Below are 288,358 nucleotides of genomic sequence, written 5' to 3' on the forward strand. Positions count from 1 at the left end.
AATCCATCTTGAATTAATTTTTGTATAAGGTGTAAGGAAGGGATCCAGTTTCAGCTTTCTACATATGGCTAGCCAGTTTTCCCAGCACCATTTATTAAATAGGGAATCATTTCCCCATTTCTTGTTTTTGTCAGGTTTGTCAAAGATCAGATGGTTGTAGATGTGTGGTGTTATTTCTGAGGTCTCAGTTCTGTTCCATTTGTCTCTATATCTGTTTTGGTACCAGTACCATGCTGTTTTGGTAACTGTAGCCTTGTAGTATAGTTTGAAGTCAGGTAGCATGATGCCTCCAGCTTTGTTCTTTTTGCTTAGGATTGTCTTGGCAATGCGGGCTCTTTTTTGGTTCTATATGAACTTTAAAGTAGCTTTTTCCAATTCTGTGAAGAAAGTCATTGGTAGCTTGATGGGGATGGCATTGAATCTATAAATTACTTTGGGCAGTATGGCCATTTTCAAGATATTGATTCTTCCTATCCATGAGCATGGAATATTCTTCCATTTGTTTGCATCCTCTTTTATTTTGTTGAGCAGTGGTTTGTAGTTCTCCTTGAAGAGTTCCTTCACATCCCTTGTAAGTTGGATTCCTAGGTATTGTATTCTCTTTGTAGCAATTGCGAATGGGAGTTCACTCATGATTTGGCTCTCTGTTTGTCTGTTAATGGTGTATAGGATTGCTTGTGATTTTTGCACATTGATTTTATATCCTGAGACTTTGCTGAAGTTGCTTATCAGCTTAAGAAGATTTTGGCCTGAGATGATGGGGTTTTCTAAATATACAATCATGTACCTGCAAACAGGGACAATTTGACTTCCTCTTTTCCTAACTGAATACCCTTTCTTTCTTTCTCCTGCCTGATTGCCCTGGCCAGAACTTCCAACACTATGTTGAATAGAAGTGGTGAGAGAGGGCATCTTGTGCCAGTTTCCAAAAGGAATGCTTCCAGTTTTTGCCCATTCAGTATGATACTGGCTGTGGGTTTGTCATAAATAGCTCTTATTATTTTGAGATATGTTCCATCAATACCTAGTTTATTGAGAGTTTTTACCACGAAGGGCTGTTGAATTTTGTCGAAGGCCTTTTCTGCATCTATTGAGATAATCATGTGGTTTTTGTCATTGGTTCTGTTTATGTGATGGATTACATGTACTGATTTGCGTATGTTGAACCAGCCTTGCATCCCAGGTATGAAGCCGACTTGATCGTGGTGAATAAACTTTTTGATGTGCTGCTGGATTCGGTTTGCCAGTATTTTATTGAGGATTTTTGCATCAATGTTCATCAGGGATATTGCTCTAAAATTCTCTTTTTTTGTTGTGTCTCTGCCAGTCTTTGGTATCACGATGATGTTGGCCTCATAAAATGAGTTAGGGAGGATTCCCTCTTTTTCTATTGATTGGAATAGTTTCAGAAGGAATGGTACCAGCTCCTCTTTGTACCTCTGCTAGAATTCGGCTGTGAATCCGTCTGGTCCTGGACGTTTTTGGTTGGTAGACTATTAATTATTGCCTCAATTTCAGAGCCTGTTACTGGTCTAGTCAGGGATTCAACTTCTTCCTGGTTTAGTCTTCGGTGGGTGTATGTGTCCAGGAATTTATCCATTTCTTCTAGATTCTCTAGTTTATTTGCATAAAGGTGTTTATAGTATTCTCTGATGGTAGTTTGTATTTCTGTGGAATTGGTGGTGATATCCCGTTTATTGTTTCTTATTGCATCTATTTGATTCTCTCTTTTCTTCTTTATTAGTCTTGCTAGTGGTCTATCAATTTTGTTGATCTTTTCAAAAAAACAGCTCCTGGATTCACTGATTTTTTTGAAGGGTTTTTTGTGTCTCTATCTCTTTCAGTTCTGCTCTGATCTTAGTTATTTCTTGCCTTCTGCTAGCTTTTGAACTTGTTTGCTCTTGCTTCTCTAGTTCTTTTAATTGTGATGTTAAGGTGTCAATTTTAGATCTTTCCTGCTTTCTCTTGTGGGCATTTAGTGCTATTAATTTCCCTCTACACACTGCTTTAAATGTGTTCCAGAGATTCTGGTGCGTTGTGTCTTTGTTCTCATTGGTTTCAAAGAACATCTTTATTTCTGCCTTCATCTTGTTATTTACCCAGTAGTCTCAGGAGGAGGTTGTTCAGTTTCCATGTAGTTGTGTGTTTTTGAGTGAGTTTCTTAATCCTGAGTTCTAATTTGATTGCACTGTGGTCTGAGAGACAGTCTGTTGTGATTTCTGTTCTTTTACATTTGCTAAGGAGTGCTTTACTTCCACTTATGTGGTCAATTTTAGAATAAGTGTGATGTGGTGCTGAGAAGAATGTATATTCTGTTGATTTGGGGTGGAGAGTTCTGTAGATGTCTATTAGGTCTGCTTGCTGCAGAGCTGAGTTCAGGTCCTGGATATCCTTGTTAACCCTATGTCTCGTTGATCTGTCTAATATTGACAGTGGGGTGTTAAAGTCTCCCATTATTCTTGTGTGGAAGTCTAAGTCTCTTTGTAGGTCTCTAAGGACTTGCTTTATGAATCTGGGTGCTTCTGTATTGGGTGCATATATTTTTAGGATAGTTAGCTCTTCTTGTTGCATTGATCCCTTTACCATTATGTAATGGCTTTCTTTGTCTCGTTTGATCTTTGTTGGTTTAAATTCTGTTTTATCAGAGACTAGGATTGCAACCCCTGCTTTTTTTTGCTTTCCATTTGCTTAGTAGATCTTCCTCCATCCATTTATTTTGAGCCTATGTGTGTCTTTGCACGTGAGATGGGTCTCCTGAATACAGCACACTGATGGATCTTGACTCTTTATCCAATTTGCCAGTCTGTGTCTTTTAATTGGGGCATTTAGCCTATTTACATTTAAGGTTAATATTGTTATGTGTGAATTTGATCCTGCCATTGTGATGTTAGCTGGTTATTTTGCCCATTAATAGATTTCTTTATAGCATCAGTGGTTTTTACAATTTGGCATGTTTTTGCAGTGGCTGGTACCAGTTTTCTCGTTCCATGGTTAGTGCTTCCTTCAGGAGCTCTTGTAAGGCAAGCCTGGTGGTGACAAAATCTCTCAGCATTTGCTTGTCTGTAAAGGATTTTATTTCTCCTTCACTTATGAAGCTTAGTTTGGCTGGATATGAAATGCTGGGTTGAAAATTCTCTTCTTTAAGATTGTTGAATATTGGCCCACACTCTCTTCTGGCTTGTAGGGTTTCTGCCAAGAGATCTGCTGTTAGTCTGATGGGCTTCCCTTTGTGGGTAACTCGACCTTTCTCTCTGGCTGCCCTTAACACTTTTTCCTTCATTTCAACCTTGGTGAATCTGACAATTATGTGTCTTGGGGTTGCTCTTCTCGAGGAGTATCTTTGTGTGTTCTCTGTATTTCCTGAATTTGAATGTTGGCCTGCCTTGCTAGGTTGGGGAAGTTCTCCTGGATAATATCCTGAAGAGTGTTTTCCAAATTGGTTCCATTCTCCCCATCACTTTCAGGTACACCAATCAAATGTAGATTTGGTCTTTTCACATAGTCCCATATTTCTTGGAGGCTTTGTGCATTCCTTTTTACTCTTTTTCCTCTAACCTTGTCTTCTCACTTTATTTCATTCAATTGATCTTCAATCACTGATACTCTTTCTTCCACTTGATCAAATCAGCTATTGAAGCTTGTGCAGGTATCACAAACTTCTTGTGCCATGGTTTTCAGCTCCATCAGGTCATTTAACGTTTTCTCTACACTTTTTATTCTAGTTAGCCATTCATCTAATCTTTTTTCAAGGTTTTTAGCTTCCTTGTGATGGTTTGAACATCCTCCTTTCGCTCGTAGAAGTTTGTTATTACCAACCTTCTGAAGCCTACTTCTGTCAACTCGTCAGTCATTCTCCGTCCAGCTTTGTTCCCTTGCTGGTGAGGAGCTGTGATCCTTTGGAGGAGAAGAGGCACTCGATTTTTAGAATTTTCAGCTCTTCTGCTCTGGTTTCTCCCCATCTTTGTGATTTTATCTACCTTTGGTCTTTGATGTTGGTGACCTACAGATGGGATTTTGGTGTAGCTGAGCTTTTTGTTGATGTTGATGCTATTCCTTTCTGTTTGTTAGTTTTCCTTCTAACAGTCATGTCCCTCAGCTGCAGGTCTGTTGGAGTTTGCTGGAGTTCCACTCCAGACCCTGTTTGCCTGGGTATCACCAGTGGAGTCTGCAGAATAGCAAATATTACAGAACAGCAAATATTGCTGCCTGATCCTTCCTCTGGAAGCTTCGTCCCAGAGGGGCAGCCACTTATATGAGGTGTCTGTCGGCCCCTACTGGGAGGTGTCTCCCAGTTAGGCTACACAGGGGTTGGGGACCCACTTGAGGAGGCAGTCTGTCCATTCTCAGAGCTCAAACGCCATGCAAAGAGAACCACTGCTCTCTTCAGAGCTGTCAGACAGGGACGTTTAAGTCGCAGAAGTTGTCTATTGCCTTTTGTTTAGCTATGCCCTGCCCACAGAGGTGCAGTCTAGAGGCAGTAGGCCTTGTTGAGCTGCAGTGGGCACCCCGTTCAAGCTTCCTGGCTGCTTTGTTTACCTACTCAAGCCTCAGCAATGGCCAACACCCCTCCCCCAGCCAGGCTGCCACCTCGCAGATCGATCTCAGACTGCTGCGCTAGCAGTGAGCAAGGCTCCATGGGTGTGGGACCCACCAAGCCAGGCACAGGAGAGAATCACCTTGTCTGCCATTTGCGAAGACCTTGGGAAAAGCACAGTATTTGGGCGTGAGTGCCCCGTTTTTCCAGGTAGTCTGTCATGGCTTCCCTTGACTAGGAAAGGGAAATCCCCTGACCCTTTGTGCTTCCCGGGTGAGGCAAGGCCCTGCCCTGCTTGAACTTGCCCTCCATGGGCTGCACCCACTGTCCAACCAGTCCCAATGAGATGAACCAGGTACCTCAGTTGGAAATGTAGAAATCACCCGTCTTCTGCATCAATCATGCTGGGAACTGCAGACCAGAGCTGGTCCTATTCGGCCATCTTCAAAATTTCCCCTACTTTTCTCTGTTTTTTTTAGAGACGGAGTCTCACTATTTTGGCCAGGTGGGTCTTGAACTCTTGGCCTCAAGCAATTCTCCCACCTCAGTGTGCTAGGATTACAGGCGTGAACCACCATGCCTGACTTTTTTCTTTTCTTTTTGTTTGTTTTTTTGGTGTTTTTTTTTTTTGGCATGTGTGACAAGGTCTTGCCATGTCACTCAGGCTGGAGTGCAGTGGCTCAAACACAGCTCACTGCAGCCTCCACTTCCTGGGCTCAAGCAATCCTCTCACATCAGCCTATCAAGTAGCTGGGACTACAGGCATGTGCCACCACATCTGGCTAATTTTTATGTTTTTTGTAGAGATGGAGTTTTGCCATGTTGCCTAGGCTGGTCTCCAACTCCTGAGCTCAAGTGATCTGCCTGCCTCGGCCTCTCAAAGTGCTGGGATTACAAGCGTGAGCCACTACACTTAGCCTGGTATTCTTTTTACTTGAAGAGGGACTCCAAAATTGCATATGTTTCAGGATACCTAAAACCTAGATTTATGCCTCATCTCAATGAAAAGCAATTCAGCAGTGTATTTTGTCCAAAGTAAGATTGTAACTACAGCAAGCCAGCTCTCATCTATAAAATACCATTTTAATTGCTTTCAACTGAAGAAAAATATGCATCTATTTGGTTCATCAAGCAATTCTCCTACTTCAGCCTCCCAAGTAGCTGGGACTACAGGTGCGCACCACCATGTCTGGCTAATTTTTTGTATTTTTAAATAGAGACAGGGTTTTGCCATGTTGCCCAGGCTGGTCTAAAACTCTTGAGCTCAAAGGATCTGCCTGCCTCAGCCTCCCAAAGTGCTGGGATTATAGGTGTGAGCCACTATGCCCAGCCAGGATTTTTATTTTTTATTTTTATTTTTTTGAGATGGAGTCTCACTCTGTTGCCCAGGCTGGAATGCAGTGGCGCAATCTCAGCTCACTGCAACCTCCACCTCCCAGGTTCAAGCAATTCTCCTGTCTCAGCATCCTGAGTAGCGATGACTACAGGTACCTGCCACCATGCCCAGCTAATTTTTGTATTTTTAGTAGAGACAGTGTTTCGCTGTGTTGGTCAGGCTGGTCTCGAACTCCTGACCTCAGGTGATCTGCCCGCCTCGACTTCCCAAAGTGCTGAGATTACAGGCATGAGCCACCATGCCCCAGCCAGGATTTTTAAATATTCAAATAAGCCCCATTGTAATTTCAATAATTATCTTTTAACTGGTATTAATAATTTATCCATAATTCACATTGCCTTGTAAACTAGGGGAACTTGGCTATAATTCAAATATACAACTGATCTGGTAATAGATATGATTGGACTTGTAAAAATTTGTGCCTCTAAAGATTTGAGAACAAGTATACTTTCAGAACAAAGTATACTTTAAAAATAACCAATGTAGTAAGAACATAAAAAGTTACATGTCCATTATGACCTGTTGGTAAGGACATTAAAGTTTTATCAAACTAGAACATTTATGAAATATGAGAATCTTTCATCAAAGAACATTCTTTCTGTAGTTTAAATGCAGCAATTATAATCCCAACCATGCTTGCTAATCTTAGCTACCGGGAAGTTAGAAGGAGAGAAAGGTAATTCATAAGACAGCTTGGTACCCAAAACCACCTAGGTTTTTGTGGTCTATAGTCAACACCTCAAATTATATCGAGAAACAAACAGGCAGCCAAAGGGAAATGTAGACTACAATTCTAGCAACCTATAATTTTATTCCTTGTAGTTTGTGCCTCTCCACTGCAAAGTGGCTCTAGTCTGCCTGGTCCACAGCTTCCAGTTGGCCTCTTAGAGTGTGTGGCAGACATCCAGCCAAAAGCTCACTATGACCATCTAGAATAGTGCTCCCAGAAGCTGTCATGGAGTTTTACCCATAATGGGTGCTCACCCCTAAATATCTGTTGGTAATGATACCACGACAATTATGGCAAGCCAAGACTGACTCTGGATGATCTGGCTCACAATCCCACCCAGATCAACTTGCACAGTCACTTATACATGAGTCATGGTCCTGATTCTATTATTGAAATAAAAGGTTTGGTGAAGTGCTTTTACACTTTGAGAGTGAAGAGATTAAGTCAAGGCCAAGTGTCTCAAACTTGAGGGTAAGAATGGAGAGTAGAAAGCTGACCATAACAGAAAGGGCCCATATTTTTGAGTTACGACACTGATTTCCTGCCTTAAAAATGACTGACATTTTCAAGGCACCTACCATTTACTGGGGATTATGCCAAGGGCTTTTTATGCCTCATCTCATTTTATATCTACAAACAGGCGATTTTATTAGTCCTGTTATTTTGCAGGTAAGGAAACAGATTCAGAGGGGAAGCATAGCAGCAAACGGCTAGTACCTGAGGGAAAGACCCTGGATTTAAACTTAGCCTGCTGGCCTCAAGAACTTGGACTCAAGAGCTGGGAAACATCATGCCAATGTTTCCCAAAGTTTGAAACAGAATCTCTGGCAGTCTGTGACAGGATTTTATTTGGTGCACAGATGCTTCATTAAATTTTGAGAAAGTTATTTTCTTTGAAGTTCTTTCAATTTTTCTTTTAAATCTAAGTTTCCATTTCAGGTCATCTCTTTGCTCATGCGTATGAGTATATACTGTTAGAAGCAACCAGGCCACATCTTGAATGCTTTGCTACTTAGAAATTTCTTCTGCCAGATACTCTAAGTCATCTCTCTCAAGTTCAAAGTTCCAAAGATCCCTAGAGCTGCCAGTCTCTTTGCTAAAGCATAGCAAGAGCAACCTTTACTTCAGCTCCCAATAAGTTCTACATCTCTGTCTGAGACCACCTCAGCCTGGACTTCACTGTCTATATTACTATCAGCATTTGTTCACAACAATTTAACAAGTCTCTAGGAAGTTCCAAACTTCCCCTCATCTTCCTGTCTTCTTCTGAGCTCTCCAAATTGTTCCAACCTCTGCCCATCACCCAGTTCCAATGATGCTTCCACATTTTCAGGTATCTTTATAGCAATGCCCCACTTCCCGGTACCAATTTTCTGTATCAGTTCATTCTCTTATTGCTATAAGGAACTACCTGAGACTGGATAATTTATGAAGAAAAGAGGTTTAATTGACTCACAATTCTGCAGGCTGTACAGGAAGCATGGCTGGGGAGGCCTCAGGAAACTTACAATCATGGTGGAAGGTGAAGGGGAAGCAGGCACATCTTCACATGACAGAGCTTGTGAAGAAAGAGGGAAGGGGGAAATGCTACATACTTTTAAACAAGCAGATCTCGTGAGAACTCACTATCATGAGAACAGCAAGGAGGAAGTCCACCCCCATGATCCAATTACCTCCCACCAGGCCCCTCCTCCAACACTAGGGATTACAACTCAACATGAGATTTGGGCGGGGACACAGACCCAAACCATATCAAGACCTGAATGGCCAAAACAACTTTGAAAAAGCAAAACAAAGTTGGAGAGCTAACTCTACCTGATTTCAATGCTTCCTATAAAGATATAGTGTTCAAGACAGTGTGAGATAGAAGTAAAGGTAGACAAATAAATCAGTGAAACAGAAAAGAGAGTGGAGAAACATGCCCACACATAAATGGAAAACTGATTTTCAACAAAGGTGCAAAGGCAATTCAGTGGAGAAGGGATCATCTTTTCAAAAAATGGTGCTGGAATAATAAAACATCCATATGCAATAATAATAACCTTTTATCCATGTCATGCACCATATACAAAAATTAGCCCCAAATTGATCATTAACCTAAATGTAAAACCTAAAGCTAAAAATCTTCTAGATGCTAACATAGGAGAAAATCTTTGTGGCCATGGGTTAGGCAATAATTTCTTAGATACAACACCAAAATGATGATCCATTTTTTAAAAACTAATATATTGGACTTAATCAAAATTTTAAAATGCTCTTTGATGGATACTGTTAAGAGAAATAGAAGACAGACCATAGATTGGGAGAAAATACTTGCAAAGCACATATCTAATAAAGGACTTGTATTAGAATACAAAGAACTCTTAAAATAAAGAAGTTGCCCTGCAGTAAAAGAGTGAAATTGAGAAGCAAAATGAGTCCTGGCAGCATTGCCTAAATGTTGCTAGACTGGGGCTAGATGTAGCTAGACTGGGGCTTTCCCACAGTTTGATTACATGAGCCCATGAATTACCCTTTCTGTCTGGTTCACGTAAGGTTTCTATTACTTGTCACCAAAAATACATCCTCATTTAGAGGCATGGAAGTATGAGAGAGAGGATCCAAAAGATGGAACATAAAAATGATTTTTCTATAAGAGTAACTGTTGAGAAACAAAAGATTTAGTGTGATCACAAGGAACTGGTGGCTAACTTGATCATACACTTGGCTATGAGTTTAGTTTGTTTTGTTTGTTTGTTTGCTTGTTTGTTTTTGAGACAGAGTCTCTATCACCCAGGCTGGAGTGCAGTGGCATGATCTTAGCTCACTGTAACCTCCACCTCCCAGGTTCAAGTGATTCTCCTGCCTCAGTCTCCTGAGTAGCTTGGATTACAGGCATGTGTCACCCACACCCGGCTAACTTTTGTTTTTTCAGTAGAGATGGGGTTTCGCCATGTTGACCAGGCTGGTCTCAAACTCCTGACCTCAAGTGATCCACCCGCCTCGGCCTCCCAGAGTGCTGGGATTACAGGCATGAGCCACTGTGCCCGGCCAGGTTCATTTTTTTACTGAGTATGTATTATATTTTTAAAAAATAATTTCAACTTTTATTTTAGATTTGGGGGTACATGTGCAGGTCTGCCACATGGAAATGCTGTATGACGCTAAGGTTTGGGGTATGGATGATCCCATTACCCAGGCAGTGAGCACAACACCCAACAGGCAGTCCCTCAGCCCTCAGCCCCCTCCCTTCCTCCTCCCTAAAATTTTTAAAGCACACATATTTCAATCCAAAAAAAATTAACTGCTGGATATTTACCCTAGATAAACCTGTGCACCAAGAGAAATGTGTAAAGATATTTGCCACAGCTTCATTGTAATAATAACACAATTACAAACAACTGAGTTGTCCATCAAAAAAAGACCAGTTATGCAATCCATTGTAGATTCACATCGTAGCTGGGCTAGGTGGCTCATGCCTGTAATCCCAGCACTTCCGGAGGCCAATGCAGGAGGATTGCTTGAGGCCAGGAGTTCAAGACCAGCCTGGACAACATAATACCCCTATCTCTACAAAAAAAAAAAAAAAAAAACTACACACACCAGTAGTCCCAGCTACTCAAGAGGCTGAGGTGGAGCTTGAGCGCAGGAGTTCGAGGCTGCAGTGAGCCATGATTGTGCCACTTGCACTCCAGCCTGGATGACAGAGCAGGACTCTGTCTCATAAATACATACATACATACATAAAGATTCATATCATGCAATGCCTGGCAATAGTTAAAAAGAATGAGATGGATCTGTTTGCACTGACATGGAAAGAACTACAAGACATTGCTATGTAAAATAAGCAAAGCAAATCAAATCATTAGCATATTTAGTGTTTAAAATAAAATACACCAAAACCCCTCTATATTTCTATATGGGAACATGCACATGTAGGTAAATGTATACAAAAGAACTGGAAGTTTCCACCTCCAACTGTTAATTGGGTTTACCTCTGCGGGGATGGGGATTGGAAGCAGTTAAAAGGAGCCCTTCACTACATCTGTTTCGTTTGAATTGTTTGCACATAAATAAATTCACTAGAACTTGTTTAACTAAAACAAATGAAAGAGTATTAATAATTTTACTGAGTGTAAATGGTGTACTAGCTATTATGTAAAATAGATAAGGTCTCTGCCGAATGGAAATGGCTACATGTACACAGTTTTAGAGTCAATATATTAGGGACTTATGCTCATAACTTCCAATAATAAAGTGATCAAGTGTACTAAAAAAAGAGACTTTTTTTAGAAGGTCAATTAGGATAGGATATAAGGAACAGACAATGTTTTATATTTATGAATAGAATATCTGACTAACGAATGGTTTTTCAGAAGCTCATCTATAGGTTCCTTGTTGGAAACTCAATGCATTTTCCCACAGAAAGGATGTTTAGGTTTCCAAGTCACAAAATCTGTTGTATCAGTATTCTGTAATAGGACACATCAGAAACACTCCAGAAATTAAGGCAAAAATTTGTTGAATGCTACAGAGGAGCTCACAGAATCTAGGGATACATGAAATTTCAGCCCTTAGGAAGAACAAGGACCAACGTAACTCTCAGATATAGGCTGCTAATGGACAGATGGGTTATCAGTCTTTTCTGAAAATCAGAATCTTCAATCAAGTGATATAAGAAAAATATTGGTAAACCCTTGTATCTGTCTACTTCAGCTTCCTAGATTCTTGAAACTGGCAGGTCCTCAAAATGTTGAAGTTTTGAAGACTTTCTAAGTTCACATCCAGCTGTGCTACTTGCCATGTGACTTTGAACAAATTACTTAATTGTAACTATCTTCATCTGTAAATATGGGGACAAAACCATACCTAGCTCCTAGACTTTTTGAGAGGATTAAGTTAAATGTTAAATTATTGGCATAGAATATATATTCAATTAATAATAACTCTTGATTATTTTCTTTTCATAAACAAAAATACATCAAAATGTTAAGTATTCATAATAGAGCATGTATAAAAGGATAGTCTCTCATCATTTACAATAAGATTCTCTAATAAGAGCATTTTATTCTAATTGTAAAGAGAAATATTTTTAAAGGTCTGAGTTGCAATAATCTGATGACTAGAATTACAGTATGATCTGCTACTCAAATTAGACATTTTTATGATCAGTCAACAATGTTCAGATGTCTTTAGTAGAGTTTAAGAACTACAACTAAGGAAATTTTACCCTTGTAAGTTAATACAATTTTTGCTTCCAAAGAAAAAGATAATAGAGTTCTTTAATTGGAACTGACTTAGTTCAACAGATCCAAGTGAGTTTCAAAAATGTATATTTCATGCCGTGGTTCTTTTTTTGTATATTCATTATTCATGATGGTTCTGTCTTGGTCTTGAACAAATAAACACCAGAATATTTCAAAATACTGAACTGTCTGTCCTGGCAAGAAATAGATCCCAAATGACTAAAACCAAAAAGGTCACAAGATGTTTCCCTTCATTTTGTCATTTGATCTTAGATAGGCTGCTCTCAAAACACAAGCTACAATAAGTAGCTATTTCAAGACAAGACAGCCCAAATCTATCATTTAAAAGAGGAAATAAGTGGTGAGGACATTGCATTCCTAAACTAGAACTTCTGAACTGAAAACTTTTTGTTTGTTTAAAGTAATTCCACATGACAAGAAATCAGTAAGAGAAGAATCCCACATTAGTGATGGCATATTAAGAGCTGGCTTTCTGACCACCCACTTCACTGCCTTTCAACCAGCCTCCTCTACACATATGCAGGTTGCAAAGTGAGACACTTGCTTTCCTACACTCCATGTGATGGAGGTAGAATAGCCATATGGCCCAGTTCTGCCCAATGAAGTATAAACAGAAGTCTCTGCTTGAGGCTTCTTAGCAATGCTATTTTAAAGGCTGGGCAGGCTGGGCCCCGTGGCTCACACGTGTAATCTCAGCACTTTGAGAGGCCGAGGCAGGAGGATCACATGAACACAGGAGTTTAAGACCAGCCTAGGCAACATAGGGAGAACCCATCTCTACAAAAACATTTAAAAGTTAGCCGGGCATGCTGGTGCAAGCCTATGGTCCCAGCTACTTGAAAGGCTGAGGTGAGAGGATTGTGAGAGCCTGGGAGGTCAAGGCTGCAGTGAGCCATGACAGCACCACTGCACTCCAGCCTGAGTGACAGAACAAGACCCTGTCTTCAAAACAAAACAAAACAAAACAAAACAAAACAAAACATCAAATAAAGGTTGGGCTGGCAACTTCTACCACACTTTGCACCTGCTTCTTCCTCTTTCTTCCCACTTGGGACACTGACAAGATGCCTGAAGTGAAACTATTTTTCACACAAATGAGAGCCACATGAAGACATGGTTGAGCCACCATCTCAGGCCTGGAAACTTGTCTCTAGATATCTTTGTCACTTGAGGCAAATAAACTCCTTACTTATTTAAACCTACCTTTCTGGCCAGGCGCAGTAGCTCAAGCCTGTAATTCCAGCACTTTGGGAGGCCGAGGTGGGTGGATCACCTGAGGTCAGGAGTTTGAGACCAGCCTGGCCAACATGATGAAACCCCATCTCTACTAAAAATACAAAAATTAGCTGGGCGTGGTGGCAGGCACCCATAATCCCAGCTACTCGGGAGGCTGAGGCAGGAGAATCACTTGAACCTGGGAGGCGGAGGTTGCAGTGAGCCGAGGTTGCAGTGAGCCAAGATTGCACCATTGCACTCCAGCCTGGGTGACAAGAGCAAGACTCCATCTCAGAAAATAAAATAAAATAAAATAAAAATAAATAAACCTACCTTTCTTGGGTCTTCAGTTGCTTGCAGGCAAACACATTTATAACTGATAAAAGTAGGCTGGGCACAGTGGCTCATACCTGTAAATCCCAGAGCTTTGGAAGGCTGAGGTTGGAGGATCACTTGAAGACAGGAGACTAAGCCTGGGCAACATAATGGCAACTTGTCTCTAAAAAAAAAAAATTAGTCGGTGTGGTGGCATGAGCCTAGCTACTCAGGAGGCTGAGGCAGTGGGATCACTTGAGCCCAGGAAGTCAAGACTGCAGTAAGCTATGATTGCACCACTGCACTCCCAGCCTGGGTGACAGAGCAATAACCTGTCACTAAAAAAAGTAGCAATTTATTTTTCCAGAGACTATAAAGCACCTTAAAGAAAGATGTTTTCATCAGATTGCACTAGGAATGCCTGAGCAACTTGATTTACATGGTGTGAAATGTGAATTTTTCTTTCCTGTACTTATTACCAAAATCAACTCTCACGAAAAAACAAAGCTAACAGTTTGGAAATTTTTTATTGACATGTAGAATGAATACAGTCATCCTTCAGTACCTGTGGAAGATTTGTCCTAGGACCCCCCCACTGATATCTAAATTCAGGGATGCTCAAGACCCTAATATAAAATGGCATAGTATTATCTGCAAATAACCTACACACATCCTCCCCATGTACTTTAAATCATCTTATAATACCATAACTTATAATACCTAATACAATGGAAATTCTATGTAAATAGTCATTATACTGAACTGTTTAGGGAATAATGACAAGGAAAAAAGTCTGTTATATGTTCAGTACAGAGGTAATTTTAAAAGTTTTTTTATCTGCAGTTGATTGAATCCACGGGTGTAGAACTCATGAATACAGAAGGCTGATGTATATAATTTTAAGAGAATATCAATGAAATTGTAATGTGGATACATAATATCTTTTCAGTTTTCTTTTCCTAAAGAAGGTAAAAAACATTCTTCACTACTAAGTTGAAATATCACAGCATAACAATTACATAATGTTTTTCTTTTTGTTTGTTTTTTTTTTTTGAGACAGTTTGACTCTGTTGCCCAGGCTGGAGTGCAATAACACGATCTTGGCTCACTGCAACCTCTGCGACCAGGGTTCAAGTGATTCTCCTGCCTCAGCCTCCCGAGTAGCTGGGATTACTGGTGTGCACCACCATGCCCAGCTAATATTTGTATTTTTTGTAGAGATGGGGTTTCACCATGTTGGCCAGGTTGGTCTTGAACTCCTAACCTCAAGTTATCCACCCGCCTCAGCCTCCCAAAGTGCTGGATTACAGGCGTGAGCCACCGTGCTTGGCCCTACAATTACACAATGTTTTTCACACTGGGGGTGCGGTAGATGAAGTAAATAAATATGTGCATCTCTTAGAACCAAATATGGGGATTTTCCAAGCTCTACCACTCCCTGCCCCACCCCTTTCCTCCTGAATTTACAACGTACATTTTGGAGACAGTTCTAGATTATTTCTAATTTTTGTAATTAAAATTACTTAATGGTATTATAAACTACAGAAAAGTTACTACTATCTTTATTCAACTGATTTCCTCAAAATAGAAGAGACTTTTGAACTACAGGCAGGGTTTACCTGCCATGAAAGGGCCCAATATCCATCTGTGGGTATTTTAAGGCCTCTGTACACCTGCCAGATCAAAGTTCTCATGCCCCTGGGATTAAGTTAGTAGTTGGTCATCACATGTAGAATTGCATAATTTAGGGCATAGGGTGGGGTCACCCAGGGGCTAACTCAGGGAAAAAAAAACCCCACAGATATGGAGGGAAAAAAGACCGCATAGAGCAATCATGCAGTTATATTTAAGGGACTTTGGAGTAAGATTTCACTGCAGCAAGTTTATACTGATTTTCTTTTAAAAATTAATAACTGGATTAAGATACATCCTACTGCCAGTTATAAATGCAAATATATGACTTGGGAGGGGCAACACATTTATTCAGCAACATCCCCATACACTTTAAAGTTTACTTGGATTAGTAAATTAGAACAGTGGAGCAAACGAACTATTCATTTGACTTTCAGGTTGCTAATTCTTTAATTGCATTAATTAAAAACTAGTACAACCATGAACTTACATTCACTTCCCCAAAAGTATTTAATCAATCAGTCACGTAATAGTTTCATAAATGTGGGCAAATTAACTCATCTAGTTTGTAAAAATAAAGTTACTACCTCACCAGGTGATTGTTCACATGAACATGTGTGAACCACGTAGCAACACAGAAAGTCTCAGATCCCAGGTATCCTGAGCACCAAGGTCTGCTAACTTATTCTAGGGCAGTAGAACAATAATCTGGTATTTTTCCAAATTCTGCTATTAGCTCTGTTGAAGGCCTCTGGGGTTCTCTCAACTCTCACGGCTATACTGACTGCAACCATCTCGGAGACATGTAACAGGTCTGTTGACTTCAAACCCCAAGCCCTTAGTCATTTACCATTGCTATACTGTCTTGGCATAGCATAAAAGTCTCTAGAGAGATATGACGCAGAGCCCTTTCCAGGGAAAGGCACATTTATTATTCCTAGGACCAAAGTTTCTGCCAGATATTCATCTACTCTGTGAGCTAGGCTAGACAAGGTAGAAACCACAAGTATGTCTTCCCTTTAGGCTCAGAGCAAAGTCAGGGCATCTTTTCTCATAAGCTTGGGGCTTAGAGAGTAAAGTCACAGTCCAAAGAAAAAACAAACCCTCTTAAAGCTCTGCAGGGAACTTTATGAGAGGGAAGATGACTCAGCACAAGAGAAAGAGTGTGTTGATGCCTTTGTTCCTCCAGAATGATGGCCTCATTGTGTTCCTGTGTTCCTGACATCTTTGATGTGTCCTTTAATGCTGGCCAGTGCAAGATGTTAGATTATGGGGACACGGTGGTGGGGAGGGTGCTGTGGTCAACATATGCTTACAAGGCTCCATCTACTTTCAACTTCCTCAGTACATGTTCATCCTTCCCTCCTATGAAGTCTTTTTTTTTTTTTTTTTTTTTTTTGAGACAGAGTCTTGCTTTGTTGCTCAGGCTAGAATGCAGTGGCACGATCTTGGCTTATTGCAACCTCCACCTCCCGGGTTCAAGCGATTCTCCTGTCTCAGCCTTCCGAGTAGCTGGGATTACAGGTGCCCGCCACCATGCCCGGCTAATTTTTATATTTTTAGTAGAGATGGGGTTTCACCATGTTGGCCAGGCTGCTGTGACCTCAGGTGATCCACCTGCCTCAGCCTCCCAAAGTGTTGGAATTACAGGTGTGAGCCACCGCGCCTGGCCCCTCCTGTGAAGTCTTGTAACACAACTTATTCTTATGTTCAGATCTCATTATTTTTATGGGAATAGCTTTTCTCCTTAGGTCGATTATAAATTATTTGAGGACAGGATGCACAGATTAGAAGTAGACTGTGAAGGCAACAAATACTTGCTAAATGTTTGTCATTGATAAGATAAGGGAAAAGTGTATTTGATAAAAGAGGTAACTCCTACCTGGTGTAGGAGTTTGGAAGCATTCTTACAAATCAAGAAATGTTGAAGAAAAATGTCTAGAGGTGTCACTAGACTAGGAAAGTGGGTCAGAAAGCATGAGAAAAACAAGATATTCACTAGAAGAGGAAGTGGATTTTGAGGCCAGGAATAAGGTCAGTGCTGCAGACACTGCAGGAATAACCACAAGAGAAATTCCAGCCAGGAGGGGCCGCCCATGCCTGGGGAGCATTTAGCGGGTAGATCCACATTTGAACTGCTCCTCAGGGCCTCTTCTGTGGCATTGGAGAATATCACTGTAGGACTTTGGACTATTGTGATTTGTCTATTGCAAAACATATGCATAGAGTCGTTTGTTTATCTCTAAACAAAGCTTGATTTTACTACACTGCAATTATTGAACTTGCAAGGGGAGTTCATACCAGTTTACTACACTATCCCATGGACAGTTTTCTCAGGTTTTGGCTTATGCCAAAGCACATGATTTTGGAGTAAAAAAAGACTCTGTCATTTCAACTTTCTACGCCTAGTTTTCGCTCTTCCAAAATGGGAATATTTCTCATCTCAACAAGGTGTTGCTTTTAACACCTTACCAGAGATACATAATAGACCCTTCATGAGTATTAGTTTCCTTCCTGTCTTTATGCCATAAATATATCTGGCAAGATGATTATAACTTGAAACATTAGTGCATATTTAAGCCATAATAAATGTTTCCTAGAAGAAAGCAAAGGAAATAGCCTGAAACTTCAGAATCATTGAAGGAAGCCCAAGAAGGCATTTAGTTACTTTAGTATTGCTCTTCTAAACAGATGACCTATGACACAAAGCAAACTATCTTTCAATTAAGTTATTTTTGTTTTATGTTGCATTCAGTTTTCATAAAATCAACTCTAGGAATTAGTTTATTTCCTTCCATGAAGAAAACAATTTTTTGATTTCTATAAAAAATTATATCTTTTATATCTATATCATAAATAATTTTAATTTTAAATGCTGTTTAAAAGTAATTTTAACTGGCATTTTCATTGGCTGATACTTACAATCTTGAAAATTTGATTTTGCTTATATTGACACATATTTCTAACTATCCATTTAGATATTCTCCTAAGGTCTCTTACCACATCAAAAGGATATATAAACAAGTATTGTTTTAAAACAAAACTGAGAATATAGTAATCATGTTACTATCTATGTGTATCTCATAACATGATGTTGATGTTGTAAAACTCAAATACACACAGTAAAATTTATTTTTAAAAAAACCAAAACTGAGAAAACAGCAACCAATAATTTTTTCTTGGTCCTAAAAAGAGCAAACACAAACATATCATTTTTCTATGCATGCATAATAAACACCTTTACTTTTTTCGACGTGGTTAACAGTCACTAATAAAGTCAGAGGATATTGATGATATATATATGCACATATATATAATTATATTAAAAAAGGAAATGTCTATTTCAGGCCCAAATTATTATCTGTTAATAATAATCATTAGTAAATAAGAAAAGGTACTTCAATCAACAAATACTTACTGAGCTTCTATTATATACCCAGCACATAGCGCTGGCTTCTATAAATCTGGGTGTGAATGAGACCCCTTATTTCTTACTAGTTATATTGTATATTTACAAATGATTGAATCATATATGCTTTATTTTTTTACTGCATTAAAACACATGTACTTCTTAAAGCTTAATATTTAAAAACATGAATTTTATCAGAAAAATAAATCAACGAAGAAGCCAGAGGGTTGGGTCAAAATGTTTCTCAGCTGTAAGAGCTCCTAGATTGATAGCCAATAAGCTATCTGGAAGTCATTCTCTTCCTTTAAAATTCAGCCTAGTTATAGAAAGCCCTCTCGCTCCCACAGGGCATATTAGCAATAGCAGTTGAGATCAGAGGGTTGGAGGAGTAGAGATAGGGTTCATACAAATTGAAGCCATATGTACTAGACGAGATTATTGTCCAAAATTCTTCCCTCCATCCCTCAGTCATGTAAACCTAAGGCTCACTGAAGTGGGTGGGGTGTATTTCTCCCCTCTATTCATGATCCACCCATGTAGCTGGCTCTGGACATGGAATGTCACTGAACATGACACACGCAAAAGACTTAAATGTGCTTGCGTCCTTCAGCTCCGCCTCTCGCACCCCTGTGATTGCCATGAAGACAGCATGCACCAGCTAGCTGCTATCCCTTCAGTCTGGGCCCCAGAATGAGACACACAGTCTTATGTTTAACCTGAAGTCTGCCAAGCCAAGATGACCCACAGCCTGAAGCAGAGTTATCCCAGCTCACCCACAGACCTGTAAGCAAAAAAAAAAAAGCTTCATGTTGTAAACTACTGAGTGTTTTTGAGATTTGGGAGATAAGGAGATAAATAGCTAACTAAAACACCACTGCTGGTTAAAATAAACAGCACATTTTTTCACTTGTTCACATTGGTACGTCCAGATTGTAACATTCTAATAGTATGAAGACTATGTATTTTACATAAAGAGACTCTAACGAGTTGCACAATTAGTTTAAGATCCCTATGAGAAGTAATAAACCATACCAATGTAGAGAATTATGAAACACAGGTGGGAGTCAGTAGAAAGTGAAGAAACAGCACCACAAATGAGTAAAGCAGGTCTAGTAGGCTTGTCTGTTGAGTTACTGAGTACTGGCATGTCCCAATGGCATTGACACAACCATCACACTTGAATTCTTTTCCTGTTAATAACACAAAGCTTCTCTTTTCCATTCATAATTGAAACATACTTTCATAGGTCAAAGACTTTGGCTTCAGAAATTTAATAAAATGAGACTTTAATTTGATATCAAATCTAATTTGAAAGGCAAGCACAGTGAGTGATGGTCTTCCTTGTTTAAGTTACTGAGGAAAGTACAGAGGCGACTATTATGTAAATTACACACTTGTACCAAGACAAGGTTGAATGCTGTCACAGTGAGCTCTGTGAATGGAGGTGAGGCAACCATGCAAGCTGAGAAAAATAATGAAGAAACGATTCATTACACAGCACACATCCTATATGTAGGACACAAAGGCAAGCAGAATCAACATGCAACATGTTGGCCAACACCATACTCACATTGGGAGGAGAAATGTAGTTTCAATAAAACATTATCCATAACTTGTTGATTTGAACTTCTCTGCTTGGTAGTTGTGTTGAAATCTAATTTTAGATGTTGTTTCTGTTTTATGGGTGTAACATGTGTAAGAGGTAGGAAGTGTTGCCTCAGTTAGTATCCAGTTGTTGTGAATGATACAGAAGCCAGCACAAACCCACTTTAACAGGAAAGAAAAAGTACTTATTCATGTAGCGGAAAAGCCTCAGTGTCATGAACTGCTTGACCCAGGAACTCCAAAAATGTAATCAAAATTTGTTTTCTTTCAGTTCCTTGGCACTGCCTTTTGCTGTGTCAGCTTCATTTTTAACATTCATGTGGTAGCTTCTGTATCTCCAGGCTCACATCTTCCTTATCACCACAGGTTCCTGTGGAAAAAGAAAAACGAGGCAGGGTGTGTGGTGGCTCAGCCTGTCATCTCAGCACTTTGGGAGGGCAAGGCAGTTGGATCGCTTAAGCCCAGGAATTTGAGACGAGCCTGGGCAACCTAGAGAGACCTTATCTCTACCCAAAATTTTAAAAATTAGCCATGTATGGTGGCATGTGTCTGTGGTCCCAGCTGCTCGGGAGGCTGAGGTGGGAGGATTGCTTGAGCTTTGGAGGTCGAGGCTACAGTGAGCTATGATCTCACCACTGCACTCCAGCCCGGGCGACAGAGAAAGACGCTGTCTCAAAAAAGAAAAAGTAGACCCCATGCAACTGTAATATTCACTCAGATGGTACCAATCACTGTAGCCAGGGCCTCATGCTTCTGTGGCGTTACTGGAAGTGTGCATACTGATCATTTTCAATGACAGGTGGGGCTAGGAGAAAGGTTCCCAGAAGGAAATCAGGGTCCTCTCAGGAAAATAAGATTTATTTTTGGTGAACAAGCATCAGCAACTCTCTTCTACAGCAGGAGTTGGCAAACTATGGCCCACGGGCCAAACTTATCCTACTGCCTGTTCTTATACAACCCACTATTTTCAGGCTCAAATTACTATCTGTTAATCAGTAATAATAATTACTAAAGAAGAAAATAATGTATGTCAATCAATAAATATTTATTGTAATAAATTAAATTATTTATTGTAAGGAAGCCAGTTGGTTAGCAGAAAGAGATGCAATAAAGATTGGGTTTTAGGCTGGGTGCAGTGGCTCACACCTATAATCCCAGCACATTGGGAGGCCGAAGCAGGAGGACTGCTTGAGCCCAGGAGTTCAAGACCAGCCTGGGCAACATAGTGAGATTCCATCTCTACAAAAAAATACAAAAATAAGCCGGGTGTCATGGCATGTGCCTATAGTCCCAGCTACTCGGGAGGCTGAGGTGGGAGGACTGCCTGAGCCCAGAAGGTCGAGGCTGCAGTGAGCCGTGATCTCGCCATTGCATTCCAGCCTGGGTGACAGAGTGAGACTGTCTCAAAACAAACAAACAAAACAAAACAAAAAATCCCCACATTATTTCAAATAAGGTCACATTCTGAGGTTCCCAGTGGACATGAATATTGGAGGGAGAGACATTTAACCCACTAGAGCTGGGTTCAATAAAATCATACTCTCAGGAATTTGAAATGGGGTAACTAATAGTGGGAGTTGAAGTTTAAAAGATATCCTAGAAGAAGGGAAGGGGCAGGAGGAGCCTGGAGCAAACCAAACTTATGAGCAAGATAAAAGTACAAAAAATCATAAATCGTAGTCACAGCAGAAGCTTTGAGGAAGGGAAATGGTGTGGAATAAACCACAAGGAAGTCAGCTGGTAGCAGAAAGGGAAGCAAAAGGACACTAAGAGGAGCAGAGATCAAGAGTATCAGAGTCATGTTAATAATACCACAGCACTCAAATGACAAGGATAATGCACTGTCCCTTAGCTGCCGTGGAATCAATACAGATTCTGAAGATATCTGTTGGTCTTTAGTTTCTTTGAGATTCTGTGTCTCTTTTTGCCAAATATATATTTATAATAATCACCATTGCTACATCTTGCTGAAGGATGTCTCTTTTACTTACAATCTGAAGAGCTTAACAGCTTGACTATATATATGGGTGTGTGTGTGTTTGAGATGGAGTTTCACTCTCGTTGCCCAGGCTAGAGTGCAATGGTGTGATCTCAGCTCACCGCAACCTCTATGTCCTGGGTTCAAACAGTTCTCCTGCCTCAGCCTCCTGAGTAGCTGGGATGCACCACCACACCTGGCTAATTTTGTATTTTTAGTAGAGATGGGGTTTCTCCATGTTGGTCAGGCTGATCTCAAACTCCAGACCTCAGATCTGCCTGCCTCGGCCTCCCAAAGTGCTGGGATTACAGGCATGAGCCACCGCGCCTGGCCAGCTTGACTATATTTAAGATAACTGTTGAGTAAAATTTATGTGCTGTATGCCCATTGAGGTCTCAGTTATTCTAATTAATCTTTTCTTGCCATATTTATAAAAAGTATTGAGTTAAAGAACTGTGTTGGGTTATTATAAAAGATAGCTATGTCAGCCAGATTGAGCCAAATGATAATGGCAGTCAAAATGTGACTGTCAACAGTGAGCATGCCAGGTGTCCTCATCAGCCTTTACTAGGAAGGCTGCAGTAACAACCCCCAAATCACCATGGTTTAAAACAATGAAGGATTATATCTCATTCATGTTGCTCATTAGCCATGGGTTGATGGCAATTCTTCTGCTCCATGTGTCTTCTTCAATATCTGAGATGTGAAATTCTCAGGGCACAGGGAAAAGAGGATAGAGTTGGCAAAAACACACAAGAATGATCAACACTTTTACTTCAACATAATGTAAGTCACATCCACTCATCTGCCATTGGCCAAAACAAGCCACATGTCGAAGACCAACATCAATGGAGCAGGAATGTGTACTTTTTCCATAGAAGGTTGTATTAGCCCCTTTTCACGCTGCTGATAAAGACCCCCCGACCATGATTCCAATTATCTCCCACCGGGTCCCTCCCACAACATGTGGGAATTATGGGAGTACAATTCAAGATGAGATTTGGGTGGGGACACAGCCAAACCATATCATTCCACCCCTGGCCCCTCCAAATCTCATGTTCTCACATTTCAAAACCAATCATACCTTCCCAACAGTCCGTCAAAGTCTTAACTCATTTCAGCATTAACCCAAAAGTCCACAGTCCAAAGTCTCATCAGAGACAAGGCAAGTCCCTTTCGCCTATGAGCCTGTAAAATCAAAAGCAAGCTAGTTACTTTCTAGATACAATGGGTGTACTGGTATTGGGTAAATACAGCCATTCCAAATGGGAGAAATTGGACAAAACAAAGGGGTTACAGGGCCCGTGCAAATCCGAAATCCAGTGGCAGTCAAATTTTAAAGTTCCAAAATGATCTCCTTTGACTCCAGGTCTCACATCCAAATCACGCTGATGCAAGAGGTGGGTTCCCATGGTCTTGGGCAGCTCCACCCCTGTGGCTTTGCAGGGTACAGCCTCCCTTCCTCCAGTTGCTTTCACAGGCTGGTATTGAGTGTCTGTGGCTCTTCCAGGCGCACAGTGCAAGCTGATGGATCTACCATTCTGGGGTCTAGAGGACGGTGGCCCTCTTCTCAAGGCTCCACTAGGTGGTGCCCCAGTAGGGACTCTATGTGGGGGCTCTGACCCCACATTTCCCTTCTGCACTGTCCTAGCAGAGGTTCTCCATGAGGGCAACGCCCCTGCAGCAAATTTCTGCCTGGGCATCCTGGTGTTTCCATACATTTTCTGAAATCGACACGGAGGTTCCCAAACCCCAATTCTTGACTTGCAGACTCAACACCACATGGAAGCTGCCAAGGCTTGGGGCTTGCACCCTCTGAAGCCACGGCCCAAACTCTATGTTGGCCCCTTTCAGCCACAGCTGGAGCAGCTGGGACACAGGGCACCAAGTCCCTGGGCTACACACAGCACAGGGACCCGGGCCTGGTCAACAAAACCATTTTCTCCTAGGCCTCTAGGCCTGTGATAGGAGGGGATGCCGTGAAGACCTCCAACATGCCCTGGAGACATTTTCTCCATTGTCTTGGGGCTTAACATTCAGTTCCTCCTTACTTGTGCAAATTTCTGCAGCCAGCTTGAATTTCTCCTCAGAAAATGGGTTTTTCTTTTCTATCACATTGTCAGGCTGCAAATTTTCCAAACGTTTATGCTCTGCTTCCCTTATAAAACTGAATGCCTTTAACAGCACTCAAGTCACCTCTTGAATAATGCTTTGCTGCTTAGAAATTTCTTCCTCCGCCAGTGCGGTGGCTCATGCCTGTAATACCAGCACTTTGGGAGGCTGAGGCAGGAGGATCACCTGATGTCAGGGGCTCGAGACCAGCCTGGCCAACATGGTGAAACCCCATCTCTATTAAAAATACAAAAATTAGCTGGGTGTGATGGCACACACCCGTAATCCCAGCTACTCTGGAGGCTGAGGTAGGAGAATTGCTTAAACCCGGCAGGCGGAGGTTGCAGTGAGCTGAGATCGCGCCACTGCACTCCAGCCTCAGTGACAGAGCAAGACTCCATCTCGGAAAAAAAAAAAAAGAAAGAAATTTCTTCCTCCAGATACCCTAAATCATCTCTCTCAAGTTTAAAGTTCCTCAAATCTCTAGGGCAGGGGCAAAATGCCACCAGTCTCTTTGCTAAAACATAACAAGAGTCATCTTTACTCCAGTTCCCAACAAATTCCTCATCTCCATCTGAGACCACCTCAGCCTGGACCTTATTGTCCACACTGCTTCAGGCTTTCGGTCAAAGCCATTCAACAAGTCTCTAGGAAGTTCCAAACTTTCCCACATTTTCCTGTCTTCTTCTGAGCCCTCCAAACTGTTCCAACCTCTGCCTGTTACCCAGTTCCAAAGTTGCTTCCACATTTTCAGGTATCTTTTCAGCAATGCCCCACTCTACTGGTACCAATTTACTGTATTAGTCCTTTTTCATGCTGCTGATAAAGACATGCCTGAGACTGGGAAGAAAAAGAGGTTTAATTGGACTTACAGTTTGGCTGGGGAGGCCTCAGAGTCATGGCAGAAGGTGAAAGGCACTTCTTACATGGCGATGGCAAGAGAAAATGAGGAAGATGCAAAAGCATCAGAAACCCCTGATAAAACCATCAGATCTCATGAGACTTATTCACTACCACGAGAACAGCATGGGGGAAGCCACCCCCATGATTCAAATTATCTCCCACCTGGTCCCTCCCACAACACATGGGAATTATGGGAGTACAATTCAAGATGAGATTTGGGTGGGGACACAGCCAGACCATATCAAAGGCACTGTGAGTTATTATGGGCAGAGATATGTGTAATCCTCTCTCAGGAAGGGAAATTACTTAAACCAATAATAAAAGATAACTGGTTACCATGGAAACTATCATACAGAAACATGTATCAATATATTGATATAAATCTTTTCCTGATGATATGCAATTTATGAAAGCTATAAAGTAATATATATCTTAAATTTAATCATGTGTATATATTCTTATATATAAACTGTAATTGTTATCATTATCTAGTATGCATAAGAAACTGCTAGATTATATGTATGTGTGTGTGTGTGTGTGTGTGTGTAATCAGTTGTTCCTCTAAAGGAATTGTTTTTATTTTTTTAAGACAGGGTCTTGCTTTGTCACCCAGGCTGGAGTGCAGTGGCATGATCATAGCTCACTGCAGCCTTGACTTCCCAGGCTCAAGCAAGCAGCTGGGACTACAGGTGTGCCACCACGCCCAACTAAGTTTTGTATTTTTTATAAAGACAAGGTTTCGCCATGTTGCCCAGGCTGGTCTCGAACTCCTGAGCTCAAGGGATCCTCCTGCCTCAATTTCCCAAAGTGCTGGGATTACAGGTGTGAGCCTCAGTGTCCGGCCCTCTAAAGAAATTTAAAACCAGTGGGAGTTATTTGTTTTCAAGCTAGCTATGAAGCATTACATATATATTTAAAACAGTAATGAACCAAGCAAGGAAAAGATCAGAAGCAGTACTACATACACACTGCCACGTGCATGCATGTGTGTATACGTATATATATATATATAAGAATTTGGTATATTAAAAAATTTGGGATTTTAAATCAGTGGGAAGAGAATGAATTACTAAATAATTGGTGGTGAGATAACTAATCATATTTTCAAAAGCTGGGTCCTTATTGCATAATTTGTACCTAAATAGATTCCAGGTGGATTAAATATTTAAATTTTAAAAATCATAAAAATATTAGAAGGCTGGGCACAGTGGCTCATGCCTGTAATCCCAACACTTTGGGAGGGTGATGCATGAGGATGACTTGAGACTAGCCTGGGCAACATAGCAAGACCCTGTCTCTACAAAAAACGATTTAAAAAAATAGCCTGGTGTGGTGGTGGGTGCCTGAAATCCTAGCTACTCAGGAGGCAGAAGCAGGAAAATCACTTGAGCCTAGGAGCTTGAGGTTGCAGTGAGCCATGATCATCCCACTGCACTCCAGCCTGGGCGACAGAGCAAGATGCTGTCTCAAAAAAAAAATTAATTAATTAAATAAACATATATATGAAGAAAATGTAAAAGGAATGTTTATACAATCATGGGGTAGAGTAAGACTTTCTCAGCATTACACCAAAGATAGAAATAATAAGATTTTGATGAGCTTGGTTAATGTAGTAGATACCTTAAAAGGCAAATCCCCTCCAAAACGGAGTTAGCTCAGGAGACAAAAACTCTGCCCTATACCCAATCCATAGAACTGGATTCTTAGCAACTATGTTAGAACGACATGATTCTACTCCACTAGCCCTTGATACTGGACCCAACCTGAAGCAATCAGATTTCCTTTACAGGGTATTTGGACTTGGAACAAAGAGCTCTGGTTCAGTCCAGCTGCTCTATTCAGTAGGAAACAGGTAAACACAAAAGAGATGAAATGGTCGTTTTCCACCCATCTTGTACCTGTGAAGCAAAGAAAGCTGTATTGTCGAGAGATAAAAGTGAAGCAGATGCACAGAGAAATGCAGATGTGGAGAGAGCACATTATGGCATTTCAGGTACTTGACTTCAGTACCTGGCTGCATTGTTGTCCTTGGGTGTAAGGAGCTACATGTATCAATACATGCATTGGAAAGCTTTTGCGCGCCTCTCCTTTCTCACATCTGGTTGTGATGCAAATGATTCCACATAGACTTTTACTCTTTTTCTCTCTCGGTATCTCACCTCAGGAGTGGGCAGGCCGGGCGCGTTGGCTCACGCCTGTAATCCCAGCACTTTGGGAGACCGAGGCGGGCAGATCACCTGGGGTCAGGAGTTCCACACCAGCCTGGTCAACATGGCGAAACCCCATCTCTACTAAAAACACAAAAACTAGCCAGGCTTGGTGGTGGGTGCCTGTAGTCTCAGTTACTCAGGAGGCCGAGGCACGAGAATCGCCTGAATCCAGGAATCCAGAGGCAGAGACTGCAGTGAACCAAGATTGCGCCATTGCACTCCAAATTGGGTGACACAGCACGACTGAATCTCAAAAAAAAAAAAAGAGAGAGAGAGTGGGTCACACTCTCTTGATTCCTGCCCATGGTCTTTAGTGGTGCCTTGGTGTAGGACAACGCAGGAGCCCACTGGGACTGACTGAGGCACCCAGAAGTGTTCACCACCAGTGGGGAGAATGCTTTCTCTTTTGTCCCTCAGATAGAGATCTGCAGGTGTCAGCAGAAATAAACACCAATCTCCTGCAACAGGGCCAACCCAATAATGCAGTCTAGCATTGCCTTTTTCTCCTTCCTGACTTCACTTTCCTTGGCCCCTCACTCCTGCTCCCTGGAATCGCATACCAAATCAAGCACCTGCATGCAGCCCTAGGCCCAGGCTCTGCTTTGGGGGAAACCCAGAAGAAGCAAGTGTGGCCACAGAAGTGGCCATAGAAAGAATGCCCTCGAGACAGGATTCTAAACCTGGATTACCCACTGGTCAGGCAGCAAAAAGAAATCCATCACTGGTAACAGGTGAGAGGGCTATACTCTCTGGTAGCTTCACAAAATGGCTTCCCTGATTGCCACTGTCTACATTTGATTGGAACGTGGTGGAGGCAGAAGGCAAAGAATACGTGGTATTCTAGCACTGGAAGAGGTTGCAACAGTCATCATAAAAATTATTTTTAAAATGAATTATAGAATGGCTTGGCTTTGGTTAGCTGCTTTTAAACTCTTGATAAAAGAAATCAACATACTCAGCCGGGTGCGGTGGCTCACGCCTATAATCCTAGCACTTTGGGAGGCCGAGGAAGGTGGATCATGAAGTCAGGAAATCAAGACTAGCCTGGCCAACATGGTGAAACCCCATCTCTACTAAAAATACAAAAATTAGCTGGAGATGGTGGTGCGCACCTGTAGTCCCAGCTACTCAGGAGGCTAAGGCAGGAGAATAGCTTGAACCCGGGAGGCAGAGGTTGCAGTGAGCCAAGATTGTGCCACTGCTGCACTCCAGCATGGGGACAGAGTGAGACTCTGTCTCAAAAAAAAAAAAAAAAAGAAAAGAAATCAACATACTCATGTTATGTAGCTTCCCACTATAAAAATAAGAGTCCTCCATGGCAGTGGATACTCCGAGGCCTGGCATAGTGGTTCACACAGCACTTTGGGAGGCCAAGGCAGGCAGATCACCTGAGGTAAGGAGTTCGAGACCATCCTGGCCAACATGGCAAAACCCCATCTCTACTGAAAATACAAAAATTAGCCGGGCATGGTGGTGCTTGCCTGTAGTCACAGCTACTCGGGAGGTTGAGGCAGGAGAATCGCTTGAACCTGGGAGGCAGAGGTTGCAGTGAGCCGAGATCATGCCACTGTACTCCAGTCTGGGTGACAGAGCGAGACTCCATCTCAAATAATAATAATAATAAAAGACACTTCCAAATAAAAGACAGTCTTTTTGATAATTGGTGCTGGATAGCCATGTGAAAAAAACAAGCTTTGACCTCTACTTCACACGACACCCCCAAATTAATTCTAGATGGATCATGGACATAAATGTAGAGGGTAAAAAAATTAAGCTTCTAGGAGAAAACACAGATCCTATTTATGACCTTGGGATTAAATGGAACAGAGGGCACTAGCTGTAAGAGAAGGTTAAGTTGGACTTCATTAGGAACTTCTGTTCCTCAAAAGACACTACTGGGAGAGTTAAAAAGCAAGCCAAAAACTTGGAACATAGTTCAACACAATACTTAGATCTACAGTATAAAAAAATTCCTACAAATCACTAAGAAAAAAACCCCACATTGCCCAATTTTAAAAAACTGTACCCAAAACTCTTTTCACAATGAAGATAAACGAAGGGCAAAATGCATAGGAAAAGGCAATTAAGTCATTATTCATCAAGGAAACGCACAAACTATAATCTGATACTATTACACTCCCATGAGAATGACTTAAATTCAAAGGACTGTCAACACAAAGTAAGTACTCGATGATGTGGAGCATCTGGAACATTTTATGTTGTGGTGGGGGAGTTTAAGTCAGTACAACCAGTTTGGAAAACCGGCAGTTTTTATCTAAAATTATATGCACATGACTCAGCAAATTCTACTCCTGAAAAATTCTACTCCCAGAACAAATGAGCATTTATATACACCAGAAGTTGTATATAAGAATTTTCACCAACCTGGGCAACACGGTGAAACCCTGTCTCTACTAAAAAGTACAAAAAGTAGCCGAGTGTGGTGGCGAGCACCTGTAGTCCCGGTTACTCAGGAGGCTGAAGTGAGATAATTGCTTGAACCTGGGAGGCAGACGTTGCCATGAGCCGAGATCACGCCACTGCACTCTAGCCTGGTCGATAGAGTGAGACCCTGTCTCAGAAAAAGAAAAAAGAAGAATTTTCATAGTCGTTTTATCATAATAGCACAAACTGAAAATAGCCCAAATACCCATCGATAGGAGAAGAAATAAATAAGTCGTAATATACTGTGTAATGCTAAACAGCAACTAACGAGTACTGCTGCTTTGGGCCAGGCATAGTGGCTCATGCCTCTAATCCCAGCTCTTTGGGAGGCCGAGGTGAGTGGATCACTTGAGATCAGGAGTTCGAGACTAGCCTGGTCAACATGGTGAAACCCCGTCTCTACTAAAAATACAAAAATTAGCCGGGTATGGTGGCGCATGCCTGTCGTCCCAGCTACTCAGGAGCCTGATGCAGGAGAATCACTTGAACCCAGGAGGCGAAGGTTGCAGTGGGCCGAGATCACACCACTGCACTCCAGCCTGAGTGACAAAGTGAGACTCTGTCTCAGAAAAAAAAAAAGAACTACTGCTTTGCACAACATGCACGTATCTCCCAGACATCATGATCACAAGCCATGAATCCATTTAGGTAAGGTTAAATAGGGAAAATGAATTTCTGGTGAAAGAAGTAAAATAGTGATACCATTGTGGGGGAAATGCTGATTGTGGGAAGGCATGAAGAAGCCTTCTGAAATGCTAGAAATGGTCTGCAACTTGATTGAGCAGTAGTTACAAGGGTGTATAAGTATGTCATAAACATATATCAAGCTCTACGTTTAGATGTGTTTACTTTGCTGCATGTGAGTTATACTTTGGGGGAAAAACTAAATAAACAAAAAAAGCGGGGTAAATGAAAAGAAAACAATCCTCATTTCCTGTAGCTGTAGAGAAATATATGCTGAAAAATCAGGCCCAGGATTCAACGGTAAGAGCAGCAAAACTGCAAAGGAGACTGAAAGCACAGCCTCAAAAAGTCTATGCCGGGCTGGGCACGGTGGCTCATGCCTGTAATCTCAGCACTTTGGGAAGCCACGGCAGGCGGATCATGAGGTCAGGAGATCAAGACTATCCTGGCTAACACGGTGAAACCCCATCTCTAGTAAAAATACAAAAAAATTAGCCAGGTGTGGTGGCACGCACCTGCAGCCCCAGCTACTCAGGAGGCTGAGGCAGGAGAATTGCTTGAACTCGGGAGGCAGAGGTTGCAGTGAGCCAAGATCGTGCCACTGCACTCCAGCCTGGGTGAAAGAGCGAGACTCCATCTAAAAAAAAAAAAAAAATTCTATGCCAAAGCTGAGGACTTGATAGGAAAAGTGATTTCCTGAAAGCTGGCATAGTGACATTTGGGTAGATAACCTCAGCATCTGGAACCCACAAATTCCCCCGAATCTTCTGCCAGAAGAAGCCGTACTCTCCTTCTTGCTAGAGAGGAAAATTCCACAATCCCTGGAAGCTTTGCAGAAACCTCACCTGAGTCAGGTGTCTTGGAGGACAATGCTTTTTTTCTGTCCAAGATCTGCCACCACATCCTTCACTGCCTTAGGAATAGCAAGGGTCTAGAGGGAAAATGCATTTCCTACTCTAGAAGGAAATGGCTTACACAATCAAAACAATTACAGGACCAAAATAAGAAGTACTAGCAAGAATGGATGAACATGTATGAGAGTGAATCTCAAGGGTATTGAACCAGGAGAGTGATGAGGGGATAAAATATAAATCTGTGCAGTGGCCAGGTGTGGTGGCTCACACCTGTAATCCAGCATTTTGGGAGGCTGAGGCAGGAGGATCATTTGATGTGAGGAGTTCGAGACTGGTCTGGTCAACATGGTGAAATTCTGTCTCTACTAAAAATACAAAAAAAAAAAAAATGAGCTGGGTGTGGTGGTGGGCACCTGTAATCCCAGCTCCTCAGGATGCTGAGGCATGAGAATCACTTGAACCTGGGAGGCAGAGGTTGTAGTGAGCTGAGATTGTGTTACTGCACTCCAGCCTAGCGACAGAGTGAGATTCCATCTCAAAAAAAAAAGCAGTGAAAAGCTTGACGACACTGGAGCACTCTCCTATGACTTGGGGTTTAGCCTCCTGGAAAAAAAATATGGAGTCATACTTTTTTATTTTTCTTTTTATTTTTTTGAGACAGGGTCTCACCCTGTCACCCAGGCTGGAGTGCAGAGGCGTGATCATGGCTCACTTCAACCTCCATCTCCTGGGCTCAAGCCACCCTCCTGCCTCAGCCCCCCAAGTAGCTGGGACCACAGGAGTGTACCACCATACCCAGCTAAACATTTTCTTATTTTTTGTGGAGACGGGATCTTGCCATGTTGCACAAGCTGGTCTTGAACTCCTGGACTCAAGCAATCCTCCTGGAATTATAGGTGTGAGCCACTGCATCCCACCAGAGTTACTCTAATATGCTGCTCTTGATGCTTGGCCATGTTGATGTCCTATGTAAATGAGGTGGAGAAGCCAGAACTACTTTGGCAGAATATTGAGGAGGGAGTAATAAGGCACATGGCAGTGAAAATGTTAAAACAAAAACATATGTATTACACTTATTAAATATGATCAGAAAACCCACTATCTGATTATATTTCCCAGGAATCCCTGAAAGATATTTGCTTCACTAAAGCAGTAAGAAATGCACCAAGGAAGTTTGTACTGGGATCTTTCAGAAACTCAATGACACATTTCTTCTATACGTTGAAGAGATGCAGTCTTGAAACTGGCCTTCTAGTATCAATGGACATAATAAGATTCTGGAATGGCAGAGGCCAGGGAGTGGCACCTAACAGAGGCAATACGGACATCACTGCTATAATAGATAGCAAGGCTGGAATGGCGATCAGAGTGGCTTGACCTACAGACATCTGTGGTGATGGTTAATAGATCATGCTGTTCCTAGGAGCAAGACAGATGGATACCCAATCAATCAGGATGTTACTTATTTACCTTATAAAATAAAACACAAAACAATTGAAGAGAAGACTGACATCGGCTGCAAAGTGGAAAAATATTGTGGTCTCTCACCCAGTTTTTAGCCAGTTCATAGGTGACAGCCTGTGATCAAAGAGGAGTATATGTCTCCTTGAGGAAGGACCATCTAAAACCTGCTTAAGTATGTACGATAAACATTCCCCCAATTATTCCCCAAAAGCTCTTGCAGCCATTTACTAAAAAAACTGTACACTGGGGAAAGGCATTTTCCAGGCATTTTGAGGACTATTACATAACAGGGTCTGAACTGCCACCAAAACAAGCAAACATAAAATGCCATCATAGACCACTGGGTAGAGAAAGGACGTATGGAGGCCAGGTAATAAATGCAGTTCTGGCCCTAGTCCTCGTTACCGTGCGTATTAGTCCGTTTTCACGCTGCTGCTGAAGATGTACCCAAGACTGGGCAATTTACAAAAGAAAGAGATTTAATGACTTACAGTTCCACATGGCTGGGGAGGCCTCCCAATCATGGCGGAAGGCAAGAAGGAGCAAGTCACATTCCCCGTGGATGGCGGCAGGCAGAGAGAGAGACTGGGCAGGGAAACTCCCCCTTATAATACCGAAGAATCTCATGAGACTTATTCGCTATCACGAGAACAGCATGGGAAAGACCTGCCCCCGTGATTCAATTACCTCCCACCGAGTCCCTCCCACAACACGTGGGAATTCAAGATGAGATTTGGGTGGGGACACAGAGAAGCCATATCACTGTGAGTCCAAAAATTCTACAAAATAGAATCCTGAAGAATAGGAAATAACCTATTCTGTGGCTATATCCCCAGTTCTCATATGTGAAGTTTGAATGGACACACTTAACAGCTGGCCAAATTTTTACAGCCCCTGACCTATTGTCAAAAGTTATTGACCTATTACCAAAAGTTATTATGGTAAGAGTAGCTAGAAAATAACCCTGAAAAACGCCTCCTGCCACCAAAGTGCCAAGATAGCAAATCAGAAACACATCCCAAGAGGAATTCTGGGAATAAGCACAACTCAGATATTTAAAGGATGCAGACGTGTTGGTTTCCATCACATCCCTGTTTAATTTACCTATATGACTCCTGCAAATACCAGATAGATCATGATGGCTAATAGTGACATATTTTTTTCATTTTCATTTTAGCCACCCTCAGTCCCCCAACCAGGGTCCCCATCTTCCCTCCCCATCCCTGCTTAACCTCACTCAGAGCAGCCAAGCCCTCAGTCCCCAGCCCCAACTCTCAGCTTTCCTCCCTCATGACTTTGGGATCTGCATGGCTGTCCTTTCACACATCCCAGCAGCTTTTGATGCCAAGAACTCCATCACTGCTCCTTGATGCTTCTCCCTTTTCCACCGCTAGGACACCACCCTTACCTGGTTCACCTCCTACTTGGGCATCCAGAGTATTTGTCACTTTCTTGTGTTCTCTGCCATCTTTGAGATGTTAGGAGCCCCAGGGCTCAGTCTCAGGCCTTGTTCTCCACTGTGTTCTGGGAAGACGTCATCCTCTCTCCCAGCTTCAGTGCCTCCATCCCCCACCACACACTGATGCTTCCTGGACCATCTTTGTCTTTAGCCCATAAGATGCTTCTAGGTCCCTGCCCCCAGGGTCCAGCCCCCTCAGAGTGAACATGTCCCAAACCTCCCTTTGTACCTTCCCTGTGTATCTGCTCCTCCTAGTTGCCTAGACTTGAGCCCCATTCTCTACGGCCTGGACCATGCCCATCCTCCTTCGAGGCCTCCCCACCCTCAGTCTTCCCCTCTGGCCCAGCCCTCTCGCCAGCCCCTAAGGAATATTCCAGATACACAGATCTGTCTGACACCCTCCTTACTGGCACTTGGAGGTCTTCACAGTCCCACATTTTCCTTTCCCTAATCTCACCCATGCATGGGAGGCTTCGTGGGACACAGCACAGTTTTGCAAGGTTCAGCTCTAAGACCATCTCCTCCAAGGAGCCTTCCCTTTCTCCTCCCAGGTGAGTACCCCTCCCCACTTCCTCATTCCACCAGGTCCTGACCATACCCTCCTGGCAGTGTCTGTACCCCGCTCTGTCACTCCCACACCTCCTCTGATGCTTGGCCAGCCGTGTGGAACAGGTGGTAGGGACAGATGAATGAATGAATGAATGAATGAATGGAGTGAATGATGGAAAGTGGTCCGGAGGCAGGGGCTCAGAGCAAGGAGAGGGATAGACCAGTCTTCAGAGGAGCTCCCCTAGCCCTTGAAGTCCCTGCCGCCACCTGAAGTAATGGTGATATATTAAATTTAACCACCTGGTAGCTTCAACTGCAGTTGAGGGGCTGAATGTAGCATCTTGAATAAAAAAAATCAACACAAGCTCTAGCACATGGTGTATAGCTCTTGATCTTACAAACATGTTCTTTTCAATATCTCACTATAAAGATCAAAAAACTTTACTTTTACATGAGAAAGTCAGAAGTACATTTTACTATCTTGACCCAGGGTCAATAAACTCTTCTGCTTTCTTCATAATATGGTCCACAAAATTCTTGATGATCTCAATATTTTCTAGGAAATCAAGCGGGTCCACTATGATATCATACTACATTGACTTGGTGAATAAAAAGGGACAAGTTAGCCGGGCATGGTTGTGTGCACCTGTAATCTCAGCTACTTGGGAGGCTGAGGTGAGAGGTCACTTGAGCCTGGGAGACTGAGGCTGCAGTGAGCCATGATCGTGCTACAGCACTGCAGCCTGGGAGACAGAGCAAGACCCTGTCTCAAAAAAAAAAAAAAAAAAAAAGAAAGTGACAAGTACTCTGGATGCCCAAGTAGAACCCATGTATGCCAGAGGATGGCAGATAAATACTATAAAGGTTTTGGAGGTCCAATATTCTGAGAAGTCATGGATAGTCCTAAGGAACAGGAAAACTTGTTGCACCTTACACATCTACCACTAAGAAAGAGGCACAGAGCTTGGCAGGCCTGTTTAGATTTCGGCATATACTGAATTTGGGAATATTGTTCCAACCCATTTATTAAGTGATTCAGAAGGCTGCCAGCTTTGAGTGGGTCCAAAAGGAAGAGAAGACACATCAGCAGTTTTAGGCCACTTGGGTCATATGCTAACTGTGAATCGATGTTAGAGGCATCCTTGATATTTAATAATTTAAGCATATTGTAGGTTGCTGGCAAACTTTAATAGAAGAGTTACAATCCAGATTCTGACAGAATGTGATCCTTCCGGGGGCAGAGAAGGTGATGTTTGTCATTTGGAAAGCAACTTCAGCGTGCTACTAGGCCCTAAGAGAGACTAAGCTTCTGACATGGGACACCAAATGACTGTGTGACCAGAGCTACCCATCATGGATATAACAGCCATTAAACTATATATTCAGATGAGTGAAGCAGCAATTCCTTATAAAATGTAAATGGTGCACACAAAATAAAGTCCAGCATGTCCATGGACCACAAGCAAATTACATAAGCAGGTGACCCAAGCTCCATTGTCTCTTATTTCTTTTTCTTTTCTTTTTTTTTTTTTTTTTAAACTGAGTTTCACTCTGTTGCCCAGGCCAGATCATGCAATGGTGCAATCTCGGCTCACTGCAACCTCTGCCTCCTGGGTTCAGGCGATTCTTCTGCCTCAGCCTCCTAAGTAGCTGGGATTATGGGAGCCCACCACCATGCCCAGCTAATTTTTGTATTTTTATTACAGATGGGGTTTCACCATGTTGGCCAGGCTGGTCTCGAACTCCTGACCTCAGGTGATCCACCCGCCCCAGCCTCCCAAAGTGCTAGGATTACAGGCATGAGCCACCGCGCCCAGACCCATGTCTCCTATTTCTACTGCAACAATGCCTCACTTTGCACCTATGACCAACTGATGGGGGAAGATATGACTTAGGCTTGGTTGTCAGATGGGTTCACTCAGGATGTTGTTGTGAGCCACGAACGGACTGCTGGAACACACAACTCTACCCAAGAATGGTGCAAAAGGAGAGCAGTAAGGGAAAAATCCTTCCAGAGGCACAGCTATGTGTGCTAATGAAATTTAGCATTTTCTTTAATTATATAGGTAGACAATAAACCACAGTAATACTGACATTGTGATGAACAGAAATCATAAATATTTTCATTTTACATTATTACTTATGGCTATCACTATTTTGAAACTGTCATAGTGATGATATCTTGTTATTTAATTCATTAATAAGGTAAACATTTACTGTATATTAATATAAGTTGTTTCTTTTATAATTCTATATATTTTATCTTATGCCTTTAAGAATGTTATTTTGAGAGAGTTTTACTAAATAGTTATATTTAACAGAAAAGATCAATACAAGCTCTGGCACACAATGTATAACTTGATCTTCCAAACATTCTTTTTGGCCAGGCGTGGTGGCTCATGCCTGTTATCCCAGCACTTTGGGAGGCCGAGGCAGGTGGATCACCTGAGGTCGGGAGTTCAAGACCAGCCTGACCAACACGGTGAAACCCTGTCTCTACTAAAAAGAAAATACAAAGTTAGCCAGGAGTGGTGGTGTATGCCTGTAATCCCAGCTACTCAGGAGGCTAAGGCAGGAGAATCACTTGAACCTGGGAGGCGGAGGTTACAGTGAGCCAAGATCAAGCCACTGCACTCCAGCCTGAGCAACAAGAGTGAAACTGCATCTCAAAGAAACAAAAAACAAAAACAAAACCATGTTCTTTTTGATATCAATTATAAAGAGGGTTCACTAAGTGGTTAAGTTTAATATATCACCATTAGCCATCAAGATCCATCTGGTTTTTGCAGACTGCTAAAGGAGTCATAGCACAAACATAGTTGAGAACCCTGTCCCAAAGAAATTCACACAGAGGTGCCTAGGCATATGCAGGGATGTTTAGGCCAATGTTGTCTATCACTGACGGGAGTTGGTGGTAAACTATGTGTTCATCATTAGAATGAATAAGTTAAATGCTGAAGTTTATCCCACATTATGAAATACTATACATGTACATCTAAAACGTGAATTCATCTTAAAATGATACCATCGACTAAAAACAAAAAGAATACAGCAAGATCTATAGCACGGTGTACTTCATGACTATGTAAAACTTGCACATATAAAACACTATCTACATATATTTTATATGTATATATTTAAAAAATATATACATGTTCAAGGATATGTTATTAATGGCATCGCATTCTAGAGCAGGAGCCCAAGACTGGGAGTAGGTATAGGACAATAGAACTGGAAGAGGATATTGGAAAATACAAAAAAAAAAAAAAATTATAACATATCAGCAGCGCCTTAAATGAAACAGTGATAATAGTGTGTCACAAACCAAGAAGTATGTGTAGTCCAACTCTCTGATCCAAGGCCAAACAAATAAACCAAAAAACTCTACCATGAACAGAATGCAAAGGCAATTCTTTTTTTTTTTGAGACGGGGTCTCACTCCATTGCCCAGGCTAGAGTGCAGTGGCGAGATCACAGCTCACTGCAGCCTCAATCTTCTGGGGTTCAAGCGATCCTCCTGCCTCAGCCTCCCTCCCAAGTAGCTGGGATCACAGGTGCACACCACCACCTCCAGCTATTTTTTTTGTTTTTATTTAGTAGAGATGAGGACGCATTATGTTGCCCAGACTAATCTCAAACTCCTGGACTCAAGTGATCCTCCTGCCTCAGCCTCCCAAACTGCTTGGATTACAGGCATGAGCCACCACACCTGGCCACAAAGGCAAATTTAAAACTATGGAAAATATTTAAAAAACAAAAACAAAACAAACGGGCCAGGCCCGGTGGCTCAGACCTATAATTCCAGCACTTTGGGAAGCTGAGGCAGACAGATGGCTTGAGTTCACAAGTTTGAGACAAGCCTGGATGACGTAGGGAAACCTTGTCTCTACTAAAAATACAAAAATTAGCCAGGCGTGGTGGCACACACCTTTAGTCCCAGCTACTTGGGAGGCTGAAGCAGGAGGATCATTTGAGCCCAGGAGATTGAGGTTGCAGTAAGCTGAGATCACACCACTGCACTCCAGCCTGGATGACAGAGAGAAACCCTGTCTCAAAAAAAAAAAAAGTGTCGGGGGGGACTATTATCTTTAATATACAAGATTTTATCAATTAATAAGAAAAATAAATATTTTAAAGTAAAAAACTCAAAGCAGGTAATTAATAAGACATGAATACCTGACAAGAAAATGTTTAGATGCACAGGTAAAAATAAAATATCAGGTATTATCAAGGGAGAGGAAAATCTAACCCCTTAAACACTGCTAGTGGGAAAAAAATGTGGTACAAACTTTCTGGAAGAGAATTCAGCATACATTAAAAATGCCATAAAAATCTGCTCTAAAAACCTACAAATCTTTGGCACAGCATTTTCAGGTCTAGAAATAGATCTTAAGGAAATTTTAAAAGTACACAGATATTTAGTTACAAGGATGTTATGGTGAAATTGTTTCTCACAACTTAAATGTGGGGCAAAAGTGATTAGATATTGGCAAAGGAAATTGTGACATATTCGTATAAAACAGGATAGTATCACTGAAGTAGTATAATAAGATGGGAATGTGTTTAAAATATAGCAAAGTGGGCCAGGCATGATGGCTCACGCCTGTAATCCTAGCACTTTGGGAGGCCAAGGTGGGCGGATCACAAGGTCAGGAGACTGAGACCATCCTGGCTAACAGGGTGAAACCCTGTCTCTACTAAAAATACAAAAAAGTAGCCGGGTGTGGTGGCGGGCACCTGTAGTCCCAGCTACTCAGGAGGCTGAGGCAGAATAGTGTGAACCCAGGAGGCGGAGCTTGCAGTGAGCTGAGATAGCACCACTGCACTCCAGCCTGGGCGACAGGGTGAGACTCTGCCTCAAAAAAAAAAAAAATAAATAAATAATAAAAAATAAAAATGAAAAATATAGCAAAGTGGAAAACAAAATTTACAAAGTATGACTCATTTTGTGATTTAACACTTTAATAGCATTTTTCTTTTCTTTTCTTTTTTGAGACTGAGCCTCGCTTTGTTGCCTAGGCTGGAGTCCAGTGACGCGACCACAGCTGACTGCAGCCTCCACCTCCCTGGTTCAAGCAATCCTACCACTTCAGCTTCCTGAGTAGCTGGGACTACAGGTGCATACCACCACACCCGGATAATTTTTGTATTTTTTGTAGAGAAGAGGTTTCCTTATGTTGCCCAGGCTGGTCTCAAATTCCTGGGCTCAAGCGATCCATCCACCTTGGTCTCCCAAAGTACTGGGATTACAGGTGTGAGCCAGTGAGCCACCATTCCCAGCCCTTTCCTAGCATTTTTAATCATAAAAGTTTCACATTCATTTAAAAAATCTGGATAAGAAAGGTCAAAGAACACAAAAGTCACCCACAATTTCACCAACCAGATAAATAATGTATTTTATATAAATGAGAATCTAATGTTAACAAATGGAATAAAACATACTCTTTGGGAACCCAAATGTCAAATTTAATTTCTAATCCAAATGTTCACAAAGGAGTAGTTTTTGAAAAGAGCAAATTATGCAGAAAAGCATAGAGATGTAAGGTGGGTAAATTTTCCAAATTCTGATCAGGAAACAAATCTGACTAGAAAGAGGTGGGAACAAGAGCCACCTATACTGAACATTTGTTGACCTTTTACTAAACACTACAAGGCCTGAGGCATAAAATTTTGATAACATTTATGATAAACTGCTAGGAGAGCACAAGTTAAAATTCAAAGCTGGGGTTCTGAAGACAGGCTGCCTGGGGATGAATCACTGCTCCACTACTCACAAGCTCTATGTGACTGGGCAATTTAATCTGTCTCTCAGGTTCCTCAGAATGGGGATGATACAACCCTACCTTTTGGGATGTAATGCACATCAAGCACTCTGAACCATACTTGGTTCTTAATAAGCATGCAGTAAATGTTAGATATGGGCCTTGCAAACATCAGTGCAGCAATGGCACCACATCCTTAAAGAGCAATCTGAAGCCCTGCACATCAATGTGGATTGAATAAAGGACAGAATGAAGCTGCACACATGCCACATGCCTTTCCTTCAGCTTTGGTTCAGCAGTCTTGTGTAATACAAGTACAAATCCTTATGGCTACTATTAGAACCATTAGAACTGAGAATGACTGCCCTCCTGGGTAGCTTGTGTGTGCAGACATAACATTTAAAAATCAGTATACAATCAAACTCTTAGGGGGTTAACACTCACCTCTCCTTCCGGATTCTTAGAATCAGATTGCAACATTTGTTACGCTCAGTACACTGTTAGGATATTGGCCTATAAAGATATGTAAGGCTTGGTATCCATCTTCTCAGAATTTAAAATCACTTAAGAGGATAATGTCAAAATACCTAAGATAACTAGGTGATTCTAGTATATTAGTTTTCTATTGCTTCTGTTAACAAAATAACCACAAATTTAGTGACTTAAACAAAATAAACTTATTATCTTATAGTTTGGGAGGTTAGGAGTCTGAAATGAAACTCACTGGGTAAAAATCAAGGAAGCAGCAGGGCTGCATATGTTCTGGAGGCTTGGAAGGTATCTGTTTCCTTGCCTCTTTTTTTTTTTTTTTTTTTTTTGAGATGGAGTTTCACTCTTGGCACCCAGGCTGGAGTGCAATGGCACGCTCTCAGCTCACTGCAACCCCTGCCTCCCAGGTTCAAGTGATTCTCCTGCCTCAGCCTCCAAAGTAGCTGAGATTACAGGCACATGCCACCATGCCCAGTGAATTTTTGTATTTTTAGTAGAGATGGGGTTTCACCACATTGGCCAGGCTGGTCTTGAACTCCTGACCTCAGGCGATCCTGCCCGCCTCTGCCTCCCGAAGTGCTGGGATTACAGGCGTGAGCCACCGCGCCCAGCCTTTCCTTGCCTTTTGCAGCTTCGACAGGCCACCCACATTCCTTGGCTTGTGGCCCCCTTCAAAGCCAGCAATGTTGTGCTGAGTGCCCCCCATGCTGCATCTTTCTGATTCTGTCTTCTGCCTCCCTCTTAAGTTTTAAGAACTCTTGTGACTACATTAGGGAGCTTGGATAATTCAGGATAATCTCTCTACCTTAAGATCAGCTGATTAGCAACTCTGGCTTGATCTGCAACCTTAATTTCTCTTTACCATGTAAGCTAACATATGCACAGGTTCTGGGAAACAGGAGGTGGACATCTTTGGGGACTGCTATAGACTGAATGTTTCTATCCCCCAAAATCCATATATTTATCAAAACCTAACCCCCCAATGTGATGGTATTAGGAGGTGGAGCCTTTGGGAGGTGATTAGGTCATGAGGGCAAAGCTCTCATGAATGGGATAAAAAGGGAGCCAGAGAGCTCCCTTGTTCCTTCTGTCATATGAGGACACAGTAAGAAGATGCCTATGAAAGAGAAGGTGTGCACTCATCACTGGCTGAATCTGCCAGTGCCTTGATGTTGGACTTCCCAGCTTCCAGAACCGCAAGAAAGAAATTTCTGTTTACAATCCACTCAGTCTATACTATTTTTGTTATGACAGCCCAAATAAACTATGATCAGCCATCACTCTGCATACCTCACCTAGTAAATTACAAAGACCAAGTAAGATAAATAAACGGTACACGAAGATTCCACGGAGTTTAATGTCACTGCAGCTGAGGATGGTCAGGAAAGGCTGAAAGAAAAAGGTAGATTTACTCTGGCCGTTAAAGGAGAGATTCAGTTTTAAAAGTTGAACACGGGGGGAGAAGGAGTATTCGGGTGAGAGAAGGGGTAAGGACAACGCCTGGAAAATGTAAGGCGTGCAGTGGGGACAAAGAGTAGAATATTTTGGCTGAAGAATAGGTTCACAAAAGAAGGAAGAAGTGTGAACGGGAGCCAGAATAAGAAGGGCTGGGGAGTTTGATCTCTATTCTTTTTCAAAACTAACTGACCCCAGAATGGTTTGAAACTTTATAATGTATTTATTGGAAGACCATTAGAAATTAAAAGCTTTGGCCGGGTGTGGTGGCTCACGCCTGTAATCCCAGCACTTTGAGAGGCTGAGGCGGGTGGATCACGAGGTCAGGAGATTGAGACCATCCTGGCTAACACAGTGAAACCCCATCTCTACTAAAAATACAAAAATTACCTGGGCATGGTGGTGCGTGCCTGTCGTCCCAGCTACTCAGGAGGTTGAAGCAGGAGAATCGCTTAAATCCGGGAGGCAGAGGTTGCAGTGAGCTGAGATTGCACCACTGCACTCCAGCCTGGGTGACAGAGTGAGATTCCATCTCAGAAAAAAAAAAAAAAAAAGGAAATTAAAAGCTTTTGAATATAACATCTTGATGAAACACCATCAGAAGATCAATAGATACGGTGCCTGCCTGGATTAAAGCAAGCAGCCAAAAATGTCCCCTCAGATAAATGATCAAAATTTGTTTTTTCTCCAGTTTTAACACACCTAACCCACAGAAAAATCAAAACACTTTAGTAAGAACAAATTAAAGATAATGCTAAATCTCACCCATTTCACACTTTTATTATACAAAACAACATGCAAAAACATTTTTACATGAGGAGGGGATCTCTTTCCCCATAATGTGACCACCTGATATTAACAGTAATGTTGAGGGTCAGGTTCTTATATCAGGCACTACCTCAGGTCTACTCCTTCATTTTGCTTTCACTACTGTATAGTATAAAAATTGCATTTCACAAGGTTCATTGTAGCAAAGGGAAAAAGCAAAAAGCATATTTTGCAATATTTAAGTACTTTTGAAATAGGCTGTTCCAAAAATTACTGTAATATTTTCAATAGCTCATTTCCAGAATGTTAATTTGAGTTTATATTACTTTTTTTAAAAAATGTATTGTGTATAATAGTAAACAAAACAGACAAACAAAAAACCCTAAATGTCTAATTGTACAAAAAGGAAAAGCGTAAACAGCAAGTTTCCCTTTCTCCTACCCCTGAGCTATAATATCTTAGTTCACCTCCCCAGAGACCCGCTGCTCTCTGTGTCTCAGGTGTCCTTGCAGAGAGACTATCTTTACACTCAAATGGGAGCACACACCATAAACACCACTCTGGGCCTTGTTTCTGTCACTTTCTTCCCAGCTCTTTATAAACTACTGGTGCCATTGTTCAGCTTCACTTTAAAGTATTCAGAGCTCTGCATTTGGATTCAGGCACAATGTAAGAAACCCAAGAAGGATTTTCTTTGAAAATTGGCTTCTTTCAGCCACAAATTCATGGGGAATGAGTGTGGCTACAAAAGTTTAATTTATAATAGAAATAGAATAACATCATAAACGTGTGGTAGAAGGAAGAGGAAAACACTACTGCCACCAAATCAGGAAAAAAGAACTAGTGAGTTAAAACAATCTAATCAAGTTTGAAGCTTATGCCCAGATAATAGATTCCACAGAAGGAGGTGCTTAAAAGGAGGGGTACAAACAAGCCATCTTAACATTCTTCTATGAAGAACAGTGAAAGTATTCAGCAGGGACTCTCTTTCTGTAACGGCCTAAGTCTTTTTTTTTTTTTTTTTTTTCTGAGACGGAGTCTCACTCTGTCACCCAGGCTGGAGTGCAGTGGCGTGATCTCGGCTCATTGCAGCCTCCACCTCCCAGGTTCAAGCAATTCTCCCACCTCAGCCTCCTGAGTAGCTGGGATTACAGGTGCCTGCCACCACACCTGGCTAATTTTTGTATTTTTAGTAGAGATGGAGTTTGACCATGTTGGCCAGGATGGTCTTGATCTCCTGACCTCATGATCTGCCCGCTTCAGCCTCCCAAAGTGCTGGGATTACAGGCGTGAGCCACTGTGCCCGGCCAACGGCCTAAGTTAATTTGCCTTCTCTTTTGACGCTCAAGAGAAAGTCTGATGTGGTGAAATTCCTTTGTGAAATTGCTCCAGCTCTTCATCAAGGAAATTTGCATAGGCCTGTACAGCCTGCTGGGCTAGTGTTGGAGAGATGGAAAAGATAAGGAGGCCAGGGAAAAGAAGGACTGTCCCCCCTCATCTATTCCAAGATTCCCAAGAAGAAGGTGCTATGGTTTGACTGTCGCCTATAAAATTCTTGTTGACGTTTCACCGCCATTGTGATGGTGTCAAGAAGTGATTAGGGGATGAATGGATTCGTGCTGTCAGCACCAGAGTGGGCTCCTAATAAAAAGCTAGTTCATCCCCCTCTGCTCTTGCTCTGTTGCGCACTCTTGCTCTTCTACTTCCCACCATGGGGGGAGACAGCACAAAGGCTTTCACCAGATGCTGGCACCAGGCTGCTAGATTTCCCAGCCTCCAGAACTATGAGCCAAATAAATTTCTGTACATCATAAATTACCAAGACTGTGGTAATGTGTTGTAGCAACATAAGACAGACTAAGACAGAAGGGTACCCAAACAGTGGAGAGGGCCAGTAGGTGACCCCAGGCATAGCCTGGAATGGTAGGAAAGACAAACGGCATAGGGGGAACACTCCAGAGAGAACAAATGCAAGAGGCAGCTCCCCAGTAACTAACAGATTTGCCTATGGAGTCAGTTGCATTTGAATCAGCACACCACGGTATACTGATCTGGAATGAGTTACTCTCTCTGTGACTCAGTTTCCTCATCTATGATATGAGGCTAAATACTGCCTCCCTAAGAAGACTATAAGCATTAAATGAAAAAATATGGGCCAGGTGCAGTGGCTCATGGCTGTAATCCCAGTACTTTGGGAGGCTGAGGGGAGCAGATCACCTGAGGTCACAAGTTCAAGACCAGCCTAGCCAACCTGGTGAAACCCCATCTCTACTAAAAACACAAAAATCAGCTGGGCATGGTGACACATGCCTGTAGTCCCAGCTACTCGGGAGGCTGAAGCAGGAGAATCGCTTGAATCTGGGAGGCAAAGGCTGCAGTGAAAAAAAAAAAAAAGAAAAGAAAAAATATGTATTAAGAAAAAGCTTAGAATGGTGCCTGGCATATTGTGAGTACTCAATAAATGTTTGCCCCATGGATTACAGCAGCGGTCTTCAAAATGGGCTAAGGCCTACCTGGCTCTAGGCACCTGCCCCCTTGCTTTTTCTCAACCATGCCAGGAATCCTCCTGCCTCAAATTCTTTGTATGTGCAGCTTCCTAGGTCCCAAATGCTCTTCCCGTTATCTGCATGGCTGGCTCCCTCACCACTCCAGGTCCTGCTCAGATGTCACCTTCATAGTGGGATCTTCCATTACCACCGAGAAGTACTCTCTCTTCCTCCTTCTGTTTTTTCTTTCTCCATACCACGTCACCATTTTATAAGTCATATTTTTCTTTTTTTGAGACAGGGTCTGGCTCTGTCACCCAGGCTGGAGTGCAGTGGCAAGATCTCAACTCATTGTGGCCTTAACCTCCCAGGTTCCAGTGATTCTCCTACCTCAGCCTCCCAAATAGCTGGGACTACAGGTGCATACCACCACACCTGGCTAATTTTTGTATGTTTTTGGTAGAGATGGGGTCTTGCCATATTGCCCAGGCTGGTCTCCAACTCCTGAGCTCAAGCAATCTACCTGCCTTGGCCTCCCAAAGTGCTAGGATTACAGGCATGAGCCACCGTGGCCAGCCTTAAATTGTCTACCCACCCATCACTCTCTCTTCCCTATCAATAACACATAAGCTCTGCGAGGGCAGGTATTTTGTTTACTGATATATTTCTAATACTCAGAGAGCACTAGCATACTGCAGGTGCTCAATAAATATTCATTGAATCAACAAATGACTATTTCACAATATAGCCATTCTCCTGTTTAGGTACATTTAGACATGTATATTGCTTCCAATTTTGGCTGTTACAAACAATGATGTGATGGACATTTTTGTATATATGTCCTTGTGCACATGTGCGTTTATCTAGAAGTGGAACTACTGTATCATGGATTAGGCACATCTTTAATTTACTAGTTATTACCAATCCACTCTCCAAAGTGGTACTTATTTATATTCCCACCTGCAAGGTATGTGACTCCTGTTTCACCTTGACATTACTTAACATTATCAGATTTAATTTTTTGCCAGTGTAAGACATGGTATTTCATTTTAGTTTTAATTTGCATTGACCTAGTTACTAGTGAGTTTGGACATCTTTTGTGTGTTTATTGGTCATTTTGACTTCTTCCCTGTGAATTGCCTGCTCATATTTTTTTGCCAGCATTTTTAATATATTCTGGATATCAATATTTTATCAGTTTTATGTGCAGCACGTATCTTCTACAGTGTTTATCATTGTTTCTTATAACTTTTTTTTTTTGAGATGGAGTCTCACTCTGTCGCCCAGGCTGGGGTGCAGTGGCATGATCTCGGCTCACTGCAACCTCTGCCTCCCGGGCTCAAGCGATTCTCCTGCCTCAGCCTCCCGAGTAGCTGGGATTACAGGCGCGTGCCACTACGCTCAGCTAATTTTTGTATTTTTAGTAGAGACAAGGTTTCACCACGTTGGCCAGGCTGGTCTCAAACTCCTGACCTCAGGTGATCCACCTGCCTTGGCCTCCCAAAGTGCTGGGATTACAGGCGTGAGCCACCATGCCTGGCCAATTGTCTCTTATAACTTTTTTAAAGTGGTTTTTTGATGCACAGAAGTTAGTTTCATTTCTTAAAGACAAATTATCCCATGTTAATTACATCTTAAAGGTGCTTAGAATTTTTCTTACATATATAGATTTAAAAATATATTTTGGAAAAACTACACAGGCATTTATTTTTCAGCAACATCTGTTACTATCTTATAGAATACATGTCTTCCATGCACAGATTTGGGGACTTCCTTCTCTAAAAAAGAGGGATGGACAGGAGAGTTTTTAGGGTGTTTTTTTGTTTGCTTAAAGTTTATTTTTAGAGACAAGGTCTCACTATATTACCCAGGCTGGCCTCGAACTCCTGGCTCAGGCAATTCTCCCACCTCATCCTCCCAGGTAGGTGGGAGTCCAGGCATATGGCACCACACTGTGGCTCAGGACAGGAGGTTTCTGAGCAGAGTACAGACATGATGGAAGCAGAGTATAGGAGCAGAGAATACTTCTTATTGTTCTCTTAATGTTTTATGTGGGGGATTTTGCCTCCACCATCTTGAGCTTATATAGTTGTTTAAAAAATCTTGACTGATTTACACAACAGTGGAACTTATTCCATTTGAAGGTTTCGTTTTATCCAAACATTAGAGGAGGCTGAAGTCATTCTGCATACTACTCCACCAAGAGCCTAGGAAATCCCTCTACTGAAATACATTACTTCGTATATGAAAGGCTTAATGTTGTTGTAATGTTCTGGTTATTACAAAAGATTTAAGATCTGAAATGAAGTAATGGGATCCAGGCAGATATGTTCATTTTTGTTTACCTAAATGCCTGATGATTGTCAATGGATTATTAAACGCCTAAACTTTAGCATGACATAGTAGGCCATGAGCCCACAGTTCCTTCCCTCAGATTGTCAAGGAAACACTCTAGATTCCTTATCAAGTTTGATCCTTTAAAGATAGGAAAATTAAGAGGCTGCTTCTTGAAACTCAATTCTGATCCTCTTTTTTCCTTCTCAATTACAGTCTCAGGTGGACACGTTGATAATTTAAATGATGTTTAATTTCTTCTCTGATTCCAACCTTTTATTTCTTTTGACTTCTACTTATCTCAACACAATTCTACATCCTAGATTGCTAGAGTTAATAGTAAGGTTGTCTGGGCATTGTTAGCCAAGTAACATAACTTATTCAGATCAACAAAAAATGTGCTATGAGAACATAAACTAATTTAACTTCAATAAAGAATATTACCTTTTCAAATATCATATTATTAATAATGTTTTAATGAAAGAAAGTACTGAATAATTTATAAGTAATCAAACTAAGACAATATGAGAAATTACTCTAATTACTGATATTACTCTAATTACTCTAAATTACTACAAACTAAGGCAATATGAGAGAAAACTAAAGACAATTTTAAAGCATTCTACATAAATGTCTATAATTCCACATGTGTATAAAGGAAAAATAATTTTATGATAAATTACCTGATGAACAATCAGGAACAATGGTTTGTTTCACTAAGAAATGCTTGCTTTAATTTTATCACCGTCCTATAAATGCTCTATTTTATGTAATAAGGTAGCATCAATTATTTCCGTCTGCTAATAGATTTAGCTATTAAGAGATTCATTATAGCCCGGACGCAGTAATTCCAGCACTTTGGAAGGCCAAAGCAGGAGCATTGCTTGAGGCCAGGAGTTCGAGACCAGCCTGTGCAACATAGTGAGACCCTGTCTCTACAAAGAATTAAAAAATTAGCCAGGCATGGTGGCAGCACCTATGGTCCCAGCTACTCAGGAGGCTGAAGTGACAGGATCACTTGAGCCTAGGAGGTTGAAGCTGCACTGAGCCGTGATCCTGCCACTGCACTCCAGCCTGAACCACTAGCGAGACCTGTCTCTTAAAATAAAAAAAAAGAAAACAAACCAAAGAGTAAGAGTGATGGCCCTAGTGAATAAATACTATGTGTCTTTTTTCACCATATCTAATAATACATCTTTCTAAAACTTGATTGAGACTACTCACCAGAAATTATAAATTGTAAACTTCACTACTGACAGTTGGCAAAGGATACATGGAAGAATTCAATTCTTCTAGCTGCAAAACAAAGAAACAAATTTATTTTTAATTTGTATAAAATAAATATAAATCGACGGTGATCTCACCACTGCACTACAGCCTGGGAGACAGAGTGTGACCCCATCTCAAAAAATATATAAATAGGCCAGGCACGGTGGCTCATGCCTGCAATCCCAGCACTTTGGGAGGCCGAGGCAGGTGGATCATGAGGTCAGGAGTTCGAGACCAGCCTGGCTAAGATGGTGAAACCCATCTCTACTAAAAAATACAAAAATTAGCTGGGCATGGTGGTGGGTGCCTGTAATCCCAGCTACTTGGGAGGCTGAGGCAGGAGAATCACTTGAACCCGGGAGGCAGAGGTTGCAGTGAGCCGAGATCACACCACTGCACTCTAGCCTGGACGACAGAGCAAGACTCTGTCTCAAAATAAATAAATAAATAAAAATAAACAAAAAATAAATAGAGAGATTCATTATAGACCATAAAAAGATGGTAAATTAATTTTAACACTGTAGAACTTCTTACTCCAAAAACATGTCTGGCTCTTCGAATTTCTCTTTATCGTGTGCTAGTGTGTAATATGCTCTCTTTTTTTTAATCATTTTGCTAATTTGTGAAAAAATGTTGTTTTATTTAGCAGGAAACAAATTCTGTCTCACAAGTTGGGGCCTAGTCTCTGTTAGGTCAGACTGGAAGAACAGTAAGGGCACTCCCACATTCCAGGGAGAGAGTAAATGATAACTGGCAGGGATGTGGAATCTCTGTAAAGCACATATGGGAATTCTTAGATAGGAAGTGTACTCTAAACAGAGTCCTCTTGAGAAAATCTCCGATGGAAAATGGAAAAATTTAACAATTACTGAAATACCATCAGCATTCCAAGAACATTTTTCTTTTTTCAGACCCTACTAAATGAATCAACCTTGCAAAACTGGAAAATAAAACTAAAATATTTAATATAAAAATACATATTCCTTTCTTTTTTCTTTTTTCTTTCTTTTTTTTTTTTTAAGACGGAGTTTCACTCTTGTTGCCCAGGCTGGAGTGCAATGGCGTGATCTCAGCCCACTGCAACCTCCACCCCCTGGGTTCATGCGATTCTCCTGCCTCAGCCTCCCAAGTAGCTGGAATTACAGGCACCCACCACCACAACCAGCTAATTTTTTGTATTTTTAGTAGAGATGGGGTTTCACTGTGTTGGCCAGGCTGGTCTCGAACTCCTGATCTCAGGTGATCTGCCCACCTTGGCCTCCTAAAGTGCTGGGATTACAGGTGTGAGCCACCACACCTGGCCAAAAACACATATTCCTTTTCTATACTGTTTCAATTTATCATTCTTCCAGTGATAAACTGAAAAGGTAACATTTATCACTTTGTTGGTATAGTAAATTTATAAGTGACATCAAGATTTAGGAAGAGCTTCAAAGCATGTAGAAGAAGAGAAAGTCAAGGTTTTATAAGAAAATGTATAAATAAAATATTGGGGAAGTGTGCAGGGAGAAAACAATAAAATTTTTGGCAGCTGTGACTGAAAATACGCAAGGTGACATATATAAGAAAGATGGTACTGACAGGAAGAAGGAAAATAGGAAAAGATCTGAAAATCACAAATGTACCTAATTGTTTCAAAAAGCTGCACTAGAGAATACATGAATGACATTACAGCTTAAAGGGAATGTAAGGTGATCCTCCCTTTCAGAATTGGCCAAACAAATCCCTAGTTATTGTTCTTGCTATATGAGGAAAACACTAAGATCCTGTTTACCTTCTTTTGGTCTAGTGTAGATTTCTCTCCTACCTGGTCTGAAGCTCACACTAGTAGTGCCACCCCTTCAGATTACATAATACATATGGGCCATTGGCCCAGAAGGATACAATTGCACCCGGTGATGGTGAAAACCCTTCCTCTCCTTAGCATGATTTATCTTGTCAGATCACACAATCGCTCTTGGATTCAGGCCCTCCCTCTCTCCCTGCTCCCTCTCTCCCTTCTGCTGAGTGCCTATTTCTTTTAGGCAGTAACTTAGACTCTGTGTATCTAAAAATGAATAGAATATAGTCTTTTTCCTTTAGGAGCTAACTATCTGGAAGAAGATACCAATAGGGAAACAATTAAATACAATGCAACACAATACATTTTTCTACTACAATTGGCAAAGGTTGAAATGAAAAATAATATCCAGTATTAGCTAGAATTTGAGGAAACAGAGCACTGAATAGGTAACAATTTTTCTGGAGGAAAATTTAGTACTATGTACCAAAAGCCCTTTAAAAAATAAAGTGAATGCAGTTTGCTTCAGACACTCTACATCACTAAGAATTATCTAATAAAACAATCAGACAATTGTGACCATCATGGGCAATACAGCAAGACCCCATCTCTACAAAACATATTTTGAAAAGTAGCCAGGCATGGTGGGGTGTACCTGTAGGCCCAACTACTTGGGAGGCTGAGGAGGGAGGATTACTTGAGCCCAGCAGTTCATGGCCACAGTGGGCTTTGATCACACTAGTGCACTCCAGCCAGGGCGACAAAGTGAGAACCAGTGTCTAAACATAATAATAATTATTGGACAAATTTGCAAAGATGTTCGCACAAATATATCTATTGTAGCGTTGGTTGTAATAGTGAAAATGCCACAGTGAATCCCTAAGTGTCCAGTAATAGCTGATTATATGCTACATCCATACAACAGAATACAATTATCACCATCAAGAAGGCTACAGATTTATACGTATCAAGTAAAAAATATGCTTTTGACACATATATGAGCAAAAAAAGGTTACAAAACATAAAATAGATGCGATGAAAATGGTACTTTTCCTCTGTGGTCTTTCTCCCCAAAACCTATCACCCCAGTCTAACTATGGGAAAAACATCAGAAAAGTAAATTCCAATAAAGGGGCATCCTACAATATCCCTGACCAGTACTCTTCAAAATTTCCAAGTTCTCTGTAATTAGTCTGTTTTCACACTGCTATAAAGAAATACCTGAGACTGGGTAATTTATAAAGGAAAGAGGTTTAATGGATTCACAATTCCACATGGCTGGGGAGGCCTCAGGAAACTTACAATCACGGCCGAACGGGAAGCAAGGCACCTTCACAAGGCAGCAGGACGGAGTGAGTGTGAGAGTCCAGGAAAAGCTACCATTTATAAAACTATCAGATCTCCTGAGAATTCACTCATTATCATGAGAACAGCATGGGGGAAACTGACCCCATAATCCAATCACTTCCCTCCCTCAACACTCGGGGATTACAATTCGAGATGAGATTTGGAGGGGGACACGGAGCCAAATCATATCAGTCATCAACACAGGAAACCCTAGAAACTGTCACAACCAAGAGGTCTCTAAGGAGATATGACAACAAAAAGTAATGTGGTATCCTGGATGGGATTCTAAAACAGAAAAATAACATGAGGTAAACACTAAGGAAATCACAATAATCTACAGATTTCAGCTAACAATGCATCAATATTGGCTCATTAATCGTAACAAATGTATCATACTAATGTAACATGTTAATAATGTGGTGGAATGAATATGGGACCCCCGTACTGTCTTTGCAATTTTCCTATAAGTCTAGAAGTGCTTTAAAAACTAAAGTATATTTAATGAAAAACAATATAGTGTAAACTATTTTTAGAAGATATATATTTACTGGCCGAGTGCAGCGGCTCACGCCTGTAATTCCAGCACTTTGGGAGGCCAAGATGGGCTGAGGTCAGGAGTTCAAGAACAGTCTGGCTAACATGGTAAAACCCCATCTCTACTAAAAATACAAAAATCAGCCAGGTGTGGTGGTGAGTGCCTGTAATCCCAGCTGCTCGGGAGGCTGAGGTGTGAGAATCTCTTGAACCCAGGAGGCAGAGGTTGGAGTGAGCTGAGATCACACCACTGCACTCCAGTCTGGGTGACAGAGTGAGACTCCGTCTCTACAAAATAAAAAGATATATATGCATAGGAAAAAGTGTGGAAGTGGAAAGATATATGGCAAGGTGTTAATGTTTTTCAGTCAGGTTTATTGAGTTATGATTTATATATAATAAAATGTACTATTTTTAGTGTACAGTGCTATTAATTTTAATAAAACATATACTCATGTAACTACCACCACAATCAACATATAGGACATTCCCATTAGCCCTGATACTTTTTGTAGCCCAGATCCTGGCAACCACTGTTTCTTTCCCTATAGTTTTGGCCTTTTCTAGGATATCATATAAATGAAATCATACAGGATGTACCCTATTGATTAAAATTGGGGTTTTCCCCTTTAGAATGTGAAATTTTGGATAATAATTTCCTTACTCTTGTTATATTGGTTATTTACATTTTCTAACTCTATAATAAACTTTACTTTTGCAATTTAGAAAAATAAAAGTAAAAAAATTATGATGAGTATTGTAATAAGAGAGGCAATAAAACTAACAGATTACATATGAGGACAATTTTTGTTTTTGATATTTAAGTTGCAGAATTACTTTACTAAGGAGTTAAATTTTATTTTTATTTTTATTTTTTTGAGATGGAATTTTGCTCTTGTTGCCCAGGCTGGAGTGCAATGGCACAATCTCAGCTCACCGCAACCTCTGCCTCCTGGGTTCAAATGATTCTCCTGCCTCAGTCTCCTGAGTAGCTGGGATTACAGGCATGCGCCACCACGCCCGCCTAATTTTGTATTTTTAGTAGAGACGGGGTTTTTCCATGTTGGTCAGCCTGGTCTCAAACTCCTGACCTCAGGTGATCTGCCCACCTTGGCCTCCCAAAGTGCTGGAATTACAGGCGTGAGCCACTGCGCCTGGCCTTTTTTTTAGACAGAGTCTCGCCCTGTCACCCAGGCTGGAGTGCAGTGGTACAATCTCAGCTCACTGCAACCTCCACCTCCCAGGCTCAAGTGATTCTCCTGCCTCAGCCTCCTGAGTAGCAGGGACTATAGGCATGTACCGCCACGCCTGGCTAATTTTTGTATTTTCAGTAGAGACAGGGTTTTGCCATGTTGGCCAGGCTGGTCTCAAACTCCTGACCTCATGTGGTCTGCCTGCCTCAGCCTACCAAAGTGCTGGGATTACAGGCATGCACCACCATGCTCAGCCCAAGGAATTAATTTTGAGAGACAACAGAAGTTAAGAGGTGAGCTCTAGGATTAGCCAGAGCTAGGTAAAAATCCTAGCTGTACTACTGGCTGGTTGTGTGACTTACAAAAGGCTAGTTAGTATATTTTACCTTCAATAATCCTCACTTTCAAATTGGGTTAAATACAGTACTTGTCTTCTAAGGTTTTGAAAAGGCTTAGATGGTAGCCGGGCATGGTGGCAGGCACCTGCAATCCCAGCTACTCAGGAGGCTGAGGCAGAAGAATCGCTTGAACCCGGGATGTGGAGGTTGCGGTGAGCTGAGATCACGCCACTGCACTCCAGCCTGGGCAACAAAGAGAAACTCCATATCAAAAAAAAAAAAAAGAAGAAGAAAAACCAAAAAGGCATAGATGAGACTGTGCATGTAAATCACGGGTATTTATTAACTTTAAACTGCTGAAATTATTTGTATTGTTTATTTGGCTATTCTTGCACTCTTGATATTTTTGTTATCTCTGTTGAGCTTTGGAGGTGTTTAGATATGGAAGAGCATTCTACGTCAGGGAACAGAATGTGCAAAAACAGAGTCATGGAAGTGCCTCCAAAGACAGAGAATAGCAAGTGGCGGCAGAGTAAGGGGGTGTGGAGATCACAGAGCCCAGGCATAAAGGACCTGGTGAGCCAGTTTAGCTTCATCCTTAGGCCTAAAGACAGGAACGGTTTTGTTTGGCCAAAAAGGTGTATGTGTCTATATATACATATGAACACACACACACACACACACGTTTCATGTCTCTCATTGAACCTTTGTGCCAGGTTAGTCCCCCCTTCCTCCCCTCCCCTCCCCATGCTACCAAAGCATTTTATTCCTGTCTCCATGACTGCACTTTACCACATGGTGCATTGTGATCGCTTGTTTACAAACCTGACTCTCCCAATAGACTGTGAACTCCTACAGACTGTCTCCTACCTCACAGCTAACCTCTGAGGAAGGTCTCATTATGACTCCAACTTCACAGGAAAGAAACGGGGTTCTGAGAGTTCAAATTATTTGCCCAAAATTACACAGCTAGAACTAGGATTTGAACCCAGGCAGCCCATCTCTGAACCCAGTTTCCTGGCTAACACTAACATTCTATAGTATACATAGTAGATGGTAAATAAATATCTAGATCCTTCCGTTGTTCAACAGTTACTGGTGGTTAAGGGAGAGAGGCCCCTATCGTGGCCACAGATGAGTATGGATCACAGGAAGGGTCACCCTTGCCCCTCCTGACCCCCCAGTCATGCTTTCTATTCAATGCTCTCACATACAGCACCTCACCTGATGCTTACAACAAAACCATGAAGTGGGTAAAATCATCCGTTTTCGCAGCTTAGGAAAGAGGGGCTCAAAGACTTTAACTCACAAAAGGAGAACTAGTTAGGTAGCAGAGTTGGAACTCTGTTCCCCCAACAATAAGTCCAGGACTCTTTCCCCTTCACTCTCATGACCTCATATCTAATGCTCTGGGAGAGGAAAGAGGGTAGAAGAGGTGTCCAAAGACAACTACTTTGAGGTCGAAATTGGACTCTTTCTTAAGGACATAAGACCATCATCTGGAGTAGGGGCCCCTGGTAAGTCCACTATTGCCATGGTTGTGGTACATGAACCACAGTGGGTTGTCATACATCTGAACAAGTTAGAACAAACCATAATACAGGGCAATATCCCTTCCATTTTCCCCTCCCTTTTCATGTAAATAATTATGTAAAGTCAAATTCTTCCCTGTTTTTTCTTTCCAGGTCTCAGCTCAGTTATTTCCACCCCAGCAATCTCTTTCTCACACCCCACAAGCATGTACTTGTTAATCCTCTTCCACCTTTTATTAACCATTATCCAGTTACTCAAGTAAATCTTTCTCTTTCTGACAGCGTTTGTTCCATTTATAAACTCCAAAACAACTCCATTACAGTTGACAAGCACAAAAGTACTATTCATCATATACCTAAATTAAGGGAAAGACCAGCCATTTACCTCGAACCGTTCTAGACTCAGAGACCACCATGTACCATCCTAGATGGTGATCAGATGTCTCCTTCACAATCTTCTCAGATGGTTCAGGTCCTTCTTTATCCTAAGCTAATGAAACTGTAGTGTACAGTGGTTAATGTGCTTGTGGTTGGTCCAAATCCCAGTTCCACTATTCAGTAGCTGTATAATTTGGAGCAGCTGTTTAACCTTTGCCCCAATTTCCTTATCTGTAAAGAGGGATCATAAAGGAATCTGCCTCTTAGGGTTACACGAACTAAAAGGGTTAATTCATATAAGCACTTAAGAATGGTCAGGAACAAGGCAAGAGCAAAATAAACATAGGTTATATTTTTTCAAACATGAGCATTCGATATTTAAAGAGCTTTTCAATGGGCAGACATGGTGGCTCACACCTGCAATCCCAGCACTTTCGGAGGCTGAGGCAGGTGGATCACTTGAGGTCAGGAGTTCGAGACCAGCCTGGCCAGCATGGTGAACCCTGTCTCTACTAAAAATACAAAAATTAGTCAGGCATGGTGGTGCGCACCTGTAGTCCCAGCTACTTGGGAGGCTGTGGCATGAGAATTGCTTGAATCCAGGAAGTGGAGGTTGCAATGAGCCCAGATGACACCACTGCACTCTAGCTTGGGCGACACAGCAAGAGTCTGTCTGAAAGAAAAAAAAAAAGCTTTTTAAATTTTTACTCTTAAAAAATACAACCTTTTTTTTAAAAAAAAAACAACATACTTTTAACTGCAAATACAGTGTTTCAGTCATATAATCAATTAATTATATACCTTTACTAGGTAACCAAAAGACCTGACTGCCACTCATAATATTGTTTCTATGGAAAATTTATTTGAGTTCAGGAATTTATTTACAAATGAAATTTTGAAGCACAGTTTACCTGGAAGACAGAATGTTTATATTAAATATCCAAATGTGTATAAATCTATATCTCATTTGATTTACCAGAAAGTCCTTTACATTTTGAAAGAGAATTTACTTCCTAAGCAATTCATCTGTTTCTGTTATCATAGCTGCTATGGATCAGGTACTCCTGGAAAATATAAATTAGAGGGTGAAGGGGCCTGGGATCTTTTCCATTGTTCACAGGGTCTGGCTTTTGCAACCAGACTCACAGGTGCTGTAAAACACTGCATGTATATAAAATAATTAGGCTTTACCATCTGCACTTGCTAGAGAGCTCAGTTTCCCGAAGATAAGTTACTCAGCTGAGGGGCTTGACTCCAAACTGGTAGAGCACAAAAAGCAATCAAGTTAGACTTACAAGAAAGCTGCCCCTGCCTGCTAATTCCTTTTTATCTCTCCAAATAAGGAAACACCATTTTTTGCCTTGCAGACTTGAAGTTCTGTTTTGTTTTATTTATTTGTTTATTTATTTACAGATAGAGTCTCACTCTTATCACCTAGGCTGGAGTGCAATGGCACCACCGTGGTGCACTACCACTTCAAACGCCTGGGCTCAAGCAATCCTCCTGCCTCAGCCTCCCAAATCGCTGTAACTACAGGTGCACACCACTGTGTCAGGCTAAATTTTTTATTTTTGGTAGAAGTGGGGCCTCCCTTAACGTTCTGTTATTTTGGAATTAACAGTAACAACAGAATATTTGTTGGTAAGGTTGCCAGATTTAGCTAAGGAAATTACAGATCTCTCAGTTAAATCTGAATTTCAGAAAAACAAGGAAGACTTTTTTAGTGTATGCACTACATATTGCATGAGACATATGAATAAAGCATTCCTTGTTTATCTGAAACTTAGATTTGACTGGCCATTCTACTTGATCTGGTTACCCTGTTTGTTGAAAGTTAATTACTTCTTTATGAAAAAAAATAGGGTCTCACTGTGTTGCCCAGGTTGATCTTGAACTCCTGGGCTCAAGCGATGCTTCCATCTCAGCCTCCCAAAATGCTAGGATTACAGGAATGAGCCACCGTGCTTGGCCTGGAAGTGAATTACTTCTAAACATATTACTGCTCTCTGTCTCTTTCTGTCCCTGTGTCTCTCTCTCTCCTCTCTCTCACTTTCTCACTCTCTCTCTCTCACAAACACACACACACACAGATTTTCATACTTTGAAGAAATCCATACATTTTGTAAACAAAGCACACCAATTTGTATTTACCTTCAAGGTTTAGGAAACTGGTTGAATTCAGGAACTACCAATAATTCTCATTTATATTGAAATTGGGGAATAAATCTATAATCTCATGTAATCATATTCTATCACTTACTTAGTTCTGTGCAATTATAGAAATGAGCTACAGAATTGAATTTTTATTTTAAATACATTTCTGCTCTCCTTTCTCAAAAAGTAAATGGAATCTGTTGTCCCAAAACAATTTAATATGATAAAATACTGCCACCTGGAGATCAGAGGCAGGTATGACTAAGATGAACCTGATTTCCAATTCTGGAATAAGAAATGTGAGTTATGTTGACACTTGATTTAATAATGCCATTCTGCCACTTGGTATCATATGAATCTAATTTTTCCTCATTTATTCATTCATTTAATGAACATTTGTTAAGTTTCTGTTACATGCCAGACACTATGCTAAGCTTTGAGAATATAAAGATGTATACGACCTACTTCCTTCGAGCGGTTTGTCTTTTTCCCATTCAACTTGGACTTAGTCTAAGCTCCTGCTTCATCTGACACAGTTCAGTTTTTGGATTTCCTTATTGTTACACACATTTCATCTTCAATCTCCATGAAATCTCCCAAAGATGTGGAACACAACCCCTTTTCTTTGATTATCATAATGATTCATTCATGACAAGCTGTGAGCTTATAGAGGACTTATTTTGCTGTCTGGGAGCATGGGGGATGTGTGTGCCTGTGTGTGTGTGTCAGTGTGTGCATTTACAGTAACATTAACAGTTGCAAATTGAATAACAGACTTTCTCTTTTCAAAGTCTTCCTCCTTCCTACCACTGTGACAGGCCTTTCTCCCTCTGCCTCTGACCTCTTTTTTTTTTTTTTTTGGCTATCTCTTAGCAACAATCCCAACCCCCAAACTCACCCCAGTGAACAATTCTTCCAACTTTATTATACAGAATAATTCAATGTTCTCAATCTCATATCCTTAAACTCAGCCTCCTGCCCACCTGTGCACATCCAACTCTCAGACAACACAATGGCTCTTCTACCTAGAGTCTCATCCCTTCTCTTGCCCCTATATTTAATATTTCCCCACTGACAGGAATTATGCCAATTTCTTAAAATTCAGAGTGGTAGCAGTTTGGGTTTTAAATAAATACTTTAAAATAGAGATATAAACGAAGCGTTATGGAAGCTTTTCCTTTGCTTCCCTTCCTCCTTCCCTCTCTTTCTTCTCCTTCTTTCCTTTCTTCTTTCTCGCCTCCCTTCCTTCCTCTTCCTCTGCTATATTGTAAGCTATCTCTACACATATTTCTTAGCAGCCTTGTGGTTCTCCATGATAATACTGCTGAATTTGGACTAAAATTCAAGAAAAAGAGAGAAAACTGAAGGAAGGGTTGTAATGCACTACTGCCAGTTTGCTTACCCATGATATCCTTTGCTGTCTGGTTAAGTCTGTAACACAAACCTTCTTCTAAAGCTGGAGTGTTCCTGTGGCAAGAACCAAGAACCTGGAGACAGGATACTGGGAGAACGAATCATCTTCCTATCTTGCTGATAACCATCCCCTAATCCTGTTTACTCTTGGCCTTAAAAAGGAAGTCTGAACTTGAAGTTGGATTAAAAGTAAATTTTGTAGAATCATAACCTGAAACCATCCCAAATATTACGTTTTTTTTGGTTTTGTTTTGTTTTTTAAAGAACCAATCAGTCAATGATTCCCCTAAGCTTTAGGATGGGTTCCTTCTTCAAACCACTTGGCAGAAAGGCCGGTGTAGCCAGAATTGCTCTGCTAAGAAAAAAAGAGCACTTGCCTGGGCAGTAGTGATGCCATCTGATTAGCATTATGACTGGGCCTACTTTGGTTTAAAGAGGGGTTGCTGGAATCACTTTACTTTCGGAAATAAAATCAGGAAGTTTCATTCATTCCTACCTCATTTATTGAGCACCTACTTTATGTCATGTTCTTTGCAATGTGCTTAGGATACAAAAATCAAATAAAACATATTTGCCCTCAAGGAAGTTAGAGCCTAGTGATGAAGGCAAGTTTATAAAAAACCATATATGTAGGAATGTTGTAAATGTCTATCCGTATAACTTTTTTTTTTTTTTTTTGAGATGGAGTCTCGCACTGTCACCAGGCTGGAGTGCAATGGCGCAATCTCGGCTCACTGCAACCTCCGCCTCCCATGTTCAAGCGATTCTCCTGCCTCAGCCTCCCGAGTAGCTGGGACTACAGGCATGTGCCACCACACCCAGCTAATTTTTGTATTTTTAGTAGAGACACGGTTTCACCATGTTGGCCAGGATGGTCTCCATCTCTTGACCTTGTGATCCGCCTGCCTCAGCCTCCCAAAGTGCTGGGATTACAGGCATGAGCCACTGCACCTGGCCCATATAACTTTTAAAGTCTGATTTTGCCCCTTGTTTTTCCAAAGCCATTAACAACAACAACAACAACAAAATACTTAAATTGGTAAGGGCCTCTGTGTTCATTTTTGGGCCTCTCACTAATACTTAAGATGTACAGCCTAGAGGCTGGGCACAGTGGCTCATGCCTGTAATCCCAGCACTTTGGGAGGCTGAGGCGGGGGGATCACAAGGTCAGGAGATGGAGACCTTCCTGGCCAACATGGTAAAATCCCGTCTTTACTAAAAATACAAAAATTAGCTGGGTGTAGTGGCACCTGCCTGTAATCCCAGATATTCAGGAGGCTGAGGCACGAGAATCGCTTGAACTTGGGAGGCGGAGGTTGCAGTGAGCCAAGATTCTGCCACTGCACTCCAGCCTGGTGACAGAGTGAGACTCTGTCTCAAAAAAAAAAAGTGTACAGCCTGGAGTAGACAAGAGATGGGGTTTCCCCCAACTCCTGGTCTGGTGCACTTTCCATGACACCATACCATGCTCCTCCATAAATGGTGGCTCCCAGCTCTTCACCATGTGGTTCTTCCTTTCACTATTAACAGTTCCCAAAAGGCTTGCTCATCTACAATAGCACAGCTCTCTGAAGGCCTTCAGTGCTGGATAGTTCAGATCCAATCTCTTGGCACCCTTTTTAGAGGGTGTCTCAATGAAGGAATCTTACCAAGTTTTATAATAGTAGTCATAGTACAGCATGGCTTTTGAAATAACTTATTTTTTCAGGTCTGAGCTGTAAAGCAAGCCTATATAACAGCTCACTATGGCCCATTTCTCTTAACTGGCCTTCCTGTTTCCATTCTTCTATAGAATAATCTTTTAAAAATGTAACTTAGACCATGTCATGCCTTAAAACTCTCCAATGCCTATTGCTGTGCTTAGGGGAAAAAATACAGATTTCTTATATTGGTTTAAAAAACCCTTCCTGACCTGACCCTCTGGCAACCTTGGGGACTTCATCTCATACTACTTCTTGTCCCCCTGCACTCCAGACCACTATGCTGGCATTCTTTCAGTTCCGTGAACATGCCAAGCTCATTTCTGCTTTATGACTTCTTATCTTTTTTCTTAGCTGTTTCCTGAGCCAGACATGCAAAGAAGCATTAAGCAGTTACTATCTTGGCCAAGGCATTCTGGCATCAGGGGAAATGGAAGTGGAAGCACACTTAGAAAATGATGGATAGGCTTCTGGGTAAAAACAAACAAAAACAAGAAACAAACAAAAAACATCTCTTCCCTATAAGAACCACAAAGGACAATACAGGAATGACTGTGCTTCAGGCACTGAGAGTATCCATTTGCTTTGAGATACCTGCCTTCCCCTTTAGAGCAGCAGTCCCCAGTCTTTTTTGGCACCAGGGACCAGTTTTGTGGAAGACAATCTTTCCATGGATGGGGCGGGGTGGGGGTTGGGGATGAAACTGAAACTGTTCCACCTGAGATCATCAGGCTTTCGTTAGATTCTCATAAGGACCACCGCCCACCTAGATCCCTTGCATGCGCAGTTCACATTAGGGCTCAGGCTCCTATGAGAATCTCATGCCACTGCTGATCTGACAGTAGGTGGGAGCTCAGGTGGTAGGTAATGCTCCCTCACTGGCCGCTCACCTCCTGCTGTGTGGCCCAGTTCCTAACAGGCCACGGACTAGTTCCAGTCTACAGCTGGAGGCTGGGGACTCCTGCTTTCATAGCGCCCTAACTTTCTGAAGGGAAAGGACAATGCATGTTTGTAGCTCAACTAATGAGGCTGTACAAGAGAGGCTTCTAAACCCATTCATCACCTGAGGACCTTACAGAAAGAGAGGTTCCTGACTCAAGTAAAATGTGAAAAAAGTTATGACACTTCTGATTCGAATGGAAATTTGAATACTTACTGAATATTTAATAACATTAATCATTCATTGCTGCTTAGGAATCATAAAGGCATTGTGGTGAAGTCTTTAAAAGTTTTAATCTTTTAGCAATCTATATTAAAATATTAGGGATTAAATTATATCTGAGATTTACTTCAACATAATACTAGAGACTGAAAAATGTCAGAAGAGGGGCTTTTTTTTTTACAGGTTTCATCTGAATACATATTTATCAGATCAATATTACAGGTTATCACATTATCTACTACATACAGCTTTGCAAGACAGAAATCACAGTTTTCTGGCCAAGGTATGAAATGATTGCATTGTATATACAATGTACAAAGACAATGACAGTTTCTGGGTGATTTACTTCTAGCTGCACTTGTGGGTGCGTTTACATGTGTCCATGTGAATCACCTGAGATTATGATATCAAAAATTTATAAGTATAAATTCGGTTATAATTTTCTTCTCAAATGCCTGTTTCTTTTCTTATCCTCATAGCACCCTAAAAAATAACATAACAAAAATTCCATTCCATAAAGGATCAGGGTCAACATCACTGATAACAGCTATAATCGACATCATTGGCCAGCGGTTAATGGCTGGATGAGGGATTCATTATAGTCTTCTGTCTTCCTCAGTATATGTTTGAAATTTTCCATAAGACAAATTTTTTTTTAAATAGAGATTTCTGGGCCCCCAGCAGATTTTTCTCTCAATGGATCTCCACTGCCACTACTAGGAAATTCGCCAGCAGTATTCCTCCTTACCTACCCATGCTATACAATGTATGAGTACTGGGAGGCAGAGGAAGGGTCTTGTTAATCAAAGCTCCCATCCTCTAAATATAATCCTCAGGAAGAAAGTATATGATTGGAGTAATTTACACAAGGTCTGCATTTAACAGTTAATCCAAAGAATGGATGCTTACAGTTTAAAGGAATTAAAGGAAAATCTAGAAAATCTGAAAGATCATTTCTCTCAGGGAGGAACTCTAGATTTTAGATTAAAGAAATCACACTTGAAATTGTACCTCTACAACAACTCTACCTTGCGTCACTCTGTCCCTAGCCCAGTACAATTCACCACACTAACCCTCTGCTTCCTCAAACATGTTAAAGTTCATTTTGCCTAATGGCCTGCATTTTAGCCGTATGTTCTATTCAAGAATGCTTCTTTTCTTCTCCTTCTCCTTCTTATTTATTTTTTTATTTTTTTGAGACAGGGTCTCATTTTGTAACCCAGGCTGGAGCACAGTGACATGATCATGGCTCACTGCAGCCTTGACCTCCTGGGTTCAGGTGATCCTCCCACCTCAGCCACCCAAGCAGCTGGGACTACAGGCCTGCATCACCATGCCCAGCTAATTTTTGTATTTCTTGTAAAGACAGGGTTTTGCTATGTTGCCCAGGCTGGTCTCCAGCTCTTAGGTTCAAGCTATTTGTCTGCCTCAGCCTCCCAAAGTGCGGGATTACAGGCAAAAGCCACCGTGCCTGGCACTCAAGGACTCATTTTCTTCAGATCATTCCATGGCTGGCTCATGCACTTTATTCATATCTCTACCTCAAAGCTGCATTTTCGGGAAGGCCTTCCCTGATACTTCTCCTTCAGTACAAACTACTTTTGACCTTAAGCTGTTATTTCAGGACTCTCATCTGACTAAATGAAACTATTTTATTTGCATACTAATTTATTGTCAGTCTCTTATATCGGGAATATAAGATCTCTGACTATAAAGCTCTTGTACCTTTTGTTGATAGATGCATCCTGACCTCCTATCACAGGGTGTGGCTAAAATAGGGACTTAAAATAAGTATTCAAAACCTGAATACCTATTTCTGAATACCTGAAACATGTACATTTAGAAGGGTACTTTCCTGTGTCCCTACATCATGTTGGAGGTTGTAAACACAAATGCTACAGGGCTCAGATGGGTACTAAAGACAAAGAAAAACTAGATATTACTTGAACTGAGGTAAAGGAGGCAGATGCTTTCCAGCTTGAACCATTGTTGCCAGGCTACAATGCACATCTAACGTAGTCAGATCTTCCCGTTAATTGATGGGATGCCACATTGTTTTTATTCTTTCAATTTTAGCTGTTAGCAACCAATTTGAAAAAAAAAAATTGCATGTGAATCACCAGTTGCAAGCTCTGTTCATACAAATAAGACAATTCGACATTAATTAAAAGGAGAAACTGGGAAAAGATATTGAGCAGACTGTACAGTAGTGTTTGTAATGGTGAAAAATGGGAAACAACCTAAACATCCATCACTATGGGAATTCCCAAATAATTTGTGACAAATCTATTTGATAAAGTCTAGCTATATTTATCAATGTGGATAGCTCTCAAAAACACAGAATTTGGTGAAAAAATCAAGTTGCAGATCAATACACAAAATATAATAGCATTCATGTAAAACTTCAAATGCCCCAAACCATTCTACATATTGTTTATAATACATAGTAATAGTTTAAATATAGAAACCTAGATTGGCAAGATACATATCAAATTCATGATCCTGGTTGCCTCTCTGAGGGTGGTAGTAGAATGGGACTGAGAATAGGGAACACCTTCTTTATCTGTAATGCTCCATTTCTTTCATTCATAAATCTGTTCGTTCTGGATAGTGGGTGCGTTGTTTATTCTGTGCTTTTTTTTTTTTAAACATTTCAATAGTTTTTTTTTGTTTTTTTTTTTTTTAAATGGCGGGTGGCGGAAAAACATCCTATCCTAGAAGCCAAGAGACTGGGGTTGTCTTTGCTCTGCCTTTTCTGGCATGGATACAATCTCTAGATATGGTTTCCCCATTAGCTAATGCGGGGGGTGCTATGTGGTGTTCCTCCAGAGTCCCTTCAATCTAAGGACCTGTGAATCTAAAACCTTCCCACCTCCCACTCCCACACCGGGAAGGCTACCCAGACCAGGCAATGAAACGTGCATTTCTTCCCTCATTTAAGATAGATCTCTTTCTCTCAGCCTGCAATTCCTTCTCCAGAGGCTTTAAGTATAGTGGAAGTAGAACTATCTTTGACGACAGAGAGACACCTGCATCAATTAGCCTTTCTGAGCCTCAAATTCCCCATTTGTAAAACAGAGAGTATAACACCTACCCATAAAATTGTAGAGAGGTTTAGATACACCGTTATGTGTAGGGCCCGAACAGAGTAGCTATTAATAGTGGTAACAGACTCTCAATTAGGGGCTCAACATCATGGTCGCTGAACAGAATCACGGTCGCTGAACAGAATCACACTCTTCACGCCGCCTTGGAGCCAAAGTTAGTTTAGCCGCGAGAAGTCCGGGCAGCCAATCGGAAACAACCAAGGAACAGTTGCATGGCGACACTCTGGTTCCGCCTTCGGGCATGCTCGAACAGCATTCTGGGAATTGTAGTTCGGGGGGGGATCTAACGCTCACCGAGGGGCGGAGTAGCTTCCGGAAAGGGTACTGCATTTCCCGTTTCTACCTCCACTGCACCCGCTTATTGCGTCTTGCTCCTGGGTCACAGAGCCTAAAACGACACACCCAACACGCCCGCCGGAGTTACAGCTAAAGGAAGGACAGGGGAAGCAATGAAATGCCGAGGGCGGAGCCAAGAGCGACACTGGGGGAGCAGGAAAAGGCGAGGCTTCCGCTTGGGGCATGGAGGCTGTGCCTCTTACGTCACTTCCGTAAACAAACGGAGCTGCGGAGGAGCGGGTCCCGGGATGTGACCGGGGCTCTACTTGTGGCTGCGGCGGTGGCTTCTGAGGCTGTCGGGTCTTTGCGGGTTGCGGAAGGGGGCCCCAATACCCTTCTTCTTCAGGTATGTAGTGGAAGCAAAGGAACCTCCGCAACCTGCCCCTTTAGGCCCTTCCCACCACTCTGGTCACTGCTGGGTACTGGGCGGTGAAGGGTCATCGCTTCGGTAGATTGGGGAAGGGGAATGAGGTGATGTCAGGAGGTATGCCCAGTGGTACTGCTTGGAGGCAAGACCTGGCACTTAAAACCACTGTGTGAATAAGTAACTATGAGCAGTTTACTTATTATGCCTTCTCTAAAACATTATTTGCTGTTTGATATACAGGAAGGGTTTCAGTGCTCTTGTGACAGATGTAATTTTCCAAAAACGAGGAAATCGCGAGTGCTGGTTCCGCAGAATATTGTGGTTTAGACCACCACTGGTTTATTTGCATTGCTTTACTTCCTAGGTTTTTTTTTCTTGTACCACCAAGTGTGTATTAGCATCGTTAAATTTCAGGCCAGCGTGTTTATGCGCATCATACATTTTTACAGATCCTTGCCTCTTCAGAGAACTAATCGTCTCTATTCAGTCATCTTTCAAACTCTCATTTAATTTGTGTTGCATGTTGAAACAACACCAGAATTATTGTTCTGTTACAAAAAATGCTTCTTAAAAGAAAAATTGTTTGCCAAGGTTTAAGTGGATTGACACCCAGTGGTATCTGGGATTAGAGACTGGGCATTGGAGCCTTTCCCAGAAAGACTCTTCTTTGGCAGTATTGTAGCTCCAGTTGTAATTGTCTAGCGTCAGCCAATTTAAGCTCAGTGGTTTAAATTCCAGTGCCAGTGGCACTAAGTCCAGGCAAAAGGAAAAAGAAAAATTTATTGAATTCATCAAATAATTATTTTAAGCGACAGCAATGGGTTTGAATCTTTTTGAATGGTCATGGCATGCCTAAATTAAACATAGCATGCCAAAAACGGCCTAATGTTTCTAGAAGGCAATTTACAACCTGATGAGGTAGATAGCCATATAAATTCATCTTATGATATATGAAATAATGAAGTTAAGAAAAATTTAACACTATGCACAAATAAAGTATGGAAGGGTTTTTTTTGTTTTGTTTTGTTTTGTTTTTGAGATGGAGTCTCGCTCTGTCGCAGTGGCACCATCTCGGCTCAGGGCAAGCTCCGCCTCCCGGGTTCACGCCATTGTCCTGCCTCAGCCTCCTGAGTAGCTGGGACTACAGGCGCCGGCCACCACTCCCGGCTAATTTTTTGTATTTTTAGTAGAGACGGGGTTTCACCGTGTTAGCCAGGATGGTCTCGATCTCCTGACCTCGTGATCCGCCCGCCTTGGCCTTCCAAAGTGCTGGGATTACAGGCGTGAGCCCGGCCGGAACGGTATTTTTTAAATAGATGGATGTTAGAAAATAGAGCGGATTAATAGATAAAGTAAGGGGATTGTGTAGGGATAACTAGGAGGCCTTACACCTATTCCCCATGGAAGGGCCGTCTGTAACTTCACATTGTTAACTTTTTTGATATGGGCAAAACTAAATATATATCATAAAATTCACGTTTGTTTGGAAATGGTTAGAGAAAGTATATTCAAAATAGGCAACGAACAAGTTTGATTTTCTAGAACTTCACTTATCACCAAGCTAGAATCATTATTAGCCCTAGCTAGAAACTGAGTTTCTGTTTAGTAGTTGAAGTAAGGCTTCTAGTTGATTTTTAAAATGCTAGTAAAATCCCTATGACAATTATACATCTGTTTGAATCTACTTGGTTCTTCTTAAGCATACATTTTGGAAGAAAGACCTAAAGGCCACCTGAAGCTTGAATCAGGCTGGGAATAGTATGTGGATCATTTGTTTATTGTTTATATATTGTTCCCCTTGTAAAATGTAGGCTTCTTGCAGGCAAACACCTTGTTCAGTGCCGTCTCTCCAGTACCCACAATAGTGTCTGGCTTGTGGAAGAGAATCAGTAAATATTTGTAGGATGAAGAAATAAAGAAAATGGTAAAACAAAACAAAACAAAACAAAAACTGTCTACCAGACAATTTTGCTAGGGGCTTATGGGTACATAGTAGAGTACATTAAACTTAAGAGACCCATTTTCTAACTTTCTCTTATGCCCTCTGGAATTCTTGATCCTCTTTTGACCTGTGAAATGGGTCTTTGAATTTCTTTCATGTTTGCATATTATAGCATACATATATAATTGCTGTATTTCCTTATTTAGGTCTTAAGAAGCTGGCCGTGGTGCAATAAGGAACTTAAAACAATGGAAGAGCGGAAAGTGAAGAGGAGGAGTCCTAAGTCTTTTAGTGCCCACTGTACTCAGGTTGTCAATGCCAAAAAAAATGCCATTCCAGTGAGTAAAAGCACAGGGTTTTCAAATCCTGCATCACAGTCAACTTCACAGCGACCAAAGTTAAAAAGGTGAATTCTTTTATTTTACATGTTCACAGTAAAATGCCATTAAAGTAAATCCTGACTCAACTTCTTCTTAAACACTTTTTTAGTCTTGGCTTGACTTTTAAAACAGTTGAGGCACCCATTATGCGTGATTTAGAAGAAAAATTTGTGAAAGTTACAGTGTGTAGATATTAGAAAATGCAAAATGAATTATTGGTTTGAAGGCCCTTACTTTGTCTCATATTAAAATATACAAAACAAGAAAAGTTTTTGACTGTGTTGATGAGCTAGTCAGAAATGGGAAAAGTGAAAAAGTGAAAGAAAGAAAGCAGGGTTTTTTGTTCTCTTTCTTTCTTTCTCTCTTTTTTCTCTAAGCTGAGTGTTTGTGCCTTGGTAGTTTTCTTAATTTATTTTATTTTACACACATGTATATATATATTTTTAAATATGGGGTCTCGCTGTGTTGCCCAGGCCGGCCTTGAACCTCTGGGCTCAAGGGATCCTCCTGCCTCAGTCTTCTGAGGGGCTGTGACTGTGTGGTGTGCCACCATACCCAGCTTGCAGTTTTTATTTCTAAAAAATAATGATGTCATTGTTTTTGTATAAATAATCTGTGTTTTTTATAAAAATTCAAACACAGGAAAAATTCAAAGAAGAAATTCAAAATGCGAAAATTCTACCACCTAGAAATAATCATTATTAATATTTGGTGAACATCATTTGCATTCAGGATATTTAAAGGAAACAGAAGTGACAAGTTTAACTATGTTATATGTTACTGTTACATATATGTGAGTATTTTATAGTATTAGATATTTGGAAGGGAAGATTATAGCTTTAGAGGAAAAAAAGTGTTGTATAATGTCAGTCTTCTTTCTAATTATTAAATAAATTTACTCTCACATCCAATCTCACCCTGGCAAGTTAGCTGAGGAAATGCCTGTTGCATTCTGTAGCCGCTGGGTTTACACCTAATAAAAGATGAGATTACTGCCTTGATGATGATCTCTCTTTGTCGAAACAGAAGGGACATAGCCAAAGACAAGAGAAGATTTGGAAGAAGTATTCCAATGAGTACCAAATGATAAACAGCAGTTTTGAGGATTTCCTTCGAATAAATTATCAGAATGGGGTTTTTGTCATGGAGGAGTTTAATTAGGGTCAGATTTTGAATAAGTTTACAGTTGGTGGAAAAAGAAAACCAAGAGATTTTAAAAGTAATCACTCCTTTCTCTATATTTTTAAAAGCAGTTTATTTGTATCATTGTCATTTTTATTGGTGGTTTTATTTCCATACCCTCTTGTAGATGTAGGCTTCTGAGGGCCAGGACTCTCTGCATCATCATTGTGTGCCTGACAGAACTTACAGTGGGGCTTTGCACATAGTATTATTTCACTGTGTGCTTGCTTTATTGTTGAATTATGTTAACATAAAGTGAGAGTGTGACATAACATTGAAGCAGGAATAAAGAGGTTTTTGTTTTATCTTTTGTGTTTGTTTTCTGAGAAGGTTATTAAATGATGAACTGATGTGAAAGTTTACTTGGAGAAAACTTCCAAATTTGAGAGGAAAAAAATACATTTGTCGTGCTGAAACCTTATACTCTGTAATAGTTTATCTCAGATTTTAAATGTGAATATGGATCTCTCGGGGATTTTTTTAGAATACAAATTCCGCAGCAGTGTGGGATGGGGGGCTTCAGATGAGCATTTCTAAGAAGCTCACAAGTGATATTGATTCTATGGGTCCTGGGCAGCACTTTGAGTAACAAGGTATTACATAATGTATATAATACAAAAAATGCAGCCCTTGCTTTGGGAAGAACCGTTATTGACCTACTGTCAACAATGTATGTACTCTAAACTTCTTTCATATTATAGTCTCTTTCTTGTATCCCCCCTCACCTACCTTCCCTGGGCATGTATATACTCTATTTATCTTATTGTGGTGAGGACAGCTGTGTTGAAGATGTCTTCATTCAACATTATGTTAAAATTGAGTACTGAATATACTTCCGTGTCAGGATTTGTAGTGTGCATTGGGTAATAAAGATAAATTACTCTTTCTCCCATTTTGCCAATTTAGCCCCTACTTGTTCTTTAAGTCTTTGCTCACTTATCACTTTTAGGAAGCCTTTTCTGGTTGGCCCCACGCTGAACGAACTGCTTCTCTCTCTTCCTATATCGCAGTGTGCATAACATCATCACTCAATTATTTGAGAGCCTGGTATATGCCAGACATGTGTAATAAGGACTAGTTTAGGCTAGGGGTTCCAAAAAGGCCTTCCTGAGGAAATAGCATTTAAACTGAGACTTGAAGATGTGTGGGAGGTAGCATGCCAAAGATGGCAGTAAGTGGAAGGATGCTAATGTAGGCAGAGGATTAGCACGTAAGAAGATAAGATAATGGATTTCTAGGAAACGAAAGAGATTCAGTGGCTAGAGCATAGATGAGGATAGGGTTTCTTAGGGATATTAGATTATATTCAGCAGGCAATGCAAAGCTACTAAAGCTTTTTTTTTTTTTTTTTTTTTTTTTGACACGGAGTCTCGCTCTGTCACCCAGGCTGAAGTGCAGTGGTACAATCTCAACTCACTGCAACCTCCACCTCCTGGGTTCAAAGGATTCTCCTGCCTCAGCCTCCCGAGTAGCTGGGACTACAGGTGTGCACCACCACACCAGGCTAATTTTTGTATTTTTGGTAGAGACAGGGTTTTGCCATGTTGGCCAGGTTGGTCTTGAACTCTTGACCTCAGGTGATCCTCCTGCCTGGGCCTCCCAAAGTGTTGGAATTATAGGCACGAGCCACCGTGCCCGGCCTACTGAAGCATTTTTAATTAAGCAAATTATATGATCTGATTTTACTTTTTGGAAATGGACTTGGCTGCCTGGTGGGGAGAGAGGGGAGATCAGGGATCACACACAGAGATAGGGAGACTGGTTGGGAAGCTATTTGGTTAAGAGATGGGATGGTGGCATGGGAGAAAGAGAACTGGAGAGATTAGATATTTTGTGGGTATAATTGATAGGACTTCATGACTGCATGTAGGAGCCTTAGGAAGTTAGAGGAGTCAAGGATGATAACAAGTTTTTGTATTCCATTACATGGTGATTATGAATTTAAATATCTTCCCTTCTCTTTAGACTGGGCATTTGTGGATAATGTTGGCTACAGAGTAGGGGCTCCATAACCATTTGTAGAACTACTGAGTGTTCAAGGAACAAATAAAGTTTAGAAGGGAAAGGTGTAATATGTTTTACTGAGAAATGAAATGTAAAGCATAGGATAATACAGACTTACAAGTTTTCTTTTCTGCAGTCCAAAGAATTAGCATATTATATAAATGTATTAATCAAACTTTTTATATGCCTTCATAGTTATATTTTATACATTTGAGGTTTTTCACAACCTTTTTTTTCTTTTGGTTTCTGGCTTGGAGTTTCTGGTTTTATTTAGTATTGACTCTATTTGATTTCTTGCTTTTAAGGAAATTCTATTTACTTCACTAAAAAATTAAGCAAAAGCTTAATCTAGAATAGCCTAAAAAGATAGAATTAAAGTTAATTGCATCATCTTTACAGAGCGATGAAAGAAAAGACCAAACCTCAGGGCGGAGAGGGCAAAGGCGCTCAGTCAACTCCTATCCAGCACTCCTTCCTCACTGATGTCTCAGATGTTCAGGAGATGGAGAGAGGGCTGCTCAGTCTTTTGAATGATTTCCACTCTGGAAAACTTCAAGCATTTGGTAAGCAATAGATGTTTCTGTACTATTTTTTTCTCTAAGATGTTTGCATCCTGTTTTCTGTGTGTATTTTACTCTTCTTTTCAAAGTGCCAGTTTCTTTTAAGAAAAAAAGAGCCCACAGGCATAAAGGCAATCATCCCAGATTTTGTCTTAGAATATAATTTGCCTTCTAAAACTTCTGGGAAAAAGTTTTTTTTCAAGAGGGAGGGTTAGTTGAAATGTTGAAGTAGGATTGCCATTATGGAATAAGTATCTTGCAAGTTTAACAAATAAGAGGGACAGTCTTGGTCAGTTAAAATATTTTAGACTTAGTGTCTTCATTTTGAAAGTATCAAGATCATTTTCCCCTACCCTCTTAAGCTTAAACTTGTTTCTTGCCTGGGATTCCTGATTTAAAGTTAGGAATTAAAAGAATCCAGTTTTCGTGTTTTTTCCTGAGGATATAAGAATAGTTAACTGACTGTCCCATTAAAAATTCTGAATAGGTATTTTTTCGTAGTCACAGAGTTCAGAAAAGATAGTCAGATTTTTCATGTGCAGTCTGGAACTTATTTGTAAGCTTTTTCTAATGATAAGATTATTTCCCAATTTTTTTTTTTTTTGAGACAGAGTCTGGCTCTGTCGCCCAGGCTAGAGTTCCATGGCACGATCTCGGCTCACTGCAACCTCCACCTCTCGGGTTCAAGTGATTCTCCTGCCTCAACCTCCCCAGTAGCTGAGACTACAGCCATGTGCCACGGCCAGCTAATTTTTTGTATTTTTACTAGAGATGGAGTTTCACCGTGTTAGCCAGGATGGGTCTCCATCTCCTGACCTTGTGATCTGCCCGCCTCGGCCTCTCAAGGTGCTGGGATCGCAGGCGTGAGCCACCGCGCCTGGCCTATTTCTCAATATTTTAAAAAGCAATTTCAATAATATGCATAATATTTTTAAAAAATTTTAACTTCCCCAGTTTTTTAGAAGATGCATAATCTTATGCAAATGCATAAATGTCCACATACATATTGATTTTTTAAAGTATTCTTTCCCTCCCCCATGTTTTTGTTACTTGACTTCCCCATTCCCTCTTATCCCTTCTGCTCCTTCCACTTCCCCTCATCCCAGCCATTTGTTAACAATCCAGGTATATATCTTCTCATATTTTTATTTTCATTATTTAATACAAATGGTATATAAGATATTCTGTATCTTGCTTTCCTGCACTAAAGAATATCTGATGGAAATCTCTCTAATGCACCTAGGATGGCTCTAGTTCATTCTTTTTTAATGGCAACATAATATTCCAAGTTGTGAATATACTCTAGTTTATTCAACCATGTCCCTATTGAGAGGCATTACTTTGTTTCTCATTTTGAGCCACCAAACACAATGGCCTAGTCAACATCTTTTTACATAGATCTTTAGGCTGGTGCCTCTATTCTTTTGGGATTGATTCTCATGAATGGGATTGCTGGGTCAAAGCATATATGTAATTTTAACTTTAATAGAAGTATGCAGATTGCTTTGCAAAAAGAACAATACTGCACTTCTAGGTTCCATAAACAATTTATGAAAAAATGCTTTTCCTTGAATTCCCGCCAAGCAGTAGGTATTATTCGTCTTTTAATTTTTGCCAGTCTCTTGGTGTAAAGTGAGATGTCTTTTATTACAATTGAGTTTGAAGATCCGTGTGTGTTTGGTAGATTGTTTGATAGGTCCTTTTCAGGACCTGTTGTCAGTTTTCTACTTGGTTATTTATCCTTTTGTTGTTGTCACTTGTAAAGAGCCCTTTGTGTTTTAGATACTAACCCTCTGACCTCTATTATGTATTTATTTTTGTTTACCAAATTTGTTGTGTCTGTGCACTTTGTTTATGGTATATTTAACCTTGTAAAAGTTTTTACTTTTTGCATTCTCAAACATGTCTGTATCTTTTCTTTCAATAGTTGTTGGGTTTCCAGTCTTGGTTATGCTAATATTTGAAAAGAAGATATTAAAAGCAGATTATTTATTTCACAAAAATACTTTATTGTACCCCTACCTCCTTGCTTTAGCCCATCCCAGTAAGGTGGTATCTTCAGAGTATTTTCACTTCCCCTCTGTTCCCTTCTTCCCTCCTACCCTTGAGATGTAATCTTTGGACCACTTCCACGTCTTTGCTTTTTCCCAGCACCTTTCCTCCCCTACTCTATGTTGCCTTTGTGTTTTTGGATTGAAGTCCTTTCTTGTCTTTGTCTGTTATCCTACTGATTACTCTTCATAATAAGTGTTGCAGATGAGAATTCCATTGCCAGTCAGAGTCTTTCTTAGCAGGTAATTTATATTTTTCTGTCTCGATGATTAAAAGATGTTTTTCTTTTATCTTTAAAGGTTAGGCATTTTCCAGGATATGCTTAGGACTGTGTCTTTTCTCATCAATCTGCCTGGGAATCAGTGAGCCCTTCATATCTGCTGACTCATCTTTCATCTCACGTAACATATTTTCTATTGTTTATTATTTTTCTTCCATCTCTTCCTTTTTAGCCTCTGAAGCTTCTATTGTTCTCATGGTAGGTCACCTAGATCTGTCCTCTGACTCTCGTCTTTTCCCATATGATTTCTACCTCTTTATATTTTTACTGTACATTTACATACATACACACAAACATACATACATACACACAAACACATATCTTGAGATATTTCTATTTCTTCCACTTGACCTTCCAGGTTACTAATGTTGAAAAACATGACTAAAATAGAGGAAATATGACATATTTTACTGTGAAGAAAGGACAATTTTGAGAGAGCCATAACTAGCTTCAACATTAGTAGTCCTTAACATAATGTCATATAGTCCATTTATGAAGATGTTATAAAGCTGGCTAGAGGAAACTAGCATAATTTACATTAATTCATATTTATTCAGGATATGTACTTCAACTTTAGCTGAGGTATATTTTACCTGTATAGTACCTTTAGGAAAAACAGAAAGGTTTTTTTTTTGAAAAAATTCTACTATCAAGGGATTGCAGAGTCTGTACTTAAACTGAATGAAAAGATAATACGTTATGTGTATAAATTACTTGCTCTGGGCAGATAATGTCACTTCAGAGGACTCTTGGTCAATACGTAATGTAAGACCTGTTCTTTAGCAATTAAGTTGTCTTGACAACTGTGTGTACAATTAAAAATATTACATAGTGTTGCTCATGCTTCATGCCATTTTTCATGCTTCATAAATATTTTTATTTATATTTCTTAAAGGAAGAATACATGATTGGTTGAAAAAATGATTCACATTTGAAGTCGTTATTGAACTTTTTTTTTTTTTTTTTTTTTGAGATAGAGTCTCTGTCACCCAGGCTGGAGTGCAGTGGTATGATCACAGCTCACTGCAGCCTCGGCCTCCTTGAGCTCAAGCCATCCTCCCACCTCAGCCTCCCAAGTAGCTGGTGCTGCAGGCACACACCACCACACCCAGCTAATTTTTTTTTTTTTTTTTTTTTTTTGAGACGGAGTGTCGCTCTTTCGCCCAGGCTGGAGTGCAGTGGCGCGATCTCTGCTCACTGAAAGCTCCGCCTCCCAGATTCACGCCATTCTCCTGCCTCAGCCTCCCGAGTAGCTGGGACTACAGGCGCCCACCACCACGCCCGGCTAATTTTTTGTATTTTTTAGTGGAGACGGGGTTTCACCATGTTAGCCAGGATGGTCTCGATCTCCTGACCTCGTGATCCACCCGCCTTGGCCTCCCAAAGTGCTGGGATTACAGGCGTGAGCCACCGTGCCTGGCCTTGTATTTTTTATAGAGATGAGGTTTCACCATGTTTCACAGATTGGTCTTGAACTCCTGGACTCAAGCAGTTCTCACACCTTGGCCTCTCAAAGTGTGTTAAGATTACAGGCGTGAGCCACCATGCCCAGCCAGAACTCTTTTTTTTCTTTTTTTTTTTTTTTTTGAGACAGGGTCTCGCTCTGTTACTCAGGGTGGAGTGCAGTGGTGTGATCATGGTTCACTGCAGCCTCAACCTCCCCAGGCTTATATGATTCTCCCACCTCAACCTCCCAAGTAGCTGGGATTACAGGCACATGCCACCACGCCTGGCTAATTGGCTGATTTTTTGTATTTTTAGTAGAGACAAGGTTTCGCCATGTTGCCCAGGCTGATGTAGAACTCCTGGGTTCAAGGGATCCGTCAGCCTTGGCCTCCCCAAGTGCTAGGATTACAGGCATGAGCCACTTGGGCCTAGAACTCTGAATTTCACTCAAATTATTACAAAATGTTGGGTCACTCAGTTAAAATGGTAGTTGTCAAACTGGACATGATGAGATGGTGCTGTTTTGCTTCTACATATTATATTACTGTTGAAGAAAATATATTTTCTCTACTTAAGGGATGATTTTCTTTTTTCTTTTTCTTTTTTTTTTTTTTTTTTGAGACAGAGTCTCGCTCTATTGCCAGGGTGGAGTGCAGTGGCACGATCTTGGCTCACTGCAACTTCTGTCTCCCGGGTTCAAGCGATTCTCCTGTCTCAGCCTCCCGAATAGCTGGGACTACAGGCACGCACCACCATGCCCAGCTAATTTTTGTATTTTTAGTAGAGACTAGGTTTCACCATGTTGGCCAGGATGGTGTTGATCTCCTGACCTCATGATCCACCAGCTTCAGCCTCCCAAAGTACTGGGATTACAGGCGTGAGCCACCACGCCTGGCCTGAAATATTTCCCATATGATTTTCTTTAGTACCCAAGGTCATTTCTTAAGTGGGTCATTGTTTTCCTGGTCAGAAATTTGATTTGTTATTAAACACATAAAATATTAATGATTATCTAATTTACAGAAGAAAGAAAACCTGTTTCTTTTAGAGCACCTAGAGTTTAAGTGTTTTTACTCAATGCTGTTAGTTTGAACTGTCCTAATCATTATTAATGTTCTGGAATGTTCCCAAGGAAATGAATGTTCCATTGAACAGATGGAACATGTTCGGGGAATGCAGGAGAAATTAGCTCGCTTGAATTTGGAGCTCTATGGGGAGTTAGAGGAACTTCCTGAGGATAAGAGAAAAACAGCCAGTGACTCCAATCTGGATAGGCTTCTGTCAGATGTAAGTGTAATTCTTTTTCTTTGTTCTTTAAAAAAAAATTTTTTGTTGCAAAAAAATGTACCTTTTGAACTATTTTAATGTGTACAATCACGTGGTTGTTAGCATATTCACAGTGTTGTGCAGATATCGCTGTTGAATTGCGGAACACGTTCACCACCCCAGAAAGAAACCCTGGACCTCTCAATTCTCTCCTCATCCCCTAGCAACCCCTAATCTACTTTCTGCCTTTATGGATTTGCCTATTGTGGACATTTCATATCACTGGCATTATACAGTATGCGGACTAAATGGATTATTTTACTTAATGTTCAAGTTTCATCCATGTTGTAAAAACTTTACTCTTTTTTTTCAAGAAATGTATTCCAACGAAGTTATCATATTTACATCTAAGCATGTATTCTCAGAATACAGATGCTGGCAAATCTGAAAGCAAAATATTTGCTTCTGTACAGATATAATAAAATCTTAAGATATAGAAGATAGTGGTCGAAAAGACCTTTCCTGATGTGATTAGTACATTTTGTGTTATTTACTCAGGTGGCGGTTACTTGTTTTTAAAGGCAGAACGACATTTGCTATTTCTGCTAATTGAGTACATTGCCATATGTATTACTTTGCCAGGGCTGCCAAAACAAAGTACCACAGACTGGGTGGCTTGAACAACAGAAATTTATTTTCCCACAATTCCGGAGGCTAAAGTTGGAGCTCAGGGTGGCAGGGTTGCTTTTTTCTGAGGCCTCTCAGTTTGTAGTAGCCGTCGTGTTCACATGGCTTCTTCCTCTATGCCAAGTGTCCAACTTTGCTTTTCCTGCCAGTCACGTTGGATGAGGGCCCACCCTGATGACCTCATTGTGACTTAATTACCTCTTTAAAACCCCTGTCTTCAAATCTACTCACATTCTGAGATACTGGGGGTGAGGACTAAGACATGAATTTTGGAGGGTACACTGTTTAGCACATAACACAAAGTATGATTGTTACACTGAGAAATGTTAATGAAATTTGCCTCTTTAAATCCTTTTTGGAACAAAAATAAATAAAAATTGAATTCAACACACGTTAGTTTTAGATTCCCTATTAACTATTGACAAAAAGGGTTAATTTCTACTGTTTTTCTCTCTTTCGAATAAGTAAATGTGAGGGAACTTGTATGCCAATACTTTCACTATTTTGAGTCTATAATCTTTTTATTTCATGTCTGTCTTACTCAGTCTTGCAAGTATTTCCATTTACAGTTCATGGTTTGTTTGTTTTTTTGAGACAGGGTCTCACTTTGTCACCCAGGCTGGAGTGCAGTGGCGCCATCTGGGCTCACTGCAGCCTCAACTTCCTGAACTCGTACGATCCTCCTGCCTCAGCACCCCCAAGTAGCTGGGACTATGGGCACATGCCACCACGCCCAGCTAATTTTTGTATTTTTAGTAGAGATGGGGTTTCACCATGTTGTACAGGCTGGTCTTGAACTCCTGGACTCAAGTGATCCGCCCACCCTGGCCTCCCCAAGTGCTGGGATTACAAGTGTGAGCCACGGTGTCTGGCTTTACCAGTTCATGTTTTACATTTTTTTCCTCTTAACAGATAATAAGTATAACTTGCTATACATTTAGGAGAATAACAGTGGTATAGTGAAAAGAACACCGAATTTGAAACCAGAAAGGCTTCGTTTAGTTCAGCATTTGCATTTGGGTTATAACTGAACAACATTGAGCCATTTAGTTAACATTTTTGTAATTCAGATGTTTCCTTCTGTAAGATAAAAATGCTGTAGTCTAAATGTTTATGTCCTCCCCAGAAAGCATATATTGAAATCTTAACTTAGAAGGTGATGGTAGGAGGAGATGGGGCCTTTGGGAGGTGATTCAGGCAAGATTGTGATTAATGTCCTTATAAAAGAGGCCCAAGAGAAACCTCCTACCCCTTCTACCATGTGAGGACATGGGGAGAAAGCCCTCCTGTTCCATGAACAGGAAGTGGTTCATGCCCTCCCCAGACACCAGATCTGCTGACTCCTTAATTTTGAACTTTCCTACCTGTAGAACTATGAGAGGTAAATTTCTATTGTTTATAAGCCACCAGTTTATGGTGTTTGTTATAGCAGCCCAAACAGACTAAGACAACGGGTGATGAATTCTACCTCATATAGAAAATTGAGTGACGTGAAATCTTTTTGTAATCTATGATGGTTTTAAAGATTTTGATCATTAAAATGGCAATTTTTTTTCTTTTAAAAACTTATTAGAGATGATTGTTATTATGCCTGGTTTTAGGAATACTTATAAAACTCCAGTTTTTATAATCTGGTTTCATTCTGTCCTCATATTCTTTTGATTTTTTTGTAGAGACAGGGTCTTGTTATGTTGCTCAGGCTGGTCTTAAACTCCTGGGCTCAAGCAGTCCTCTCCCCTCAGCCTTCCAAAGTGCTGGGATTACAGGCAAGAGCATGCCTGGCCTCTCTCCTCATATTCTTGTTTCACACATGTTAATGCTACTTAATAATTATTTTTGCAAAAAGGAATTTTTTAGCCTGAAATTTTTTTGAAAGTTTTTTTCTTTAGTACTTTGCTTTTTCATTTACAGAAAGCTTTTTTTTTTTTTTTTTTTTCTTTCCGACACAGCATCTCATTCTGTCACCCAGGCTGGAGTGCAGTGGCACTAACAGAGCTCACTGCAGCCTTAAACTCCTGGGCCCAAACAATCCTCCCACCTCAGCCTCCTAAGTAGTTGGACCTCAGGTGTGCGTCACCACGCCTGTCTAATTTTTTTATTTTTTGTAGAGAGGAGGTCTTACCATGTTGTCCAGGCTAGTCTGGAGCTCCTGGGCTCAAGCAGTTCTCCCGCCTTGGCGTCCCAAAGTGCCAGGATTATAAGCACGGGTCACTGTGACCAGCACAAGAAAGCTTAAATGAAAAATAATTTATTTAAAAAGAAATAGTTAACAACTATTTATATTGATCTTATAAAAATTAAATTTGTTTCTTTTACAGTTAGAAGAATTGAATTCTTCCATGTATCCTTTGTCTGCTATCAACAGTGAAAAGTTTACAACTTACAATTTCTGGTGAATAATCTTGATCAAGTTTTAGAAAGATGTGTTATTTAGATATGGTGGAAAAAAGACACGTAGTATTATTCACTAGGGCCATCACTCTTCCTCTTTGGTTTTCTTTTCTTTCTCTTTTTTCTTTTCTTTTTTTTTTTTTTTTTTTTTTTTTAGAGACAGGGTCTTGCTCAGTGGCCCAGGCTGGAGTGCAGTGCCACGATCATGGCTCACCACAGTCTCAACCTCCCAGGCTCAAGCGATCTTCCCACTTCAGCCTCCCAAAGTGCTGGGATTACAGGTGTGAGACACCATTCCCTGCCCCCTTTGGGTTCCAAATGGAATTTTCTTGTTGTTTTCTATGCTGAAATTTTGTTTCTGGTTTGTTCTGCTTTGCTTTGTACTGTTCTTGAATTTTTAAGACAAATTATTTTTTATCATGATAACTGAGGATTAGGTTAGTTGCTATGTAAATTATTTTGAAGCTTAGATTCTGAGGCTAACTGGCAGTGAGATATTCAGAGATAATATGCTATACTTAATATCATCACATAGGATATTTTAGGTGCATAAAATTGAAAACTAGACATTATTAAAATGCAGGCTTCGAGGGACGCTTACATAGCTTGTGAAATGACATTTCACAATTAAATGTACTTAGTGTATTATAGGATTAGCTTAAAGGAGATCACCAAGACACATGTAGAATATTCAGGTTTTGACATTTCAATTTAGAGCAATTATTTTAAGAACTTTTCAAAATATATTTTTGAACATAACAGGCACAATGGTAAGGTACAAAAGAACAATGAGAAATGATCCTGCCTATAAAATAATTTAATTTGAGAGGTAAGACATCCCCTTTGAACCAGTTATTGACATAGAAAAGATGCTGGTTGTAGAGATTTGATTTTTGAAGTTTGGTTCTACATTTTGATCATGTAACCTTGGGCAAATTGTTTAACGTCTCAGAGTGTTCTCTGTAATACAGGGTAATTGCTACATGTGATGATGCGTATGTGAAAATTTCCAAACTATATATATAAAAATTACTATTATTGCTATAAGATTATATTCATACTGTTATTAACTGCTGAATTGTGCAGTAACAACAATTAAGAAATTGGGGCCTGGCATGGTGGCTCATGCCTGTAATCCCAGCACTGTGGGAGGCTGAGGCGGGTGGATCACTTGAGGTCAGGAGTTCAAGACCAGCCTGGCCAACATCGTGAACCCCTCTCTTTACTAAAAATACAAAAATCAGCCAGGTGTGGTGGAGGGCGCCTGTAATCCCAGCTACTCGGGAGGCTGAGGCAGGAGAATTGCTTGAACCTGGGAGGTGGAGGTTGCAGTAAGTAGGGATCCTGCCATTTCCATCCTGGGCAAAAGAAATCGGGAAGTATATCCAAGTCCTGTAATGGCGATTAATAGCTAATCTTCATGAATACTTACTATTTTCCCAGTACTATATAAAGGGGTATGTGCATTATCTTATTTGGCCCTACTTGGAAGTGGGTGGTGTTATGCCCCCCATTTTGCAGATGAAGAAAATAAGGTGCTACATAAACTGTGGGGAGAGATTAATGTAAAATATATTATTGTCAAGAAAGAGTTAAATAAGGGGGTAAGATTTGAGTTAATCAAGGGGCTTTTCCTGCAAGAAGTTCTTTTTACTATATTCCTTCAATGCTTTATATTCTTTCTCTGCCATGACACTTAAGTATTTCCTATCCTTTTGTGTGGTTTTGTTTGTTTGTTTGTTTTGAGATGGGTCTCGCCCTGTCGCCCAGGCTGAAGCAGTAGCGTGATCTCCGCTCACTGCAACCTCCTTCTCTGGGGTTCAAGCAATTCTCCTGCCTCAGCCTCCTGAGTAGCTGGGATTACAGGTACCTGCCACCACGCCCAGCTAATTTTTGTATTTTTAGTAGAGACAGGGTTTCACCATGTTGGCCAGGCTGGTCTTGAACTCCCGACTCAGGTCGTCTGCCCGCCTTGGCCTCCCAAAGTGTTGGGATTACAGGCATTAGCCACCACGCCCGGCCCTTTTTTGTGAGTTTTTGTTAAACATTTAGAGTTTTTGTTTTGTTTTGTTTTACCACTTTCTGTGACTTAACCTGTGGTGGAATTTACCCACCACAAACATAGCAGCATAATACCCTATATAATACAAGAGTGTAGGCTTTGGAATGCTTGGTAGGCAGCCGTGTAACCTTGAACAAAATCTGGCAACCATAGTTTCCTCACCTGTAATAGGTGTTCTCTCAGTACTTAAACTTTCCCCTCCTAATTTCCCTCTTTGTCGGCTGTCTCTGTTAATTCAGTCTCCAAGAATATTTTTAAATGCCTTCAAGGACCATGGCAGACATTGCTAATCAGACATGGCATTCTCTGCCATTGAGCCTGGATCTGGATATGAAGTCTGTTTGCCATCTCTTTATTACAGTTGTCAGGCATCATCAGTATCATCAGTTCTGCTTTTATTCTTCCTTCACTCTCTACATGATAATCCAGGACCTTGTCACCTGATTCCATACCTTTTCAATTTTCTGTTCCAGATCTAGAGTTGCACTGTTCAATATAGTAGCCACTAAGCCATTTCAAAGACTTAATATCCTTAAAAGAACATAAAAGATCTCAATTTTTATAATGATTACATGTTGAAATAATTCTTAAGATATTATATATATATATTTCTGAGACAGGGCCTTGCTCTGTCACCCAGGCTGGAGTGCAGTGACATGATCATGGCTCACTGCAGCCTCAACTTCCTGGGCTCAGTTGATCTCCCACCTCAGCCTTCTGAGTAGCTGGGACTACAGGTGTACGTTATGCCCAGCTATTTTTTTTTGTTTTTAGATACAGGGTCTTGCTATGTTGCCCAGATTGGTCTCAAACTCCTGGGCTCAAGCAGTCCTCCTGCCTCAGCCTCCCAAAGTGCTGGGATTCCAGGCGTGAGTCACCATGCCCAGCCTGCGTTGTATTTCTATTGGACAGTGTTGCTCTAAACTTTAGGTATTGCTACAAAATTAATATTCTTGAAACATCACTTTCTTCCTGCCATTTCTATTTTTTACCATTTTTTTTAAACCATGTCAACTATTTTAAAGGTTCTTAATAATTTGGTCACAACCTGTATGTACATGCTGTTGTATTTTTCATTCTTTTTCATTCCCCTCAGGCTGGTTTTCTGGATGCCCAAGAAACACATCATGTTCATTCTCATCATAATGCGTTTGTTCAGGTTGTACCTCCTACCTAGAGTTACCCTCACCTCCTTGTTCTCCTTATCACGTTACATTCAAGCTGACCACTTCCATAAAGGATTTCATTTGTACCTTAACCTAGCATTCTGCCTTATATTATTATCTGTTGATTTTTACATGTGTTAAATCTCAGCCTTCCAATTGGACAAGAATGTCTTTGATGGCAGTGCTTATGTCTGTACATTTTTGCAACCTCTGCCATACATGTACTGCAAGCATTTAGTTGCCTTCAGTGTATTCATATCATTGAATTGGGTCTTGAAAAATAAGTAACAGGTGGATAAATATAGGTCAGTGAGAAAAATGAAAGACAGTGATTATAAGAAAGGATGAGTAATTCATGCAAGATTCCCGTCCTATTTCCAGTCTTCTTGAGGAACACTTAAGAGAATTATAGAAAAGATTTTAGAGCTGTAATGATTTTATTTTTGGACATTTAAACAGAATTGTTTTCCCAAAGATGATAAAGTGGTGTCTTCTCAAAAGATTTTTTTAATCTAGTGTCTTGTCATGTTTGTCTCTAATCAGCTCCTTACTATGAAAATGATTATTGACACATTAAAAATAACTCTGGGCCAGGTGTGGTGGCTCGCACCTGTAATCCCAGCACTTTGGGAGGCCGAGGCAGGAAGGTTGCTTGAGGCCAGGAGTTCAAGACCAGCCTGGGCAACATAGCGAGACTCCTCCCCCATCTCTAACAAAGAAAGAATAGAAAAATTAGGTATGTTGGCACATGCCTTTGGGAGGCTGAGGTGGGAGGATTGCTTGAGCCCAGGAGTTCAAGGCTACAGTGAAGTATGATCGTACTACTGCATTCCAGCCAGGGAAACAAAGTGAGTCCTTATCTCTAAAATTTAAAAAAAAAAAAAAGTCTTCAAATTCTAGACAGAGTATAATTTACTACATTTAAAAGTTGTCTTACCACATCTGAGTGTCTCAGTAGCAACACAAGAGCTTTTCCTTTGAACATATCTCTTTTTTAAATACCGCTTTCTCTTTGCTCCTGAATGTAATTTTCAGAAATGTAAAAGAAGTACCCCTTATAGAATGAAAATCTTCTTAACTGATTAATTCAGACAAAAACTCCATTTGGCAGATGCACAAGATGTTCCAAATACTTCTGCTAGCTAAAATGAAATGTAGTTTGCTTTCTTTTGATTTGAAGAGAAGCAGCAGTCTTTACTTTTCCAGCCAAATCCAGTAGCAGAATCATCTTCCACAACAAGAAATTAAAGTAATTAAAGTGCAAGTGCAATGATCGTTTTCACTTACTGCTTTTAGTAAATGTGACTCGCTGTAATTTGCCATAACTGGAGGCCTAGGCCTTGTTGAAGGCTTCATCAGGAAATGTGATGCAGAGATTGTGCTGCTGTGCTTCATATTGTTGCCTTATGGGATTATACTTGAAATGCATTGTGCTAATGTTCTTGACAGGGCTGAGGGATTTCTCTTTCCTGAGCTCACCAAACTTGTTCCAGTGTTGATCGCAAGCTGTTGATGCACAGGCGTCTTGTGGCAAGCCCAGCTTCAGTTTACGTTAGACAATCAGTACACACGCTGGTGTGTTTTCCAATGGCCAGTGATAAGAAATTAAATAAGTATTTGTGAGATTTGCTATTTTTTAATAAAGTAATTGTTTTAAATTAATCTCTGTTGTCTGTTTTGAAGAAACCCATATAGTCTTCAATCTGGGAAATACAAGGGTTCAATCCTTAAAAGTAAACTGTGTTTATAAAATTTGAGGTTCTTGAACTCCTTGCAAATTCTGTACCTTGTGTACATTTAAATACTGGTGTGATGAAAGAATGTGAGCTTTAAAGTTACTTACACCTTAATTTGAATCGCCGTTCTGCCCCCTTAACTTTGTGTTCATGCACGTTTACTCAGGTTGGATTTCTTTCTTTCTTTCTTTCTTTCTTTTTAAATCTAGAAAATGAGGTCAGTAACCAAGTTGGTAGTGGTTGTATGGGGAGTAAGTGAAAAAGCGCGTATAGGATGCTTAGCACAAGCCGGGCGCGGTAGCTCACGCCTATAATCCCAGCACTTTGGGAGGCTGAGGCAGGTGGATCACTTGAGGTCAGGGGTTCAATACCCAGACCGGCCAACATGGTGAAACCCCATCTCCACTAAAAACACATACACACAAATTAGCCGGATGTGGTGGCGGGCTCCTGTAATCCCAACTATCAGGGAGGCTGAGACACAAGAATTGCTTGAACCCAGGAGGCAGAGAGGTTGCAGTGAGCCGAAATTGTGCCACTGCACTCTAGCCTAGGCGACAGAGCAAGACTCTGTCTCAAAAAAAAAAAAAAAAAAAAAAAGAGAGAGAGATGCCTAGCACAATAGCTGACACCAGTAATGCTCAGTAAACATTAATTTCATCACCCTTTAAAAACAGCTTTATTGAAACAATAATTCATGTCATAAAATGTACCCCTTTAAAGTGTACAATTCAGTGATTGTTAGTAGATTCATAGAGTTATATACCCATCACCGTGATCTATCTAATTCTAGAACATTTTCATCACACTAAAGAGAATCCCATTAACAGTCACTCCTTGTCCCCTAATCCCCTCAGCCTTTGGCAGCCACTAACCTCCTTTCCAGCTCTCTGGATTTTCTATTCTAGACATTTTATATAAATGGAATCATACAATACGTGGCCTTTTGTGACTGGTTTCGTTTACTTAGCATGATGTTTTCAAGGATTGAAGCTTCATCCATGTTATTGCATGTACTTCATTTCTTGTTTTGGCTGATCATATGCCATGGTATGGATAGAACACATTTTGCCTATTTATAACTCAGTTACCTTTGTGTTGCTGAAGATGCTCATGCTTCTGTCTCCTTGTTTCCAGGCCACAGAAATAAGCACCTAATTGGGGGAGGGGAGGAGAGGGACTTACTGAATATATTTCAAATCTTGATTTTAATAATTTTTGGCTTTCAGAATTCAAAGTATTTTGATCAGTAAATTGGTCTTTTTAATACCCCTTTTAAAAATTACAGCATCACGGAGGAAACTTCATTTGGGTTGTGAGAATAGGGATTTAAGGGGAAAAAGTAGTACTCTAGGGTCTGACAGGGCGAAAGGACACTTTGTCATGTGACATGTTTTTCTTGGATTGGTCCTGAGATAGAGTAAAGCAAAAAGCTGGTTCCTGCGGGTTGTGACAGAGCAGTGGATTGACCTTGTTTATTCACTTGGTTCATTCGCCCTTTGTGTCACAGGGCCCTAAATGGGTCCCAGGTAGCGAAATATTAGCTTATCTAATTTGTATCCTTTCACACTCCTTAAACACATGTTCAAGGAAACAGGAAAAAATGCAGTGCCTGGATTAGAATAAAATTTAAGGCCTGGTTTGGTGACAGGCACCAGTACTTTTAGCTACTCTGGAGGCTGAGGCGGGAGGATTGCTTGAGCCCAGGAGTTCTAGGCTATAGTGTACGATGATGATTTTACTGGCATACAGATGAAAAAGATATTTGAAATAAAAATAAAAATATAGTGCACAATGACCAGGCCTGTGAATAGCCACTGCACTCCAGCCTAGGCAGCATAGCAAGATCACATTTCTCATAAGAAACTTTACTAGAATGAAACTTATGGTTTATTACATAGATGTTGCTTATTCATTGTAGGAAAAATTGAATTACAGATGATTTTTAAAACTACCAGAGCAAACCATTTAACCTATTTGTGTACATACTCCCAGATTTCTTAAACATGTTGCAAAAAAAAAAAATAGATCGTACCATTCTGCTGGTTTTCTAAGCTGCTTTTTGTAAGTAACGTATTGTGAGCATCTTTTCGTGGCCATAACTATTACATACAAAAGAAAAAAACAGGCTTCACAATAAATACTTAAAAGACATTTTGACCTGAAACTAATGAGGAAGGGTTTTTTGGTTTTGTTTTTGCGATTTTGTTTTTGTACCTCCTGTATAATGCTGAAATTGGTAATTCTGCAGTAAATATTAACATTTTCTGAGGATCTGCTGAAGATGAATGTGACAAAAAAATAAGAAACTCCACTTTCCTCATCACACAGCCTTAATTAACATCGCTGGCTTTGTTTGAGATCAAGCAAACGTTGGCTTCAGTGTCCAGGTCTCTTCTTGGGGTCCCACGGCCTTCGGTCTGGCACTTCTGCTGGGCACCTCGCAGGGCTTCCGAGACGTGCCGCGACCCACGGGACCCCACGGAAGCTTTCTCCCACCGCAAGCTCCCTGGAGGCAGGGAAAGGAGCCGGGACCCGAGCCTAGCTGGCCTCGAGAGAAGGGCGGTGGCTCGCACGGCGCGGGCGGCTTTGCTCACTGCAGCTGGGGAGAAGCAGGTTGGCCGTCGGAGCGCGGCGGCGGGAGGGGCTGCGGGCCTGTGGGGCGGGGTGGTGGCTCCGTGTTGTTGGATCCCTATGGAGATGACCCTGTCCCTGCCCCACCCCTCTCCGGAGCTGCGGCCCGAGTTGGCGCACTCGATTTTCACTGCGCGGTTCCAAGAGGAGACAGCCGCCACTGTACCGGGCCTCATAGCCACTTCCTAGAGGTAAAGCCCGTGGCTTCTGAGCCGCTAGTCTTTTTCTTGGGGCCGCCCGGGGCACATCGCCTGCGCCGGCTTAGTTTCCCAGCGCAGCCGCCCAGGAAGACCCTAAGTAGCGCTGAGGGGCGCAGGGCCCTCCCTCCGCGACCCTGGAGTCCCTTAGCAGCTCTGGAATTAACCAAGATTCTCAAGAGGCTCTGGGGAGAAACAAAATCCACGCGTAGGGTAGGGTTTGCATCGGGCCGTGCCAAGTGAACTCTTACCTCCTCCAGAGAACTGATTTGGGATCGAAGTAAAGTTCTTGAACACTTTGGAAAACGCTGATTTTCATAGGTTCACACCAACTGCCTTCTTCCTTCTGACAGTTCTCTCCCTCTTTCCTCCTATGGGGTCCAAAAATGTAGGGAGTAGGGTGGGGGCTGGGTTGGGGGAATGAGGGAGGAATACAAAAAATCTACTGTGAATATAGGTCTTGGTTATAAGGATAGCTCTAAGAGTTAATATGCTAAGATTTGATGAACAGGACAAATAAAACAGTGGTACTTTAAAATATCGATTTAAAAATACCGATGCTGTGCTTATTAATAAACTTTGCATATGTATCAGAACACAATATCCTGACATCATCGGTGTTAAAGTTCACTGAAACCCGTGCAATTGTATCCAAGCCTGTTAAAGTGTGTTCTGCAGGAACTGACATTTGTGCTCCACAGAAACCTCAAAAATCATGCTCTAAAAACACTGATTTCAGTGGGAGGAAGAAGGGTTAAGGACTTGGAAGTTTTATAGCAACAGTTGCATCTTGTTTGTTACAGCTTTAATTTTATAGCTTTAAACTTATAAATCAGTGAGCACATCCACCATTTGAAAATACCAGCACGAGTATGGTATTTTCTATCACCACCTGTACTATCAATAGCCCAGGTTTCCTCAAAACACGCCATTATTTTCATTATCCATTGCTCAGTGTGTACTTAATAAAAATTATATACTGGCATGTAGTTTTACATGCCCTAAATGTGGGACATTTAACTCAATTGGAATTGTCTTTCATTTCTGTTTTTTCACCAATCACACTTACTTTTCTTCTACTCCCGTTCTTTTGTGCAATCTTTAGAACCAGATACCTTTTTGGAGGCATATTTAAGGAAGTAAATTTTTGATAAATAAAGGAATCATTGCACAATTTGCATGTGTGAATTGCAGAAGTACGCGAATGTAGGTACATACCTCTGTCGAGGAGCAATGTTTTAATTTCTAAGCCACTCTGTCTACTGTAGTGGAGAAGGACCAGACTAACTTGCATTTCTCCAGCTGTATAGCAGATCACCTGTGGAAACACAGTTAGTTGACATCATTGCTCTTCTGTGTGATTCCAGTGAGGATTTAGCTCTCTATATGGGCTGCCAATTGTTCAGCCATTTCATCTTTTAATCTGGCTTTGGTTGTTCTAAGAGGAAAAAAAAACAAAAAACTTTTTTCTCTTTACTCTCACCCACTCAGTACAGCCCTTCACCTCTTGTCACCAAAATGTATGGGAATTTCTTCCCACCGACAACCAATTCTCCAGTGGCCACCAACTCTACATCCTATAATTTAACCCAGTTCTGACACTGTGTACCTGGAGTTAGTGTCAGATCCCATACGTTCAGGGCTCAGTCCCAAAAGACTGCCCCCCACTTCAAATGCCAATCACAAGTCCCAGGTTGTGACTATATGTTGTTTATGATTAACCAACCAGTTACAAATCTGGATTCCCACAAGCCCCTCCTCCGGTTTGATTAATTTGCTAGAGTGACTCACGGAATTCAAGGAAACACTTTACTTATGTTTGCCCATTTATTATAAAGGATATTACAAAGGACAGATGAATAGCCAGATAGAAGAGAGGCCCAGAGACAGGTATGTGGGCAAGGGTGCGGAACTTCCATGCCTTCTCAGCCCCTCCACATGTTCAGCTATCCCAAAGATCCCTGAATCTTGTCCTTTGGGATTTTAATGGAGGATTCATTCATAGGCACAATTGATGACATCATTGGCCATTGGTGATCACTCAACTTGAGCCCTTCTCTCCTCCCCAGAGGTCAGAGGATGGAGCTGAAAGTTCCAGCTGCATAATCACATGGTTGGTTTCCCTGGTAACCAGCCCCCATCCTGAAGCTATCTAGGGGTCCACCAAGATTCACTTCATCTGAACAGAAGATGCTCCTATCACCCGGGAAATTCCAAGGGATTTCGGAGCTCTGTGTCAGGAACTGGGGTCAAAAACCAAATATTAGAACAAAAGATTCTCCTAGCATCCCTATCTACAAGAGTTTTAGGAGCTGTATGTCAGGAACCAGGGACAAAGATCAAATATATATATTTCTTATTATTCTACCATATCACAGGTTGTCACACAACAGGCCCCATCCTTCTTTTGACTAAGCATGGAAGTGCCAATGTCAATTTCCGAGTTCCTCATCAATATACCAGTTGTAAAGGATAGTCAGCCATGACATAGAAGTGTATTTCCAAATACATCCGTAGCAGTTGTTAAAGCAAACTAAATATGGCCTAAGATGGACTCTGTACTTTTATATTTGAATCCTTGTGGGTGAATTGCAACCTAATTTAATAGGTAGACAAGAATGAAAACCTAACTTAGGAGTATGTGCCTGTAATAATCGCTGAGTCTTGGCCAATCCCAGGAGCCGTACTTCAACCACTCATACACTGCTGAGTGTTCAAACTGTGTTCAAATAAGGCAAATGCTGAGCTGTAACCAATCCAGCTGTTTCTGTACCTAATTTCTGATTTCTGTACATCACTTCATTTTTTTGTGTATAAATTTGTTCTGACCACAAGGCACTCCGGGAGTCTCTCTGAATCTGCTGTGATTCTGGGAGCTGCCTGATTGACGAATCGTCCATTGCTCAATTAAACTCCTTTAAATTTAATTCGGCTGAAGTTTTTCTTTTAATATCCTTTTATATCCAATTCAAATTAAACTTACCCTTCAGGAAAAATCTAGTATAATTTTGAAACTTGATAGCCAATTACTACCTGTGTAACCTTGGATGATTTTCTGATTTTTTTTTTTTTTTTTTTTTTTTTTGAGATGGAGTCTCTCTCTGTCACCCAGGCTGGAGTGCAGTGGCACGATCTCGGTTCACTGCAAGCTCCGCCTCCCGGGTTCACGCCATTCTCCTGCCTCAGCCTCCGGAGTAGCTGGGACTACAGGCACCCGCCACCACGCCCGGCTAATTTTTTTTGCATTTTTAGTAGAGACGGGGTTTCACTGTGTTAGCCAGGATGGTCTCGATCTCCTGACCTCATGATCCGCCCGCCTTGGCCTCCCAAAGTGCTGGGATTGCAGGCGTGAGCCACCGCGCCCGGCCTCTTTTCTTTTTTTTTTGAGTCAGGGTCTCACTGTATCGCCCAGGCTGGAGAGCAGTGGCACAATCTTGGACTTTGGTTCACTGTAACCTCCGCCTCCTGGGCTCAAGGAGTCCTCCCATTCCAGCCTCCCAACTAGCTAGGACTACAGGTGAATGCCGCCACACCTGGCTAATTTTTGTAGAGATGGGGCTTTGCCATATTGGCCAGGCTGATCTGGAACTCCTGAGCTGAAACAATCCACCCACTTTGGCCTCCCAAAATGCCTGGATTACAAGTGTGAGCCACTGCATGACGACTGGATGATTTTCTCTGCCATGTTCTTCTCTTGTATAATCTAACTCCCAGGGTGAATCTGAAGATTCAATGAGCCAGTGTATGGGGGAAGAGATTTTCTAGTGCCATGTCAGTCAGTGTAGACAAACAAAAATTAAGATGTTAAATACAACATTTATTACACGCCCCCCTCCCCATTTTGATCTTGTTACTTAGCATGTTTGTTGGATCCAGTTGCAAATGAGGAGAGACACAGATTGGGGTCTTCTATTTTATTCCTTTCTTGCAACAGACTTTAGAAGCATTTAGGCCCCTGCTTTTCAGAGCGAGATAACAAAGGGGCCTCCAGTTTGCATCACCCACGCTGGAGTTTCAATTCAAAGTAAAAAGCTGGGCTGTGAGATGGCAGCCACAATGTTTTTTCCAGTAGAGACATGCACTTTGTAGAAGAACAAGATCATTCTTAAATGATCAAGGAAAAACTTCATGGCACAGTATTTTAGCTTCTGTAGAAAAGACACACAGAAAGGATGGAAAATGGTTGAGAGTTTGGTTTTATACACTAAGGTTTTGAGCCTCTCTTGGTATATAGAAGATACTGGTGACTGCTGTATTGTAACCAGAATGCACAATAAGTATTCTTGCCCCAGAACGAATTCTTATCTCAAATGAATCCCTTAAAATGCTTCCATTTTTTCTAATTTGCTGATGTCATGAAAGAATAATCTGTCAAATCTACATTTAATTCAATTCTAAGCTTATTTTACCATATGACTCATTTAACATAATGATGGAAATTGCTAGTAAGAAGATCACAGAGTTGGTAAATTGTCACAGTTGTGACACAGTTGTCAAATCCTAATAGTGAAGCAATTTGTTTTTTTCTTACTAATAACTTGCTTTTTTAGCCCCTGAATTTGGAAAATTGGCAGATGCATGTCTCTGTTTGTGCTGCTATAATAAAATACCTGAGACTGGGTAATTTATAAAGAATACAAATGTATTTCTCACAGTTCTGGAGGTTGGTAAATCCAAGGTCAAGGTGCTGACAGGTCTGGTTGGTTGGTGAGGGCTGCTCTCTGCTTCCAAGACGATGCCTTGTTGTTGCATTCTCCGCAGGGGAGGAATGCTCTGCCTTCACATGGCAGAAGGTGGAAGGGCAAGTGAGCTGAATGCTGTGTGAAGCCTTGTAAGGGTCTGAATTCCAGTTCACAAGGGAAGGAGCCCTCAATGACCTATCTCTTAAAGGCCCAACCTCTTACTATCATTACGTTGGCCATTAAGGTTCAAAACCTGATATTTGGAGGTGACACATTCAAACCATAGCAATTATGGTTTAAACTGCAATTATACAACTATTATCCATTTACTCATTCAGCAAATACTTGCCAAATACCTATCCTATGGCAGACACTATTGTGGGAGGAAGCTTCTAAAATGGCTCCCAATGACCTCAGCTTCCTGGTCTATATGCCTTATGTGAATCCACTCCCCTTAGATGTGGGTAGACGCCTATAATGCAGGAGTTGACAAACTTTTTCAGTAAAGGCCCAGATAATAAATATTTTTTGCTTTCTGAGCCATATGGTCTTCCTCCCAATTACTTAATTTTGTTGTAGCCAAAAAATCAACCACAGAGGCCAGGTGCGGTGGCCCACACCTGTAATCCCAGCACTTTGGGAGGCTGAAGTGGGCAGATTGCCTGAGGTCAGGAGTCCGAGACCAGTCTGGCCAACATGGTGAAACCCCGTCTCTACTGCAAATACAAAAAACATTAGCCAGGCATGGTGGCATGCACCTGTAATCCCAGCTACTCGGGAGGCTGAGGCAGGGGAATTGCTTGAACCAGGGAGGTGGAAGTTGCAGTGAGCCAAGATCATGCCACTGCACTCCAGTCTGGGTGACAGAGCGAGACTCTGTCTCAAAAAAGAAAAAAAAAAAATCCTCCAGTAAGTAGATGAAGAAAAATACTGAGTAAATATGGAAACAATAGGAAAACAGGAGACTCATAAATGAAATTTATTAAAGAAAAGCAACCACAGATAATACATAAATGAGATTGTCTGTATCCCAATTACTTTATAAAATCTGATGGTGGGCCAGATGTGGCCTGCTGACTGTGTTTGCTAAACCCCGGTTCTGATGAATCAAAAAATGATGGTGTGTCACTTGTCACTTCTGAGGTTACGCCACGCAAGGGCTCCGGCTTCCATCTTGCCTGCCCACTCTTGCTCTCTTGCTCACTCACTTGGGTGGAAGTTTGAGTTGCCATTTTGTGAGCTAAACTATAGAGAGGCCCACATGGGAGGGGAGTCTGTGGCCAACAACCAGCGAAGAACTGAGTCTCTCATTCCAACAGTTTAGGAGGAACTGTATCCCTCCAACAATCAGTTATGTGAGCTTGGAAGTTAATTCTTCCCCAGTCCAGCTGTGGCATCCTCAGCTGACACTTGAATGGTGAGAGACCCTAAGCTGGGGGACCCAGCTAAGCTATGTCTACACTTGTCACTCATAGAAACTGTGAGATAATAAGTGTTTGTTATTTTAAGCCACTGAGTTTTGGGACAATTTGTTACACAGCATTAAATAAACAGTATGATAACCCCATTAGATAATCAATACACACTATGATAGTCTCCATATAACAATGAACAAGGGAAAATGCCAGATATTATTTTCCCCTTTTGAAGATTCATTGTGAACATTAAGCATATTAAAACATCCAAAACATCCTACAAAAAAGAAATAAGTTTAATATCTCAATCATTTAATCACAGATCCTGTTTTCTGGGGAAATACTCAATATCTTATGGAACTACTATTTGGAGGAATGTAAAAAGCTAGAATATGAAAAGAAATTATTCCATTAAAGAAGTGGTAATTGCCAGGCTGCCATTTCTCCCTGGGTTGAATAGTCAATGAAATTAATATCTTCACATAATCAAAATAATATGAGGCAGGCAGTGCACAGTGGCTCATGCCTGTAATCCCAGCACTTTGGGAGGCCGAGGTGGGCGGATCACTTGAGGCCAGGAGTTCGAGACAGCCTGGCCAACATGGTGAAACCCCATCTCTACTGAAAATACAAAAATTAGCCAGGCATGGTGGTGTGCACCTGTAATCCCAGCTACTCGGGAAGCTGAGGCAGGAAAATCGCTTGAACCCAGAAGGCAGACATTGCAGTGAGCCGAGATTGCACCACTTGCACTCCAACCTGGGCGACACAGAGAGAGACTGTCTTAAAAAATAATAATAATAATAATGATAATAACCCTGAGCCAGGAGCAGTTGGTTATGCCTGTGGCCCCAGCTACTCGGGAGGCTGAGGCCAGAGAATCACTTGAGGCAGAAGTTTGAGGCTGCAGTAACCATGATTGTGCCAAAGCACTCCAGTCTGAACAACACAGTGAAATCCCAACTCTAAAAAAACAAAAGGAAAGAGAAAAAGAAAATAATCCTGTTCAAATATGTACATATATGCATGTACACACACACACACACACACACACACACACACACACACAATATACTATATTATGCTCACATATTTAAGCCCACCAGCAGAGACAGCGACTATTCTTTCTGTAATGTTCAGCTCATTATATAACTCAGTAATCCCTTAACACAGAGTATAATAACAATTTTGAGAACTTGCTAAATAAAAATCCCATATGTTGGCTCTTGGATTTCACATAACAACAGCTGGGCATCTTAAGAAACTAAGAATTTGTTTTCATTTAGTGTTGATTCAGAAGGAGGTATTTAATTTCCCACATTGCCAAGAGGTTTTCATCTGAACAACACATTATTATAATATAGTTTGCCAAGACACATTACTGTCTGGCTTTACACATGAGGAAACTGAGGCCCAAATACTAAATCACTTGTAAAGCCTCAATTTTGGGGAGTCAAAGCAGAGATCCAAATCTGGTGCTCACTATGCCATGCTGCTCGTCTGTAACATTTCTAAAATTGTTCCTAATATGATACATGCCTTTCTAATATATTCATTGAAAAAATGTGCTTCTTCTCTTGAAGTGTAATAAGAGCAGAGGCACTGCAAATGTCTGTCTTATTCTAGAATTATTCTGACTCTTTAATAAAGTTTCTTCAGCTACACCAAGCCACATTGTACTCACTCTTCTTGGAATTTATAGCAACAGAGGGTTGCTTAGAAACTTAGATGTTTGTGATGCTTGAATCCCAGCTAGAAAATCACTGACAAGTGGTTGTCCACCTTGAGTTTTACCAACTCCAGTAATGGACATAATCTCTGGAGACAGCGAGAGCTGTGGAGTGATTTTTTTCCCACTTAGATTGAGCCAAAATCTTCCTCTCTGACATCATCCACTGTTCCTAATTTTGTCTTCTGGGGATTCACAGACCATGCGTAATTGATTTTATACACATGAAAAAATTTTAGATAGTTGATGTGTGTGTATATAGTGTGAGAAAGGGGTCCAATTTCTTTTCTTTTATAAAACAGATAATCCGTATTCTATAAATGAAACAATCCACCCTTCCCTTTCTGATTTGTCATCTAACAAGTGCCCCTGTATATCTGGGTCTATTTTGGAGTTTCTCTTCTGTTCCACAGGTTTTGTTGTCTGTCCCCAAACTAATACCTTTATTATCTTATTACTACAGCTTTATAGTAAGTCTTGGTATCTAGAAACACAGCTCCCTTCCTTGTTTATCAAGACTCCTGGTTTTGGCCCTTTAAAGTTCCATAAATATTTTAGAATCAGCTTTGAAGTTTTACACACACACACACACACACAAACACACACACACAATATTTCTTGGAATTTGTTACTGAGATTGCATTGAATCTGTAGATCAAGTGGAGGGAGTTAATCTCTTCACTCTACTGAGTCCCCTAATCCATGAATAAGACATATCTCTCCATTTATTTTGGACTTTAAAAGTATTTTTCAATAAAGTTTTATAATTTTCTTCATAAAGTTGGCACTCTTAATTTTTTCCAGGTACTTAGTAGTACTTGATGTTATTGTAAATATCATTTTATAAACTTCTTGATTGAAATACAGGACATAGAAAAACATGCAGATCATGAGTGTAACGTTCAATGAATCACAGCATGCAGGGAAGTCTAGGGCTCCCTCTCTACGTCAGCACCAGCATGCAGAATAACCACTTGTGTCCCCCTCCCAATCATTACCCTCTCTTTCCTCCCCAAAGGTAAACCTTATCTTGACGTCTAACACTACAGGGTAGAACTTTGGTAAATGAACCCGTGCCACATGTATTATTTTATTCGCAGCTTCCTCTGTGTAATGTATTGTGTGATTCATCCTTACTGTTTTGTGTAGCAGCAGGCTGTTCATTTCATTGACGTATAGTATTCTATTGCGTGAATGCATGACAGTAGATTTATCCACTGGACTATTGGTGGATGCTTGGGTTGTCTCCAGTTTGGAGCTATCCAGTGCAGCTGTGCATCTTCTTGGTGATACATTTTAGTCCACATGTATATTTTTTCCAGTTGGGTCAAGTTTGGCATTATTCTAGAAATAATGCCAAATAGTTTTTCAAAGTACATATACCAATTTGTACTTTCACCAGCTGTGTGAGAGCTCTGGATGCTCACCAACACATGGCTTTTTCAGTCTGTTCTGGATAACAAACCATTCCAAAGTTTAGTAGCTTGAAATAGGAAACGTGTTATTTTTCACAATTCTATGGGTTGGCTGGCCTCAGCTGGGCAGTTCTTCTCTTTGTGTGTGGGGGGCTGGGGTGATTCATGTGGTTGCACACGGGAGCTTAGTTGCAACTGAAATATCCAAGATGACTTCATTTGCACATCTGGTGCTTTGACGGGTGTGGCTGAAACAGCTGGGGGCTGGCTCAAGCTCTCTCCATATGGTCTCTTGTCATCCAGTATCCCAGCCCAGGCTTATTTACATGGCAGCTGGATTCCAAGAGTTCAAAAACAGAAGGTATAAGTCTTCTTAAGGTCCATGCCCAGAAGTCACACATCATCACTTCCACAACATCATTGGTTAAAACAAGACAGTGGTAGTGCAGATTGATTCAAGGAGAGGGAGAAGAATAGACTCCACCTCTTGATGGAGAACTGGTATGTGGGTACAGGGATGGGAGCAATTGTTCCTGGCCATGTGCACAGACAATATACTGTGTCCCTCCCTCTGGCCACAATTCATAGTTGCAGCACACAGAATACCTTTATTTCATACCAAGACACCACCAAAGGGTCTTCCAATTATGGTATGAGGCTTGAAGCCCAGTCTCTTGTGATCTCCGTCAGGTCCAGTTGCAAATGAGGCTCCTTGTTCATAACTCCTCTCAATCTGGAGACCTGTGAGCTCAAAAGACACGTTATCTGTTTCCCCAGACACCCAGCTGAAAATGGTAGCTCAGAGACTTTTTATTTCAAAATTTCTTGGTCCTTCTTACTTCAAGCTGGCCATGCTTTCATGAGAACAAGCCTCTTGACAATTTTGTGGGCTTTGTATGTATGTAATTGTAATTTATTCTATTAGACAAAAGCTATATCCACAAGTCTCTTTGAGACAGGTCCTTCCCTGCTTTGGGCTATGGATTGGGGTGCTATGGGACAAGGACTTTAAGATTCTTTGAAACTTTTTTACAGTTGACCCTTGACCAATGTGGGAGTTAGGGGCACAGATCCCCTGTGCAGCTGAAAATTCACGCTTTTTTTTTTTTTTTTTTTTTTTTTTTGAGATGGAGTCACGCTCTGTCCCCCAGGCTGTAGTGCAGGGGTGAAATCTCAACTCACTGCCACCTCCACCTCCCAGGTTCAAGCAATTCTCCTGTCTCAGTCTCTCAAGTAGCTAGGATTACAGGTGCCCACCACCACGCCCAGCTAATTTTTATATTTTTAGTAGAGACGGGGTTTTGCCATGTTGGCCAAGCTGGTCTCAAACTCCTGACCTCAGGTGATCCACCCACCTCGGCCTCCCAAAGTGCTGGGATTACAGTCGTGAGCCACCGCACCTGGCCACGCATAGCTTTTGACCTCCCCAAAACTTAACTACTGATAGCCTATTGTTGACTGGAAGCCTTAATGATAACACAGCCGATTAACATTTAATGTATGTTATGTGTATTATATACTGTATTCTCTGAAGAAAGTAAACTAGAGAAAAAAATGTTATTAAGAAAATCATAAGGAAGAGAAAATATATTCACTGTTCATTAAGTGGAAGTGGATCATGACAAAGGTCTTCATCCTCAACATCTTCATGTTGAGTAGGCTGAGGAGGAAGAGAAAGAGGAAGGGTTGGTTTTGCTGTCCCAGGGGTAATTTTTTTTTTTTAACTCCACTAATGGTTGTATTTTTTTGTAGAGACAGGGTTTTGCCATGTTGCCCAAGCTTGTCTCAAACTCCTGAGCTCAAGCAATTCACCTGTCTGAGCTTCCCAAAGTGCTAGGATTACAGGCATGAGCCACTGCACCCAGCCTAGATATTCTTTATCACTAAAATTTGCCCCAAAACTAAACAGATCTTTTAGGTTAATTCATATCTCTCACCTTGTACAGCTAAAGGAGCCAATCAGCACTTTCTACATCCTACTCAGAATTTCTTTAGCCAGGTCTATAGATTCATTGACACATTTTCTATCCTCCACATTAGTGCAGGTAACAGTGTTACTAACTTTCCACTGCTACATAATGCCGGTCATCTTCTCACTAGCCTTTCTCTAGACTCCACTACACCGTCTCCTCCACACCCTTTTAATTTCCACTTGCTTCCCAGTCCCAAAGCCAGTATCATAGGTTTTCAATTAAATTATGGCAATAATCTACTTCCAGATACCAATTTTTTTTGTTATTGCTGGATAACAAACCATCCCAAAATTTAATGGCTTTAAACAATAATCATTTATTATTTCTCATGGTTCTGAGGGTGAGCTGGGTCCAGCTGGGCAGTTGTTCTACCCCATGTGTTACTGACTGGAGCCATCCTATCCCACTGCTCTGCAGTGCCACCCTTGTCATAGGTAGAGTGTCCATATGTATGTGAGTCTGTTTCTGAATAATTGCTGTGTTCCACTGGTTTATTTGTTTATTCATGTGCCAATACCTCATGCTGTTATTTACACTAGCTTTATAATAAGTAAGTCCTGATATCAAGTAGAGTAAGTCCAACCACTTTGTTCTTTTTAAAGTTGTCTTTGCTAGTCTTGACCCTTTGCATTTTCATACACATTTTATAATCAGTTTGTCAAACACACACACAGCCATGCACACACACACACACCCCATACTTGCTGGGTTTTCATGAGACTGTATTGAGTAATAGATTAGAAGAATCAATATCTTCACAGATGTATACTCTTCTTTAGGTCTTTAAAATTTTTATCTGGATAAAATTTTTAGTATTCTATGTAGAATACTTGTCCCACCTTGATTTATATTGGATTTTGTTTTGGTTTTGGTTTTTGTTTTGGAGACAGGATCTCATTTGGTTGCCCAGGCTGGAGTGCAGGGACAAGATAACAGCTTAGTGCAACTTCAACCTCCAGGACTCAAGTGATCCTCCTACCTCAGCCTCCAGAGTAGGTGGGACTACAGGCATGCACCACCATTCCTGGCTAATTTTCTTTAAAAAATTTTGTAGACACATGGTCTTGCTATGTTGCACGGGCTAGTCTCAAACTCTCAGACTCAAGTAATCCTCCTGCCTCTGCCCATATTGGATTTTTAAATGCTGTTATAAATGATATATTGTTGCTTATTAAATGTTATTAGTATACAGAAAAACAATTGATTTCTGTACGTAAGCCTAGTGTGCAGCAACCTTGCCAAGCTTGTGTATTAAATCTGTCAATTTATCTGTAGATTCTTTAATATTTTTCTACATACAATTATGTTAATAATACATAATGACAATTTAATTTTTTCCTTTTTCTTTTTTGAGACAGCGTCTCACCTTGTCACTCAGGCTGGAGTTCAGTGGCGCAATCTCGACTCGCTGCAACCTCCGCCTCCCCGATTCAAGCAATTCTCTTGCCTCAGCTTCCCGAGTAGCTGGGACTACAGGCATGCACCACCATGCCCAGCTACTTTTTCTATTTTTAGTACAGATGGAGTTTTGCTATGTTGGCCAGGCTGGTCTCAAACTCCTGGCCTCAAGCGATCCACCTGCCTTGGCCTCCCAAAGTGTTGGGATTACAGGCATGAGCCACCATGCCTGGCCTATTTTTTCCTTTTAAATTATTATACATTTTATTTTATTGGTTTATCACATTGGAAAGACCCTCCAGAACAATGTTAAACAAAGATAGTGGTAGTGAACAGAGAGAAAGTTTTATCATTTTACCATTAGTGTCATGTCGGCTATAGGTTACTGTATTTGCCCTTATTCAGATTAGGAAATTCCCTTCTAGTCCTGGTTTGCTGAGATCTTTTTGTCATGAACGGGTATTGAGGTTTATCAAAAACACTTGTTGGGCCAGCTGCGGGGCTCATACCTGTAATCCCAGCACTTTGGGAGGCCGAGGCACAGTGGTGCATGCCTGCGGTCCCAGCTGAGGCTGAGGTGGGAGGCTTGCATGAGTCTGGGAGGTTGAGGCTGCAATGAGCTAAGATCAAGCCACTGCACTCCAGCCTGGGCAACAGAGCAAGACCCTGTCTAAACAAACAACAAGAAAACTTTTTGTATATACTGAGATTATCATATAATTTTCTTTTTTTTTTTGTTCATAATGAGAAGTACATTGATTTTGTAATGTCAAACAAAATTTACATAAATCCAACTTGCTGGTGATATATGATCTTTTTTATATATTACTGAGTTTGGTGTTCTCATATTTGGTAGGATTTATGCATCTATATTTATGGTAATATGCTTGTAATATTTCTTTCTTGTAAAGTCCTTGGGTTTTGGTGTTAAGATTATATAAAGGTTATACCAACTTTATAAAAGAACTTGGGAATCATTCTCACTTTTTCTATTCTCTGGAAGATTTTGTGTAAGTGTAGTGTTATTTCTTCCTTGAACGTTTAGTAGATACAGAAATCGGTTCCAGGAGTAGGATGTTGCCATAACAACAGCAACACATTCTATATTATGTGGCATTACCATCCAGTCTGACAGCATGAAATTGTTGTGGAAGACCTGAAAAGATGGCAATCCATGTGATGCAGTGGGAAAAGTTGTAAAACTATAGCCTGGAATAGATTAAAGGGCATATTATATACCTAATGAGCTCGTACTTTATGCAAAGAGGTAGAAAATGAATGTTATGTTATTAGAATAAGTTTATTACTACAGGCCATGTTTGCCAAAGTACTAGAAGAAATAGAGGAGCTCAGGAACTATTTGGCTGGTTTGTAAGCAGGAATATAAAATAATTCAGAGAGAGTCTCAAAACTCAGGGATTTGCACAGTTGGAAGGAATAACTGACTCACATCTTCAACTAGTAAAGAAAAAACTGAGAAAGACTTTGAGCAATAAATGATGCTGAAAACTATGCCTACTGGCAAGGACCAGTCAAAGGTATGGTTGTCACACCATTGTTAGGATCTCCGAATGGAACAAGGTGGTACCCAGCAAATACTTTGAGTTGGAAAAACATCTCAGGGAAGAAAGACGTAGGGTTTGGCTTTTTCTAAGGAAGGCTGATACGCTCAAAATATCTGCAGTTAACTTTAGAGCGAGAGAAAAAAATGTCTCTAAACAATTGTGGCACATAGCACTGCTTAGAATCAAATATATAATTTGGGATATATTTTGAGAAGTTGACATTGTCAAGGGAATCCCTGGCATGGTCTAAAATAGAATGTGATTGTTGGAGACAAAATGATCACTGAGCCCCAGCCTTCTGAAACTGCATTTCAGGATCGCTATGAATCCTTTATATGTCATCCTTCTTTAAGAATGGGACTATCTATTGCAGTTATCCTTTCCTTGTTCTACCATGATATATATTATTTACAGAGGCAAGGACCAGATAACTTTTTAGTTCAAAGGTATTTGGATCAAAGGGAGCTATACCTGTATCTATAGAGAGACCCTTGTGAATCGTTCTTAGCTCATGAGCTCTGTGCTAAAAATATTGATGAGATGGAACTTTGGGGTTGTTTTCCTTAAAAATGTGTGAGTGAGTGTTCTGCATACGGGAAAGGAAAGGAACTGACCCAAAGGGTAAACTATGATAGGTTGTATTACTATGCATGCTGTCATCTAATCCTCTCCCCTTGAGTGTGGCATGGACCTGGTGACTTGCTTTTAACCAGCAGTATATAGCGAAAGTGATGGGATGTCCCTTCTGAGGTTAGGCTACAAAGAGACTGTGGCTTCCCTCTGGTGTGCCCTCTCTTGCTTTCTCATTTGTTCACTGTGATGGAAGCCTGCTGCCATGGGAACTGCCCTATGGAGAGAACCATGTAGCAAGGAAGGCAAGGGAGGCCTCCAGCCAACAGCTGGTGAGCACTGCAGTCTTCAGTCCAACAGAGCATGAGGAATGGAATCCTGCCAACAACCACATGAATGAGCTGCAGGGCCTTCAGTGAGACTGCAGTCCCTGCAAACACCTTGACTGTAGCCTTATAAGAGCCTTGACACAGAGATACTGGTTATGAACTGAAATGTATCCCCTTTCCCCATAAATTATATGTTGAAGCCTTCACCCCCATTATTATTGTATTTTCAGATAGTGCCTATAAGGAATAAAGGTTAAACAAGGTCATGGGGCTTTAATCTGAGAGGACTGGTGTCCTTATAAGAGACCAGGTGCAGCTCGCATCTGTAATCCCAGTGTTTAGGGAAGCTGAGATGGGAAGAACCCTTGAGCCCAAAAGTTTAAAGTTACAGCAAGCTATGATTTTTATTGTATTTATTTATTTTTTTGAGATGGACTCTTGTTGTCAGTGATGGATGTCAGTGATGGAGTGCAGTGGCGCGATCATGGCTCACTACAACCGCTGCCTCCCGGTTCAAGCGATTCTCCCGCCTCAGCCTCCCAAGTAGCTGGGATTAGCTGGGATTACAGGTGTGTGCCACTATGCCTGGCCAATTTTTGTATTTTTAGTAGAGACGGGGTTTCATCATGTTGGCCAGGCTGGTCTCAAACTCCTGGCCTCAAGTGATCCACCCACCTCAGCCTCCCAAAGTGCTGGGATTACAGGCGTGAACCACCGCACCCGGCTCAGTGAGCTATGATTGCACCACTGTACTCCAGGCTGAACAACAGAAGCAAGACACTGTCTCAAAAGAAGGAAAAGGAGAAGCAGAAAGAAGAAGAAGAAACACCAGAGATCTCTGTTTCTGCATGCACATGGAAGAAAGTCCACGTGAGGACACAGTGAGAAGACAGCTGCCTACAAGCCAGGAAGAGAAGCCTCCTCAAACCAATGCTACTGACATCTTAATCTTGGAATTATAGCCCCTAGAACTGTGAGAAAATAAATTTCTGTTGTGCAAGTCACCCAGTCTGTGGTAGTTTGTTTTGGCAGCCCAGTTAGACTAAGACAGTACCCCCATAAACTCTGCCTGGATTCTTGAACCACAGAAGCTTTGAAGTAAGTGTTTGTTGTTTTAAGTTGAAAAATGCTGGAGTAATTTGCTTTGCAGCAATAAATAATACATTAGCCTGTTTTGTTTTTCTTTATATTCTCTTTGACCTCTGTCCTGAAAAGATGGGCAGGTGGAATGTCACCTTCTAGTACTTCAAATTCTTACTTTCAGACAGATGCAGTGGCTCATGCCTGTAATCCCAGCACTTTGAGAGGCTGAGGCGGGCAGATCATTTGAGGTCTGTGAGTTCGAGACCAGCCTGGCCAACATGGTGAAACCGTGTCTCTATTAAAAATACAAAAATTAGCCAGGCATGGTGGTGCGCACCTGTAATCCCAGCTACTCCAGAGACTGAGGCAGGAGAATGGATTGAACCCGGGAGGCGGAGGTTGTAGTGAGCCAAGATCGCTCCACTGCACTCCAGCCTGGACAACAGAGCGAGACTCCATCTTAAAAAAACAAAATAACAAATTCTTATTTTCCAGGTAAAGAAAAAGTCAACCTCCTTGGCTGATGAATCATGTCAGTTTCTAAGTAGCATTTCCTGAAACCTTTTTAATCCTTCCCATTTTCCCAGCAAAGTAAAAAACAACTTTTGTTTAAATTCAGATTTGGGTGAAAGTAGGTAAGAATAGAATAATTGCAATGATTTGAAGTTAATGGGATTTTTGTGTATATTTGTATGGCTTATCATATACACAGATGAATTGTATATATACACATGTACACACATGAATTATAATTCTATCTATATGTTATATGTGAATTTCTATAATTACATAATTCCTATAAGGACATTAACATATTGGATATTTCTAGGTGATCTTAATTGCACACCTATTGAAATAAACCTGTAGTTTCTAGAAGTGGAAGAAAATTTGCTGAGACGTCAGCTGGGGAATCTTCCTGGAGAACTCCAGAAATGGAGAGCTTCCACACCAGATTTAGTGCCTGGACACCTTTTAGCAACAAGTCATTAAATAGACAGGTAAGTTACATACTTTAAAACAGAACAAGTTTAATTCGTAAGGTTAATTTTCCTGTGATATATTGGGTCTCATGTTGCCATATTTTTAAAGAAAAACTCTCTAAAGAATTTAGCTTTTCAGTTTAAACAAAAATAAACTTAGCTTTGTCCCAAAGACAGTCTCTTCTCACCCCAGTTCTCGTCTCCTACCTTAAGGGAGGCTCCAGATGGCCTCCCCTTCCACTCAGTACCTCCAGGAACAAAATAGAGACCTCTAGGACACACAGTTGCTGTAGACAGGGAAGGAGATGAGAAGGTGATTTTGGTGATGGGGGCTGGGAGTGTTCATGCTTGTGTTCCTCTGTATTTGTAATCCTCTCTTCCCTCCTGTGCCAACTGGATGGTTCCATGTGGCCTGGGGATGCCTCTCCTATTTTAAGGTGATTCAGGAAGTCGTCATTTAATGGCCTATGGTGGCTCTGGCAATAGAGAAGGCAAACTGGGTGCTCTTGTGAGTTCAGCCTCATTCACCAGAGAAGGAGACTAGACCAGGCTGGGACTAAAGCCTGACCTATGATAATAACAGTGAGTTTGTTATCTCTATCTGAGCAAAGCTGGACCGAAACCCAGGTTTGGGGGACTCTGGTCCTTAATGTATGTCTTCCCTAGAGACATGTCTCTGTTGGCTATTTAGCGATACTTACTTTCATCTTGGTGGGTGCTATAAAGATCCAGGGTTGTGAGTTAGTGAAGTTATACCTACCTCAAATGGTTCTGTTTTCACAATTAAATGAGTGTAGCCCGTATATGTTTTCAAAATGAAATGTGTGGACTCTGTTTCCCTAGGCCACATTAGCCTAGGTAGAAACAAGATCTAGGAATCATTACCTCTTTGTTTTCCAGAGGCCCTTCTTGGGCCCCTCTATAATTACATCCCTGCCAGTCTTTCCCATCAACCCACCCAACAAGCCTGGGCCTGTCAGTATCCCTGGGTAAAAAGTTTAACCTGAAAGGAGAGACCTTTCTCTATATATGTGAAAGCGCTCTGTGAACTGTAATGCACTCTGCAAATATTAGCTGTGAGGTTGCTGGTAGATTGTCTAAAGATTGCTTAGCAATTAAAAACAATGAACTGTACGGCAAATGTCACTTCCTCCCCTCCCCCTTATAGCTCTTTCAGGAAAGAGTGGCTCTTATAAGTCATTGGTTTGACCTCTGGACTAACAAGCAACGTCAAGAATTCTTATTCGCAATTTTTTTAAGATGCACTAAATCACAATTAAGGTAAATGTAGCCTAATGATGTAATTAACATTGATTCTTAAAGAAAACCGTATAAAAATGTTTATATAACCTTTAAGAGATTTTTTGTTCCTAGGGAGAAAAAAAAAAACAAGGTAATTGATATTTTAAGGTTTATAAACAGACTTTTCCAGTGCCTGCTTTTGCCTCGAGGCTGAAGTGAAGCCGTAGGGAGGATTTAATGCTTTCATACTATGGTGGGACTGTTTCATGTTGGCAAAAACACAATGGCTTCAGTCAGTGAATTTTTAACATTCTCTTAGCATATTAAATTTTCCTTGGAACCATCAGACAGACAATATATTGCAAATGGATGTCTGGGACATAGGTAGGCATAATCATTAAATGAATGGATGGATCTACAAAATATATGACAAGTGACAGTGGTTGAAACATTTAGGAATATGGGCAAGACTTATACAACCCTAGTCAAGGATTACGAAGAGGGTTCTCTTTCTCTTTCTTCCCCTTCCCTCATGTTATGTCTGTAATTTACTTTAAAACACTCAGCACAGACGGTGTGACATCTGTGAGTTGAAGTTATGCCCAGGGTCAGCTCCTGTTCTGGTCAGGAATGAATACCCTAGGGGTCATTAGCCAGCTCTAGATTGGAAGGTCACAATACCTGAGTTATTAGATACTTTACTAATTAGCATAGCAAATATCAGACATTATTCTCAAAACAACCCGTGGCTTGTTAACCAGCCAGATGAATGTTAGAAACGGATTCTCTTTCGTGAAATTCAAGATATGTGTGGACTGACCGAAATATTCTAGAGAGCCCTCCAGCTTTCCTGGGTGTGGTTGAAGAATCCAGCCAGGCTGGTAGCAGGTATGTGGCAGGATGGTTTTCCAGCCCTCAATGCCAAATAAAAAGCCTTATGTTAGTCTGGAGGATTTCTGGTAGCCCGAGGCCAACAATGAGGGTAAAAATAATAGAATACTATTTCTGAAACATTGTCCTTTTGAATGAATCTTTTACCCAGAGGAGAAAGAGCTGGGACTTCATCAGTCCTACAGAGGAGACTGTGTGAAGTTGTTTGGGCTTATTTACTAATGTTTGTTTAGAAAAACTCTAGGTATGGCATCATTTGATGTTAGGTACTTTCACTAGAACTTGGTGGTGAGGTTGCAGGAGAGGGTAACCTTCGGATGTCTTAGATACCCAGCAAAAATATCTGAGAGTGGTGCATGATCAAATTGGCATATTTTAGGTGGAGTACTTGCTTCCTGTTCTTTCTTACATGTTTTCCTGCCAGTCTCTTTTGATCAGCCATTTTTTCTCTCCTCCTCACCTGTCAGCTACTCCTGCATCTGTGGGTGCAAAGCAGATTGTTAACGGACTCTCCCCATGGAGTCACTGGAAGGAGACAGGCATCTTCCTGGCTCTGTTGAAAGAGGCTGCAAAGACAGGGCACAGATAAACAGGCCCTTCAGTCAATGTTGAAAAATCAGGGGGAAGACATTTTATGATAGTCATTGGCTATGTTTCTTTTTACTCCAACTTTGCAGCTTTCAAGATAAGAAAATAACAGACCAGACCTCACATTTATAACCACTTTGTGCATCATGTTCTAGGCTCACGTATCATAAACCAGGCAATTTTAGTTGTGACCACTGGAGGTCATTAGAGATCTTATGGTATACTTTGAAGCAGCTTAACTCAGGCCTGACTTTTTGTCACTGGAAATTGCATCCTTTGTCCGGTAACTGAATTCTTTTTTCTGTGAGACAAAAATATAAAACTAACCTGTTCAGTGAAAGTACTTTGTTTTTTTGTTGGTTTGTTTGTTTTTGGATAGCAGCAGCATTTCTTCAGAGAGCAGACTGTATTTCATAGTTCCATGAAAGTTAGTATAAATTTCCTTTAAACTTTTTTTTTTTTTTTTTTTTTGAGATGGAGTCTTGCTCTGTCGCCCAGGCTGGAGTGCAGTGGCGCGATCTCAGCTCACTGCAAGCTCTGCCCCCGGGGTTCATGCCATTCTCCTGCCTCAGCCTCCTGAGTAGCTGGGACTACAGGCGCCCATCACCATGCCCAGCTACTTTTTTTGTATTTTAGTAGAGACGGGGTTTCACCGTGTTAGCCAGGATGGTCTCGATCTCCTGACCTCATGATCTGCCCGCCTCGGCCTCCCAAAGTGCTGGGATTACAGGCATGAGCCGCCGCGCCCGGCCTAAACATCTTTATTGAGATATAATTCACATACAATAAAAATCACCCATTTACGGGTACAATTCAGTGGTTCCGGTACATTCACAGAGTTGTGTGATCATCATCACATGTTAAGTTTAGACCATTTCATCATCCCACAAAGAACCCCCCTACCCATTAACAGTAACTTCTCATCTCCATCCCTCTAGATCTGGGCAAACACAAATCTGCTTTCTGTCTCTATAAATTTGCCTATTCTGGACTTTTCGTATAAATGGAATTAGACAGTATGTGGTCTTTTGTGACTGGCTTCTTTCACATATTATAGCGTTCTCAAGGTTCATCCATTTTGTTACACATGTCAGTACTTCTTTCCTTTATTGTCAAATATTATCCCATTGTATGGATGTGCCATATTTTATTTATCCACTCCTCAGTTGATTATTGTAAATAATTATTATAAATAGTGCTGCTATGAACATCTGTGTCCAAGTTTTGCATAGGGATGTTTTATTTCTCTTAGCTATAGATATAGGAGTGGAATTGCTGGGTCCAATGGTAGTGCAATCAATTTTTAATTATTAAGCATTTCTTTTGGATCATTTATTCCTGTAGTCTTGCTTACCCAATAACTGTAAATAAATAAATGAAAGAAATTAGTATTATTTGAATATTTGAAATGTTTATATGTAAGCTAGGCTATATTTGTGCAATACCTTTCTTTCAAGGTAGAGAGGCCATTGTTTTAGATGGTTTTATAATTTCCAAATAATTTTGTTTTAATTCAGTTATAAACAGGGTATTGCAATATTGGTGGAAACTGTCAACACAATTTTCTTTTAAAAAATTATTCTTAATCTCTATGAGATATATTCAAATATCTTAGAGTTTTCTTTCCTGTCCTAATAAGTATTCCCTATTAAGTTTTAAGATGATTTCCTAAGTGGAATTTTATGATATTTAAGACATTTTTTAAAGGTTTCGCTTCTTAAACCATCCTTCTGGCAAACTAAAATGTCCCTTCTCCTGGGAAGACTTCTCTGCTTGTCTTTCATGCCTAGCAACTTTATACCTCAAGTGTGGCTTTTCTTGGTATGTTATGGCCCCGTGTCGTCCACATGACTAATGGTTTCCAGTGATGTCTTTCCCCTACCACTTGACTAGGTTGACCTTTCCTGTGACTCCTTAAAGGAAACTGGGCTGCTTGTGTCTGTTACACTCGGAGAAACCCGTGAGGAGTTTGAATCAGTCTCCTTGCCACACTGGTGGAACCGGTTTTGAATTGCCTCTGCTTAGTGCCTGGTAATTCCTCAAACAAAGGCCTTTGGTTCCAGAGCCAGAGCTGCTCAAACTTGCAGCTTTCCCGGGTGGGTGGGGCAGCGTTCATGCAACTGCATTCCCTAGAGGGGGAATGCATTGACCCAGGTGTGTATGTACGTGTGCGTGTGAGATCATAAACAGCCCATGAAGGATTCGCTCTCGTCACTTGTCTCCATCAGAGCAGACTTGAAATGGGGTTGGAGGGCAGAAAAATATCCACCAAGGTGGATTACAAGGTGTATTAAGAGAGAACAGCCCCCTCTCCCACTTCATTACCCCCTCTTCCATTCTTCCCACGCAGCCTGTGAGGGCTCACTTGAGGACGTCTGTCTCAGCTGTGATCTGTGAGGCAATCTGGTGTGCAGTTTTTCAGAGACAACATACTCCTAGGTTAATTTTAAATATAGAGCAGCCACGTCACTCTCGGTTACTGAACGGCCATTTAAAAGGAGAGTATTTCTGTGTGGAGATGGTAAAGAGGTTAAAGAAGAAAACATCGAATGAAACTTGCTGAAGACAGTAAGGCGGACGTTACTGAGAACCTTGGAGATAGCTATAGGGACTGCTGCATGGGGTCAGGGGAGAGAGATTGGGCTCAACTTCAAATGCAGCATGGGCGGATAGCCAAGGAGCAGGATGGGGCTCAATGGATGGAAAATTACTCGAGGAAACATCAGGGGTAAGCGGGGATCTGAATACACTGACCCAACAGGACTCTCGCTGATGACAGGCCAGGGTGCTCAGACAACACCTGGGGGAGGATGGAGGATGAGGAACCTGATAAGATATCCGGGGGTGGGGGGTTCTTCCTAAACTGACTTAACAGGGCTCTTTACTAAAGCAGAATTTTATAAGGAAGTGCACAGGTGGGCCAAGGGGAAGTTTCAGAAGCTTGACTAAAGTTTGGTCAAGCAGAGAATCTTTGTCAGAGAGGAGAGGGGAGTATTCAAAGTGAAAGTGTACACTTGTATCTAAAACGCCTGTTTTCTAAATATCCAAGGCAAGTCTGGAAATTTGAGTCATCTTCACTTCCTTCCCCTTTGCCCAGTATTCTGCACATGTTCCTGCCCTTCTACCTGCATGGGCTGGTTAAGGATAACTGTATGAAATATTAGCATTTGCAATTGGGATGGTTTTTAGAGGTGGATGATGCTTAAAAAAAAAGAAAAAGAAAATCATTGCGTTTTAAAAGGAAGGGAGAAAGCAGAAAGCCAAAGCTCTTTTTTTTGTGTGGATGGAGGGAAGGTTATTGGCCTATATTAGGCAACATCCACTGGCTTGAAGTTCTCACTCCCATTTTGTGAGTGTGTGGAGCTGCTCTCCCCTTTCTCATGTTGAGCTTCTCTGTCTACCGCTTGACACCACCTGACGCTATGTGACATGCAGGACTTGTTTATTTGCTGTCTGCCTACCCCATTAGAATGATGGCTCCATGACAGCAAAGACTTTGGTGACTCTTTTCATCTCTAGCACTTAGAGCCATACCAGGCACATAGCAGCCACTCAATAAATGCTTGTTGAATGAATTCAGATATCTAAAGCACTCCTAATTCCAAAAATGACAAAAAGATAATCAGAAAAAAATTTTCATTTGGTAGCTCTCTAGGAGGAAGGAGTTTTTCAAAATATTCCAAGTTTTAATTTAAAAAAATTAGCTGGGCGTGGTGGCGGGCACCTCTAATCCCAGCTACTCAGGAGGCTGAGGCAGGAGAATCGCTTGAACCCGGGAGGTGGAGGTTGCAGTGAACTGAGATCGCACCATTGCACTCCAGCCTGGGCTACAGAGCAAGACTTCATGTACCAAAAAAACAAAAAAAACCAAAAAACCAAGTGTTAGAATATAGGAGATTACTAATACTTTGCATCATTCAAGTTTTCATTACTTAATTCAAGGTGGCTGGAGAAATCTTTCCCCTTGTCTTTCTTCAATTCCTGCTTACCGGGTTAGACACTGTTGATTACTGGCCCAGCCAAGCCATTCCACATTCCTCTCCTTCTTCCTGACAGAAACCCTGATTTCCACCCCCCACAAGGCATTCTATGCTTCAGGGGTGGCTGATAAGTAATCCCCACCCTACCAAGGGTGGGTCAGGGTTGGACTACATTCATCATGATCACTGCCTCCCCTGGATGGTGTCTGCTTTAGGAAAGGGTGTGTAGATATTAATTCTGCCCAGGGAGACATAAGGGTGGAGAGTCTTCTTCTTGCTGAAAGAAACTTAAACAAGATTTGAGGATGAACATCTTCTCTTCCATCCTGCTAGCTGTGGTGACTGTTGTGTGAAGACCAATGCTCACTGCAGTTAGTCATTTGAGAACTATTTTGGGACAAGCCCGAGGACCAAAGTAAATGGTTGAGGATGGCAAAGTGAAAATATAAAAAATCCTTGGCCCTTGATAACATCATTGATTCCTTGAATTTGCTAAATCTGAAGCTGCCGTTAATTGTTTACAGTGAAAGGAAGAAAAATAGGTTGAAAATGGTCCATAACAGTCCATTTATCTAGTAGTCACTTCTCTGGTCATCTCAACTCTCCAAATTTTATCTGAGAACCAGGAAGGAAAAAACAAAAAGCATTTAGCAGTGAAACAGATTCCTTTTACACACAGGAGAAAGGCCTTCAGACTCTCATGCATAGTCTAAGTATTTAATTAGTTTGGGTCTTCAATAAAGTGATTCAGAAATGAGTTATGCATACTTCTAAGACCACGATACACACATTCAGTGCTTTGAATTTGATGTCGGCATTAGCATTAGGATCTGCTATGCTGCTTCCTTCTACCAAAGGAAAGTTCACAGTTGTTAAGGGATGGTCCCTCAGAATCACTTGGAGTTTGTGAAACAGATAATGAGCCTCACCCCTAGAGATTTTGGCTCAACACAATGGAATGGGGTGGAGGAAGCTGTTTTTACAAAGTTCCCCAGGTGATCTGGTGTACAGCCAAGGGTCAGACACAGGCATGGGTGACCTGAAAGCCCCAAGGCTTCTTCCATTTCTTGATTCTACTCCTCCTTGGAGGCAGGAACACAGACCACATGAGCTGTCTCGTCCCTTCTAGTCTCAGTGCAATGAAACAAAATTTGTCCCAGTTCTGTGGGTGCCTTTTTCATTTTGCACTTGTGATGCTACCTACTGGCTTTAGAATGTGTTTCACTCCAGGCAGCCCGAACTTGACGTGAATAATGAAGGAAATTGTTTATTCTCACATCATTGAAAACTCCAGATATGGGTCTTCCTGCAGCTGAAGCTTCTTGCAGTGCTTCCGTAGTGAAACCAATGGCTTCTTTCTTCCTGCGCTTCTGTTCTGCCTCTGTAGCCATGGCTTTCTCCTTCCATTCCCTCAGATGTGTCCAGAAGAAAAAAAAAACAACATTTGTTTGGGCTTTACTCTGATTAGACTCGTTTAGGCCCATGCCCACTTCTGGCCACTTGCTGTGGCCAGGGGATTGGCCTGTACCTTGATCATGTGCTTTTCAGAGCTGTGGTGTCAGCTTCTTTAGAATTGTGTGCACCGCCAGATAGAGATTAGGGTTATTTCACCTACATAAGGGTAAGTAAACGAAGCATGACAAAAGCTAGTTTCTTCATTTAGCATTGAACAAATATTGACTGAGTGCCTACCATGGACCAAGCACAGTTCTGAGTGCATGGGACTCAACAGTGAGCAGAGCGGAAAAGGGCCTGCCCACTGCAGTTTATATTCTAGTAGAATAAAACTAAGATAGAAAAAGGGTGAACCCTGGAAGCAGCCAGACATCAAAGCTTCTAGCTCCTTGATGGGGAGGCCGAAGAGGCTCCACTGCTGGTTTTGAAGACGGAGGAAGAGGACATGAGCCAAGGAAGGCAGGCTGCTGCCAGGAGCAGGAAAAGACACAGGGACTGACTGTAGCCCAGAGAAAATGACTTCAGACTTCTGACCTCCAGAACCGTAAGAAGATCAGTCTGTGCTGCTTTAAGCCACTACATTTGTGGTAGCTTTGTTTACAAATTTGTTAGAGCAGCAACAAGAAACTAATACAAGCAGTGATTTTCTTTTTCTATTTTTCAACGTTTATTCTTTTTTCATTTATTATTTTAGTTTATACACATTTATTTAGCCCCAGCCATGCTGCAAGCACTCTGCCAGTTGCCGGGGACAGAGCAGCGAACAAAACAGTAATAGAGACAGACATTACATGGTGAAGGAGGCCGGGCGCAGTGGCTCACGCCTGTAAGCTTAACATTTTGGGAGGCTGAGGTCGGCGGATCACTTGAGCTTAGGAGTTCAAGACCAGCCTGGGCAACATGGTGAAACCCTGTGTCTACTAAAAAATACAAAAATTAGCTGGGTGCTGTGGCGTGTGCCTGTGGTCCCAGCTACTTAGGAGGCTGACGCAGGGGAATTGCTTGAGCCTGGGAGGTGGAGGTTGCAGTGAACCGAGATTATACCATTACAGTCCAGACTGGGCAACAGAGCCAGAGACCCTGTCATAAATAAATAAACAAACAAACAAACAAATAAAAATGGTGGAGTCTGAAAAAGGACTGGGTCAGCAAGAATAAAAACACAAAACAGTGCTTAGATTACACTGTAATGCACATCAAGTGTAAAGGACACAGGTTTCAGCAAAGGTTATGAGATGGCATTAAGCAGGAGTGCTCAGTGTCAGTCAGCCTCCCATAGGGACGTGTTTGGGCAGCAGGAATGGTTGTTGAGGAGATGGGGAGATTCTCGCTGTACCCCAGACATGTCACTGTAAAACTCCACTATCATCACCTGATCTGGTTGCCTGTGTTGTTGCCAAAATAGCTTTCACCAGCCACAGGACTCTAACCCACGATACTGGTTCCAGCTACTTCTGGCTCCACCCCCAGGAACCACATCAACTCATTGGCCCTAAGTTATTATGAACACACAGGAAGTCAAACTGCAATTAGGCAACAACAGTACGTGTGTGTGCATGCATTATGCGTCATTTCCCATGATCCAAGGCTGGCCTGGCCAGCCTGACATAACAAAGAAGTAGCTATGACTGTGAGAAGTGACAAAGGAAAAGTAATGGGACCTCACCTAGGCCAGACGGTCAGGGAAAGCTGCCCTCAGGATGGGATATGTACGCTGGAGTCTGAAGGATGAGTAGGAATCAGACAAGCAAAGACTTAGAGAATGACTGTTCTATCTGGACGGGACAGCCTGTGTAAGAGCCTTGGTTCTTTGCCTGCTCAATACCAATACCAGGCTTTTGTGGAAGCATTAGAAAATACATATAATGCCGAGCGCGGTGGCTCATGCCTGTAATCCCAGCGCTTTGGGAGGCTGAGGCGGGTGGATCACTTGAGGTCAGGAGTTCGAGACCAGCCTGACCAACATGGTGAAACCCTGCTTCTACTAAAAATACAAAAATATTAGCCAGGTGTGGTGGGGGGGCGCCTGTAATCCCAGCTACTGGGGAGGCCGAGGCAGGAGATTCACTTGAACACAGGAGGCGGAGGTCACAGTGGGCTGAGATCGTGCAATTGCACTCCAGCCTGGGCGACAGAGCAGGACTCCGTCTTAAAAAAAAAAGAAAGAAAGAAAAGAAAAGAAAATACAGATAAGCAAAAAGAGGGAAATACCAATCACCAATAATCCACCACCCATATACAGCCTTTTTACACTTCTGTGCATTCGTATGACTATCTATGGATCCGATTAGACCAATTAGCCAGAATTTTTTTTCTTAAAGAAACTTCAGTCACTCTCCTTATTGCTTTACCCATATCTAGTTTTGCTCTCTAGTCCTCTGAAGACTTTAGCACATGCTTCTTCATTTCCTTTATATCCCAAGCCCAGTCATTAGTCTGTGTGACACTGGCATTCATGAGGAAAACCCACTTTACACTCTGAACACCCAGTTGAACTTATCGCCCAAAATGAATTTTTTCTCCCCCTGCCTTAGTCAACGACTCCCACAATAAATGCATTACAGTCAATCCAGAGTCACTGATGGAAGCATTCCCTCTTCGCCCAGTTTGCCTGTTCAGCTATCCCCGTCTTGATCGCCGTTCCACTCACTGACCTTCCAGTCCACAGGCTCCTCTGCTCTCTATCAATCAGCCCTTTCCTTGGTACTTAACTTGCCTGATCACCCCACTTAGAGGCCATGGCCTGCCATGTTAGTAATTCATATTCCAATTCTCTCAGCTCCCTTGCTCTGGATTTTTATCACATTCAACTTCCAAAATCCTACTCTGAATACCTGAACTTTTAAATTTCTCCCCTACATACATACCAGCCACTAACAATTACTGGAGAAAGCCAACAGCAAGGTAGATTGTTTACTAGAAATTATTTTTTCTTTATTTTGGGAAAATTCAAGTTTAATTAAAACTATAATGATATAGACCAAGCACGATGGCTCATACCTGAAATTCCAGCGCTTTGGGAGGCCGAGGTGGGAGGTCAAGAGTTGAGACCAGCCTGGCCAACATGGTGAAACCTTGACTCTACTAAAAATACAAAACTCAGCTGGGTGTTGTGGCAGTTGTCTGTAATTTGGGAGGCTGAGGCAGGAGAACCTCTTGAACCCAGGAGGCAGAGATTGCAGTGAGCCGAGATTGCATTATAGCACTCCAGCCTAGGCAACAGACACTCCATCTCAAAAAAAAGAAAACCAAACTACACTGATTGAGTTTGGATATTAGTTCCCACCCAAATCTCATGTTGACTTGTAATCCCCAATACTGAAGGTGAGATCTGGCGGGAGGTGTTTGGGTCACGGGGGCAGATCCCTCATGGTTTGGTGCTGTCTTCATGATAGTGAGTTCCTGAGAGATCTGGTCATTTAAAAGTGTGTGGCACCTCCACCCATCCCCCACTGTCTCACTCTCTTGCTCCTGCTTTCTTCATGTGATGTGCCTGCTTCCCCTTCACCTTCCACCATGATTGGAAGTTCCCTGAGGCCTCCTGAGAAAACCAAGCAGATGCCAGCACCGTGCTTCCTGTAAAGCCTGCAGAACCATAAGCCAATTAAACCTCTCCTCTTTATAAACTACCAAGTCTCAGCCAGGTGCGGTGGCTCATACCTGTAATCCCAGCACTTTGGGAGGCCGTGGGCGGATCACGAGGTCAGGAGTTCAAGACCAGCCTGGCCAACATGGTGAAACCCTGTCTCTACTAAAGATACAAAAAATTAGCCAGGTGTGGTGGCGCATGCCTGTAATCCCAGCTACTCTGGAGGCTGAGGCAGGAGAATCGCTTGAATCTGGGAGGTGGAGGTTGTAGTGAGCTGAGATCGTGCCATTGCACTCCAACCTGGGCAACAGGGTGAGACTCTGTCTCAAACAAAACAAAACAAAAAACAGAAAAAAAAAAACTACCCAGTCTCAGGTATATCTTTATAGCAACACAAGAAGGGCCTAACACATATACAAACAATATAAGGGACCCCGGTATATTCAGCACCCATTTTTAACAATGATCAGCTCATGGTTCACATTATTTCATCTGTTTTCCCAAAGTTGTAACCACCCTTTATACCCTGGGTTATTATTTGTTTTGTTGTTTTTTGAGATGGAGTCTTACTCTGTTCCCCAGGCTGGAGTGCAGCCGCACAATCTTGGCTCACTGCAACCTCCACCTCCCAGGTTCAAGCAGTCCTCCTGCCTCTGAGCCTCCCAAGTAGCTGGGATTACAGGTGCATGCCACCACACCCAGCTAATTTTTATATTTTTAGTAGAGACGGGGTTTCACCATGTTGGCCAGACTGGTTTCAAACTCCTGACCTCAGTGATCCACCAGCCTCGGATTCCCAAAGTGCTAGGATTACAGGCGTAAGACACCATGCCCAGCCCCCTGGATTATTTTAAAGCAAACTCTAGATATCATGTCATTTCTTACTTTAATATTCCAGGACATAACTTTTTTATAAAGGACTATTTTTTTTTTATACTTTAAGTTCTAGGGTACATGTGCACAACGTGCAGGTTACATATGTATACATGCGCCATGTTGGTGTGCTGCACCCATTAACTCGTCATTTACATTAGGTATATCTCCTAATGCTATCCCTCCCCCCACCGCATGACAGGCCCTGGTGCGTGATGTTCCCCTTCCTGTGTTATAAAGGACTATTTTTAAAAATATAATCACAACTGCATTATCAGCCTGAAAAAATTAATAATCTCTTATTATCAAATGTTTAGTCAGTAATCAATTTTCCTCAATGACCTCATAACTTCTTACTTTTAAAATAATTTATTTAACTCAGGACCCAATAAGGTTCATACATTGCAATTGATTCATATGACTTCTAGATTTCTTTCAATGTCTAGGTTTTCTCCCCTCACTCTTTTTCTTTTCTCCCTTGTCTTGTAGAGTTTCCCACAGTCTGCATTTTGCTGATTGTAACCTTCTGCCTCCCCTTTTCCTGAAAACTGGTAGTTTGGGGCCTGATGAAGGTCAGGTTTGATTTTTTCATAAGAATACTTCAAAGGTGGTGTTTTATTCTTCCTTCAGAAGCTGGCGAGTTCCAGTGGTTTTTGTGTGTGCTGTTAGCTGCCATTGACAATCTTCCCGTGGGTCCACTGTTTCATTAGGGGTTGCAAAATGTCAACATACTACCTCGTCATTCCTTTTCTGTTTACTAGTTAGCATACTTCTTTTTTTTTTTTTTTTTTTTTTTTTTTTTTTTCTTTTTTTCTTTTTTATTGATCATTCTTGGGTGTTTCTCGCAGAGGGGGATTTGGCAGGGTCACAGGACAATAGTGGAGGGAAGGTCAGCAGATAAACAAGTGAACAAAGTTCTCTGGTTTTCCTAGGCAGAGGACCCTGCGGCCTTCCGCAGTGTTTGTGTCCCTGGGTACTTGAGATTAAGGAGTGGTGATGACTCTTAACGAACATGCTGCCTTCAAGCATCTGTTTAACAAAGCACATCTTGCACCGCCCTTAATCCATTCAACCCTGAGTGGATACAGCACATGTTTCAGAGAGCACAGGGTTGGGGGTAAGGTCACAGATCAACAGGATCCCAAGGCAGAAGAATTTTTCTTAGTACAGAACAATATGAAAAGTCTCCCATGTCTACCTCTTTCTACACAGACACAGCAACCATCCGATTTCTCAATCTTTTCCCCACCTTCCCCCCTTTCTATTCCACAAAACCGCCATTGTCTTCATGGCCCGTTCTCAATGAGCTGTTGAGTACACCTCCCAGATGGGGTGGTGGCCGGGCAGAGGAGCTCCTCACTTCCCAGTAGGGGCGGCCGGGCAGAAGCGCCCCTCACCTCCCGGACGGGGCGGCTGGCCGGGCGGGGGGCTGACCCCCCACCTCCCTCCCGGACAGGGCGGCTGGCCGGGCAGAGGGGCTCCTCACTTCCCAGTAGGGGCGGCCGGGCAGAGGCGCCCCTCACTTCCCCGACGGGGCAGCTGGCCCGGCGGGGGGCTGACCCCCCCACCTCCCTCCCGGAGGGGGCGGCTGGCCGGGCAGAGGGGCTCCTCACTTCCCGGTAGGGGCGGCCGGGCAGAGGCGCCCCTCACCTCCCGGACAGGGCGGCTGGCCGGGCGGGGGGCTGACCCCCCCACCTCCCTCCCGGACGGGGCGGCTGGCCGGGCGGGGGGCTGACCCCCCCACCTCCCTCCCGGACGGGGCGGCTGGCCGGGCGGGGGGCTGACCCCCCACCTCCCTCCCGGACGGGGCGGCTGGCCGGGTGGGGGGCTGACCCCCCCACCTCCCTCCCGGACGGGGCGGCTGGCCGGGCAGAGGGGCTCCTCACTTCCCAGAAGGGGCGGCCGGGCAGAGGCGCCCCTCACCTCCCGGATGGGGCGGCTGGCCAGGCGGGGGGCTAACCCCCCCACCTCCCTCCCGGACGGGGCGGCTGGCCGGGCCGGGGGCTGACCCCCCCACCTCCCTCCCAGACAGAGCGGCTGGCCGGGCAGAGGGGCTCCTCACTTCCCAGTAGGGGCGGCCGGGCAGAGGCGCCCCCCCCACCTCCTGGACAGGGCGGCTGGCCGGGCAGGGGGCTGATCCCCCCACCTCCCTCCCGGACGGGGCGGCTGGCCAGGTGGGGGGCTGATCCCCCCACCTCCCTCCCGGATGGGGCGGCTGGCCGGGCGGGGGGCTGACCCCCCCACCTCCCTCCCGGATGGGGCGGCTGGCCGGGAGGGGGGCTGACCCCCCCACCTCCCTCCCGGACGGGGCGGCTGGCCGGGCAGAGGGGCTCCTCACTTCCCAGTAGGGGCGGCCGGGCAGAGGCACCCCTCGCCTCCCGGACGGGGCGGCTGGCCAGGCGGGGGGCTGACCCCCCCACCTCCCTCCCGGACGAGGCGGCTGGCCGGGCAGAGGGGCTCCTCACTTCCCGGTAGGGGCGGCCGGGCAGAGGTGCCCCTCACCTCCCGGACGGGGCGGCTGGCCGGGCGGGGGGCTGACCCCCCCACCTCCCTCCCAGACGAGGAGGGAGGACGCTCCTCACTTCTCAGACGGGGTGGCTGCCGGGCGGAGGGGCTCCTCACTTCTCAGACGGGGCGGTTGCCAGGCAGAGGGTCTCCTCACTTCTCAGACAGGGCGGCCGGGCAGAGACACTCCTCACATCCCGGACGGGGCGGCAGGGCAGAGGTGCTCCCCACATCTCAGACGATGGGCGGCCGGGCAGAGACGCTCCTCACTTCCCAGATGTGATGGCGGCCGGGAAGAGGCGCTCCTCACTTCCTAGATGGGATGGCGGCCGGGCAGAGACGCTCCTCACTTTCCAGACTGGGCAGCCAGGCAGAGGGGCTCCTCACATCCCAGACGATGGGCAGTCAGGCGGAGACGCTCCTCACTTCCCAGACGGGGTGGCTGCCAGGCAGAGGCTGCAATCTCGGCACTTAGGGAGGCCAAGGCAGGCGGCTGGGAGGTGGTTGTAGCGAGCCGAGATCACGCCACTGCACTCCAGCCTGGGCGCCATTGAGCACTGAGTTAACGAGACTCCGTCTGCAATCCCGGCACCTCGGGAGGCCGAGGCTGGCGGATCACTCGCGGTTAGGAGCTGGAGACCAGCCCAGCCGACACATCGAAACCCCGTCTCCACCAAAAAAATACGAAAACCAGTCAGGCGTGGCGGCGCACGCCTGCAATCGCAGGCACTCGGCAGGCTGAGGCAGGAGAATCGGGCAGGGAGGTTGCAGTGAGCTGAGATGGCAGCAGTACCGTCCAGCTTCGGCTCGGCATCAGAGGGAGACCGTGGAAAGAGGGGAGAGGGGAGAGGGGGGAGGGGGGAGGGGGGAGGGGAGAGGGGAGAGGGGAGCTCTATCTACCACACAGTCCTTCTCTGAATATCAGCATACTTCTATAAAGAGAAACTTTCCCTCCTTAATGACTTGCTTTCCCGAGGTAGAGTTCATACAGGAAAGACACATGTTGATTTTATTTACCAATTTTCTAACCAATAGCTTGGATTTATGTCATCCTCCAAAATTGATCAATGAGTTCTTTGTAGTATTATAAACTCATGAACTTAAGTATCTTATGTTTCAATCCATTTCAGTTATTTTCTTGTTGGTATTCAAATTGTGTTGTTCCTGGCCAGGGAAGCCTCCTCAAGATAACTCTTGAGTTCTTTTTGACATGTTAATTTCTCTTCTATTTTTATTTTGAGACAGGGTCTCACTCTGTCACTCAGGCTAAGGCGCTGGCTAAGTTTAAAATTTTTTTTTTTTTTTGTAGAGATGGGAGTCTCACTATGTTGCCCAGCGTGGTCTCGAACTCCTGGCCTCAAATTATCCTCCCACCTTGGCCTACCAAAGTACTGGGATTACAGGGCGTGAGCCACCACACCTGTTAGTTTCTAATAATTTCTTTTCTTTCTGGTGTGAGAAAATCTTCTGCGCTTGTCTTGTCCTTTTCCTGCCTCAGACTTGGGATACCATTTCTCCAAGGAGCCCTGTTTCCTTTCGGTGGGAAATAATATTTGGTATTAGGTATTGCTGTAATAGGGCACTCTTATAAGTATCTTATAAGGTTGTTCATAGTTTCTAGGAATTTTTAGTACACAGAACTAAAAATAACTTTAAAGAAAAGTTACAATGCATCAAGAGTTCAGATCCATACTCTCAATTCAAATTCAAGTCAACAGGATTTGTATTGAACCCTTCTGTATTGCATCCATATCTCTTTCACACAGGAAATTCACATAGGATTTCACATAGGAAATCTTGGTTCCCAATGACGTTATTACTCATTTTCTTTGTTCCATAATAATACATGCACAACATTCCCAAAACAACAAAACCATCACTACCACTCCCTATATCATTACTGAAATCAGTTAAAAATAATTTTTGCAGTTCTTGTTGTCCTTAAGGTATGCCACATTTAGGGACATAGAGTCAAATTTCTGTTTTTTTTTGTTTGTTTTTGTTTTTTTTTTTTTGAGACAGAGTCTCACTCTGTTTCCCAGGCTGGAGTGCAGTGGCACGATCTCAGCTCACTGCAACCTCCGCCTCCCGGGTTCCAGTGACTCTCCCACCTCAGCCTCCAGAGTAGCTAGGATTACAGGTGCTCGCCACCATGCCCGGCTAATTTTTTGTATTTTTAGTAGAGATGGGGTTTCACCATGTTAGCCAGGCTGGTCTCAAACTCCTGTCCTGAAGCGATCTGCCCACCTCGGCCTCCCAAAGTGCTGGGATTACAGGCGTGAGCCACCGCGCCCAGCCTAAATTTCTGTGTTTTAGAATGGAATAATCCCAATCTGTATGGCTATTCAACTAATTCAATACACAATTAAGTTTGTTTTGTTTTGCTTTTGAATTTTAGGGATTGCTTTTATCAAATCCAATTTTGTTTGATAATTTAATATTAAAAGACATATGGTTACAGAAGTCACATCTAGAAAACAAGGTATATTCAGAAAAATCTAGCTTCTACCACTGTGTTCTGTGCTCTGTTCCCTCCCTCCAAATCTCTCCACAACAGGGGTGGACAAGCTTTTTCTAAACGGCCAGATAGCAACAATCTTAGGCCTTGTGGGCCCTGTCATCCCTGCTTCAACGACTTAGCTTTACCGATGCAGTATGAAGGCCACCACAGGCAATATGTGAGTCAATGGGTGTGGCTGTGTTCCAGTAACATTTTGCAAAAAGGGATGTCAAAAACGAACGGATATAGTCCACAGGCCATATCCCTGCTCTAGAGTCATCTGCAGGGACTGTCCCCAGATCCCCAGTTTCAACTCACTACTCACCCCATCCTAAACTGGTTTTTGCCCTTTTAAGTCCATATGGCTGCCTCCAAAGGACTCTTGGATTTTTTTCGGTTATCTTGCTTGTCCTCTCTGCAGTTTTCAGTACGAACAAGTACTCACTCCTCGAAATGACAATCTTCCTGTGGATGCCATGATAGAAGATTCACCTGGCTTCCTCCTACCTCTCGGTCCTGTCCTTTCCATGTTGTTTAATGACAAATCCTCTACATGTCGTTAAATGTGGGCATTCCTCCAGCCTGTGGGAACTCTGCTTCTCTTTTCACTCTGTGCTCTCTGTGTAGAGCACCTGATCCATACCCAGGCTTTTATTTAATATTTCTCTAACAGTGATCAGGCCATTTTTATCTTTGGCCCAGACATTGCCTTTGAGTTCCTAATTATATATCCAGCTGCTTACTTGATATTTAATTTTGAATGTCTTGAAAACACCCCAAAACCAACATGTCCAAGTATATACAATCGTCGTAGGCACAATGTGACTATATTCTCTATTTTAATGGTACCACCAGCCATCCAGTTTCAAAAGTTAGAAACCCAAGACTCATCTAATCACCACTTATCAATTTACCCCCAATATCTCTCATGTGTTCAATTTTCTACATCTCTATCAATACCAGCTTAGGCCAACCTACCATTATTTCTGGCCTGGGCTATGGCTATGGCCATGGCCTTCTACTTGGTCTCCCCATCATTCTGGACTCTCTCACCCCTCCCTGTGCAGTCAGTGTTGGCTTCTCAAATGGCACTGAGACCATGTCATCATGCCCCTGTTTAAAAGTTTTAGTTTAAAAAATTGTAACCTTTAACATGGCATCGAAGGCCCTGCAGGGATATGGCTCTAACCATCCCTTCAGCTGCCCCTCTTCCCTCTTTCTCCATAGTTCCTGGTGCTTCAGCCCAACTCACCTTCATCCAGCTCCTCAGGGATGCTGCCTTTGCCCTTGACATTGCCATCTACCTAGGAGGCTCTTCTACCTCCACTGCCTTCTTCTCCCAGTTGCCTTTAACCCACTTAGCTCCTGCAGGGAAGCCTTTCCACACATGTACTTTTTCTTCAGAAGATTAACTACAGTTGTGATTTCACCTTTATTTATTAGATTTTTTAAAAAATTGGTGCTGTCCCTTAACCATACTGTAGGCTCCATAAAGGCAGAAATTGTGTCATTTTTCTTTGTCTCATTAAAACCCCAGAATATAAGAAGGGATTCAAAATAATGTTGATTTAATAGGTGAATCAGTGAACTGTACAATCACAGTAAACATACACATACCAATTTAATTAAACAATTTTAGATCATGTATTCCTTTGAGAAGAGATATTCAAATTACACCAAAAACTATAAATCTTCCCCCCAGGAAAGACACATATATGCATAGATACAAAATTTACCAGATATTTCAGGAACTTTGTATGCTGCATGAAACTCTCATATGGATAATAGTGCATGAAACTAAGTGAAATGTCTTCAATTTTTTTTATCATTTTAAATGACTTTATAATATTCAATGGTCTAGATTTTGCTTAAGATTCTCTAGTTTTCCCTCCTTTGGTTTCAAGTTTATTATCCAACTTCCTCAGTTTTCTCTTAATTTCAAAAACTATATATTTTTTACTTCAAATGTCTGGGTTTTTTTTCCAAATGAACATTTCAAACATTCACTCCTATTATTACCTTGATTTCTCTTTGAATATTTTCAGCATGTTTATGTTAAAATCTCTTGGATTATTTCATTATCTTCAGTTCTGGAGATGACGGATCCCTTGTTTGTTTCATTTGCTGGCCTTCCCTCATGGTGTTTTAGTCCGAGGTTATTTTCCAAAGGGAGGATAACTGCCCTGGGTTGTGGAGGCACATGGGATGGTTCACATGTGTATCTTCCTCTCCAGGAACCCCTTGGGTTTCTTATTTTCTCACCAGCGTTTATGTTTCTATGGTAGCTCAGGGTCTCTAATGTGCCAGGAGATTTAATATGGACTTAAGCCCATGCAAGGTACAGGCCTGTTCTGATTTCCCCCAGGTCTCCCTTTCCTTTAGCAGCCCAGGAGAAGGTGTGCTTCCTTGCTTCTTCCCTGCAAGGTCTGGACTCCTGTCAGTAGGAAAGCCTAGCACTACTCATCAAGACTGGGCCCAATTCTTCTGTGAATTTCTCAATTTCAGCTCCCATTTAGTGTCCTTGTGTTTTTTGTTTTTTGGGTTTTTTTTTATTTATAACTTGCTGATTTCTTTTTTCATTACTCTTCTGTTTGAAGAGATTATGCTTTATAATCCCAGCACTTTTAGCTGTTTGAAATTAGTTCATCGCGTGTAAGTCCATTTCACACTGCTATAAAGAACTGCCTGAGACTGGGTAATTTATAAAGATAAAAGCATTAATTGGCTCAGAGTTCTGCATGGGTTGGGGGGGCCTCAGGAAACTTACAATCACGGTGGAAGGGGAAGCAGGCACATCTTACCTGGTGGCAGGCGAGAGAGAGAGAGAAAAGGAGGAACTGTCAAACGCCAATAAGACATTGGATCTCATGAGAACTCACTATCACAAGAACAGCGTGGGGGAAACCACCTCCATGATCCACTCACCCACCACCAGGTCCCTCCCTTGACATGTGGGGATTATGGAGATTAAAATTCGAGATGAGATATGGGTGGGGACATAAAGCCAAACCATATCACATGATTCCCCTTTCAGCTCAGTCTACTGATTTCTAGGAAGATGAGATTTTATAGATATGCCATAACTTATCTCAGACATTCAACTTGTTTCCCCCAGCTTTTGCTACTAAAAACAACACTTAGAGGAACATCCTTTAGCTAAATCCTTAGACATATCTTTGATCATTGTTTTAGGAAAAACCCCTAGAAGACGAATTGTTGGATCCAAGAGCACATTTGTACGGCCATCGGTATTTGTCACTTGCCAACTTGTCTTCCTTTTCATGCAACTCAGGAGTTGCACAGATGCCTATGGTTCCCCTTGCCCTTGTGTCATCTCCTTTTGGCCCCATTAAAACATGCACCAGAGGATCACCTGAGGTCAGGAGTTTGAGACCAGCCTGGCCAACATGACGAAACCCTGTCTCTACTAAAATACAAAAATTAGCCGGGCTTGGTGGCACGCACCTGTAATCCCAGCTGCTCATGAGGCTGAGACAGGAGAATCACTTGAATCCAGAAGGTGGAGGTTGCAGTGAGCAGAGATCACGCCACAGTACTCCAGCCTGGGTGACAGAGCAAGACTCTATCTCAAAAATAAATAAATAAATAATTTTTTAAAAAAATGCACCAGGGACTGAAACTGGGGTATGAACAGCACCCAGACCCTGACCAAGCCATAAGAGTGTTTGTAAAGAAGCCACCCGACAAGGCTTAGAGGTGCTACCTAGGCAACCAGAAAACAGGGACCTCTGCCAAATCCACTCTCCCCTCCACAGGCCTCTCTCCAAGCTGTTCTCCTAGTCATTTTCATCACAATTTTGGCAGCTTCTACTTCTTATCAGAAATTTAAGAGCAGATAATTAAATTCAAGTCCCACATTACTAAGCTTTGTTATTTTTGCAAAGTACACATTGTACATTCAGTGGCACACTGCAAAGCATTATCATGAATTATTTAAATGACACCATCCTCGTCACAATAAATGAGCAAAACACATTTTTTCACTGTCTCCTTACATGTTGTTATTTCTCTTCACAGATTTCTTACTTTGCAACATTAACTAAAATGTGATGAGCCCTGAAATGTCATTACTACAAACTACCCTACCTTAGTTCTGCTGATCATGTATTTTTTTTTTTAATGTGACGGAAGCATTTTTCTTTCTTCTTAAGATTCATTATACTCAAACATGTCCTTGTAGCAGCATAGAATAGGAACAAATATAAAACATGTATAACCAAGGTTTACTTTTGGAAGTAATTCGTATTCAATTCTCCTTTGCTCTGCTGGGATGGAACAATAGATGCTGTGAGGTGGGAAGGTAGTAGACATGAAAATCTAAAGATACTGAGACCCTTCTTTGGAAAGGAGGCTGGAAACATCTCTGTTTTGCCTCTTATTTTATTACTGTATTTTATAATTCCAAGTAAATGAGAGTAAAACTTATCTCGAAGGCTAGCAAAATGATCCTGAAGTCTAACTCAGGCAATGAGGACAGTAATTCATTAGAGATTAACTGTTCTTGGCATTGTCACAGTCTTGTTCAGCTTGAATGTTAATCTCTAAGGAAATGACAGTTATTACCTGTGCTTTATTGTTGATACTGACAAGATCCTCAAGTGACACTTCTGTCTGTGGATACTACATGCTACCAGTACAGGCCCAGCTCCATTCTTTGCCCCCGCTTACACACACACACACACACACACACACACACACACACACACACACACACACATACTCTCTCATTCTCTCTCTCTGTCTCTTTCCTCACAACGGCCTGCCAACAGGTTCATTTTACGCCACTCTGTTTTGTCTCAGGATGTGACAAGGCTACATGGACAGGGATCAAAAAAACAGCAGTGATTTAAGGCCAGGGGAGGAAGAACACAGAAAATAAATCATCAATCATTAAAACTTGGAACTGAAGCAAACTTAAAAAAAAATTTTAGCCACTTAAAAAAAACTTTTCATTTTGCAATAATTTTTAACTTACAGAAAAGTTGCAAGAATAGTACAAATAATGTCTTTATCCCTTTCACCTGGACTTCCTCATTTAGTTAACATTTTAATAGTCATGGCCAGGCGCAGTGGCTCAAGCCTGTAATCCCAGCACTTTGGGAGGCCAAGGCAGGCGGATTGCTTGAGTTTAAGAGTTCAAGACCAACCTGGGCAACATAGTGAAACCACATCTCCATTAAAAATACAAAAAAATTAGCCGGGTATGGTGGTGCATGCCTGGAGTCCCCAGCAATTTGGGAGGCTGAGGTGGGAGGATTGCTTGAGGCCGGGAGGCAGAGGTTGCAGTGAACTGAGATTGCGCCACTGCCCTCCAGCCTGGGTGACAGAGCCAGGCCCTGTCTCAAAAAAAAAAAAAAATAGTTAACAGTTTAATAGCTAACATTTGACCATTTTTGCCTTATTATTTAGAATCACTTGAGAGTAAATTACGAACATGATGCCCATTACCTTAAGTGTGTCAATGTGTGTTTCCTAAAACACAAGGACACACTGCTGAAAAATCAAAGTACATCCAGCATTACCAGGAAATCAGCACTGATACAATACTACATCCACCCTGCAGACTCCATTCCCATATTCCTGATTGCTCCAGCAATGTCCTTTATAATCACCCTTTTCCATTTGGTCCAGAATCCAGCCCAGGGTTATGTACTGTATTTAGTTTCCATGTCTCTGGATCTGCCTTCAATGTGGAGCAAATGCTCAGGTTTTCCTTGTCTCTTATGACTTGATACTTTTGAAGAGCACAGGCCTGCTGCTTTGTCGAATGACCCTCGATTTCTGGTTGGGTGATGGTTCCTCAAGATTACGCTCAGGTTATGCCTTCTTGGCAGGAATAGCGCGGAAATGATGCTGTGTTCTCAGTGGATCGCGTCGGGGGGCATAGCATATCAATTTGTCCCATAGCTGGCGATTATATCCCTTGGTTAAGATAGCTAATTAAGTATTTTGTACTTAATTTATATTTAATAAGCAATTTAAAAGTATTTGATTAATTTTAAAGTAATCAAAAACTATTCTATGTAAATATCCTGTTTCTTATCAAGCTTTCACCCACTACTTTTAGCATTCATTAATCTTTTTTTTTTTTTGAGATGGAGTTTTGCTCGTCACCCAGGCTGGAGTGCAGTGGCCCGATCTCGGCTCACTGCAACCTCCACCTCCCATGTTCAAGTGATTCTCCTGCCTCAGCCTCCTGAGTAGCTGGGATTACAAGCGTACACCACCATGCCCGGCTAACTTTTGTATTTTTAGTAGAGACAGGTTTCACCACATTGGCCAGGCTGGTTTCAAACTCCTGACCTCAGGTGATCCACCCACCTCGGCCTCCCAAAGTGCTGGGATTACAGGCGTGAGCCACTCATTGATGATTCTTATCTGAAGCAATTATTACTATGATGGCCTCCAAGTGGTGATTTCCTAATTTCTTAATTCCTTCTGCTTGTACTAATTGGTGTTCTGTTGTGAGGTAGTTTTCCTTCTCCCCTATTTATTTATTCATTCATGGGTATATTTATATCAGTATGGACTCAGGAACGCCTGTTTTATTCAATAGGCTATATTACATTAATTATTTACTTTGATACTCAAATTATTCCATATTTTGCCAGTGGGAGTGATTTTATTAATAAATTAGCTTCTGTATTCTTTTGGTATGTCCATGATTCTTTAAGTACTTCCTTATTTTCTGGTGTCAAGATGTTCCAGACCCATCTTATACTTTCCTTGTCCCTGCCCTGGTATCAGTATACCATTTCTCCAGTAAGCTCTGGTTTATTTTATTAGGAAACGGAATTGAGAAACCAAGATCTGAGTTTATGGTGTGTTCATTGCTTCTGGGATGTTATTGCTTTTAGGTGCTCTAACATGAAATATATGTACACACGTGTACATATACAGCCATCTGTCTCTGTGTATCATTCATTTATATACATATTTTAAAACATGAGATTCTACAGTGATATCTCCAATTTCTCTCCAACTCCATATAGATTAGTCTAGCTTTCCTCCTTTACATATTTGTAGATCCTTTTTCCAAAAGTGAGAAACCTAGCTCCCATAATCTTCATATTTTTCCCAACCCCCTGTAAACAACCAATCTTCCAGCCATTCAGAAGCCATCGTCTCCTTCTCCCCTTCTGCACACGGCTATTGCCCCACTGAGTCTCTCCACACTCTTCCTGTGGCCACACCAGGCTGAGCAAACCCTGTTACTGACCCGTAACAGCACACTAGTCTCTTCTATACCTGCTACCCATTCAGGAGAAATGATTGGCATTTCAGAATGTGGCCAGCTTTGTGTCAAAAGAAGGATTAAATAAATCGCATAATATAGTGTGTTAGGTCCAGTGGGGAAGAGAATTTGGTCTTATAATACAGGCAGCCACTTAAAAGGAAAAATAAGTTTCTTCTAGAAGCACTGGTCTCAAAAAAAAAAAAAAAAAAAACAATTAAAAAAACCCAAAAACGTCCACACACAAGAAAATCTCAGTGAATATATCTTTGCTTTGAATTTCAACTCCATTAAAAATCTTGAGTTGTTTTAAATTGATAGTGAAAAGGTTTTATAGTCTTTTTCTCTTGAAAATCACATCAAACTAGGTTTACTCCAAGACTGTTTTATTCCTGTGAATTTTAGATATTCTTGTTGTCTTCCTTTTTAGAATGGATAATTCAAAGTGAATACTTTTTTTTTTTTTTTTTTTTTTGAGACAGAGTCTTACTCTGTTGCCCAGGCTGGAGTGCAGTAGCACGGTCTCGGCTCACTGCAACCTCAGTCTCCTGGGTTCAAGTGATTCTCCTGCCTTGGCCTTCCAAGTAGCTGGGATTACAGGCACGCACCACCATACTCAGCTAATTTTTTGTACTTTTAGTAGAGACAGAGTTTTGCCATGTTGGCTAGGCTGTTCTTGAACCCCTAACCTCAAGTGATCCACCCACCTTGGCCTCCCAAAGTGCCGGGATTACAGGCATGAGCCACGGCACGTGGCCTGAAAATTTTTTAAATCTAGATTTATGTTTTGTTAGGATTTATTTTTTATAGGTAGAACATTGGAGGAAGATCAATGACCAATATTTATGCTGACTTTTTAGTAAATTTTAGACATTAGTGTTCTAAACTAAATTTCTCTTTCTTTTTAGGTTTGTCCAAGACTGGTTTTCAGAAAGGATGCAAGTGGCCAAAGTGGACTTCTCTACAGTGTTACCACGCTTCATTTCTCTATATATCTTTTCCTTTTTGAGTCCGAAAGATTTGTGTGCTGCTGCCCAAGTCAGCTGGCCCTGGAAGTTTTTAACTGAACAGGTTTACTATTTGCCACTTCCTAGTAATAGGGCACAAGTACAGCTGTAATCTGTAATGAGGCTACTGGGGTAGCTCCCTTCCCTGAAGACAATAGCTGAGGGTACCTGATCCATCATTAACTTACCCTTGAGAGAAAAAATGGGGATAAGTGAAATACAATAATGTATTTCTATAAATAAGGAATATAGACTAGTCCAATAATTCCTGTTACTTAAAAAATCTTTAAATACTCAGTATAATTGTTTAGAAAACATTTTATCTTGGTTAAAGAAGTTCCTTTTTGAGACAGAGTCTCGCTCTGTCGCCCAGGCTGGAGTGCAGTGGCACGATCTCAGCTCACTACAACCTCCTCCGCCTCCTGGGTTCAAGTGACTCTCCCACCTCAGCCTCCTGAGTAGCTGGGATTACAGGCATGCGCCACCACGCCCAGCTAATTTTTGTATTTTTAGTAGAGACGGGGTTTTACCATGTTGGTCAGGCTTGTCTCGAACTCCTGACCTTGTGATCCGCACACCTTGGCCTCCCAAAGTGCTGGAATTACAGGCATGAGCCACCGCACCCGGCCAAGGAGTTCACTTTTCTTCATGAAAAATGATTTATGCTTTAGATTTTGTATATTGTCTCTGATAACTCAGCTCTAGAAACTGCTACACAACCACAGCCTCAACTAATCCCTTATTGTCTTAACATTTGTTAAAGAACATACATTGAGATCTGTTAACAGCAGTTGAAAGCAGTTAACAGCAGCAGCTGTTTAAAATCAACATCTTTTGCCATTAATTCTGCCTCTGGCCTCATTGTCTCTTCATTTTCTTGTAAAATATTTAATAAAATGTAACTATACACATACTTTTTTTTTTTTTTTTCCTGAGACAGGATCTCATTCTGTCACCCAGGCTGGAATACAGTGGTGTGATCTGGCTCATTGCAACCTCTGTCTCCCAGCCTCAAGCGATCCTCTCACCTCAACCTCCCAAGTACCTGGGACTACAGACATGCACTACCACGTCCAGCTAATTTTTGTATTTTTAGCAGAGATGGGGTTTCACCATGTTGGCCAGGCTGGTCTTGAACTCCTGGGCTCAAGAGATCCACCCACCTCGGCCTCCCATAGTACTGGGATTACAGGCGTGAGCCTCTGTGCCTGGCCTAGTCTGTTTATATTTCTGTAAACACTGATATATTTGTGTTTAATCCATCATTTTACTATTTATTTTTTGTTTGTCCCATTTGTTTTATGTTTTTTTCCCTCTCCCTGTCTTCCTTTGTGCGAATTAAACTTTTTTTCAATTGTTAATTATGGATTCTTTAACAGTTCTTTCATGGTTACCATAGACTACAACATATAGCCTTGAATTAATATTATCTTACCATTTCTAAGACAATGCAGGGAGCTTAAAACACTTTAAATTCATTTACCCTCCTCTCAGTTTCCATGCTTTTTTTGTTAAAGATTTTTATTTTATATATACTAATAATAGCCTACTGTTGACCAGAAGACTTACTGATAATGCTAAGTCGATTAACACACATTTTGTATATGTACTATATACTGTATTCTTCAATATGGCAAGCAAGGGAAAAGAGATTGTTATTTAAAAATTCATGAGAAAATATATTTACTATTAAGTGGAAATGGATCATTGTAAAGATCTTCACCCTCATCATCTTCATGTTGAGTAGGCTGAGGAAGCTGAGGAAGAGGAGGGGTTGGTCTTGCTGTCTTGGGGGTGGCAGAGGTGGAAGAAAGTGCATATAAATGCACCCACGCAGTTCAAACCCAAACATAGATAACACATAAACACATATCTCACAAATCTTTATTACTATTGTTTTATGTAGTCAATATTGATTTATATGTGACCATATTTTTTTCTGTAGTTCATTTTTTTCTGTTCCTGCATCTCTGAGTTTCCATTTGGAATAATTTTCCTTTTGCGTTCTATTTAATATTACCTCTAGTACAGGCGTGCTGCTAAATTTTCTTAGTTTTTGTGCATCTAAAAATATCTATTTCATCTTCAAACTTAGAGGATTATTTCAATACGAAATTTAAATTCTAGGTTGGCAGCTAATTTTTTTTATAGAACTTTGAAAATATTTCATTTTTTTTTCTTGAGAAGTCAGAAGTTTTATTGTTGATCCTTTAAAGGTAACATTTCTATCATCTCTAGCTGCTTTTTGGACTTTTTTTCTTTCGTTTTCAGTAATGTTATTGTGATATACCTAGGTGTGTGTTTGTATGTATCTTGTTTTGTAGTGATTTTTGAGTCTGAGACTTAATATCTTTTATCAGTTTTGAAATGTTCTCAGATGTTATTTCTTCATATTGATTCTGCCCCATTCTCTCCCTTTTTCTCCTAGTATTCCAATACTTATAGGTTGGAAAGATTCACCATGTCTCATAACTTTCATATTCTTTCATACACATTTTCCATTTCTGTGACCTTCAGTATTTCAGTCTGGATTTTCTTTGGACCTATCTTTCAGTTTACTAATTGTTTCTTTAGCTAGATTCTAATCTGATCTTAAACCCATCCATTGAGTTCTAAATTTCAGTTATTATATATTTTCAGTTCTAGAATATTGATTTAATTTTTTTGCCAAAATTTTCTACCTAGTCATTTATTTTAGATATATTAATTATAGAGTATTTATTTCTGCAAAGTTCATGTCTGATGATTACAATATTTGGATCACCTGAGGATCTCTCTATAGTTATTAAAAACCAAAAAGAAAAAAGAATTCTTGTCTATTGTGTGTTCTAGTTAATTTTCACTGAGTACCAGATACTGAGTATACAAAATTAATGTGATCCTTTGAGTCTCTGGGTGATGTTTTCTTCCTCCAGAGAGAATTTACTTTTGCTTCTGGCACGTCTAGTGCTAGGAACAAATCCTACAAATCCAGTCAAGGAATGAGATGTTTCAAAGCTGGCTTCAGTCTTTGTGAGAGTTTGTCTAATTAAGTATTATCCTTCCTGAAAAGAATCTTAACTGAAAGCTGGTGTGATTACCAAGGCTCTCCCCTCTTAGTGGGCCCTAAATTTCCATTTGTGTCCTCTCTTCCCTGTGAGAATGCCTAAGATTCTTTTTTAGCATCTAAGTCTTTTAGTCATAACTTTCTGTTCTGCTTCTCAGCCTAACAAGCTTTGCTTTGGAACTGACAAATGCTTTGAAGTAAAAAGTGATGCCAAATATCAGGCTTACCTCTCTGGGTTTCCCTTCTTTCTGGGGTCTTGGTTGAACAAGTCCTTATTGCATTGATAGCTCTATAATATAGCCTTCAAATAATTGTTTGTATAATATTTGGTCTAGGTATTTCATCAGTTCAAACCACATGAAATTTTCTCTTTTCATATGTCAAAATGGCTGAATATTGGCAATATCGTACGCTTCAGTCAAAATTATTCTCAATGAGAGGGTTAATCTGAAAGAAACTATTCCACTATTGCTAGAAGCTGAATTCTCAGAATCTAGGGTTAATGCAACCAAATGCTATTGGAACATTGGATAAGTGTCACAAAGATGTCTAATACATACATTCACATATAACATATATATTCATCAAATAATATTTTTCCTGTGGAACAAGATACGCTTCTTATTTCCAAGTCAAGTTCAGATAGTAAGTCAGTAATAGCATTTAAAAACGTTATATCTGGCCAGGTGCAGTGGCTTACACCTGTAATCCCAGCACTTTGGGAGGCTGAAGCGGGAGGATCACCTGAAGTCAGGAGTTCCAGACCAGCCTGGCCAACAGGGCAAAACCCCGTCTCTAGTAAAAATACACAAAAAACTAGGTGGGCATGGTGGCATGCGCCTGTAATCCCAGCTACTCAGGAGGCTGAGGCAAGAGAATTGCTTGAACCCAGAAGGCAGAGGTTGTAATGAGCTGAGATCGCGCCACTGCACTCCAGCCTGGGCGACAGAGCAGGACTCCATCTCAAAAAAAAAACCTAGAAATAAAAATAAAAGTCCGGGTGCGGTGGTTCACACCTGTAATCCCAGCACTTTGGGAGGCCAAGGTGGGCGGATCACGAGGTCAGGAGATGGAGACCATCCTGGCTAACACGGTGAAACCTCGTCTCTACTAAAAAAACAAAAAAATTAGCCAGGCGTGGTGGCGGGTGCCTGTAGTCCCAGCTACTCTGGAGGCTGAGGCAGGAGAATGGCATGAACCCGGGAGGCGGAGCTTGCAATGAGCCGAGCTCGTGCCACTGCACTCCAGCCTGGGCGACAGAGTGAGACTCTGTCTCAAAATAAGTAAAATAAAATATAAAAAAATTAAAACCTTCAATTTTATATAAACATTGTAGAAACAAATGGATTTGCATACAAATTCTCAGAGATTTTTGTACCAGAAATCTCAGTGTAATGAAAAAGTATCTGTGTACCTGAAAATATTATTGCTAGAAAACTGTCTGAAAACAATTTGTGACTCATCTTCCTCTTGTTTCTGAAGGATTGCTTATGGATGCCCAAATGCGTTAAGTTCGGATGGTTTCTGCCCTATACTCCAACAGATAATGAGTATGGTGCTTGGAAGCGCCATTACATTGCTTGTGTGTCCCACTTAGACTGGCTGACACCTAGGGAGGCTGCTGCTACTTATGGGACGCTGAATGAACCCAAAACAGAAGATGAGGAACTACTGGAGAGACAAAGAGAAAAGTGCCTGAGGAAAAGAATTTGGGAGAAAATTGCACTACGTAAGAGTAAGTAGCATTTTAAACCTTTATATCTTAGGTAAATATTGTAGACACAAATGGATTCACATACAAATTCCCACAGAGGACAGCCCTGTCTTTCGGAATACTCGGAGTGGCAGTCTTAAGTATTTTCCAGATGAGCTTTTTTCTGTACTGTATATTTCAAGTTAATTGATGAGAAAAACAAAGATTTCAGACAAAATACATAAGGTTAAATATCAGTGCTTCCATTGCTATTCTGGCTCCTCTCAGGCTTATAAGACCAAAAACAAAGAGGATAAAGATGTTTGAACATGGGAAAAAAGCAAATAGGTTCAAAACAGAGGAATTGGGAGTGATGAAAAAAGGAGGAGAAATGCAAGTGAAAATGGAAGCAGGGAAAATGGCATTTAAAAAAGGAGAAAGAGGACAGCTCTTTCTGCTCTTTTTAAAGCCTCTTTCAGTTAAGCCCCTATTTATTTATTTATTTATTTTATTTTTGAGACAGGGTCTCACTGTCACCCAGGCTGTGCAGTGGTATGATCTCTGGCTCACTGCAGCCTCGATTTCTGAGGCTCAAGTGATCCTCCCACCTCAGCCTCTCGAGTAGCTGGGGCCACAGGTGCACACCACCTTGCCTTGCTAATTTTTTGTATTTTTGTAGAGATGGGGTTTCTCCATGTTGGCCAGGCTGGTCCCGAATTCCTGGGCTCAAGTGACCCGCCCACCCTGGCCTCCCAAGGTGCTGGGATTACAGGCAGAGCCACGGCGTCCAGCCTCAGCTAGGCCTTATGCTTTATGCAGTGTGTAAAAGAAAACAGCAAAACTGATTAGAGTTCTCCCATGTTTTCTTCCCACTAACCCTCTGGTGAGATCGTGACAAATAAGAAATTGCTTGAAGGCAAGAAGAAGGGCACAAATGAATGTGACACCTATCAATTGATTAACTGGTCTCCACAAGAAAAGGGTTGCTTGTTTGCTTGTTCTCTGAGCTTTGTTTCTTGACCTGAAATGACCGGTAGCTCACAGCCACAGTGCCAAGAGGATGAGAAATCCAAACCGAGTGCATGAAAATGGCTGTAATTATTGTCATTTGGAACCTTGCCCTGGTACAGCTTTATTTTTGATGCCTTTATCTGTGTGGACTTGGCTGGGAGAAGTATGAAGTAATCAGCCCCGCCTGCTGTTCTTTGTTTTTCAGAGGAGTTATTCAAAGTTCGACCCCCTTGGGTGAGTGGAACTTGCTGCTCTAGCGTGCTAAAGCCCAGATGCCAACCACGCCTCTCCCAGACTGTAAGGGAGCGAGTGGGATTACATGAAGCTTTGGAGAAACAGCTTGTTTTGACATCGTTAGAAACCTTGCCCAAGCGGTAAGCAAAATTCCATCTACTGAAGGCTCAACACCATCCCAATACCAATAATTCACTCTAGAATAAATTTAGCTATCACACAGAAATCTTGTGTAATTCTGTGGCTCATATCCTATGAAATATCAGTAAAGATAATTAATTTTCTAGAACAGTAGTCAAACATGCCTTCTAAAGAGGTAAACATATAACATACAAAACTTACATTTTAAATGTTCTTTTTTTTTTTTTTTTTTGAGATGAAGTCTTGCCACATTGCGCAGGCTGGTGTCAAACTTGTGGGCTCAAGCGATCCTCCCGCCATCCTCCCAAATAGCTGCGATTACAGGCATGTGCCACTGAGCCCAGCTTTACATATTCTCAACTCTGCATTGAAGCTATATTGTGGATGTAGTATATTTTCCGTATTTATTGAACAAAAATAACATTTTTCCACAAGTGTTTTCTACGAAGTAAGAGTATCCAAATGGTATCCAAATATAACTTCCACTTATATTTGTATGTACAAATATAATTCTTTTATAATAGAGAAACATCGGCTGTATTCAGTTACCAAATCATACTATAGGGTGAAATTACCAGAAATTCAATTCTATCTGACATTCATAACCATCACCATTCTGCATCTGCTTAGAATTTCTTTTTAACTTTTAACTTTGGATTTTTTTTTTTTTTTTTTTTTTTGAGACGGAGTCTCACTCTGTCACCCAGGCTAGAGTGCAGCGGCACAATCTCAGCTTACTGCAACCTCTGCCTCCTGGGTTCCAGCGATTCTTCTGCCTCAGCCTCCAGAGCAGCTGGGACTATAGGTGCGCACTACCATGCCAGCTAATTTTTGTATTTTGTAGTAGAGACAGGATTTCACCATATTGGCCAGGCTGGTCTCAAACTCCTGACCTCAGATGATCCACCGGCCTTGGCTTCCCAAAGTGCTGGGATTACAGACATGAGCCACCATGCCCAGCCAACTTTGGATTCTTGAGATCATGTAATCTCACTCACCTAAGTTTCAAATGAGGAAACTGGGGCCTAGGAAGGTGACATGACTTACCCACATGTCGAAGTGTCAAACACTAGAACCTAAAATTCTAAAATTCCAGCACTCTTTCAACTTCACCCACTGATGCTACATATGGATCTCTGTGTATCTGAACATTTGTGAATGTGTGCATGTACATTTACTTGTTCAAGGCACATAAAGAATTTTAAGAGGTCAGGCATGATGGCTCACGCTTATAATCCCAGCACTTTGGGAGGCCGAGGTGGGAGGATCACTTGAATTCAGGAGTTGGAGACCAGCCTAGGCAACATAGCGAGACCCCATCTTTCCCCCACCCCCCCAAAAAAAAAATCTGGGTGTGATGGCACACACCTGTGGTCCCAGCTACTCAGGAGGCTGAGGTGGGAGGATTGCTTGAGCCTGGGAAGTTGAGGCTGCAGTGAACTGTGATGACACAACTGCACTCCAGCCTGAGTGAGAGAACAAGACCCTGTCACTTAAATTTTTTTTTTTTATAAAAAGAATTTTAAGAAGCACAGAACAGCCCCTGCTCCTGGTATTGTTGGGGGTGAGGGTGGCTGTGGAGAGAATGAAGACATTATTCAGGAACAATTGAGGCCTAGAAGGAAATTCAAAATCTCTCAGCTACTTCTTTTTAAATATCTTTTTGAACTCCCAAATATGTCATTACATTCATTTAAGTGCCCAATAAGAGCTAAGTAAGTTCCAGGAGACTGTTCCAGAATCCCACATGTGGTGGAGGAGAGGCTCAGAGAACAGATTTGGCCTCACCACACCCAGGAGCTCCATTTGCTACTGTCCTCACAAAACACAGGGTGAGGCTAAGGCATGGAGGCCACGTGCCTTGTAGAGTAGAGCTGATGCCCAGAGACATATGCTGTGTACTTACCAAAACTCAAGGTAAGAGAAAATGAAAACTTCTCATATTTCCTTTTACTCCATAGAAGCAATATTTCTGGAAGCCATTCCTACCCTTTATTATCAAAGAAAAATTGGCATGGAGTTCATAAAAATGATGACAGCTCTTCATATGCTCTCCGGCCACACTTCATGTTAATATCATCCCGGATTCCTGCGTATGAGGTAGAGTATGTTGTGAGGCCAGTCCTATCCTGATTGTTTTTTTGTTTTTTGTTTTTTTTCATCTAGACTAGAGGGTGTGTGACAAGCTTTTGGCCACCATGTGTATGAAAAATGATTCAACTTCTAAAAGGAAAATCAAGCCAGGTGTGGTGGCACATAACTGTAGTCCCAGCTACTCAGAAGGCTGAGGTGGGAGGATCACTGGAGCCCAGGAGATGGAGGCTGCAGTGAGCTGTGATCACACCACTGCACTCCAGCCTGGGCAACAGAGTGAGACTCTGTTTCTATAAAAAAAATAAAAGGCCGGGTGCAGTGACTCACACCTATAATCCCAGCACTTTGGGAGGTCAAGGTAGGTGGATCACCTGAGGTCAGGAGTTCAAGACCAGCCTGGCAAACATGGCGAAACCCCATCTCTACTAAAAATAGAAAAAAAATAGCCGGGTGTGGTGGTGTGTGCCGAGTAGTCCCAGCTACTCGGGAGAGTGAGGCATGAGAATTGCTTGAACCCAGGAGATGGACGTTGTAGTGATCTGGACACTGCACTCCAACCTGGGTGACAGAGTAAGACACTGTCTCAAAAAACAAAACAAAACAAAAGAAACAAAAACCCCAGAAGCAATAAAGGTAATCATAAATCAAAATTATTTTGAAAAAGCATTAAAGGCCCAAACTTTTTTTTTTTTTTTTTTTTTGAGATGGAGTCTCGCGCTGTTGCCCAGGCTGGAGTGCAGTGGCGCAATCTCGGCTCACTGCCAGCTCTGCCTCCTGGGTTCACGCCATTCTCCTGCCTCAGCCTCCTGAGTAGCTGGGACTACAGGCACCCGCCACCACGCCCGGCTAATTTTTTTTTTTTTTTTTTTTTGTAAAGATGGGGTTTAGCCATGTTAGCCAGGATGGTCTCAATCTCCTGACCTTGTGATCCGCCTGCCTTGGCCTCCCAAAGTGCTGGGATTACAGGCGTGAGCCACCGCACCCAGCCTAAAGGCCCAAACTTTTAACTGAGGCCTTTTAACTGAGAGGTGATAACTCACTCAAGTCTCAAAGTTGCAAACAATAGAACCTAAAATCCTAAAATTCCAACACTCTTTTAGCTTCACCCATTGATGCTACATGTAGACCTCTGTGTCTGAAGATTTGTGAGCGTGTGTATTAGTCCGTTCTCACACTGCTATAAAAAATACCCAAGATTGGGTAATTTATAAAGGAAAGAGGTTTAATTAACTCACAGTTTCACGTGGCAAGGAGGCCTCAGGAAACTTACAGTCATGGCAGAAGGCTAAGGGGAAGCAAGGACCTTCTTCACATGACAGCAGGAGAGAGAAGAATGAGCAGAGGAAATGCCAGACACTTATGAAGCCATCAGATCTCATGAAAACTCACTCAGTGTCATGAGAACGGCATGCGGGAAACTGCCCCCATGATCCAGTCACCTCCCACCAGGTCCCTCCCTCGACACACAGGGATTATGGGGATTACAATTCAAGATGAGATTTGGGTAGGGACACAAAGCCAAACCATATCAGTATGCATGTCCAATAAATTTTTGTTGAATTGAATTTGTTGCATTTAATCCAAAAAAGGAGCATGCTGATTAAGAATTACTTTAAAACTTCTCTGAAATTCCCAAATAGTATTATGTAACCACCATCTCAAAAAAGAAGAATGTCAGAAATCCTGTTTGGTTTTTCTATAATGAAGTTATAGATTTTAATTTTAATATGAATAATATAAAAATAAAGGAAGCACAAAGACGACCTTTGTATCTATATATGTGAGTGTATATGTATGTATATATGTGTACCTGTATGTATTAATATGCACACATAGGGATATATACTTAGAAAAGTTTCTATTTGTAACAAAATGGCTCCTTTTAAGATATGAACTCACTTCTTCCGGGCATCTAAGAGTCAGCTCTAATCACTGATAACCGGTGAGCTCAGTGGATCCACATGAAAGCAAGATCAGATCCTTGATCTCCATGTGGGCCATAGTTTCCACAGTGTTTAACAATGCATCATGCTGGCCAGGCATGGGGGCTCACACCTATAATCCCAACATTTTAGGAGGCAAAGGCAGGATAATTGCTGGGACTACAGCTACATGCCACCACACCCACCTAATTTTTGTATTTTTTGTAGAGACAGGGGTTTCCTCATGTTGCCCAGGCTGGTCTCTAACTCTTGAGCTCAAGTTATCCGTCAGCCTCGGTCTCCCAGAGTGCTGGGATTACAAGTGTAAGCCACTGTGCTTGGCCACTATTACTTTTTAAAAGTTATTTATATGTCTTTGTGCATGGCGTGCATAAAGATTAAAAGGCTGGAAGAAAGTAATCTAAATTGTTAATAGTATTTATCTCTGAGTAGAATTACATGTGTACTTAATTTTCTCCTCCTATAATTAGAAATAAACTAATTTTAATAGAAACCAAGGAGGAAGCTTATCTTCTTCCATAATCTCTGAAAATTCTTTAGAAATCACGGCATATTTTGTATCCGTTCTATTTCTTTCATTAATAAATATTCTAAAATAGTGGGTCTTGGCTCTTACAGCTTTGGTTTCATTCTCCAGATGGTGGTGGAGAGTGTGAAGGCTGGTGTTGTTTCTGTGGTATATGAACACAGCGTAACCTTGGAAAGCCTTCTGTATCTTATAGAAAAAGCTCTGGATGGGCAGAAGGCACAGAGCATCGGAATATTTAGCGATGGAGACAGCAGAGAAATCAATTTACTCCAAGGTAGGCCTGGGGATTGGCGGATGAACAACCATGGAACTTCGCGCTGTGCAGTTTGTCCACAGTGTGACTTTCGGAGGACTATTTCAGTTCCAAGTTGCTAAGACGTGTTGATTTTTTGGCTTTATGAAAAAAGCGAAGCTTTTTTTTTTTTTTTAATTCAGGGTGTCTGTCACCCAGGTTGGAGTGCACTGGTGTGATCATGGCTCACTGCAGCCTGGACTTCCCAGGCTCAAGTGATCTACCCACCTCAGCCTCCTGAGCAGCTGGGACCACAGGTGTGTGCCGCCACGCCCAGCTAATTTTTGTATTTTTTGTAGAGATGGGGTTTCTCCATGTTGCCCATGCTGGTCCCAAACTCTCTCCTGCCTTAGCCTCTCAAAGGGCTGGGATTACAGGGGTGAGCCACCACACCCCAACTGTGAAGCAATTTTTTTGATGACCGTTTTTTCAAATTTCGATTAAAGAAACACGTTACTGTCTTAACCATTTTGAAGTGTGCAGTTCAGTATTGTTTGTTCACATTGTTGTGAAACAGCTCTCCAAAAATTTTCCATCTTGCAAAACTGAAACTCTGTGCCCACTGAAAAAAAACTTCTCTTTTCTCCTCTTCCCAGGCCCTGGCAACCACCATTCAACTTCATTTCTATGAATTTGAGTATTTTAGATACTCTTATAGGAGAGTCACACAGTATTTGTCATTTTGTGACTTTTTTTTTTTTCGAGACAGAGTCTTGCTCTTGTCGCCCAGGCTGGAGTGCAGCGGCACAATCTCAGCTCACTGCAACCTCTCTCTGCCTCCGGGGTTCAAGCGATTCTCCTGCCTCAGCCTCCCAAGTAGTTGTGATTACAGGCGTCCACCACCATGCCTGGCTAATTTTTGTATTTTTAGTAGAGATAGGGTTCCACTATGTTGGCCAGGATGGTCTTGCACTCATGACCTCCAGTGATCCACCTGCCTCGGCCTCCCAAAGTGCTGGGATTACAGGCATGAGCCACTTTGCCCGGCTGTGACTGGCTTATGTCACTTGGTATAATGTCCTGAAAGGTCATCCGTGTTGTATGTGTTCCTTTTAAGGGCATGTATGTATATAGTATGTTTTGTTTATCTGTTCATCCACTGATGGAAATTGGGTTGCTTCCACTTCTATCATGAATAGTGCTGCTATTGTTGAATATGAGTATGCAACCATCTCTTTGAGATCCTGCTTTCAATTTTGGATATATACCCAGAAATGAGATTGATGGATTATATGATAGTTCAATTTTTACCTTTTAAAGAAATCTCCAGCCTGGTGCAGTGGCTCACGCCTATAATCCCAACGCTTTGGGAGGCTGAGGCAGGTGGATCATCCGAGGTCAGGAGTTTGAGACCAGCCTGACCAACATAGAGAAACCCCATCTCTACTAAAAACACAGAATTAGCTGGGCGTGGTAGTACATGCCTGAAATCCCAGCTACTCGGGAGGCTGAGGCAGGAGAATCTCTTGAACCCGGGAGGCGGACGTCACGGTGAGCCAAGATTGCACCTCCAGCCTGGGCAATAAGAGCGAAACTCCATCTCAAAAAAAAAAAAAAAAAAAAAGAGAAAGAGAGAAAGAAAAAGAAATCTTGAATTCTCGATGCTGTTTTCCATAGCAGTTGCATCATTTCATAATCCCACCAACAGTGCACGACGTTTACAATCTCTACACATCCCACATCTTTGCCAACACTTATTTTCTGTGTGTATCTGTGCTTTTTTTTTGTTTTGTTGGTTTTTTTCTTGGAGACAGAGCCTCGCTCTGTTTCCTAAGGTGAAATGCAGTGGCGTGATCATAGCTTATTGTAGCCTTGAACTCCTAGGCTCAAGTGATCCTTTTTCCTCAGTGTGTCCTAAGTAGCTGATGCACACCATCATATCCAGCTAATTTCTATTTTTATTTTTTAGAGATGGGGTCCCACTACATTGTCCAGGCTGGTCTGGAACCCCTAGCCTCAAGCAATCCTTCCACCTCAGCCCCTAATGTGCTAGAATTACAGGTGTGGGCCACTGTGCCTAGCCTTTTTTTTTTTTTTTAAATAGTAGCCATCCTAATGGATGTAATACCTCATTGTGGTTTTGATTTGCATTTCTCTGATTAGTGATGTCAAGCATCTTTTAATAGGCTTGTTGGCCATTTGGTTATCTTCTTCAGAGAAATGTCTATTCAAGTCCTTTGCACATTTTTAAAAATTGGGTTATTTGATTTTTTTTCACTGTTGAGTTATAGTTCATATATTCCAAATACTATTCCCTTATCAAATATATGATTTGCAAATATTTTCTCCCATTGCATAGATTTCATTTTCACTGTGTTGATTGTACACTTTGATGCACAAAAGTTTTAAATTTGATGAAAGTGCAGCAATTTTAATAGTAAATACCAAGATCTATAAATTGGTGTACACTAACAACATTTATTATATTCCTAGTTGGCTACAGATTTATTATATTCCTAGTTTCCTACAAAGGAAAGGAATGGCTGATATCATCAACTTGTTACAGGGCAGCCGTCAAAAATCTCAGTGGGGTGGAGGATGGTGGCTCATACCTGTAATCCTGGCACTTTGGGAGGCTGAGGTAGGCGGCTCTCTTGAGCCCAGGAGCCCACAGCAGCCTGGGCAACATGGCGACACCCCATCTGTACAAGAAATACAAAAAAATTAGCTGGGTGTGGTGGCACACACCTCTGTAGTCCCAGCTACTCCTTGGGAGGATCCCGGCGGGGCAGAGGTTGAAGTCAGTCATTGAGCCACTGCACTCCAGCCTGGGCTACAGAGCAAGACCCTGTCTTAAAGAAAAACAAAAACAAACCAAAAACCCCCCAGCCCTCTGCCCCTCAAAACAAACCTAAACGGTTACTTTTTTTTTTTTTCCGGGAGAAAGAGATGATGAATGTTTTAGAAGTAGATGTCTAGTTTCTATTTTTTTCTTATAGCTTGCATTGTTCCTTGCTTATACTTAAAGTAAAATTGTTTTAAAACTTACTCAAATGAAATCTTCCATTATTGTGGGACGAGGGGAGAGAAGGAATAAGATGATCCCAGATATGGCTGGAGTAAACCAGCAAAATGGCAAAGTGAGTCCCTGAGACACCCGTCAAATTGCCATCTCTGTGGTTGGGACTTCGTGTACTTGGAAAGTTTCAGTGAAATTTATCATTGGCAGAAACGAATTGACGTTTGTTTCACTTTACCTTACTTCTGGTTTTCCTTGTTTAGCTTACCTGTGCCTGGGGCAAGTTGTGTTCCACATCAGTTTTCTATGTCCTCCCAAAGTAAAGCACAGATACTATTTGTTTGGGGTTTAAATTTAAATGACATGGTAACTCTTCTCTAAATGGTGCAGAGATATTGGCAAGTTTATATGATGGGAGTAAGTTTATCTCGTGTGGAATGTCCTGTTAGAGTTTCTTGATCTCAGCCTTTTTGTTCTCCAGGTAAGAAAAGTTTTCAAACTCTGCCTTTTCCTCATTCTGGGTGTTTTTTGTTTGTTTTTTGTTTTTGTTTGAGATGGAGTCTCACTCTGTCGCCCAGGCTGGAGTACAGCGGCACGATCTTGGCTCACTGCAACCTCCACCTCCTGGGTTCAAGTGATTCTTCTGCCTCAGCCTCCTGAGTACCTGGGACTACAGGTGTGCACCACCACACCCAGCTGACTTTTGTATTTTTAGTAGAGATGGGGTTTCACCATATTGGCCAGGCTGATCTCAAACTCCTGACCTTGTGATCCACCTGCCTCGGCCTCCCAAAGTGTTGGGCTTACAGGCGTGAGCCACCGCGCCTGGCCCTTATTTTGTTTTTCTTAAGCAACAGTAACAGCAACAAAATACCTCAAAGAACTAGTTTACTGCTATATAATTGTGTTTTCCCAAAAGCTTTTGCTTTAAAAACAACATCAAAACAAAGTCTGCTACCCTGTCACATGAAGAAGTCCTTTCTAGATATTTATAAAATATCTAGACCTCCCAGTGGGAGGGAGTGAAACACCAGAATTCTTTGCCTGTTTTCATTTCATCACTGGAGCCTGGGGATGCGGAGTTTCCAGGACTCCTTTAGAAATGGGTCCAGACCCATGCAGCTTAGTGGAATCATCACACAGAATTGTTGGGAAGTGAGAGAAAAGGAGAGTTTCAGTTGCTGTTTACCATCTCTGGGAGCCTTAACTTCTGCTCTGCACTACTTATTTTTTGATTGACAATCCTGGGAAACATTTCTACTTTGGAACTTGGTTGCAAAATCCCAGGACTTGCTGACCATCCCCCTAAACCCTGCATGCGCCTGATATCTTACCCTGCTGCACAGTGGAGGCAGAAATGCAATGTCGTAAACCTGAGTGCATAGTGTCCAATTTACCCAGGATGTGAAGGAGACCAGGACCATGGAGATGGCCCCAACGTGGTGCGGGAGGAAGCAGAGATGCCTCAGGTGTCTTGGTCTTACAGACAGATGGCATTTTGATTTTGTGCTTACATTTTCACAAGCTGCTAATAATTTCTGTTCAGTATTATGTTACAAGCTAATATGACATTTTGATTTTTTTTCCTCAGGCTATAAAATTGGTGTTAAAAATTTACTGAGGCCTGAAGTGAGAGATTTCTGGGAGAAATTAGGAAGCTATGTGGCCACTGAAGAAGAAGGGGGTCACGTGGACTTCTTCGTGCCCCTTGGAGCATCAGGTTAGCTCAGAACACCTTATAGAGAGACAGTGGCCATGCCACTTCATGGGGATATGTTGTGAATTATTGAAGTGCCCCTGGGTCAAATGATTCAGTCACATTTCACGCTTCAATTTCTTTTTTCTTTATACTTCACATATCCAGGTATTTCAAGAAAGTAGCAGTGAGGGATAGTGATGAAAGTAACCTGTCTCTACAGAAATACGGTCCCTAAATGGCAAGACCCAGGAGCATTATCTATATTTATTGTGGAAAACACAATAACACCAGTATCCAGGATATAAGGGAAAGTGCCTGACCATCATAGGAGCCATAATCATTCAATCCGAGAAAACACCCCCTGCCACCTTCTGAACCTGGAGTAGGCCTGAACTTTGGTGACCAAGAACCTGAACTTGAGTCCCGCCAATGTCATTGTTTAGCTTTGTGGCATTAGGCAAACTTGTGGACCTCCATTTCCTCATATGAAATGTAGAACAATGGTACCTTAGTGTATCTTAAGGACTTATGAATCTCAAGATGACATATTTAAATAATAAACACAGTGTAAATTCTTAGATAATATTAAAAACAGTGAGGTGCTTTGTAAAGATGAGTATGGCTAATGATGACTGAGGTTGCTGATATCATTTTAAGTGGCTGCCTGTCTAGAATCAGCAACTGTGATTCAAAGTTGACTTCTATGCTTGAAGAGAAACTTCAGAAGCATTTAGTCAAATTCATTCTTTGGAGATCTGTTCAATAAAAGCTCTGCATTCATGCACAGTGTTTACAAGCAGAGCAGGGGAGAGGGAATGTGAAATTAAATTTTCTCATACTGTTTTTTGTTGTTGTTGTTGTTAGCCATTCCTTGGGTAACTGTGAGTTTTAAAATTCTTTCTACTCCTCAAATTTCACAGGACTGTTCAACATATGCAAAGCAAGCCCCCTGGCAGGCTTCAGTCAGAGGACAGGAAAAAATAAAAAGAATGGGAAAGAATTGTTTTAAACATGTAAATTTACAAAGTTATTCCAATTATATTTATATACATATATATATTTATTAAATCTCATTTATGTAGAAAATATGCTGGTCAGGTGTGGTGGCTCACGCCTGTTATCCCAGTACTTTGGGAGGCCAAGGTGGGCAGATCAACTGAGGTCAGGAGTTCGAGACTAGCCTGGCCAACATGGCAAAACCCCATCTCTACTAAAAATAGAAAAAAATAGCTGGGCGTGGTGGCAGACACCTGTAATCCCAGCTACTCAGGAGGCTGAGGCAGGAGAATCACTTGAACCTGGGAGGCAGAGGTTGCAGCGAGCCAAGATCGCACCACTACACTCCAGCCTGGGCGACAGAGTGAGACTCCACCTCAGAAAAAAAAAAAAGAAAGAAAGAAAATATGCATAGAAAAATCTAAAAGGAAATATACCAAAATATCAACAGCACCTATTTCTAGATGTGTTTTATAATTTTTCTACTTTTCTACTTTGAAATTAGTTTTAAAAGACTAGGTTACAAAGAGTTGGATGGTGTGATCTCATTGTTTAAAACATGCATATGTGTGAGGTGGTGTATGTATAGAAAAAGATTTGGAAGGATGTATACCAAGGTATTCACACTGGTTGGATATAAGTGAGTTTTCCTTTTTTTCTCCCTTTTAAAAAATGTATTTTGTCTCAATTTCCTGTAATGAACTAATATTACTTTTATAATAGAACAAAGCAAATATTTTAAGTGAAGAAGAAAAAGAAAGGACTTGGGAAAGTATTGAAAGGCAGAGTAAGAATAAAGCGGGAAAAGTGGATTCGGTGACATAAAAATTGTCTCAAGTGAAACTTAATGACCCTCAAAAAATAGGCTTTCTATCACCATTCTGGGCCCCGAAATTCTCATCAAATGTAATATCCACCTGGATGCATCAAAGATCATTGACTTCTCAGTCCAAATGTCTCTTTTCCACCACTTCAGGCATCCCTCTTAGGCTTGTCAGCCCAGTGGCTGTATATCACTCCTAAAATCTCGATTTCAAGTATTTGAGAACCATTTTCAAATCATGTACTCAAATACCCCCACCACAGCAATTCTTTTTGTCTCCCCCACCCCACCGCCCGAGATGTCTCGCTCTGTCGCCCAGACTGGAGTGCAGTGGCATGATCTCGGCTCACTGCAACCTTCCGCCTCCCAGGCTCAAGCGATTCTTCTGCCTCAGCCTCCAAGTAGCTGGGACTACAGGCATGTGCTACCACACCCAGCTAATTTTTGTAATTTTAGTAGAGACGGGGTTTCACCATATTGGCCAAGCTGGTCTAGAACTTCTGACCTCATGATCCGCCCACCTCAGCCTCCCAAAGTGCTGGGATTACAGGCATGAGCCACACCTGGCCCAGCAATTCTTTGTCTAAGACCTCCAGCCTACACACTCCAACTTTTTCACTACCACCATGTCTTCATTTTTGCTTCCTTCCTTGTTAAACTTGGATTTAATGGCCCAATTTTATCATCGCTCCCTTGCAAAGCATCTGAACTTGTCTCTCTTTTTTGGCTAAATCCCAATTCATTTGGTTAAAACACAACTCTCTGCACACACTATACCTGTGGGTACTAAAGCAGCTTTAAAGACTGTCAGAATAAGTGATATAACCGTTCTGATTGGTCTAACTTTACTTTGGTGACATAACTGTCAAATGGGATTGCAACACTGATGAGCAATTTCCTTGGTAAATTCATTATCACACTCTTTGAGATGACAATTTTATCTCTTCTCTTTAGACAATCTTTCAATAACCCTGTCTCTCAGCTTTGACCTCACCTTTTACTTCGCCAAGAAAACTGAATCATATGGGAACTCCCTAATTTTCCTCTTACCGTCGAATCCACCACCAGCTCCACCTCTTACTTTTTATTCTCTGTCTTCCCTTCGCCCTGATGGAAGAAGCATCCCTCTCAAACAAGATCAGATACTGCACTTGGAATCTAGCCCGTTGCCTTTCATCTTCTCCAGACTTCCACATCCAATCCTCTCCTGTGCCCTCATTTCTCTTTATTGGATTGTTTCTATCAAATCAGAAACACCTGTAGTATCTCCTGCCTTAAAAAAATAAAAGGACAATAAGCTTTCCCTCACCACTTTTTAAATTGACAAGACCAGAGGTTCTCAGACTTGAGCGCGCATCCATATCACCTGGAGGGCTGGTTAAACTACACATTGCTGGGTCCCACCTAGAGTTTCAGACTCAGTTAAGTCTGGGGTGGGGCTGGAGAATTTTCCTTTCTATCAAGTTTCCAGGTGATGGTGATGCTGCTGCCTCTAGGCCCTCCATCCTCACCTCCCACACTCTCCTCAAGCTCCTCCAGTGGGTCTCTGTCTGTACTGGCACTACTTTTGGAGGACTGTAAGTGACTTCCATGTGCTCAAATCCAGTGGTCCCTGCTCCATTCCCACCTCACTTTGACTTTATGGAAGCATCTGATGCAGAGGAACGTCCCTTCTTGAAATACTCCTTCTCTTGGTGTCCCTAATACCACACTCTCCCTGTTCCCTCCCACCTCAGTGCCCTCTTCTCAATCTCCTTTGCAGGCTCTTCTTTCTCTGCAAGATCCTTAAATATTCCCTAGGGCTTGATCCTAGCCTCTCTCCTTTTCCACATACGCACTCTCCTCCCTAGGCAGTCTCACTATTCCTATGTGTATTATTCCATTCTCACGCTGCTATGAATAACTGCCCGAGACTGGGTAATTTATAAAGGAAAGAGGTTTACTTGACTCACAGTTCTGCAGGGCCGGGGAAGCAAACACGTCCTTCTCCACGTGGCGGCAGGAGGAGGAAAAATGAAAACTGAGGAAAAGAGGAAGCCCCTTATAAAACCATCAGATCTCGTGAGAACTCACTCGCTCTCACGAGAAGAGGATGGGGGAGATTGCCCCCTTAATTCAATTATCTCCACCTGGTCCCACCCTTCACACGTGAGGATTATTACAATTCAAGATGAGATTTTGGGTGGGGTCACAGCCAAACCATATCACTATGACTCTAAATGTAATTTATATGCTGAGGACCCCCAAATTTATGTCTCCAGCTCTGAAATCTCTGAGCTGCAGACTCATATCTAATTCCCACTTGGAATCTTCATACTGGATGTTTAATTTTCACATCTAATAGACATCTCAAAGTTAAATCAAACCCTTGATTGCCTCCCCAGCACCAAACCTACCCCTTCCCCAGATTCCTCAGTAAAAATATCATTCAACAGTTACTGCATAAGCCAAAAATCTAAGAATCTGAGACTCATTCTTTTTGGCATTAAAAACATTTTTAAACAGCATTATTGAAATATAATTAATATACAATAAACTGTACATAATAAAAGTGTGCAATTGACTAAATTCTGACATATGTAGGCCTGCCCCATGAAACCATAAGAAAAATCAAGAAAATGAACATATTCATTACCCCCAAAAGTTTCCTCATGCCATTCCATAATTTCTCTCTCCTGCTTCTCCCCACCCCCAACCTGAGGCAACCACTGGTCTTTCTTTCACATATATTAGTTTTCATCTTCTAGAATTTTCCTTTTTTTTTTTTGAGACAGGGTCTGCTTTGTTGCCTAGGCTGGAGTGCAGTGGTGAAATCACGGCTCAGTGCAGCCTCAACTTCCCGGGGTCAAGCGATCCTCTCACCTCAGCCTCCTGAGTAGCTGGGACTACAGGCACACAACACCATGCTTGGCTAATTTTTTTTTATTTTTAGTAGAGACAGGGTCTCCCTATGTTTCCCAGGCTCGTCTTGAGCTCCTAGGCTCAAGCAATTCTCCTTCCTCAGCCTGCTGGGATCACAGGTGTGCACCATCCCGCCTGGCCTAGAATTTTCCTTTTCCTTTTCTCTTTTTTAATATGGAACAGCTCAAAAATTTGCAGGTCATCCTTGTGCAGAGGCCACACTAATCTTCTCTGTATTGTTCCAATTTTAGTATATGTGCTGCCAAAGCAAGCACTGGCCTAGAATCTTCTATAAATGGCATCATACAGTATGTATTCTCTGTCTGACTTTCTTCATTCAATCATTATTTTAGATTTACCCATCCGATGCATGTATCAATATCTCCTTTTTACTACTGGGAATTATTACATTGTACACGTATACCACAATTTGTTTATCCATTAATTTGTTGATAGATAAATTTGAGTTCTTCCTGGTTTCTGCTTTTACAAATAAAGCTGCTATGAACTTATGCTTTCATTTCTCTTGGATGAATACCTGGGAGTAGAGTGTCAAGGTTATATGTAGACGTATGTTTAACTTTATGAAAACACCAGCTAAACTGATTTCCAAAGTGACTTTAGCATTTTACATTTCCACAAGCAGTATCTGAGAACTCTAGTTGCCTATCATTTTACCACTTGGTATGGCCAGTCTTTTTGATTTTAGCCATTTGGGTGGGTATGTGGTGGTATCTCATTGCGGTTTTAATTTGCATTTTCCTAATGACGAATGATGCTCAAGATCTTTTCATGTGCTTATTTGCCATTCTTTTGACCATCTTAAAAACTAGGTTGTTTGTTTTCTTATTCAGCTTTAAGAGCTCTTTATACATACTGGATAAAAATATTTTCTACAGTCTGTAGAAAATATTTTTTCCTTCTCTGAACAGTTTCTTTTGAAGCACAGTTCTTTTTTTTTTTCTTCTTCTTTTTGAGACAGAGTTTCACTCTTGTTGCCCAGACTGCAGTGCAATGGCGCGATCTCGGCTCACTGCAACTTCTGCCTCCCAGGTTCAAGCAATTCTCCTGCCTCAGCCTCCTGAGTAGCTGGGATTACAAGATTACAGATGCCCGCCACCATGCCCGGATAATTTTTTAATATTTTTAGTAGAGACAGGGTTTCACCATGTTGGCCAGGCTGGTCTTGAACTCCTGACCTCAGGTGATCTGCCCACCTTGGCCTCCCAAAGTGCTGGGATTACAGGCATGAGCCACCGCGCCCAGCCTGAAGCACAGTTCTTAATTTCGATGACATCAAATATATCAAATGTTCTTGTATAGATCATGCTTTGGCATCATATCTAAAAACGATTTACCTAACCAAAGGCCACTAAGATTTTCTCCTATGTTTTTTCTAAATGATTTATAGTTTTAAGCTTGACTTTTAGGTCTGTGATCCACTAGACTGTTTTTTTAATGTAATATATGAGATATGGATAGAGGTTAATTTTTTTTTTTTACATATGGCTAGTTGTTTCATCACCATTCCTTATAACTACTATCCTTTTTCCAATGAATTTCATTTGCACCTTTGTTGAAATCTATTGACTATGTATGTGTACATTGGACTCTCTATTTGATTTCATTGATGAATTTGTCAATAAAAGTGCTGTAGACATCAGTAAGTCAGAGACATCCCAAACTTTCAGCTGCTGTCATCCTGTTTCATGCAGTAATTGAAGCATTTTGGAGTATTTATTTATTCTTGGACCACAAATAGTTAAAATAAATTACCCATTTCATTCCAAGTAATTCAACCTGTATGCTGAATTAAATAATTCAATCTATATGTTGTGCCACTGAAGGGGCTTTTTTTTTTTTTTTACTTTAAGTTCTGGGATACAAGTGCAGTGTGTGTAGCTTTGTTACATGGGTATACATGTGCCATGGTGGTTTGCTGCACTTATCAACCCATCGTCTAGGTTTTAAGCCCTGCATGCATTAGGTATTTGTCCTAATGCTCTCCCTCCCCTTTCCCACCAATCCCCTGACAGGCCCCAGTGTGTGATGTTCCCCTCCCTGCATCCATGTGTTCTCATTGTTCAACTTCCACTTACGAGTGAGAACATGGAGTGTTTGGTTTTCTGTTCCTGTGTTAGTTTGCTGGGGATGATGGCTTCCAGTTTCATCCATGTCCCTGCAAAGGACATGAACTCATTCTTTTTTATGGCTGCCTAGTATTCCATGATGTATATGTGCCACATTTTCTTTATCCAGTCTACCATTGATGGACATTTGGGTTGGTTCCAAGTCTTTGCTATTGTAAATAGTGCTGCAATAAACATACATGTTCATGTGTCTTTATACTAGAATGATTTATAATCCTTTGGGTATATATCCAGTAATGGGATTCCTGGGTCAAATGGTATTTCTGGTTCTAGATCCTTGAGGAATCGCCACACTGTCTTCCACAATGGTTGAACTAATTTACACTCCCACCAACAGTGGAAAAGTATTCCTATTTCTCCATAGCCTCGCCAGCATCTGTTGTTTCCTGACTTTTTAATAATCACCATTCTAACTGGCGTGAGATGGTATCTCATTGTGGTTTTGATTTGCATTTCTCTAATGACCAGTGATGATGAGCTTTTTTTCATGTGTTTGACGGCCGCATAAATGTCTTCTTTTGAGAAGTGTCTGTTCACATCCTTTGCCCACATTTTGATGGGGATTTTTTTTCTTGTAAATTTGTTTAAGTTCCTTGTAGATTCTGGATATTAGCCCTTTGTCAGATGGATAGATTGCAAAAATTTTCTCCCATTCTGTAGGTTGCCTGTTCACCCTGATGATAGTTTCTTTTGCTGTGCAGAAGCTTTTTAGTTTAATTAGATCCCACTTGTCAATTCTGGCTTTTGTTGCAATTGCTTTTGGTGTTTTAGTCATGAAGTCTTTGCCCAGGGAAGGGGCTAAATTTTAACCATCATATTCCATCCTGTGCTTAACTTTTTAAAATCTGTCCTCTTACAATGAGACTTCTCCTTTGAGTCAGACTATTTTAGAAAAAAAATATACATTTTTCTCTTTCTTTGGGCTGGGTATTCCAAATCTGAAAATAAGCCTCAGATAACTCCATGCCCTCTTTCCCCATCCTGTAGTTTAGTCCTCAGACTGTTTCAGCTTCAATATTTAGGGGTGAATGATGAAGTGTTCATGGACTGTTCAATGGAGAGGTTTGAATGGAAGATGAGAACTGCTAGTGGCCTTTCTTGGCCATCTCTTTAGTGCCCCTACGTAATATTTAACTGCTCTGGATTAGTCTGTTCTTGCATTGCTATAAAGAAATACCTGAGGATGGGTAATTTATAAAGAGAAGAGGTTTAATTACTTCATGGTTCTCCAGGCTGTATAGGAAGCATGCCACTGGCATCTGCTTGGCATCTGGTGAGGGCCTCAGGGAGCTTATAATCACGGCAGAAGGTGAAGTGGCAGGTGGTGTGTCACATGGCAAGAGCAGGAACAAGAGAGAGGGAGGAGGTGCCACACACTTTTAAACAACCAGATCTTGTGTGAACTCAGAGTGAGAACTCACTCATCACTAAGGGGATGGCACTAGTCATTCATGAGGGATCCGCCCTCATGATCCCTCCTGCCAGGCCCCACCTCCAACGTTGGGGATTAGATTTCAACATGAGATTTGGAGGGAACAAATATCCAAGTTATATGATCTTCCATGGCAAAATATATGAGGAAACTAACGGAAGTGTTTTTGACTATGCAGAGGCAGGAATTGAAGTTCTTTCCCAGCTGTCTCAACTAACTGGCACGTTCTTTACGGCCCCCACTGGGATTGCAACTGGCTCTTACCAGCACAGTAAGTGTTATGGGAGCTGAGCGCCATGTCCAATAACACAAGCCAACTCCAGAATCACCAAAAGACAAAATCCAGTTAATAGTACTGGTATGGCTGATATCCATTACTCTCTTTCATTCCTCCCCTGAAGGAACGCTATTAGTTCCCAAACTAGGTAATCTCATATCATTCAGTCATTTGCTTAGAAAAGGATTATTTATTGTACATATTTGCCCCAAACCATCATTTACAAAAACTGTTGAAAACATAATCTTTAACAATTAAGCAAAGTTGCTGATCTAGAAAAATAAGAAGTACAAAGAAAAACTTTTCTTAGTAACATATATATAGTCAATATGGTTTTATTTGGAAAAATAAATTGTAGCTACAAAGAGATGGCAAAGAGGCTGGCTTAGTTTCCATTACAGTAGCATTATCTGAGAGGAAAAACAATCAGAGAAAATACACCTGAAAACAAACTTTCATTTAGTTACTAAAGCTGCAAATTTAGATTAAAATGTAACACGGGCTGACCAACAACAGAACCAAATTGCTTTGTTACACCGACACCACTCATTTTCCTCTTTAAAACACCCTTGATTCCTATCAAGTAGGGCTGAGAGTGATGCAGAAACTATATAAATAATTGCTTCTCTACTCCTAAATGCCAAGGGCCTTTTAGAACTTGGGAAAACTGGCACAACTGTGAAACTGGTAAGGGAAAAGATTCTTTGTAGATATAACAAAAGTGCATTGACCTAACATAGTTTTGAAGCAGAGGTCACTTGCTAATTTTAGTTAATATAGCAACATCACCAAATGATAGCATATTTGGCTCTGTGGAGAGAGGAACTGGCCTAGCAGAGCACAGCAGGGTATGAACACTGTTGCTGGTAATAGGGAACAGGTTTTCTTTCTTTTTTTTTTGAGACAGAGTCTCACACTGTTGCCAGGCTGGAGTGCAGTGGCACGTTCTCGATCTAGGCTCACTGCAACCTCCGCCTCCTGGGTTCAGGCGATTCTCCTGCCTCAGCCTCCTGAGTAGCTGGGACTACAGGCATGTGCCACCACGCCCGACTAATTTTTGTATTTTTAGTAGAGACGGGGTTTCACCATGTTGGCCTGGATGGTCTTGATCTCCTGACCTTGTGATCCGCCCGCCTCAGCCTCCCAGTGTTGGGATTACAGACGTGAGCCACCGCATCTGGCCGGGAACAGGTTTTCTTCTTTTTCTCCTCCTCTGCCTTCCTTTCCTCCTGTTCATCCTCCTTTTCCCTCTCTTGTTCTCATTCTCCTTATTTAAAAAAAAAAAAAAAAGCATGTTGTGGCCGGGCGCAGTGGCTCACACCTGTAATCCCAGCACTTTGGGAGGCTGAAGCAGGCAGATCACCTGAGGTCAGGAGTTCGAGACCAGCCTGCCCAACATGGTGAAACCCCGTCTCTACTAAAAATACAAAAATAAGCTGGGCAGTAGTGGCACACATCTGTAATCCCAGCTATTCAGGAGGCTGAGGCACGAGAATTGCCTGAACCCAGGAGGCGAAGGTTGCAGTGAGCTGAGGTCGTGCCACCATACTCCAGACTGGGTGACAGAGCAAGACTGTCTCAAACAAAAACAAAAACATGTTGTGAACCTTTTCACATGTCTATCAGTAACAGTAGAGGAAACAAAGCAAATACACTATGTATCCATTCAGGACAGAAAATCAAATTTAACACACCACTGCATCATCCAGTAATTGTTTTTTAAGAAGAGAAACTTTCTTTAAGCACCTGCTACAGTCCTGTAGACAGATTTGTAGAGCGAGGTAGCAGTTTGACATAATTTAAGAAAGATAAGGATTTGGCGATGACAGGGTTGACTTCCATTGGCGATGACAGGGTTGACTTCCAATGGCCTGATGGGGAAGCCGTGTAGCGTGGGATTTCTTGTGTTTTCACTTTTAGACTGGAAAGATAAAGCAGTGCATTCTTCCTCAGATGACAGCTCAGCTTCCCAATGCACAATCCAGCAGCTGTTTTTTTTTTTTTAAACGTTGAATGGAATATGTCAGCCTCAGCTATCAAAGAGTAGACATGCATTTGAAATGATTCATTGAATCCTTCTTGAGTTTCTAATTTTACCTTTGAAAACAGAGGATGGGTGTTTGTCTTAGTCTTCTAATGAGAAACGATAATAAACTCAATATAAATGCAACTAAGATTTTGTTGTACTTTAAACAAGACGTAGAATTCTTTCATCTGAGCTCAAGCCTGCAATAATAACAGAAGAAAATCATGTCAGTTCTTAGTGATTGGCTGGGATCCCAATGGGGAAAGGCCCCCTCTTCCATCTACTTCTGCGAATCGAAGCTACAGACGTGGTCCAGCTTCACAGACTTCCTAGAAGAAACCTTGAAAACAGTAAGGAAGCAGCTGTATCCTTTCTTCAAGGAACTGCAGAAGAGCATCAGTGGCAGGATGATAGGTAAGCAGTCTTGCTACTTCTGTTGCAGGTTAATTATGAAGTTGCTTTCATATCCCGAGTAAATACAAGTTTAGTTATGGCGCAAGTAAAATTTTACTCTTGAACATCTCCAGTAAAATTTTATCTCCTAGGTTGCTCACACTGCCTTTCAAATATAACGAATAACCACTAAGAACAAATATATTCAGGTTCAAAATGTTGAAGCTCGTTCTTATTTTAACATTTTACCACCTTATTAATTCTTGTTTGTCACTTATTTACCTAGACACAATTTGCTGTTTGCTAAGCCAGAGAGCTGTGCACTTTTCCCACTAGAATTTGCTCTGAAAGTTAAGCACCTCTTATACCCCAGCACCTATTACATAAATTGTTCTACAATTTAAGTTCTGTTTATTTTCTGTCTAAAATACATAATTCAGTGATGGGCTCCATGGGCCTTTGCTGAGCCTATTAGACATGGTTGAATGAATTTTTCCATTCACACCCCAGCCCCATGACGGAATGAATGATCACAGCAGAGCCCTTTGAAAACAATTTACTTCCTCAACTTTGCATCTTTACCTAAATTAGTCCATTCTTCAAGTATATTTCACCATCTAGGTAAAGAGTTTTTCTTTTTCTCATCTGCAACTATTCATTTCTATTCAATTTTTCCCCTACTACTTTCCACCTGACTAAAACACCATATGAATCAAATCACCCTCTATCTATGCCTTTCTTCTTTCCCTCTGCCCAGCTCCATATTTAAGGTCTGTTTACATAGTTACCATCTACACAAGAGCTGTAACACACAAGCGTGCAAGTAGATATCTGTCAATGTATGTCCTATATCTCTTTACATAAATGCTTCCAAAACAGGGATTTGCCTTCCTGCTTATTTGTACTACCTACTCTATCACATTTAGGAGGTGTTCAACCATTATTTTAAAATGGTTATGAAGTTGTAAACAGGGAGAAAGTATTTTTCCTAGTTTGTTGTTTTTTTGTTTGTTTGTTTGTTTGTTTGTTTTTGAGACAGAGTTTTGCTCTTGTCCCCAGGCTGGAGTGCAATGGTGTGATCTCGGCTCACTGCAACCTCTGCCTCCCAGTTCAAGGGATTCTCCTCCCTCAGCCTCCTGAGTAGCTGGGATTATAGGCATGCACCGCCATGCCTGGCCAATTTTTATTTTATTTTTATTTTTTAGATGGAGTCTTACTCTGTCACCCAGGCTGGGCCTCCTGAGTAGCTGGGATTACAGGTGTGCCTCACCACGCCCAGCTAATTTTTGCATTTTTAGTAGAGATGGGATTTCACCATGTTGGCCAGGCTGGTCTCAAACTCCTGACCTCAAGTGATCTGCCCATCTTGGCCTCCCAAAGTGCTGGGATTACAGGTGTGAGCCACCGTGCCCAGCCTATTTTTTGTATTTTTAGTAGAGACGGGGTTTCACCATGTTGGCCAGGTTGGTCTCGAACTCCTGACCTCAAGTGATAAGAGTATTTATTAAATAATACATGTAGGCAATGAGAAGAAAATGGAAAAACAATTTTTTAAATAACTGCATGGTGTTAAAAATATTTTTAAAATTAAAAGATGTCTGTGTATGTATGTTTGCATGTTATTTACTTTGGACTTTAAAATATTTATATATTTGAAGCCTGGTGTAGTGGCTCATGCCTGTAATCCCAGCAGTTTGGGAAGCCGAGGCAGGTGGATTGCTTGAGCTCAGGAGTTTGAGACCAGCCTGGGCAACATGGCAAAACACCGTCTCCACAGAAAAATACAAAAGTTAGCTGGGCCTGGTGACATGTGCCTGTAATCCCAGCTACTTAGGAGGCTGAGGCACGAGAACTGCTTGAGCCAGGGAGGCAGAGGTTTCAGTGAGCTGAGATCGCGTCACTGCACTCCAGCCTGGGCAACAGAATGAGACCCTGTCTCAAAAAACAAAAAAACAAATGCCTACTTGAGCACAGAGATAAAGGAGAATATAGAGCAACTTCTGGTAGGATCGAGAGTCTTACATTTAAATTTATTGAGCTCCTTTTCACATGCTCTCTCCTTATTGTCCAATTTATCCATTTCATTCAATATCAGCTTTGCCGGAGTGGGCACTTTTTATAGACTAGACATTTAAATTAGTTTGGTTCATTTTATATTTTATCATAGTAGAAATCCTCATTGCATAATAGAATTTTTACTGCTATTCTTTGCATTTTTATCCACTAAAAAAACAACTGTGGGTCCAGTACAGTGGCTCATGTCTGTAGTCCCAATGCTTTGGGAGGCTGAGGTGGGCAGATTGCTTGAGGCCAGTAGTTTGAGACCAGCCTGGGAAACATAGCAAGACCCCATCTCTACAAAAAGTTAAAAAATTGGCTGGCTGCAGTGACTCACGCCTGTAATCCCAGCACTTTGGGAGGCCAAGGCAGGAGGATCACTTGAGGTCAGGAGTTCAAGACCAGCCTGGCCAACATGGTGAAACCCGGTCTCTCCTAAAACTACAAAAAAAAAAAAAAAAATTTAGCTGGGTGTGGTGGCAGGCACCTGTAATCCTAGCTACTCAGGAGGCTGAGGAAGGAGAATTGCTTGAACCCAGGAGGCGGAGGTTGCAGTGAGCCCAGATTGCGCCACTGCATTCCAGCCTGGGTGACAAGAGCGAGACTCCATCTCAAAATAAATAAATTAATAAAAGTTAAAAAATGAAGCAGGCATGGTGGTGCATGCCTATAGTCCCAGTTACTTGAGAAGCGGAGGTGGGAGGATCACTTGAGCTCAGGGGATCAAGGCTGCAGTGAGCTATGATTTTGCCACAGCACCCCAGCCTGGGCAACGGAGTAAGATTCTGTCCCCCCAAAAAAAAAAAGAAAGAAACTGTGAGGACTGAGTTGTTGTTTTTAAATCACATTTCTTACATAAATCAATTACAGGGCATGTGGCCTTGTATTTACAGGGCAGTTTATGTTTGACACCATGGGTATGACCAACATTCTAAACAACCAAGATACTGCGCAAGCTCTGGCAGATGGATTGATGGAGTTGTCAAAAGAAGATTCTGTAAGTGTTTCTTTGAAGAAAGTAGACTATGAAAACCAACATTTAAATAAATTCTGTTTGCAGTTATTATTAATTTTTTTGACCAGTTTATCCCTTTCAGAGCACAGTTCCTCAGAGAAATTACACAGTTTATAAAAATAGCCACTAAGAGATTCTGGGCCCAAGATGTGTTAAGTACACAAAACAGACAAGTAGGAAAATCTTCTAGGTTATTTAAAGTTTATTACATTGTGCCCTGTTTTCTGTCTTGTGCTTAATTTCAGTCAGAAGTGACTTTTTTTTTTTTAATAAACCATGTTAGTGGCTTTATATTTCACATAAACTTTACTCAACAGAGAAACCAATTCCTAGTTTCAGGAGAAATCTGAGAAAGTGTGACCCAGATGTGAAAAGATGAAGGGAAAAGGGGCTAGATGAGAGAGGAAGGGAAAGAGAACACAACGGAACGGAAAGAAGCAAATCAGTAATTCGGCTGGGGATGGGTGTAGGAGAAGCCCAAAGAAACAATTTCACCAGACACAGATTCAAGGTTCTCTCTCATTAAGGTCAGTCTACACTTCAGAAAACAGTGAGAAGAAGCCAGTCCACATTTCAGAAAATAGTGAGGAGAGGCCAGTCTCCAGACAGCTCTCCCAGCCCCAAAGAGGACAGCATGGCTATAGGAAAATCCAATGTGGCCAGGCGTGGTGGCTTATGCCTGTAATCCCAGCACTTTGGGAGGCCGAGGCAGGCGGATCGTTTGAGATCAGGAGTTGGAGACCAGCCTGGCCAACATGGTGAAACCCCGTCTCTACTAAAAATACAAAAACTAGCCGGGCATGGTGGCGGGCACCTGTAATCCCAGCTGCTCAGGGGGCTGAGGCCAGAGAATTGTTTGAACCTAGGAGGTGAAGGTTGCAGTGAGCTGGGATCGTGCCATTGCACTCCAGCCTGGGTGACAAAGCAAGACTGTTTCAAAAAAAGAAAAAAAGAAAAGAAAAGGCAACGTGCAGCTCTCCATCTGAGGGGAGTCGGGAATGGAATGGAGATAGGGCTGCTGTTAACATATTCAATAATCTAAATTCTCTAGTTTCCAAGGAATTCTCAAGGAGAGTCTCAAATCTTTCTCTTCCACCATCATAATTCTACTTTGTGGGTGAATTTAACATTGTCTCTGCACACATTCTCTCTCTCCTTATTATTGAGTATCTGCTCCTGTTTCAGTGTGGCTTCCTGAGTCTGCACCAGGCATTTCTGGGTGTAGCTGTCCTGCACTGGGTGGGGGCTGCGAAGCTGCATTAGCTGTAGTTTGTCTCCTGTGAAGTCTCAGCTCTGCAGTGAGGCTCAGGCAGCCCAATGACGAAAGGCCTTTGGCGAGCCTTGCTGATAAAATGAGCAGGGATATTCACAGAGGTGCCCCCTCACTGTCTGCCAAAACACTGAAGGATTACTCAGCATGCTTGGTGTCAGTTCAGCGTACTTATTTCCACCTAATTATTTAAAAAGAACCATGTATGATATAATTTGGATGGTGCTCAAACCTATAGCCTGAGAGGAACCAAATTTGAGAGCCCCAGCATGTTTTCCCAGCAATTCTGCTACTGCAGCCTCTCTCCCAGGCCTTCTTCTTCCCCCTGAAAGACAAGATCCTTCCTGTCCCCTTTCCTCATTTGGCCAAGGGGTTGGTGTGGGCCACTTTGGTTCCAAAGATCTTGAGAGACCCTCCCATAAAATTTTGGTGTCTTAACTGGATTGTGACAAATTGTTGAGAACCAAGAGTACATATGGTAACTGGAATATGAGATGAACTAGAAAGTCTCATGTACTGACTCGAATTGAGCACTAGTCACTCTGTTTTCTGGACATGTCAGTTAATTAGATAGAAAGCTGAAATCCCTGCTAAAAAGCGTGTTCTCTCTTCTGCTGCAGTATTGACATCTGTATTTCAGAAGAATGTTTTAAATGGGCATTTTTCTTGCGGGGGGGTTGGGCATTCTTTAGGACAAACCTCTGGAATTTTTGTCGTATTTTCTGCTGAAGAAATGTGGCAAAAAGATCAAAGATTTTGAAGGAAATGTTATTCCAACAAAATGTGACCCAAAGACAACGTTCAGTTTATTCATGAAGGTAAAGTTGCTGCTGAATTTTTATGCCATTGCTTTTCTGTAGAGTTAGGCACATGTGATAAAGAAATTCATAAATCATTATATGAGCTCTACTGGGAAGCTTTAACTTGTCATTTCTCCAAAGAATTTTATTTTCATGAAGTATTATTAAAATAGGGTGTTTTGTAGTTTCATAATATGAGTAACATTTAAGCCGCTTAAAAGCATAAACTGCAACATGTTAACTTGAGTAACACTATTTGGTTGTGGGGAGAAAGGTAGAAATTTGCATTTTGCTTTGCCATTTATGCAATTGAGCCCTGAGAGAACTTAAGGGGAATTTTTTTTTTGAGGGGGGTGAAACTAAGAATAGTTCTTTTTTTTCTTAGTTGAGATTCAAATTCATTAAAGAAAAAAATGGGTTTAAAGCGAGTTCTGGCTGGGCGCGGTGGCTCACGCTTGCAATCCCAGCACTTTGGGAGGCCCAGGCGGGCAGATCATTTGAGGTCAGGAGTTTGAGACCAGCCTGGCCAACATGGTGAAACCCCGTTTCTACTAAAAATACAAAAATTAGCTGGGCATCGTGGCATGCCTATAATCCCAGCTACTCAGGAGGCTGAGGCAGGAGAATCACTTGAACCCAGGGGGGTTCAGTGAGCCAAGGTTTGCTTGAACCCGGGGAGGTTCAGTGAGCAGAGGTTGCAGTGAGCCAAGATCGCACCACTTTACTCCACCCTGGGTGACAGAGTGAGACTCTGTCATAAATAAATAAAACTAGTTCATCAGGCCAAAAAGAATAATTTTGCCAGTACTATATTAGGAATCCAAGCATTCTTGGTTACATGAAATAACCAGGATTCAAGAAATGCTGAGAATTACATTGTCGTTCACATAACTGATTTCTATGTAGGGGAAAATACTGTTTTAGAACCATTTTATGTCCATAGAGAAGTCACCTGTCTTTGATGTTTGAAGGCGTAGGATGGCAGTCCCTAACACAATCTCACCATGGAGGGCTGCTAGGAGTAAGAGACTTGTAAGCACCTCTAGCAGGCAAATCATTTGTTGCCCTATTAACCTGATATTCTGGAAGTATTTGTTAATGCTTCTTTAAAGGACAGTGCAGGGCAGGGCAGGAGCAGACATAGAGAACTGCTGGAGGCAGCATTCCCTCTGCCTGCTGCCCCAAATGAACTCAGCAGCACACGGCCTGCCGTCATTAAGACCCATCCTTGGCCAGGCGCAGTGGCTCACGTCTGTAATCCCAGCCCTTTGGGAGGCAGAGGTGGGTGGATCACTTGAGGCCAGGAATTTGAGACTAGCCTGGCCAACATGTTGAGACCCCCTCTCTACTAAAAATACTAAAATTAGCCAGGCATGATGGGGCACACCTGTAGTTCCAGCTACTTGGGAGGCTGAGGCAGGAGAATCGCTGAACCAGGGAGGTAGAGGTTGTAGTGAGCCAAGATCGCACCATTGCACTCCAGCCTGGGCCATAGAGTGAGACCCTATCTCAAAAAAAAAAATAAAACAAAAAAAACAAAACAAACAAACAAAAAAAACCCTACCCTTCTGCTGTTACCATAGCACAACCCTTACTTTAATCCTCCCCTCCCCGACAAAGTGCCCAAGTGGCTTATTCTTCCCAAACACAAGCAACTCCCTGAGACAGGAGTCTTTATTTTATTTTTTAATTTTTTTTTTTGAGATGGGGCCTCGCTCTGTCACCCATGCTGGGGTACAGTGGCACAATTATAGCTCACCATAGCCTTGAACTCCTGGGCTGAAGCCATCCTCCTGTCTCAGCCTCCCAATGTGCTGGGATTACAGGCCTGAGCCACCAGGCCTGGCCATTCCAAGAGGAATCTAAATGCCTTTCCAGGGATCTCTAAGCCCTTTACAGGTTGAAGCCCTGCTTGCTGGCTGCCCTGCCCCCAAATCGGTATTTTCAGGAAACTTCTCAGGCAGAGGGCAATTCCTCATCTTTTTGGTTCCATTCTCTAAATATTTGCAGGAGCTAACCACATGCTAGACCTTCTGCTAAATCCTGGGACTAGACAGCAAAGTAAGACAGTTCCTGCCTTTGTGGAGGATGAGGCTGATACACAAAGAGGTGGTGCAGCATGATTAGCGCCTGTTAACAGAACGCACGGGCTGGGATGGGAACCCTAGGGTGGGAACGCCAGATGGGCATTTAGTCCAGACTCCTCTTTCTGCTTCTCAGAGGCTGCTGCTTTCATCTCATTATGCCAGCCACCATCTCTTTGAAATTCTTGGAGATTATTCTCCCAAAAGGGTGGACATAGTCTCCATCCATCCTTTAGCCTATGAAAACCTGAAAAACAGCACCCAGGCCTCTAATACCACTCATTTTCCCTTGGTTCACTAAAGGGAATGATCAACATATAACCACATTACACAGGTTCCAAATTCTTCCAAAGTCCTTTCAACGTCTGCTGATTCCTGACTCCCTGGAATCCTTATTGGATTCTTTCACCCACCTTTATTCCTAAGGGTGAAGCTATTACCTCGAAACCCAGGCATACAGATCCCAGAAAACCCCCTCTTTGGAGCAAGAAAGCAATAAGGACCAAACTAAGGTGCTTCCTCCTCTGAAGTGCCACTCTCACATGTGAAAGACCTAACTCTTGGTGAGAACCGTTTCTGGGCTCATTGACACCTAAGGGAATGATCACTTGGAGCAGTTCCTCTGAGGCACTTTCTCCTCTAGTTCCTCTGCCAAATAAAATTCAAAATGAATGAAGTCTTTTCAACTGGCTATTGATGCGAACAGCTCATCATGTTCATAAAATAATGCATGAAATTTGGGCTGAAAGTTCCTCATTGCTGGAAATCAGGCCCTCTATTGCTACATTGTCTGCCTGTAATAAAACTGGAAAAATGCAAAACTCCTTAATGCCTGGAAATTTGATTTTAAAAAAATCGAATTAGAAAAAAATACATATTAGATTCTCATTTGATTCTCTACTATTTAACACTAAAGAGCTTGGGCACAAAGCCCACAGAACAAATGCGGAGACCTCTAGGAGGAAGAACCACAGCTAAACGTCAGTGTTGCATTAGGATAAAAATAGAAAAGCTGATTTTCCTTACATTAGGGTTTATTTTTAAAACTGGATATTCATTCAGAAGCCTCAGGAGACAAAGGAGGGGAAAATGAAAGCTTCTCTGAGATAATTGCTTTAAAGACCCTTCCAGCCGGGAGCAGCGGCTCACGCCTATAATCCCGGCACTTCGGGAGGCCGAGGTGGGTGGATCACCTGAGGTCAGGAGTTTGAGACCAGTCTGGCCAACAAGGTGAAACCCCGTCTCTACTAAAAATACAAAAATTAGCTGGGCGTGGTGGTGGGCGCCTGTAATCCCAGCTACTCGGGAGGCTGAGGCAGGAGAATCCCTTGAACCTGGGAGGCAGAGGTTGCAGTGAGCCAAGATTGCAGCACTGCACTCCAGCCTGGGCGACAAGAGCAAGACTTTGTCTCAAAAAAATAAACAAAACAAAAAAAACAAACCCTCCCAGAGAGGCTTGTGTAATACGGATTATCTGTCAAATCCAGGACTCTGTGTGTGTGTGTGTGTGTGTGTGTGTGTGTGTGTGTGTCCATCCATGTATCTATCTATCCATCCACCTACCTACCTACCTATCATCCTGCTGCCCAATCATTATTTGCTCCGGTTTTTGTCTGCCTATAATGTTTACACTGATACCATGCAACCATGGTGATGGCTGCCCGCCAGAATTATAGTTGTTCCTGAACTCTACCTGTCATTTTCACAACTATTTCTGGTCCCTTATCCAGGCAGCTGAGTGTTTGCTGGCAGAAGCATCAGCAATGACTAGAATGTCTCTGGAAAATAGTGTCTGCCTATGCTCCATCCTAGAGAAAAATTCCTAACATGTTCTTCATGAGCTTTTTTTTATTGGTCTTCCTTATATGTCCTGCAGAGCCAAGGCAAAGACCCACCAACCCAGAATGATAGTTGTCTTATAAATGTGCAAAGTTTCTGCTATGTTACTTCCTCTGAATTCATCCATAAAAACTAAGTAAAAGATAGCATCGGAATCTAAAATTAAGCTGTAAAAATTCTGGCAATTAAACATATAATATAAAATGAGTGAACTTGCCAATTTTAGGTTCAAACAAAATTACTATGCCAAATCAATGTCCTATCCACAAAGAAAAAATTATATTTAAAAAAGTAAGTTGCTGCTGAGCCGGAATGTGAAACAAAACCCAGCTGTAAGCGAGCAGGTTCTAAAACAGCCAAGGTGGTCTGGGGGCGGTCCATGATGACACCTGAATTTTAATGCATAAATTTTCATGTGAGCCTGTACAGTCAGGTGATCTCCCAGAGAAAGATGGCTCCCTTATCTGTGAGATCCACAATACAATTGTGTGCTGTTTGGGTTATCTTAATCTTGGCCCAACCTGAGAGTTTTGTTTTTGTTTTTTGAGACAGTCGCACTCCATCACCCACGCTGGAGTGCAAGATACTGGCTGGGCACAGTGGCTCACACCTGTAATCCCATCACTTCGGGATCCCAAGGCAGGAGGATCACTTGAATTTGAGACCAGCCTGGGCAACATAGTGAGATCTTGTCTCTAAAAAAAAATGAACAAAATTATCCAGGCATGGTGGCACATGCCTGTAGTCCCAGCTACTTGGGAGGTTGAGGTGGGAGATCAATTGAGCTTGGGAGGTCGAGGCTGCAGTGAGCAAATATTGCACCACTGCACTCCAGCATGGGTGAAAGAGTGAGACCCTGTCTCAAAACAAAACAAAAACAAGTAGATCTCCTCCCCGGCCCCAAGCCATAAGTATGGATACATGCCAGGCTGGTATGAGACAGCCACAAGTGCAGAGGACAAAAGAAATCATTAGAAGACTCCCTGGAGCAGACAGGAAGCACTCAGGCTCAGGTGGGACCTCCTGCCATCTGGGACTGAGCTAGCTGGCTGCAGGTTTGCAGACCAGGATTCTTCTGCAGAGGCTCAGGCTGCCAGAGCAATGTGGCATCTCCAAAATAAAAATTCGCTTTTGCCTCAGTAGAGTAAGGTAGAAGGAGCCTTAGTTACAAATTGAAGTTATTCTTCCAGCCTCATCCCTGGACATCCAAGGGTTGCCATTGGTAGTTTTGTCTTTGATGAGGAAGGCAGCAATAACGACCATTGACGATCATCATCCCTCAACATAAACACAGGACCACTGCTCTGTTGCTAGGGTAGACCCTGGGGTGCTGCAGGCAGCAGGGGTAGGGGTGGAGGGCTTTAAAAAAATGTGCTAAGTTTGAGAGAGGCCACAGCAAGAATAGTTAACAAGGTAAAGTGAAGAAAGAATAAGCCTTATTTAAATGTGCAGGTCTAGAAAGGGTATGTGAACTGTTTATGACACATTTTCACTTGGTGGCGAAAAAAGGAGTGAGTTTTGCGAGCTTTTCCTTCTGGATCTTAAAAATAAAAATAACCTATTTGCCCTCAACTGAGAAGGAACAGAGCAGAGCTGAGGCAAAAACCTGTTACCTGGCCAGGCTTGGTGGCTCATGCCTGTAATCCCAGCACTTTGGGAGGCCGAGGCGGGCAGATTACCTGAGGTCAGGAGTTCCAGACCAGCCTGGCCAACATGGTGAAACCCCATCTCTACTAAAAATACAAAAATTAGTGGGGCGTGGTAGTGGGCCCTGTAAGCCTGCTACTCAGGAGGCTGAGGCAGGAGAATTGCTTGAACCTGGGAGGTGGAGGTTGCAGTGAGCCGAGATTGTGCCATTGCACTCCAGCCTGGGCAAGAGTGAGACTCCATCTCAAGAAAAAGAAAAAAAAAAGAAGCCTGTTACCCAGGAATGTGTGTGAGTCTGTAAGCCTGGGAGGAGCCCCAGCCCAGCATCACTCCCCTGGCTCCCAAGGAAGAGGGAGCTACACTGGATTTAGTTCTCAAGTATTATGTAGTTCAAAAGAAGCAAAGGCTATTTTTAAAAAACATAAAATTGAATGTAAGAGTGGCATCCCATTTGCAAGCACTTAACTCATTGTGTGTAGGGAACACTGTGGTTGGGGCTGAAGGCAGAGGCTTCTGAGGGCCTCCTGCGGGCACAGTACTGAGTTTTCAGAGATGTCAAGACCTGCCTCCAATAACCAAGTTTCCATTCAATCTTCAGGAAAGAAATGTTGTAGAAGACAATTCTTGGGACACAAAGTCCAGGCTCAGCAAAAATGATTTAAATTTTGAAGCACTGATTAATCTGGTAAGCTATTATATAATGTAACTTTACCATTGGTTTTGCTCCTGATAGTGAAATTTCAGCCTTTATTCTGGTTAGTTCTTCATTTTCCTTGAAAATTTCCCTTTGGGGGATTAAAAAAAAAAAAAACCTCAAAAATTATTAGAGAGAATTCAGCTGGCAGACTTTTTTTTCAAATAAGCCCCGGACTGAAAAGAAGTTGAGCCAGAAGGATAGCAGTGTAACATCTTGGAGCAAAACCAATCTGTATGTTACTCCCTGACTTTCCTTTATGGTACTAGGATGTCTTTTAAAGAAATGGCACATGGACAAAGGCTCACAGTTTCTAATTAATCTACCAACTTACAGTCTGACTTCAAAAGTTGAGTCTAATGAACACAATGTCTAGGGCTCCGTCTTTCTGTGTCAAGGGTGAAGTGTGGAGGAAGCTGCAGCCTCAGCAGCGGCCGGTCTCGTCCTGTGTAACCCACGGCATGGGCACACTGTTTTGTTTTCTTCAACACACAAACACACTTATTATCACCTTTCATTCTCAGAATCCTATAAAGGACACATCCCTAGCCACATTTTACAGATAAAGAACTAGAGTTAAGAAAAGTTACATGGGGGAAAAAAGTCAAATGACTTCCCTAAGGCCAGACAATTGGGCAAGAAAAATCTTAAGTCCTGCAGCCCTGAGCTCAGACCTGGGGCTCTTTCCCAGCCCCAGACACCCTGGCTGCAGACAGTGCAGGCCGTGGAGCCCCAGGACATGGATGCCCACTTGCCCCAAACCCATCCCTAGGAACACCCAGGAGGAGCATGTTCCATAGAGCAGTGGATATGAGGGTATCTCATCTGACTATTGGTAATAATACCTCATAGTGGTTTCAAGATAACAACACAAGGTTTGACAATGAAAACCTTAGTTCAAAATGATTATAAATGTTGGATAACTCCAATATGTAAAAATATATACATACAGAAATACACATATAATATTAAAAAAATAATATGGACTGTAAGCCAACTGCCAAGTAGGATGCAGATGTATTTTTTACCTTATTAGATATGTCTAAATAGGTATTCTAGACAGACCATGTGTTTGGAAAATAAACAAGAAGAGTTTGGCAGCTCATGTTTGTAATCCCAGCACTTTCGGAGGCCAAGGCAGGTGCATCGCTTAAGCAGAGGAGTTTGAGACCAGCCTGGGCAACATAGAAAAACCCTGTCTCTACAAAAAAATTACAAAAATTAGCCTGTTGTGGTGGCTACTCTGGTGGCTGAGGCAGGAGGATTGCTTGAGCCCGGGAGGTCGAGGCTGCAGTGAGCCATGATTGCACTACTGCACTTCAGCCTGGGTGACAGAGGGAGACCCTGTCTCAAAATAAAAAATTTAAAAAAAGAAGAGTGTGTTTATAATATTTCAAATACAGTGAGTTCTCTCATTTTTCTCTTAAGTTTTTTTACATTATAATTCCAGTTAATGAAATTATGGTTAACTCATCTTGGTGAAGATCACATAGCATTACACATTTTTTCATTTTAAACAAGGCACTTAAACAACAAGGTGTTTGACTTGAAGGAAAAACTATCTGGTAATCATTTTTATCAACTAATGGATCCTCACTTAAAGACAGATTGCCCTACATATAAGAGGTATGTACGAAAACGTTATAAAATGTGCCCTTTGTGTTACAATGATAAATGAAAAACATGAGAATTCTCCAATTGAACAAGGTATGCAAGGATTTAGATACATACACACACACACACACACACACACACATATATATACATATATTGCTGTTGTTAAAACAATGAGAGCAAGATAACAGATTGGAATATAAAGGTAACTGCTGAATGAGCATGCCACGAAGGGAGAAAGGAGGTCCTTTTGTTTTTGTTTTTGTTTTTTGAGATGGAGTCTCGCTCTGTTGCCCAGGCTGGAGTGCGGTGGCATGACCTCGGCTCACTGCAACCTCTGCCTCCCAGGTTCCAGTGATTCTACTGCCTCAGCCTCCTGAGTAGCTGGGATTACAGGCATGTGCTACCACACCCAGCTAATTTTTGTATTTTTAGTAGAGACAGAGTTTTGCCGTGTTGGTCAGGCTGGTCTCGAACTCCTGAGCTCAGGTGATCCACCCGCCTCAGCCTCCCAAAGTGCTGGGATTAGAGGCATGAGCCACCACACGTGGCCAAGGAGGTCTTTTCACAGAAGCATTTTTCCCCTTCTCATCTCCATTTGATGTTGATGGTATACCATTAGCCACGAATACATTAGCCATACCATTAGCCACTAATTTTTTAAAAAATACTTGTGCATATTCATCAGTTACCTTATGTACAATAAAGGAATGGGGAAGGAAATGAAAGAATAGAGCAAACTATACTGTAATAGTTAGGATGTAGTGGAACCAGATTGCAGTTTTTTAGTTGAGAATGCGGTCTTGGTCTGTAAGAATAACCTCTGGCGTAAAACAGCAAGTTCTCTTTTTACTGGACACCTCCTGCCTGCTGCTGAAACACATCAATTGTATCTTTAACCTCCATTTCCAACTCTGCAGGTGTGTCTGTTTCATTGATTGGCCATCTGACAAATTGGAATCTGATCCGCCTCATTGACAAGCCTTGCTATTCACAATAGGCTTTCATTAGTTTACTAAGTGGTGTATGCCTGTTAATCTTAAATTGCACCAAGGAACCATCCTGCCCACCACCCTAAAATTAATATGAGCAGTTCTGACCCTTCCTTGAGCTTTCTGTTCACCATGCTGAGTGCTGGAGTCACCTCAGGTCCGCAAGCAGCACAAGTGGCAGAAGCAATATTGTCATATTTTATTGGGGGCAGTGTGGGGTATACTTAGGGCTGGAGGGAAAATAATAATTCTAGGCTAAAATTGAAGGACATTATGTTTTTGAAATTTAGATATTATAAATTTTCTGGTATAAAGATGCTCATTTTATAGCTTTTGAAATATGCAAATAAAAGAAAAAAATTATCTAGTACCAGCAATAAAAATTAATTTCTCTCTCCATATAAACATAGCACACACAACATCAGGGTATGGAATTTCTTTAGGCCAGTGTATGATTTTCACCTCTGCATTAAAAAATAAAACAAGAGGCTGGGCAAGGTGGCTCATGCCTGTAATCCCAGCACTTTGGGAGGCTGAGGTGGGTGGATCACAAGGTCAAGAGATCGAGAACATTCTGGCCAACATGGTGAAACCCCGTCTCTACCAAAAACACAAAAATTAGCTGGGCATGGTGGCATGCACCTGTAGTCCCAGCTACTCGGGAGGCTGAGGCAGGAGAATTGCTTGAACCCGGGAGGCGGAGGTTGCAGTGAGCTGAGATCACACCACTGCACTCCAGCCTGGACAAGAGAGTAAGACTCCATATCAAAAGAAAAAAATAAAATAAAATAAATAAATACATAAAACAACAGTTGGAAACATAACATAGCACATCTGGCAACCTGGCTAGCCAGGAGAGATGGGCTCATAGCTCCAAGTCTATCCTTCATACTGAAGTTAGATCCTTAATACTGAAAGAAGAGCATATGCTTCAGATTTTTCATATGTCAGCTGGGGAAGCAAATTAGCTAATAATGAAAAGGTGTCTTCACCTGTTCATGCTGCTGCAGTAGAATACCTGAGACTGGGTAATTTACAAAGAACAGAAATTCTTTATGGAGGCTGGGAGGTCTAAGATCAAGATGCTAACATCTGTCAAGGGCCTTCTCTTGGAGTGCTCACATGGTGGAAGGCAAGAGAGGACCAACTCCCTCTGCCAAGCCCCTTTCTAAGGGCACCTGATCCCATTCATGAAGGAGGAGTCCTCATGACCCAGCCATGTTTTCATGACTCCACTTCTTAATACTGTCACATTGGCTACACCTGAATTTTGGAGGGGACACATTCAAACTGTAGCAGAGGGCTAGCTCATTTCAGTTCTTCTGTTTGCAAGATAATCAATAAAACACTACTTGGAAAAAGAAATAGGAAAACAAACAAGAGTAGACAAGCCAAAGTCTTCCTCACTAGACTGTAACCTCCATGAAGACAGGACTCTGTCTTGTTCTCATCATTACATGGCCAGCACCAGCATAAGACACCTAATATGGATTTGGATGGACAGATGGATAAAAATAAGTTTCAAACTGCCTTCCTTTAGATCCAAGATTAAAAGTCCCTTCTCTACTTGGCCATCAGGCTGGCCCGATATGAGGGGCTCTTTGATGATACTGGGGACAAGTGATGGACAGCGGGGTCCTCCGTAGCCCCCGTGAAGTCCCCTTCAACCTGAACAGCACAAACCAGCAAGGGGGGTCTCCGTGTAGCTGCCTGACTGCTCAGCACTTCTACTTCTCCATCACTGACTTGAGTTCTTAACACTTCTCTACAGGAGAGAATACTCCAGAAGGACTCAGCAGAAAAGCGAGCTAGAGTTGTCAGAGAACTCTTACAGAGTGAGAGAAAATACGTGCAGATACTGGAAATTGTGAGAGATGTTTATGTCGCACCACTGAAAGCAGCATTGTCATCAAACAGAGCGATTCTGAGTGCTGCCAATATCCAGATCATTTTCTGTGACATTCTACAGATTTTAAGTCTCAACAGGTAAACCCTGAATATGCATTTTTTAAAATATTCATTGTGCACTGAGAAGAGCCCATGCTTTATTGTTTCAAAAGCAGTATGGAGGTGCAATGATGCTCTGACCCTCTTAGGGACCCTGATTATAGCAGTGAGATCCTCATCACATTACCTACTGGGCTGCAACCAGTAGTGATTCCCAAGGACACCCCTTCCCCCGTTCATAGCCATGGTGCAAGGAGTGGTGTTCAGGACCTAGGCATTTTGTAACCCAGTGGTCCCCAACCTTTTTGGCACCAGGAACCAGTTTCATGGAAGACAATATTTACACAGACCAGGGGTGGGGGGAATGGTTTCAGGATGATTCAAGTGCATTACAGTTATTGTGTACTTTATTTCTATTATTATATTATAATATATAATAAAATAATTATACAACTCACCATAATGTAAACCAGTGGGAGCCCTGAGCTTGTTTTCCTGCAACTAGATGGTCCCGTCTTGGGATGATGGGAGACAGGGACAGATCATCAGGCATTAGATTCTCATAAGGAGCATGCAACCTAGATCCTTCAAATGTGCAGTTCACCATAGTGTTTGCACTCCTATGAGAATCTAATGCCACTGCTGATCTGGAGCTCAGGTAGTAATGCAAGCAACAGGGAGCAGTTGTAAATATCAGTGAAGCTTCACTCACTCAACCCCCACTCACCTCCTGCTATGCAGCCTGGTTCCTAACAGGCCACAGACTGGTACCTATCCATGGCCTGGGGGTTGGGAACCCTTGCTGTAACCAATAGACTGTCCATGCAAAAGCTAGCAGGAAGGAGGAGAGTCATACGCTCCTTCCTAATCAGCAATGTTCAGTTAAGCAATGGGAAAAAACCAGAAGGATTTAATGGGATTAAGCCACCAGGACACTTAGCTTAGAAAGCCCAAGGCTGAGGGTCAGTTTAATAACAACATATTTTCAAGTGCATAACATGAGAGAGAAAAGTGATCATTTCTGCCTGTGGTAAAAGGAGGCAACCTGAGTATGTCCTTCCCTGACGGTAACTCTCTAGGTAACTTGGAACAAGTTCTTTCCTGTCAGTGGGCCCCAGCTCCTACAGTGAAGAGGTTGAACTGGGCCTCTTCCACTGTTCAAAGCCTCTGATGGATGAATGAGGGATTTTCTTAGAGCTCTGGGGAACTGGGCTAAGCAGAGGCTATGGCATTCAGCTGTTGAAGACAGTGGAGCACTCTCCTCTACAAACTGTAAGAACTTTCACCCATCTGCCTATCTGGAGGCAAGAGACTAGGACATTAGGCAGCAGCTGTATTGTGGCCATTGTGTGGTTCCTTCACCTCAAGGAACTGAGGTGAAGAGGTGGGATTCCACCCCGGCCAACCTACTCCTTCACGTCCCAGTTCCCTTTCCTGTCAAATCTCCACTTCTCTGTGTTAAGAAGAAATGACTTGACCAAAACCCTACCGTAAAGGACTAGGGTGAAAATGCCCATGCTGATGACAATGGATATTTGGGTTTGTAAGTTATCACAAGTGAATATTTCATGCTTATGCTCTTCTCATACCACAGGCAGTTTCTAGATAACCTGAGAGACAGACTGCAGGAATGGGGCCCAGCTCACTGTGTGGGAGAAATAGTCACGAAGTTTGGAAGCCAGTTAAACACATATACCAATTTCTTCAACAATTACCCTGTCATTCTGAAAACTATTGAGAAGGTAAATGAGTTTCAATTCCATCATTCTATGAGACCTGAGCTAGAAAGGAAGTTACGTATGGAACCCGAAAGACCAGCGTTGATAAGAAAGGCTTCTCCGCTCTTAGCTCCCAGCTGTCTTCCCATACTGTGTGATCTCTGAGGACAGGAACCCTGACTTAGGGGCTAGCACAATATTTGACACCCAGCATTGCCAGGAACTGGTTCTTAAACTGAACTCATCCTCATGCAAATGGCCAGGCTTTCACCTGCCCCAGATACCCTCAGCTTACAGGAAAATGCTCCACAGTTGAGCTTGGAATCCACTCTGCTACTACAATCCTGTGTATCCTTGACAAGTTCACTCTCTCATGTAGAAAATAAATTAATCATCCACATCTTTCTTGGAAGAACAATCAATTTATGAAATGTCACTATCAAGTAAGGAATGTCTTGGTCTTACATTTCCTAGAGAGTAAATTATTAACAGTTTTCCCTGTTGCAATTTCTGCCATTATTTAATCTGAGCAGGAATATCCAATTCCCTCATGTACCACTTGCTGCTCTTGTGGGGATACCTTCTTATGGGAATAACATCCCTCTTTCTTCCCTCCTCAATTGGTATCGAAAGCCTAGAAAAGGCTACCTTGTCACATGGCAGCACACTTCTGCCAGAGTCCACTGTGACCACTCGTCTTCACTGAGGCCCTGCAGGAAAGGCCTGTGGGCTGGGAGGCCTCTGGAGGGCTCCGGCCCTTGGACAGCTTCCTTTGTAGTATTCCTTCTACCCCACCCAGGGAGTCTAGTCCCTGCTGGACAACTTGATGATTCAAAAGTTACATAAATAAGGTAGTTTCATAGAACTGACCTTGGAGACAAGGATTGGAGCAAAGTATCACATGGTATCAGGAACACACTGGTGCCTAAATTTTTTTAGCTATAGATAATGATGCCTAGTTCACTAGCCCAGTGTGTGCACACAAGTAAGTACTTAGCTTAAATGTTAGTTATTTGGTTGTGGGGTTTGTTTTGAGACAGGGTCTCCCTCTGTCACCTAGGCTGGAGTGCAGTGGCATGATTACAGCTCACTGCAGCCTCGACTTCCCCAGGCTCAGGTGATCCTCCCACCTCAGCCTACCAAGTATCTAGGACTACAGGCATGTGCCACCACACCTGGCTAATTTTTTTGTATTTTTTGTAGAGACGGAGTTTCACCATGTTGTCCAGGCTGGTCTTAAACTCCTGGGCTCAAGCAATCTGCCCAACTCTGTCTCCCAAAGTGCTGGGATTACAGGTGTGGGCCACCATGCCAGCCAATGTTAGCTATTAATATGATTGAAATCCATGAATATTTCACTTGGTCTTAGCCGAAAGTCCAGTAATGAAATCAGTGAATATTTGATTTCTGTAAGTTAGCATTGCTGACATCTTTCAGGCATGGAAAGGGAGGTAACTTTACGGGTGCTCTAATAGTGATAAATGAATACATTTTAAAACAGATATTAAGGCTCAGTGCGGTGGCTCACACCTGTAATCCCAGCACTTTGAGAGGCCTAGGCAGGTGGATCATCTGAGGTCAGGAGTTCGAGACCAGCCTGGCCAACATGGTGAAACCCCGTCTCTACTAAAAATACAAAAATTAGCCAGGCATGGTGGTGGGCACCTGTAATCCTAGCTACTTGGGAGGCTGAGGCAGAAGAATCGCTTGAACCTGGGAGGCAGAGGTTGCAGTGAGCCGAGATTATGCCACTCTACTCCAGCCTGGATGACAGAGCAAGACTCTGTCTCAAAAAAACAAAAAACAAAAAAAAATATATTAAGTACAGTAGAATACCTGTATAATAAATATTACTATGGAAAATGTAATTAACAGAAGTATTAAAGGTGAATACCATTAATAGTCAAGATCTTACTATACTGAAATAACATTTACTGTGTGACAGCCACTTTATGGATAGGATTGTTTTTTTTCCACACCACAACATTAGAGATGATATCCATGTTACAGATGAGAAAACTGAGGCTCAGAAAAGTTAAGTAATTTGACAAGGTTATATATTCGATTTATTCTAATTCAAATCCAGGCCCACCTGGTTGCAAAGTACATTCTTATTTGTCTATACTGATTAAGTTCAATGAATAGGGTCAGGTCTATGTATAATTAACACACATTCTTTTTTTTTTTTTTTTTTTTTTTTTTTTTTGAGATGGAGTCTCGCTCTGTTGCCCAGGCTGGAGTGCAGTGGCACTATCTTGGATCACTGCAAGCTCCGCCTCACAGGTTCACGCCATTCTTCTGCCTCAGCCTCCTGAGTAGTTAGGACTACAGGTGCCCGCCACCACGCCTGGCTAATTTTTTGTATTTTTAGTAGAGACAGGGTTTCACCATGTTGGCCAGGATGGTTCCATCTCCTGACCTCGTGATCCGCCTGCCTCCGCCTCCCAAAGTGCTGGAATTACAGGCATGAGCCATAGTGCCCAGCCAACACACATTCTTAACATATTAGGAAGACACCAATGGCACTACTAACAGTCTACTAATTGGTTAGACATAGATGTTGCCCTTTTGCTTCAGGCATTCCATAGATCATGCTTGCTCAGTGGAACAGTGGACTTTACAACTATCTCATAAAGTTTTGACAATATAATCCTCACCTTTTAGTGCAGAGAAATGATACCAGCATTCCGAACTTTCCTGAAGAGGCATGATAAGACCATTGTTACCAAAATGCTGAGGTACGTTCTGAGGGAGAGCACAGCAGGGGTCCCCCAGAGAGGGCATTCCTGGGCCTTCAGAGACCAGAGCTCCCTTCTCTATGCCTCATACAGCCTGCCAGAGCTGCTGCTGTACCCATCCCAAAGATTTGAAGAATACCTTAATCTTCTCTACGCTGTCAGGCTTCATACCCCTGCAGAGCATGTTGACCGTGGGGACTTGACCACTGCAATTGACCAAATCAAAAAATATAAAGGTTATATAGATCAGGTTGGTTGCTGATAAGAATCTGTGTCCTTTAAACATGTTACAATGCCTTTGTGGTACTCCCACTCAAAGATCCTGAGACACCTTATCTTCTTGTGGGGTTCTTCGCTTTAAAGTCTTTCATCCTTTTAATGCTAAATCAATAGTGTGTTCCGTGATTTCCAACACTAAGGGCATCTATTCTAAGCCAAGCAACATGAGACAATGTTTTCAGATATTTGTACAAATATAATGAAATTTTTATGAAAGTTTGAAGAATGAAGTATTTGGACTGATTTTTTACACAACTAAAAGGCAAACAAAAAAAAGTAAAATCCTTTGTTTCTGAAAGTACTTTCAATGCATTAATTAGCTTTCCTGCCTCAGTGAGTACAATGGTCATCATAATTATTCTCTGAAGAAGTAATTAAGCACCTTGGAGTACAGTACTATCATTCTGAAAATATTATCATTATATTGTGCATACTGTAAACAGGCATCTGGGCTGAATGTAAACTGCTAACACATTTTTCCATGCAGATACTTTTTTGCATTCAGTTTTGTCACTTGCCTTTGTTTTAAAACATTGGGTACAGAAAATTGAAATTTTTTTTTTCTTTTTTGAGACAGGGTCTGGCTCTGTCACCAAGGCTTGAGTGTAGTGGTGTGATCTCGGCTCACTGCAACCTCTGCCTCCCTGATTCAAGCAATCCTCCCACCTCAGCCTCTTGAGTAGCTGGGACCACAGGCAGGCGCCACCATGCTTGGCTCTTTTTTTGGCCTTTTTTAATGTGTGTAGAGATGAGGTTTCACCACTTTGCCCAGGCTGGTCTTGAACTCCTGAGCTCAAGCCATCAGCCCACCTCAGCCTCCCAAATTGCTGGGACTACAGACGAAAGTCACTACACCCGGCCCAGAAATTTGAAACTTTCTATTATAACATATGAAAATACCAAGCCCTGTATCAAGTGCCATAAAATATTTTAATCTATTTATGAATAAAAATGTCACAATTTTAGTTTGCCTAAAAGTACTTTTTTTCCCCTAGATGAAGCAAAACATCAATATGAAGGATCATCTGTCAGATATACAGAGAATCATCTGGGGATGCCCTGTATGTATTCTTAGGAACTTGCTGTATCTCATGCTCATGAATACAACCTCCAGTCTTTGGCAAAAGGAGACCTACAGATCCCAAGGCAGCTAGTATTGGTGGAATGCCTGCTACGTGCCAGGCACTGCCATGCTCTCCCATTTCACATCCTTGTTATCTGCAAGGTTGCTCTATAAGAAGGGGCACAAGTGAGCTTGCCCCTATCCCATAACTTTTTGGCAGTCTTTGCTCCTTTATTGGTATTACTGTGATCACAATGCCCTGTGAGGAAAGGGGCCATGTGTTCTACTTGTTTTCTTTTCTTTTTTTTAATTTTTTTTTTTTTTGAGACCGAGTCTCACACTGTCGCCCAGGCTGGAGTACAGTGGCACAATCTCAGCTCACTGCAAGCTCCACCTCCCGGGTTCACACCATTCTCCTTCCCCAGCCTCCCGAGTAGCTGGGACTACAGGTGTCCACCACCACGCCCAGCTAATTTTTTGTATTTTTAGTAGAGATGGGGTTTCACCGTGTTAGCCAGGATAGTCTCGATCTCCTGACCTTGTGATCCGCCCGCCTCGGCCTCCCAGTGCTGGGATTACAGGCATGAGCCACCACGCCCAGCCATGTTCTACTTGTTTTCTATCTCCCATATGATACCTGGTGCAGGATTCTGCACCCTGATGGTATCTGAAAAAGCTTTAGAAGGCCTCTGTTAGCGACCTGTTAACCTATAGAATTTCATCTGGCCCCACCCTCCCTTACCTCTTACAGTTTTCCTGACTTCCTTATAATCATACCACACAGATCCACTCACGATTCTCTAATGTTAACCTCTTTTCACACATTTGTGCTTTGTGCATACTCTTTCTTCTCTGAAATTGCTTTTCTTTCCTATTTCACTGGATAAACCCCTATTCATTCTATAAAAATCTAGTTCAATCATCATATCCTTTGCAAAGTTTCCCCCAGCATTTCCAGCTGTCAGCGGCTTCTTTGTAGGGATTTTGCATCCTGAACATTCCTGTTACATTTTACTGCAATCCTTTATTCATGAAACTGGGAGCTCCATCATGTGTGAGCTATGATTTACTTGCCTTCTCATGTCTGGCACATAAGAGGAGCTCAGGATGTGAGTTACGTTGAGTTAAAGTATCAATTGATTAGAAATGTTATTTTTATTTAGTCAAATTGGGGAAGCAAGATGAAGTTGTTTTGTCATAATTTTGGTCTGGACATTTTGTAGGGAAAGATAATTGAGGTTGATTGGTTTGCAAAGATCCAAATTCTTGAAACTCAGAGAGTCTACAAAACTCTCTCTGGATCACTGTTCACACCAAGAGCTCATCCCCATGACTAGATCAATATAAAGTCTTGACTTCTTATTCTGTACCAATTCATTCACTTCTTTTTCTTTTCTTTTTTTTTTTTTTTTTTGAGATGGAGTCTCACTCTGTTGCCCAGGCTGGAGTGCAGTGGCGCAATCTCGGCTCACTGCAACCTCTGCCTCCAGGGTTCAAGCAATTCTCCTGCCTCCCAAGTAGCTAGGACTACCGGCATGCACCACCACACCTGGCTAATTTTTTTGTATTTTTAATAGAGACAGGGTTTCACCATGTTGGCCAGGCTGGTCTCCAACTCCTGACCTCAGGTGATCCACCCACCTCGGCCTTCCAAAGTGCTGGGATTACAGGCATGAGCCACCGCGCCCAGCCTACTTCTTTTTCTTAATAGCTACCTTCTTATCCCCCAACCCCCAACTTTGTTTTTGATATTAGGAAAGCACTTACAAATAAAACTATCATGTCAGCAGTTTTAAAACTTTGACAAAGATTACTTTTTTCCCCTTAAATATAGTTTTCTTTGTCAATACTGTGGTCTTTCTAAGAAAACCTGTTTCATAAACAGTGAAAATATTCACTTTTTCATACTTGAACTGTGTTTTAGTTAACATTTGCATATTCTGAGATATAAAATGGTTTGCAGTAGTAATTTTATTTAAAAAAATTGATATGTACTTCTAATTTTGTTTTTGATTTTATAGACTCTATCAGAAGTAAACAGATATCTGATTAGGGTACAAGATGTAGCCCAACTTCATTGCTGTGATGAAGAAATAAGTTTCTCTTTAAGGTAAACAACAGTTAACTATCCTAAGGCTGTGGACACCTTCCAAGCAGGTGACTGTCTTACTCATCCTGTAGCTCCAGCATTCAGTACAATGTCTGACACAGTAGGTTTGAAATGAATCTATGCATTGGACTGAAAAGTTACAGAGGACTCCCTCTGAGATAGTGTAGGGTATTTTATCACCATGTTCACATTCCAGCCAGCTACTGGATAGAATGGGAGAAATAAATTGTCCCTGCCAGGACCACAAACTCCACATAAGCAGGCATTCTAAAGGTTGGTCACTTTTCTTTTTTCTTTTTCTTTTTTTTTTTTTTGAGATGGAGTCTCACTCACTGCCGCCCAGGCTGGAGTGCAGTGGCGCAATCTCGGCTCACTGCAACCTCCGCCTCCAAGCTATTCTCCTGCGTCAGCCTTCCAAGTAGCTGAGATTACAGGCACCCGCCACCATGCCCAGCTAATTTTTGTATTTTTAGTAGAGATGGGGTTTCACCATGTTGGCCAGGTTGGTCTCAAACTCTTGATCTCCAGTGGTCCACCTGCCTTGGCCTCCCAAAGTGCTGGGATTACAGGCATGAGCCACTGCACTCAGCCACTTTTCTACTTAGCTAAGCTCCAAGTGTTGTGGGATTTTCACACCAATGATCTGCTCAAATGTAAGAAAGAGAGGACCAATTTATTATCCTCAGATAGTTATTGAGGTCAGTTTTTAAAAAGACCTTACAGTATTTAGTTTGTACAATGCTCAGAGTAGTGTAAGAAAAAAAAGATGGAAGGATGCTAATTTTTATAAATTAGTATCCCCTTTACTCCTTTAGAACAAGGATGGGCAAACTTTTCTGTAAAGGTTCACATAGTAAATATTTCAGATTTTGCTGGCCAAATGATATCTGTGGCAACTACCCAACTTTGCTATTGTAAAACAAAAGCAGCTCTATCAATGACACAACACATAACAAGTAATACACTATTCATAAACAGTACAAGATATAAATGAACAAACATGACTATGTTCCAATTAAACTTCATTTACAAGAACAGGTGTGGGCCATAGTGTGGTGATATCTGCTTTAGAAAACTGTTCATCAAACTATGAATAAAATAGAAATAAAATAAATAACAAAATAATTAATAGAATCAAATAAAATTCTATTCTCAAACATTCTTCCTTTCTTTACATAAGTTTGATTTTCAGTATTAATGACAAAGAGTGATTCAGCAAACAGCAACCAAAGGGAGGGGAATTAACTCTTTTAATTTGTTCAACTCCAATAAATGTAATAAAAATTGATTTGTTATTTCAATGAATATTTCAACAAATGTTCCTCAAAGGCACAGGGTAGCAGGGTAGGTGGAAGAAATCAGTCCCCTCACCTCCATCCTTACCTAGACTAGATCTTAAATGAAAATCAAATCACACAATATGTCACTTTTCTCATTGTCATGACATTTTTGTTTTCTTTGATTTTTTTTTTTTTTTTTTTTTTTTTTTTTTTTTTTTTTTTTTGGTCAGTAGCAATAGAAAACAGCTACAATGATGGAAAGAAACTAGCTACCAAACCAGCAATTCTAAACACACTGGTTTGGTAGAAGACATTCTATGATGATTCCAGTTTTTGATTATTAGATTATTCTACATTCATGTATTCCTTCTCAAACACTCTTCCTTTCTTTACATAAGTTTGATTTTCTATATCATTTTTCTTCTCTCTGCAGAACTTCTTTTAACATTTCTTAATGTTCTACTAGGGTCAATGAATTCTCTCAAATTTTTTGTGTGTAAAAAATTTATTGTTTGAAGGCAATTTTGCTGGATACAGAATTCTAGGTTGGTGGTTTTTTCTTTTAACACTTTCCTTATTTCATTCCACACTCTTCTTACTTACATGGTTTCTGAAGAGAAGTCCAGTGTAATTTTTATCCTTTTTCCTCTATAGGTAATAGAAGCCAACAATAAAATTCTAGGCCTCCCAACCGACTGAATGGACTCCTCCTCTCGGCCAAGGGGATTCCAAAGTAAACCTGAAAAATGAGTTCAGGCCATGATAGGAAGGGGGGATTGGATATGCCTCATTATACTCTCCTCCCTTAAGAATTCAGGCACAACTGACCAAAATTAACATTGAAACAGAGATCTTAAGACTGATAAAATGAACTCCTTGTAGAAGTAAGATACCAAATTCTAACCCAACTCTAGTATAGTATCACATGGCAGATAGGAGACCCTGCAATAAATCATAGTTTACCTCAAAATATATTTATTTGACATGTTTTGAAATGGCCCTGCAAAGTCATCTCTTTTGGGGAAAATCTCCATTTTGTAGAGAATCTCCTCTTTCCAGGTCTTTTCCTGATCCAGGAGAGATTCAGCTGAGAGTATGTTATCTTTTAAGGTCTGATAAGAGACATTTACCATCTATTCTCCCTGAAGCCTGCTACCTGGAGGCTTCATCTACATAAGAACACTGGTCTCCACAATCTCTTATCTAAAGCCAGATACTCCTTTCTGATTCCAGATCTTTAGATAAACTTAACTCTTTCAACCAATTGCCAATCAAAAAATCTTTTGAATCCCCCCATGACCTGGAAGCCCCTAATTCAAGCTGTCCCATCTTTCTGGATCAAATGAATGTATACCTTACATATATTGATTGATGTTTGCCTGTAACTTCTATCCACGTAAAATGTATAAAATCAAGCTGTAACCCAACCATCTTGGGCACATTTTCTCAGGACTTCTTGAGACTGTGACTCAGGCCCTGGTCACCCATATTTGGCTCAGAATAAATCTCTTTATTTTACACAGTTTGACTCTTTGTTGACAGTAAGGTGGGTTTTTGTTTTTGTATTCTCTGAAATGACGAAGACTTTCTCTTTTGTTTTCTACATCTGAATGTATTATGCCTAGATGCAGACTTTTTTTTAAATCCTGTTTTGTGTTCTCTGAGCTTCCTGGACCTATGGTTTGCTGTCAATAATTTTGTAAAATCTCCAGTCATTATTACTCCAGATATTTCTTCTGTCTCTCTTCATCTGGTATTCCCATTATGCATATGATTTGCCTTTTGTAACTGTCCCTATTACTTGGATATTCTGTTCTTTCCCCTGGTGGTCCCTACCCGATACCCCTACTTTGTCCCTGGTCTTTTTTCTGCTTTTCAGCTTGGTAAGCTTCTGTTGACATATCTTCAAGCTCACTGATTCTTTCCTCAGCTGTGTCCAGTGTATTAATGACCCCACCAAAGGCATTCATTTCTGTTATATTTATTTCTGGTATTATCTTTTCTTTCTTAGAGTTTTGGTCTCTCTTCTTACATTACCTGTCTGTTCTTGCATGTTGTCTACTTTTTCCATTAAAGCCCTTAACATATTAATCATATTTAAGTTTCTGCTCTGATAATTCCAAAATCTCTACTATATCTGAGCCTAGTTTTGATGCTTGCCCTGTCTCTTCAGTCTATTTTGCCTCTTAGTACCCCTTATAATTTTTTTGAAACAGAGTGTGTCACTCTGTCACCCAGGCTGGAGTGCAGTGGTGCAATCTAGGCTCACTGCAGCCTCTGCCTCCTGGGTTCCAGCAATTCTCCTGCCTCAGGCTTCTGGGTAGCTGGGATTACAGGCACGTGCCACCACGTCTGGCTAATTTTTGTATTTTTAGTAGAGATGGGATTCACCACATTGGCTAGGCTGGTCTCGAACTCCTGACCTTAGGTGATCTGCCCACCTTGGCTTCTCAAAGTGCTAGGATTAAAGGAGTGAGCCACCATGCCCAGCCAGCACCCCTTATAACTTTTTGTTGAATAGCAGACATGATGTGTCAGGTAAAAGGAACTAAACAGGCCTTCAGTGTGAAGTTTTATGTTTATCTGGCTGGGAGTTAGGTCATATTAACTGTTTGTTGCAGCTTGGCATCAGAGGCTACAGTTTTCTCCAGTGTCCTTTTCTCTCCCTATCATCTTTGGGTTTCCTTAGAGACCCCTTCTTAAATAGGGTCTGAGCCTTACAGTTATTTTAGCTGTAATCCCATTATTATACCAGAGCCCTACTGCTGTGGTAGTTAAGATGTCAGAGGAGGAGAAACATTCTATAGTTCTATGATCAATTTTGAGTCTGTTACTTCTGGACTGTGACCTTCGCAAGTGCTTCTCAGTTTTTGGTTTTTCTTTTTTTTTTCCCCCACCTCTAACATGAGACGTAAGGTTAGAGGTGGCTGGAGTTGGGTATTTCCCTTCTCCCAGGTTGATTAGGCACTGGTAAAGTCCCAGTTGGTTAGGTTCTAGTACAAGTTTCCCTTGAGGTCAGGCCTTTGTTAAGAACAAAATATTCTGGGCATATTTCAAAATGGTACTTTTCTCCTCTCCACCATGTAAGAATATATATATATATTTTTTTATTTTTATTTTTTGTGAGACAAGGTCTCACTCTTTCACCCAGACTGGAATGCAGTGGCCTGAGCTCGGCTCACCACAACCTCTGCCTCTCAGGCTCAAGGGATTCTCCCGCCTCAGCCTCCTGAGTAGCTGGGATTACAGGTGCACGCCGTTACTGCTCAGCTAATTTTTGTATTTTTAGTAGAGACGGGGTTTTACCATGTTGGCCAGGCTGGTCTTGAACTCCTGACCTCAAATGATCCATCTGCCTTGGCCTCCCAAAGTGCTGTGATTACAGGCGTGAGCCACCGCACCCAGCCAGAATAAGGAAATTTTTATTAGCTCTTCATTGCAAGAATCTGGCAGGCTCCTAGAGGCAAAACTCACACCATTGTGCGAGCCCAGAGTTATTAAATGCTAAAGCTAGTCCACACTTTATCTCTAGTAATTAAGCCAATACCCTTCAAGCATCCCTACTCCAGGCAGGCAATTTCTGTTTCTGATAAGCTTTGATTCTCTGTAGCAGCCTATCATTCCAGCTTTTGGGGTGATAACTTCAATTCTATAAAGGATCGGAAAAAAGCTGTTGATTCTGAGTTCTTCAGCTTTTTGTTGTTGTTGCGAGGACAGAATTACCAACTTCCAAGCTCTTTCTTTTTAATTATTATTTTTTTGAGACGGAGTCTCACTCTGTTGCCAGGCTGGAGTGCAGTGGCGCAATCTCAGCTCACTGCAACCTCCGCCTCCCAGGTTCAAGCGATTCTCCTGCCTCAGCCTCCCAAGTAGCTGGGATTACAGGCACACGCCACCACACCCAGCTAAGTTTTGTATTTTTAGTAGAGATGGGGTTTCACCATGTTGGCCAGGATGGTCTCAGTCTCTTGACCTTGTGACCCACCCGCCTCAGCCTCCCAAAGTGCTGGGATTACAGGAGTGAGCCACCACACCCGGCCTACAACTTCCAAGCTCTTTACATGTGGACTGGAAGCTGGAGGTCTAATTATCAGAAATTAGACTTTGGTCTACAGTATTTGGACAAATGAAAATACTTTGAAGATTTAGGATAATCCAAAATCATTTTATGCTCTAATTGTGAGGTACATTTATATTTAAATAGGCACTACTCTGAGCTATGAGGTATGAGGTATGAAAAATTTACCAGGCCCAGAGACATGAGTATGGGACTTCAGTCACACCTCCCCATCCATGCTTGCCTAGGGCAATTGTTCCTGGGCTGCCTCACCCATTATCTTCACATTACTGGAAATTGTAGACAAAGAACAATTATGGTCAATCAATAGCTTGTGCTATTTTAGTATAAAATCTTGGTAACTCTGGAACTGCCTCTTCTTTTTCTTTAAAAATCCACTTGTAAATGCTACTAATTGGGGTGTATATTCCTGGTAACTGAATCTATGCTCCAGGGTTGCAGTCCCCAAGCTTAGCCCAAATAAACTCTACTTATATTGATTTTGCCTCAGCTTCTTCCTTTTAGGTCAACGACACTGTCTCAGTGATTACATTTATATTATTTGCTAATAAATTTAAGTGCAATTTCAAATTAATATTTGAAATTGACTGGGTGTGGTGGCTCATTCCCGTAATCCCAGCACTTTGGGAGGCTGAGGTGGGAGGATCACTTGAGGCCAGGAGTTCTAGACCAGCCTAGGCAACATAGTTGGACCCCGTCTCTACAGGGGAAAAAAAAACGTTTTGAAATTAGGTAAATGCAAACAGGCTCATATTCCAAAAGATATCACACAATACTTAGCCTGAAACCTTGTTTTCTGTCATTTTAGAAAATCACAAGGAATGCCATCCCCATGATTTCTACCAGGAATTTTTACTTGGAGGAAACATACTCTGCTTGTATTTATACATACAGTACCAACTCATATAAGGCTTTACTCTTTACCATATATGTTAGCTTCTCTCATTTGATAGATTTAATTACAATTACCTGATGAGGCAGGTAGGACAGGAACCACGTTATGGGTGGGCAATCTGGCTTAAGTTGCCTAAAGTCATAGAATAAGTGCTGGTCTGGAATTTAGAACCAGGTCCCCCGGTGCACAGGCAGTGCCGTTTCCAGTGATTGGACCAGAAGGTAGAAAGGTGAACCAAGCCTTCCTCATAATAATCTCACTAACATAGTAACAATTACTAAACATATATATATTTTTTTCTTTTTCTGAGACAGAGTCTCGTTCTGTTGCCCAGGCTGGAGTGCAGTGGTGTGATCTCGGCTCACTGCAACCTCTGCCTCCCGGGTTCAAGCGATTCTCGTGCCTCAGCCTCCCAAAACAGCTTGAAGTACAGGGGCGTGCCACCACTCCCAGCTAATTTCTTTGTATTTTTAGTAGAGATGGGTTTCACCATGTTGGCCAGGCTCATCTTGAACTCCTGGCCTCAAGTGATCCACCCATCTTGGCCATGTGTGAGCCACTGCACCTGGCCACAAATAACAAACAATAACTATGACACAAAAAGAACGAGTAAGTGTTTGCATTCTAAATGAAATTTAAAATAGAGATGAAGTCACACAGTTATTTTAAGAGCTGGGAAATTCAGAGGGCAATTTGTTCCTCTGAGGACATGGACCATTATTTTGGGTATGTTAAGCTTTTAGAATATATTTTGTACCTTGGAACTTCTGTATTATCGTTTTTTTCATAAACACTGATTTTCATGTCTGTGATTTTAAACTTGCTGAATTTTTTTTTTTCTTCTTCCTTAATGAGATGGGGTCTTCCCATGCTGGCCAGGCTGGTCTTGAATTCCTTGGCTCAGATGATCCTCCCAACTCGGCCTCCCAAAGTACTGGGATTACAGGCGTGAGCCACTGCACGTGGCCAAAGCTTGCTGATTTTTAAGCATGCTTTTTTTCTTCCAATGGAGTCTTGCCAAAGGTCTATTCACCAGTGCAGGACTGGTGAATAGAGGCCTGGCCTTGTTCATCAAATAGAGCCATCCACTTCCCAGGCCAATTTTCCTTGGGGAAATATCCTATTATACTGCCAAAAAGATATACTGTAAACTTTCCTCTTAGCTTTCCCCAAAGGGATCTACAGTCACTTAGCAGGGTAACTATGCATCAGAGAAAATGTACCCAGGCTTCTCAAGGATACTAGACTTTGGTCCAGAATTGACTCATTTTGGGGACCCCAAACGCCACTGTGATCCACCAGGCTAGGTGATAATCAGTTTTGACTCAGGTCAGCTCACAGTGGTGCTGATGACCTGCTGTTGTCCATGTACTGAAACTCTCTTTTTGAGAGAGTTTCATTCTTGTTGCCCAGGCTGGAGTGCAATGGCGTGATCTCGGCTCACTGCAACCTCCGCCTCCTGGGTTCAAGCGATTCTCCTGCCTCAGCCTCCCAAGTAGCTGGGACTATAGGTGTGCACCATCACACCTGGCTCATTTTTGTATTTTTAGTAGAGACGGGGTTTCGCCATGTTGGCCAGGCTAGTCTCAAACTCCTGACTCTGTGATCTGCCCACCTTGGCCTCCCAAAGTGCTAGGATTACAGGTGTGAGCCACCGCACCTGGCCTAAAACTTTCTTTTAAAGTTTTATGTATTTATATAAGTTGGGTACTTCCTGCCTTTCTCTGTGTCTCTTGTGCTGGCTAATACAGTAGTTTAACAACAATAACAAAACACTTCTAGAATGGAGTTAAGAATGTACATTATAGTAGCTGTGCTCCATTTTGCTGAATCACTGAATCTATCTGTAAATAAGCAAAGAAACTCTATTCAAGTTCAGAACAAAACCCACCATTGGAGTTGGTTCTGAGTGTGAGCAGAGGCAGATTTCTGAAACACTAGGAGCCACTGCAGCTGCTCCATTATGTCAATACTAAAGGTGAAATTACAGCCATATCTGCAGGCCCCACACCCATGGGTTCAACTGAGGATGGAAAACATTAAAAAAAAAAATAAATACAATTAAAAAAAACAAAAACCTCATACAGTGTAAGTATTCACATAGTGTTTACATTGTATTAGATATCATAAGTAACCTAGAAAGAATATGCAGATTATATGCAAATACCAAGCATCCTCAGATTTTGGTTTTCGCAGGAGGTCCTGGAACACATTCCCCATGGATATCAAGGGATGACTGTATCTGCTTTTGCGTATTTAGTTTAACCGTATTTACGGTTAAACTTTTAGAGTTTTTGGTGTTTGGTCTGTGGATAAACATTGTTGGAGATCTTGAGGGGCTTAATTTAGTAAACGGCTTTTGAAAAGTTTTTCTAGATAAAAATTATATATAAAATAGCCCTCTCAGAATCAGATTGAAATAATAACCTCATTGTGTGTTTCTTTCCCTCACTCATGTCCTTGGATTACAAAAGGCTCAATTCTAAGCTCAAGTTAGTGTGGCTGCTCCATCCCTTCCCTGGGCCAACCATCCACCTGGTCCAAGTGGGTCACAAAACTGGAATTCTCTTTCATTCACCTCTAATATCGGCATTGTCCCTTCCAAAGGAAAAAACTGAGCATCAATTTACCAAAGCAAGTACCTCTTTGAATGCTGCTTCTTCAAAGCACTCTGTTGGCATATTTCCTGATAATTCGGATACAGCAGTTTTATTACAGATTTAAACAGTTTCTAAACTTCTATGATAGGAGAAATAATTGTTCTTATCATGGGTATGGTAAAAAAAAATATTGCTCCCCTTCTCCCCCAAAAAAGCAAGACCATGGTAGAATTCTTTTGCCTATTCAAAATGGCTACTCACCACAGACTGCCCATCACAGACTTAAAATGCACCTCCTGCCTTTCTTGCTTCCTCTCTCCCTCATCCTTAGTTCTATTCATTCCTTTATTCTCAGAATAACCTATTGACTTGATCTAGAAATATTTTTTGCAAGGTATCAGTAAATGTGAAGCACCCCACTCCTTCCAACCTAAATCATAACCAAAGACAAGAAGAAAATGTTTGAAAGAAAGAGCTAGCTCTAGTGGCTGGGTGACCACTATGTTTCCATTGACCCACACACCTAAAACAACTCCTCCTTCCTAACGCTGTCCAAGTAGCTGAACCTGAAACATGGTACTCTTGGACATTTTTAAACTACCTGGTCCAGTCCTTTGCCCAGTTCTTAGGCATAGCTGTAACTAATAAATGACTGAAGTGCCTTGCTCCTTGAAGTGTGGCCTGCAGATCTGTGGACTCAGCATCACCAGGGAGCTTGCCAGAAATGCAGAATTCTCAGGCCACCCTAGCTCTACTCAATCAGAATTTGCATTTTAACAAAATCACCAGGTAAATCAGAAGCAAATTAAAGCCATTACCATATAAAGTGAGTTATAAATATGAATTATAGCAGCTTTTATGAAGAACAACCTGGAGGTCTTTGATAAAAATATACACAGCAGTCCCCCCTTATCCATGAGAATACCTTTCAAGACCCCCAGTAGATGGCTGAAACCTCAGAGTACTGAGCCCTATAACATCACGTTTTTTGATATACATACATACTTATGATAAAGTTTAGTTTAAAAATTAGGTACCATAAGAGATTAACAATATTTAATAAAATAGAACAATTATAATGACATAAAGTGGTAACAGTTATGTAAAGGTTTATCTGAAGAAAGGGAAACCATAAATAAGGGGGGACTATTGTGTAGCCTTTGACCAATCCGTCCTACTCTCAGGAATTGTATCTGACAGAAGAACAAATATTAGGACTTTGTTTCTATGTAAGAAATCGTTCGTTGCAACATTCACAGTGGCAATACAGAAAAAAAAAATGAAGTAAGAGAGAGAGGGAGGGAAAAAAAGGAGGGGACCCAAGCCTCTAAACAAAGCAAATGTCCATCAAAGGAGAACACCCATCAATAGCAGAAGAGTTGAATAAATGATGGTGCACCCACACCATGAAGTACTAGTCATTAAAAAGAAGGAATAAAAGTCCTATCCATTAACTTGAAGTGATTTCCACTGCTGATTGAGAAAAGCAAGAAAAGAGTAGGGAAAATCTTAGCATTTTTGTAAGATAATGGCAATAACCTTTCCTGTACATAGATTGTGTGTGTGTGTGTGTGTGTGTGTGTGTGTGTGTGTGTGTGTGTACCTGAGCAAGTACAAAACAGTGGAAGGATACGTACTAGGTTGACAACTTGGGTGACCTGAGTGAAGACAGGGGTGAGGCTGTGCTATGTGGAAAAGTAGAGGGGAAAGAGGTACGCTAAATAAAAGCCAATAGCAGGAATTGATGTCACTTAAGCGTTTTGTAACACTTTATGTTCCGACAATTTAAAAATTAAACAAAAATGGTGAAGAAAAATAAGAGACCTGAACAAGCATAAATATATGGACTCTTCATTGGAGTAACTTCCTGAGGGTTGCTTGATGCTTCTGGAAGGAAAACAATTATGCTCTATTAAAACATTTAGTTTGCTTCACTTAGCCACCCCTGGTGGGGAGGGGGAATTGGGGAGTGGGAGGGTGGGGTGGGGTTCCCCAAGCTCCTCCCAGGCTATCACCACTCACTGCTCGGCTAGAACACTCCCACAGGACAGATAACCCACACTAGAGCACAGTGAGGCCTGCCCAACACAGCAATCTCGCTCCAATGACAGAAAAGCAAAGAGGATAACAGATGGGAGGTTGAGGACACCAAATTTTGCCCCTTGATAAATAAACCTCAGCAAAAACAAAGAACTATTTAATTTTTACCTTTCAAACTGATGAACTATATTAGGTTATCTACTGCTTTCCAATCAAAAGTAAAAATGTTTATATTTACTTCTACATAGTTACATGCTTTTTTTCTCCTATTAATACACCTCATGCCACATCAGTTCTTGTTCTTGTGTTTCTCTCTACCCCAACTTATTATCTTTTTTTTTTTGAGACAGAGTCTTGCCCTGTCACCCAGGCTGGAGTGCAGTGGTGCAATCTCAACTCATTCCAATCTCTGACTCCCAGGTTCAAGTGATTCTCCTGCCTCAGCCTCCCAAGTAGGTGGGACTACAGGCATGTGCCACCATGCATGGCTAATTTTTGTATTTTTAGTAGAGACGGGGTTTCACTATGTTGGCCAGGCTGGTTTTGGAACTCCTGACCTCATAATCAGCCTGCCTTGGCCTCCGAAGTGCTAGGATTACAGGCGTGAGCCACCGCGCCCAGCCTTGTTATCCTTAAAGGTGAAACAAAACAAAGACTTATTTTCTTCAGATTGCCCAAATACATCAAAATACCTAACAACACAGATACAAAGTAATTCATTTCATAAAGAAGGGAAAGTCAGTGTTCATTTTTCCCACAAGGATTATCAAATACTTGTCCCATGGACAAACTCAAAGCACTCCACCAGGAGCCCTGATGGCCCACAGTACTGACCTGACCTCAGAGACACAGGAGGGGCGAATCACATCAGGAGGAATATTATACTGAGAACTTCAACCAGCCATTCAAAATGTCAGTAGTGGGGTAAAAGCCTTGACTAGTGACTTATCAATTTCAAGATGCTTAACTATGTAACAAAGCATGTATGTTATGTATTAAAACTGTACCTTCTCCATTTTAACACAGGCTCTATGAACACATCCATGATCTCAGCCTTTTCCTCTTCAATGATGCCCTGCTCGTTTCTAGTCGGGGCACATCTCATACTCCATTTGAGAGGACTTCAAAAACAACCTACCAGTTCATTGCATCAGTGGCCCTTCATCGGTTACTCATAGAAAATATTCCAGATTCCAAGTGTATGTATTCTTTTCCTTCCAAGAGACAGATACCTTCAAAAAGCTATATAATGTAAAGCTCTTTAATAGAACAGTAGAAAAAGGACTGGAATTATAATTTACCAGGTTGCAAACAATTCCCCCAATATTAGAATTTCATTAAACAATGTAAACTTTCATCTACTTTTGAAATGGTTAAAGACAGGGCTTCTGGCATTCAGACATGAAACTTAGACATTAGGAAAACAGCTTTCAAAAATCACAAAGGGAGGCAAGGCCCCTATTTCCGTTCTTTGAAGCAGTGACTTGAGAGCTGGAGCTCTCAACCACTATTCTATACTGTCTGAAGATGCCACAGTCTTAAAGCATATTTTAAATTTTTATCTATTACTTTCCCATTCTACTAGGACTAAGTGATTTATTACATATTTGACACTACTTTTTCTTCCTTAAGTTTTCATCTAAGCTAGGAGTTGTTAAATAAAGGAATCAACAGATATGCAAAGGATGCTTGGTAAATTATTCACACACAGTAATTCCAATAGAAATATCATTTTGTCACGAAAACGAAATCCTACTTAAACCCACTATACATATTTTGTTATTATCCTATACTTTACTTCCCAAGCTTAAAAGGATCTGTATCTTATTCCTATATCTGTTAGGCCAGGCAATCTGAATGTAACATCTCTCATTCCAATGTTTTTCACTGCATGTAAAGACAGGACTTTGGTTAAAGTTGGAACCCAAGACCTTACAGAAGTACCAAACTAAATAAAAGGGCTATTTCCCAGTGGCTTCAGCCCCATTCTAAATCTGAGCCTGAGAAAAGAATGAGTATTTCCACCTAGAATACAAACTCAGGTTAAAAAGGCTTAATTAACTATCATCACTGGGTATGGTTAGTGTATGAAACATGTCTCCTTCAGTTCCCCTCCCACCATGACAATCAGCTGTGACCTATGTCAAAACATTGTTAAGTAACCTAATAGACAGTGGGCATTCAGCTAAGTAGCTGGCTTGATTCTGTCATTGGCTCTCATACTGAGGTCGTCTAGGTCTAGCTCTTAGCATCTTTATTTATAATAACTATCAGTAAAGACTGTTACTGATTCCAGTTCCTTCTGGAGTGATTGAGACAAGGAATTAAAAAACATCACATCATCTATCCGTTAGTCTTTAAAATAATTGCTAATTACAATAACTGTAATATAAAGTCATCATTTTACACTGCATTTGAATTATTCAGTAATTTTAGGAAGTTATATTCTACACTGAATATGTATTTCTTTTTAGGTTTTAAAAAATTCTTAAAGATGATGATTTTTGAGTATTAACATTTTTTCTCATTTTGATTGTTATCTGCAAAGATTAATTAGTATACCTCAAATGCTTTTACAGATGTCAAGAATGCATTTATTCTTCAAGGTCCAAAATATAAATGGATTTGTGCTACAGAAATAGAGGATGATAAGTTCCTATGGCTGTCAGTACTTCGAAATGCAATCAAAAGCAGTATGGAGAAGTGAGACCGAACTTGAAAACGTCAGGGGTGCCAATTCTTCCCAGCAAAGACAGACAACATGTATTTTCTGTTCCAAAATATCCAGTAAGAAACAGAATAACTGTCATGGATGATGAGATAAACTAAGATGACCCATAGGATCTTTCCAACTTTTAAACTTTATCACTTGTGCTCACTTATGTAGAATGTATAAGTACATTTTGAGTCCAAAATTTTGAACTACTTCTTTTGGTAGCTGTATTTCATGGATAATATTATTTAGAGTAATTTGATGTGATGAAACCTAAGACAGAGCAAGCACATTGTGTAAAGCTTTGTTTTATGATCTAATGAAAAAAGCAGAATGAAAGTGTTTCTTAAGTGATCAGTCTAGAAAGATATTTTAATTTGTTGGTGATTTACCATTTTTAACATTTTCATGAAACAATTATTGATTTAAAATATGGATAAGAGGGCTGGGCATGATGACTCACGCCTGTAATCCCAGCACTTTGGGAGGCTGAGGTGGCAGATTACCTGAGGTCAGGAGTTTGAGACCAGCCTCACCAACACGGAGAAACCCCCTCTCTACTAAAAATACAAAATTAGCCAGGCATGGTGGCACACGCCTGTAGTCCCTGCTACTTGCGAGGCTGAGGGAGGAGAGAATCACTTGTACCCGGGAGTCGGAGGTTGTAGTAAGCTGAGATGGCTCCACTGCACTTCAGCCTGGGTGACAAGCGCGAACCTCTGTCTCAAAAAAAAAAGAAAAAAAAAAAGGACAAGAAATACAAATGGCAATTTACTCAAAAACTTGTCACACTTATCCTTAGTATGAATGTACTCCTCTAGAGAGCATTAAAGATATACCACTACAAAGTACTAAAAAGTTTTCTATAATTTTTAAGTGTTATTTATTGGAAGGCTAAATTCTAAGAAGCTTTAAAAATATTTTTGACATTGTTAAATTAGAAGGCTATTTTTAAAAAGCAAATTTTGAAAAACAAAACTAAATGGAAACAGCAAAACTTGCTTGTAATGAAATACAGCTGAGTAAAAATGTTTCTTTTAAAACAAAGACACTCAGAAAAATAGGTGTTGAGTAGTTTCCTGGGCCTTTAATGCTTTAAATTTATTATTTAACAACTAAAGCCATGCTGAAAGCCACGTGGAAACTTCAGCTGATGTATATTTTTACCTAGATATTGTCAGGTAAAAATTGTATTAATCTTGGAAGCTTGAGGTTGTCGGTTTCCCTTGTTCTTCAAATTCTTGTTTATAGTAACAAAGTCTATCGGTGCAGTTTAGGACTGTGAATCTATAGTATTTAAACATTTTTTCTTTCAGAAATGAAAATACAAAATCTTCTATTTCTTAAAACTTTAAATCTTGTTAAAAAGATGAACAAAAGTTAAAATATTATGCTGTTTTATTGGTGTAAAACCACACTTCTGATTCTGCCAAGATATATCCATGCAGTTTAACATCTATGATCCTATAGACAGAATAAATCTTAAAGGGAATATCTGCTGTTAGCAATGGATCGAAATGTATATATCATTTAATATTAAACAAAATCTAAAACAGCATATTGTCCTGAATAAGGCATACTCCAGAAACTCGTTAATAGGAAAAACTTGTCTGTATAGCAAAAGAATGAGTGACAAGATGGCTAAAGGTAAACTAGAAATCCTAAGGAATTTCCCTTTATTCTGGGAATAACTGATATCCTCAGAAGTTTTAAAACAATACTTAAAAAAATTAAGAAAGGCCATTACTCATACCTATTTCATAAGTTTACATGACTGCTGAATTATTGAATCTCATAAAATAGTTCGAAGTCGCTGATGAAGTTGATCACATTTCCACAAGGAAAATATAAAATCTCACATGTTTGTATTTGTCACAAGTTGACATGTAAAAGAGGCTTCAATGTACCACATGATTTGTGAAGAATGTAGATGGCTGCAGAGAGTAAATTAGCTTATGGTGAAAACCACCTTATCCAATATAATTCTTTAAAATCAAAATTAAATGGGAAACTCTTTCTAAAGATTTTTATAGAATAGATGCTTTATGTAAAATATTAAACATAAAAGGACAAACTGACAATTTATTTCTGAGTCTGTGACTGAGATGTAAATGAGGAGCCCATTCTATAAATTAAATTGGTGTGTGGTATTAGCCATAGAAGCACTGCATATCCCAGATGCTAGGGAACAGAAAAGGTGGGTGTGCCAACAAACACAATCTACCCTCCAGAAAACGTCATCCTGACCTTTTTATTGTCGAAATTAAAAAATAAAAGATACTTAAATACAACGGTGAACATATAGGGCAAAACAGAATCATAAAATTTAATGTTGAGTTAAGCAGTGAGCTGAATGTCTGGGTCTCCAAATTGGCTTTGAACCCAAAACCACTTAAAAACAAGTATGTTCACAGTTAACGGCAATTGGCTTATAGGTGAGAGAATGGTCGAAGTTGTTCCAGTTGAACTTCCAGGGAAATTCTCTCCTCAAGAACATCCTGAAAAAGATGCAAAGGCCAAGTTATGTTTCAAAGTATATAAAAATGAAGAAATATCTAACAACAGCTCTGCTTCAAGAAAACAATTTAAATTTGTCAAGACAACTAAGGGAGAGCTTATTCACATTTTAAAAGTATACTTCATTTTAGAAATGTAGTTTCTTTATATGTTTAATATTAAAATAAGATCCTAGTAATTTCAAACATTTTCTTATTACACAAATCAGGGAAATAGAATGTCTAGTTTTTAGAAAAGTCACTGTTTGCAACAATGGGTATTAACACCTGAATTTTGCAATAAACCCGCCCCCTGGTAGATGAATTTGTTAATGTAGCTTCTTTTCCCTAGTGATGACATCTGGCTATATCAACTCCTAGATCTCATTTTGAGCTTTAGTTTCCCAAAGAATAACTTTGCGTTCAGAATTTTTAATCAATGTTGATTTTAGGCAGTCTTTTCAGTTAGCCACCATATTCTAACTTACTTACTTTCCTATTTTTCTCTTTCAAATTGACAGTATTGTGTTTTAACCAGAACTACCTCTATTTTGTACCTTACTTCCCATTTTCTGTTCTCAGAGGTAAGGAAAAAAGTAATTTTTCAAAATAGCTTCTATATACTTGTTTCAATGGTCTTCCCTGGTTCAGAAAAACATGCATTAACAAAATTTTCATCTTCATGGTATTATACTACTAAGCTTGTCTTTAAGTTCATTCTTCCTGTACAATGGACTAAATTAATAATCATATAACTACAAATGTCTTCTCCTCTGATCATAGAGTTATACAACAATATCATTCATTCAATAGATGTTTATCAAATGCCTAAAATATGATCTAGGTTTTGGGGATAGACACAAAGTGGCCATAAGTTTATATCATTCATTCAACAGACATTAACAAATGCCTAACATACTAGGTTTCGAGAGAGGGACAAGACAGTCATAAGTTTATCTAGGACAATCCCAGTTTATACCCAGTGTCTTGGCCTAAATAATAGTAATACCACCCTCTTTTTTTCCCTCTCAAAAGTGTCTCGATTTGGATGGTATATTACATGGTCTTCCTAAACAGAAATGATTATGATTTACCCTCAATGAGTTCACTGTAGTAGGACAGAGAGACAAATGTGTCACAGATAATAATTCCAGGACAGTGTAATAAATGCTAAATGAGGAGCATGAACAGAATGTTAGGAGAATGAACTAACTGCATTCATTTTTCATTTCCATGGACTCTCATCTCATCTTTGTTCTATTCCAAGTGGGGCCAACAGTGCTCCAGCATCTCCACTGCCTGGAAGCTTAGGAGAAATGCAGAATTCCCAGGTCCCACCTTAGCTCTACAAAAACCAGAATCTTCATTTTAACATGACCCAAGATTACCTGTATATGCCTTAAGGTTTGAGAACCACTGGTTTGTAAGACATGAGTACCTAATAATGTTGGGGAACCATAAGCAATTCTGGGAGTAATTTTTTTTTTTGACTCAATAAAGGAGTAAGTAAGAGTAATTTTTATTTCTAGGGATGCAAAGAAATTATAGTTACTAGAAAACAAACACATTCCTCTCAGGTATTAGGTGACAGTATACACACTGCATAAGCAGCATTTCTATTTAAGGCTTGCCTTTTCTCTTTCCACATGCAAGATGACTGAAATTGCTGCCACTTCTCTTCTTCTTTAGACCTGTTTAAGTCCCTTTAATGGAATCTGAGTTGTCTTTGATAAAAGGACAAACTAGGACCTGGGTGCAGTGGCTCACGCCTGTAATCCCAGCTACTCAGGAGGCTGAAGTGGGAGGATAGCTTGAGCCCAGGTTGCCAGGGTGATAGAGCGAGATCGTGTCTCTTTAAAAAAAAAAAAAAAAGTTGTGTGTGTGTGTGTGTGGCGGGGAGGGGTTAACTAACCACAGTCAAAGCATCTAGAAAATTAGAGAAGAGAACCATATATGTGATCTTGGAGGTATCTGAGGTCACACTCCTTCTCTTTAGGTTTCTTTACTAAGATAAGGAACATTATAAAGATTCAGAAACTATGTTACCTTTAATTGTTGCTGCAATTCGCTATTCAATCTGGCCAAAACGGTGTTGGTTTCCTTATTACGTCTAATTGATGCCTGAATAGCTTTCTTATCTTTCCCAACAGATCTGAGAAGATAAAGAAGGCAAAAAAACCCATAACCTTCATTTCTTATCTTAAATCCTCTCTATTCCTTCCTGATCTATTTCTAAACATGAGAAGCAAAAAGAGCATCTTTTTCCTTACTAGCACAGCTCAACCTCACTTGCTCAGTTGCAGTAGTATATAATAAGCTTCAGCACTATAGGAAAGGTTAAAAAAAAAAAAGAAATTATTTAAAAAATTCTTCGTCTGTAGAATCACCTGAATTTAAGTAAAAGAGTCTAAAGTAGGTACTGGCAAACCTTTTCTGTAAAAAACCAGATAGTAAATAATTTCAGGCTTTGTGGGCCAAAGAGTTTCTGTCTCATATTCTAGTTTTTTGTTTTCTTTTCTCTTCTATTTTTTCTTCTCTCTTCTACAAAAAAGAAAAAGTCATTCTTAGCTCATGGGCTATACAAAAAACAGGCCACAGGCTGAATTTGGCCCATTAAGACTTAATCTGCTGATTCCTGGTCTAGAACACCATAATTAAAATACCAGTTTTACTATAAACTATCAAGTTTAAAAAATGTACTGCTACGGGGTTTGAAAACAGGGTGTTAAAATGGCATTGAATTCAACTTAATAATAAAGGGGGAAACATGGGAAGAATACCTACCTGTACATGAGGAGGCTCTGCTCAATTAAAGAACTAGTCTGACCATAATTTACTTCAGTCTGATTATTGTTATTATTATTATTTGTGAGATGGAGTCTTGCTCTGTTGCCCAGGTTGGAGTGCAGTGGTGCCATCTCGGCTCACTTCAACCTCCGCCTCCTGGGTTCAAGCAATTCTCCTACCTCAGCTTCCTGAGTAGCTGGGACTACAGGTGTGTACCACCACACCCGGCTAATTTTTTTGTATTTTTAGCAGAGATGGGGTTTCACCATGTTGGTCAGGCTGGTCTAACTCCTGACCACAAATGATCTGCCCAGCTCAGCCTCCTAAAGTGCTGGGATTACAGGTGTGAGCCACCATGCCTGGGCCAGTTTGATTATTTTTAATTGTCGTGCTTTTTCTTCCTAGTAATTAAATGTGTCTAGGAATAGCTTTGATTACCTGGGAATAGAAGGTTGTGATGCAAGAACAGCAGCTAAGACACCCGTCTTTTGTGTATGTTCATCAACTTCTGGCCTTAATTCATCTTCTGATTTTAATCTTCTTCGAACAGGTTTAGGTGGTGGAGCAAGTGGTGTTGTGCCTTTGCTCTTTAAGACAAGAATTCCATTAATAATAAGCATTTTTGAAGACATTCATAGTTAGCACTTTGCAACACCATTTGCTTTCTTTAAGCCATTTGCTCTTGGAAAATTGAAAGTTACTTGTCCTACTTTAAATCTATATATTTGTGGCAAGAGCTAACTTAAATTACAGTGAGAAAAGATGTTTCTAGTTGACACCACAATCATGAATATACCTGCAATATAAGTATTTTTAGAGCAACATACTGATGCAAGACTGTAATATTCACAGTTTTAACATAAATATGATACAGAATCAATATATACCTGTTCAACAATAAACAAAGGCAGTCTCCAGAAATATCTATGCATTATCACCACAGGATTTCTTACTCAAAAATACTAACATTCATCTTAATGAATAAAATAACATTATAAAGTAATGGAAAGCTAGGCAACTCTTTAAAAAACCAAAAACATCATTATTAATATGCACAGTAATTATAACTTCTGAAAATGAGTTGACAGTTTGTTGGTGATTATGAATCTGCCCTTGGCAGAATAAAAAACAGCATTTTGGCATTTACCGTAACTTGATTTACCTGTAAATAAATAAAAACAATAGTCAACTGCTATCTCTTTAGTTAAGTGATATTTTTAATTTGTTACTGTGAGTTGACAAAAATAAAGTTCATTACTTAAAAACTCACAGGACTACTAATGTAATAAAACATAGTGATATGGTTTGGCTCGGTGTCCCCAGATCTCACTTCAAATTGTAATCCCCATGTGTCAAGCGAGGGGCCTGGTGGGAGGTGACTGGGTCATGGGGGTGGTCCCCCATGCTGTTCTTATGAGAGTGAGGGAGTTCTCACAAGACCTAATGGTTTTACAGTGAGGCACTTCCTCACTCTTTTTCTATCCTGCCACCTGCTTCCCCTTTGCCTTCCGCCATAAATGTAAATTTCCTGAGGCCTCCCCAGCCATGCAGAGCTGTGAGTCAATTAAATCTCTTTTGTTTATAAATTACCATCTCAGGTGGTATCTTTATAGCAGTGTGAAAACAGACTAATACACACACAGTGTCCAAAAAGTAGAATTTAAGCACTTCAGAAACACATGCTGTTTTTATAACTATTGGGAATGTCTAGATAACAGAAAAAAAAAGTTACCAAAATTATTCCCTCAAAGGGAAAGTGTGCTGATACTTGCAATCTAAAGTACACTGATATAGTTTAGATATTTGTCCCCTCCAAATCTCATGGTGAAATGTGACCTCTAATGTTGGAGGTGGGCCTAGTGGGAGGTGTTTGGGTCATGGAGATAGATCCCTTGTGAATGGCTTGGTGCCCTTCTCACAGTAATGAATGAGTTCTTACTCTGAGTTCACATGAGAGCTGGCTGTTTAAAGAGCCTGGCATCTCTCCTTGCTCCCTCACTCGCCATGTGACATACCTGCTCCCACTTTGCCTTCTGCCATGATTCTAAGTTTCCTGAGGCTTCACAAGAAGCAGATGCTGGTACCATGCTTCCTGTACAGCATGCAGAACCATGAGGCAAAATAAACCTCTTTTCTTTTTTTGAGACAGGGTCTCACTCTGTCACCCAGGGTGGAGTGTAGGGCACTATCTCAGCTCACAGCAACCTCCACCTCCCAGGCTCAAGCGATCCCCTCACTTCAGCCTGCCAAGTAGCTGGGACTATAGGCGCATACCACCACACACGGCTAATTTTTGTACTTTTTGTAGAGACGGGGTTTCGCCACATTTCCCAGGCTGGTCTCAAACTCCTGAGTTCAAGTGATCCATCTGCCTTGGACTCTCAAAGTGCTGGGATTACTGGTGTGAGCCACTGTGTCCGGCATAACCTCTTTTCTTTACAGATTACCCAGTCTCACATATTCCTTTATAGCAATGCAAACGGACTAACACATACATAAAACATATAAGGATTGACAGATGAACAGATGGCATGGAGAGATATGTAGTAAAGCAAGTATCCTAAAATAATAATGGTATAAAGTAGTGAATTTACTGATGTACAATGAAAAATTGTTTCAATTTTTCTGTATGCTTAAACGTTTTCATAATAAAATGTTGGGGGAAAAAAATATACCTAAAACAGTTAAAGAACAAGTTAAGAGAACAGGGAATAATAACAACCTTAGAGGGCTGATAATTTTTCTTTATTATATTGAAGACTACAATAAAAGAAACTGAATTTCACCTATAAAGAAGTTCTACCTTATATAGTGGGAAGAATGCAATAACCACTTAAATTTTGAGAACCTGTGACACATACTTAACATAGATTACAGAATATCATCTCCATTAAATAGGCAGACTTTGTTCTGAGCTAGACTGACTATACTACAGTTAAAGGCAGAGAAATGGGTTAGATGATTTCTGGCCGACCTTATTTCTAAAAATTGTTTCACATTACTTATGATGTACAAAATTATTATTATAAAAGACATTTTGCATACCACATTGGCAGGAGCACTAGCAGCTGTCTTTTCTTCAGTTTTACTATCTGTTTTGGCAACTCGAAGAGAACTTGCAGGATCAGAAGCTTTTTCAGCCTAAAAATGAATATGTTTATCACTATTAATTCTACATAACATGTAATTATGCATAAATATAGAATATGTAACAACTCAGAGTAAAATGTTAAATATTCTGACAAGAAAACTGAGATGATGATAAGAAACTTCAAGGAACTTTATTAAATGAGCCTTCTCTGCTACTGAAAGGCAGATGGGAGAGCAGGTAATAGATGTGTGAGGGAGAGGGGGACAGGGCAAGGATGCAGCTATGTAATAGATGTGTGAGGGAGAGGACAGAGCGAGGATGCAGGTAACAGATGTGTGAGGGAGAGGAGGATGGGGCGAGGATGCAGGTAGTAGATGTGTGAGGGAGAGGAGGACGGGGCAAGGATGCAGGTAGTAGATGTGTGAGGGAGAGGAGGATGGGGTGAGGATGCAGGTAGTAGATGTGTGAGGGAGAGGAGGAGGGGACGAGGATGCAGCTATGTAATAGATGTGTGAGGGAGAGGAGGACAGGCGAGGATGCAGGTCATAAATGTGTGAGGGAGAGGAGGACGGGGTGAGGATGCAGCCACTGCACCGAACCTCTAAGTGGTTAGTCTGGGAAGTCTTCGTGGTTGGGAGAAGGGAGGCATCCACCCAGGGGAGTGAGTACGGTACCCTGTGCACACCTCTACATGCCCACTCTGACCCTCCTAGATGCAGCTCAGTCCCCTAATGGGCACGGCAGAAAGTTGTAGGTTTTAAAAGGGAGCTAGTAGGAAATTTTCCATGGCTATGACCTATATGAAAGAGATTGCAGAATTCCTCTGGTCTCTCCAACTCCACATTTATGCTCAGCAATTTAGGTCAGAGATTCCTAGAGAGGTTCTTGCCATTGGAACTACAATAGAATATCCTAGAACACTGTGAATATTAAATTTTGGTATCCTATAGTCTTTGCTTAACTAAGGCAACTTACTCTCATACAAATTTTAAATGCTTTAATTAGAAGTTTGGCTGAAATTTGTTTTTAGTTAAAGTTGTAATTAGATCTAAAAGTTACATATAGTGAAATTCCCCTTGGGGAAAAGTTGCAATGAGTGGAGCTATGGTAACCATGGCCTCTTATGACAGGGAAATCTTCACCAAATCACACAGACAGATGCTTAGCATTAAGATGGAAACCCCCAAAGCAGCGTTTTAGCCACGGCCAGGCGGTGGTGTCTTTGCATGTGATATCAATCCCCCACCCCCACCAGACTCTGATACTTAGTAAGCATTACACTGCAACCAGCAGATATTGGAGGCCAATAAAAAAGTTGAGAAGCACTGACCCAGGGAATATTTTACTCACTGATGTCCCCTCTAATATCTGCTCTGTTGACACAACATGGTATGGGAAGTGACTGCCTGCAGAAAATTAGCCAAGCCCTCGAAAACTGACCGGCAGGACTTCTGGATGTTTCTCGGCTTCATCATCTTGTTCGTCGTTTACATTTGATGCAGCAAATACTTCAAACTGGCTGAAATCTGCAAAATTTGGTTGCTCTGGTATCTGCTGAGGTGAGGTACTAGTGTGAGTTATGAGGCCATCGGCATCCACTGGGCGATGCACAGCAGGACCAGGAGCCTGTGCAATGGTTCAGAACAGAGGAACACACATTCTATCAGCCTATCAGTGTCACAGAGTCATATTCTTCTTCTTTGAAAACTTAGTATATAAAGATGACCTGTTTTATTATCTGTAAGTTCAGAGAGGTGTATTATAGTAACATTTAGCTCTAAAGAAATGATTAAACCATAAATGAAAAGCTAAGACACTAAAAAAAAAATTAAGATGATAAACCTCCAATAAAAAGATATTTTTTTTCAAAAACTGTATTGCAAAGAAAGTACACTGAAGGAGAGGGTAGGTCTGGCCCTACCCCCATTCTCCACTTGCATGTGTTTTTTTCTTAATTGGACTAATGCACAATAGTTTCTTCCTTAAATAAGTTATTTTTTTTAATGTTTCACTGTTTCTTAAAAAGGTTGCTCTTTTTAAAGTGTGAAAACCACTGCTCTATCCTCCCAACATGTCAGGAACACTTCCCTTCAATTCATCTTCCACTCCTTTGCCAGCCAGACCAATGCTGCTCCATCTTCAGTCTAAAAATATGTTTACTGAATATCTACTTGTGAACAAAACAAATGAGGCCCACTTATACCCTAATAAAGCTGACAGTCTGGAGCAGGAGAAGAGAATAAGTAAATAAGAAATTAAAATAGAGTGTGAGATGTTTTAAGACAAAGGAAGTAAAGGATACTAAAGAAAGAAATCTGAAGTCTCTTCCCTTTAAAAATTCTTCATCTCCTCTAAGAAAAAGTCTATCCTTCTTACTACGATATGGACAGCTTCATTTCTCATCACTCCACACATCTACTCCTGTTGTGCTGAACTAACTTGTTTTCCCCTGAGGAATGTGCCAGGCTTAACACAAACCTCCATGGCTTTGTGGATGTCATACCTTCGGTTTGGAATACCTTTTCCCCAATAAATTCCACTTTATCTTTCAAGTCCCTGCTAAGTCTCATTCCTTCATTTCATGTATAATGTGATCCTTAACTTTAGCCACTAAGGCTGTCCCAAAGCATTTTATAAATGTCTACTACAGCACTCTAATTTTGATGTGGAAGGGATGCAGAGGTCATTATACTTCCTTAACTCATGTAGTAAACACATCCAGAGAGATGCAGTGAGGTTATTTAGGGGTATTTTGTTTTGTTTTGAGACAGGGTCTCACTCTGTCATCCAGGCTGGAGTGCAGTGGTGCAATTACAGCTCACTGCAGCCTTGATCTCCCAGGCTCAAGAGATCCTCCCACCTCAGCCTCCCAAGTAGCTGGGACTACAGGTGCACACCAGCAACGCCCAGCTAATTTTTTTGTTTTGTTTTGTTTTTAGAGATGGGGGTCTCACTATGTTGTCCAGGCTGGTCTGGAACTCCTGGGCTTGAGAAATCCTACTGCCTTAGCCTCCCAAAGTGCTGCAATTACAGGTGTGAACCACTGCACCCAGCCTGGTGAAGTGATTTTGTGAGTCACTGCTAGACCCAGGACATTAATGGATATTTCCTATCTCCCAATCCATTGTTGTTTCCACTAAACTCTTCTCTGTCAAGACATTATCATTTGTTTCACTTTTAAGGCTCTTTCAAAAAATAACTCAGATCATTCTTGAAATGTGCATCTTTCAAAATGAGATTTAGCCTCACTGAATTAAATGCTCATTAAAGATTACCAACAGATCATTCCTGACCTTCCAAATAATTTGAGAATAGAATTAAATACCTAGCAGGCAAAGTGATCATGGGACATTTAGTAATAAATACCTTGGAGAATTACCTGTGAGGGCTGTGGTCTTGGAGGCACTGCAGGAGGATGGGCAACAACTCCAGACTGTTGTTGTCCTGCATGAATACAAAAGTTCTTCTTTTTAGTAACTGTATAATCACTTTGTTAATAGAAGAAATAGGCTGAATGAATGTGACTACATGATAAAGATTTCTAAGAATGTTTGTTAAGTATTAGAAGGCAAGTACTAACTTGTTACATGGTCTGTATGTAACCTAAAGACCAAATCTCACAGCCTTTCATCAGATCTCACTTTGCTTCTTACCTCTATTACATGAAGCCCTCCTGGCATACTCCTGCCTGTTCCCATAATAGCAAACAATCTTGATTTTCTTCGTGTATCTCTGACTGCTGTTTAGGTATCAAATGAAAACTTCCAAATTTTCCCTTTCACTTAACACTTCACTTTTCCTCACCATTCTAAACTCATAGTGACTAAAACATAACTTCATCATCCTCTGCCCTAACTTTTCTATTTTAACCAAGGTAACAACAATACTGCCAGTTCTTCAAAAATTAAAAACCTGGGTAAGTTATGACTCTTCTTCTTCATCAGCCAAATTGAGACCTATCAGTTCCCACCCCCCCGCCAACCCCTTAATATCACAACACCGTTCTTTTAAAATTTCCTGTGACATCTCTCAGGTTCCCATCTTCATTATTTGCACTCAAACACACTTTAAGTAGTCATTAAGAAAAAAAATTGCCTCTCATCTGCTGTCTTTTAATCCAAAATTTTCCTTCAGATAATTTTTTTTTTTTTTTGGAGACAGGGTCTCACTCTGTCACCCAGGCTGGAGTGCAGTGATGCAATCTTGGCTCACTGCAACCTCTGCTTCCCAGGTTCAAGGGACTCTCCCACCTCAGCCTCCCGAGTAGCTGGGACCACAGACATGCATCACTACATCCGGCTAATTTTTGTATTTTTAGTAGAGATGGGGTTTCACCATGTTGGCCAGGCTGGTCTCGAACTCGTAACCTCAAGTGATCTGCCTGCCCCTCAAAGTGCTGGGATTACAGGCATGAGCAACCACACTCGACCAGATAAATATTTTTAAAAGACATATATAATAGAAACAAAAGTAAAATGTGTATGTGTGTTGGATTAACTTTAAAATTAAATGATAATGTATATTATGGTTCTCTAGCCCCTACCTGTGGTGACTGTAAAGGTCCGATTCATATCTAAAGATGATGATCTAGAATGAGAGGGCTGTGGCCTTGGAGGGGGAGGTGGTGGTGCAGTGTTATCAGGCGACGTTCCTGAATGAGACCTGCAAAATGCACCCCATCATAATTGGTCATACTACTGATATCAGAGCTTTTTTCTTTTTAAACATTTACACTTGGCTAAGCAGCAAAGGGTCTTATTAGCATGACATTTTCTCAACACTCAAGTATGTAAGTGTTACAATAAATTAAGATAGCACTGTTTATGATGTACCCTAAACAACTGATTATTTTATGTGGCTAACAATTTTTTTAATAAAGTTATTAAGCAAAATTTCTTTTCTTTTTTTTTTTTTTTTTTTTTTTTTTGAGACAGTCTCACTCTGTTGCCCAGGCTGGAGTGCAGTGACACCATTTTGGCTCACTGCAACCCCCGCCTCCTGGGTTCAAGCGATTCTCCTGCTTCAGCCTCCCAAGTAACTGGGATTACAGGCGCATGCTACCACACCCGGCTAATTTTTGTATTTTTAGTAGAGACGGAGTTTCACCATGTTGGCCAGGCTGGTCTCGAACTCCTGACTTCAGGTGATCCGCCCACCTTAGCCTCCCAAAGTGCTAGGATTACAGAAGTGCTCGGCCTCAAAAATTTTGAAAAGAAACTTAGTTGTCAACATGATTTCATAATAGACTGCATACTTAGTGTTACACTTTCCCATTCAATTAAAAGTAATAATAGTCTGAAAAAAAATAATTGTATAAAGGAAAGTCTACTTTCAGATATGGTTAGCTTTCAACCTATTAAGTTCTGGATTTTGGTAAGCTGAAGTACCCTTTCATGTGTCCGCAGAGGCCATCTCATTTTAGAGGTGACTATGCTCAAACTCAACTCGCCCTAGAGATTCACTTCTTTGCTACCAAAGTCTTTCATATTCTGAAAAGAGTCTCCAAGGACTCTGGTAATCTGATCTGCATATATGGGAATAAACAGCAGAGTAAAATCCAAGATGACTGAGAATGCTAAGAAACACAGGAAGAACTACATGAAGAATCAGAAAGGAAGACAAGCAGCCTTCTGACTCTAAACTGCTTGGAGATTCTGCGTCCTCACTACATCCACTGGGCACACAGCAAAATGATACTCAACACGTGCAAAAAGTGAGGAGAGAAAGATGCTTTTGTCCTGCACACAGCTTTTAGTGGATGGTAAAGCCCTTGCAGACAAATCTCTAGCCTCCTCCACCCTATCCCACACCTTTCTTGTTTGTGCCTGAAAGGTTATATGTAACGCAGAACTTCAGGGTGGGGAGGTGGCCCACCACTGGGCTGTGCTTTAGGATGGTGTTTTAAAACACAGAATTCTTTTGGTACTTACCATAAGGCTATACATGTATTACTTGACAGATTCTCGTTGTTTAGGTACAAAAAGGACTTATAAAACTTCTATCGTCAAGAAGTTATCACCTCTTTTTAGAGCTTCCACAAAATACCATTTAGAAAGTCAGGGTTCTTTTTGTTTTTCTATTCAAGTTGGAAAGGATCAAAATTACTTGTCTTTTACATAAATCAAAAAGTAACCTAACAGCTTTCAGAGAACAAAATCATTTGTGCTTGGTTCTAAATAGTTTTAAACATTAAAACGCAGCAAGATAGTTTAACATGCTTTTCATTGACAGAAATACTGACCTTTGACGAGTTACATTGCTCCCGATCTGTTCTGGGTCAGAAGTAAAAGAGTCTGAACTACTGTAACCATCTGCTGATAAATGGGATATGTCCTATTTAATAATAATCATTTCTTTACTTTTTGCTCTATCTACTCCAAACAAATATAAGTGATATGCTGTTTCAAGCCAGAGATAGTCAAAGATTGGCTAATAGGCTAACAGTTCATCCTAGTGTTATTAACTGTAAAAAATTAACTACAAATAAATCATGGCATATTTACACAGTAGACAAAGCAAGTTATAGTCTAGAAAAAATAATGAATACTTAATGATGCAGAAATATTCAAAATAAGTCACAAAATAGTACATATACAATGTGGCCCTCCAAATCTGTGGTTCTGTATCTGTAGGTTCCACAGCTGAGGATTCAACCAACCGCAAACAGAAAATATTAGAAAATAAAGTAACATTACAACAATAAAAATAACACAAATAAAAAACCATGCAGCATGACCGTTTTTTTAATATAGTTTGCATGCGTATGTGTGTGTGTGTGTGTTTGTGTGTGTGCGTGTGTATATTTTTTTGGGGGGTAGAAATGAGGTCTCGCTATATTGTCCAGTCTGGTCTCTAACTCCTGGGTTTAAGCAATCCTCCTGCCTTGATTTCCCAAAGTGCTGGGATTACAGGTGTGAGCCACCGTGCCTGGCCCAATAAAACAACTATTTACATTGTATTAAGTATTATAAGAAATCTAGAGATTATTTAAAGTATACAGGAGGATGTGCATAGGTTACATGCAAATACTACACCATTCTACATATCAGAGAGCTGAGCATTCACAGATTTTGGTACCCATGGGGGTCCTGGAACCAATTTCCTGAACATATTGAGGGATGACTGTATTACAATTTCACATTAGATACAAACATAACTTACATATGTGCAGAATGAGAACTAAAGTTGACAATGAATCTGTTAATCACAGACATTTGTGGAATAGTGAGAATATGAATAATTATTTCATTTTTATCTATTACATTTCTACAATAAATACGTTACTTCTGTAATGGACAAAAAGGTCGCTTTTAAAGAACAAATTAGAAATATTTTAAATAAAAGTAATTTTAAAATTGTTAATGTGAAAATTAAAAATTTGACATGGGAATAAAATGTGCTTATACAATAATAACAATTATGAAATTAGCCAAGGATCCCAGCTTTTTCTGCAGAGGAAACATTTATTTTCAATTTCCTCAAAGTCTCATGAAGCAGAAGAGAATCCCAGAAATAGACTAAGAGTTGTGACAGAAAAAAGAAATTTTAAGATAGAAACTCTAGAGACAATCTGAAGGAATATTACTACATATGTTCAAGAGTCATAAGCTGAAGGGACTGGTTATTTTAGTTGTATTTCAAAATGTATCTCTTTCCTTTTTCTTGTAAATCACAGAATCATCTAGTTGGTACAAGAATGACATTAAAATGAACATATTTCCATCTGGATATTTTAACAGGCACCTCAAGTTTAAAGCATAAGAAACTGAACTTGATTCTTTCTCTACAAACCTACAGCTATCAGTTTTCCTCATTTTCCTGTTCTCCAGGCCAAAAACCATGGAACCACCCTTGACTCCTTTCTCTCTTACATCCTATAGCACACAGGTAAAAGCAACTCCTGAGGTCTTTTCCTCCACAATGTACACAATATAGCCAGAGTCCAGCCACTTCTCATCACTTCCACTGCTTGCACCCTAGACACCAAGCTGTCACCATCTTCCCTTGCCTGATTACCGCTATCTCCTAAATTGTGTCCTGTTTTGTCTCGCCTTCTTTTGGCCTATTACCATTAGGAGAGCCAGAGTGACCCAGTTAAAAAGCAGGCTCAAATCATGTCACTCCTCCATTCAAACCTTCGATTGGCTTTTCATCTAAGTCAAAGAAAGTCTGACACTGCCTCCTGTTACTATCCTACCACTGCTACCTTTCCCTGCCAAATTTGCTAACTAATTCTATTCCAGGTATTTGCCTGCTATTCTAGTAGAAGCAGGTCCTGCCCTAGGGCTCTACATTTGCTGTTTGCTGTGCCTTAATTTTCCTTCTGGATTTGTACAGCTGAATTCATCTCCTTCAAGTTTTCACTCAAATGACATTTTTTTGGTAAGGCCTTCCTTGACCATCCTATTTAAAATGGCACTCTCTCCACCCTTTCCCAGCTTTATTTTTATTCACAGTATTAGTTACTTTCTAATATAAGAGTTATTTTTTATCTCCCTTACAGAATGTAAACTCTATAGCAGCAAAGACTTTTTTACTGTTCAATCTCCAGTGCCTAGAACAGATCCTGGCATACTGTATCCAATTAACACTGGCTGAATGAAAGTATACACAATTTCTTGTGTGATAGAAAAGGAAGGAACCACTGAGGAAGAGCCATAAGATCAAACCTGGCTACACAGAGAGGGATGGCAAACAGGAAGCCTGCATTGAAGCAGGAGTCAATGGGCAACCTTCACTGATAGGGCAAAGTGTTCGAAAGGGTTCACTCTCCTCTACTTTATCTAGTGAAGACGGTATTAAATGCATACACATCTGAAATAGTCAGACTCTAAATCCAGACTTAGTAAACTTCAAATGGAAGATGTAATACTTCACTTACCTACAGTATTACCAGAAGCGAATTTCACCGATGAATTTATCTTATTTTCTTCTGAAAGGTCAGATGGTTTCACAAGTAATGGGCTAGTGGGATTTGTATGATCTAATAGAGAATTAATAGGTAAAAATACAAGACATAGGTATTTGAACTGATAAACTCATAAAGCTCAGAGTATAAGACTTCATTTAAATATCCAAAGAAGTGGCAGGTAAATCCATAAAATGTAAGACAAAATAATATTTTTAATAAAAACAAATGTAAAACTGTTTATTTATAATTTTATTTTGTGCCATAATAGAAGATAGTTTATAATGAAAAAGTTTATTTGCATGTTCACACTTAATTTTATTCCTGCAGCACACTTAAACACTACATATGTAAACTGTAAAGTAAGTTAATTTATAACGCTGACTTACACAAAAAAAATCTACCTTTGAGAAACCCTGAAACATTTAGTCTAAAATGAGACATTCCAAGAGTTCAAGCAAAATATATAATTTCAAAGCCAAAATTTATTTTAACATACATCTCTTCAGTTAAAGTTTTAACATATTTTAAACGTAAATTTACAAGGGTGAACATAAAAACCCACAGGGTATTAGAAATGTCACATTTTCAAATGTCCTTATTTTAAAACTCCGTAATTTAAAATAAATTCCTTTTAAAAACAGCAACATAATAAATATGCATGAACATATACATAATTGTAGAAAGTACTAGCTTAAAAAATAAGCGATGAAAGAAATTTGAACCTTGACAGAATAATTACATATTTCAGTTTGATGTAAAACTAAAATACAAACCAGCAACAGCTTCCTTACCGCTGCCAGTTCTTTTAAGTTCCATTTCCTGCATGTGGATTTTGCTTGGAGTCATACGAATGGGAACTGGATGAACAATAGCAGTATCCTAGAGACAAATGGGAGGAAATAAAGAATTTGTATTAAAATGTCAAGCTAATGCCATGCAATAATCAAAACAAACAAAACTAAAAACCAGTGGACAGGCTTTCCCATTTACACTAAGGCAGGCATGAAAATAAGCTCTGTAAGTTAAAAGCTCTAGAATTCTATTTAAAAATCAAGCTCACTATATATGCCTAATATCTGCTTAATTAAAAAAAAACATTTTAAGTGGAGTGATTAAAGATTTACATGAAGGCTGGGCACTGAGGCTCACACCTGTAATGCCAGCACTTTGGGAGGCCAAGGCAGGAGAATCACTTGAGCCCAGAGAATAGCCTAACCAACATAGTGAAACCCTGTCTCTTCAAAAAATATAAAAACGATCTGGGCATAGCCCATGACTTATAGTCCCAGCTACTCGGGATGCTTAGGTAGGAGGATCCTTTTTTTTTTTTTTTTTTTTTTTGAGATGGAGTCTCACTCTGTTGCCCAGGCTGGAGTACAGTGGCGTGATCTTGGCTCACTGCAACCTTCCGGCTCACTGCAACCTTCCGCCTCCCAGGTACAAGTGATTCTCCTGCCTCAGCCTCCCAAGTAGCTGGGATTATAGGCACCTGCCACCATGCCCGGCTAATTTTTATATTTTTAGACAGGGTTTCGCTATGCTGGCCAGGCTGGTCTCGAACTCCTGACCTTGTGATCCGCCCGCCTCGGCCTACAAAAGTGCTGGGATTACAGGCGTGAGCCACTGCGCCCGGCCAGGTAGGAGGATCCTTGAGCCTGGGGAGTGGAACCTGCAGTGAGCTGTGATCACGCCACATCATTTCAGCTTAGGTGACAGAGCTAGACCACATCTCAAAAAGTGTGTGTGTGTGTGTGTGTGTGTGTATGTGTGAGATTTACATTTAAAAAATGCTCTTATAAAAACACAGTTCAAGACAATATTAAAAAGTGAGGAATGATCTGATAAAATTATGCAAATGTGAGCCTTGAGGTTAAAATAAACTATTTCATGAGAATCCAAAAACTAAGTAACAGACTGAAAACTCATTTTCAGTAAACTGCTCAAGAAAATTTGACACTTTCTTTAACCTATAAAACAAAGTTAATGAGATGCCTATGACATTGCAATAGTAGGCACAATACAAACTTCCTACGGATTAATTCAAAGTGTTTAAATTTGATTGTCTCAAAATTTAGCATGAAACTGCCACAAAGGAATCCATTTTTTTAAGAGGAACAAGACTCCCATTCTAACAAGCTAATACTTTTCTTAAACATTTTTCATTACTGTAATACAGTTGATATTTCTAAACTTCATGAGAGTCTAGTCTAGTTAGAGGACTAAAGGAATTGATAATAAAGACTTCTGACTAGAATGAAAGCACAAAAGAAAGGATGAGAGAATGAAGACAATGGTAGCCTCTCAGAAAAAGAAGAAAAAGAGAGGTGTACCTGGGACACAGTAGGCCTGATCTTAGGGACTGAGACTCCCAGGGCAGAAACCAGAACCAGATCAAGCACCTGGCTTAACAGCAATAGACTATCTGAGAAACATCACCAAGGGGGCCCAGCTCCTTCTATGAGGGGTCAGTTCACACTCTGTATATGCGGCTGCTAAAGACTGAATTTGAGATCCTAAATTTTGAATATCTAGTAATGAATTAAGTTTATAATTTAGTGTGGAGGATAATGGCCTTTCAGTTTAAGTTGGAAACTGTTTTGGTGAGACAGTACTGTGCTAACACCAAGCCCCTGCTAGAGAAAGCGAAGTTCCAGCATACCCTCTCTTATCTGACATATCTCCTTGCCTTATGTTTATCTCTGAATTCAAACAACTTGTAACAAATTCTTTACATCTATTATACTAACAAATTCATTCAAAGTAATTTCTTGCCCCTACACCACAGAGAATCTGGACAGGGTTCATGTACTTAACCAATCAACCTAACATTTGCCCTACAACTCAAAAATTATAGTTACAAATAATATTAACATTATAGATGGATGAAAGTTTAGATTTGTCTTATAATAATAAGTGATTCTCAGGAAAGTATTTATAAGAATACCTTTAAGTTATATGTTGGTTATAAAAACATGGTTTTAGGAGCAACTCTACTATTTTCTTAATTTACATTTAATACCAGAAATAACTGTTAAGAAAATCAGAATTTACCTTTATAAGGCAAGATCAAAGGAGAAAAAAATGATAGTTCATGAGAAAATAAGTCTTATTTCAAATACAAAGCAAATTAGGAATTTTAAAAAAGAAAAACTTCTTAGATGCTTTAATTCATAACATTCATCTAATCTATATTCGATGTATGTGTATGTGTATATAAAATCAGATTTATAAAGCTTGGAACAGCTGGGAATGTTAACTAGCATTTTCATATATTTGCAGTGCAATCAATCACAGCAAAGACTAACGCATTACACTTCTCATCCACCTACAATTTTCCTGTGTTTTCATTCATGTATATCCTAGCAGAAGCAGATTCTACCAAAGGCTACTAACTGACAAGCAGTTCAAGAAAAGAGATCAAGTTTCTGGAAACAAGACCATCAGAATCTCAATTTCATCAGAACTATGAAAGCTTAATAACTAACCATCTGGTTTGCAAATGGGGTCACTGCACTGTGTAGTGGTTGTCTCTAAATGCTACAGACCAGTTTGGAACTTTGCACAGACTTTTACTGAGCAAATGGCTAATTATTACAATTTAGTTTCTTTTTAATAGTCTGTTAAATATTTCCAATACTGTAAGAAATGTTAAATTCATAATAGAAGAGTAGAGTTTTTCCCCCCTAGGTGATTCCCTTGTAATCTGAATGTGCCTTATTTACTTACTTATAATCCTTATTTATATAAAGCCTTGCAAAGGATCATGTGGGATTGTGGCTACAGGCTGTAGTGGGTCTGTAGATGGGTAATACTTCAGGTAAGTATCAAATGAAGGTTAAGAAACTTAGACACTGTAGGACACAACTAAGAGAAAGCAGGCTACTCTTCTAACCGAAAATTTAAAGTAAGAATACTGGTTGGGAAACAAAGTTCAGATTTAAGTTTGCCAACATAAAATAAATATTTCTAGGCATTAGATTATAAACATAAATATTTAAGAATGACAATTTTTTAAAATCCAATTCAGAGGTCTAAACTCAAGTTTAAAATGCAAATTAATCACTCTATTTTCCTAGAGCCTCCTGACACACTAGAGATAACAAAGGAAAGTAATGAGCCACATAATTTTAGACACTAGAGCTGCAAATCTGAATATTATTTCCAAGAAATGTCAATAATATCACTGCTACTCAACCAACTATTTCTCTACATTTCCTGTCAGTCGTAGGTCAATTTATTTCGCTTCTGAGTTCTAGATTTTTATACATAATGTTCTTGCCTGGCCTGACAAAGAATCATAATACTATGAGTGATTATTGTCACTATTTTTTAAGGGTTAGAGAATATAATAGTTTCTTTATTGCTACATCTAACCTTCCTTCCCATATAGAGTACTTTCATTAAGTACTTTCATATTAGCTTAACTGTACAATAATGAGACAGGAATAATATAGAGAATCCAAACTTAAAGCTTAAAGGCAAAACTTTAAACTTAAAAAGAAAACAAAGATAAAACTTCTAATTTACAGAACTTGTCAATTCCTAAGAGATCTTAATTATAGCTGCCAATAAGCAGCAAAGTTTTCAATCATTGCCTTGTATTTCTCCTACATTTTTCAGAGACTAAAATAAAAAATAAATGCCTTAAATGTAGCAAGAAATGAGAAGCAAAAGGCAGAGATAATCTACATATCAACTGGTCCTTGAATACTTAATAGACAATAAAATAAACATTTTAAAAATGTACATTATCTGTTTGAATTCAATAAATATAACAGCAGCCTCTAGATTTCATATAAATTCCTTAAAATGATAAAACACATCAGGCCAGGTGTGGTGGCTCACGCCTGTAATCCCAGCACTTTGGGAGGCCGAGGTGGGTGGATCACTGGAGGTCAGGAGTTCAAGATCAGCCTGGCCAACATGGTGAAACCCCGCCTCTACTAAAACACACACACACACACACACACACACACACACACACACAAATTAGCCAGGCATGGTGGCGGACACCTGTAGTCCCAGCTACTCGGGAGGCTAAGGTAGGAGAATCGGTTGAACCCAGGAGGCAGAGGTTGCAGTGAGCTGAGATCGCACCACTGCACTCCAGCCTGGGCGAAAGAGCGAGGCTCCAACTCAAAAAACAAAAACAAAAAACAAACCACATCAAAGGCCCATTAACTGCTAACGGTATACTTTATCTTTAAATGCCACTTCTTCAAAATCTCTTTAGATGACAAGACCATTTTTACATTTAATTAATAAATGCTGGCTGTCTTTGATCAGATCATCTAGAAAGAACGACTTATGTCATTTTCTCCATATCTTTCTACTCAGCTCATTTTAAAAATTCTGCCTTTACACATTTCTTCACTTTCTGCTTACTCCCTCTTTTCTTTTTGGAAAGTGCTTATTAGCACATCCTTGTCTTAAAAAAAAAAAAAAAGAGAGAGAAAGAAAAAGAAAAAGCAGAGAAGTGAACAGGGAGAAGAACGATTAACAGCTAAGGTTTTCAAAAAACCCAAGGGACAGGTGTAGCATATATTAAATTAACTCTATGGGGACAGAATTTATTTTTTAAATCAGGATGTGAACTTTGTAGCATTTTCAAAGCAACACAGTAAGCCACAAGAAGACAAGACAGAGGCTCCTTTGCATAAGCAGAATATTTGACCAACATCTTGTATTGCTGAACTTGATTCTCTCTAACAGGACTCAACATACTAATTAAATAAAAGCCATGTCATTTGGCATGTCAAAATAAAAGATGACATTGCATAAATAGTTACATATGTAGGACATATTACATGATGTGTAAGCATACAGATAATACATAAAGAGTCACTACACTGAAATAAACTGTATGTATATAAAATATACACTTAATTAGCAAATGATAAGGTAAACCAAATAGATTGTCACAAAAAATGCTTCTCTAGACACATGTACCAGATTTTTAAAACGTAGTTTTCTCTCAACAAAATAACTAGAAAAAAGGAATGGCAAAAAATGTCTTTCCCACCATTAAGCACACAAAAACCAAAAAGCCTGCCGCCACTTCCCTCTAAGCACTCCACTGAATCATGCATATCAGCTAAAAACGATAATGAATGGAAATTTGGGTTAATAAAATTAATCTCAAACAAGCAAGCTAAGTGATTGACTTACAGGATCAGCTGGTGCAATGTTAGAATCAAATTGGGTCAGAGTTTGTGAGCTTGAAGAGCGTTCACTAAATGTCTCCCACTGCTGAACAGACAGAGGAGAGACAAGTCAGCATGATGAGAAAGATGGAGTAAAAGATCACTGGAGAAGATTTAGCAAAGTAATTCAGAGGTTGCACTGCAAGTTGTGTTTCATAGGTTTAACAAAATTCAGTAATTTCTATTTTTCCATCAACATTTTATATTTATTCTGGGTCATCTTGTAATGTAAGGTGAGGAGCTTCACAATCAAAAGTATAGTAATGATTTATTGCAATCTCTATGGAAGAGATTTAAAGCCTTACAGAGTTAAAATAAAACACAATACAGGAACAAAGTCTAAGTGATATAAATGTCCACCAAGTAAAAATGCTAAAGAGGCATGCCTTGACTAAAGAAAGAAAGAATAACATCAAATCCTTCTTTGAACATTCAAATGTTAATGCACTGATTTTGTGATCCTAATGAATCAAAGTTTTGTTCAAAACAAAGCAAGTCAGTGCGACTTGCCAGTGCGACCCCTGAAAGATGATTCTATTATGTACGTGCACATATTTTACACATATGTATAGATATTTAATAAAATATAATTGAGATAAAATGCAAAGAATTCTGGAATTAATATATGTAGAGCTTATGTCAATCTGTAGCAAGTCAACCCCTGCAATCAGCACTACAAACAGGGCCATGCCAGACCACAAGACAGAACTGCCAATCAGACACCCCCGCTTCCCCACTCCCTACCCCATGCTAGAAAAATCAGAATGCGGCCACAATGAGAGCAAATCAAGCATCTGAGCATGAGTTATATACAGATGTATTTTGATATGAAATACTACTCTTCTAAAAGAGGTACACAAAAAAAATCATACCTCTTAAAACAGGTGGAGTGATAAGTCAATATTAATTACAGTAAATTCCATTTGTTTTGGAGATCTTAGTAATAAAATGGTATAGAATTTTTACATTAAAATTGCATTAAAATTATCATTTAAATCTGATTCTTAAGAATTATCAGTTATCCTCTAAAGAGGAAAAAACATCTACACACATACAATGTATACACACGAATATTTACACAAAGACAAAACTACCCCATAAACCAAAATCCTCTTTGGGAAAGTATACATTTTTATGCTTCAAAGTTCAACTTACTATTTAAAATAGTGACATTTAAGTTGAGAAGATATGTAAAAATTAAATATTAGCAAATGAGCACACTGGTGAAAATTACCTACAAAAACGGCTAATACAATAATTCAACGACTTTTCCTACAGATTAGTTTTCATATGAAAATTAAGATATTCTGAGAAATACTGATCCAAAGTATTTCATGAATTAAGAATCCCACAATAATTACTTTTATCATGCGGCATCACTTCAGGAAAGTTACTTATCAATATCTGTTAATATAATTAGTTTTTTCCTCAATAATTATTGTTACAGGGACACAGAAGGAAGTTTTAAAATCCGAATTATCTAACTGTGGAGAAAAGTTTACAGAAGATTTTTGCCAAAAAGAAGGTATTTACTTGTGTACCTCATTTGGGTGGCATGAAGTTTAACTTAGTTTCACAAGACTGCATGTAAGTTACCTGGAGGACAAAGGGACTCTCTTATCATCTTCATACTTAATTTTTAAGGGCTCACAGCTGTGGAACCAGACTACTGGAATCCCAGTTACGCTGTGCAAACTTGGGCAAGTTGTATAACTTCTCTGTGCTTCAGTTTCTCCATCTGTAACATATTATCTACCTCATCAGATTGTTCAGAGGACTAAAGGAGTTAATACATATAAAGAGTTTGTTTTTGTATTGTTTTTTAAACAGAACTGACATATCAAAAGTGCTCCATAAAGGTTAGAGATTATTAGGGTCATCTCCTATACTGTCTTATCCGTAACCACAGGTGCTAAATAAATCTATGTTGAAAGATTACTAGTGCTTTCTGGAAGACAATTAAAATGTAATCTAAATTCCATATCCTAACTAGATATTTTTAGAAATATCATTAGATGTCTCAAAATCAATGATTTATTAACATTTTGATTTTTCACATATCAAAAAAAAAATTATGACATTCATGACCTCATTACCAAATACTATAAATAAAACTTTATGGGAATATTTAAGTAGGGAAAATGCAAGTACTACTACCTGAATTTAGAAGGGACTTCCATTTCTGTCTCTAATGATCACATACGATTTTATTTAGAATGAACATGGGCTTTAGATTTGAGATGCTTTACAAAGAATGTTTTTATTTACAAACTGATATCAATGGAATACAAATATTCTTTTAATGTAATACTGGTTTTTAAAAAAGACACAAGATGAATAGATGCAGCAAAAATAGTAGTGTCTCAACAACAATTACCTTACTTTCCATAAACCCTCTCTATTAGCAAATTCTTTCAAGGTGTAATCCCTTCATCTAGAAAAACACTTGTATTAATGGTTTTGCATCCAATAGTAGGATGGATGGTGTGATGTTATAATGTCTCAGACACAAGTATCTTGGCTGCAATTATGTCATAAAGCAGGAAATAGTATAAAACCACCAGTTAGTTCTGTTTTCCAACTGTCCAAAATTATTAATATCTAGCATGCTCTTTAATCCAGCATTTTTCTGGCTTTAAAAGGCATGGAAAGGACAGAAGCTTAAAACTTCTTCCTGAAAGTGAACAAACTTTTGTATTTTTAGCATTTCCTACATGCTACAAAAAGAAAAAAAATAAGAAAAAAACGTAACTTGTTCACAAAGAAAACTGCTCTAATAGGCTACAGCAATGGTTTCCAAATGGAGCTCTCCAGGGCATAAAATTTAACAGAGGGGCCTGAGCAGGTGTTTTAGGGGAGGCAGGGCCTCAGGTCCTCTTCCCTTATTCTGATCAGTGGCCCTTTTGATGCTTTACATAATGGAATTTCAAATAAATTGGGGAACAGTGCATTTGTCCCAAATTCCATTTTGCATACTGTGCTTGGTCATATATGACACATCTTAATGCAGTTAATATGGCTAAACATTCTATATTGAAGAAAACTAATTATACAGAGTTTTCAGGTTGTAAAACATACTTTCTTCATATGGAAACTGAATCAGTCACTTATTTTATCATTTCCAATGCTAAGATCCCAAATGTACTATTACATACCTTGTTTACAGGACTGAGAAGGCAGTGTGACACAGTGGATGTGGCAGTTGACTAGATATCAAAGGACTTACGTTCAAATCCTAGCTCTCGTCCCTCACTGGATATGAGATCTTGGCCAAGTCATTTACCTTTTGATGGTTAAACTTTCTGAATCTGCCTCTCTAAACTCACAAGGTTTTAATGGGGATAAGTGGTGGAAATCAAATGACAGAATATATACTTTGAAAACCTCGAAAAAGTCACATAATTACAAACATTTATCATAGTATATCTGATATGTTCTCTCAATTATGCATGCATGCTGGAAGAGACAGACTGAAATTACCCTCTTTGGAACATCTTACCTTAAAAGAGTTAACTTTTAATGAAAGAAAAGGAAAGGTTTGCTAACCTCACTGCTCTGATTCAGCTCAGGCCATGTTTGGTTTAGTGATGGCATCGATGGTGACTTGCTTGGAGGAGCTTCAGCAGGAGAGCCTGAATAACCTACCTCACCTGGCTGATCCCCAACATCTGCAATTTAAAAATAGAGAAATTCTCTATAAAGACTACATTGTAGTTTATTTTAGGCATATTTACTTATTAAAAAAAAAGCTAACCGATGATTTTCATAAGTAGTAATATATAATCTAAATTTCCTTTCCTCATGTTCTCAGAGTAAGCATTTTAACAGACATTACTTATTCCTGCTACTTATGGTCTACTCAAAACCACAGCTTTTCATGAAAATAAAATCTAGTTAGGAATAAAAAGAAGGTTATACATAATAATATTGCAATAGGTCACATGCTTTAAAATAATTTTCTGATAACAGAAATAGATTTATACCAGTTTCCCAAAGTGTATTCTATTCCATGGAATACTCATCAGTAAGGTGGCTTTGAAAAATTAGGTTTTCTGCTCAAGTAAGTTTGGGGAAACAATAATTCTCTGTTGGAGCATCCGTATGCACATTTGTATATCAAGACTTGTGATGTCTCAAAGTTTAAAATAAGCTTTGTTTAAATCACTTTTTTTTTTCCAGACACACATCCTTTTCATCAAATAAAATCCTTCAGTATTCCCTTGGAATATACTTTGGGAACTGCCAATTTATACTAATTCACTCATATATCCTCTACAAATCTCCCTTGTTAACAAAAAAACAGAACATACTTGCAAGGCACACAGCAGAAGGAGAGAGTCCCCAGCCACAGGAAAAAAGCAAAGTCAATAAGCCCTGTCTGAAACTTAACTTTTATTATTAAGCTCACTGGCACTTACAGGCTTAACTGAGATAGTTACAAATCCATTATACTATTTCAAAATGGTTTTTAAAGTATTTTGAGGTATCATATTCTACTTTTAAGCATAGTTAAGCTTAATTTAAAATAACTCTAAATTATATTTAAAAACAGAAGGAAATTTCAAAGGTCACTAAACTCTCATTCCGATTCTTCCAAGCTGGCTTTGAATATAACCCCAGTCAACAGGGAGTACCTAATCGGTTTAGAACTCATATCAAAAATATCATTACAATATCATTGTGTCTGACCATGGGCAAGTTGAATGAAACAGCACCTGAGTTTCTCCAGCAGAAAGACAGCTGCCATTAAATGTTAGCACTATACTTCAGATTTCTAAATAGACATCCATATAATATAAGCTAGCAATGTATAGCTTTTAACTTCTCAATCTATTCATTAGTAAATCCTTTAAGTTTTAGTGCCTAACATAGGGCCTAATACATACGGGCACTCAGGTATTTACTGAATCAGTTGCCTTGTGTATTCTTTTTTATTTAACTTCATTCACCTTTACTGCCATTTTCCTAAGACCACAATTAAGTACTGACAGTTGAAAAAGTTCTCCAAATGTCCTTTCTGCTATTGTTACATGCCTCCTCAAAATATGTCCTTTTTACTTACCCAGACGTTATACCTTTATAATTATACCACATTGCAAGTTCTAATCTGCAGTCCAGAATTGTATTCTGATTGATTTTTGTTTTCTAAGATCAGAAATTATTTCTTTCTTAAGTCCTATATCTTCTCAATAGAAGTGTCTGGGTAGTACAGAAGTAGGAAGACTTCACATATTATTCTATGAAGACCTCAACTCAAAGTTCTTAGAGAAGAACTTACGAAAAAATTATTTAGGATAAACAATAGTAGCAAATTCCTCATTGGATAGTTTTCATTGGGAAAAAAAAATTATGAAACTTTATCCCCAGTGATAACAAAGGGAAAGGGAAACGGTAGCTATAAATTTGACAATACACTGAAAGTGAAAGTCTACCAGGAGAATAATAAAGAAGTATCTTCAAGGGATTCCCCAAAGCAGGTGAGTACTGAAGAAAATAAACAGAATTAAAACAGTATTAACTACAAGATGACTAATTTTCGAAAGAATTTATTTAAAGCAAGACTCTATTACTTTATTTTTAAACATCAATCTTAGGGCAATCTGCAAGTCCTGGTTGGGCTTTCAAGACCACAGTTCTCATGATTTCTTCTACTGACAAATTTAGGGCCAAGCTGTACCACACCCCCACCTCAGGGCAGTTATGATTTGGGACAGATTCTGGGAATATTTCTGGTTCACTGGTACAAAGCTGAAGTGGGTCTAGCTACTTGAGGCTGCAAAGTGAAATGCTAGTCACCCAAATAATTATACTTTACCACTATTTCAATAGAGTTATTTTCCTAGAGTTGTAGACCTCAAACTGTGGACCACAGACCCCTTTCTAAGAGTCCCCAAGACTCTTTTAGAGACCTGAAAGGTGAAAACTATTCTTGTAATAATGCTTTTCCCATGTTGACATTTGCACTGAATCAAGGCAGTGGCGACAAAATATAGTTATTGTATTCTTCACTTACAGTTATTGTATTCCTTACCCCCCCCCCACATACATAAGCATTAAATATAAATAAATATGCATGCTGATCTCACTTATGAATGTTCATGAAGCAGTACAAATTAATTTTATTAAATCTCAGCCCTAAAAACACATCTTCCTCTATGTGTCAAAATGGGAAATACATACACACAGCATTTCTGCTGCATATGAAAGTACAATGGTTGTCTCAGAGAAAAGTACTTGTGTGATTCAGTTGTAAGCTGAACAAGCCACTTTTTTCGTGGAACACCATTTTTCCTGAAAGAACAGCTGATAATCTATAATAATTCAGACTTGGGTATCGCGCAGGCATTTTTTCAAAAATGAACAAACTGAGCTTGTCATTTCAAGGAAAGCAATGTTTTCAGTATTTGTTTCCAATGGTTACTAATGACAATGCTGAAGGTTTCAAGGGAAAACTCAAATTTTGGAAAATGTATATCCACGTCCATAATCTCAAGAGCTTCCAGCACTTAAAAGCTTGATATGTTGTGAAATCAGCAAATGCACTTTTTAAATATTTTATAATGAAAGATGTCAACATCTGAAAGATGTGTGTAACTCAATGAACTGATATTTTACAAATATCCAATGCATTACGGTATAAAATCAAGTTAAAGTACAAAAAAATGCATTAAAGTGGCTTCAGCTTCCACACTGCAAGTAACCTTTAAGAAATACCATTTGTGCTTTGATATAGTACCAAAGAATAATTACGTTATCTGAAAAAGCCATGAAATAGTCCTTCCTTTTATTGTGTGAGGCTAGATTTAATTTGGAAACTTTTTCTATATTAGGCCAGATAGTAACTATTTTAGGTTTTGTGGCTATAAGGTACCTGTTGCAGCAATTCAGCTCCACCATTATGGTGCAAAGGCAGTCCTAGACAATTCATAAGTAAGTGATGAGCACTGCTGTGTTCTAATACAATTTTTATGGACACTGAAATTTGAATTTCATACAATTTTTAACGTGTAATAAAATATTATTCTTTTGATTTCAACAGTTAAAAAGAAAAAATATTCTCAGCTTGTGGGCTAGTCAAAAATGAGCAGTAGACTGGATCTATCTCACAGGGCTTAGTTTTTAGACCCCTGGTATACCTCAAACAAAACAACATATCCAACAGACAATGTGGAAGCAAATATGACAATTTCGTTGTCTTCTATTAAGACAGATGTAAAAGAAATTTGCAAAAATGTAAAATAATGCCACCCCTTTTACAATTTTTTCTTTAATTTTGGAGAATATGGTTATTTTCCTAAAAATATTTATGCCAATAGGTAATGGATTTGTTATTGCTTTTTTACATAAAGTAAAAACAAAAATTAATCAGTTTTAATTTCTAATAATGTAAGTATTGATAGATTTAACCCATGTAAACAAAGACTCTTGGGGTCCACAAATTTTAAGAATGCCTAAAGGGGTCTTAAGATTTAAAAGTTTGTTCCACATTGAAATAAACAACGACGACAACAACAACAAAAACCAACCAAAGAAAAAAAGATTTAGAAGTTTGAAAAATTGCTGTCCTAGAAAATCCAAAAATTGTTTCTGGGATAAATTAGCAAATTACGCATTGCTTCTTTCCTATGTTCTAGAAACCAAGAGTCTATGGACAACCATTCAGTCTAGAAATAAACTGTACCTCCTTCAACTTTGCTCCAAATAAGTACTCCAACAAAGAGCTTCCTGCCCACCCACAAATGTTAGTCTTTAAGACTGTATTTTTCCGGAGGCAGGGGTGTAGTTTTACTCTTACCTGATGCAGTGTTCCAACCTAGCCTCCTGCTGGAACACTGTGTCAACCCTGCCTCCCTCCTGTGGGTTCTGCTCTGCCCCTGACATCATCAGAGCATCAGGGCTGAAAAAGAAGAGCATGAGCCTAAATTATTCGTTAAAGTTAACCCCAAAAGGGCTGTTATGCAGAAAGTATTTCCACGTACAAAAGTGTGTCTGAAAGAGACAACCCAGTATGATCACACTGACCTACGGCTTATTCTACATTTGTTTTAAGTTTGCAAACACTGGAAGAAGTTTCACCTATCTATCCTTTCAAAGAATCTGGAAAGTTCCCCGATTCAATTCAGTACAGTGTACCTGCTAAACAACCTCTTTCTCAGAGCTTTGTTTTTATTCTAGCTTTGTAACCTACACATCCTAAATTTCTCTTCTTAGTATTATACTTGATATACTAAAAAATTGTCTCGAAAGTGACTGCTGGCTGTTATTAATCTTACAGAAATATATACACTCCCTTAAAGTCTTACAGTTTAAAACTTATTTTGCTTTCAAGCAGCAAACAAATCTAGAAAGTTATTCAATAACGAAGGTTCAATGTTCCAACCTCATTAATAACTTTATCAAGGCAAAAATAACTTTTATTTGAAGAGTATTATTCTTGTAAGAAAAAAATACGGAAAATGAAAAACAATCGAGTGTTCATGACTTTTACGTCTTCAAGGAAAACTACAAATGTTAACTTTTTCATTCATATTTAAAAGACAGGCATAAGCAACGCATATGTAGAAAGATAAAATTTAAGATGTGCTTTGTTTTTTCTTGAATGATATTATATGCATCAAAAAACTAGTAAGTTCTATTTCCAAAATGAACTCCACTTTTCCCCCACACTTCACAAAATGGAAACTTAGTAAGCAGACCTTATGAGGGTCTATGAAACTTATTCGGTAAGACTACCTTAAAAGGGGGTCTATGTAGAAAACTAATTGTTTTCAATTAAAACCAAAGGTTTAAAAAAATCAAAGTAAAAATGTGTCCAACAAGATTTGAAAACAAAATATTCACCCAAAATTCTTATTAAACTGAACTTGCTGAGTTTTTACAGTATTTATCAACATTTGACAGTACTGCTCAACATCTGACTCAATTATTATAGTTCAAAGAATATTACCTACAATATATAGGAGGTTCCTATTACCCAAAGATAGCCAAACATGGGAAAAAATCCATTTAAAGTTAATCAATTCAAAATAAATACTAAAATTCCATAAAGAGGAAAACAGTTAATTGGAGCTTTGTCTTAAAAATCTACAGAGGAAATAGTGGAAATGGAGTATAAAGAACAAAGAATGAAAGAAAAAGTGGTGGCTCATGCCTGTAATCCCAACACTTTGGGAATGGAAGACCGAGGTGGGCGCTTCACGAGATCAGAAGCTCGAGACCAGCCTGGCCAACATGGTGAAACCCCGTCTCTACTAAAAATACAAAAATTAGCCAGACATGGTGGCGCGTGCCTGTAATCCCAGCTACTCGGGAGGCTGAGGCAGGAGAATTGCTTGAACCTGGGAAGGGGAGGTTGCAGTGAGCCAAGATCACACCACAGCACTCCAGCCTGGGCAACAGAGCAAGACTCCATCTTGGCGGGGGGGGGGGGGGGGTTGGGGGCGGGGGAGTGGTGGCCAGGGAGAAAGATAATGTTACTTTTTTGGGGGGTATAATTTGGTGGCAAAATTAAAAAGCACTAATTGAGTCAGTGAACATTTACTGAGGGCCTATAGGGTTCCAGGCTCTCAAGATCCAGTACTGAACAAGACAAGGGTACCATTCCCATGGAGTTCTCTAACAGAGGAAGACAGAGATGTTCATCTTTCATTCACTTTTGACTTTCATAGCACAATTGCAAAGGAAAAAGGTCACTTCTACAAAAAATAATTATGAGTATCATTAATTACTCCCAAGGACACTTACTAATCCGCTGAATTTGAAATCATAATCTTTTTTTTTAGAGACAGGGTCTTGCTTTGTCACCCAGGCTAAAGTACAGTGGTGAGATCATAGCTTACTGTAACCTCGAACTCCTAGCCTCAAGTGATCCTCCCACCTTGGCCTACCAAAGCGCTTCTGGGAGCTACTGTGCCTGGCCAAAACCATAATCTTTTAAAGCCCCTGCTATTGCTATCACCCTCATAGAGTTTTTGCCCTTCAAGTATTATCTACCCTTGCTTGTCAATGTCTTTGTCAGGATTTGAGTTCTATTTACTTTGACCAATTTCATTAAATGGTGTATCTTTACTAATATCTGTAATTCAACTGTACTGATTTATCAGCTACAATAACCAAATATCTGGAAAGAAATCACACACGACAAAGAGAGACGGCAGGGTGGGGGGGAGACAGACAGGGACAGAGTATGTTTGAGGGGGGTAGGAGTGGGAGGTAATTTCTTAATTAGAAAGCTAATGACAAGCATTAGTGCGTATTTTCATTATTTTTTCCTCTGCAACTAAGGGTACCTGAATAATGAATTTTCAGAAACAAAGATTCTAGGTTATTTGTACAAAACAAAGATATACATATAAGCATGTTCACTGCAGCAGTGTTTTAAAGATAAAGCCAGAAAACAACCCCAAAATCCATCAATAAGAAACTGGTTAAATTAAGGTACATCATATTATGGAATACCTTGAATCATAAATGTGATAGCTCTATATATTATTCTATTAGTCCATTTTCACATTGCTGACAAAGACATACCAAGACTGGGCAATTTACAAAAGAAAGAGGTTTAATGGACTTACAGTTCCACATGGCTGGGGAGGCTTCACAATCATGGTGGAAGGCAAGGAGGAGCAAGTCACATCTTACATGGATGGCAGGAGGCAAAGAGAGAGCTTGTGCAGGGAAACTCCCCTTATAATACCATCAGATCTCATGAGACTATTTACTATCATGAGAAAGCATGGGAAAGACCTGCCCCCATGATTCAATTACCTCCCACTGGGTCCGTCCCACAAACATAAGAATTCAAGATGAGATTTGGGTGGGGACACAGCCAAACCATATCAATTATAAAGTATAAAGATGTCCAAAATTATAAGAAAAAAACAATGAAGGATGTATAGTATGATTGCGTCTGTATAAACACCAATACCTGTGTGTAGGTTTTTATATATATGTTAAAAATTTCTGGATGAATATAAGAGAAACTCTTAACAGTGATTTACTTGCACCAAGGTAGTCTCAAATCTGAATTTATGTGGATTTCTAGTAAACTCTTCATGGAAAGTCTTCATGTGCCTTCTCTTCTCTGGCTTAAAAAAAAAATTCGTGTTGGAAGTACTTCTCAGAGTTTGTAGATCCATGCAACGCACCCTAACAATGAAACATGTGCCCAAATCTACTGTGTAAAGTAGGGATCATGCAGAAGGAGATGGAGACATGGAAGCACACATCCCTTTCCTTCTTTCAGCATCTCAGAGACTGCTGAGTTGCACATGTGAGCAGTGTGGTGTAAAGGTAGAAAACAGTTAAAAATCATTGGCTCAGTCATTTAATCATTTCAACAATGTGAATGTCTGTCTATTCCTGTACTCAATTTGCACCTTGCTAGGCACTGAGATATAATGAAAAAAGTGATCCAGTTCCTACCTTCCTAGAAGGCTCTAGTCTAGTTTGAGAGAAAGATATGTATCAATCACAGAAGTACATGTAAAATTGCAACTGTGCTTTGCAAAGGAGAAGATTCTTTAGATATTAAAATGTAGAGTACCTCAACGTGTTTGTAGCAGGTCATCTTAATCTTTTTTTTTTTTTAAAGAAGACAAACATTCTTAAAAAGCTAAATATTCTTTAATTCAGCTTCAGAAAGCTCTTTCTGCAGATGAATTTGTGTATGCTTTGTTTTGTAAGACAACAAAAATCAAGTCTCCCTTTCTATTTTAGCTGTTAAATTCAGTGCTGATGTTATTAAATATTCTAATTCAGGTCAACAGAAGTACTTCTGCCTATAAACCTTAGTAGTTCTATTTTATCTATGCATACCTGTTCAAGCAATTTTGGAAAAAATGCACATTTACCCCAACCATGTTTGCATGCCTATAGAAAGCCTAGCATGTTACTCCAAGGAGCTGTAACTCAAATGACCACTGCTCACCATCTATTTGCTTCTTAAGAGTTAAACTTTAAGTATAGAATATTTGTGGAACTAATGTTTCAGTATGTTCCAACATCATAAACCTAGGGTAACAAATCGCTGTATTTTCAAAGGTAGAAAAACGCCAAGAAAAATATCTTCCTTTGAAAATGGCACACATGTAGAATTCATCCATCCAATATTAGTGCAGTGCCTGGCAAAGTTGTATGTTTTGAGCATACTACAATAAATAGGATACATTTCCCTTGTTTCAAGGAATTCAGAGTACAGTGATAGGGGAAAAAAAAAAAACAGGATTTAGTGTGGTATGTTTCAGTAATTAGCATGTAGAAAATGCTATGAGAGATCAGAAATGAGAGAAACCACCTCTGCCTATAGTCAGAAAGGCTCCACAGAGGAATATTTACAATAAATTCTAATGTCAGCCGAAAGAAACTATTTGAGTATTACCCTCTTAACCGTGACCTTTTAAAAACACAGCTATTTTTATAATTTTTTTTTTTTTAGATGGAGCCTCACTCTGTCACCCAGGCTGGAATGCAGTGGCGTGATCTCAGCTCACTGCAACCTCCGCCTCCTGGGTTCAAGCAATTCTTCTGCCTCAGCTTCCTGAGTAGCTGGGACAACAAGTGCACACCACCACACCCTGCTAATTTTTTTTAGAATGATTTTTATGGATACTGACGGACCCACAGTGTCACAAGACAATTTCTATACTCAAAGGACCTTTTGTCATGTGAATCTCAGGTTTATGATAGGTGGAAGAAAAATGATAAGTTATATTACATCACCCCAGAATCAACAGAATACCAAAATATATCATTTGTAAATATGAAAAGCAGATTTGAATGTAATATAATACAGTGTGATCCAAATGTTTACAACAAATTTGGTCAGAAAACCATATGCTGTGAGGGGGGAAAAAACTATCTGGGTCTGTGATACTTTTAAAATTATATTTAGAGCAACAGTGCACAGATATACACAGGCAATAAAATCAGTCTGTCTTTGTTAAACAGATCTAACAGGTGTAAAATTAGACAAAAAGATAAATGCCCAGAAAAAAATTTCTTCCTGAACCATCAACCTTATAGATCCAATTTACAAAGAACTTGTTTTTTATTTAAATTAAAGGAAAAATTAAATATATGCAAAAGCCAGATTCACTGACAAATATAACAGACGACAGAATCAGACAAGCCTCTACAAAATCACCTACAAGAGATTAAACTTCATTTAAATTAGTTTCTTGTATTATTGTGCTGTCGGTTTTCAAAGGCTTGAAGTCATATAAAAGCTCTAGGTCCAAGTCCAATTTCTAAATCAATGACACTGAAGTGTGAAGTTACCACATGTTCTTCTCTTTTGGTTACTATCATAGGTGTTTAACAAAGAAGTTGTTTTTATTTCTTAAGTAGGTAAATTAAAGTACTTTGAATCAAAATTACCTAATAAAGATACTAAGCTTTCAGCTCAAGTCAGAGGCTGACGCTTCACAACTAACTGAAATGATCCCAAAATCCTAGGATTATCATAGAAAAATGTGCTTAAGAAATTAAAATCAATGCCATATTTTTAGAATCAACCTATTCGTTGATAAAAGGTCAGTGTACAATTCAGGTCCTGAAATGTGAATGGCATCAAATCCACATTTCAGGTGGAGAAACAGAAGGGAAAAATACAGTAAATGATTAGAACTTGCCCAGGGTCACAGATTAAATTAGCAAAACTAGAAGCACATTCAGATTACTGACTCCAAGGAGACTGTTCTCTTTGTGACAGTAATTTCATGCATCTGATTCCTTCCGCGTAATTTAGACAACTAAGTCAGACCATGTATATTTTTAGGTTAAAGAGATGCTGCCTGATAGATAAATGCCCATTTGAGAGCCAAATTCTATTTGAACTTCCCTTTTAAAAGTATAAAATTCTTTCCATCATCATATCCAAATGGGAGTATAGATGGAAACACTGAAGACAATAATTTATTTTAATTAGGCTCATTAAGAATTAAACATTAGGTTTCCTTTTATTCATTCAGAATTTAAGAAAAATTTACTAATTTTTAGCCCTTGATACTCTTTTTCTTTTTAAAGAAAGGTCCAGGCTGGGCATGGTGGCTCACGCCTGTAATCCCAGCACTTTGGGAGGCCGAGGCGGGCAGATCATGAGGTCAAGAGATAGAGACCATCCTGGCCAACATGGTGAAACCCCATCTCTACTAAAAATACAAAAATTAGCGGGGCATGGTGGTGCGTGCCTGTAGTCCCATCTACTTAGGAGGCTGAGGCAGGAGAATCGCTTGAACCTGGGAGGTGGAGACTGCAGTGAGCCGAGATCGTGCCACTGCACTCCAGCCTGGTGACAGAACGAGACTCCATCTCAAAAAAAAGAAAAAAGAAAAAAAAAAAAGAAAAGGAAGAAAGAAAGAAAGGTCCCAATAAATATGAACATTTAGCATTCTTGTTAACAACACAGCATTCTCTAAAATCATACACAAAAAGTCCAGATTTCTTTAGAGTCTGCAGGAGAGAGCTTGGTATTTTAAAGAAAAATACTTACAACTGTAAAGGTCTAATGATGAACCAAGTAATTTCCCTTCAACAAATTAAGATGTATTAAAGAGAAAAATGTTTATAATGAAGATGGGTTACTCTACCCACTCGAGACAATATATATCACAATTAAAGGATAGCAAAATAACAAGACACTGAAATGCTCTTCAAATCTCGCCAAGTCACAAATACAAAGGTAAAATAGTGGTATATATTACTCATCTTTATTTTTAAAAATAGACTGAATAAGACAAATTCAAGCTTGGCCCATACATACTATTCTGATGACAAATCTATGTACACTTGATGAAATATCTAAGCTATTAAGCTAAGGTTAACCTCTATCTTGATTTTTCTTTCAGAATCAAGCATTATGTTTATCAAGGCATGCAAACAGCTCTCTTCAGCTCCCAATCTTACCTGCTGAATCTTCCAAATCAATCAGTTTGGGCATTAAGCTTTCAGGAAGTTTTTCTGGTAAATCATAGCCATTCTTCCTAGCAACCACCAGATGAAAAGCAGCACAAAACTCATCCAGTGTCAATGCACCATCTTTATCAAAGTCTGAGAGTTCCCTAGAAGATAAGTTTATTGTGAATATAATCACATTCTGCTTTGGATCCTTTTATTTCTCAAAAAGAAGCAAGAGAAATATTTTCCATGAGAAAGTGCAAGAACTCAGTAATTATAAAAATCCCATACACAGAAAGATGTGTAATATAGCACATGTAGCAAAATGTTACCTCCAGAATCTAGGTGGTAGTATATGAATGCTTATGGTACTCTTCTTTAAGCTTTCCTGTGTGTTTGAAATTCTCTAAAAAGCGGCCCCAATAATTAAGGTCACCAAAAAGAATGACCTATAATTCACATGCATTTTTAGAAGGCATACGTAATAAGTTAGTGACATTTTTCAAAAGTCTGTTTTTATGTTATCAAAATTCACCATGTATGTACTTTATTTTTTGTTTTTATTTTTTTTTGAGATGGAATCTCGCTCTGTCACCCAGGCTGGAGTGCAGTGGCACGATCTCGGCCCACTGCAACCTCCACCTCCTGGGTTCAAGCGATTCCCTTGCCTCAGCTTCCTGAGTAGCTGGGATTACAGGTACGTGCCACCATGCCTGGCTAATTTTGGCCAGGCTGGTCTCGAACTCCTGACCTCATGTGATCCACCTGCCTTGGGCTCCCAAAGTGCTGGGATTACAAGCGTGAGCCACCGCACCCGGCTGACATGTACGTACTTTAAATCACTAAGTAGAACTGCAAGGCTTAAAACAGAAATACAGCCACTCCACCTTGCTGTCTATGCCCTTTCCTAGATACAGACAACCACTTTTGTCTTTATTGCCTTAAACTATAAATAGCATGCATATATTACTAGTTTTTGAGTTTTCAGTTTTAGGTGTTATCTACCTACCTTGTACTACAGCACTCTATGCTACCAAAAACCTATTAAAAATGATTTAGAATATAGAGAAATAACATTGATACACACTGGAATTAACATTTATGTTTATCTGATAATCGTTTTTTATTTATTTTTGAGACAGAGTCTCACTCTGTTGCCCAGGCTACAGTGCTGTGGTATGACCTCAGCTCACTGCAAACTCTGCTTCCTGGACTCAAGCAATCCTCCCATGTAAGCCTCCCAAGCAGCCAGGACTACAGGCTTGCACCACCACACCTTGCTAATTTTTTTCTTTTTAATAGAGATGGGGTTTCACCATGTTGCTCAGGCTGGTCTTGAACTCCTGGGCTCAAGCAATCTGCCTGCCTTGGCTTCCCAAAGTGCTGGAATTACAGGCGTGAACCACCACACCCAGCTTGTGTTTTCTTTTTTGCTTGTTTTGTTTTTTTGAGACAGAATCTCGTTCTGTCACCCTGGCTGGAGTGAAATGGCACAATCTTGGCTCACTGCAACCTCCACCTCCCAGGTTCAAGCGAATCTCGTGCCTCAGCCTCCCCAGTAGTTGGGATTACAGGCATGTGCCACCATGCCCAGCTAATTTTTCTGTAAAGACAGGGTTTCACCATGTTGCCCAGGCTGGTCTCAAACTCCTGAGCTCAGGTAATCCACCTGCCTCGGCCTCCCAAAGTGCTAAGATTACAGGTATGAGCCACCGCACCCGGCCCTGGCCTGTTTTTATAAAGTAATTTGTGATTACACTTTGTGTTCTAATAGCCAATTCGAACCATATTCCAACACAGCTATTCTTAAGTCTCTGGTTAAATGGAAGCTAACACCATTCCTAAACTTATGGCATGGTATAGGACTTACTAACCTTGATAAAAAACCAATGGGATAAATATAACCATGTATGTGCAAACTAACTTTTATCTCATGCATTATGCTAGCAACAAAAAAAACAGCTGATACAGCTTAAAGAATTTTAGCTCTTTACAAAGAACTACTGTATCAGTATCACTTATTTCTTTTCTGCAGAATAAGAGAGAAGCTGGCTATTGTAAGGCAATACTGAGTTCTTTGACAGCATTCTTGAAGGGGTTAGTTGTTTATTTTTTAAGGCTCTAAAATCTATCTGCTAGAAACTCCTTGGAAGCAACCCAGTTACCCAACTAATGATATACCACACTTACCAAATATGAGAAAGTTCAAGAATAGGAAGTTTTGATTTTGTAAAAAACTCTTTAGCTGCAGATCCTGAAATATTAAAACAGTGTTGTTTAATGTTATTCTGAACTTACGGATCCATGAACAGAATGTAAGAGTCTTAGACTTTTTTAACTGGGAAAAGATATTTTTAATATGTGAATATGTCATGTTTTTGGCCCCCAGTGATTATAAATTCTTTTTAGACAAATAATCTGATAATTATTTTATAATTAAAATCTATGACCAATAAAACAATGTCTTTGAGATTATGAAATTGAGATTCTCCTGTCCCATCTAGAAGAACTTCTGTTTTCAACAACTCACCTGGAATAAATCCGTTTAGATCAGGCTGAATGGTTTTAAACTGATTTACATAATACTGTCTTTGTTCATCTGTTATTTTCCAGGGATCATCATAACTACTGGATTGCCTACGAATTTCAATGGCAGTTGTAGCTGATGCTACAGTTCGTACTGTTGTCTGGTCCTGTAATGAAACATTTTTTCCTCAGTACAATATCTACCTACATGATTATATGGACCAAGATTGCTAGGTTATTTATCTTTGAAAGTAAAACTTGCTTTTTGTGTATATTTAAAATGTAAAACCACATATCTGTTACAGTCAGATTATTGGATATGTTTTTGCACAATGATTATAGAAACGAGTAGAATGACAGCAATTATGTAAGCAACAGAACGTTATGAAAATGTGCTAAGAAAGCCAAGCAAATATATTTCCAGATGCAGAAACCTTTCAAAACTTCACTAGGGAATCAGAAACAGAAATAAAATCAGCTGAAACATTCCAGTGATAACAGATTTGAAATGCACAGAGCAGAATTTTGCTTTTAAATAAATGAGTGGATTTGCATTTATAAAATCTGCAACAGCAAAATATAAAAACAATGACTGGAGCAATACTCTGAATGAAGCAAATAAAAATGCAATACCAATAAAATGTCACACCTGGACAGAAGCAGGATGCATGGTTAAAAGAGTACTGGTTGGTGGAGTATCTGCAAAACTGACCCAGTTTTCTTGAGGTGGAGGTGGGGAATGCCCTGACCACACTGCATCACCAGCAGAAGAACCTATAAGGAGAATGGGTAAACATGCTGACTCATGTTTGAGGAAAAAAGTTACTAGGAAGTTTTCTTTCCAACTCTTACTCTGAAGAAATCTAACAATTTCCAAAATGGAATCTTTTCTGTTCAATTAGAAATTATACCTCATTTAAATATCTTCAATTATTTTGTGCTCTCCTTGTCAATAAAATTTATGTAATATATACATAATATTCTGGGAAATAATTATTCATTTTACCTTTAGAGAATCTGGTATCCATAAACTTGTCTAAACATCATAGATACACATAAATGCAATTACCACTTTTCAAAGCAATGTATCCACTTACAAATTTCCATAGTTGGTTTTTGCTTCTATTTAACTTAAACTTACAATTAAAAACTATCTGGGAGGCAACTCCTGAAGGAATATTATCAAGTTTCCTTCAATTTACAACCCTAAATAATTGTTACTTTCAAAAAATCTCTAAGCCAGGTTCTGTGGCACAAGCCTATAATCCCCACCTACTCAGGAGGCTGAGGCAGGAGGATCATTTGAACCCAGGAGTGCAAGACCAGCCTGGGCAACACAATGACACTCTAATCAATCAATCTCTAAATACCTGATTGTGCTTCACCAAAGGGAGACCAAAATGGCCCAGGTCCCGCAAGAGGCCTCTCACTATTCCCACCGCTGGGATGACGGCTGTGCTTCCTCCATGTGTGTGGAGAAGTTGGTGGGGATTGCTGTGGTGAAACTACTGGGGATGCAGGTTCCTAGAAAAGAGTATTATTTTAAAATTTTAACTTTAAGGAGACATTTTAATTATTAAGCTACCAATAAGAGCCTTAGTGAAGCATTTGCACAGGGCATCAACTGCTAATATTTACATGCATGTGATTACCTGTGCATCTGCAGATGTACGAGGCTGAACCGTATCATGGCTTACGGATCCCTTTTTCACTTGCCCCCTGCCAGGTGGTGGGGGAATTACACCAGAATACGACCCTTGATTTTCAGAATCTGAAGAATATGAGGCTGCATGGCGAGATTCCTGTTCATTCTTTGAAGCAACAAATCTTGGCAGAGGAAGGTCCTTTACTGTTAACCACAAAATAATCATTACTTCAAAATAAAAAAGGACATATATATTGAAAACTAAAATAAGACATGAATTAGATATTAGAATTTTTGTAAAAATGGATACAGAAACAAGAGGCACAAAATGTCCATCACCACAAAATTTGGACCATCATCTCCCTCACATTATTTAGGGAGACTCTTACCTAGAAAGAAGTAATAAAACCAAATTGTCCTTCTAATGAGTGATAACAATGGCTACATCAAATGTCTACGTATGTTTGGCCCTATACTTGCCACTGAATATTTATTTCACCTCGTAACCACAGTACCCCTGCAAAGCTCCTATTTACAGATACGAAAACTGAGGCTCCATGATGCCAAGGTCATGCTTGTAGTAACTGACAGTTAGGATATAAACCTAGATCAGTCAGACCCCAAAGCCTAGGCTGCTTCTACTCACACCGGGTCTTTAAAGTAAGATTTTAGACCTCTAAGTAAAACACAGAATATGTCACTAAGTCTGAGACTAGATTTAGAAATTTTCATGGCAGAAATTCCTAAAAATACCTTATTGTTCACCCACCAAAAACATGGTACAGAGTATTCCATCTATCCACTGTAGTCTGGCTTATGGCTCTCCTACAGCCAGATATTCTACATTCAATTTTAAATAGAGGAGAAAGATGAAGGACTGAGAAACTGTTTGCAGGTAAATAAGTGATACTTTTAGACCAGAAAAAATACAGCTACAAAATCATTTCAGAGGAAAGCGTACTTACCTCCATTACATGATTACTTTCGTCTCTCTTTAGGACCTCCACATGAAGGAAGGAAACTATTAAGCTTATTCAATATACATGTAAAAGAATTCAAAATTACCTGAAAAGAATGTAAACTCCCAACACTAGAAGAATGATGTGTGGCAAACTAGAGGTCCACAATGAAAACCTCTACTGACCAATAAACTAAACTGGTACTTAAAACTATTTCTACAAATTCTGATATTTACAGAATTTTACAGAAATTTTTCTGTACAGATTATTTTTAAAATCTTAATTTTTCTCTTTCCCCTTTACTCTATGAAAATGAAAGAACCCTCTGCATTTAAGTGCCTTTCTTTATAGAATTTCTATCTTCTTTCACATCAACGAGCCTCTAAATACTTGAAAAACAAATTATCTGATGTAACACTTTGATATGGTTTGACTCTGTGTTCCCACCCAAATCTCATCTTGAATTGTAATTCCCACATGGGAGGTGATTAGATCATGGGGGCGGTTCCCCCATGCTGCTCTTGTGATAGTGAGCAAGTTCTCATGAGATCTGATGGTTTAAATGTCTGTGGCTATTCCCCCTTGCTCTCTCTCTCTCTCTCTCCTGTGGCCACATAAGATGTGCCTTGCTTTCCATTTACGTTCTGCCACGATTGTAGGTTTCCTGTGGCCTCCCGAGCTATGCAGAAGTGAGTCAATTAAACCTCTCTTGTTTATACATTACCCAGTCTCAGGGATTTCTTTATAGCAGTGTTAAAATGGACTAATACAAACTTGTAATGTGGTCAGATGTCTATAACTAGATTTTAGTCTGCCAATATTTTAATATTGTCTCTTATCGATCAAAAAGTTTAGGTTAACTGTTACTTCTTAATTTCAACTGAAGTCTCCACAGCCTTCCCAAACAAACAAACAAACAAAAATACAAAGTATAATGTTGTTTTATTGGAAATGAAGAACACAGGGACGCTATACATGAAGATGGTCGCTGTAATTTATCATTTACCTTAATAAAACTATTCGCCTAAAATATCTCTAAACAACTTTTGGTAAATTAATTCTTAAAAAATTGCCATTTGAGCAGTACATATAGTCAAATACAGATGAAGTACATATACTATGCCGTAATACAGGTCAGACATATTTTTCTAGTATTTTCAAGTGAGAAATGCAAGGTAGTGGGAATAAAGTCATGACACTTCACTCAAGGTCACAAATGCCACTATGAGATCAGAAAGACACAAGAGTTCTATTGACTTGACTTCATTTGTAATAGAAGCCTATTTTCTTTCAGTTACTAGTGTACTCTATATTTACCTGTATTTATACTTTCCACTCTTAAAGGGAAACCAGACTGGGCAACAGCTACAAGTTTCAAAGCAATGTAGAACTGACTTCTTCCAAAATAACCAAGTCTTGTTGCACCACAAAGCTCCATGATCTATAAAATAACATAATGTTAACATTAAGATTCACAACAAAAATCTCCCTTCAAAAATAAGCAGCTACCCAACTTGTTTGTAACGTCTCAAAATATCTATCTAATAGATGGTATAATACTCACAACTGACAACCAACTTCCTCAAGTTTCAGGTTCATATGTTTACAAACAAAAAGTCACTGCTTTGCAATAAGGTCATCATTCTCCTATTTATCAAAATCCATATGATTAGCAATTTTCTTAGAATAAATTTTTTGTTACGAGTCACATTTTTAAAGAAACAACGTACCACCCACTCTTATTCATAAGCACTGCACATACAATAGGACCATGTGACTAAGAGACTATTATGCAGCCATTTAAAGTGACGGTCTTTAAATGATATAACAACATGGAAAAATACTAAGGATTTATCAAGTGGGGAAGAAAGGCAAGATACCTAATTTTAACCACATAAATACAAATTTGGAAACTATTTTTAAAAAGTCTATCACGATTTTTTCAGATGAGATTGAGTCGGGTTTTCCCTCTTATTTTCCAAATAATATGGCTACACTACTCTTCTTTAAAACAAACAAAATTTGTCTTTTTTAGAGCATGAAAGTGTTCAAGGATCTACATTAATCATTCCAGTCTTTCAACAAGTATTTCTAGACTTGCTAGCACAAGTAAATATTAGACTCAAAAAATAGGATTTCAGATTACAAAATCATAACTCTAAAAGCTGGAGGTTTCTACTATGCAGATATTATAATCTTATCTTAAAATAAACACTAGGCATGCCTGTTGTATCTTTTCAAATAACACAAACTTTTGTATAGAGAGAGCAGTTTTAGTCTATTTTTCCATAACACTCAAAGGAAGATAAGGTATCTGAGATGCTGTGGTATTAAGTCTGAACAAAACTATTCACAGGACTTCAAAAAAAGGACCTATTAACGATTAAGCAATTGTATCACAACAATAACAGCCATTTATTTACATACACAAAAAAGAGTCATTTTTGCTGGCTGACCAGCACTGGAAGAAGTTCCTGTTCCTGCCACTAAGGAGCATGTCCTTCTGAAGAAATGTAAAAGGGCAAAGAGAATAAACAGGCAGGTTAACACCATCAAGGGAACTATGAGGAAAAGGGGAGTTTAAAAAGGCAAGGTCATGCAGCCCCAATCCTCTACTCTTCTGCCCACTTGACGCCTCTTAGAGGATCATTACATATCTTAAATACTTTTGTTTATATAACCATGCAACTAACATATGCCAGGTATATGCTAGACAGAGGGAAGACCTAAAAGGAGATCACAGTATGGTTTGTTGACATTTTGGGAAGATACCAGGGAAATGGTTAGAAATGAGGAGGTAGTGTTCAAGAAGGGAAACAGAATCTCAATGCTGTTTTAATTGGTATTTATTAAAAGTTTTATATTTGTTAGCCATTTGCATTTCTTTTCCTGACATGCCCAACTTGTTCTCTGGCAACTTTAAATGGACTGTTAATCTTCTTTACTCATTTTAAGAAGTTTTATTGTGGCCAGGGGTGGTGGCTCATGCCTGTAATCACAGCACTTTGGGAGGCCAAGGAGGGCAGATTACTTGGGATCAAGAGTTCAAGACCAGTCTGGCCAACACGGTGAAACCCATCTCTACTAAAAATACAAAAGTTAGCCAGGTGTGGTGGTGCGCACTGGTAATTCTAAGTACTCGGGGGGCTGAGGTGAGAGGATCATTTGAACTCGGGAGATGGAGGTTGCAGTGAGCTGAGATCATGCCACTGCCCTCCAGACTGGGTGACAGACTGAAACTCCATCTCATAAAAAAAAAGGTTTTATTATATTATACATATTGACCTGCAAACTGTCATGGAATTAATTCATTTATTCAATGACTATTTACTGAGCACCCTCAGGAAGGAAAGACCAGAGTGTAGCTGTGTGTGTAGAATTGATGGGGAGGAGGGAATGCAGCAGATGGAGCTGATGACTTAGGCAGAAACCAGATCATATTGCACATGTTGTTTTCTAGTTTATCTGTTTTTTCCAAAAAAGCTGTTTTGGTGATACAGAATTTTCCAATTTTTATACAAGCTTGTCATTTCCCCTTTAGGACTTTTGGGTTTGCTAGACTTAGAAAAAAGGTCTTTATACATGTTTTCTTCTAGAATGTTTATGATTAATATTGAAAATATACAAGTCTGACCAAACTGGAATTTATTTTGGAATGAGAAACAAATCAGATATCCTTTTGATCCTCCTCAATAGTTAACTATTGAGGCCAGGAGCAGTGGTTCATGCCTGTAATTGCAACACTCTGGAAGGCCAAGGTAGGAGGACTGCTTGAGGCCAGGAGTTCAAGACCAGCCCTGGCAACATGGTGAGATCTCATCTATACGAAAAAAAAATTTAGTTAAAAATTAACTGGATGTGGTGGCACATGCCTATAGTCCCAACTACTCAGGAGGCTGAAGTGGGAGGATCACTTTTGCCTAGGAGTTCAAGGCTGCAGTAAGCTATGATGGTTTTACTTCACTTAAGCCTGGGCAACAGAGCAAGACTCTGTCTCCCCCCGCAAAAAAAAGAATAAGTTAACCATTTATTTAAAAACTCATCTTTTCTCCATTAACTTGAAAAGCAACTGCTATATTTATATGTGCTTATTTCTGGGCTCCTTATGTTACAGTTTTGTATGCTAGTCCTGGAGCTGTAACCCAGTGTTTTAATTACTTTAGCTTTATAATATTTAAACATCTGATAGGATTAGTCCACCCCTCAATTTTTTTGCTATTTAGAAATTTTTGAATTATCCTCATATACTTATTTTTCTAAATAATCCTTAGAATCATTTGTCAGAATAAACTGAGATTTTACTTGGGGCAGCAACTGATTTATGGTTTTGTTCCAAACTTTAACAAGATCATTTCTAGTGTTTTATCATTAAGCATGATACTGGCTAACACTCTGCCAATATCTCTGATTAAAGAAACTCTTAAGGCCGGGCGTGGCGGCTCACGCCTGTAATCGCAGCACTTTGGGAGCCAAGGTGGGCGAATCACGAAGTCAGGAGTTCGAGGCCAGCCTGACCAACATGAAGAAACCCCGTCTCTACTAAAAATACAAAATTACCCAGGCGTGGTGGCACATGCCTGTAATCCCAGCTACTCAGGAGGCTGAGGCAGAAGAATCACTTGAACCTGGGGGGCAGAGGTTGCAGTGAGCCGAGATCATGCCATAGCACTCCAGCCTGGGCAACAAGAGGGAAACTCCATCTCAAAAAAAAAAGAAAAGAAAAGAAAAAGAAAAGCTAGTTCTAGTTCTGTTGTTCTTCTAATAATCTTGTTTTGGGTTTTATATTTTCAAAAACAACATAAAGATGTTAATTTTATCATATGCAGATTTTGCATAGAAAACTAAAAGATCATAATTTTTCTCTTTGGTCTATTAATAAGTATATCAATAAGATATAAGAGATTAAGTATATTAAGATATAAGTAAGTATATTAACAGATTTCCTAACATAGAACCTCCCTTTGATTCCTGGAATGAATTTCATTTAGACGTGGTGTATTACTTTTTCAAATAATATTTATAAAATATTTTAACCACAATCTTAGAACAATTAAGTTTTAAAGCATACATAATCTTTGCCGTGCTTTGGAGTTGGTGTTATATTGGCTTTTTCAGCAGAGCTCGCAAACTACTTTTTTCTCTCTACTCTGTAATACTTTAAATAGATTAGGAATTAGGTGTTTCATGAAGATTTGAAATAATTCACCTGTGATACAGGTGAGGCAATAGCTCTCATATGTTTTTCAGTTTCTTCCATTCTATCTGAAATAAGCTAGGTTTACCATCTCTAAGATTTGATAATTTCCTAGAAAATCATTTATCATCTCCAAATTTTATAATTTCTTAGTTGAGCATCATTCAAAGCAGCCTCATTCTTTTAATCTCCTTTCTATAGTGATTTCCTCTTAATCTTAATTATGCATATTTGTATGCAGTTCACTTTTTCTCTAGCACAGTTATCTGACCATGGGAACCACTTGAAATACCTGTTAGGATATAGATTCCCGAACTGCTCCCATTAGATTTCTAACTCACCAAGGAAATCTAAATCACCAAGGGCCAGTTAGTGATTGTTGCTATAATACTGAAAACTACCATGCTTTGTTTTTTTAATGTTATAAAATGTACATGCTCATGGTAAAATAAAATAGTAGTTAAGGATATAGAATTTAAAGTTCCTACATCCCCATCAGACGTAACAATTCCTCCTAGCCAGGGCAATTAGGGAAGAGAAAGAAAGAAAGGTCATCTGAACTGGAAAGGAAGAAGTCAAACTGTCCCTGTTTGCAGGTAATATGATCTTATATAAATGGAAAAATCTAAAGACTCTACCAAAAAACTCTCAGATCTGATAAACTCAGTAAAGCCGCAAAATAACAAAACCAATATACAAAAATCAGTAGCATTTTTTTTTCTTTTTTTTTTTTCCTCTGAGATGGAGTCCTGCTCTGTCACCCAGAGCTGGAGAGCAATGGCACGATCTCAGCTGACTGCAACCTCCACCTCCTGGGTACAAGCGATTCTCCTGCCTCAGCCTCCTGAGTAGCTGGGATTACAGGTGTCCACCAATACCCCTGGCTAATTTTTGTATTTTTAGTAGAGATGGAGTTTCACCATGTTGGCCAGGCTGGTCTTGATCTCCTGACCTCAAGTGATCCGCCTGCCTCAGTCTCTCAAAGTGCTAGGATTACAGGCATGAGCCACCACACCCAGCCTACAGCCAAATGATTTTTGACAAAGGTGCCAAGAACACTCATTGGGGAAAGGACAGTCTCTTCAATAAACAGTGCTGGGAAAACTGGATATCCATATGAAATACGGAGATACAGATAGACAGTTTTTGTTTTGTTTTTTTTTTTTGAGACAGAGTTTCTCAAAAAACTCTTGTCACCCAGGCTGGAGTGCAATGGCACAATCTCGGCTCACCACAACCTCCACCTCCTGCGTTCAAGCGATTCTCCTGTCTCAGCATCCCAAGTAGCTGGGATTACAGGCACGTGCCACCACACACAGCTAATTTTGTATTTTTAGTAGAAATGGGGTTTCTCCATGTTGGTCAGGCTGGTCTCGAACTCCTGACCTCAAGTGATCTGCCCGCCTCAGCCTCCCAAAGTGCTGGGATTACAGGTGTGAGCCATTGCACCAAATTATATATTTTATGAATGAAATTAGATGCCTACCTCTCACCCTATACAAAAATCAACTCAAAATGCATCTAATACCTAAATATAGCACCCAAAATAATAAAACTACTAGAAGAAAACAGACAGGAAATGCTTCGGTACATCAGTGTGGGCAAATATTTTATAAATAAGATCTCAAAAGCATAGGCAACAAAAGCAAAAATAAACAAATGGGATTGTATCAAACTAAAAACTTCTGCACAGCAAAGAAAGCAATCAACAGAGTAAAAGACAACTTACAGAATGGGAGAAAATATCTGGAAACTAACCATCCAACAGAAGATTAATATCTAAAATATACAAGGAGCTGAAATATCTCAACAGCAAAAAACAAAACAAAACAAAACTGATTTTTAAATGGGCAAATGATCCCAAAACACATTTCTCAAAGGAAGTCATACGCATGGTCAACAAATACATGAAAAACTGCTCATCACTATTAATCATCAAGGAAATACAAATCAAAACCACAATGAGGTATCATCTCACCCCAGGGAGGCTGGCTATTATCAAAAAAAAAAAAAAAAAAAAAATGCTGGCGAGGATGCAGAAAAAAGGGAACTCATATACTTTTGGTGGGAATGCAAACTAGTTATAACCATTATGGAGAACAGTATGAGGTCCCTCAAAAAGCTACAAATAGAACTACCACATGATCCAGCAATCCTACTACTGAGAATTTATCCAAGGAAAGGAAATTATTATATCAGAGAGACACTGCACCCCCATGTTTACTGTGGTACTATTCACAATAGCCAAGATATGAAATTAACCCAGGTGTCCAACAACAGATGGGTGGATAAAGAAAATGTGCTATATAATATATACCATGGAATACTATTCAGCCATAATAAATGAAATCCTGTCATTCATGGCAACATGGATGGAACTGGAGGACATTATGTTAGGTGAAATAAAATCCAGGTACAGAAAATTAAACTCATATGTGGGAAAAAAAAAAGTTGATCTCATAGAAGTAAAAAGGAGAACAGAGTATACCAAGGCTACGAAGGGTAGACAAAGGGAGGAATAAGGAGAGATTTGTTAAGGGACACAAAATGACAACTAGATAGGAGGAATAAGTTCCACCACTCTAGGATGGCTATAGTTAACAATAATATATAGTTTCACATAGCTAGGGGAAGGATACTGAATGCTCCTAACACAAAGAAATGATAAAATGTTTGAGATGATGGATATGCTACTTACCCTGATTTCATCACTATACATTGTATTAGGGGTATCCAATCTTTTGGCTTCCCTAGGCCACACTGGAAGAATAACTGTTTTGGGCCACATATAAAATACACTAAAACTAACAATAGCTGATGAGCTTAAAAAAAAAAAAAAAAAAAGAATCCCCCAAAAAATTTCATGATGTTTTAAGAAAGTTTACAAATTTGTGTTGGGCTGCATTCAAAGCTATCCTGGGCCACATGCAGCCAATGGGCTGCAGGCTGGACAAGCTCACATTATATATTTGAAACATCACTCTGTATCCCAGGAATATGTACAATTATTAATTCTTTTAAATAAAATGAAAATAAAAGGTGATTACATAAGACAGGTAACTTTTTAATCCCAAGGTATCCTATTAGCTATGCAATATGAATCTGAAAGCAACTTGTAATAAAGCTACCACATTGGTAAACTTAAAGTAACACTTCCTTTCATATACTCTAATTTTTTTCTACATGTACACAAACACACAAGCACACATAATACATACATCTTACACAGGTAGGGTCACTGTACATTATTTTTTCATATATTACTCAAAGATTTTTCTCTATCCGCATACATCTCATTTTTTTATAAAGCATTTCATTGTGTGGATGGATGCGCCTATCACAAATTAACCAATCCTCTACTGATGGATATTTAGGTTTTCCCAGTGTTCTATTACAAATAATATTGTAAACATTTTTGTGCATGTCTTTGTGCACTTGTACAACTATAGAACAAATCTTTAGAAATGGAATATGCTTTAAATATATAACATAGTCCATCAGGTATGATGGCTCACACCTGTAATCCCAATATTTTGGGAGGCTGAGGCAGGAGGATTGCTTGAGGCCAGCATTTCAAGATCAGCCTGGGCAACATGGTGAGACCTTGTCTCTACAAGAAATATATATATAAGCAGGGTGTGATGGCACACCTGTAGTGCTAGCTACTAGGGAAGCTGAGGTAGGAAGATCATTTGAGCCCAGGAGCTCCAGACTGCAGTGAGCTAGGAATTGTGCAGCTTGGGCAACAGAATTAAACCCTGTCTCTTTAAAAAAAAAAAAAAAAAAAAAGTGTGTGTGTGTGTGTGTGTGTGTGTGTGTGTGTAAATAACAGTCAAGTACTAAAAACTATGAGTGACTATTACATCTAACTGACCAGCACAAAATCCTGGCTCTGTGGTCTGATACAAGAGAAGGAAGTTAATGTTTTCCTTAACTTTACTGGCTTTACCAAGGAATATCAGCCCAGACAAGTCAGTACTGACTTCTTTTCTAAATGTTTCATTCCATAATATTTACCAAAAAGCCACTAACTTCTAGGAAAAAAGATAAACTAGACTGTAGTTCACTTAACACCTATACAGATCAACATGGCTAGGAAATCATGGTTTATGTCATTCATACAGTATTTGAGCAAGAACCTAACTTTACTGTGCCTCAGTTTCTTCATATATTAACTGAGGAAAATAATACACTACCTCCTTCAGTTGCTGTGAGCATTCAATGAGACTGTCTGTATTCAATAAAGCACTTCAAAAAGTATCTGGCCCAGAAATATCATTATTACTTTCCATTTACTACCCTGATCATAGTGGACTTTATATAGTTAGAGACTTCAGAGACTAAGTTATTTTTGAAAACCACATTTTCTTGAGAGCCAAGAGTTAACGCCTTTATGCATTAATATGAGTGTTATAATTTCTGATGGAAAGCCTTCTAAAATATAGGACGCTCTCATGTCTTCCTAAGTATTTGCAACTTCTGAACCCAGGATTTTACCTGCTCTGCCTTCAGGACTCTCATTATAATGACAGTAAGGGAATAAACCCACAATAATAAAGAGGAAGTTAGCTGACAGAAAATTTCAATAAATTTTTGCAATTAGAAAACAGAATAGTGACTAATGAAATAAGGTAGAAGAAATGAGTGCCAAGAATACCCATGGAGAAGAAACAATTTGCCCAACAAAATCCAGAGACTCACCCAGAAATGCTAGGTATGACTAGGGATGGGACTGGGACAGAGAACGAAGATCCCCATCTCCACTGCTGCTCACAGATACTAGCAACCAGACCCTACCCTCCAAACAAAAGCAAACAAACAAGCACTGGATGGCATACCTAAAAGAATGAAACGTTAGAGAAAAACTAGGACAGCTGGTATAGACTTTGCTGTTGCCCCTGGTAAGTCTTTCTAGAACTTACCGATCCCAATTAAGAATCAGCACCTGACCCACTCCACCTAAAAGAAAGACAGCCTTTTAAGAAGCTATTCCCCGCCCCCTCAAAAAAAGATAAGCTATACCCAAGTACACAGAACTCAGTCAGTTTTTCTACTGCCTCATCCTTAAATATGAACAGCTTACCAAAGATCAGTAAGCACCTGGGGAAAGCCTATAAAGTTGAAGAGGACTGCCAAATTTACAAACAGAAAAAAAAAACCACACAGAGGGAAAGAATCTTAAAAATACTCTAGTGCCTGTTCTGATAGATTTTAGAAAATACTCCATTTGTAAAACAAGAACAAGATACTATGTTAAAAGAACCATCAGAGAACAAGATATCTTGAAATTTACAAAGCTCAATAGAAACACTAGAAGATAAAATAGAGAAAAATGTCTCCAGAAGTAGGAATATTAAAGATAAATTAGAAAAATACAAAAAAAAAAGAATTCATCTAGAAGGACCAAATTTTTATTAAAATAAGGTCTACAAATACAGAGAAAATAGAAGAGTAAATCATTAAAGTAACAGATTTTGCCCAAAGCTAAAGGACACAAGTTTTAAAGATTGTGAAGATCCAGAGTGCTCAAAATGAACCAAAAAAATTCCTAAACACATTACTGTGAACTTCAGAACAGCAAGGAGAAAACAAAGATCCTAAAACATTTAGAGATGGGGGAGAACATTAGAAATGGCGGAGAAGTGTTAATCATGTAAGAAATATCGAGTAGACTAGAATGAGACTTAGCAGTAACACTGAATATCAGAAAACAATAAAGCAATATCCAGAGAGTTCTAAGAAAAAAAATTTTCAACCTAGAATTCTATCCAAACTATCAAGATCATGGAAAGAATGGACATTTTCAACCAGGCAGAAACTTTTAAATGTTTATCTCCTGTGAACCCATTCTTGGAAAAATATTGAAGGATGTCATTCAGCAAAGTGTGAAGACACAGCTTCCAGGAAAAAGTAGATACATGCCAAGAAAACAGAGAAAAAAAGTTGCAGGATGTCAGCTATGCAACCGGCCTACAGAGCAACCACTCCAGATCAAAGTACAATGACAGAAGTCTCCAGGAGGAAGCTTTCACGAAAAATAAAGAGGAAGAAGAACTCAACGGCTATGAAGGCAAACTGTGAGAAAAAAGGAAAGACAGTTAAGAAACCCCAGGGGAAAAGCTGTAATCATAGTACAATACTGAATACTTGGCTCTGCCATGAAAATATTTATATAGTCATCACATGAATATTTTTGGTTCATTTTCAACTTTTAGATTCAACCTAAAGTCAAAACATATTAAACAATTAATTATGGTTACAGAACAATATAAATGTTATTAATATTACATATGTGAAAGTACCACTAAGAAACCGAGTGGGAGAAGTATAAGAAAGGTCAAAGGAAAAGGCATTGGCTCACATTCTCAACTTAGAAAAGTGTTAACAGGACAAGAAGAAAGAAAAGTTTCAAAGGTAACAGAGAACCTGACATAAAATTTGAGGGAATACAGAGAAGTAACTTGAGTGAAATCTTCATTTACTTTCTATATTTGGATAATGTCTATAACTGATAAACCTAGATAAAGTGGAGTTTTAAGAGATATGGAAGTAATCACTGAAGAAAGAGTTTAATAAGTTCGAAGTGGTTTTTGCAGGAAACAACACTAAGTAGTACAGGAAAGGGGAAAGTAGAGGAAATGGTTGCTTTTTATTGTTAAGTTCTTGTGAACTATCTGACTTTTTAAAACCATGAGCAGAAATTATTTTTATGGAAACCATTTTTACTTTAAGTTCCAGGATACATGGCAGAACATGCAGGTTTGTCACATAGGTATATGTGTGCCATGGTGGTTTGCTGCACCTATTGACCTGTCCTCTAAGTTACCTCCCCTCGCCCCCCACTCCCCAACAGGCCCTGGTGTGTGTTGCTCCCCTCCCTGTGTCTATGTGTTCTCACGGTTCAACTCCCACTTATGAGTGAGAACAAAAGCATATAGATTTTTGACAATGCAAATTTTGTAAACATATTAGTACATTGTAGTATACTGCAATTATGTATTCAGGGCCTTAAAAAAAGTAGAATGTTTTTCTTTTACATAATGGAATAACACTATTAACAGTTTTTGTTTTGTTCTTTGTAATAATCTGTGACTTTTTTCTTGTTGCCAAACTATCGTTTTTTGCTCTATCAGCAGTCTCTAGTTGTTGCCCTTTTGCCTTGTATGCCATAGGCTTAAAAACAGAAATGAGTTTTTAAAACTATAAAACAAGAATAGTTCTTTAATAAGGACCCAAAGAACTCTCCAAGGAGAAAATTACATGAGCATCTATTTTTACTTCCAGATATAATGGAGTAGAATTGGTACTATCATTTTACAGAGGAAAAAAGAGAAAAGCAACTTGCCTAAGGCCAGAGGGCCCAATAAACGGCAGAGTTATAATAAAAATGTATGCCTTTCTTCTTCCACCATGACATGCTATACCTGGTCTTTTTGCCCGGATAATGTCAGCTTCCTCAGGGCAAGTACCCCCAAGAAGTCCTGAAGCATGTTTTGATTTTCCACAGTGCTTAGCACATAGTGACAGCAAAGAGTGGTTAAGTGCATAGTGAGGTTCTCTGTTCCTATGCCCAGAATGAGACTGCAGGGAACGCTAAGAACAATAAAGGTACACGGAAGCTACTTCTTATTCCTGGTGAGAAAAAACCGAAGTCAAGTAGATGCTCAATTACATGTAAGAGCCTGAATCCATGAGCTGAATCACAAAACAAAAAAACTCAAAAGACACAATGACGAATGCATTGGAACTATACACAACACTGAGATAAGCTGCCAATATCCTTTCCAAAATGAAATTTTATGAATGAGTTTAATATAATAAAACGGAATCAAAATTAGGATCTTCCCTTTTCAGTCATTAATAGGTTAAAAATGAGAAGTTTATTCTACCGCTTTCATTTTTGTAAAAATTATTCAGTTTAAATGGAACTGGGTCAGTGGGCATGCTATGTTTTTTGGTGCCTTAAAAGCCTAGTCTGATCGACTTATAAATGTACAACACTGGCTAGCCAGTCACTATAACTTCTATTGTTCTACTAACTTGTTAGACTAGGCCCCACAATTCTGACTCACTAACTTAAGTAACATGGGAATCCTTGTAATGAAGATTCACATCTACAATAAAGGAGGGAACAATTATAGCAAATACCTATTATTAGGAATGTTTACTTGTTATTCTACTTAATGTTCAGAACAATCCTCTAATGTTGGCTACCATTATCCCCAGTTCACAGGAAAGAAAACTGAGGCTAGTAAGTGGCAGAGTAAGGATTCAACGCCAGGGTAGTCTGAAGACTCCCTGTTCCCACATGCCTCCAAGACATAGCTAGACAGAACTTCAACCGTGCTTGCTTATGGAGTAGTAGTTTCAAAATGTATTCCAAACAACACCAGTCCAGTTAAAGGTTCTGTAGTCGAGTAAGCTGAGGTGTATAACAGCCTCTCTGGAGACTTCAGAATGCATTTTTAGCCCACAAGAAGTAATTTTAAAAAATCTTACCATCTAGAAACAAACCCCCTTTTGGTTTAATACCTACAAAAATGCTTTAGAGCCAATGGTCTATGTATCAGAGGCTCTATATAAAACACTTTGGGGTTCAATGTTGTAGACTCTAGAGCAGTGATTCTTAGTAATTTTGGTCTTAGGATCCCTTATACATGCTTTAAAAAACTATTGAGGACCCCTTTCCCTAAGTTTTTGTTTTTGTGGGTTATATTTATTGATATTACCATATGAGAATTTAAAACGGGAAATAAAAAAGTATCAATAAATTCATGTAAAACAACAATAATCCTATCACATATAACACAGTTTTATACAAATAACTATTTTCCAAAACTGAAAAAAAAAAAAAAATCAAGTGAGAAGAGTGTATTATTTTACAAATGTGCAAATTTCCTTAATGTCTAGCTTAGGAAAAGGTTCTCTTATCTGCCTTTGTATTCAATTTATTGTGATATGCTGCTTCGTTTAAAGTGTAGAGGAAATTCACACTTTGCACAGATACATGCTGGAAAAGGACTATTTAGATAGCTTTTTAGGTAATTTTGATGATTATTCTTCGATACTACATCAAAATTCAACAAGTGGTAGTTGCTTAAAGGTTAATTTCAATATAAATCCGAAACCACATCAAGAAACTTTTCTAAATGTGACGTATTTTGCTTGTAAAATATTTTACAAATCACATTTCTTAATATCACTACTGATCTCACCAGAAAAGTCATTAAGTATTGGGAAGTATCGCACATGGTAGCAGATAAAAGTTCTTTAAAACTATAATTTTCATTGGAAAGCGTGAATTTTATCATTAGCAACAAACAACATCACCTGTTTTCCTTAAATGGCAGGCCCACTTCCTTCATTTTCAAGAAACTGTCTGCCCAATACCTAAGTCAGCTATTCTTTCAAGAAAAATGATGTTCATGAAAAAAGTAGTTACTTTAGCTCTCAACACACACAATAATTTAAGTACTTCTCAAGATAGGCATTATGGAACCAAAGTGTTTTATTCACATTTAGCATTTTATCACATAAAATATTAAAAAGATGTATGCTTAGGGTCAAATTTTAATAAAATTAGTATTTTTTATTGCTACTCAAAGGGCATTATTTTTTTGTCGCCCAGGCTGGAGTGCAGTGGCACGATCTCGGCTCACTGCAAGCTCCACCTCCCGGGTTCACGTCATTCTCCCGCCTCAGCCTCCCTAGTAGCTGGGATTACAGACGCCCGCCACCACGCCTGGCTAATTTTTTTGTATTTTTAGTAGAGACGGGGATCCAGGATGGTCTCGATCTCTTGACCTCGTGATCCACCTGCCTCGGCCTCCCAAAGTACTAGGCATGAGCCACCATGCCCGGCTCAAAGGGCATTCTTAAGTGAAACTGCTTGGCAGTCCAGCATACAATATTAGCACAGTCTGGTGCTACTGCCTTATTTGTGCTAAGAAACCGAAAGTTTTATCTGCCATGACTTTTACACCATCAATGCAAGTGTCAGCGCAGTAAAAAAGGTAATTAATAATAGTATTGTTATGAAAATAACTTTGACCCCACAGACCAGGGTCTGGAGACCATACTTTGAGAAATGTTATTACAGAGTAAAAATAGAGGACAGTGATAGAAGGAGTTCTTGGTTTTGATCCCATCACTGTGTACTACACCTCCCTTAAAGCAGCCACTGAAAACCATGCCTTATGGGAGCAAGCAATTAATATGAATTAGCAAAACTGGCAAGGTGAGTAAAGTAGTGAACTAAGGAGTGCAGGTGTAAAGGAAGCAGCTGCTATTCAACTCTAGCTGACTGCTGCTATTGAAGAATACTTGCCTAATGACACCATGAAGAGATTTTTCTAAAGTTGGATACACGGAATTTTCTATAATATATTCCCATTTTCAAGTGCTAGTGTGGAGTCAAAATAATTTTTTAAAATATGCAGACCAAACACAACACTTGGACCACCTACTCGCATCATCTGTCCCAAAGGTATTCACAATACTGGAAAAATGGCAATAAAATAAATGGCAAGACTGCAATAATGTCCCTTTGTGTCCTTTAGCAAGTAGGTTAAGGGCAGGGTGGGAAAGAAGGGTAAAACCAAGTTTCATGAAAGATAATCTTACATACAGGCATTATTATATATTAACCTCCCTTCCCAATTATACAATGGTCCTAGAGAGTTTCAGCTGCCTAAGACACTGGATGCCCAGAAAAAAAAATTATTCTAAGGCCATCAATGAATTATTACATATTTTTTATATATATAAAATATAATAGCTTTATATAAGATCTTGTTATCTGGCAAAATGACTCAAGGTATTAAGACAACTGAGTAGTAACCAAGGGAAATTAACTACTAAAAAATACATTATCTCATCCTTCACCAGTATGTCAGTACAGCCCTTAAATACATATTCCAATAGAATAAATAATACAAGAATTCTAAAATACCTCTTCCCTTCTTTCTTCAGTAAGTCAAGACTGCTTCACACTTGCTGTATCTTCAGTATGTTTTCCCCTCAGACCTCTCCTGTCATTCAGGTTTCACCTTAAATGTCATGCTTTCAGAAGCCTTCCTTGAGCACTCTACTGTTATTTATTGTATGCCTCCCAAAAGAATGAGAGTCCAGAGAATAAGGAAGGCCTCTTATATTCCCAGCACCTAGACCAACTCCTGACGCACAGTGTCAATATATATTTGTTGGTTGGATGAATGAAATGTTATTTATGATTAATTTTTCTGCGGTCCCTCTCCACTCCTACACACAGGCTACAAGATTGACAGTCCTAAAGTATAGCTCCATATAACTTTATTGTATTTTAAAGAACCAACTTCTAAGTTCAGCATTCAAGATTCTCCATAATGTATAACCCCAATCTTCCTCCCCAAACTTACTTTGGCCAACCTAGATTGGGCTATCCTACCTCTGGGTGACACAGCAAGACTCTATCTCGAAATAACTAACTAACTAACTAACTAACTAACTAAATAAATAAATAAATAAATAAATAATAAAATTACACCCTTCCTTCATTCATGATACATCTTAAGACCTACTTCCTTCCTGTAACATTTTCTATCCATCCCACTCCATAACCAAATGATCTTTTCTTTCTCTGTGCTAGTACCCGAACTTTTACCATTTGAGTTACTAGTATTATCCATGTATTATGTTAACCACACCACACATTCCGTACCCACATTCCCTTCCACTAAGCTCCTTGGGGGCAGGACTATGGCTTAGGTACACTGAAATCCACTGCAAGGTCTGGCAATGTTCTTTGCACATGGTAGGCACTTAATACCTATTGAAGGGAATTGCTCCCTGTCATGCCCATACCCTCCCTGATTTACCGAATTCACTGTTAGCCTTCATTTGAATCAACCCCTTCTTACTTGGAAAGATCATGTTCACCATTTCTTTAAAACTTAAACATTTTCTAATAATAAACAATGTTTGCTTTGTCCAAGTGGTTTTGATTACACACAATCCATGCACACCTTTACATCATCTTCAGCATTGAAGTACACTGTTAGAGAAGTTCAAGGAAAAACAATCAGTGGCAAAGAGGATGGACACATGCCAAAGCCCAGTCATTCCAAAATGGCTGTTTCCTTTCTGCTATCAAAACAGAATATGTTTAGCTTCAGGTACGTACTAATCTCTAATATTTTCTTTCCTTACAAAAACAACTTCATTTCAATACTTAGCACAATCCAACAAACAAGAGGGTAATTCATATCTATTACTGTATTCATAAGCCATGTATATATTCCTCAATGACTCTTGCTATGCCTTACTGACCAACCCCACTGCCAATTCCCTCCTAAACTCCTTTCTAAAGTGAAATGCAATCATTTCAACCCTTTTGAGATACTTATCAGTTATATTAGAGCAAACAGCTCATCTCACTTTCACTACATTTCTCATCTAAAACTTTTAACTGCTCATTGCTTTGCTTACACAACTCAAGTGCTCTTTGATTTCAAGCCTGCACACCAAGACCACATTGCTTCTTTCCTTTCTCCTGCCATGATTTTATCTTAACACTTACATAAACAGACATTCTCTTGTTTTTTTTTTCTACCTTTCACCCAAACTCCATTTTACTTATCTATAACTTCCATTTTACATTTCAACCACTTTCCTACCTCAGTGAGGGAAAATTCTCCAGGTCTTTCCCCCAACACTACGTCCTTAGGTAAAATTAACGTCTATATGTTATGATGTTGACGTAATGATGTCCATTATTTTATAGAACTTGAAAAATAAGAAATGTATAAAATTCATCATAGAAGAATTACTACAGCTAAATAGTAACATTAGACTTTTCTGGAGCCCTTACTGTATATTAGGTACTTAAACACAGAAATATTAGAACCACATGCACACACAAAATAAGTATGTTAATTAACTCAATTTAGCCATTTCACAATGTATACATATTTCAAAATATGTTGTATAATATATACAATTTTTGTCAGTTAAGGAAAAATTTTAAAAATAGACAAGAAAAATTACATAAGTACGAGATAAGAATTTCCTTTCTATACAAGTATTAGTATATAAATATAAAAACGGTATATTTCTCAATACAAAAAAAAACCCTAGAAATGTCTTCTGTAACTTTTCAGCACAGAAAGTTCAAATATATATACATATTCTTCTTCCTCTACTAATATTTTCATAGACATTCATCAAGAGAACTCACCATCACAATATAGATTACTGCTATACGACCTAGAAGCTTCTTAATATTTGGAGGGTAGAATTCACTCTATCTGCTATAGAAGGGAATCATAAAGAACGGGTTCAGTCAAACAACCAATGTAAGGGGACTGAAGCAGCTTAAGAAGTTTATAGTTCTTGACTTCAATTTCTGCATAGTATATGTGGTTAAAGAGATTCTCCTTAGCAATATGTGATTCCTGGTTCTCTAGCTATAAATTCTTGCTTTAGGAAATATAAACTCCCACTGTCAGTCTACTCTGATAAAAGTAGTACATACAGGCCAATAAATATTTTACTGCTCATAATCAGTCTCACTGTCATTGTTATCTAAACAAATAAAACACTTCTGATAGCCTCAAACATAAGAACTCCAATGTGAAAAATAGTATGACTACTTTTAAAGTTTGATAGTTTGATCCAGGTCTCAAATTCCCAATTAAAATAATTATTTGTATTATCTACATTAACAATGACAACAACAACGACAAAAAGGCTTTAAAAAAAAAACAAATAAGATTAAAGGTAAGAAAGGAGAAAAACCACAAATACGCAAAAGTAGTTTGAAAAATACTACAACCACCTAAAACTGAAGCTTGAAATAGTACTAGTTGCCTTTAGAAAATACGATGGGGTATGGAGATAGTCCAATAAAATTAATTTGATCACTATCTTATACTTAGGGTGATCATAAAATTTACATCCAAACTGAGACATGTGTAGAGTGAAAGAGGCACTGTTTATAATTATGCCTAAACAAGAGGCATAAACCAGGACTGTCTTAAGCAAACCCAGACATAATTGCTTGTAAAACTCATTGAAGATAAATAATCCCATTCAACCAATAAAGTGTGTAAGGTGACCTGGAAAGACAACACCTGCAACCTGTTGCCTTACAACATGCCACATAAAATATTAATGTTTTGATTAAGGAGTAGTATTTTTCAAGAACCAGTTACTAATAATCAAACCTCTCTCTTCTTACATTGAAACTTGATTATTCCAGAACCACAATGACTCCTAATCAGAAATTTTAAAAAATAATAAAAGTTTACAATAAAACATTTAAACACAGTGGGCCAGGCATCATTTTAAGCACTTTATAGCTCATTTAATCATCTTAGCCCAGAAGGACAGAGATTTCTATCCTATTTTACAGATGAGAAAACTGAAGTACAGAGAGGCTCAGTAATTCGCCCTGGTCACAGTAAGTGATGAAGTTGAAGATTCCAGAGTGTGTTCTTACCAACTGTACTATGTTGCCACTATTGCTCCTCTAGTGGGAGAGGCAGGAGCCCACAATTATTCCTAAGTGCACAGAATACAGTGGAGCTCTCAAGTATCTCAAGTGAGTAGAATCGTGGTTAAATAGAGTTAAGCATGATATAATTTCTGGTATATATTTGTTACCACTGGTCAAGCAGGAGCAAATGGGACAGGGAAATTTCTTTACTTATAATATGATAAAGAGAAACCCATTCCACTGTTAGGATAATGTACTACACCCGTGCTATGGGTTATCACAGGGTGAGAATGACAAAAAGATGATTATTATAATAATGACAAGCATTAACTGTGCACACACAATGTGTCAGGTACTGTCCCAAACTCGTAACGTGTTAACTAACCTAATCATCCTAACAACCCTATGAGGTAGGTACTGTTTTATAGCTGAGAGAACTGACCATACTTGCTCAAGGACACACAGCAAGTGACAGAACTTAGATTGAAACCCATGCTCTTTGTCACTTCATTATTTTATAAGGGATCATATTTGCCCAGTAGTACATTCATCTAATAAGCTGCATTATAACAGTTCTAGTATGTTACATCATAAAACAAGAGTTGTTAAGTTTTTGGTTGGAAGGCCGCAGAACCAAGTTTTGATAGGTGTCATATTTCTCAAACTTCTGCCTAAAAAAAAGAAAACGTTGAATTTTATCTCTAAGGTCCCTTCTAATACAAATACCATTTCTCTGAATGCAAATTTCCTAACATTTCATATAACTACAATACAAACTACCTGCTGAAAACATCTGCTATGGTTTGAAGGTATGCTTTAAAACCACAGGCTATGGTTTGAAGTTCGTGCTTTGGAAATTTAATCTCCAATACAACAACAGTGTTGAGAGGCAGGACCTTTAAGAGGTGATTAGGTCACAAGGGCCCTGCCTTCGTGAATAGATTAATGTAATTTATCACAGAAGTTGATTCATTATGAAAGGCAATTGGGCCCGCTCCTGAGCATGCAATTGTGCTCTCTTGCCCTTCTGTTTCCATCATGGGATAATACAACAAGAAGGCCCTAGCCAGATATGAGCTCCTCGATCATGGACTTCCCAGCCCCCAGAACTGTAAGAAATAAACTTTTTTTTATTACCAATTACCCAGTCTATGGTATTCTGTTTAAAATAGCAACATAAAATGGATAAGGCAACATCTAATCTTTAAAAATCTATTTCTGCCAAAGTGCCAGACATAGATTAGATATGTGACTCCTTTGAAAAATAACACAGGTGGTTATTTAAATATGATTATGAGATCAAATATACAAGAAGTTATATTCACATTTTACTCAATTAAAAAGTACCGTATCACACACAAAAGTTGAGGTTGACTCAACCTTAGGCCCCTCGATCTGCTGGGATTTATTAGTGTCTTCCTTTTGAGTTTCTATAGCTGTAGGCAGCAATAATTTTAGGGTAAAGGTAGTTCAGAGTAGTTTTCCTGAAGACTTTCTTATTCTCCCTTGCCTATTTACCATAATCCCAGTGCAGCAACACTTTATACTCAGTAGGTACTTAATGAACATATACAAACATCACTAAACACACTCCATCCCCAACACATGATAAGAACAAAGAAAAAGAGCCTCAGGATCTCCAAAAAGCTGCTTCCTACAAGAATAACAACAGTAGTAGCTAACAGCTATATAAAGCACTATTCCAAGTACCAGGCGCTGTTCCTGGTACTTTATGAATGAATTCATTTAGTCCTCAAAACAATCCTATGAGGTAGGGGCTACCTTTATTCCCCAAACACAGGAAGAAAAAAACTAATTAATGCCCAGAGAAACTAAGGCTCAGAGCAGTTAAGTACAGATGCTTCTTAACTTACGATGGGGTCACATCCCGATAAACCCAACCTAAGCTGAAAATATCCCAAGTCAAAAGTATGTTTTCGACTTACAATATTTTCACCTTATGATGGGTTTACTGGAATGTGATTCCATCACAAGTTGAGGAGTGTACTGAATGTGTATCGCTTTCACACCACTGTAAATGTGAAAAATCCTAAATCAAATCATTGTAAGTCAGGGACCATCTGTACTTGCTTGATGGTGGTAACTCCTAAGAATTAAACTTCAACTTAAAAACTCCATCAAGGATTTTAAGCTGACTAAATGAAAATAAACAAAATAAAAGTGACGATGAAAAAGCTATCATTTATTGAGTGGTGTGTCAGTACTTCTTTAATACAATCCTCAAAAATGACCCTAAAAATTACGCATTGTTATTTTCATTTTACAAATCAAAGTAATGGGCAAAGAGAAAGTTCTTGCCCAAGGATATTGACTAGAAATCAGCAGAGCCAAGATATGAATGCAGTTTTGTAGAACTCCAAAGCCTGGTTTTTTTCACTATGCCAGTATCTCCCAAATTTCAGACCCTTGCATACCACCTTCACAAATTCTGACATGTTCATGGACCACTTGCACTATTATGTACTTAGTATTTTTTCTTTAAATGAGACACTTTTTTAAAGTTAAACTTATTTTAAAAGAAACTTTGTATCGTGTATAAATGGAAAATTCTACTTCACTTGAAATAGAGATAAAAAATATATATTCAATGAAAACAAAACTGTAATTTCAGCCAAATACCACTGTCTGCTAAATGTGCTTACAGCCACATCAAGGCCTATCTGTCCTTTATTAAAAGAAGAGAGCAAATAATATGAGAACGGTGTTAAAAAAAAATTTTTACTAGCCCCAAGCTGCAACTTTCTCCATGAATAATCAGATGTGAAAAACAACAAAAAAGAGAACAGCTTCTTCACTATGTGCAAGAATTGGGTACACATCTCACTCTTTGGGGAACAAAACATAAGGCTGCTCTACTGCCTCTCCTTGATTCAAGTACACACCCATATCTGCAGTCTTTCATGTATTCTCAATATTGTATAGAATGTGCTAACACTGAATTGCAGACTGGTTATTATACCTAGTAGCATTATAGAAACATCTCATCAAAATCTTCTTTTAAGTACTTACATACAATGTTGAAAATATACACTTGGCCCTGGGAGGAAAACAAAATTTTAACACAGAACCCTTTTTCTTAAAAACTTTCTGCCCTAGTTGCAAACAACACACAATCTATGATATAAAGCTGTAAATTTTTTTTTTTTTTTTTTTTTTTTTTTTTTTTTTGAGATAGCTCTCGCTCTGTCTCCCAGGTCTGTCTTCCAGGCTGGAGTGCAGTGGTGCAATCTCGGCTCACTGCATCCTCAACCTCCTTAGTTCAAACCCCTTCTGCCTTAGCCTCCTGAGCAGCTAAATGGCACACACCACTGCACCTGGCCAATTTTTTTTTTTTTTTTTTTGGTAGAGATGGGGTCTCACTATGTTGCCAAGGCTGGTCTCAAACTCCTGGGCTCAAGTGATCCATCTGCCTCGGCCTCCCAAAGTGCTGGGATTACAGCCATGAGCCACCGTACCCAGCAAGGCTGTAATTTTAAGCATCAAAATGGTTGGCAACCTGAGCACAAGCTTTGCCATCGCATGAAACTGACTTTGAATCCCAGTTCATGTTGCACATGCAGCCTCTCTGTAGCTCAAGGTATCTCAGTTGACAAACTGAAATAATACATATCTCTAAATGTAAAGTTAAATATATGTCAAATAGCTTCATGTCTGGTCCATTATAGGTGCTATATAATTAGTACTTGGCCCCTGTAAGAATTAAATAAAGAGGTTACTGTGAATTGGGATTTTTTTTTTTTTTTAGTAAGTACCTCATCTCTAGACCTTAAAGAATGGGCAGTTTTTTAGTCAGTCAAAACAAGAGAGGCAATCCTATTCGGGGTGCCAGTAGGTCAATGCAAGGACTGTAGTGGTGGCTAGGTGGTACACTGAAGCTAGATGATAAAGGCTCTAAATGCCACACTAATTTTCACTGAACATTTCTGAAGAGTAGCATATAATTTATAATTCACTAATCTATTCTTCAGCAATCACAGAAAAGCTTAAGATTTAGGAGGCCACTATAGTTTATCAATGAGGTGTTCAGAGCTTGGATTAGAGTAACACTAAGAACAGAAAAGAACGATTGGCTAAGTCCTTTCAAAGAGAATCTGAAGGACTTTGTAAGTTGGATAAATGGAAAAGAGGAGTCAAAGCTGACTCCAAAGAAGACAGTAGGAAGACAATCAGGACGTTAAAGACAGAGTATTTCAGCTCCATGATGAACAAGAAGAGACAATATCCACCAAGAAGTGATTCACTGCCAATTGCAAGGGAAGTGAAAGGTCACTGGATTTGGTGATCAGGATAACAATGAACTTTAAGAATATCTTAAAAAAAAAAAAAAAAAGGAGGGGGAATATAAAAGTTAAATTACACCAAGCACAGTGGCTCACACCTAAAATCCCAGCACTTTGGGAGGCCAAGGCAGGCAGATTGCTTTTAAGCTGAGGAGTCCGAGACCAGCCTGGCCAACATGGCGAAACCCTATGTCTAATAAAAATACCCAAAAAAAGGCCGGCCATGGTGGTGCACACCTGTAGTCCCAGCTACTCGGTAGGCTGAGGTGGGAGGATCGCTTAAGCTCAGGTAACAGAGGTGCAGTGAACCAAGATCGTGCCATTGCACTCCAGCTTGGGTGACAGAGCAAGACCCTGTCTCAGAAGATAAATCAGCAAATAAAAATAAAAGTTAGATTACTAGTGCTTAAGAACAGGCCAGGGTACAGGCAGTAGAGAAGAAATCAGGTCATTTGTTATTTGGCAGTAAAAGGAAGAAGAAAAATAGGAAGGCAGCTAGATGGGTGTGCAGGGTCAAATGAGTAACACCAGAAGCAAAAAGGAACATTATGTAGAAAATAACCATGAAACAATACAATTAGTAACTATGACAATTCCCTTTTTGCCATTTGTTAAGTGCTAGTGAGAAACAGTAAGTTTGGATTCACTCCAGAATCAAATCTTAGAGGGAAATGTACTTAGGGAAGTAAAAGATTTCTCTCAGGGTTCAAAACTGTGGGTGGTAAACAGAAAAAAATCTAACCATAAGCTCCCTTCCACCAGCCATTAATTCTTTAGTGTTCTGAATGAAGGCACAGAATACAGTGGGTCATTAGCTTTCAAAGTTTTAAGATCTGCAGTTTCTACTATTCCTATGAGATAATGACAAGTAGTACAATCTGTAATTCTGACGTGGCACATGTCTCAGTGGACTGTGCTAGGGAATGTGTGAAATCCTGTGAGTGTACCATGACTCAACCCAGCACCCTCATCTCTAAATTGACTTGTGGGCCTCCACTTGCAGCCAGGCACACTGGAACTCTGTAGAAGTTTTGCCTCATTATATTTTATGAAAAAAAAAGTATACGCTATAGTGCCAAGGTGTCCAGATTCTACCATAATTTATTTCTTTAGTTGCCAATAAATTACCAGTTTTTAAAAAATGTCTTACAATTACTCTGCTATAGATAAAAAAAAGTGGGGGTAGGTAAGGGAAAAAGATCCTGAAAGGGAGGGAGGGGAAAGCAGCAATGTCTTGTCAGCAAAGCAGCGAAGTCAGAGCTCAGAGAATTCTGTGCTATTGTTCTGTTCTTACTGCCTCCTTCTCTTCTCATGCCCAGAATGTTGATTGGGGTGGGGAGAGAGTACCCATAGTGCTAGGCAGTGGAACATCCAAGGCTTCAAGCTTCACCACCCCCACTTTTCACTTCCCTGGGTGAGGAGCCCAGAATTGCCTTAAGTCATCATCCCAATCACGTCTATGAATGCACAGCCAAGCAGGGCTAAGCAAATGGCTTGCCCTAAAAAGCTGCCGATGTTTTCTAAACATCTATTATGTGTTTTTGCTGTTCTGCACATCAAGAAAGAAAAGAAATCTGAGTTTTATTCACAACTTGCTCACAATATTGCTGGGATATAGAGATACTGGAGAAGCAGCCAAGCAATGGCATATACACACCAAGCAACAGCATAAATGAACAAAAATCAATACAGTACGAAACATATACAAAAGGATAGGCAGGAGGGAAACTGGTCTCAGTGAGAGTGAAGTTGTTCAAATTAATTTCCAAAACCTACAAAAGTCAATTAAGCCATGTTTTGAAAAGGGGGGCGGAATAAGCACGAAAGTGAGGAGAGAGTCCTGTAGCTGAGGGAAGTTACATGATAAAAAAGAATAAAGAACAAGTAAAAGCTGTGTGAGAAACAGAAAAACAGATCTGCTGGGAAGGAACACACAGTCCCTATTAGGAGAATAATCAGAAACAAGCCTGTGAGATGTAGCAGTGAGTTGGTAGAAGCTTTTAAGGCTGATTACGCATGACTAATCAGATTTGAAATGCTCTCTGTTATCACCATTCATTTTATGGGAATGCTATACCTTCCCTCCAAAAGAGTTAACTAAATTAAATGAGAAACTCCACTGACCTGTTTTCTTATTTAGACTACATGCTTGTCTACCACTGCTTACTCACTGTCAAGTTCAACAATTGGAAAATTATGCCTCTGTAGGGCAGAGAAATACATGTGAGTTTACTACTAAAGTGAGCCACAATACCACTAAAAAAAAAAAAAAAATTTAAGAGAACAGCCTTGACATAACGATTCCTTAAAGTTATTAGCAAGCATGCTCAGTGTTTGACTAGCATCACCTGACCAACTTTAAAAATATTAACGAGAATATTCACAGTCTAATTGAAAGCACTATGCAGTCTGGTCTCAGAGTTCCATACTGCTGAAAAAACTCATTAATTATAATTTGGAATTTTTTAAGTGGTATGATAAAATGAAGAGGCTAGGCTAGCACCCATCAATGTACTGATGAGGAATGAAGTTCTAAAGCACCAACTAAGCAGTCTAATAGGTTTTGAGTGAGTGCCTAACAGGAACAAAGTGATAATAAAGGAAACAAACAAGGCTAAAACTTACCCTCAAATTGTTTGCCACCTATCAAGGGAAACAGATACACAGGAAGAATAACCTAAAGTACAGATTGTATACAAGTGCAAACATACAGAATAGAGTTGGGAGACTACAGAAGGAGGGGTTATCTGGTTGGGATGATTAGGAAAAAGTTCAAGTAGGATGTCAAACTAAAAAACAAAAAACACATGGTATTTTAAGTGAAAGTTCAAAAATTATTTCAAAGACCTTTCTAATTCATGAAAGATGATACAACATTCTAGAGATATAACTTGATGATTCAGATTTAGGTAAGTAAGCCTGTGATAAAAATTATGAAGGAAACCAAATAATGAGTTAGTCTGTAAATATCTGAATGTAGAAAAGAATTCATCATAGGAAGAATTTGCTCTGGATCCCAAGAAAAAATACAGTAAGTTTAATAAAACCTCAGCAATATATAAAGACTGTAAAAAATTCTACTGGGAATCAGTCAAAGTCTGAATAAGAAAACATTTTTGAAGGAGTAATACACAAGCTTGTCAGAAAGTAATCTGACTTCCACTCTTAAGCCCCCATGAAACATACAGAGTGTAGTAGTTTAAAGCAGAACTACTTAAATCCCAGCTCAACGACTTACTAGCTGTGTAATCGTAGAGAAGTTACTTATCCTCTGTGTCATTTTAAAAATAGAGATAATAAACTGTATCCACTTCAGATCATTGAAAGTAAAATGAATTAACATATATAAAGGGCCACAAACAATGCTGATATAGTAGGCACTACATCAGCATTAATTATTACTATCATTTGAATTGGCTGGCAATGTATATTAAGGTTAGAGATAAGCAAACATATTTTTGGGGAAAAAAGATAAATCATGTTCACTCATTCAACAAATATTCACTACTGACCATGTGCCAGGAATACAGTCAGGAAGCAGACAGGCACAGTGACCCCTTGGAGCTTAGAAGATTCAGTTTTCCAGGACAGGAACCATGTCTCCTTCACTCACCTCTGCAAACCCAGTGCCCTAGGTACATACCCTGGAGCACAGCAGCTGTTGAATGGTGTTTGCTGAATTAATGAAAGGTGTAATTATAGGGTATTTAATTGAAAAAAAATTCTGAATATAGGGAGAATAGGAATTCAGTAGATCCATCCCCTGAACGAATGGTACAGCAATGCCACAGGATAACTAAACCTCAAGAAATCTGTCTACAAACCTTCAAGAATCTATCAATTCTTGAATATCGTAAGAGCATACACTTTCCTATTAATAAAAAATAATGAAATGGCACGCTTATTACAAGGATTAAATGAGATCCTATGTTACATGAGAATCACAAAGCTGCAATGAGATGCTGATGTGAAGAGGTAGGCTAGATTCTTCAGCTCCAAGCCTCACTCCTCAGCTAAATACAATGACTATGTGTCCAGGTGTTTAGGGGTTGTTTATACAAATAGCTAAAACCTCTTATATTAAATGTCCAAATGTGTTTTGGGTTTAAAATGTAAGGTGCCTTTGGGTTTAACATCTAAGATTCAAGTCTTTGGAGGCTGACCTAATTTCAGATGAAGAGACATTATACTTCCACACCCATATGGCCTTCCTAACAGTTTCAAGAAAGTTTCAGAAAACTCCTGAGGTCTTAAGTGAAAACAGAAACCGAAATCTCTGGGACAATATCAGAGTTAATTAACTCTGAAAGGATATTTCAAATATACAGACTTTAAGGCTGGACATGGTGGGTCACGCCTGTAATCCTCGCTTGAGTCCAGGAGTTTAACAACAGCTAAAAAATACAAAAATTAGCTGGGCATGGTGGCATGTGCCTGTAGTCCTAGCTACTTGGGAAGCTGAGATGGGAGGATCTCTTGAGCCTGGGAGGTTGAGGCTGCAGTGAGCCGTGATAATGCCATGCCACCACACTCCAGCCTGGGTGACAGAGTGAGACCCTGTCTCAAAAAAAAAAAAAGTTAGGCTTGCATTCCTCATTTTTAGTGAATGGCCTCATTCAGGAACCACCACCAAGTCTGCACACGCTTCTAAAGCCACCTAGCTACTACTCTTAAGCTTTCAAATGCCCTCCTAACTCTGCTGCCCAGACGGAATGAACATGGCATCACACTCAGCACATACAAAATTCACCACGTTATCTTCTCCCCAAACCCCCTATTTTGCCCTCTGCTTCTTTATTTCCATGTTAATGGCATCACCATTCTGTAGGCTCAAAACCTCAGAATCATTCTTTGAGTCCTCTAGTGGTAAACTTCACTTCAAGAGAACAAACCCTCAAATTAATTATCCAGTGAAAGGGCAAAACAAAAGGCTTACTGACAGAATAGAAGGGTTGGGAAAGCATTATTAAGTTCACACAACAAAATCAACGAAAGGTATAAAGCTAGGTTTGAAGAACAACAGACAATTTTCTATAGTATTAAAGCCAAGATTCCACAAATTCTGTGTTGTCTTCTATAGAGCAGAGCTTGAGTGAGTGAAACTTACTTGATAACCTTCTAAGAACCAGGCACTATCAGTTTGGTAGTATTAAAACTTCAGAAATGGCCAAGGCGGAGGATCACCTGAGGTTAGGAGTTCGAGACCAGCCTGGCCAACATGATGAAACCCCATCTCTACTAAAAAAATACAAAAATTAGCTGGGCACAGTGGCAGGCACCTGTAATCCCAGCTACTCGAGAGGCTGAGGCAGGAGAATCACTTGAACCTGGGAGGCAGAGGGTGCAGTGAGTCGAGATTGTGCCATTGCGCTCCAGCCTGGGAGACAGAGCCAGACTCCGTCTCAAAAAAAATAAAAAAACCTTCAGAAATTGTATTAGCTTCAGTTTACAGACGAAGAAATGAAATCTCAAGAGAGGTTAAGTACTTACAAAAGATGAGAAGTTAATAAGCACTAACTGGAGATTCAAAATCTAGAACTGTCGTATTCCAAAGTCTATGCTATTTTGACTACACTCAATACTTGCTGACACAGAAAATTACTACGGTGTTGTAATTACTTTTCTATGGAATATAATGAAGTGCTTCAGAAAAAATATGCATTCTTCTAAATCAGCTATTAATATACAGTATCAATAAACACTTTGAAGTCAAACCTATGGTCCTTCCAGTCACAAATGAGACACCAAAAAAAACTAGTATACTCTTAGTTTCCAGACAATGATTTCTTGTTTCAAGGATATAGATATTTCTATTTCCACGTACAACATTTTGCATAACCCATGGACAAAAAGAAGCAATAATCACTTCATGCAATTTTTTTTTCTCCAAAGGAACATGCTATTATAATTGTGAGGATTGGGACCAAGATCTAGCTCCTTATGCAAACTCAGATTGAATACAGCTATTTCAAAATACAAAGACACCAAATCAGTCCCTTTAAGTAACATTAGAATGGCCCACAAAAAGATTCATGAGAGTGACAGTGATTATTCCAGTGGACAAAGCAACCCAAAATAGTCCTGTAGACTGAAACTACTATTTCATTAAAATTATTACTTGTCAGTCATGACTACTTCAAACTCACATTATTCTTTGAGGTATTATATTTCTATAATTTCCCATAATATTAAGATATCTGAGTTAAGTGTACAAAAATTCATCATACCACCAAAGGTCAATAGATGGAAACTGGTCTTCATTCTAAATCATATTATTTTTAGCCCCTTCTAAGGTCAATAAATAATGTACTTGTAAAATAACACATATAAAGCACGCAGAGCAGTCCCTGTCACACAGAACAGTGAATAAATGTTAGCTTGATGCTAATGTAATGTAATGTAAATATACTCAGTTCTAATGAATCTTAGAAGATGAGATATGGCAATCTCCTCTACACATAAAAATCTATCAGTACATCATCTTTCAAAATTTAAATCCTTTATCAAAATGCCAGATTACATTATGCTGAAGTTTTGTAATTAAACTATGTAAGCAGTACACAGTCCTTCATTCTCCACCACATTCAACCTTTACATTCCCCAAGATGACTATTTTGTAATTTTTAATTCATAGCTTTGAGGTATAATTTATACACCATAAAATTCAACCATCATATGTGTACAATTCATTGAGTTTTAAGAAAATTATACAGTGTATAGAACACTATCACTACAATCTAATTTTAGAATTTTTCTATCACCCAAGTATTTTCCTCCATACCATTTCTCTTGCTCTGGCCTGATGCAACCACTAATCTGCTATATCTCTATAGATTTGCTTTTTGTAGACAGTCCATATAAATGTAACCACACAATATGTACTCTTTTGTATTTGGTTTGACAGTTAGCATGTTGTTATTACAGATGAGGTCTTGCTCTGTCACTCAGGCTGGAGTATACTGGCGTGAACACAGCTCACTGCAGCCTCAAACACCTGGGCTTAAGCTATCCTCTTTCCTCAGCCTTCCAAGAATAGCTTCAATGATATGCGGGTGCCATCATATTTAGCTAATTTTATTTATTAATTTTTTGGGACAGGGTCTTGCTATATTGCCCAGAGACATGTTTTTGACATTCATGTTTGTTATAACATATATCACTAATTTGTTTCTTTTTTATTGCAGAATAGTTTTCCACATTTTATGTATTCAAACACCATGTGATGGATATTTGAATTGCTTTCCAGTTTTTGACTATTGTGAATAATGCTAACAGACATGTACATACCTTTCTTTATTTGTACATGTATTTTCATTTCTCTTGGGCAGATTCCTAAGAGTGGAACTGCTGGTTGCTATGGCAAATTTATGCTTAACTTTTTAAGAAAAAGCCAAACTGTTTCCCAATGTGGCTGTGTCATTTACAGTCCCAAGAAGTGCCTAAGGGTTCCAGTTTCTCAACAATACAAATACTAGGTATTGTCAGTCTTTTTAATTACAGCCACTCTGGTCAGTGTGTGATAGTATATCACTGTGATTTAATTTGCATTTCCCTAATGACTAATGGGGTTAACATCTTTTCATATGCTTATTGGCCATTCTTATTGTTGTCTTTGGTGAAATACCTATTCAATGGGCTTAAGCCTAAGAATGGGCTTTCGCCCAGTTTTTTTTTTTTTCCTTATAAGTGAGTTGTAAGATTTTTCAAATATATTCTAGATTAAAGACCTTTACCATGTTTATAATATGCAAATATTTCTCCCCAATCTGTGGCTTATCTTTTTATACTTTCTTAAGTATCTTCTCAAGTGTAAAAGTTTTAAAAATATTTAATAAAGCCCAATTATTTGTTTCTTTTCCTTTTCTTTTTTTTTTTTTGAGACAGGGTCTGGCTCTGTTGCCCAGGCTGGAGTCCATTGGCGCAATCTCGGGTCTCTCTGACCTCTGCCTCCCTGACCTCTGCCTCCCAGGCTTAAACCATCCTCCTGCCTCAGCCTCCCAAGTAGCTGGGACCACAGGTGCACACCACTATACCCAGCTAATTTATTTTATCTTTTTTTTTTTTTTTTACAGGCAGGGGTCTCCCTATGTTGCCCAGACTGGTCTCAAACTCCCGGGCTCAAGTGATCTGCCCGCCTCGACCTCACAAAGTGCTAGGATTATAGGCATAAGTCACTGTGCCCAGCCCTGTTTTGTAGTTTTAAATACAAAAATCTTGGTGACTCTTTTCTTAAGTTTATTCCCAAGTGTGTTAGGCCTCTTTGAAGCTAATGTGAATGTATTTTTTTCTTACTTTCATATTAAGATTTTATGTTACTACTACACTGTTAATCCTGCCTCAGTTTGTAGAAAACAAATAAAAGCCATTAGGCCAGAACATCCTCCCACTAAATCTATATTCCACCCACTAAATCTATATTCCTACTTGCGTCTGTAACAATGTTGTTCTTTCTTCCCCACTTTTAAAACTGAGGAAGTGGCCAGGCATGGTGGCTCATGCCTATAATCCCAGCACTTTGGGAGGCTAAGGCAGGCAGATCACGAGATCAGCAGTTCGAGACCAGCCCGGCCAACATGGTGAAACCCTGTCTCTACTAAGAAGACAAAAATCAGCCAGGTGTGGTGGTAGGCACCTGTAATCCCAGCAACTCTGAAGGCTGAGGCAGGAGAATCGCTTCAACCCGGGAGGCGGAGGTTGCAGTGAGCCAAGACCAGGCCATTGCACTCCAGCCTGGGCGACAGAGCGAGAATCCATCACACAAAAAAAAAAAACTGAGGAAGTATCCCCTTCCTATCAAAGGACTCTGTGCAGTCAGGATCCTGACCACTCCTGCTTTCTCAAGGACTTCTCATCTCCCTTATCTTAGCAATCCTAACAACTAAAATCATTCTGCAGAATTTCTCACACTCAAAAAGAAACAAACAAAAAGATTTCCTTTATATCCTCATACATCTCTAGCTTCTACCCTGTATCTATTCCCTTTCATAGGCAAACTTCTTTAAAAGCTATCTATACACCCTGTCTCTAGTTCCTCAGCCATCATTTATCCCTCAAATCACTCAAATCTGGCATCCATCTACACTAGAGTCCATGAAACTGGCTCACTGAAGTTACTAATAACTTCCAGGTTGCCAAATCCAACGGCCACATTCCTGCCCACATGTTCTCAGCCTCTCAGTGAAATTCAATACAGCTGACTACCCACCCCCTTGAAATACTTGCATTATTTGGCATCCACGACATGATAATACTATATATTACACATTCCCAATTTGTACCACTCTGATTGTGTGCTTCCTAGCCTCCTTCCAAGAAGCCTTCCAGTTTACCCAACTTAGAAATGTTCAGCATTCCTCAGGATTCCAGTTCTAGTCAATCTTTCTCTCTTCTTTATAATCTTTTCTTCAATTATTTCATTACCTTAAGTATCACTAACATAGTGACAATCTTCAAACTGACATCTCTGAGCCAAGTATCTCTGAATTCTTCAAGATGTATAGATCTCTCTAACAGGCCTACTTGACAATCTTACAGGCTTCTGAGAACTAAGATAGACAAAAGGGGAACTGCTGAATTCACCCTTACCTCTCCCACGAAACAACACCCCCCAAAATCCACTCCTCTTCCAACCATCCAATAGTGGCAACTTCCAGCAACATCCTTGAGTTCTTTCCCCTCCCTTATGTTCCATATCCAACCCTATTTATGCCTTCGTATTTCTACCACCTAAAAAATTCTCACATATGTCCACTGCTCTCTATCCTACTGCCACCTCGCTAATCTAAGCCATTGCTGTCTGCTGCCTGGACTGTTGCATATCCACTAGCGTATCTGCTTCCACTTGCCCCCAGTATTCTTTTTGCTCATACAGCAGTCAGCATGATCTTTTAAAATATAATTCAGATGATGCTACACCCCCGAATAAAAACTTTTAGTATATTTCCACTAAAATCCAAATTCCTTATCACTGAGTACAAGGGCCTGCCTTATGCGGTCCCCGCCATTCTCCCCTCTTGTCCATAGTTTCAGTTCCTTAAACACACTGTGCTCTTCACACTGCGTTCTTCACAGCCTCAGGCCCTTCCCAGTTCTCTCTATATGAAACACCTTATTCTCCCTCCCCTGACCCCCCATCCAGGCATCCTCTAAGGGGCCTTCCCTTACACCTAAGTAGGTCCCCACTACCTCCTCTGATTCTACCACCCAATGATTCTCTATTATTGTACACAGTTCTTTTTTCCTTTTTTGGGGGGGGGGCAGTGGGGGGGGAACGGAGACTTGCTCTGTCACCCAGGCTGGAGTGCAATGACACTACTATGTCTACTATGTCTCATTGCAGCCTCAACTTCCCAGGCTCAAGTGATCCTCCTGCCTCTGCCTCTCAAGTAGCTGGGACTACAGGTGCAGGCCACCATGCCTGGCCAGTTCTTTTTCTTTTCGACATTGGCACAAGTCAGAGAAGATGTCTTGATCCTTCACCACTGCATGTATACCCCCAATACAAATAACGGCCACAAAGAAGTCTTTGTTGAAAGTATTTAAAACTGATTTAAGACGGAAGTGTTTAGCATTTCATAGGTCAGCCTGCTCTTCCTTAAAACTGAATTAATGTAGAAGTCCATAAGATGAGCTTGACTCAATTAGGGGAAGGCTGGAAATCACAAATTAAGTGCAAAATTCTGTGGAACTATGTTTTCTAAGCAGATGTCCAGTGCGTGCAGCAGAATCTCAACGGAATCAACAGCCCAAAAGAGACAGACTAATAAATTCTGTCTTCATTATTTAATGAGACAGACCCCAAATTCAACACCTGGCTAATTCTTGAAACAAAATGCAGAAGAGATGTAGTATTCTTAATTTTAAAAAGCCTAAGTCTTAGAATTTATCAAATCTCAATGAAATCTGGTATACAGTTTAACTTCCATTAGACAAATTTCTTACACAGAGGGAAAAGATGAGTGAAGATGCATCTATAATAGGAAAGGCTACAGAAAATAAAACCTATATAAGGGAAAACATCAGAAATGACAAGTCTTATCACCCATTTCAAATTCTCACGACCTTGAAGAACTAAGCACCCATGGATTTATGACCCTTTCATCAGTTTCCTCTTGTATATATCTCCTCTTTGTATTCCTCAAAGAATGTCAAATAATCCTGTTCCAGTGTCAAGATAGTGGAGCAATTAACCACAAGACTTTGTGCTACTTTTAAAGGGGTGTGGCTGGAATAGATTAGCCGCTCCTACACAAAGATACTCTCATTTGAGTCAGAAATCATGAAAACCCAATCCCATAGCTATATCAGACATTCTGTGATTTGTTCAGGGTTACAAAGTTAGCTGATGCCAGAACTGGAACTTGCCTCCCACAGTTAGTGCTCTTTATACCAGCTTCTCATGCTCTTGTGTCGCTCCATCAAATGTTTGGCACGAATTCCCAATATACTAAAACTCTAACTCTGGGCTATTGATTAAAACAAACAAACAAACAAAATGACTGAAACTAGCACAAGAAACTCAAGAAGACAGAAATTTTAAAAGTAAATAAATAGGACACTACAGAAACACATTGACTGTGACTTATTTCACAAACAGTATCTTTTTCAACTGTGTATAGGTAAGTGATTATGGCAAGATTATTTCTGTAGTTTATTACAATTATTTTAGTGATTCAGAACTAAAAACCACTACTCCAGAATAACAAACCTGAGACTTATTAAGTTTATAACTTTCAACACAGAAATGAGCTCTGCTTTCCTATTTTTAAACTTATCACTAATGCCAGATCTTGTAATTGATTTAAACAAGTTTCAAGACAAAAACAAAATGGTTTGTTTCACTGTTATTGCTTTTCCCCATTAAATTTATGTGTTATGCAAATATTCTAACAAGATATTGCTCTACACAAATGATCTAAAGATTTTCAGCTTCATTAACAGGGTACATTGCTTACAAACCTCAATGAAAGAACAGTTAGTACTAGAACCCTTTATCAATCTATTATGCATTCAAAGTCTGTATGAAGTTTTAAGACATTTCCCAAAACAGAAGCTTTTGGTAAAAGCTAAGAAAACATTCTGATTAGTGTGGTAAATAGTATATCTTTCCTAATCTTTAAAAAACAAAATAAACTACTTTGGGAAAAGCTGACTTTTAAGCCACAACACTGAATATTTTCTTGCTCGGCAGACAGCAAAATTCCTCATGATTAAATCCTATGAGCCAGATTTTTCTCCCCCTCATCTTGCTATTATGTGGCATGGAGCATAATTTTACAAAGCATCCACTCCTTCACTTTGTCTATTGACATTCTGTCTTCAAAAACAAACTCTTAAACTCAGAATAGATTTTCCTCTGCTATTCAAAAGCAACTGTAATGAACACACCTTAACATCTGACAGTGGTAATAAAGAAAAATTGTATTTGTGTGTGCCCTGAACACCAACTACAAGAATCTCCCTCTTTCTCTGAAGTGGCTGTGTTTCAAGACATCATCATACATTAAACTACTTACTACGCAAAGGAGGAAGTTGATACGTAACACAAAATCAGATATTCTAAAATCCCTACTGTTCGTAAGAACTATGGGGAAGTCAAAATCAGACCAACTGAATTTTATTCCTCACCCTGCTCCCAAACCACATGACCAGAGAAGGTAAGAGCTGGGACGTGAATAATAGTAAGGGAGAGATACGAATATTCACAAATAAATTATTTAACTTATCTGCTATCAAGTTCTTAGTGAACAAGAATAAGCCTGTAATCCCAGCACTCTGGGAGGCTGAAGTGGGCAGATCACAAGGTCAGGAGTTCAAGACCAGCCTGGCCAATATGGTGAAACCCCGACTCTACTAAAAATACAAAAATTAGCCGAGTGTGGTGGTGGCGCATGCCTGTAGTCCCAGCTACCCAGGAGGCTGAGGCAGAAGAATCGCTTGAGCCTGGGAGGTGGAGGTTGCAGTGAGCCGAGATTGCACCACTGCACTCCAGCCTGGGCAACAGAGCGAGAGACTGTCTCAAAAAATAAAAATAAAAATAAACAAGAATAACACCCACTTCACAAGGTTGTTGCAAGAATCAAATGAGTTCTTCCATGAAAATGATTTGCCTGGTTAAAGGAACATAATAGGCACTCGATAAATGCCAGCTCCTTCCTCGTTTGGTTCTGGACTCGGTGTTATTTGTTCTCTACACTCATGCCCCCAGATGACTCAGTCTCCTCCTAACTTTTACTAACAAACACCGAAAACTACTGTACCAACCAAGGTCCTGATATGTATGTGCATGCCCAGTCTATGTGACACTGTCTCCCGTCCCTAAACACTTAGGTGAGCAAAACAGAGGAAGAAATCCCGAACCTCTGAACCTGAACTGCTGTAAGAACCAGCAGTTGGGGTGGACAAATCTCCACCCACTTCCCACTGTCTCCAAGAGATCTGAATTGCCATCTAAGAATGTCTGAAACCAAACTCATCATTGTCTCTTTTAAAAAGTAAGCCCTCTTCCTGCCCCTTTTCTAACTGTGAGTGGTGTCCAAAGAATAATCCTTGCCCCACTGTATTCTCACCAAAACACTGCCAAATAACCCAGGCCTATCACGTTTACCTTCATAATCTCTACCATCTCTCTCTCTCTCTTTTTTTTTTTTTTTTTGAGACAGCGTCTTGCTCTGTCACCTAGGCTGGAGTGCAGTGGCGCGATCTTGGCTCACTGCAACCTCCTCCTCCTCCCAGGTTCTAAGTGATTCTCCTGCCTCAGCCTCTGGAGTAGCTGGGATTACAGGCATGCGCCACCACATGCGGCTAATTTTGTATTTTTAGTACAGAAAGGGTTTCACCATGTTGGCCAGGTTGGTCTCCAACTCCTGACCTCAGGTGATCCACCTGCCTCAGCCTCCCAAAGTGCTGGGATTACAGGCATGAGCCACTGTGCCTGGCCCGTATCTGATTTTTTGTCCCACTCCCACCACTATAGTCCAGGTTAGGGTTTCTCAGTCTCAGCACTATTGACATCTTGGGCACATAATGCTTGTGGAGGCTGTCCTGTGCACTGCAGGATGTTTAGCAACATTTCTGGCCTCTACCCACTAGATGCCAGTAGAACTGCTCTCTCCCCTCTAGTTATGACAATCAAAAATGTCTCTAGACACTGCCAAATGCCTCTTCCCCATTGTCACCTTCATTCCCATGTTTGAGTACCACTGGCCCAGTTTCTCACTTCGTATCTGCCATACAAAATCAGCCCCCAAGTTAAGTCTACAGTTTTATTCCTCTAATTCCTGTGGCCCTGACAAACGACTCCTAAAGCACTGCTTTATGAGTCATTTCTCTTAAATCTACCACTCCCTGTTACCTACACAATTAGTTCAAAGCTCTCCATCCAACCTTGATAATCTGGCCTCAATTAAACATTATTCCACAAAGCACCTCATATAGTGGCTACCCAGCAGTCCTTCAATAACATATCCAGTCTCTCCCTTTCTATTCTACTGCTGTCACCCTGGTTGGATGTCCATGACCTAGCACCCAATCCAGACCACTGAAAGAGTGTCATTCCTTACCCTTTCTGTCACTCAAAGTCAAAAACTTTTCAATGGGTCTCCACTGCTTGCTGAAATATCGTTATCTGCTGCCCTTCTTCAGAGTCTTTCCTAATATGGCCTCTTTCTAATTTTATGTTCTGTTATCCCGAAAACACTAGTCCTTGAAAAGGCTCCTACACTTACCACTTTTGATCACTTTTCTCTGCCTGGAAGCCCTCATAATTCCATTCCCCTCACTCCACCCTAATTTAAAGTCCATCTGAATTAAGTCAAAAAGCCTTTCTTGGTCATACCTCCTTAGCATTTCATAACACTTGGCACCTCTCCTATGGCATACATTATACCTTATGTTATACATGAGCACTCCTATAATTGACAAGATCCTTAAGAGCTTCTTACTCCTCTTCTGATGCCTGCAATGCCTAGCCCAGTGTTAAGTAGAGAACTAAGCATTAGAAACGAGCTGCCCCAAATGTTTCCCACTTAGAAAGCAATGGAGGACTGTGTTTTCAGACAATCCCAAACTCCCTTAAGGGAATTAAGCACATATTCTCCTTTTGTCTCATATTTCTATGTCTTAGACCAATTTTTAAGTAAATTGCCTTCAAGATATCTAGATTGCTATTTAGTATACATAACTGTAAGAGTTCTGCTCCAGGGAGTTCCAACTTGTAACTGAACCCTGAATATTTAAGCTCTCTCTTTATGCCAAAAGACAATGGAAATTTATTTTTTGAATGTTAATAAAATTGAGCAAAACATAAAAATAACTTGCACTGAATTAAACATGTTTGAAGTAAAGATTCATTAATGCTAATGTGTCTGTCCTAAAAATTACATTTCAAGTTCTAAAGTTTTTGTGTACCCATTAAAAAGATTGAAAGTTTTATTTCAACTCTTTCTCACCTCAAAGACAAACCAAAATAGAACAGAGAAGGCTTTTCCTTAATTTTATTTAGATCCTAACTTGAAGGTATACTTTGTTATTTCTTCAAAAGGAGCAAAAAGAGTATGATTAATGAGCATGTTCTGACCAGATCTTTAAGTCCTACTCCAAAGCTGTAACAGGAGAGTACCATAGACCACACTACCAGCACCCTTCGTTAGCAGACCACAGGCTTTGTTTTGTATCTCCCTGAGTTAAGAATGGTTTTACATTTTTGTGTTTTGTAAACACAAAAAGAAGAATATGCAACAGAGAGCATACGTGGCCAGCAAAGCCCAAAATATTTACTATTTGTCCCTTTTCAACAGGATGAATTTGGGACTCCTCGTTGCCCTTCACTGGCACGTAAGACACCCCACCTTTAAAAAAGCAATGTAAAACACAAGACCATTTAAAAGATCGAACTCGTTCAACTTAGTCATAGTTAATGCAGACTTAACTTCTAAAACAGAGGCCTGTGTGTGGACATTTTTATTCCTCACAGAATTTTTGTTGGAAGAAACTTGCCTTCATTCTGTGGATGAACATACTTTTGCTTGAAAAGGGAAAGTGCCTGACCCAAAGTCACACTGCTGGTTAACAGCAGAGTAGGGTCAAGGACCCAGCCTTCAAAACCCTGGTCCAATGCTTTGCAGTCCACTACATACACCTATACATGTGGCTTTAAATTTTGGAGATGTGGATAACTAGCTTGGATCAATATAAAAGATGAAAGCTTAAAACCTGTTCCTAATATGCTGTTTAGACAGACTCCTACTAGCAGCTATGAATCATTAAACAGAGTAGCATTAATGCTCACCACATACATTAGATAAGAACTTCTAGGAAGTCCTCTGTTTCAAAAGCAGATATGATAAAAAAGGCTTTAAGCCTACAGGGCTTGCTCCTCCAGGGCTTCAGATTAGGGCAAATACGCACTTCTGCCTACCAGCTGTTCAATACTCATCTCCCAACCCAAATCCATAAGTTCCACAAATGCTTTCGAATGCCTGTTGAAAAACATTGTTCAGTCTCATCACATACACACGTTCTACAGATAATTACAACTTCTTGTATGCCTACTTGTAAAACTACTAACTAGTTCACATTTTTAAAAATTTCCCTAAGAATTTTGCTTCCTTCAAAAAAACTGCTTCTTCGATTCCTAAATCTATAAAACTCACTTTATCACGTCTTCTCGGTTAATTCAAGAATTAAAAAAACCATTTTGCCCATACTGATAACTTTACTACTCTGCAGGATCCGAAAAGCTCTGTATATGCCAGGTTCTAGGATTCACACACATTAACAACCTAAGATCCTTCAAGTGAGGTAGTTCTTGCAGTATAGAGCACAGATTCTCAGGGTCATGGGGGATACCGGCTGAGGCTCTTCAGACCCCAACACAGGAGTTCCGTCCTCTAAGGGCAACCCCCTCCCCCTTGGCCGCGGCGCGAGTCCAGGCCTCCCGGGCACCTGCGGCCCCTGCCCGCTGCGGGGACCCCCCGAGGAACCAGCCCCCCGCCGGGCCCCAAGGAATCGGCGCCCACTCCCACTCCTGGAGGCCAGTGACTGCAGGCCTGAGCCGCCCGCCGGCCCCGGGACGCGACGTTACCTGTAGGACCACGTCGTTCGGCAGCTGCGCGGCCCGGAACAGCTCCAGCACCCGCCCGTTGACCACCACCTTCTTGGTGCTCTCAATGTCGCAGTAGGAGAAGAGGTCTGAATAGTATTTCTGCTCCGCATCGCTCAGCGTTAAGCCTTCCATCTTCGCCTCCGGCTCACGGCCGCCCCGCCCCGCATGCACTACTCGGGGCCCGGCCCCAGGAACCTGGGCCGGCAGGGGCTGCGCGTGGCCCGGCCTCCTGCTAGCTTCCCGAAGACGCCGGCCCCGGCCTCACACGCGCCAGGTGCGCCCGAGCAACAGGGCCCGGAGGTCGCGAGGAGGGGGCCCGGCTGCGCTCGCCGCGCCGCTGCCTGCGAGGCCCGGCGCAGTCCCGGACTCGGCGCAGCGCGCGGCTGCGGCTGCGACTGCGGCTCCGGCTCCGACCCCGGCCGCGGCCGCGGGGAGGGTGCAGAGAAAGAGGCGGGGGCCGCGGAGGCGCGAGGCACTGGCGGACTCCGCCCCCGCCGCGGGTTCGAGTCTCCCCGGCTCCCTGCCGATTCCCCCAGACTTCCCGCCTCGGCTTCCCCTTCCGTCCACGCCTCCGGAGCGGCAGCGCTTCCCGGAAAGTTGTGGGGCTTCGAACCTAAAGTTTCGGGGGATCTGGGCTGAGCGTGGCCGCCGCTCCGCCTCCCTCCGCCGCCATTTACAGTGCCCCGGCCCGGCCCCGACGCGCCCGCACCAACAGTGACAGCGGCGGCCGCGCTCCAGACCCGGATGTGAGGCCGGGAGGAGAGAGCGCGAGAGGGAGAGAGAAACACCCACCGGGCTGGCTTGGCCGCTCCCGGGAGAGGGAGGAGGCCGCAGCGCCCCCTGGTGGCCGGCGCCCGGCGGCGGGATGACCGAGCGGCCCTCTGCGCGAAGATCTCAGCAGCAAGACCCCCGGAAAGGGGGGTGCAGTGGGAAACAGCCGGCAGCTCATTAAGACCGAGATAACTAAGATCCGGGTTGCAGTTTTTATGTTTCGCAGTTTCTAGTCCTAAGCGTCTGAATAATTGGATTGAAAGGGGAGCCTTGTTCAGGTTATTATCATTCTATCTGTACCTTTTCGGTACAGATGAAGATAAATGCAGTATTTCCCTCTGTTCTGAAGGGCTATGAACATCCGGGCTATGAACATCCTGGCTATCCGGGAAGCCTCCACGTAGACACCAACATTGAGGCTTCATCTCACTCGTGCTTCAAGCCATGTTTACCTGAGAAACAAAATGTGCTGAATAGAGGGGAAAACTGGCAAAGTTGTCCTCTTTGTTCACCAGGTCATTCCGGTCACTGGGAACTTAATACTCTACATTTATACCTTCAACTCTATCAACTCATGTAGGCCCGGGGCTGCCCACAGGGGCTGCCTTCCGTATTTTCTCCTTTATGAAAATCATGGAGTGGCGCTCTTTTAATCTGCACCTGTCCCAGAGAGGGGATTCTTCAGCTATTTCAAGTAGAATATCTTAAGAATTTATACTTAGCAAATATAAAATACTTCAAAGACGGGAGCTAAGGCAGAATTACCCAGAGTTTTGGTTTTTATTTTGTCTTCTACAAGTTGTTTCCCAGAGTGCGGATCCTATAAATGACACATATGAGGAAATTATTACAGGTTCCCAGTCATTTATCTGTAATTGCAAAATTCAAAGCGCACTGAAAACCCAAAGACTTTTTTTGTAACCCTTTGGAAGTAAAACCTGCCCTACCTCATTTGGAGGCAAAATCTAAACTAAGCTTGCATGAAGCTATTTCTGGCCTTTATGGATCCCACTTAGTGTCAATATTTACTCATTTCACTACAGGTCTTTGTAGAATGTTAATATGTACACAGTCACAGGCATTCTATTATCTTTCTATTTTTTAAGAAAGATAAGGGATTGCAGACCTGTCAATATCTTCTGACTTGACTAGTAGTATTTGATAAAGGTAAGTATATACTATCCATTAAGCTTATTTCCCATCTCTAAGACTTTCAGTTTGCTACAGCAGCCCCTCATGTGTCCTTTCAGGGCACCTGCAGCAAGTGATCAGAACCCCCCCCCCAGACAGCTGCCTTCCAAAGGTGTAAACGGAAAGAGCACAATGGGGTAGGGATTGGCTCACAATTGTCTGTGCATCTTTTTCTCTGCCACCTCTCCTAGGCCTTGCAGCTCTTGTCGGCCCCAGGGCCTTTGTTCCTGCCATCTAAAATAGTCCTTCCACAAACCATGGCATGGCGTATTCTCTCATATGGTTTCAGGTCCCTGCTCATATGTCACCTCCTCAGAGCAGCCTTCCTGCAACAGCTGCTGTAAAATAATCCCACCATGCACTATCCCCTTATCTGAATTCTTTTTTTTTCTCTTTTGAGACAGAGTCTCCCACTGTCGCCCAGGCTGGAGTGCAGTGGCATAATCTTGGCTCACTGTAGCTTCAACCTCCCAGGCTCAGGTGATTCTCCCACCTCAGCCTCCCCGGTAGCTGGGACCACAGGCCCAGGCCACCATGCCCACCTAAATTTTGTGTATGTGGCTTTTGTAGAGACAGAGTTTTGCCATGTTACCCAGGCTGGTCTCAAACTCTTGGGCTCACCCACCTCAGCCTCCCAAAGTGCTGGGATTACAGGCATCAGCCACTGCACCCAACCTGAATTCTTTTTCTTTATAACACTTTTCACTATCTGACATTACATATATAGCTGTTACATTTTTAATGGCTAATTATTGAATAATTACTAAGTTTCAGGCATTGTTCTAAAGCTTTACACTAATAACCACATTATTCACAACAACCCTATTAAGTGGTACTACTAGGTTTTTTTTTTTTTTGACAGATTAGGAAACTGAGGCAAAATGGGTTAAGTATTGTGTAAGTCATGTTGCTGTTAAATACCCGGATCTGGGATTCACACTCCAGGCTGTCTCAACTCTGAAAATCGCTACCCTATCTTGCCTGTCTAATTTCTTTGTTAAGTTTGTTATTAAGAAAATATTTCTTCACCAGGCATGGTGGCTTATGCCTGTAATCCCAGCACTTTGGGAGGCTGAGGTGGGTGGATTGCTTGAGCTGAGCTAAGGAGTTCAAGACCAGGCTGGGTAACACGGTGAAACACCATCTCCACCAAAAATACAAAAATAGCCAGGCATGATGGTGTGCACCTGTGGTCCCAACTACTCGGGAGGCTGAGGTGGGAGGATCACTGGAGCCCAGGAGATAGAGGCTGCAGCGAGCAGTGATTGTGCCACTGCACTCCAACCTGGGAGACAGGACGAGACTCTGTATCAGAAAAAAAAAAAAAAAAGAAGAAGAAGAAGAAGAAAGAGAGAGAGAAAGAAAGCAAGCAAGCAAGAAAAGAAGGAAAATATTTCTTCATTGCCACAGTGCCAAAGCCCAGTATGTGACACATAATGTGTATCAATAATAATTTGTTGAATGAATGAAAGCATCAATTTCGACATTGATGTGATAAGCCATTCAATACAGTAAGTCCTCAATTAATGTTATTGTGGATAGGTCCATGGAAACTAATTTTAAGCAAAACAAGGTATTCTAACCAAGTAGTTTAGCTTCAAAAGAAAACTTTTTTCTTTTCTCCTTTCTTGCCAGTCTCAAGCTGTAACCTTGAAACAAACTGTAGAAACCTTTTCTCTTTAGTCTTAAAATATAGCCTTGAAACATACTTTGAAACTCCACTCCCTTCTATTTCCCACAATGTACTCCCTTACCCAATGCACATTTATCTAACTGTATGCTTCTTAAAAATTCCAGGGGCTAATTTAAAATGAACTAGGCACAAAGGCCCAGCTGCAGAATTGTCCCCCACTTAAAGATTGCCTCAAGATAGATAATCTGCAGCCTGGCCACAGGCGAGATGACGCCAGCCTGCATTTTAGATGGACCATAACTCAAGATAGGCCTTGAAGCAAGACACACAGCCCGGGCTCCCGGCACAACTCTTGCATGTTTCCCATATCAAGCTTCCCTTTTTGAAACCTCTGCCTTCAGCCCAGACTTTTGAAGCAGTTTCCAGAGGTGTAAGCTGGCTGTTTCCCCACTGCTAGCTTTGAAAAATAAAGTCACTTTCCTTTCACCCCTTGTTATTGGGTTTGCAAAGGGCAAACAGCCAAGGCTGCACTTGGTTATGGTATCACGAAACCAATTTTATCATAGGCTAATTGATAATTTGCTACAAACAAGAGTTAAGTTGCTGTGACATATTTCTGGTCATAGAATCACCAAATTTCTAAATCAAGACCAAAACACTTCTAATATTAAACATTTAAGTAAAGGTAAGCTACACATGCAACTAAAATGATTAACTAAAAAAAAAACTACTTACCCTATTTTTGGTATATTGGTGAGTTACCACGGTTGTCCTGGTGTTGGGTTAAATCAAGGAATAAATGTCTGCAAAGTGAAGTTCAAAATCATCACAAACATGGTGGCTTGCTGAGCTCTCTGGCACCACCTTGTTTACTGTTTTGCATCTGTATGATCATCATATGCTTTACACATTTTTATTTTTCAGTCACTTATATTCATTCATTTTCCTACCTACTTATTCCATTTCGGGGTTGTGGGTAGCAAGAGCCTATCCCAGTGGCTCATGGGACAGGTAGACCCCAGCCCCTGTCTAGGATGTGATTGCATCACAGGGTACACACACACACACACACACACACACACACACACACATCTGTAGGGGTGGGTTGCCCCTCCACACCTGTGGGTTTTTCTCGTAAGGTGGAACGAGAGACTTAGGAAAGAAAAAGACACAGAGACAAAGTATAGAGAAAGAAATAAGGGGACCTGGGGAACCAGCGTTCAGCATATGGAGGATCCCGCCAGCCTCTGAGTATTTATTGATCATTTGTGGGTGTTTCTCGAAGAGGGGGATGTGTCAGGGTCACAAGACAATTGTGGGGAGAGGGTCAGCAGACAAACACGTGAGCAAAGGTCTTTGCATCATAGACAATGTAAAGGATTAAGTGCTGTGCTTTTAGATATGCATACACATAAACATCTCAATGCTTTACAAAGCAGTATTGCTGCCCGCAGGTCCCACCTCCAGCCCTAAGGCGGTTTTTCACTATCTCAGTAGATGGAGCATACAATCGGGTTTTATACCGAGACATTCCATTGCCCAGGGACAGGCAGGAGACAGATGCCTTCCTCTTGTCTCAACTGCAAGAGGCATTCCTTCCTCTTTTACTAATCCTCCTCAGCACAGACCCTTTACGGGTGTCGGGCTGGGGGACGGTCAGGTCTTTCCCTTCCCACGAGGCCATATTTCAGACTATCACATGGGGAGAAACCTTGGACAATACCTGGCTTTCCTAGGCAGAGGTCCCTGCGGCCTTCCGCAGTTTTTGTGTCCCTGGGTACTTGAGATTAGGGAGTGGTGATGACTCTTAAGGAGCATGCTGCCTTCAAGCATCTGTTTAACAAAGCACATCTTGCACCGCCCTTAATCCATTCAACTCTGAGATGACACAGCACATGTTTCAGAGAGCATGGGGTTGGGGGTAAGGTCACAGAATCTCAAGGCAGAAGAATTTTTCTTAGTACAGAACAAAATGGAGTCTCCTATGTCTACTTCTTTCTACACAGACACAGTAACAATCTGATCTCTCTTGCTTTTCCCCACACACATCCACGCTCACTCAGACTGGGACCATTTAGACACCCTGACTTATCTAATGTGCACATCTTTGGGATGTGGAGGGACACCTGAGGATTCAGAGAAAACTCACACAGACATAGGGAGAGCATGCAGACTTCACACAGACAGTGGTGCCTAAGGGGAATGCATTTATTTTTTCTCATCAATGTTATAATGAAACAATGTTGCTATTGAAGGACCTGTTACTTTCTAATCTCCTCCTAGTTTTGCACCCTTAACCTTAGAAACCTCCAGCACCACTCCTCTTTAGCAACCCAAAGTAATTATAGGATTGCTTCACTTCCAAGTTCTGGAACTCTGAAACTTCCTTCTCAGTCCATAACATGCTGTCCTTTCACTCTCACGTTCCAGTCCTCAAATAAGCATGCACCCTAGGCTGGGCGCGATGGCTCACACCTGTAGTCTCAACGTTTCGGGAGGCTGAGGCAGGTGGGTCACCTGAGGTCAAAAGTTCGAGACCAGCCTGGCCAACATGGCGAAACCCTACCTCTACTAAAATTACAAAAAAAAATTTAGCTGGGCATGGTGGTGTGCGCCTGTAATCCCCACTATTCAGGAGGCTGAGGCAGGAGATTCGCTTGAACCCGGGAGGCAGAGGTTGCAGTAAGCTAAGATCACACCATTGTGCTCCAGCCTGGGTGACAAGGCGAGACTCCGTCTCAAAAAAAAAAAAAAAAGAACAAACAAACAAAAAATACTTGCTCCTTGATATGGTTTGGCTGTGTTCCCACCCAAAATCTCATCTTGAATTGTAATTTCCATAATTCCCATGTGTCGTGGGAGGAACCCATTGGGAGGTAACAGAATCATGCGGGCGGTTACCCCCATGCTGTCCTCCTGTTAATGAATGAGTTCTCAGCAGATCTGTTGGTTTTAAAGGGGATTTTCCCCTTTTGCTCAGCACTTCTCCTTACTGCCACCATGTGAAGAAGGATGTGTTTGCTTCCCCTTCCGCAAAATTTTCTGAGGCCTCCCAGCCATGCTGAACTGAGTCAATTAAACCTCTTTCCTTTATAAACTACCCAGTCTTGGGTATGTCTTTATTAGCAGCATGAGAACAGACTAATGCGATATTGGTACTGCAAAGAGTGCGGTGCTGCTGTAAAGTTACCTGAAAATGTGGAAGTGACTGTGGAACTGGGTAACAGGCAGAGGTTGGAAAAGTGTGGAGGGTTCAGAAGAAAATAGAAAAATGTGGGAAAGTTTAGAACCTCCTAGAGATTTGGAGGGCTCAGGAGACAGGAAGATGTGGGAAAGTTTCGAACTTCCTAGAGACTTGTTGAATGGCTTTGACCAAAATGCTGATAATAATCTGGACAATAAATTCCAGGCTGAGGTGGTGTCAGATGGAGATGAAGAAATGTTTGGGAACTGGAGTAAAAGTCACTCTTCCTATGCAAAGAGACTGGTGGCATTTTGCCCCTGCCCTAGAGATCTGTGGAACTTTGAACTTGAGAGAGATGATTTAGGGCACCTGGCAGAAGAAATTTACAAGTGGCAAAGTGTTCAAGAAGAACCAGAGCATAAAAGTTTGGAAAATTGGCAGCCTGATGATGCAGTAGAAAAGAAAACCCCATCTTCTGGGGAGAAATTCAAGCCCACTGCAGAAATTTGCATATGTTACAAGGAGCTGAATGTTAATCACCAAGACAATGGGGAAAATGTTTCCAGGGCATGTCAGAGACCTTTGCAGCAGCCCCTGCCACCACAGGCCCAGAAACCTAGGAGGGAAAAATGGTTTCATGGGCTGGGCCCACGGCCCCCCTGCTGTGTGCAGCGTAAGGACTTGGTGCCTTGCGTCTCAGCCACTCTAGCTGTGGCTAAAAGGGGCCAAGGTACAGCTCAGGTGGTGGCTTCAGAGGGCATAAGAACCAAGCCTTTGCATCTTCCACATGGTGTTGAGCCTGTGAGTGCACAGTAGTCAAGAACTGAGGTTTGGAAACCTCCGCCTAGATTTCAGAGGATGTATGGAAATGCCTGGATGCCCAGGCAAAATTTTGCTGCAGGGGCGATGCTCTGATGGAGAACCTCTGCTAGGGCAGTGCAGAAGGGAAATGTGTGGTGGGAGCCCCCACACAGAGACCCCACTGGGGCACTGCCTAGTGGAACTGTGAGAACAGGGCCACCATCCTCCAGACGGCAGAATGGTAGATCCACTGACAGCTTGCACCATGTGCCTGGAAAAGCCACAGACACTCAATGCCAACGCGTGAAAGCAGCCAGGAGGGGGGCTGTACCTTGCAAAGCCACAGGGGTGGAGCTGCCCAAGACCATGGGAACCCACCTCTTGCATCAGCGTGACGTGGATGTGAGACATGGGGTCAAAGGAGATCA

General features: G+C 40.4%; 3 protein-coding genes, 1 long non-coding RNA gene and 1 other non-coding gene across 23 annotated transcripts; 2 read left to right on the forward strand and 3 right to left on the reverse strand.

Annotated features, from left to right (window-relative positions):
- Positions 1–19,746: 19,746 nt before the first annotated feature.
- Positions 19,747–66,235, reverse strand: LOC104007004 (uncharacterized). 3 transcript variants are annotated; one of them, XR_008548675.1, is made up of 6 exons: positions 65,929–66,235; positions 56,957–57,078; positions 49,259–49,330; positions 42,837–42,978; positions 29,671–29,857; positions 19,747–20,452 (listed from the first exon to the last, which is right to left on the reverse strand). It is a non-coding gene; the product is annotated as an uncharacterized LOC104007004 (long non-coding RNA). The 3 variants fall into 3 exon arrangements; XR_008548676.1 differs by lacking the exon at positions 42,837–42,978; XR_008548677.1 differs by lacking the exon at positions 29,671–29,857.
- Positions 66,119–85,724, forward strand: CCDC28A (coiled-coil domain containing 28A). 3 transcript variants are annotated; one of them, XM_001171714.6, is made up of 6 exons: positions 66,119–66,623; positions 68,793–68,992; positions 72,552–72,715; positions 77,623–77,777; positions 80,762–80,784; positions 85,154–85,724. In XM_001171714.6, the coding sequence occupies exons 1-6, from the start codon at positions 66,396–66,398 to the stop codon at positions 85,206–85,208; spliced, it is 825 nt and encodes a 274-aa protein (XP_001171714.1). In that variant the 5' UTR covers positions 66,119–66,395; the 3' UTR covers positions 85,209–85,724. The 3 variants fall into 3 exon arrangements, 2 of the variants coding, with proteins under 2 accessions (XP_001171714.1, XP_063669578.1); XM_063813508.1 differs by having other exon boundaries at positions 66,237–66,623; positions 80,762–80,835; positions 83,993–85,724; XR_010158214.1 differs by having other exon boundaries at positions 66,287–66,623; positions 75,064–77,777.
- Positions 85,725–88,541: 2,817 nt separating this feature from the next.
- ECT2L (epithelial cell transforming 2 like) lies at positions 88,542–197,202 on the forward strand. The gene is made up of 21 exons (XM_003311516.6): positions 88,542–88,623; positions 105,618–105,786; positions 106,937–107,049; positions 131,555–131,717; positions 136,182–136,434; positions 137,609–137,777; positions 139,740–139,878; positions 142,453–142,618; positions 147,187–147,315; positions 155,775–155,867; positions 158,131–158,313; positions 161,244–161,347; positions 169,604–169,690; positions 174,077–174,291; positions 175,847–175,994; positions 178,635–178,708; positions 178,802–178,958; positions 179,983–180,048; positions 182,072–182,160; positions 194,080–194,252; positions 195,633–197,202. Exons 2-21 carry the CDS (start codon positions 105,721–105,723, stop codon positions 195,758–195,760), a joined length of 2,715 nt encoding a protein of 904 aa, XP_003311564.1. The 5' UTR covers positions 88,542–88,623; positions 105,618–105,720; the 3' UTR covers positions 195,761–197,202.
- LOC112209572 (U6 spliceosomal RNA) lies at positions 152,183–152,289 on the reverse strand. Its single transcript, XR_002944410.1, has one exon. It is a non-coding gene; the product is annotated as a U6 spliceosomal RNA (small nuclear RNA).
- Positions 197,203–197,998: 796 nt separating the features above from the next.
- Positions 197,999–281,163, reverse strand: REPS1 (RALBP1 associated Eps domain containing 1). Of its 15 annotated transcripts, none has more exons than XM_054686358.2 (20): positions 280,330–281,163; positions 240,596–240,719; positions 238,327–238,523; positions 238,045–238,198; positions 237,324–237,448; positions 236,679–236,841; positions 236,339–236,402; positions 234,158–234,312; positions 222,800–222,921; positions 219,219–219,296; positions 213,842–213,929; positions 213,021–213,122; positions 210,381–210,450; positions 208,683–208,801; positions 207,519–207,583; positions 205,580–205,765; positions 204,094–204,189; positions 201,487–201,635; positions 200,308–200,413; positions 197,999–198,264 (listed from the first exon to the last, which is right to left on the reverse strand). In XM_054686358.2, exons 1-20 carry the CDS (start codon positions 280,480–280,482, stop codon positions 198,196–198,198), a joined length of 2,385 nt encoding a protein of 794 aa, XP_054542333.1. In that variant the 5' UTR covers positions 280,483–281,163; the 3' UTR covers positions 197,999–198,195. The 15 variants fall into 15 exon arrangements, with proteins under 15 accessions (XP_054542333.1, XP_518769.2, XP_009450376.1 ...); XM_518769.7 differs by having other exon boundaries at positions 219,219–219,299; positions 280,330–281,148; XM_009452101.5 differs by having other exon boundaries at positions 210,381–210,453; positions 219,219–219,299; positions 280,330–281,148.
- Between the last annotated feature and the right edge of the window lie 7,195 nt (positions 281,164–288,358).

Source organism: Pan troglodytes, chromosome 5, assembly GCF_028858775.2.
Source record: "Pan troglodytes isolate AG18354 chromosome 5, NHGRI_mPanTro3-v2.0_pri, whole genome shotgun sequence".
Taxonomy (NCBI): Eukaryota; Metazoa; Chordata; class Mammalia; order Primates; family Hominidae; genus Pan; species Pan troglodytes.

Excerpts from the sequence above, each read along its gene's own strand:
- REPS1 (XM_009452101.5), bottom strand. The coding sequence starts at position 280,482 with ATGGAAGGCTTAACGCTGAGCGATGCGGAGCAGAAATACTATTCAGAC. Across the intron at positions 213,930-219,218 it reads ACATTGCACCAGCTGATCCT|GATACTGCTATTGTTCATCC; the intron begins GTAAGTCAATCA and ends ATTTGTCTCTAG. Across the intron at positions 208,802-210,380 it reads AGCAATGTAACTCGTCAAAG|GTCTCATTCAGGAACGTCGC; the intron begins GTCAGTATTTCT and ends TGCATTTTGCAG.
- ECT2L (XM_003311516.6), top strand. The coding sequence starts at position 105,721 with ATGGAGAGCTTCCACACCAGATTTAGTGCCTGGACACCTTTTAGCAAC. Across the intron at positions 137,778-139,739 it reads TTAGAAACCTTGCCCAAGCG|AAGCAATATTTCTGGAAGCC; the intron begins GTAAGCAAAATT and ends TTTACTCCATAG. Across the intron at positions 161,348-169,603 it reads AGTTGTCAAAAGAAGATTCT|GAAAGAAATGTTGTAGAAGA; the intron begins GTAAGTGTTTCT and ends TTCAATCTTCAG.
- CCDC28A (XM_063813508.1), top strand. The coding sequence starts at position 66,396 with ATGCCGAGGGCGGAGCCAAGAGCGACACTGGGGGAGCAGGAAAAGGCG. Across the intron at positions 77,778-80,761 it reads TGGATAGGCTTCTGTCAGAT|TTAGAAGAATTGAATTCTTC; the intron begins GTAAGTGTAATT and ends TTTCTTTTACAG. Across the intron at positions 80,836-83,992 it reads TTTACAACTTACAATTTCTG|GCTGGTTTTCTGGATGCCCA; the intron begins GTGAATAATCTT and ends CATTCCCCTCAG.